Source organism: Lynx canadensis, chromosome D4 (assembly GCF_007474595.2).
Source record: "Lynx canadensis isolate LIC74 chromosome D4, mLynCan4.pri.v2, whole genome shotgun sequence".
Taxonomy (NCBI): Eukaryota; Metazoa; Chordata; class Mammalia; order Carnivora; family Felidae; genus Lynx; species Lynx canadensis.
The window spans coordinates 88,836,987-89,117,342 of NC_044315.2; the positions used below are offsets into that span (position 1 = coordinate 88,836,987).

Sequence of the window (280,356 nt, forward strand, 5' to 3'; positions counted from 1 at the left end):
CCCCCGCTCTCCGCTCCCCCGCCTCCCCCTGCGCGCTCCTCTCCCTCCTCCCTCCTTCCTTCTCAATCTCCGTGTCTTTTTTGTCTCGGACTCTCTTTGCCTTTTATTGCTCCCCCGGCCTCCCTCCCTCTCTGTGTCACACACACACACACACACACACGCACGCGCGCGCGCGCGCGCACACACACACACACACACACACACACACACACACACCCCGGAGGCCTGCGATAGTTAACTCCACCTCCGAAAAGGCCCAGATAAAGGGGCAGAACCCGGCCCCAGGCCCCCGGGGCCAGCCGGGAGGGCGGCAAACCGCAGCGGGCAGCCCGCCTCCAGCCCGCCTCCAGCCGGCTCCGGGAGGGGCCTGGGAAACCCCGACGGCGCCTCCTCGCAAACTTCCTCCCGGCGGGACCCGCGCCAACTCACCGTGCGCCGGGGCGCGGCGCCGGGAGGGCCAGTGGGCGTCCCCGCCGGGCCGTCGGGCGTCTCCCGGGCGCGGCGCCGTGTTGCTCCCCGCCCCCTCGGGGCGCAGGCCTCACCCGGGGACCCCGGCGGGGCCGGGGGTGGGGCCGGCGGGAGTGCGCCCCCTGCGGGTCTCCGAGGACTCCGATCAGGCAAGCGCGCCCCGTCCTGGAGTCACAAGCCGTTGGGACCTTCCCCTCCAGATCCCCACCAGCGAGGCCGGCCTGGGGGCGCCCCCCGGCCAGAGTCCGCGACCCTGGATCCTGCCTCCCCGCGCCGCCACAGCCGCCGGCGCCGCGGTCCCGAGTAGGAGCCGCTCCGCGCGCTGGATCGCCCGCGTCCCCTAGGCGCGCCCCGCACCGCCTCAGCCCCCGCCTCCTCCTCTGCTCCGGAGAAGAGGGATTTGTGCAGGGAGGGGGCTTCTCATCGCCCGCTCCCACCAGCAGCACTTTTAAAAGCATTTAATCCGCCCGGCGCAGCCTTCGGAGGTAATTGACAAAGTCCTTAATCTGCGCCGTTAACGAGATGCTATTGTGGCTTCTGACCGGGAGGCGCCCACACGGCCCGACGCCGCGTTCTCGGCGGGCCGCCCCCTCCCCAGGCCGCCGCGGGAGCCCCGCCGGCTGCCCCTCCCCCGCCCCTTTCTTCCATCCCTTCAGCTCCCCCAGCTTCAGAGTAGACACCCCTATTTTCCGCCCCCCGCTTCTCCCCAGAGCTGTTTTCCGGCTCCCGGGGAGCCTTGGCCCGCCACGCTGTTCCCTGGCACCGTCTTCGTCTCTTCCCCACCGGCTGCCAGTCTGTCGCCCCATCTTCGTCCCTCTCCCGGCCCCTCTCCAAGCCCCGCACAGGCAACGCGGGCTGCCTGGGGGTGGGGGCCGCGCCCTGAGCCCGGAAGCCCCGGGACCCCGTGCCCCCCATGCCGTCTGAGCGACTGTCACTCACCCACCAGCAGCTGGGTTCGCAACACGCCAGCTGTTTGGCCGCAGCCTCCTCTGCCTCCCAGGGCTGCCGGCTGCCCCACCTGCAGCCCCACCCCGTTTGCGCCCCACGGGGAGGCCACAGCACTGGCTGCGGGACGCGGGACCTGTGTGGAGTCCAGGCTCTTTCCGGATCGCACCCTTCTTCCCCTCCGCCCCCTTCCCTGTGGGTTAAAGGAACTGGCAGGTGACCGAGGGGGCCATCTGGCTTGCTCAGAGGGGTGTGGCGGAAAGCACAGAGCCCTGGCTGTGTGGCCTGGGGCAAGCTACTGCGCCTCTCTGAGCCTCAGTTTCCCCATGTGCACCAAAAGATTAACAGCACCCTCTTTGGAAGGGCTCATTGCGAAATTCTAAGAGAGGGCTCCTTGAATCACCGCAGCAGATTTCAAACTTTTCCTGCTACGACCTTGGGCAGATTTCCTGTCGTCTGTAGCCTTGGTTTCCTCGTGGAAAGAAATCAGGACCTCCCCCTTCTTGGTGGGGAATTGTGAAGTTTGCAGGCACACGGCTGGGACTGCAAGTCTGTGGCACTGATTTGGGGAGAGGATGTAAACTCCAGATGTGTCTACGTACAGACAAAAGAGCACCCTGCTGGGGAGGGGGAAACCCTGAACTGAGACTCTGAGACCAGGGCGGTGCGGAGGGTCAACCGAGGTGGGGAACGCGCGCTCTGAGGGGGCAGGGAAAGCATCCTGAAGAAGGAGAGGCGTGAGCCAGGCCTGGCAGGCGGGGATGTCCGGAGGCTGGGGAAGAAGGCATTACAGCAAAGGCAGAGGATGGAGAGTGACAATAGGCTGTGGGCAGGTGCAAGCCAGAGGACGCTGGCTGGAGATCCGCTCCCAGGCCCGCGGGAGGACAGTTGGACAGGTGAGTGGGCGCCACCTAGCGGCGCCTCCTGGCACTGCTGGCTGCTGCAGGTTGTCTCACCTGCTGGACAGCAGGCTCCTCGCTTTCCTGCCCTTGAGAGGGTGCAGTGAGGACGTGTGTCAAGGACGATCTTCGCCTACCCACCCCCTGGGCACCCCAGGAGAAGAATCAGGCCTGCTGCAGCTCTGGCATGAGCCCGCAGCCATTTGCTCAGTGCTTTACACGCTGTATTCACCTCACACACTTGGTGTCTCGGGGAGAGGGGAGGGCCACCCTCACTCAGTTCATTGACCCCGAGATCCGCGTAAGAAAAATCGAAGCCGGCCCCACAGAGGGGACAGTGCCCCCACCCTTCCCTTTTGACAAGGCTGGTGTCCTCACAGCCCCAGGGGAGATCGCAGGTGTTCCCAACTGGCCGGCGTGGGATCAAGGCTATCTGGGGACCAGCCAGGACCTCGGGAGAGCGGGAACCTGGGAACCCAGGGTGCTTGGCTTAGACCCAAGGCTTCCCCGGAATCCCTGCCCCCTCCTTGGGCATCCACTTACCCTCCTCCTCCCTCTGGCTCGCCAATTCTACACGTTCCTACTTTTTTTTTCTTTTTTTTTTTTTTGCCCGTGGCCACCTGGATGTGATGGCCCCACGAACAGAAAGCTCCTGTCTGGGATTTTTAGTTTAAATTCCAGAGAGAAAGGCTGTGATCCATCCTGCTCCTCATTTGGAGCCAGGACATGTCAACTGTGGATTACCAGCTGGCCAATAACAGCTGCCCTCTGTCAGGTGCCCACCATAATCTGATGGAGGGCAATGAGCATAGGGGACCTGATGCAGGGCACCTCCCTTAGCAGGGAGTGGGGACAGGGCGGTGAGTCATGATGCCGGCTTTGGAGGAATGGACAGGAAGAGAACCGACGAAGGAGATAAGAAAGTGACCAGGATCGTTGGGTGACAGCATTCAGGGTGTTGGCCTTCAGACTGGGTGCAATGCGTTGAACATCATCCCCACACTGGGCTCTGTGCTGGACCCACCGCCACCCTCAGACACGGGAGCTTTTGCAATCCCCATTTCATGGATGAGAAAACCGAGTCAGGGAAGTTACATAAGATGATATAATGAATAACTGCCATTCAGTAAGCGTGTCGCCTGTGCTTAATGAGTCCCAGTCATGAACAGTATACCTTATTTCATGTAATCCTCACCAAAAACCGACACCCCCATTTTACAGATGAGGCATCTGGAGCTCAGAGAGGTTGAGTAACTTGGTCAAGATCACCCAGCAGCCGATGGGGCCAGAACTGGCACCCAGATCTCCGCCCTGCTCTGTCACTAGCTTCCGCCCTCTTCGTCATCTGGAGCTGGCCTGAGACATCCAGCGAAGTCTCAGCAGCGGCTCTGCAGACGTGGGCGGAATGTCAAATGGGCTTGGCTCCGTGGGGCCTGGGGGCTTGCCTGGCCAGGAGGTCGGGACCCCTGGCCCTCATCCGCCCAGCCTCTGCCCCTCACTTGCCGAGGGCACCGGGATCTTGCCGTAAAGCTGTTTCAACTTAACTCTGACAGTCACATTTATCATTAAAAATAAATTTATCTTGGCTTCCCGTGGCATGGAAAGCTACTGTGCAGTGATTCAATGGGCTTGTCACCCCTCTCGGTTAGGCACGGGGAGCTGAACAACTGGATGGTCTCCAACACTGGCTCCTCATTTTCTGCGGCTGGAGCCAGAAAGGTACAGTGGGCTGACATTTAATTTAGAATCCAACATACCTTGACATAAACCTATAATACAAAGGCGGGGGCGGGGGTGGGGGCTGCCAAGCCCGGCGGGGGTGGGGGGGCGGGGGGGGGAGGGGAGTCCAAGTGACAGGGTGGATTTCTTTCTTTCTTTTTATTTTTTATGCTTTGTCAACACAGAGTGGTGATGACAGTCTAGAGGCCGCCATCAAAGGCGAAAATTAGCATGGAGCGGACGTGTGTGTGTGTGCGTGTGTGTGTGTGTGTGTGTGTGTGTGTTTGCCGTGGTGTGCTGGGGGGGGGCGGTGTGGGGCTGCGCCCCGAGCCCGCTGGGGTGCCGCGTGCGGTAGCCTGCAGCGCGTCTGTCAGGTGTCACCAGAGAAAGACGAGCCGAAGCCAGGTCCTCGGGGCTAGGACCGGAGCCCAGGAACAGGATAACTTGGTCGTTCCGGGCAGGACGGCACCTGCCCATTTATCTCTGTGGCCCCAGCCCTTCCCATAGGTCCTCTGACACACAGTCAGTGCTCAATAAATACAGAGCAGTCGAGGACGATGTCATTTTAAAAGCCAGAAGCAGAGGTCTGGTTTTTTTCTGCAGGGGGACATCCTAGTAGACTCTTTGGGTGCGAAAAGCTGAGGCTCAAGGCTGGCCGGGGAGGGGAGGGCAGGACACAGGAGGGAAGCAAGAAACCCAGGAGAAGCACGGTTTTGCAAAAGCAGCTGGACAGGGAAGGGCCGGGGAGGGGTAGGGGGGGAGAGGGAAGAGAGGCCACATGGGGGCCTGGGAAGCACAGCCCTGGCGCAGGGGTGCGTATGCTCTTGCTGAGAGTAGCTTTCCCATCTGTTACCCTCAGGGCTCTGCTCAACCGCCTTGTGTCCGGGGCGTTCCGGGGGAAACGGAAGGAACGGCTGCCATCCCGTGCCAAGGTCAGCGCAAGGCAGAGCGAAGGGTCCGGCTGCCGGAGGGGAGGGCGGGGATGCCGTAGAGGTCCAGAATGCAGCCCGAGGAGGAGATCCGACCAGCAGGTGACCCGAGCTTGAGCCATTTCGGTTTTCATTTTCGAGCACTCACAGTAGCCACCGTTTTCCGGAAGGCCTACCTCGTGCCAGGCACCGTGCGGGCCGCTCACACTTCCCCATTGGGTTTCCTCCCAAGAGCCTAAGGGGCAGCTGCTGCTTCTTGTCCGCACTGGACAGATACAGAAACAACGGGAGTACGTGAAGGTCGCGTACCTTGCCCAAGGTTCTACATCTCGTGACCCCCACGTCTTGAATTTGAGCTGTGCCGCCTGACCCCGCTTCTCCAGAACCCTCGGCGGCGGAATGCGGGGACCCCTGCGCACCTCACGCTCGGGTGACAAATGTTTATACCGAATGAAAGGAACTGGGTGCGGAAAGCCAAAATCTTGTAAGTCTAGATGCAGCAGTGGCCCCGTCCCAACTACAAGTGGCCTCACTTTTGAAAATGGCGTGCCTTATCTTACTATCTCTTTCCTGTGCCGGTGACTATAAGGTACCGTGTACCTCGATGTCCCCAGAGCGCTAACCCCGGGGTGATAATAGTCGTCCCTGCTGCCAGCTTAGTCACGGTGCCGTGTTTCCCGGCGTGTTTTGTAATTTTGGATTGTGTGCGTCCTCTTTGTCAGAGCTTTATCGGTGGGAATCCGGGGTGTCCTGGGCCGCGAGTTTGTCCTTCCCCAGATTTGCTTTTCTTCCCGGGAGGCATCCGAAGCCACTTCGAACCCAGGGCCACGTTAAGCCCTCATCTTGCACGTAGAATAAATTCGAACCACGTCTTCACGAGAACGGGCCTGCGGGTGTTCGTTTATAGCAGAAACTTTCCTGTCCGCTTCCCTTTCCGCTACAGATGGAGTTTTTCCTTGTCTGCCCATCTCCACCCAGATTCCCTGCCCTGGCTTTAAAAAAAAAAATTTTTTTAAGATTTTATTTTAAGTAATCTCTACACCCAATGTGGGGCTCAAACTTACAACCCCGAGATCAAGAGTCGCACGTTCCCCAGACGGAGCCAGCCGGGCGCCCCTTCCCTGCCCCCCCTTTTTGCTTCTGACCTCTGTTCATTTCCTTTTTTTTTGCTTTAGCTATACGTCTAAAAGGATGTTTGTTAGGTCATATGCAACACTTGCAGACTTTTGGTGGTAGGAGTCTAGTCTAGTATCACTGACAACAAAAGTCTCTCCTCTCATGCCTATTTTTCTCGTCTTAACTTTATTATTTTCATTTTTTTAATGTTATTCATTTTTGAGAGACAGAGAGAGAGAAACAGAGCGTGAGCGTGGGAGAGAGAGAGACAGAGACAGGGAGACACAGAATCCAAAGCAGGCTGCAGGCTCCAGGCTCCGAGCTGGTCAGCACAGAGCCCAACGGGGGGCTCGAACCCGCAAACCGTGAGATCATGCCCTGAGCTGCAGTCAGAGGCTTAACCGACTGAGCGCCACCCAGGCGCCCCTCTTTTCTCAGCTTTAAAAAAAGACAAAGTCTGGGGCGCCTGGGTGGCTCAGTCGGTTAAGCGGCCGACTTCGGCTCAGGTCATGATCTCGCGGTCCGTGAGTTCGAGCCCCGCGTCGGGCTCTGTGCTGACAGCTCGGAGCCTGGAGCCTATTTCAGATTCTGTGTCTCCCTCTCTCTGACCCTTCCCCGTTCATGCTCTGTCTCTCTCTGTCTCAAAAATAAATAAACGTTAAAAAAACAATTTTTTTTTTTAAAAAGACAAAGTCTAACCTACGTGCGATAAAAGGCACAGATCTTAGAGGTAGGGTTTAGATGACCATTTCCACCTCCCCAGAAAGTTCCCGCGGGCCCCTTTCCCGGTCACACGCGGCCGCCCGGAGGTGGCCCCAGTCGTGATTTCTATAGGAACTTCGTTTTGCCTTTCCTCGATGGCCCAGCCGCGGTGTGTTTAGCCACCTTCCTGTTGGACGTTCGGGCCGCTGCGAACGGGGCTGCTGTGCCCATTTGCACGTGCGTCCCGCCCCCCGCCGTCGTTCATGGGCTCTGGGGACGCGCACGGTGGCCCGGCGGGTGTCCTCCTTCCCCCTCGGGCCTGCCAGAGAGCCCGTCCTAAGGCTGTGGCAGGAGAGCCGCTGGGCCATCACCCGCGCCTCCGAGGAAGCTGGCGTCTCGGCCAAACCTCGTGTGTCCTTGTCAGGATGTCAGCGTGCGCCGGGGCGCGTCGATCACCGTTCTGTCTCCCCAGCCACCCTCCCCGCCCGACCGGCCGCGGCGCCCGGCACCGAGGACCGGAGGGCTGGTGCCTCAGAAAACACAGCCAAATGGCTCCCAACGAGGCCGTGTCATCGGACGCTCCCGCTAGCGGTGCGAGGGTAGAACGAAGTCAGAGCCCGAATCTCCGTGAGAACAGGCCTGTGGTCATGCGCCCGTGGGGAAGCATCTCCTTGTCACCCTCGCACCCTCCTCATCATCGGCCTCACGCGCAGGTGGGTTTCTGCCCAGGCCGCCGGCTCACTGGGGGTGCAGCTGGCTCTGTGCTGGGTTCCAGCTCCCCCGGAGCCCAAGGCCTTGGGGGTGTGAGGACCCAGGTGCCCCATCTCACGCTCCAGGTCTCGTCTGGAGGGGCAGGGGAGGCAGGGGACAGTCCAGCGGGCAGACGGGCCTCGGGTCGCTCTCCACCTGCACTCTGCCCGGGAAAACACACCCCAAGCCCCGGAAGGTTGCTGACCGCCCGCGGTGGGCCCAACGCTCGAGAGCTGCGGTTCCTGTGGAATCTGTGCCCCCTTCCGGAGCCCTACCCGGAAGCTTCCCTGACCAGAGAGAGCTCCCGCTCTCACCTCCCACGTCCAATCCGCAGGCAAGTTCTTTCAACAAATATTTATGGAGCACCTGCCGCGTGGAGCTTAATTCCAGCGAACGAACCAGATACGTTCAAATGGAGATACGCGCTCTAAGAAAATAAGACAGGGTGCCGCCATATAGAGTGGTTGGGGTGGCTGGGAGGAGCCGGTGTTTGAAGGAGCCTATCGTGGAAGGTCTGAGGGAGAGCTCTCCGGGGAGCGGGGACAGCAGGTGCAAAGGCCCTGAGGCAGGAATGAGACTGGCATGTTAAACCCTGACAGCAGGCCTTGTGGTTGGAGCCCAGGGCAGCGATGAGGTCAGAGAGGGAAGGAGGGCTGGACGATACGGGGCCGGGAATGGGTTTGGGTTTTATACTGGTCACAACAGGAGACCGTCAGAGGGGGGTAGGTGGGGGCGCGGTGTTTCTGCAAGTTCATTTTTGGCTGCCATGTCGAGGTTGGGCTCCAGGAGGGTCTGGTGGGACGGCAGGGGCCAGTGAGAAGGTTGCTTGCTGTCCCCTCTGGTGAGGGCCGGAGGCAGCTCGGACTGGGGCGTTGGCGGCAGAAAGGGTGGACAGATATGGGACAAGCGGTGGAGGTACGGTCACCGGCCGGCTGACAGAGTGGATGTGCCCAGCAAGATGAAGAGAGAGCAAGGGTGATGCCAAGGTCAGGGGTCCGAGGCACAAGCAGCAGGGTGGCATGGGAATACCCGAGATATGGGAATCGGGGGGAAGAAGCACGCAGGTGCGGGCTGGGATCAGGAGTTCTGTTCCGAACGCGTTACGTTTCAGACACCTGCCGGGCCTCCCAGAAGGGCATGGCATGGGCATCGAACCCCCGAGTCTGGAGTGCCAGGGAGAGGTGGCTCGAACTCACCAGGCTGGAGCTGTCCACTCTGAGCCATGAGACCAGACGATCCCCGGTGGCCGGTGGGATCTGGGGACCTGGGATTACTGCTTCCAATTCCTCCCTCCCTGTTAGAGAATTACCCATATCTACACCCTCTGCCTGGTGACCCTCCTGTGCCTCCCACCCCGCTGATGTTGGCCTTGGCCATGTGACTTGCTTCAGCTACCGGACTACGTGCAAACGCGCAGAACAGCCAGCGTTCTGAGCCTAGAGCTTAAGAGACACCTTCCTGCACTTCCTTCTCTTGGGACCATGAGAGGAATAGCCTGGGAAGACAGGTACCAGAAGGTTGGGAGACGTGTTCAGAGGCCTGAACCTGGCAGAGCCACGAGCCAGAAAATACACGCCGCGGTGGTAAGTCCCCGAGTGCCGGGAGTGGGTATTACGCAGCAGTATTTCAGCCGTAGCTGACTGATACACAGAGCAGAGCGACGCCCTCTGGGAAGGAGGATGGGGGCACGCTTGAGGGCTTGGTGCAGGGTAGGCGCTCGGCAAACTCTACCTAGCCTACTGTTAACTGTGCATCTAAAACAGAGACCCTCCCTGAGCGTTTTCTCGACTCTGGGCTCCTCAGGGCCACTCATGCGACCATCTGCTTCTGTCTCGTATTTCTTTCTCCCTTTCCATAGTTTCCCCCAATTATAAAAATCGCTTATTACCCGCCGAACCCAGAGATAATCCTGGTCACGACTTCGGGGTGCCTCCTTCCAATCTTTATCTTACGTCGCCGCCAGAGACTGAGTCGCTATTGGACCAGAGGGACCAGGGACGTTTGCGGGGGGGGGGGGGGGGGGGGTCCGCTTATATGTACAGATACGCAACATGGGCGGGGAGAGGGTCTCGGTGGTGTTTTTTGTGGGCAGGCCCTTGGGGTTGAAATGGGAAACTATTAGGAGTAAGTATCCAACATTTGCCACAAACCGGTGTCGTGGGCGCCGTCGGATCTCTGCCCACAGGGGCACTCAGCGCCCACAGTTCCAGAAGGTGCCAGACCCACGGCCTTCGGCCAGCGAGGATGGGTTGGGAGGGTAGAGGATGAAATGTCCCTGTGATGGCTGGCTTCCCTCCCTGTGTCACCTTCTCATGCCCCTTGTAGCTCACCCTGGGGTGATCGCCGCCAGATAAGCCGCTTGTGTTTACGTCCCTGCTCCTTGGGGAACCACCGTTAGTGGCCAGGTGCTGTGTACGCGTCCCCCATTTCTTCTCACGACCATGCGGCAGGTTCTCGGGTGACCTGTGGTTTGCAGCAGCTCTGCTATGACGCGCCACACGCTGGCCATGGTAAGTGCGCTGACGGAGGTGACAGGAGCGTCTGAGCCCCGGTGACGGGGGCTTGCCCTCGACCTAGAGAAGGGCCTCGGGCTAAAGTCAGGTTTTACCAGACGGAGGTTTCATATACACGTTTCTTTCTCTGTTTTTAAATGCTTATTTATTCTGGGGAGAAAAAGAGAGTACAAGCAGGGGTGGGGCAGAGAGAGGGGGAGACACAGAATACGAGGCAAGCTCCAGGCTCTGAGCGGTCAGCACAGGGCCCGAGGTGGGGCTCGAACTCCGCCAGCTCATGACCTGAGCCGCAGTCGGACGCCCAACCGACTGGGCCATCCGGGCGCCCCTGTATGCACATTTTACAACCTGACCGTGAAGATTTCCCATTTCCTAAAGATCCAAAACTCACCTTTACGGTTAGGCGTATTTGACGATGATCTCAGGTGATATGTACAGAAGGCGATCTATATGCCAGGCGCTGACCTTGGCATGCTGCGTGTGCTAACCGTCTGACCCATACAGGGATTGGCAGCTGAGTCCTATCGCTCTCCCCACTTACAGAAGAGGAAACTGAGGCACAGTGTGGTAACACAACTATAGACCGGAGATTTAGGCCCGGGTCGTCGGACTCCAGAGTCGGGGTTGGGGGACATGGTGTTTGTAAGCCCCCCTCCCTTAGTTTTGGACGTGTATTTCTATTTTCTAGTTGCTGTAAACCACACACAGCAAGCAGCCTCGCCCTCCATCACCATTGGGCCTCACTAATTACTTCCTTAGGGTGGATTCCCAGGAAGAGAATTATGGGGTCAGAGGGCAGAACTGTCTCTAAGACTCCTCATCCCCCGGGGCCCCGCTCTGGCCTTGCTTTCGGACTCTCTCGCCTCCTTTCCCACACTGTCTGGGGCCAGGAGTCAGTGGGAAACATCCACCTTGGCCTCTCTCTGCCCAGCCCCCACCTGCCCGAGTCTGCACCTGACCTCCCGGGTCCTGTCCTGTGTGCCTGCAGAGGACGTCTGAGCTTCCTTCCAGAAAGGACGGGGGAGGGGGATCTTACTGGAGGAAATGGGGTTGGTCCTGACACAGAGTAGGGACTTGGCTATGATGAATGAATGAGTGAGTGAATGAATGAATGAATGAGCGAGTGAACGAGCGGACAAGTCCCCTGGCCCGCCTGGATAGATTTCCAGGTGCGGAGCCCTCGTAAAGCAGCCCCCCCTGGACTCCGGCGTCCACAGGGGCTCCGCGTGCCTCCAGGCAGCTCCCCACTTGCTGGGGGCAGAAAGGAAGGCATCGTGCAGACACGACCCCCTCAATCTGCAACCAACGCTCTACAGCTAGCCCTGGGCCCGTCCCCTCGGACACACCTTCCCTGACAGGTGCTTTCTGTACTGGGACAGGTGGTCCAGCCGGGCACCTTGGCTGAAACCAGGCCCCCTGCCCGGGTTGCCTCACAACTCGATTTTCTAGCCTGAACAAAAAAGGGAACAAAAATACTGCAGCGGTTATCGATTGCTGCATTACAAATCACCCCCAAACGAAACAAACATTTATCGTCTCACACAGTTTATGAGGGGCAGGACTGCAGGAGCAGCTCAGCTGGTGGGTCCCTCAGAGGGGGGCAGTCAAGACAGGGGCCTGGGGCTGCATCAGCTGAAGGTTCCATTGGGGCTGGAGGCCCACTTCCAAGATGGCGCCCTCCCAGGGCTGTTGGGCGGGAGGCCTCCGTTCCTCGGCCACGGCCCCCTCTCTAGGGTGGCTTGAGCGTCCTTACAATATGGCCACTGGCTCCCTCCAAGGCGGGGACCCAAGAGAGCAAGGGAAGCCAGGATACCTTCTACGGCCTACTCTTGGGAAGCCCCACTCACCATCTCGCACACACTCTGTTCGTTAGAAGTGAGCCCCTCCGTGCCGTCCACACGCAAGGGCCGGGGAATTAGGTCGCCCTGAGAGAGGAGCCGATGTTTGTAAAAGCTGCCACAGGCGCCTGACTGGGTGCTGAAGCTCATGGAGACGGTCCGACGGGCACCGGGCCTGGGCACCAACTCAACCTGCCAAGACTCGGTCTGTGGCGACTGTGGTTGTATCACCATTCCCCAAACCCAGCACCCAGCCTTGCTACAGTTACCCAGCCCCCAGCACCCATCTACCCCAAACGGCACCGTCAGCATGCGCTCCCCAAATGCTGCCTCTCTCGTTTCCCCCCTTGCCCGCCCCCCCCCCCAGGCAGCCAGGGCTCCCCATTTTCAACAGGATAAAACCCGAAGTCCTGCTTAGCAGTCGGGCGTGCTGGACCACACGGATCTCTCCTTTCTCCACTCGGTGCCTCCTCGGCTCCCGCCCCTTCCTCCCCACCCCGGCCCCCTTAGCCAGGCCGTCACCCACCGAGAATCTTGGCCCATCTGGAGCCCTTGAGTCTATTTCCAAGGAGTGTCATAAACATTTTATGCACGGTGTGCACGCAAGGTGGGCCAGCTGAGCCCAAACCGAGATCCAGAGTGGCTTTGTTCGCAGCCCGATGGGACGGGCCCACCTGGGATGTGCAGCTGCTTGGAGATAACACGGGAGGAATTTTCACTCTAAGAGTTCAGGAGGAGAAATGAGTCGGGTCGCCTGGGACAGTCGTCCAGGCTGTGCCCCGCACAAGGCTGAGAAAGGTGGTGGGTCTGAGAAGGGCACCTTTTTCTAATTTACTCAAAGGCACCAGATGGGATCCTGGGGCCGCGGAAGAGTCAGCACGCGGCCGTGTGGGATGGGATGGTTTGGGCTCACCCGGAACGTTCGAACCAGCAGCGATTCTCAGGCAAGACCGTGAGACTCTGGGCACAAGAGTGTGTCTGAGGGCCAGCAAGGGCCCCTCTAAGACAAGTCCATGCTGCCAGCCCTGCCCATGTCTCCTAGCTGACCCTAGCCCTGGACAGGGGAAGGCTGGCCCTGTCCTGAGTCCCTACTCTGTGCCCGGCAGTCAGCAAGGCAGACTGTCCCTTCCCTCCAGGGCGCCCGGGCGATGGGAAAGAGCAAGGAAGGCGGGGGGGGGGGGGGGGTTGCTGTGCAGGGTCAGCTCAGGGCTGTGCAGGGGAGCCCAGAGCCTCCCGGACGGCCCCAGTTCCTGCCTCCGCTCTGCCTGGAGCCCCACGCCTGAGCCCTCAGCTCAGAGCAGACAGCCATGCTAATCCTCTCCCGGGCTGGTGGCTGCCCCCAGCCAGGAGGGGAAAGCGAGCCACCCGGAAAGCTGGTTTGGAGTCCCCATTAGTTGTGGATGGCATCATGGTGCCACCAGGAGATTATCCACACCCGGCCGGTCCCCGGCGGCCGGCCCCAGCGCCCTAAAAGAAGGCAGCTAGCTATTAAGGAGATTCATGGGAAGGGGGTAAGGCGGGGAGAAGGCTAATCAAGCTGTCCTGATTGTAATTGTCCGAAGGTGCTGGCCTCCCCTGTGAACGCGTGCACCACCAGCCTGCCTCTGCGACTCGGCGGGGCTTCTCCCTGCTGGGACTGTGCCGGGTAATGTTCTTTTGACATAACTCTATTTAAATTCACATTTCCATCATCCCCCAGAGGAGCCGGCAAGAGAGCTGAGCTGTGTGGTATAAGCCGGGAAAGGATTAGATGGGGTGGGTGTTATTTTTTTTTTTCCCTTTTATTTTCCTTTAGCGATGGAGACAGGGTAGTGGAAATGGGGCGGCTGTTCTAGAATCCTACAATATCAGAGTCAGAGGGGCTATTAGAGGCCATCCGGCCTACATCCCCTCAGTGTCCGCGTAGAAAACCAAGGCCCCGAAGAGACCCCTCCCTGGGTTCCTTCCCTGACCAGACCCCAGGGCAGGTGTCAAGGAAGCCTGGAGCCTGGGTCTGTGTCCATTCGTCCTGCCGGTTGGCAGATGATGCGCTCCCCTCCCAGTCAACCTGCCAGCCACCTGACGCCCCCCTGCGAGGCTCAGCCCCTTCCCTGCTGCTGAGCCCGGGAGGGAGGGAGGGCGGGAGGGAGGCAGCCGAGCCCCTGTCATGAATCACCCTTCTCCGGTGCAGAGCTGGGGCCTTATTTCCTCGGTAGGAGGCCCCTGGGGGCTGGCAAAGGCCAAGGCCTCTCAGGAGGGGAGGAGGGGGCAGGTGAGGGGGCCATCAGATATGAGCCTGGGCACAGGGCCAGATGGAGTGGCCAAGAATGTGGTTCCCGGGGGGAGACAGTGGGGGGGGGGTGGCCGAAACCAAGTCAGACTGAAGGCTCTGTGGCTGGAGAGACGGGAGGAGGTGAGGAGGGGGGAGGGAGGAAGGGAGAGGCAGGTGCCAGCCCTCCTGTCATCCTGATGCTGGCCAGGAGGGTGGGGACGCTTACAGCAGAACGCAGGAGACAGCACGGGAGAGGAAGTTAGTGGCATTTGGGACGAAACTCCTAGCCTTACGAATGCCAGAAATGTTCAAAGGAGCATCTGGTTTTGTTTTGTTTTTTTAAATTTTTCCCCATTTCCAACAGCTTGGGTGCTGTGGTGGGGGCTGCAGCCCAGCCTGGGGGGGGGGTCCCCTCTGCCGAGAGGCCTTGCCACCATGGTGACAGCGAGGAGGGGGACAGGGTGTGGCCTCCTCCTAGCAGCCAGGCAAAGCCCTGTGGCGGCAGGTCCCGGGGAGACGAGACGACCACGGTTCAGCTATTCGATGGTCAGGAAGGTGCTTCACCTCTGGGGGGTCCTCATCTGAGGCTGGCAGGATGGGGGCTTTGGACTCCAACCCAATGGGATGCACTGGACCCTCTCCTCTAGAGTGAGGGACATCCGTCCTGGGCAGGGGGTGGCCGGGGTGGTCCCCTGCCTGGATCCCAAGGTTCTCTGGGCCCCCACAACTCATGTCTAGCATGGGCTCTCTCTCTCTCTCCTACACTCGTTTGTACCGAAATTTCCTCACATGCCAGCGCCTGCACCCAGTCCCGACTAAGGCTCAGAGAGGTTAAGACGCTCACCTAAGGTTGCACAGCCAGGAAGTGCCTTCATCACCATTAGGGTACCCACTGTGACCAGTCTGATGGACCCAGAGAGAGAAGTGGGGGGAACCTGGGCTGGGTGAGGTACCCGGGCGCCCCGTCTTCTTAGCCAGTCACCTCCTCAATCGGGCTCCATGAACTTTGTTAGGTCACACCCCTTCTCTGGCCTCAGTTTCCCCGTCTGCTACTCAAGTCTGCCTCTCGGGGCATTGTGCGGATCAAAGACGACAAGGGTGATGGGGTCGCTTTGCAAAGGGGTCGCAGGGCAGGACGCTAGAGGACAGGTGGAGGTGGTGAGGTGGCCCACGGAGGGTTCAACTGGGCGGGGTGGGGACCTGGGGTCCCCTCCTGCAGCCAGCACACGGGCTGTCCCCCCGGGCCTTCAGGGGAATAGCGGGCCCTCAGACCCCCAGAAAAAAGAGAGGAGGGAGTTGTGGCCTTGTGCTCTGACTGCTCAGAGTGACCCTGCCCTCAGCCGGGTGGCCCGTGTGGACAGGCTTCCCCCGTGCCGTCGATGGGGAGGGAGCACCTCTCCCGGAAGCCAACAGCTGGGAACTTGCCGTGGAATATCCGCCCTCGGCTCACGTGACTGGCTGGAAGGGCTGAGGCCGGAGTGAGGAGGGCGAGTGGCCTGCGTGCGGGCTGTGCTGCCCACGTGGCCGGGGAGCCCCGGACCGGACAGCTGCCCGTCCCCCAGATGCCGAACCTCCGACTCCTAGACTTTTCCGACCGGCGTCTCAAGACCAGGGAGTCTAAGAATCGTGAAACATCCCGGGATGTTGGGGAGAATTTTTTTTCTTTTTTTTTCTAAAAAAGAGAGATAAGTAACGGCAAAGGAATTTGAAAATACTTCCCAAATGCGAGGACGGCTGATGCCTCTGTGCCATCTTGGAGGGTGGGTGTGGGGCGTCTGGTAGGGGCTGGAACACTGAGGGGGCTGGAGAGACATGGAGAGGCTGCCAGGACACCTGCTTCCTCTCGAGCGAGAACGCAGAGACGTGACAGGCCACACTCCAGATGTTGCCAAGGCCCCCCTCCGCCTTCTCCTGCGAACTCCCGTCCCTGCAGCTGGGCCTCGCTGGCCTTGCCCTCAGCTGCGACCGGTGCCTTCGGTTTCAGCTGCGACGCTCTGCTTAAACGAGATCTTTTACGGAAGCCCCCGGGTGTCACATCAGAGCCGTTCTGGGGGGGGGGGGATGGGGTGCTTAAGGGCCCCTGGCTCCCTCCCGGCGCCCCCGGCGGCCTCCCATGGCCCCTCCAGCCTTTGGTCCCCCACAAAGTCGCCCTGCAGACCCTGAGACTGGGAGCACGTCTTTAACCCTGGCCTGGGTGGGGACTCTGTAGACACAACACCCAAACTCCAGCACGTGGAGAGTCACGGATTCTGAGGCCATGAGCTGAGCTCCTCGGATTCCCGGTGAGGCTGGGCCCCCCTCCCCCCACCCCGCCGCCGACCTGCTCATGTCTGTGAGCGGGACCCCGATGCCAGCCGGCAGAGGCGACCAGAGGAGGTGAGGGCTGGCGTGTCTGCTCTGAGGGTGGGCCCCTTGGGACACTTGGGGCTACCACCTCCAGAGTGCCGCTTTAGGGCCCGAGGACCGCGCCTGTCCCAAAGCAGGTGCTCAATAAAGTTGACTAAATGGCAGAGTGGGGCGCCTCCACCTGAACCCAGGGTCAGGGAGCCGTGTGGGGAGACTGACAGCAGAGCCAGCACCCTTGGGCGCCCGGTGGGTCAGCCGGGCTTCTGTCTGGGGAGGGGTCACCCGAAAGCTGTCAAGTGGCCTCTGTGATGTGTGTCCTAAGGGACAGAAACCTCAGGCTGGGCAGGAACCCCCTCAGGGGTCTGACTTGGTCAGGAAGGGTCCCCCCCGAGGAGGTGACCAGGAGCAGTTGAGGTGGGAAGGCCAACAGGTGTCCCAGGTGAGGAGGCAGGGAGCCGGGGCCCCGAGATGGGGGAGCAGGGACAAGGGGCACCAGAGGACAGGCAGCTATGAGGGAGGGGCGGGGCGGGAAGGGGACGGAAGGGATGTGGGGGGGGTGGGAGGTGCTGGAGACAAGACTCTGTGTCCCCTGCACGCCCTGGTGGAGAGAACCAGGGACTCTCATAGTTTTAAACGGGGGCTCCACGTGATCAGAGAGAAGTTGACTGTGATGGTGACAGGAGACGGGTGGAGGGGGCGACCAGGGGATGCACAGAGGCCAAGAGAGGTGACACTACAACCAGGCTGGGGAGGAGGAGAGAGAGTGAGGACAGTCAGCAGGGGCTTAGGAGAGACGGTGCCAGTGACGGGGGTGTCGAGAGTGACCCCCACCCCTGCCCCATGCTGGTATTCGGTCCAGGCCCTTCCATGACGGGGGTCCCATCACATCAACAGGAACCTCGGGCAAGGACCAGTCTTGGGGGGCAAGATCGGAAACTCTGTTCCGAACATATTGGGCCGGGGGCGGCCCTTCAAGCACGCCATGGGGGAAATCAAGGCGGCGTTGGAGGTCCAGGTGTGGGCTGCGGCGGCCCTGGGTGGCCGGTCCCCAGGGTGAGAGTTCCCAGGATGAGTCGAGGCTGGACGCAGGGGTGAGTTTCGGCGACAGCCTGAGAATTCCGGGCCACCATCCTGGGTAGGGAGCCTGCAGAGTGGCCGACAGGAGCTTCCCGCGCGAGACATCGGCGAGGGCCGGCGGGCTCCTTGTGAGAAGCCCCCGGGGACCCCCGGGGATGTCCAGGTGGCTCTGAGAAGAGGCTGCGGCCCCCAAATGGTGCGGATGGCGGGGGAGTGAGGTGGAACCAAGTGAGCCCAGTGCTCATGGGATTTGGTCCGAGGTCAGGGCTGCTAGAGCCGTTCAGATTCAGGAGAGCCTGTAGCAGGCTTCCAAGATGCTATGATTCTAAGACTTGGTGACCTCTGATTCTCAGACAGTGGCCTCGGAGTCCGTGACTGGGGTCCATCTTATGCCAAAGCCCCTGGGGGGGCCATCCCAGCGCCCCTTCCTAGGGATGTCTCCAGCTGACCTTCCAGCCGTAGCAGTGACCCCCGCCACGAGTGAGGGATCAGAGGGCGGAGGGAGAAGGGGTCACCCTGCCCGTGGGGGCAGGTAGGGGTGCTTCCTGGAATGGGGCCAGGCAGCCTGAGTTGTGTCCCTGCTCACGCTGTTCCTCAGACACCCTCATAGTGTGAATAATGAAAGGGCAGCTCCCTGGGAGCCCGCAGGCCCGCACTTGGCTCTGGCAGGAGCGTAGAATGCCAAGTTGTCCCAACGATGCCACCACAGACAGATGAGGGAGCAAGCCTGCCTGGGCAGGACCGCTCACAGCAGCCTACCCCCGCCCGCCCCCGGGGGGGGGGGCTGTCTGGGATGTCTTTAAGGATGCTTTGTTAAGCCCCATTAAATATGCATCGCCCCCGTTAAATTTTAATGTCCCACTTTGAGGTGTCACATTTTTTACCTCCTCCTGGGATGGGGGAGGGTTGGCCTGCCCAGAGCTGAAGTCTGGTGCCAGGGACCCAGACAGGGGCTGCGGCAGCAGCGGAGGGGAGCCTGGCCGTCCCTCATTCCTCGGCTAGCACTTGGGTTTTGACAAGGCACAGCCGGAAGGCACTGCCCTTGTGAGGATCTTCCCCAAGCCTCTGGCATCCCCTGGCCAGAGGGATCCAGCGTTAAAGTCCGAGCAAAGCTGGGGTCAGCGATCTCTTCCTGCAAAGGGCCGGACAGTGAATATTTTTGGGTTTGCCTATTCAACTTTGATGTCTTTTTCCAATCCCTTAAAAATGTGAACACCGTTCTTAACTTCGGATTTGGCCTGTGGGCCATAGTTGGCCAACCCCTGGCTACAAGGTTGTGCCTGGAAGGCGGGGGTGAAGGGCTTTGGAGTCAGGTAGACCCGGGCCAGGAGACCTTGAAAACACTCACCAACCTGCGGGCGTCCGTTCCGGTCAGGACAGGTGCCGCTGTAAGCAGTGCCTGAGGTCCCGTTACCCTGCCTGGGCCCTTCTGGCTCTGCTGCCCACCTCCCTGTGCCTTGGAGAACCTCCCCTCTTTGGGCATCCGTCTTCTCTGTGTGTGACATGTAAACAGGGCCTGAGGCCTCCGTTTTGAGAATTCTGACGTGAGATGGGGAAACACAGACCTGAGGGAGCCAGGGGCTCACGCCATAGGCTGCTCAGCAGAATCGCCCCACGGCTCCCGAGAATGAGAAAACACTACCGGCAAAACCGCAATTCTGCCCCGGAGCAGTTAGGCAAGAAAAGGAAACAAGAGGCATCCATTAGGGAAAAGAAAATCGAAACCACCAGATCGTGCCTCATACCATTAGGACGGCTCTTGCGTCGTGAAAACCAAGACAGAACAGAAACAACAAGTGTTGAAGAGGATGTGGAGAGATTACAGCCCTTGTGCCCTGCTGGTGGGAATGCAAAATGGTGCGGCCCCTGTGGGGAACGGCGTGGGGGCTCAAAAATCAAAAGTGGAATTATCGCCTGGCCGGCAAGTCCACTTCTGAGATACACCCAGAAGGATTGCGAGCAGGGTCTCAAAGGGATACTTGTACACCCGGGTCTGTAGCAGTGTTATTCACGACAGCCAAAGGCGGAAGCGACTCAAGTGTCCATCAAAGGATGAATGGATAAACAAAATTTGGTAGATCCACGTGACGGAGAAAACAGTGAGCCACAAAAGGAATGAGGTTCTGACACGTGCTGCCACAAGGATGAACCTTGAAGAAGCCAGTCCCAGCAGCCCACGTATTGTATGATTCCTCATCTGCGAGATATTCAGAGTAGGCCAATCCAGGGAGGCAGAAAGCAGATTAGTGGTTTCCAGGGGCTGACGAGGAGGGGGGAGGCGGGGAGGGAATGGGGGCTGACTGCTTAACTGGTATGGGGTTTCCATTTGGGGTGCTGAAAAGTTCTGGAACCAAGGCAGTAGGAACAGTTGTGCAACATCGTGGTTGTATTTGTTTCCACTGATATTTAAAATGGTTAAAATGGTAAATTTTATGTAATATGCATTTTACCACTGTAAAAAAAAATATATATATCATAGGTCCAGGCTGGAAGGAATGGAATCTGCTGTGTGAGACCCAGGAATCCAGCTTTTGAAAACTCCCCTGACATACACCCAGGGGCAGGTGACAGTCTACTTAAGGAAGGGGACTTCGGGGAGCATACATTTGAAGAGGCAGGTCGAACGGGGGACGGTTTCTCTCAAACCCTCTGTTCTCTTGAGCCCCAGGGCCATGCAGGAAAAGCCTGGACACTGTGGGCAGCTTGAAAGTCGGCCGAGTGGCCCCTGGCTGTATGAATTCCGTCCCCTGGGACAGGAGGGTGGTGCTGTTAAGAGTCCAGGGCTCTGCAGAGAAAGGGCAGGTGAGTGGAGCCCCGGCTTCGACTGAAGTATGGGGACGATTCATAGACGCAAGGGGTAGAGATCTTTGGCCCCACGCAGAGGAAGGGTCCCGGGACGGAACTCCAGAGACGCACCTGCAGGGCCATGAGCGAGGACCGAGGGGTGCGGGGTGGACCTCGGTGAGGTGTCCCGGACTGATGGGAAGGTAGCCGAGAGCACAGGTTGGGATCCCAGAACAAGCTGTGTGACCTCAGATCGGACCCACCTCGGGCACTTCTCGTGGGCACCTCGGCGCAGGGAGCGTGTGCGTGGGACAGACAGGTTGCCAAATGGTCTCTGGGCTTGGAGAAGGCGCATTCTATAGGCGGCCGAGAACACTCAGTACAGGCCTCTGAAGAACACGTGGAAGGACAAGAGTCAGCTCGTTTTAAAATTTTTATTTATCAATAATCTAGTAAGGCCGGAAGTGAATGGAGGAGGGAGGGAGCGGGTGGGTGAGCGAATGGCTCTCTGCCCCCAGAGGTGGACATCTGCCCGTCCCCAGCCCTTAGCCCAACCTTAAGGAAGGACAAGGCTGCTGGGTCTGCCTTACTCCCACCTCTGCCGGGGCACCGACCCCGCGTAGAAACACGTTCAGAGGTTGTGTTCACATCTCCTGCCCGTGCAGGACCTCGGGTAACTCACTCTCTCCCTTGCAACCGGGCATTGCTGTGCCTAACTCACCGATGCTTGTTGGGTCCTCCGATGGGCCTGCCACATCAGAAGTTTCCAGAAAGGGTAGCTGCTGCTGGACTAAAGGCTGCTCATTGAAACCCTCACAGCCACTCTGGTGCCCACCCCTGCCATTTTGCAGATGTAGGGGAGGAAACTCCAGACGCGGGGTCTTGCCCAGGGCGGGAGGTCGTACAGCTGCCGATGGAAGCCCTGTCACTCGGGACCCCTCCCTGTCACCATGACCTCAGGCACTGCTGTCGGCCGGGCCCGTCATTCTGTGTCCTGAGCACTGGGACAGGGGGTGGCCACACACTTTGCTGCCCGAGGGCCTGAGGACCAAGGACAAGACCCCTGCGGCCAGGCTGACCTTGGGCCCGGCTTCCTCCGAGGTCCTGAGGCAGCTCAGACCCCCACAGCCCTCCTCCTGACCCCTTGCATCCCTCTGCCGTCCTCCGGGGGTCCCTCTGTGACTCTGTTTCTGTGCACGTCGTGGGGGTGCGGGGGGCCCCACATCTCTCTCTCTGTTGTACCCCTGCGTTGTTCAGTGTGTATAGTTACTATCTGTACCTGCCTCTCTCCCTCCTTCTTTCTCTGTGTATTTCTGCCTGTGTCTCTCTGTGCATGAGTCTCTCTCTCTCTCTCTCTCTCTCTCTCTCTCTCTCTCTGTTACACTCTGTGTTTCTCTAGGTCTCTCTAGGTCTCTCTGGGTCATTCCCCCTCCCCCTCCCCCTCTCTCCCTCTCCTTCTCCTTTCCCTTCAGTGGAATATCGATCAGCCTGGCTTATTAAGCCCCATTATTTCTCAGAACATTTGCCTTTGAAATTTCGGCAGATGGACCGGGGTGGCAGCCAGCGCCTCGGGCTGCCCAGGCCACACAGCCCGCTGGGGGCCCAACCAGAGGGGCAGCCGGGTCCACTGCCCCCCCCTCCCCATTTGTGCAGATGCCAGACCTGCCTCCCCGAGGTCTCTGTCAGCCCCGGCCGCTCCCAGGCTGCGGGCGGCCATCGCCTGTGCCGGCGACAGCCAGCATCGGGCAAAGCGATTCCAACCCTCCAGCTGGGAAGTGTCACTGATGGAGGAAGTGGTGTGCAGGGCGACTGGACGGTCCCACCAACCACGGCCAGGGGCCTGTGCCGTTCGCCCAGGTCCGAACCCCCTCACGGCATGCCTGGGAAGAAGACTAATCTAGTCGTGTGGGCACCCAGGGGTAAACTGAGGCATCAGAGCATTAGGTCCAAGGCAGGATGGGGGCAGTGGGCAAAAGCATAGTTACCCACCCCAAGCAAGCTCCCTGTCCCCACCAGCCTCCATTTCCCAAGTAGCCTATTTTCTTTTTTTTACATTTATTTATTTTGAGAGAGAGAGCGAGTGGGAGGGGCAGAGAGAGAGGGAGAGAGAATCCCAAGCAGGCTGCATGATGTCAGCGCAGAGCCCGACGCGGGGCTTGAACTCACACACCTGGGATCGTGACCTGAGCCGAAACCAAGAGTCAGACGCTCAACCGGCTGAGCCCCCCAGGCGCCATTTAAACACGGCCACGTTCACTCCTGTCCCACCTCCAGGCACTTCTGCTCATCCACAGCTGATGATGGCAAGAGAACCAGAGGTTCGGAAGTGTGGCAAGGACTTTAATATAAAAAGTGGCGGTGAGGGGCGCCTGGGGGGCTCAGTCGGTGGAGCGTCCGACTTCAGCGCAGGTCATGATCTCACGGTCCGTGGGTTCGAGCCCCGCGTCGGGCTCGGTGCTGACAGCTCGGAGCCTGGAGCCTGTTTCAGATTCTGTGCCTCCCTCTCTCTGACCCTCCCGCGTTCATGCTGTCTCTCTCTGTCTCTCAAGAATGAATAAACATTAAAAAAAAAAAGTGGCGGTGAGGGTCTAGAAACGCTCCCTGGGCTCGGGGAGAAGGCTCGTCCCGTGTCCCCTCAGGTAATCACCCCAAATGCCATCGTTCATACCCCACAGCTCTGCTCCAGACAGCTGCTGGCCCGGTGAGACGTCAGCCACTTCTCCCGAGGTGGGGCCACCTCGGGTGACAGCATTCTCAACTGATGCTGGTGACACACCTTTGACAGGTACATCCTCCTCCAGAATGCTGACAGGTGAGTCGTCTCTTCCAGACAGGAAACTCTCCATTAGCAAGGCTCCTCCGGTTCTGGCTGATTCTGTGGGAGAGAAAGTGTCTGTGGAGGGCTAACCCGTCTCTCACGCCCTGTGAATCTCTTGTCAGCAGCCCCCCTGCCGGGGGGTTGCAGGTCCAAAGGGCAGGACTGGGTGGCTGAGGTCATAACTGGACGTCAGCTCCCCAAACCGCCATGACGGGCCTTGGAAGAAGGTGCTGTTTTACACCCATTTACAGGGCGGATGGCTGAGGCCTCCAGCAAGCCATCCAGGGACTTGTCCAAGGTCCACAGCCGGAGAAAGTAACTGGCAGGGAGGTCTCTCTGGCCCCGAAGCCCAAGGTCTTTACCACCCACAACCAGCGTGGGGCACGGGCTCACGGGCTCTAGGCCTGACTCCTGGAAGGGGGCAAGGGATTCTGCACACGACCCTCAAAGAGCGCAGACCCGGAGCACAAGACAACAGGTGCAGCCAGGCCTGGAGGTGAGAAGGAGGGGTTCACAACGGTCTTAGACTCTCAAGGGCGGTGGCTTGTCCACAGAGGGTGGGTCTTGGCCTGGGTGTGGGTGCGGACCCCAGGACAGGGGGCGGCTGGGTCTGTGTCCCAACCGGGGCGGGTAGAGAAATCAAATATATCTTCATAGACTTGTGGCCGCTCATGCTGTCCACCAATGCAAAGCCTTCATCCAACCAGTGACTATTTACTAAATGCCTTCTTTGTGCCGGGCACTGGGCTAGACTCAAAGTACACGGTAACAAGGCAAAACCTCCAGCTGTAGGGAGCCTATGTCCCCGTAGGGGAGGACAGTGGACAAGCAAATACAGCGTGGCTGATGCGGGAGGGCATCTGGGCAGAGGTGTGAGGGAAGGTGGAGCTTACACAGGCACGCGTGCACGCACACACACACACACACGCATGCACACGCGTGCACACACTGTTTCTGGGTTCCACCCCTGGGCTCCAGAGCCTCCCTCGTGGGAGTGAGCCAGGCTAAGATTGCAGGGACAAGCATTCTAAGTGGTGGGAACAGCCTGTGTGAAGCCCGTGCAGTAGGAGTGTGGTGTTCAGAGAGACTGAAGGAAGCAGGTGTGGCTGGGGCATAGCCCAAATGGAGAGTGGTGTAGTGAGGTACGGAAGTCACCAGAGGCCTGTGGCACGCAGGCCTTGTCTTTGGGGCACCGGGGAGCCTGCGATGGGCTTTGAACGGTGCGTGGCGCAAGGAGACGCGTGTCTGGAGAGGTGACCTGGTTCCTGAGTGGAGAGCGGATTTGCAAGGGGCGGGAGGGGGAGGAGGAGCCCAGGGAAAGACCAGGGCGGCCACCCCAAAGCCCAGAGGTCTAGGCAGAGTGGATGGAGGCTTGAGAAACGCTTGGAATGTGGCTGGACAGGACCTACTGACAGAACGGTCTTTTGAAAAAAAATCAGTTGTCCCTGGAGACAGAAGAGAGCCACTGAGGGCCGGTGGAGGCAGACTGGATCTCAGCCCTAGCTGTCCCACTCCCAGGCAGTGTGACCTTGGGCAAGTTCCCTCATGCCCTTGAGCTGTTTGCTTAGCTGTAAAATTGCTCTATGAGCACAACAGGCCGGGGACAAGCCCAGACTCTCAGTGGGTCCCCAGTGCCAAGCTTTGTTCCTCACTCACACCCCTTAGGCTTCCGACAGACGTCTGCTCGAGGGACAGCCTGGAGGGTCCCACACCTGCACTTAAATGTCCTGGCCTGGGAGGGGCCCACATTCGGCCCCTCTGGATTTCATTGGCCAGAAAGGGTCACGTGCCCACGTCTAACTGGAGGGGGCGGGGATCTCACTCCCTACAGCACTGTGGGGGTTGCCGGGGGCGGGGGGGGAGGGGTTGGGGGTGGGGAGGGGATGGCGAGGCTGATGGGTGGAGCCGGTGCCCAGCTCCGCCCCCTGTGCTCCCGGCTCACACACCTTACCCCACACCTCCCTCCTCCTGCCATATCCCTGCACCAACCGTAACCTCATTTACAGAGTCATTTTCTTTAAATCAACTCATTTGTCTGCTTGTTTGCTTTGCCAGGCGAGGAGAGGGGCCCTAAGTCAGGAGTTTCTAATTGTTCCTCTGCGCACGGGGGATTTTCCGAGTGCGCCCAGCCATCTGCGTATTATCCAAGGCTGCCCGCCCCCCTGCACTCCCACCAAGAGTCTCCTTGTATAAATAATACACGAGACCCCGTGCCGTATTTTCTGTGGTGAGGCCATGTGATAGAGCACGGTAGATACGCGGTGTAATAAAAGCGTGCGATTATATGCTCGTGTCACTTCCGCACCATGGCCTCTTGGCTTCCTGGAGACAGCAGGAAGCAGAGGGAAAGCCGGCCTCCCAGTGAAGCCAAAGCATCAGCTTAGGGAGAGGTGAGGCTGTGGGGCGGGTAGTTAAGAACCCAGGACCTGGGGGCGCCTGGATGGCCCCGTTGGTTAAGCATCCGGCTCTTGATTTCAGCTCGGGTCATGATCTCATGGTTCGCCTGATTGAGCCGTGCCTCCGGCCCCACCGACAGCACGGAGCCTGCTTGGGATTCTGTCTTGCTCTCTCTCTGCCCCGCCCCTCCTCAAAATAATAAACTTAAGGGGGAAAAAAAAAAAAAGAACCCCAGGTGGGGACAGGGCTTGGTTTGAATCCTGGCTCTGTCACCTGCCAGATACATGACTTAGAGCAAATAGGGTAGAGACTTCGGTGTCCCTGAGTCCCTTTCCTGGACCCCGTTGTCCATCTACAGCCATTGGTCGGCGGGCAGGTATGAAAGCTCCTCTCCCGGTCTTGGGATGGGACCAGCACCAGGGTATCATCTATGCTTCACGGGACCAGGGTGAGCCTGGGACCTCAGCTGAGCTCTGGTTGGCCTTCTAATCCTTCCTCTGTCCTCTTTCTCCATCCCTGACTGGCTTCTCCTGGGAGCACTTCCTTCATAAAATCACTTGCCCCGACATCCTCGACACGGGCCCGCCCTCGGAAGAACCACCGAAGATAGCAAGTGACTCTGCCTGTCTGAGCCTCGCTTACCTCATCTGTAAAATGGACATAACTTTCCCCACAACGTGCAGCTAGCCTAGGGACGGCCTGGTACACAGCAAGCGCCCATTAAATAAAGTCTCTTCTGATTAGCGGGGAACACATAGCAATGTGGTCAGCAACGTTACTGAGGAATGAAGCATTCCCCGCGCCCCCTTCCCCCGGCCCTGGGGGACATCCCCGGTCTCCTGCACCGCAGTAAGGAGGAAGCAGCTCTAGAAAATGTCTACAGTGCCCACCCCTCCCCGACCCCATCCCCCCATCCCCTTCCCATCAGAGAAATTCTCATCCTCAGCTCTGTGCTTATAACACAGCCGCCTTGACACTCGGGTCATGGGTTCGTGTCTCAGGGGATGGTCAGTTACAAGACGGGGTTTGGCCTCTGACACGGTCACTCCCGGAGGCGCAGCTCAGGCCACGTGGGCTCTGGTTAGAGTGTGGATGTTTGCCTGTCTTCACTATGGGGGGATGCGAGGGTCTCTTCGAACAGAGGCCGGAGCTGATTGAGCTGGCAGAGGAAAGAGCCACGGGTGGGGACAACCTAGACTCTCACCCCCGTGCTGAGCCACCACTTCTGCTAGAGAAGACCCAAGTGGCTGGGCAGCCCAGGACAAGTCGTGTCACCTCCCTGGGCTCGCATGGCCACATATGTAAAGATCGGGGCGGGGGTGGGGGTGGGGCATGCTCTTCCTTGATAGCAGGGCACGTCAGTCCGAAGCAGGCTCCAGGCTCCGAGCTGTCAGCGCAGAGCCCGACGCGGGGCTCGAACTCACGGACCGCGAGATCGTGACCTGAGCCGAAGTCGGACGCTCGACCAACGGAGCCACCCAGGCACCCCCTGTCTGGAGCCCCTTCTGAGTCCATGGGGGATGATTTTGCAGTGCTGCAAGCTGGTTAAAAAGAGAGAGAGAGAGAGACAGAGAGAGAGAGAGAGAGAGAGACGAAGGAAGCTGGTCAGCTTCCTGCCTCCCATGGTTCTTGGGGTGGACATCTCAGGCTGGCTTATGGTCATCCCACAGCATCCTGGCAATGGTGTCACCGGCCCATGTGGATGGGGCTGCCCCAGGGAGCCATCACGTCCCTGGCACCCGGCAGGAAAGGCCATCCAGCGCTGCGCAAACCACTGGGCTGCTGTGCCCCCTCTTAAGAGCCTCCCGCCTCCACTGTCCCCAGAGCCACAGGCTCGCCCTGGGGCTTTCCAGCCCGGGAGGGTGTTTGGGACCTGAGGACTTTCCCCGTGGGGGTCCGGGCTTCAGGAAGACCCTCGCCCCTGCCCCCCACCCCGCCCCGCACATCATGAACCTGCGGTTGAGGCTTCCTGCAGAAAAGCGGCATCTCTTATGAAGTCAGCAGCGCCCCGGAAGGAGGGTGCTGGGCTGGCTCTGCCTCTCCTCCCCCTCCACGAGCCTTTCATCACAGGGAGAGAAATCCCGGCAGATGGTAAGCAGCCAATTCAGCCCGAGTTACCAAGACAACCCTTCCCAGGCCATGGCTTGCGCTGGCGGGGAGGGAGGGGAGCTAGAAGGAGACCCCTATCCACCTTGCCCTTCCCGCAGCCCCAGCCCTCCCCAGGGAGCCACGCTGAGAGGGGCCGAGGGGCCAGCAGTGCCCCCATCGCGGGGATGCCGGCTGCAGCTTTCATCTGAGAGATGCCGCCTTCACAGAGGCTCCGATTCTCTCGGGTTCCTGGTGGTGAGATCATCGAATGGGGAGTGATGGGAGATGGAAGGGAATCCTCTCCGCTGTGTAAACAGCTCAGTCATGGCCGCCTCCTCCTGCTGCTTTCCGTCTCGTCCGGCCCAAGCCGGGATTTGGGGGCCCACAGCCACAGGGAGGGGGACAGCACAGGGGCCAAGACGAAGGGACGGAGGGTTCAGACCAGCCTGAGGGCAACCCCCAGCTCCACCTTTTCTAAGCTGTGTGACTGTGGGCAAGTTACTTAACCTCTCTGAGCCCCAGTGCTGACCAGGTTGTTGAGAAGGAGGAGAGCGCACTCTTGCGGGCAGCCCCTCCCACCAGCAGGTGTTTCCTGCCGCGTCCCAGCCTCTCCTGGGTGGAGCTCCGGATACAGCTGCCGCCCGCCCGGAAGGGACTGACATTTAGTTGGGGCTCACTGGCTACCAGGCCCTTCTCAGTGCGCACAGACACCCTGCCCAGGAGGAAGCTCGAAGACCCCTTGTCTGCGGTTTGCTTCACCAGGTGAGGTGCAGAGAGCCAGCAGCCAACTGCCCCAGGCCTTCCCCACCCTCCTTCCAGCTGTCCCAGTGTCCCGTGGCTTCTGGTGGCCCAGGACACGCGGGCATCGACTGGGAAAGTGGAGAGACTGGGGTGGCCGCGTGGTCCTGCAGCCAAGCTCCTCACGGCCACTTCCTCCTGGGGAGCGGCCAAGCCTCCCACTCCCACCCCCCACCCCCGTCCTTGCGGTGACCTCAGAAGTGTGACAAAAGCCCTGGGAGGCACACAGAATCCAATCATCTGTCATTAAGTGTCCTCCATGGCGGAGGTCCTAACTGGGAGGAGGAATATGAAGTGTTCAGGGGAGAATGAATCAGTAACCGATTAGCGGAATCCAATCAACTGGGGCGTGGGGGGCGTGAGCAGAGAGAAGAATGAGGGCTGAGGGGCTCATCTTGGCCAGCCAGGGGCCCCCGGGAGGCCAGCACTGGCCCAGGCCCCGGGAGGTGGAGGCTGGGCATGTGGGCGCCCCAGCCAGGCCGGCGGGTCCGTAAAACACTCAGCCAGCTGAGAACGCAATCCTCAAATCTCTAGGTGCAGCAAAATAGTGCCCGTGCCGGGCTAGCATCGTTCAACCTCAAGAAGGCTTAGAATCAAGAATAGACATATTGGGGCGCCTGGGTGGCGCAGTCGGTTAAGCGTCCGACTTCAGCCAGGTCACGATCTCGCAGTCCGGGAGTTCGAGCCCCGCGTCGGGCTCTGGGCTGATGGCTCAGAGCCTGGAGCCTGTTTCCGATTCTGTGTCTCCCCTCTCTCTGCTCCTCCCCCCGTTCATGCTCTGTCTCTCCCTGTCCCCCCCAAAAAAAAATAATAAATGAAAAAAATTAAAAAAAAAAAAAAAGAATAGACATATTTAAGGGCGCCTGGGTGGCTCAGCCGGTTAGGCGTCCGACTCTTGATTTCGGCTTGGGTCGTGATTCTCGCGGTGTGTGGGTTCAAGCCCTGAGTTGGGCTCCGGGCTGAAAGCGTGAAGCCTGCTTGGGATTCTCTCTCTCCCTGTCTCTCTCTGCCCCTCCCCCACTCGTGCTCACCCTCTCTCTCTACAAATAAATAAATAAGGTTAAAAAAAAAAAAAGAATAGACACATTTAAGAGAATCAAAACGATAATAATATCTTCATCTGAGGGTGCACAGGTGTGAGCGTTTCTAAGGTTCAAGACTATCTTGCTGATTAAGATACCAGCCCAGCCTTGTGATTTAAATTTAAAATATGGAAGTGAGCGCTTGATTTAGAAGTGGGGTCTTAGGGGCACCTGGGTGGCTCAGTCAGCGTCTGACTTCGGCTCAGGTCGTGATCTCGCGGCACGTGAGTTCGAGCCCCACGTTGGACTCTGTGCTGACAGCTCAGAGCCTGGAGCCTGCTTCAGATTCTCTGCCTCCCCCACTCTCTGTCCCTCCCTGTTAACACTCTGTCTCCTCTCTCTCTCTCTCTCTCTCTCCTTCAAAAACAAACAAACATTAAAAAAGATAAAAGATAAATCGAATTGGGTTTACGTTGCCCTCTGGGGAAGTTCAGAAACAGTGCCGATGTTAACAGCGTTATAAATGCAGGTATTGAACCATATGCTTCCGTCTGCAGAGAGGCTGGGTTCTCAGACCACTGAATATACCAAAAAAAATGGAACACGTTCAATTTCTTCATGCAGCTTAAAATGTTTAAAGGCGCTTGATTAACTAGTTTTATAAATGGGACCAAACAGTAATCAAAGGGCCCTTACAAAGGATTGTTCAAATGTGCTAAGTTTATAAATATGTAAATAGAAATAGAATAGTAAGGATGTAAAGTGAGCTTAAAAGCTCAAGAAAGGGTGCATTTTTGAATGTGTAACGTTCATGAACCACATGTTAACGTTTAAAATCAAAGTCATTGTCAGGGTAATCTTTTCGGTGCACAAAAGCCCACCCAGGTTGTTGATTCACTCAGGAGGTTACGTTCCTCCTCGGGCGCCTGGGTGGCTCAGTCGGTTAAGCATCCTATGTAGATTCAGGTCAGCGTCTCACAGTTCAGTACGTAAACTGTCTCTCTCTGTTCCTCACAGCCCCCCCCAAAAATAAATAAACATTAAAAAAAAATAGGGGCGCCTGGGTGGCACAGTCACTTAGGCGTCCGACTCTTGATCTCGGCTCAGGTCATCATCTCACAGTTTGTGGGTTCGAGCCCCACATCGGGCTCTGCACTGACGGTGTGGAGCCTGCTTGGGATTCTCTCTCTTCTCTGCCCCTCCCCGGCTTGTGCGTGCTCTCTCTTTCTCTCTCTCAAGATAACCAAGCTTTAAATAAATAAACAAACAAGCACGTCCTCCTGTGTACCTGGTCTGCCGTGTCCCTTCCTAAGAGGTGGGTTCCAGAGGTAACAGACCCGGCTGTAATCACGGGTTAGTGGTGAATGGGCTGATGTCTGACTCTGGTGGGAAACACTTGGTGCCTTGATCCAGGCCTTGCCCCACAGCTCTGCGATGGTGGGGACACCCCGAGGCTTTTAGTTGCCGCCCCCTTCAAGGGGGGGAAAGATACATGGAGCTCCACCAAAATCCAGGAAGGGGTGGGGAACTCAACATGGTAACCCTGCTATGGAGCTCATTAGATAGATATTAACTGGTGTAATTGCCATGATGACCCATTTCACAGATGAGGCAACCGAGTCGTGGAGCTGGTGAGTGCACAGCAGGGTCATGGCCCCCAAGAACCTGGCTGTAGAACCTTCGCTCCTTATCACATTCCTCCTCGTCAGCATCTTGCCGGATCCTCCTGCCCCCTCCGGGATGTGTGCAGGTCAATCCACTGAGGCTCAGGGAGTCTAGAACCTTCCCCAAGGCTGCGTGGCCAGCACAGGACAGACACAGCAGCCTCTGGCACCTGTACGTTTGCGCAGCCCAAATCCAGCGGGGAGACGGACGTTCAGTAGGCAGAGCTCGGATGTTTCTGGATTATAGTCACGGCCAATGTTGTGCAGCAAAGGGCAAGGGCTCGGAGTGCACGTAATAGGGAGAACTGACTGGTGGCTGAGCCAGAGCCAGCCTGGTGGCCTGGAGACTGGGCCAGGAGGACACACGGAGGGTTTTTCAGGCAGCCTGGTCAGGGTTTGGCAAGGGTGCGTGGGGACACCTCTCCGCGTGGACCCTCGCCTGCCACGCCGGGATTCCAACCCGAGGGCTCCCACTGGCTAGAAGGCAACGTGACGGATTGCCAGGGGACTGACCAGCGTGGCCACGGGGGCCGACGGCAGCACGCTGGCCTCAGTCGAGCCCCCCAGCCTGGCCCGAGGTGCCCTTACCGTGACCCGAACCGCTTATATGCCCCCAGAGGAGTCGGGGTAATTCGGTCTCTGTGTTTACTCCTGCCGCGAGCGCCTCTGAACGTTTCATCTTGACTGCTGACTGTATCAAAATTCCCGTGGTAATTGGATCAGGTGCAGTATTTTCCATGAGGATATTAAATCAGGCCTTCTGCCCGCGTCCAGAACGATCCGTTTCCGAATATAAAGACGCAGGAGATGGCATTACCCAAGGTATTTTTCCTCCTTTAAACTTTCTCCCCCCAACTTTATCATAGCAGTTCTTTATTTGCTGCTGAATAAATTGGGTCCTCCTCCCCTGCCCCAGTTATTAGCCAAAGGGAAGGAAAGGAAAGATTCTTGCAGGCTGATGAGGGAGGCCAGGGGCACGGGGGAGACGGGCAGAGCCGAAGTTTGCCCAGGGGACCTGAGGACCCAGGCAGAGCGGCCAGCAGGGGGCGGGGAGGGGGAGCCCCACCAGACGCTTCCCTCCCCGGGAAGGGTGCTGGGCACATCAGCCAACCTTCAAGGTGGGATATTTGGACCATCCGTAAACACCGGAGAAGAGAAGTTCAAGGGCACACGAAGACCCGGGCTGGGAGGGAGCCGGAAAGGACCTCAGAGACACATCGGTTGCTCAAGAGAGAAGTGAGGCCACGTCACAGGCTGATGAGGCCACGTCCGAAAGGCTGTCGTTGGAACAAGCCGGGGGAGCTCAGCAGCGTGGGTGCTCCACACGCCGCCAGGTTGCGCACTTTCAAAATGGCTCATTTTGTGCTGTGTCAATTTCACCTCCACCTTTAAAAAGAGTCAGGTCAAAATGCCACGTTACCCGCCGCTGACTCCTTTCAGTTGTCCCACCCACGCTGGCTGAGCCTCTGTCCTATGCCAGGCACCGATCTAGGTCCCAGGATGGAGGCGGAGTTGACACAGGACCCACGAGAAAACAGACACGGGAGCGACGCGACTGCAGGTTGCCGGAATTCTAGAACCTGCGAGATGACCCAGGGGACAGAAGTGCAGCTTCCGTTGCAGGGGTGCCCGCGACGGGGACGTAGCACGGAGGAAGACGTGCGTGGATTCATCAAGCCGCACGCTTACCGTGTGCATTTTACTGAATGGAAAGGATACCTTGGCAGAAAACCGGCATAGAGAGAGAGGAGGGAGTGATGGCTCCGATCAGGGGTTAGCGGGGCAGGTGGGCAGGGGGAGCGGGGGGAGAGGGCCTGGAGAAGCTAACTCTCCCCCTCCCACCCCCGGGGCCCGGGCACACTGCAGAGCCAGCCTCCTCCTGCCCTTTCCGGTAGACTCCGCTCCTTGCTTGGGGCGGAGGCAGCGTCCGGGCACGCAGATGCCTGCCTCGGTGGGGGGCAGGTGGCCGGAGAAAGCCGTTATTTATTTTGGGGACCCCTGTTTGTCTAGTGGGGGAGGAGCCCGTGGTGAGCGTCGTGGGACCAGATTCCTGATTATAACTTCATAACGGGCACTGGCTATTCGGGAGGCGCTGATATTTATGGAATAAATACGACGCGATTTATGGCCGTATCTCCCTCTGATGTCCCATCTGATATGCAATTCAATTTCTTTTATTGTCTTTGGGCTTTTGCCACGGAGGAGAATGCATAAATAAATAAATATATGGGCAAATGGCAGCCGGCGGGCCGGGCCGGGGCTGCCAGCCCGCCGTCTCCAGTCCCATATTAGGCCCATCGATCACGCGTTATGAAGGCAGAGCCTGTCCCCCGACTGGGACAGGGAGCAGACATGCTGGTCACTCCCCGTTATTTAGGGGCCTCCGCTGGCAGGCTTCCCCGCCTGGCCTCTGTCTGTCACCAGGCCACGGAGTCCCCACTCAGGACCCAAGCCCGAGCCTCTGGCCTCTGGCTTGCAGGGACTCCAGAGGCCCGGTCCCCGCTAGCTCTTCTGAGTGTGGAGAACACGGCCGACTCGTGACATGTGCCCCCTGCCTGGCCCTCCCACGGGAACCCCAAGCCAGGGGCCGAGCCGTGCTTCCGCTCTGGAGTCCAACCACGTCTTCAGAACGAAGCGCTCACACCTCTGAGCCCTGGGAGCCCGGGCAGGTCCCCCGTCCCCGAGCCTGGCCGCCTCATCTGAGAGCAGGGGTGGCTTCGAACATGGAGGAGACCCTGTGCACGGCTCAGGGCACAGGGCTGGGCATGCACTCCACACGCAGCACTGACCCGGCACTTAGGGTGTGACGAGTCTCGCGAACTGGCAGACCGCGTCCCTGCCCTCAGCAAGGCCCCGTTCTGGGGGGACAGAAGGGCTCAGTGGCTGGGGCCCGGGGTCATCACTGGTCCCCGGCACTGTCCCAGGCCCCCGCCTCTTCTGAGGGACAGGACGCGGCCCGCGGGAGGACACAGCTGGACAGCCTTGGGGACCAGCCTCAAGTCTCCCCTCCCTGGCTGCTCTGGGGCCTTCGTCTCATACGGACTCCTGCACCCATGATTGGAGTGATCCGTAAAGCATCTTCCTGAGCCCCTCAGGGACTGTCCCCGAGGGGCCAGAGGCCCCGAACCTGCCAACCCCTCAATTGCCCTCACCTCCTGTGTCTCCCGGTCCCAGAGTGGGCTCTGAGGCCTGCTTGGCCCCAGCCCAGCCAGGCTGTGGGGCCTGTGACAGCCCTGCCGTGGCCCGGGGCTCCCGGGGCCTCCCTCCCCTGTCAGATCCGGGCACTGTCCCTCCTCCTCCTACACACACACACACACACACACACACAGATCCAGATGGAAGCCTGACAGCTCCCAACACATCCCCAAGACCCCACAGTGCCCGAAAGGTGATTTGCAAAGAATTCTCTTCGCTGAAGACCCAAATTCCCCCGCGGGTGGGCACAGACAGCAGTAAACCGTGGAGCAGGTGTGGTGGGGAAGGGTGTTCCAGCAGAGGGAAGGGTGTGTTTAGTGCTCCGAGGCCCATGCAGAACTCCCTACACGCGCTCGGAGGGGACTCTAATTGGGCGCTGATGGTGGGGACCGTCCTAAACGAGGTTTGTCTTGGAAACTGGGGAAGGTGGGGGAGGGCAGGGCAAGGGGGCCGCCGGCCTGACCCGCCCAGCTGAGTGACTTTGCTTCCCTGACCGTCTGTCTCTTCATCGGAAGCACGCCCCTCCCCAGCAGGGCCCCATGAGGAGGAATCAGCACGATTTGGTCGCCCGGTGGGCAGGGATAGGGCCCGGCCTGATGGAGGGAGGGAGGATGAGGGGTCACCCCTCCCCGGGGTGCAGCAAACAGGGGGGTCCCCTCACCCCACCCGGCCCCCCGTGGCCTCCACCACCTGGGGCGGTTACTCCGCCCGCCTCCCGTCCTCCGGGCGTCCCCACGGTGGCCCCGTGTCCTCCTGGGGGACGCATAGATTTGACAGCCTTGCCGTTTTATGTGTTAGACTCTCCTGCCTTGGCCTCAGCATCGGCCCCAGCAGGCGGCATAAATTTCCCGCAGCCTATGCACGGCCCCATTAGTGCTGGCACGGGGAATGCTAATCGGCTTCTCCCGGTCCCCGGCTGAGAATCCCACCTTTCCCTGACATTTGTAAAGTTCACGTTTTCAAAATAAAGCCACGTGAAGGCAGAGGCGCAGGAGTAGATCACTTCCCCGTCCTGGGCCTGCCAGTTTCTTCCCTGCCCTTGGCCTTCACCCCTTAAAGGGCCCGCACGCTGGGAGAGGAGCCCAACCGCGGCCTGGGCCTCACAGCCAGAGGGCTTTCTCCTTACTTCCTGCCCGCTTTCTGTCCATCCTCCCCTCCTTCCTTGCACCCGATTTCCTTCCCTCGCTCGCTCGCTCGCTCACCTGCGTTTGACCACCTCGTGTGAATCCTGCCTGGGGTGTGTGTCAGGAACAGAGCAGGAGACTGCACGATTCTTGCCCTCCGGGCGTGGCAGTCTAGTGGGAACAAAGAACATGGGGCTGATAATGACCATTAGAGGCGACGTGAAATCAGGAGCGGGTTACCGGGGAGGGCTTCCTCAGGAAGCGACATTATCCTGAGCCTGAGGCCAAGAGGAGGAACAAGAATCAGGGGGAGAGCATTTCAGATGGAGAGACTGGTAGGTGCAAGGGTCCTGGGGTAGGAGGGGACCTAGTACGTCTGAGTGTCTGGAAGAGGCTGGCCAATGAGGCAGGAGTTCTGGGATTTGAGGAGGTAAAGTCTGAGGGGCTGCCTTTACCCAAAGGCCATGGGAGCCCCTGCAGGGTGGTTCCAGGCTCTAGGGACAGACGGGGTCCAACTCAGGCCTGGGGGTCCCAACATGGTCCCAGAGGTGTTCACAGCACCGATTCAGAATCCCGAGGGCAGCTGGAGGGCAGTATTGCTTTCCCGTGCCCTCCCCTTCCTTGCTGGGTTCTGCTGCTGACTTTTAATTGCTGTTTCCTTGTCCTCAGCACAAAAGGCTCTGAAATGAAATTATGTCTGATGGCCTGGTTTTCCCTGCAGGGGGAACCCTGGTGAGGACCAGCGTCTGCAAGGAGCCGGTCACTCTGCGCCCCTGCTCCTGCTGCTTTGCGCCCGATGGATACTACGCCTCCATTGATTCATCCCACACGGGCACCTGCTGGGCCCTGAGCAGGGTGGGGAGGGCAGCACAGCCCACCCCCTCAGGGAGCTCACAGTCTGATGGAGGAGACAGACCAGAGGAAAACTAGCCAGTGCAGATATGGCGCCCCCCGCGTGGCGAAGGTTAGGGAGCAAAACAACGCAGCGTGCCTCGGTAGGACGCACAGGGGACGGTCAGGAGCTCTGGGACGACGGCCTCTTCATGAGGGACCTTGGGGCGGGGAGGGCTGCCGAGATCTCCGGGAACAGGGCTCCAGGCGTAAGCACAGCATGTGCAAAAGCCCCGTGGTAGGAATGCGCTCTGTTTGGGGGAGGAGGCCGGCATGGCCGGGAAGCGTGGCCAGCGGGAGAGGACGGCGGGCGTGTGGGCCCTTTCTTCACGTACTATTTATGTATTCATTTATCATCCGTTCATTCACACCGCGTGAGCACCCAGTCTGCCACCTGCCCAGGGGGTGAGTCAGGGATACCCTCAAGGGATCCCTAGTCCGGGGTGGGATTAGACACTGGGGGCAGCTTGGATGTTTACCCACGGGGTGGGTTCCACGGCCCCGGGAGCCCTGGCTGGGCCCATCCATGAACAGCAACTCACACACTTCAGCTGTGTGTGGGCAAGGTCTGGGCGTGGCAGGGCCAGCCTGCGTGGACCTGGCCACGGGCATTTCCTCAAGGAGTCCCAGGGCCACGGGTTGCTGTCCTAGACCCTGTGTGCCCAGAGGAAGTAAGCAGGGGCCAGAGGCTGGGTCTAGCGGGGGAGGCTCTCGCCGGCGAGGGGGCAGCCTGGACCCCCGGGAGAGATTTAGGGAGGGGAAGCCACTCCAGACAGGCCTCAGTGGCCATTCTGTGCCACCTTCTGGCGTACAGGTGGGAATTCTGAGGCCCAGAGAGGGGAAGGGACTTGCCCAAGGACAGACAGCAAGGGAGGGGCCAAGCAGGGAGAAGAGTCTGGCCTCTTGGACACCTCTCTTGAATGATCTCCAGGACAGATGCTGTCAGTACTTAAAAGTGACCTCCCCATCTCCCCGGACCTGCTTCTCAGCCTGTGCCCCAGTTCAGGACAGCACCCCTCCCCGGGAGGCCCAGACAGAGACCTCCTTCCGGTCCAACTGGTGGTTTTCCTCTCCGGGACCTCCAGAGCTTGCCCAGCCCCTGCTCCTATCCGGGCCACCACCCTCTCTCCCTGGCTCCTACAGAAGCTTCCAGACAGCTGGCGCCCACCCTTGCAGCCCACTCTCTTCTACCTGCAGCCGCCAGGGAGGGCTTTCCAGGACAAAACCTGCTCCGTCTCATCTCTGTTGAAACCTTCCCACAGTCGCCGGCTGCCCCCAGGTGAAGTGTGGGCTCTTCAGCACGACATGTCGTGCTGCGCCCCCCCCCCCCCCCCCGGCTCCCACCTCTGTCACGCCACCTTGCCTCTTCTCGAACTCACACCTCCGGCCACACAGCTTCCTTAAGTCCTGCACAGTTCTGCCTCTGAGCCTTTCACCTTCTGTTCCCTCTCCCGGAATGCCCATCCCCGTCCCTTTTTCCTGACCATCTCCTCTCCAGCTCTCCGCTGACCCCACCTCCTCCAGAAAGACTTCCCTGGCCTTTCTAGACTGGGTGCTCACCGCCCCAGGGCTTACCTGACTGCTCTGGGTTATAATCGCCGGTTTACCATCTGGGTCCCCCAAGTGCAAGGACAGTTTTGCCATCATTCCGTCCCCAGGGCTTGGCACATGGACACAGTAAATGTCTGTCCAGGGAGCCTCCTCTGTAGCCCAGACTCTGGTCCCCAAACCACCCAGAAGAGGGGCATTCTTTGTCCTTCTGGGCCCCCTCCCTTTGAAGGGCTTCCCAGGGCTGACTCATTCTGGGTTCAGGCCTGCTCCGGCTGGGCACAGCGTGAGTGGGGGGACTCAGTGGTGTCATACCCGAGGCCAGCCATGTCCCTCGGCCTGTCGGAACTTGTTAACTTGCTCCACGAGGTTGACAGCTGAGGGGCCCCCTGTCAGCTCCCATCAGGGAGCCCTCCCTTGCCACCCTGCCCCCATCCCATCTCGCAGGTCTCTGCCGATCTGTCGCCTCCTTCGAGAAGCCTCCCCTGATTGCCCAAACTAAAACTCATCCCCTTTTGGAGTCCATCCCATCCCCTCATCTATTTCCTCTGTGGCTCTTACCGTGACCTGTCACCACCTGATTCATCAGTTTGTTTCCTGGGTCACCGTCTCCCTCCCTAATCGCGCAGGAAGCCCCCTGAGTTCATGGACCACCCACTGCCTGCACCGTGGCAACCCCAGCGCCCAGCACAGCTGCTCCCCGAAGGAATGAATTAATGAATGAAACAAGAGTCAAGGAGAAAAGAGCATAGGTTCTGGAGCCAGGGACATCGGGGTTCGAATCCAGGCTCCGTCACTGACTTGGGCAAGGGACTGCCTCTGGCTGAGCCTCAGTTTCCCTGTTTACGCTTACCTGGGCATGTGATGCACTCAGCCCAGGCCCAACCCCCAGGAAGCCTCTGTGGTGGCCACCTTGTCCTTGCTGAGAGATACGGGATGGTGCCCCAGGAGGGTGGTCGCGGTGCAGACAGACGGGCTTGGGCCTGGCAGCACGGGCCCGGGGGCCAGCTGTAGCCAGTCACTAAATTCCCCGGGCAGATCCCCAAGCCTGATGTCACGCCTTGTCTGCCTATCCGCTGAGCAGGTAGAGTCTCCCTATTTAACAGAAGGGAAGACTGAGGCCCAGACACGCAGACAAAGAGCACAGACTTACAGAGCCTTGGAGCCAGACGGGGTGTCATGGGAAACCACCTCGGCCAATGCTCTTGCTGTCCAGATAGGGAAAACGAGGCACCCCAGAGGGGCAGGACCCACCCAGGTGACCATCAGGGCAGGGCCTCAAGGCCGGGGAAGGGGGCTACTATTCGCTTTGTGCTAGCACCCCAATCCCGGGCTCCAAGGAGGAGCTGTCAGGTGGGATCAGGGGTCCTGGCCCCATCTCCCCAGATTTAATTAACAGGCCTTTCATCTCTGTCCTGAAGGAGTCTGGTATCTTCTGTCCTTTTAATTAACGTTCATTAAGCAAATCAGGACAGCGGTTTTCTCCTTCCGTTCTTTGCCTGGAAGGTGTTAACCCTTGGTAGGTGGGCTGCAGGGAGGGAAGTCTGCCACGGTTCCTCACTGCCCCAAGCGGGAGGCCGGGCCTCTGCAGAGATCCCCTAGGTCCCCAGCATAGGCCCAGCCCCCGTCAGCCACACACAGGTTCCGGCCCCTCCTCCCACCTCCATGCTGGCCCCCGGGATTCCACCCTATCCATCTTCCTAAAGGAAATATTCTCTGGCTCCACTGCTGAAGAGCCTTCCTGGGCTCGCTGCCACCACTCGGAAATGGGTTAGGACCATGGGCAGGTTATGGGGTTGGGCCTGAAAGCTCTAGCGGTGGGGAAACTGAGGCCACGTGGCCCCTAGGTTCCATGGCCTGCAAAGACCAGGTTTCCAGCCAGTCACAAGTGTGCAGAGGGGCCCCTGGTGGCAGGGCCTTTACCGGGCCATGATGAGTGAGTCTGCTGGGAGGTGACACCCCGAGCCTTCTCTTGACGGACAGTTGGCAGTGCGCCTCGTGTTGTCCAGTGTCCGAAATGGTGATGTCCACAGTTCTGCTCATTCAAGGTCCCTTTCCTGATGTCACAGAGGTGTTCACTGTCCCTTTGCCATGCAGATTTGGGAGTTATCCTGAGACTTTGTGGGTGCACAGACACCCGCACGCTTCGGGGACCACACTTTGCTTCCAGGCATCTGTGGCTCTGAGCCCCTCCCTGACTCCCATCCTGGGATGGGAGAGACCTGGTTATGTCCTTCTGTGCATGGGGCTCATGCATGCAAACCACTTCCCCTCTCTGGGCCTCAGTTTCCCCATTGGCACAGCCAGCGCCCTGGACCCAGTGACTTTATCCTCCCGCACCCCAACCCCCCAACCCCCCCTCCACCACACAGGGACCTACGCCCGACCTGTTCTTGGCCGCCAGGGGGCGAGAGGGGCCAGTCCCGTAGTGTGGCCAATGTCGCCACCTGGTGGTGGTTCCTGGGAGAACGTGAGCAGCTGCGTGTGACGCTCAGGCACGAGACACTGGAAAAGCAGGAGGCAAGTGGGAGCCTGGGACCTCCGGGGAGCTGAGTCCGACTGAGGCCGCCAGCAGAGGCAGGATGGTCCTGCTGCCAGGAACTGGGCAAGGTCGGTGAACACCCAGCTGGCACCACCTGAAGGAACCATCATCTCCTGCCCAGTCCCTGTAGGTTCAGCCTTTGCCAGTTGTGTGGCTCCTGCTCGTCCCCAAACAGTCCCTGAACTACACTCGGTGCAGACCCTGGGGACACCAGGGGGAGGCACACGAAGTCCCTGCCCCCATGAACCCTCAGCTCCCGCAGACCCTCTGCAAGACGAAGCCCCAGCTCATCACCCCAGAGCCCCACTCCACATCACCTGGCCTCAGCCCCCAGCACCAATGCCCCAACCCAGAGCTGCAAATACACAACAGACTGGCCCCACGCAGTGACCTCTGAGACTTTGCACATGCTGTGCCTCCTACCCTTCCCCCTACTCCTCCTTTATGACTCAGTGGACTTATCACCTCTTCTGGAAAGCACGCTCCAACTCCGGGCAGAAGTAGCCACCCCTACCCACACCCCAAGCCCCAAGATGTTCATGGCCATCTATCCATAGAGATGCTGTGAGAGAGGTGTCTAACTCTCCCCCGTGCCCTTCCCCCAGCACAGTGCAGGGTACACAGTGGGCAACGACACATGTTTGCTGAGGAACAAAGGACTGTAAACACGGCCGCCACCTGTCTTAGAAAACAGCAAGAACATGTCTTCGAAGACCATCATCAGGCTGTTTCTCAGTGCCTGCACGACCTTGTCTCATTATAGTGATGGCAGTTTACCATCCCCGCCCCTTACTCCAGGCTGGCTGGGCTCTGGGCCAAGCACTTGGCAGGTGCTTAGGTATTTCAACAGGAAGGATTGAATGCAGGGAATGAAGTGCTCAGGGGATGGCTGGAAGGCCTGGAAGGGCTGACAGCCGGGACACTGCAGAACTGACCCACCTGGGAAGCTGCCACCGCCCGAGGCTCTGGGAGCTCACCCTTCAAGTGCAGTCTAGGGGCCAGAAAACAGGAGCCAAGACACCCCTACTGCTGCCACCCCAGGGAGCTAGATACAGGAAGCATGCTGCTGCAGGAAACCTCCTCTTCTGTGACCCCTCTTGCCACCAGAGAAATCCACCTCTGCCCACTTCTACCTTCCAAATCGCAAGCAAGGACCTCTGGCTGGCAGGACCTAGTTTGCATCAGGAACCCTAGCTGCAGAGGCTGCAGCTGAAAAACAGTCCTTAGCATGTTAGGGCGTTTATTTCTATTTTCCTTAGAGGTTTATTGGGGGGGGGGCAGGGGAAGGGCTGCTCAATTTTATCGATCCATTGATATAAATATGTGGCTTTTCTTCTGTGAGTTGCTAATTTAAAAAAAAAACTTTAACGTTTATTTATTATTAAGAGACAGAGAGACACAGAGCGTGAGCAGGGGAGGGTAGAGAGGGGGAGACACAGAATCTGAAGCAGGCTCCAGGCTCTGAGCTGTCAGCACAGAGCCCAAGGCAGGGCTGGAACTCACAAACTGCGAGATCATGACCCGAGTGGAAGTCAGTGGCCCAACCAGCTGAGCCACCCAGGCGCCCCTCGTGATTTACTAATTTTAATGAACGCAGAGCAAATGGGGAGAGTGGGGGAGGGGCACAGGGAAGGTCCCTCGGAGGTGATACTGTGATGACACCAAGTACCCTTGGTCACAAACATCAGGTTAGAATCTCTGCTTTGAGAGCAAACAGAAGTCAGCAGCTGAAGCACTTTGCCGAGTGTGGGGAGGCGGAACCTTGAGGAACCATCCCACGAATCCTCCGCCTTCGTGACTTTGTTTTTCATGGGAAAAACCGGGGCAACAAGACCCTCATGTCCCGCCTCCCACCCCAGGCCTCAAAAGACACTGGGGGGCGGTTCCCATGTTATGAGCACCCACTGAAATCTCACAAGGAGCCGAAAAGATCCCGCGTCTTTACCAATCCCATTTTACAGACCAGGACGGTGAGGCTCCAAGAGGCCGGGATCCCGCCGCAGGGTCAGAAGCCGGGGCACTCCCGGGCACGTCCACCAGGTGGGGGTGAGCGCCCAGGGACGGAGCGGCCGGGAGGTGGGGGTGCCGCCCTCTCCACCCCCACCCCCACCCCTCCCCCACCCCTCTCCACCCGTCTCCACCCCTCCCCTCCCCACCCCACGCCTCTCCACCCCTCCCCACCCTGCCGTGGGTCCCGCCCGCCGCGGGAGGCGGGTCCGCGCCCACCGCAGCCCGGCCGGCCGGGCGGGCAGAACCGGGCGCGCGCGGCGGCGAGCGCGGGGCGTCGGTGCCCTTGGCCATGGCGGCTGCGGCGGTCCTGCTGGGCCTGGCGCTCCTGGCGCCGCGGGCGGCCGGCGCGGGCATGGGCGCGTGTTACGACGGCGCGGGGCGCCCGCAGCGCTGCCTGCCGGTGTTCGAGAACGCGGCGTTCGGCCGGCGCGCCGAGGCCTCGCACACGTGCGGCCGCCCGCCCGAGGACTTCTGCCCCCACGTGGGCGCGCCGGGCGCGGGGCGCAGTGCCAGCGCTGCGACGCCGACGACCCCCAGCTTCACCACGACGTCTCCTACCTCACCGACTTCCACAGCCAGGACGACAGCACCTGGTGGCAGAGCCCGTCCATGGCCTTCGGCGTACAGTACCCCACCTCGGTCAACATCACCCTCCGTCTGGGTAAGCGCCGGCTCGCCCCCGGGGCTGCCGTCCGTCCGTCCGTCCGTCGGGGTGCTCCGCGCCCCGGGCTGGCTGTAGAAGCCAGCTACGGGGGCCTCAGGACCGGGGCCGTGTCCCCACCCCAGCCTCCCGGTAGCTGGAAGGGTGGGCTGATGGGTGCCCCTCGGGGCTGGCAGGGGCGGGAAGCCACCCCGGAGCCCTTTTTTACAGAGGGGCGGACCTGGATGCAAGGAAGGTGCTCAGTAATGGTTGTCGCTCCCAGACCCAGAGCTTTGTGGTAGAGGGGGGCTGCTCTCTAGGGCAGGAGGTCGGTCATCTGGTGGATTTGGGGGGGGGGAATCATGAAGCCCTGAGGCTGTGTGTGGTCCTGGATGTATTTTGGGGGATGGGAGGGGCCAAGGCATTCACCTCCAGGAAGGTTTAGCCTCTGAACGGGAGCCAAGCTTCACCTTGCTGTTGGGTGGCTGGACTTGATCGCAAGGCTGCCTGCCCCACCCATGCCTCCCGCCGTTCAACGTCCCCTTCCCCCCCCCCCCTCCCAGAGCCAGAGCACAAGAGCCCTCAGATCCTTGGGCTCAGCTGCCCCAGTCTGGACCCAGTCCTTCGCTTCCCACTCCTACCTCGTTCAGGAATGGGAATATCCCCTCCCCCTTCAAGTCTAGCCTAATCCAGATCCGCCTTGGGCCCAGGTACTGAGCTAGGCACCTCAACTGTTGGGGGGGGGTGGTGCGGGGAGGAGGGGAGAGCACTGGTTCATACTCCCTTGTCTATGGGTTTGAAATCTCCCCAAGCTTTGAAAATTCAAGTATTTTTAGGACTCTTTTTGGCTGCTAAACCTGACCTGAGGCTATTTATAGACATTATTTATCCTGGAGTGAATATTCATACATTTTGTGAAATCTCATTCAAGTACAGCCTGTGGGGGTAAACCCAGCGGGGGTGTTCACACAATCGCGGTGTAAGGACTGCATTATCTCCCTAAACCCTTAAAAAATTCTGAATTCCAAAACACATCCCCAGCCAAGCGGTGTGGATAAGCGGTTATGGGAGAGTATCCCCAGTTTTCAGATGAGAAGACGGAGGCTCAGAGAGGTTAAGTGTTTTGCCCAAAGACACACAGCTATGAAATGACTGGAAAGGAGCGTCCATGTATATCCAAGGTCTGAGCGTAAATTTCTTTGTACGAGCTCCACCCTGAAACAGAATTGGCTCCGCCTAGCCCTGGGTGACAGCATCTTGGGGAGGGCTGGGAAATGATCTGGGAGTGACGTGGGGGATGGGGACGACCGTGAGCCCCTCAGCAGAGCGGGCCAGTTGTTGCTTGCCACCCCACGGAGTTCATTATCTGGGGCCTCGTCACCTTGCACTGGCCCCGTCAGGACTGCTAGATGGGGCTTGTCGATGGGACGGCGGCGGGGTCTCTCCCCAGGCGGGTGACAGGAAACCAGCGTGGGGAGGGAGTCTGGGGGAGCTGGCTGGCTGGAGCTGGCAGAACCCCAAGGCCACAGGGGAAGGAATCTGGAACAGGGTGGGGGCCGTGGGGGAGACACGCTGTTCCGTCACCGAGGGTGGGGGGTTGGCTGATGTGTTACATGTGTCATTGGAACGGGGGGGGGCGAGCAAGGGGCTCAGCCCGGGCTGGAACAAAGTGGGAGGGCGGGAAGCGTCCCGGGTTTGGATTTGGGGGCAGTTCCCATTGGCCGAGCGCTTGTGTGCGAGGCCCTGTGCTTGGCCGTGTGACCTTGCTGAGCTGTGTGGGGAACCCTTAGCAGCAGGGAACTTCACGCTCACATCCACACACGTCTGCTCACACTCAGATACCCGTCCACACACGCACACGCGGACACTCATGCACCCATACACACGCTCTCACCCGCTCACTCTCACCCACTCGTGCCCACACGCTCGCCCCCACACACTCTCGCCCACACGTTCACACACACACACACCACACACACCCTCCCCTGAGCCGGTGTCGTGTCACTTGGTACAGCACCAGGCATATGGGGGGGGGGGGCTGCGGAGGCGCTTAAAGAATAAAGAAGGAGGGCGCCTGGGTGGCTCAGTCGGTTGAGCGTCTGACTTCGGCTCAGGTCACGATCTCGCGGTTTGTGAGTTCGAGCCCCGCGTCGGGCTCTGTGCTGACAGCTCAGAGCCTGGAGCCTGCTTCCGATTCTGTGTCTCTCTCTCTGACCCTCCCCCGTTCATGCTCTGTCTCTCTCTGTCTCAAAAATAAATAAACGTTAAAAAAAAAAAAAAAAAGTAAAGAAGGAAGCCTGAATGAATGGCGCCTTGGCCTCCTGGGTCCTGTGCCCCTGGGCCCAGCCGCTCTGGGCTCTCATTTGTCCGCTCTCAGAGACAGAACAGAGTAGAAGTCACAGAACGAGCTTTGGACTCGGGCACAGCCCAGCCGCTCACCGGGCAAATGCTGCCACATCTTTGAGTTCACGCCGTCCCCTGCACGACGGGGCTAAGCCGGGCTGCCTCCCAGCCGCCTGGGCGCGTTCTGTGAGCTCCGGTCGGCCACGTACTTGCAGGAGCCGTGACAGTCCTTGTGTGTGGCCGGTGTCACTCTGCTGAGAACAGCTCAGGGCTGAGGTCCCCCCCCCGGGGGTGACCTCTGCCCAAGGGACTGAGAAATGCTTGCCAGGCTGGCTCCCGAAAGATGTCCTGACCCCGGGCCCTGTTGACGCGCCGGGGGCGCCCAGGGCCCCCGCCGCGGCCCCAGACTGAGCCCGTTTTGGGTTCCGTTCAAGTTTGGTTTGCGCCATGCTAAGCTGCGGATTGCATAATATCGGGGTTTTCAGGGTGTCCCCAGTGGAGGCCTCCAACCTCTCTTCCCGGCGCCCAGGCCGCCTCTGGGGGCTCTATCCCCCCCCCACCCGCTTGGGGCTCCTGGGAGGGGAGAATGGGTGGATGGCTCTGGCCTGGGGCCCCCAGAGGGAGTGGGTGAGGGGCAGGGGAGGGAGGGGAGGGCCGGTCAGCCCCGGGATGGAGGTCGCTGCTTTCCCAGCCCCCTGTGAGCTTGCAGACATCTGTTCCAAATCCCAGAGTCGCTAAGCCGAGCCTTCCTGTCTGGGATGAAAGGCAGCAGCAGGGTCTGGCGGCTCCTAGCCCTCCACCCAGGCCCAGGGAAGCAGGCAGGCTGGGGCGGGGGGTGGGGGGAGGGTGTTGGGGGGAGGTGCATGGTCCCCCGGGGATAAGAGACACTATTCGGGAGGCTCCCACCTAGTGCTAAGAGCCCCAGCCCAGCCTGAACTCCTTTGCAGGCAGGGAAACTGAGGCCCTGAATGTCAAGTCAGTTGTCCAGGGTCATGGAGCCAGTAAACGGCAGACCCTGGGGTCCCGGCCAGGCTGTGCTGCCCTCGGGAACGATAAGCGGCCAAGTCAGGCAGGTGTGAGCCTTGGCTTTTGCGGGGGCGGGGGGAGGGGGAGTCTCCCTCCTAGCTTGGACACCCTCGAGTCCCCAAGCAGACGAGCTCTGAGCCCTCAAGAGGGGGCGGTTGCAGGAATAAGGCGGGTGGGCTTCGCCTGGTCCCTCTCCAGCCTCAGGTCCGACTGCCGGTGGACAGGCTTTCTCCACGCATTCGGTCAGTTGGCTGGCCGTTTACCGAGCCTGGGCTGTCCTGGCCTTGGGGTCCTGTCTGCCGGAGGATGACGCTGATGAGGATTTATGCTCTGGGAATCCACGTGGAGTTAGCCGGCCTCGCCGAGACCTAAAGGGTGACAGGAGCTGACAAAAGAGCAAAGGACATTTCAGGTCAAGGGGACAGCACAGGGGAGCCAGGAGACCGCTCCGTGTGTTCTTGGACCCAGTGTCCTGGCTGGCCGGGGCGGAGGGGACAAGGAGACCGGGGGGCCGGGCCTGGGTGGGGGCTGGATGTCAGGAGGACCCTGCCGGCCCCTGCGGAGCCCTGAAGCCAGCTGTCTCCTGAGTTTTGGCCGCCTCGCGTCTTCCTGTCGAGGGGGAGGCCGTGTTTGCGTTGGCTGGGGCCAGTTCCGGGTGGGGGTGGGGGCAAGCCCTCCTTCCGTCTCCCTGGAGGTTCTGGCCGAAACGCTGGGCTCTGTGCAGGTCGGGGGTCAAGGCAGCAGCCTTGGTTTGCCTCCACCCGCGGAAGCACCAGCCCCCTGGGCCCACGGCCGACCCAGGGTTTGCAGGAGTGGGCTCAACGGAGCTCCTCCTGTGTGCCGGGCCCCGTGCCGGGCCCTTGGGACGCGGCAGCGGACGAGCCATTGTCTGCCCCGCTCAGCTTAGAGGTGCCCTCCTCCAGGCCGCCCCCCGCCCTTGCCCCCTTCGCAGGAGACCGCGCTGCTCTGAGGCGTGGGCTTGTGCCGATCACTCGCTCTGAGATGCAGAGGGAATGCCTGTTGTCACAGCTGCACCACGACCCTTGGCACAGACCCCCCGTGCAGGGGGGGCTCGGTAACTATCGGTCGGGTGAATGAACGGAACAGCAGCTAACATTCGGTCCTGTACGTGCTGCCTGCGTGGAACTGTTCCAGGCGCTTTGCAGGCCTTTGCTCCTAAGCCCTGTTATATGATGCCCATTCTGCCCACCCCCCCCCCAAAAAAAAATAGGAAAGGAAGGCGAGGCAGTGCGTTCGAGTCACTTGCCCGGTTCACCCGAGGGAGGTTAGAGGTTAGGTATTTTGCCCAAGGCCGCAGGGCAGGCAAGTAAGTGGTGGAGGCCAATGTGAACCCCGGCACACCACGGCCATGCCACGTTTCCTCGCTGGGAACAGGGAAGGCGAGCGCTTGAATGCGTGAGTGCCTGACTTCCCGGCAGCGTAGACCCATCCCGAACGCCTAAGCTTGTGGCATTCACAAGGGCCCCAGCCCTCCTCGTGGCCTTACTCCGGCCACCTCACCCTCCCGTCCCCCGCCCTCCCGCGTCTCCACGCCAGCCCTGCCACCAGGAATGTTCTGGCCGCGCCTACCGGAATCGCAGTGGACATTCGGGCCTCCCCTGCACCTGTCTCGTGGTCTCCCACCTGGGCGCCCTTGACTGGGCAATTTGAACATCGTCCTGAATGTCGGCCCCCGGGTGTCACGCCGGCCTCAAGCCTCGGGTCCCAAAGTAAAGGCAGTCGCGTTCACGGCAGCATGCGTCACAACAGCCAGACTGGAAGCCACCCAGGTGTCCGTGGACAGTGGAATGAATACGTGAAGCGTGGTATAGACGCGCAGTGGGCTGTTACTCAGCCTTGAAAAGGAAGGAGATTCTGACACCTGCCACAACAGGGGTGAACCTGGGGGACGACGCTGAGTGACATAAGCCAGACACAGAAGGACAAAGGCTGTATGAGTTCGCTTGTCTGAGGCCCCTAGAATAGCCTAATTCATAAAGACAGAAGGTAGAAGGGTGGGCACCAGGGGCGGGGAGGGGGAGGGAGTGGAGAGCAGTCTACGGGGTGAGGACTCTCAGTTCAGGAAGATGAAAAGAATTCTAGATGGGGGGGCGGGGGGATGGCTGCACAACAGTGTGAATATACTTACCCCTGGTGAACCGTGTGCTTAAAGATGGTTAAGACGCCAACTTTTATGTGCATTTCCAAGCACAAAGTCAAGGCATTCTCCTCCCAGCTCTCCAGGCACCAGAGCAAGAAACTTGGGTGTCCGCTGTAATTCTTCCCTCCCTCCCTGGACTTCAAGCATCGGCCAGAATTCTAGAGCGTTCTCTGGGATATCCTTCGTGTTTGCTCTCCTCTCCGTCATTTTCACTCAGCCCCCACCCCCGCCGTCACCCCCGCCATCACTTTCTGGCAGTGGTCTTGAACGCCCTGCAAACGTGTGGTTTGTTCATTTCAGCCGCATCTCAGATCAGACTGGACCTCGGGATCCTTCTTAACACACAGCCCTAAGCAATGATCCATCAGACGTAAAGCTTTTGCTCTTCCCAGGGTTAGACAACATGCTTGATGGTCTCGATCCATAGTTAGGGTTTAGACCCTTGGTCCAAAGAGGAGAAAACTGTGACAGGCCCAGCCCTCAGTCAGCCAGGCCCTCATGGTGCCTGGCATTGTGGTCGTGGGGATTCCCCAGCTCCTCACAGGACCCACGGAGCCCCAAATTGCCAAGAGCCCGGGTGGGAGAGGAAGCCGGGAACGGTGGATGACCATGAAATGGGGCCAAGCGAATCCCCCCTACCCCGTCCCCACCCCCGAGGCTGGGAGCAGCTCTCCCCACCTGGTTCTCATGCCCACAGTGGGCTGGGCAGCTTCGCCCACACATTCCCGGCTCCGCTCCCCACCCTGCCCTCTCCGGTCCCACCCCCCGGGCCACTGCTTCCCAGATGGCTCCAATTAAAAGGCTTTGTTTTGTTTCCACTTTCCCAAAATAAGCCTCTCTGTTCCGAGCTCATTCTGCTTGGTCAGTGCCGGATGTGGGCCGGTTGGTTTGGGGACTGCTCTGGTGTCAGTCCTGATGGGCTTCATGTCCCAGCTGGCTGGAGGGGACATGGCTTGGTGCTCGTGGTGCCGGTCTGGGCAGCCTCTGCGGTCGTCGTGGGTACCCGCGCCCCTTTCCCGGACAGCCCCTTCTGTCCGAGCACCCACAGATTACTGAACAGGTGGTGGCCTCGTTCGGGGCAGTGACTCTGGGGACAGACGAACCCGCAGTCGAGTAGAGAGAGACTCAGCTATTTTCTGCATGAGGTGGGGCGAGTCCCTTTCTCCTGCCCAAGCCTCAGGCTCCTTGTTAGCAAAACACGTGCAGTGATGAAACCGGGGATCTCAGCCGTACGGTATGAGTAAAGCATGGAGCATGGTGCCCGGCATACAGGAGGTGCTCACTAAACGCTGGCTGTTGTTAAACAGACACGTCCAGGGGTCGCAGCTTGCGATATCAGTGGCCTTGTCAGGCCTGCCTGTCTCAACTCACTCACTGGATCATAAACTCCTTGAAGGTATAAATGATGCTTTGTCTTTACCTGCTCATGGCACGCATTTATTGAGCACCTACTGTGCACCGGGCACTGTGCTCAGCTGTAAGGATTCCCATCCCCTGCCCCAGAGGGTCACAGACTAGTGGAGAGATGGGCAGGTCTTTCCAGAACAGGATAAAGAAGCCCAGGGAGGCTGGGGGAGCACTGATGAGCCATCCAAACCCTCAGCTCTAGGGGTGAGTAGCCATCGGCCGGGGATGGTGGGAAGAAGGGCATTCCACCTCAGGCTGCGGTTGGGGCATGTGGTCAGTCGGCTGAGCCAGAGGGATGAGCAGAGGGAGCAGAGGGGTGCAGGGGAGCCAGCCAGGTAAGGAGCCGGGAGAACAGCATGCAGGCAGAGGGAACAGCCTATTGGGCTGCTAGGAGGTGAGATCTGTGTGCTCCCAAGCAGTGTTGTCCCCGGTGAAGGGTTGCGGATGACATTCTGGCCCAGTTTTCCTGAAGGGGACACACGTCTCCTAACCACCCTGAAGCCTCGTCATCCCCTGGAGCTCGCAAGGGTGCAGGCTAAAGCTGCACGTTTAATTCTTTGTCGCTGTTTAGAAGATCTCGGGGCCGCTTCCTTCCCCAGCCTTCGGGTTGCCTTTGGCAGAAACCTTTTCATCACAAAGCTGGGATTAAGTTGTTTTTCTTGGCCCTTCTAATTAACTCTTGTAACAGAAAGTCCCTGCCGAGTCTCTGTGATGTTCCCGTGTCTCCTCTCACCTCCCGGCCTGGCAAGGAAGAGGAAAAGCCGTGATGTTTCCTATGCGTGATGTTTCCCCCTCGCATGAGATCCCAGTGACTGCCTTTTTCCAATCACGCGTCTAGCTGCCAGCTACCTTTTAAGTGGCTCCAGGCTCCCCTCCCGCGAGGTGTCTGGCTGCTAGATGTTTACGGAGGAGTCTGGGCCGTCAGACCCGCAGCGGCCTCCACCCGTGCTTTCGTGAAAGCCACATCTGGGCTAAGTCCCTGCCTGGTCCCGGAGCCTGAAGCCTACCCGGCACAGAAGCGGCCACCAGACGCTCACTCGGTTTGCGACACATGCTTTCTTCTCAGGCACTTGGAGTTAGGATGCCCAGCTGTGCTGTAGCAGAACTTTGAAAAACGTTTTGAAACAGAACACGGCAAGGTGGTTGCTTTGCAAAAAAAAAAAAAAAAAAAAAAAAAAAAAAAATTATGTGTTTTCTCCAGTTTTTAAATTAGACCAAGCTTTTTTAAAAAATTTTTTTATTGTTAAAAATGTTTTTTAATGTTTATTTATTGTTGAGAGAGAGAGACAGAACGTGAGCTGGGGAAGGGCAGAGAGAGAGGGAGACACAGATTCCGAAGCAGGCTCCAGGCTCCGAGCTGTCTGTCAGCACGGAGCCCGACGCGGGGCTCGAACTCACGAACCGTGAGATCGCGACCTGAGCCGAAGTCGGACGTTTAACAGAAGGAGCCACCCAGGCGCCCCTAGAGCAAGCTTTGCCAGAGAAAATCAGGAAAACGTAGAAGAGTTAAAAAGGAGAACAGTCACTCACAGCCCTCTGGCCTGAGGACGGCCACACTTACTCGTCTGACGTCTCTCTCTCCTGCCTGTTCTTTGGGGGATTTTGTTTTATTTATTTTTTTTTTCAACGTTTATTTATTTTTGGGACAGAGAGAGACAGAGCATGAACGGGGGAGGGGCAGAGAGAGAGGGAGACACAGAATTGGAAACAGGCTCCAGGCTCCGAGCCATCAGCCCAGAGCCTGACGCGGGGCTCGAACTCCCGGACTGCGAGATCGTGACCTGGCTGAAGTCGGACGCTTAACCGACTGCGCCACCCAGGCGCCCCTTTGGGGGATTTTAAAATGCAATCTGAGGATTCCGAGCATATGATTCCGTGTCTTACTAGTCAACATTTTGGCTTAAACTTTTCCCCGTGTATTACAAGCTCGCTGTCAGCTGTTTCTATGGCTTCGGTCACCCTGCGAAATGACATCGCGTCGTTTATTGGGCCCTGACGGTTCCCGTTTGTCTCCCGTTCTAAGAAACGCCGGGATGAACATTTCATGCGTCGAGGCTCCTTTTCTTGTTTGAATTCCCCAAAGCGGATGGTTTTCCCAGAGGCAAGGGATATTTTCATGGCACCGCATCCCATCCGTCCCACCAAACTGCCTTTTCAAAGAGCTTGTGTATGTAGATACGTTCCCCACCCTTTCTTTTATTGTGCCGAACACACACGACAAGCACATCTGTGTTGTGCGACCGTCACCGCCGTGCGTCAGTTTCTGCTAAACTGAAAGTCTGTCCCCGTTGTACGCTGACCCCTCGCCACGTCTCCCCCGACCCCGGCTTCTGGCCCCCACCGCCCTCCTTCCCGTGTCTATGAACTTGACGGCTCATATCTGGTGGAATCATAGTATGTGTCTTGGGTGACTGGCGTATTTCACTCAGCATGATGTCCTCAGGGTCCGTCCAAGTTGTAATTAACATGTGTGAGGATTTCCTTCCTTTTCAAGGCGGCATAATGTTGGTGTGGATAGACCACGCTTTGTTTATCCGTCACCCACCGGTGGACACGCGGGTTTTCTTTTTACCTTCTGGCTATTGTGAATCGTGCCACTGTGAGTTCGGTGTGCAGATATCTGTTTGAATCCATGCTTTCCGTTCTTTGGGATATATACCCACATCGCTGGATTGTACGGAAATATCCCGTCGTGAGTACTTTTTCGTAGCGAGTACCCCATTGTACGTTCCCATAAGCCACGCACGAGGTTTCAGTTTCTCCACGTCCTCGCCGACACCTGTTAATGTGTGTTTTTTTGCCCTCTAATTGTGGCCATCCTAATGGATGTGAGGTCCCATTCTTAAAAATAGACGTAACAGCTTTAGGGAGATATAATTCATCATATAATTCACCCATTTGTTAAATTTTTTTTTAATGGTTATTTATTTTTGAGAGAGAGAGAGAGACGGAGTGTGAGCAGGGGAGGGGCAGAGAGAGAAGGAGACCCAGAATCGGAAGCAGGCTCCAGGCTCCGAGCTGTCACCGCAGAGCCCGATGCGGGGCTCAAACCTCTGAACCATGAGATCGTGACCCGAGCAGAACTGACTCCGCCGACTGAGCCACCCAGGCGCCCCTCAACCCACCCATTTGAACTGTACAATTCAGGGGCGCCTGGGTGACTCAGTTGGTTCAGCGTCCAACTCTTGATCTCAGCTCAGGTCTTGACCTCAGGGTCGTGAGTTCAAGCCCCACACAGGGCTCCGTGCCAGGTATGAAGCCTCCTTAAAATATACGTAAATAACATAAAGTGTGCAGTTCAGTGGCTTTTAGTCTGTTCATAGAGAGGCCCCATCCCCACCGTCACTCTGGGAGCATTTCATCACCCCTAAAAAACGCTGTACCCATTCGCAGTGTCCCCCAGTCTCCACTTCTCCCCCTCCACCCTGACAACCATAAATCTACTCTCTGCCTTTACCTATTCAGGACATTCAGTAGAAGGGGAATCTTACAGCGTGTTGTCTTTTGTGATTAGCCTCTTTCGTTTACCATACTGTTTCTGAGGCTTCTCCACGCCACGGCGTATTATCAGAACGTCATTTCCCTTTTGTTACCAAGTCATGTTCCATTGTGTGACACGGCACATTTTATTGATTCATTTATCAGCTGACAAACATTTGAGTCGTTTCCACTCTTTGGCTGTTATGAGTAATGCTGTGGTGAACATCGTGCGCGTTTGTGTAGACATGTGTTTTCATTTTGCTGGGGTGCACGCCCAGGGGTGGGACGGCTGCGTCATACGGTATTTCCGTGTTACCCTTCTGAGGACCCATCAGGCTGTCCTTCCGCAGCAGCCGCCATCTTGCGTTGCCACCAGCCGTGTGGGAGGGTCCCAGTGTCTCCAGCCCTTTGTCACCACTTGTTACTATCGGTGTTGATTATCGCCTTCCCAGTGCGTGTGGTCACTCGTTATGGTTTTGATTTGCGTGTCCCTGACGGCTGGTGACGGTGAGCCTCTGCTCATGTGCTTATTGGCCATTTGCATATCTTTGGAGAAATGTATTTACATCCTTTGCCCCCTTTTTGTTAAATTGGGCTATTTGATTTTTTTATGGTTGAGTTGTAAGGATCGCTTACGTATTCTAGGTAAATCCCTTATCAGATATAAAACTGGCAATATCTTCTCCCATCCTGTGGGTTTCCGTTTTCTCAAGTGTCTGCAGAAACACAGACACTTTTGACTTTGCTCAAGTCCACTGTGTCCATTTTTGCTTCTGTCACTTGTGCTTGTGGTGTCACATCTAAGAAGGCTTTGCCCAGCCCAAGTCACAAAGATGTGCCGCTGTGTTTTCTTCTAAGAGTTTTATAGTTTTAGCACTTACATGGGACCAACGTGTATCTTTTTTTATGTTTATTTTTTTTATTTTGAGAGAGAGAGAGAGAGAGAGAGAGCGCATGAGCAGGGGAGGGGCAGAGAGAGAATCTCAAGCAGTGCAGACCCTGATGCAGGGCTTGAACTCACGGAGCATGAGATCATGACCTTAGCCTAAACCGAAGAGTCAGACGCTCAACCGACTGAGCCACCCGGGCGCCCCCATAGGACCAACGTATTTAAGCAGAGGACTGTAGTGATGTCTCCTCGGTGGGGAAGACTGCAGGCAGCCAGGCGGGCCTCACGGAGCATCTGGGACCCCGGGCAGAGGGAAGAAAGCAGATTGGGAAGGAAGAGAGGACACACTCGTGCTGCTCCCGGGGGTGGGTGGCCACCAGCGATGGTAGGACCTGTGGCCATTGGTCCATCTGTTTATACGTGCGTAGACCCTCCTGGGTGCCTGCCGGGTGTTGGCGCTTTGTGAGGCACTGGGGTGGCCAAGTTTAAAGAAGACAGGGCATGTGCTAGTCTTGAGCTCTATCCAGTGAGGGATGCAGGTTGGTGAGATGAGCAGGGAGAGACAGAGCACGTCGTAGTCAATGTGATACCCAGGTATTGTGTGGTGACCCCGTCCCTAGCGGGGGGGGGGATGTGCGGGGGGGGGGTGGGTGGCTAAATGTAGGAAGGCTCTGTCAGGAGGGGCACCCGTGTGGAGGCCTGTAGGAGGGGAGTGGTGAGCACGTGGCGACATCTGGGCAGCAGGGAAATCACCTTCGAAATCAGCCCTTGATTTCCCGCCTGTTTTGCACTTACACACGCACTTGGTTTAGAGGGGCCAATGCTCAGTGAACTGTGGAGGCCGCCGCCCCCTCCCCCAACTCACCCAGCCCGGCCCCCTGCCCCGGAAGTGAGTTCTGTCCCTTCCTTCCTATCCCCCAGCAGTACTTGGTTCTTCTGTGCTTAGCACTGCTCGCTGACCGCCCCCCCCGCCCCCCGCGCCGAGGACAGATGAACACGTAGGGACCCTTCCCTCCCTGTCCCCTCGGCACCCCACTCACAGCCCTCCTGCCCATCCCGGCCTCCAGTACAGCGCGGAGTCATTGTGGGAGGTCTGGGTTCATCGTTGTGGGTACTCCTGGGGCACGATGGTGGGAACTGGGCAGGGCGGGGGCCGAAGCGCGAAGCTTGAAGCCCCCCATCTTGGTGTCGGCAGCGTGGGAGAGGGGAGCAGGGCTAAAGCTGGTGGGGGAGGAGGCAGTGGGGGAGGGGATGAGCGGGGGGGCCAAGGAGCAGCCCAGGAGTGGGACCTAGGAGGGTGGGCTGCGTGGAGGCCTGGGGACTCCCCCCCGCCGCCCAGGAAGTAAGGCAAGGCCGGGTCCCCTGGCTGTGGCCACGGAGGGCTGTCGGTGAGGTAGCTTTGCAGGAGCAGTTTTCTATGGAGAGGCCCACAGAAGTTGAATTGCAGCGGACTGGGGCCTGAGTTGGGAGTTGAGGCCATGGGGCCAAGCAGATGGAGACTTCTCTAGAGAAATTTGGGCCAGAAGACAAGTTCAATGGACACTGGAAGAAGAGAGGGACCTGGAGGGTGGCATTAGGGTTCGAGGGAGTCGGGACACGGTCTGGGGAGGAATGAGCCCAAAGGCACAGGCGGAAGGGTTGGTTCTCCTGGGGTGTAGCAAAAGAAACAACTTTCTGATGGTCAAGTAGGCTTCTGCAGAATGTGGCAGCGTCCCATTGCTGGAGCTATTTGGACAAAAAGGGTTGGCTGCTTCTCGGGGGTGTTATAATGCAGCTTCTCGCGCAGGGAGGCAAGGTGGCCTAAGTAAGGGACAGCAGATGCCTAGGAAGTATGCCAGAATTGTGCTCTCTGCTCAGTGCCCCTGACAGACGTCGCGTCTCCGTCGTGGCCCAACCCACCCGAGATCGTTTACACAGCCTTGCGCTGCTGCTCTCCCTGGACCGGGACCGCGACCCTCCCTTCCTTCCGTAAAATGGGCCCGTGTCTCCCTACCGCAGGGAAAGCCTACGAGATCACCTACGTGAGGCTGAAGTTCCACACCAGTCGCCCCGAGAGCTTTGCCATCTACAAGCGCACCCACGCGGGCAGCCCGTGGGAACCCTACCAGTACTACAGTGCCTCCTGCCAGAGAACCTACGGCAGGCCCGAGGGCCACCACCTGCGCCCCGGTGAGGACGAGCGCGTGGCCTTCTGCACCTCCGAGTTCAGTGACATCTCCCCGCTGAGCGGGGCAACGTGGCCTTCTCCACCCTGGAGGGCCGGCCCAGCGCTTACAACTTCGAGGAGAGCCCCGTGTTGCAGGTCAGAGAGGAGCAGGGCTCGGGCAGGGGGGATGCCCAGGCCTGGGGGGGGGGGTTGCACAAGGGAAAGTGGGAAATAAAAGGACACAGGGGCACCTGGGTGGCTCAGTCGGTGAAGCGTCCGACTCTCGGTTTCGGCTCAGGTCGTGATCCCGCGGATCGTGAGTTCGAGCCCCGCGCCGGGCTCCGTGCTGACAGTGTAGAGCCTGCTTGGGATTCTCTGTCTCCCTCTCTCTCTGCCCCTCCCCTGCTCACTCTGTCTCTCTGTCTCTCTCTCTCTCTCTCAAAAATAAATAAACAGTAAAAAATATTTTGAATTAAAAACAAAAAAAAAGAAAACAAAAACGTGGAAAGAACACGAATTTGGGAACCATAGAGTCCCGGTTCTGTGCTCTCCAGAAGATTCTGCAGTGACAGAAGTGGTCTCCAACTGTACCTTCCAATGGCAGCCGCTAGCCATGAGACTAGCCTGGCCGAGGAACTGAATTTTAAGTCTTATTTCATGTTAATGAATTTAATTGAAAGAGCCTCGTGTAGACGGTCAACTATACTGTGGTCAGCACAGTGCTTGGCACGTAAGAGGTGCTCAGTCTCGCTCTGAAGGTAATTCTCGTCCTCATGGCGAGGGATAGCAGGCCCGTAGCTGTGTCCGTTCACCCAGGACCCCCCTACCCCCAACCGTCCAGCCCTCCTGGACGTCCACACCCCCCCTCAGGTTGGTGGCTGTCCCAGTATTGGCACCCACGCATGTCCATGTTCCTGTGTGTCCCTGACCTTTCACCTACAGACGCGGTGGCCTGCTCGATGTTTGTGGGCGTTGGACAGCCCTCCAGTCCCTTCCCTGAGTTTTCTGTGCTGAGGAAACACTGCTGGCCCTTCCCCCCACCCCCGACAGATCCAGAACATTCCTTTTGCCGGTCAGAGATAACAAGGGGGCCAGGGTTAGCATCCTGTTTCTTTCTAGAGGGAACACGTAGGCCCAGAAAGGAGCCGTGTCCCTGCCCTGGCTGCCCAGCCCAAGAGGACATGGAATCGGCTGGCTCAAGTCCCTAAGACCACCCTCAGGTTCAGTGGTTCGCTTGAAGGGCTCCCAGAATGCGGGACAGCCGCTAAGCACCCAGTGACGAGAGGCGCCCGGGGCAGGGTCCGGGAGGGACCTCTCCCGTAGTCGTGGGGACGGCACTTACTTCCCCGCAGCGATGCGACTGCACAGAGTACTGCCACCCAGGGAGACTTGGGTTACCCGGGACTCCAGGGTTTTTTCTGGGGGTCGGTCGCATAGACGCGGCCAACCGCCTCCCGCTCGCCCAGAGGTCAGGCTGAGCTTGTGTGGCCCGAGGCACCCCCATAAACCAGTTGTTAGCAGAGACTATCTGGAGTGGCCCAAGACCCCAGGCGAACAGAGACATTCTTATCAAGCAGGGCATTCTGGGGGCTTAGAGATGATCTCCCAGGAGCCGGGGCAAAGGCCAGACCTCTGTTTGGGCAAGGCTACATAACGGGACTGAATCGCATGCCCAGATGCCCAAGCTCTGCTTACCTCGTGAAAAACGTTCTTATGTCATCATCGTGATTCTGTGTAAAATGACTTTCTTCTGCCCGAGGCTCCACGTTCTGTAGATTACAAATTATTAGCCAAGGTCATCTGAATCCAAGCAGGGGGCTGGGCCCCTGTTCCTGTGTCCCAGCCATCACGCCGGAGCAGAGGCTCAGGCTGACTCCCTTCCCTGACATGTTGTCTTGTGTGGGCTGGACGTTGTCCCCGACGGAGAAGCAACCTCTTCGGGAAGCCGTCACCCCCCCTCCCCCCCCCCCCCCCCCCGCTGCTCCCAGGTGGACACCAGGGTCGGAGAAGACAACGAAAGGCAAGCCCACGTTGCCCTTCTGGCCCGTCCTCCCCTCTGGGCACATCTGAGATGGTGCTTCCTCTGAGGATTGGAGCATTTGGGGGCGGGAAGTAAGGAAGAATGTGTCCGCATGGCTGCTGGGTCTTGGGTCCCTCTGTTCCCCATAAGGGACCAAGGACCTCGGAGAGAAGGCTGACTTGGCACATTTGGGCCAGATCCCTGAATGCACACTGACATTGGCAAAGTGGTTCGTGGAGTGACGGGCACTTACAGACTCCGCTCAGTGCTGAGGCTCCCACTGAAGTCTTCCAGTGAGAGACCCTCTCTCCCCAGCAGAAACATCCTTGGGCAGAGGCCCTGGGTCCCAGGCAGCGGGCTGGCAAACGGCTGAGCTCAGGGGGGCGGGGGGCAGCAGAGACCTGCGGGGCCACGTCACGCTGGGGCCCGAAGACAGACTTTGCCAGGAGTTCGTTTCTGCCCTGATGGGCCTGATTGCTAAACCAGGAGCTCCTGGGCTGAATTAAAATGTTGATTAAAATTCAGCCGGAGCTGCCTCTGTGTACCTCTGATTATAACAGCAGGCGGATGAAAATGTCAGCCTTCACGTGGGCTCTCCCCCACCTCCCTGCCGTGCTCTTCTAGGGAGACGGTGTCATTCAGCGATCAGCTAGTATTTACTGAGTACGGCTACGTGCCAGGCAGAGCCTGGGGGCTGGGGGTGCCGGGAGCACAAGGGGCCCCAAGTCCCTGCTCTCGCAGCGCTCACATTCTGGTGGGACAGATGTCACCTGGGGCAGGTGTCTTGCCTGGGGGAGCCTGAGCATAGGAGAACCCTAGAAGCTAGGACCTGCCCCACATCCGGCCCAGCCGCGTGACAAGAAGGGCCCTGGGACACGTCCTCCCTCCGCCAACCTCTAGGATGGGGGTGTAGAAGCCGCTGGACGGCGTTAAGTGAGCTGCACGACAAGTTATAGGATGGGCTGCTTCGCCCTGCCCGGCCCCCCCCCCCACCCCCAGCACCTCTGAGCATGTGCCAGACTCTGTGCCCTGCTGCTGACGCTGGCCGGCCTCCTCCAGACACCCTCGTGAGGTCCGCCCAATTCCCTGTCCCCATTTTACAGATGGGAACACGGAGCCTCCGAGATGTTGAGCAACCTCCCAAAATTGCACAGCCAGTGAGTGGCCCGGCGCCCAGACTGGCAGGACCCCAAAGCCCACGCTCCTTACTTCCTCACTGTTCTTGGAGTTTGTCTAAGCTTGGCTTGTCCCTCGGTCCCAGGAGACCCACCCCCCCCCCCAGGGCAGCCGGCTGGACCTTCAGGCAGAACAGGGTGAAAGTAAATACCCAGGGGCCCGCTGATGCCTTCCCTCCTCCCCAACCTTGTTCCCCACCCCCGCCCCCCCAGGAGTGGGTCACCAGCACCGAGCTACTCATCTCCCTGGACCGGCTCAACACGTTCGGGGATGACATCTTCAAGGACCCCAAGGTGTTGCAGTCCTACTACTATGCCGTGTCTGACTTCTCCGTGGGCGGCAGGTAGGTGGAAGGCAGCTTGGCGGGGCCCCAGGACCCTGGCCATGGGGCACAAGGTAACGACCATGAGGGAGTCACCCGGGGGCTGCTGTGCGGGGTAGAGAAACCCCTTGAGATGCCTCTGGGCATCTGGGGAGACAGAGGAAGCAGATCCTGGTCCTCTGGACCCGGCATTCAAGGCCTTGGTGGCCCAGCTGCATCCCAATTCCTGCTTTTCTCCCTCAGCTATGTTTCCACCACCATGCGCAGGACCTTCCAGACCTTTGCACCTGCTGTTCCCTCTCCGAGCAGATGCTTGCCTTATGTGTGTCCCCTCTCTGCTGTGGGAACTGCCGGGCTCTGCTGTCTGGGCCCTCGGTGCCGGCTCCTGCTCTGGTGATCGGTACCTGCTCTGGTTTGTCTAAGCATCTCCCCTCTCTGAGAAGCAGGGCAGAGGCCTCGTCTCTCTCAGCATTCTCGGCCTGTCGCCCATGCGGCCGTGGGTACGGATCCGGGGGAGACGCAAAGGGTGTCTTTGGCATGAAAGCTCAGGGGCTTCCTTCCTGGAAAGGGACGAAGAGACAGAGGTGTTCCTGCCCCAACGTCAAGGGGGCGGCGGACAGCAATCAGGTTACTGTCTCCGACACACAGCACGCTCCAGAATAACGGGAATGGGGGCCCGGGCAGGGCGTGCTGGCGGTCAGGGAGACTGCTGCGTAGACGGGGCCCGGCCAAGGTTGGGGGAGGCCGGCATCCTGGGCAGAAGGGCCCGGCGTGTGCCAGCCCGGGAGGCGAGGCTGGAAGATGGTCGGGACCGTGGGCCGAGTTCATTCACGTGCCGCAGGCCGCGGGGTGCTCTCGAAGGATTTGGCCAGGGTGGTCACGGGGCTTTAAAAGGCCCCAGCCCCCCCCAGCCCCACCCCTGACATTGCGTGGGGACGGAGAAGAGGAGAGAGAGAAGACATGCGATGTTAGAAAGTGGCCGTGGGAGGGAGGCCGAGTAAGGCAGGGAGAAGCAGCATGTGGGTCCACGAGGTATTTAGGATAGGAAGTCCGCGTGCTCTGGGTGGGGTGGGGAATGGCCCATGTGGGGGGGAAACAAGGGGCTTCTGTAGTTCAGGGATGCTTGGGGGCATTGAGAGAGGTGGAGAAGTCCAGGAAGGGGACACGGGCCCTGGCCTGTGCAGGGCTGGGCTGGGAGCAAAGGGGCAGTGGAGGTGTCCGGGAGGGCCCCTCTGTTCCTCCTCCCCCGTCACCCCTGCACTTGATTCGGGTCAAACCACCCCGGGGGAGGGGCTCCAAGGATGGCGGGCGGTGGCGAGCTCCAGCGCCTGCTGTCGGGGGGCTTCAGGCCAGAGAACATCTGGGTCCCAGATGCCAGAGCCGGACCACCCTCGGGCCTGCAGCTGGCCGGGGGGCAGGTGGGCCAGCGGCATCCCACCCACAACGGCCTACAGGAATTTCACTCCTTCCCTTGGAGTCTGAGAGCTTCATGGGGGAGGGCGGTGTCTGCAGACCCCCGTGGGGACGGGGGGGGTCCCTTGTCCCAAGACTGAGGATCCTTGTCTCTCGAGACTCGTATCCACGTCACCCCCGCCAGAAATGCTGGGCCGTTACCTGCCTCCCCTGGGCTCCCATGGAGGAAACAATGCCCTGTGCCTGTCCACGCCCTGTGTCCCCAAAGTAAAAAAAAACAAAACAAACACTGGGGGTGCAAGCAATGGTCGGCGATTTCTTCATACCCACTGAGGGCAGAGCGTGGAACACAGCTTATGGGAGCCACCAAGTGGCCATGGTGTGGCGTCCAGGAGCCCGGAGTCTGCACACCGTAGGATAGGGCTCCCATTCCGCCTCTGCTGCTTAGCGTCCGTGACTTCGTGGCCTGTGCCTCAGTTCCCCCATCTGTTAAGTGGGGGTAATAAAAGCGGATGGAAGGGGTTCGTCCGCGTGCCGTCAGCCCTCCGTTACTGTCGACCCCGGGCACGCGGCCGAGGTTCCTTCAAGCTCCATCACTGAGCACAGGACCGGGGCCCGTCTGAATGCCTGGCGGTGAGCCCCTTGCCTTCCGCCGTTTCTGGACCCCCTGCCCCGTGTGTCCCCAGGTGCCAGTGCCACGGACATGCCAGCGAGTGCGGGCCCGAGGAGGCGGGCCGGCTGGCCTGCAGATGCCAGCACAACACCACGGGCGTCGACTGCGAGCGCTGTCTGCCCTTCTTCCAGGACCGCCCGTGGGCCCGGGGCACCGCTGAGGCCGCCAACGAGTGTGTGCGTGAGTGTCCTGGGGCTTTGGGCCGCGGCACAGACTCCCCGAGACCCCGCGGCGGGGGCTGCTCCGGACACCAGCCCCCACGTCCCTGCGGGGATCGGGGAGGCTGGGGGCTGTCGTTTGTTCCTCGGCCCTCCCCCAACCAAATCCCCCAGTAGAGGCTGCGGTCAGAGGGCTGGGAGGCCCCCCGACTGTGCCTTTGTTTCAGCTGCTCTAGCCGCAGCTGCTAATCAAAGCCAGAAGGGCCCGGGTCCTGGGGGGGGACAGGGGGCGCCGGCCTGCCCCCCCAGCCTCTCCCACGGCTCCCCAGGCAGCCTTTGATGTCTCAGTCCCCGTGTGATGTGGCTCTGTCCGCCTAACCTCAGGGACAGGCTGGAGACGATGGGGCCGTCCTACCTTCTCCAGGGACGCGAGGCTGCCCACGGCCTGCTTGGGTCTGTCCCCGCCCGGCAGGCTGGCCCATCCCAGCTTCCCACTGTCCCCAAGCCCTGCCCTGCCTCCCAGAGAGTCATCTGAGTTGCTTCAGGCCCTCTGTGCGGAGCTGGCCATCCTGGGGCTGCCGGAGCTGGGGCGGGGAGGGGACGGCCTGGTCCCAGGGGCCACTGGCCCTGCTAGGTTTCTGCTGCCCTCACTGGCCTGGGGTCACCCGCCCTCACTCCACCAAGGAGTCCTCCCTGGGGCCAAAGGAAGCTGTGCCGGCCGGCTCCCCCGTTCTGAGCCCGAGTCTGTCTCCATGGTGGGGACACAAAAAGCCAGACCACTTCTCCTGCCGTGTCCTCGTCCTCCCCAGCCTGGAAGCCGGGGACTTCGGACCTGACCCCCCGCCGCCCAGTGCAGGCCGCCCTGAGCCCGGCCTCATCCCTGAGCCTCTAGCCCACCTGATTGTGTCTTTCTACACAGCCTGGTCCGTGCCCCGTCACCCCTCCCACCCCAACTCTGGGCCCGAAGCTCCAGCTTCTCTGCTCCCCAGCTCCTGTGTAACCCTCCCAAAGCCTGCCTTGCTGCAAGTGAAGTCCCCTGACCGTGGCCGCCTGGCCTCCCCGAATCATGCTCTGCTGACCTCTTGACCTCACAGCTGCCCCTGCACCACTCCCTGTCCCCTTGTGCTGCCCGTCGCGTGACATGCCAGCACCCCTGCACCGGGCAGATCTCTGGCCATCCTCAGTTTATCCTCCCGCCTCACCTACCGCCTGGGACTCTCCCCTCCCTCACCCGGCCAGCCCCTTCCTGCCAGCCCTCAGATTCAGCTCGGCCGTGACCTCTTCCAGGAAGTCTCGTCCCACCCCCCAGGACAGCCCGTGGGGTCCCTCCTTTCAGCTCCCGGAGCCTCCCTGCACCTGTAAGATTTTCACTTGCTCGAGGCATCTGGTCCCCGTCGAACAGCGGTGAGGACGATGCGGGAGCTGCCCCCCCACCCCCCGCGCTGGGCTCACCACGGGAGTCGAGACGGAGCGGTCCTTCGTACGCTCTCCTTTAGAAAACTGAATCAGTGAGCGAAGGAGGGGTGGCCTGTCTTTTCCGTGCATCTGCGCGACCTCGTGGCCACTGGGAACCACGTCCGCGCGATCGCTAGGGCTGGGACGATCCGCAAGACATCCTGGAGGGAGCCACGCTGCCACTCCAGAAGGGGGCCAGCCGTGAAGAGCGGCTGGGGACTGTACATCCTGGCCTTCCCGGCAGGGTCCTCCGTCTTGGTGCCCCCTTTTTCTTGAGGGTCCGGTTTGGGAAGATCAGTCGAGTGGTCTCCATACCCTTGATCAAGCTTGACCTGCGTCCAGCTGCTGGCTCTTTCATCGCAAGGCGGCTGACTGCCACAGACCCCGCCCCCCCCCCGCCCCCCGGGGCCCCGCCCACTCACGCACAGCCCCCTGCCCCCCGCCCCCTGCCCACAGCTTGCAATTGCAGCGGCCACTCTGAGGAGTGTGTGTTCGACCCGGACCTCTTCCGCGGTACGGGCCACGGCGGCCGCTGCCTGCGCTGCCGGGACCACACGGCCGGCCACACTGCGAGCGCTGCCAAGGACTTCTATCGCTGGAGCCCCCGGACGCCGTGCCAGCCCTGTGACTGCCACCCGGCAGGTGAGCGGGCCCCGCCGCCCAGCCCCCCACTCCTCCCCCCGCCGCCCGGCTCGAGCCCCCACTGCCCCGAGCCCTTGCTCCCCCAGGTTCGCTACGTCTCCAGTGCGATGACTCAGGCACCTGTGCCTGCAAGGCCACCGTCACAGGCTGGAAGTGTGACCGCTGCCTGCCCGGGTTCCACTCACTCAGTGAGGGAGGCTGCCGGTGAGGGGGCCGGGGGAGCGGGTGTGCACGGCCCAGCGGGGCGCGGGGCGGCGGCGGATTGGGACCGAGTGCCAGGAAGCAGGGGGAAGGGGACATGAGCTGTCCTTCCCTGCTCCCTTCCACGCCTCTGTCCTTCACTCCTTCACCTTCTTGACTCTGCAGCCAGTCCAGTCCCAGGCGAGGACTACAGGCACCCAGTCCGGGAGAACGGGAGACAGGGTGTGGGTCCCGGGGAAGCCCCGCCGGTCTTGGGGGTCGAGGGCAGGCTTCCCGTGCGAGGCACTGAGTTCCAGTGTGAGACCTGAGAGGCGGGGGCGGGTGTGCCAGGCCGAAGAAAAGCATGTGCAAAGCCTCTGAGTGCGTGGTACAGGGCGGGGGGACGGTTCCAGGGGGGACCTCAGGAGGAGTGTGGACGGACGTGAAGCAGGAGTGGGACGAGGTTGGGGGCCGGGGCGGAGGCTGCAGCGGGAACAGCTGGGAAGCGAGGCAGCGTGCACGAAGGCTTGGCCACGGAGAGGGAGCGGCAGAGACCCGGACAGATCCCGGAGGCCCTCGGAAGGCAGACGTGGCAGGAGTGGTCACCGGGGAGCAGGAGAGGAAGGCGGGATGAAGGCTGGGTCCCCAGGCACCTAGGTGGAGGGAGGCCGTTCACGACACGGGGAGCACGACACGGTGGGAAGAGGCTGAGTCCGCACTGCTGGTGGTGTCCAAGAGAGACAGGCAGGGGACCCCTGGGGTCTGGACCTTGGAAGAGGGGTCTAACACACTGACCACCACTTGACTGAGAAGCACCCAAGCACCCACGACCGGAAAAATGAAGCTCTTACAAATTCAGAAGCACTTCAAAATGAACTTGGCTTTGGTTGAAACAGTCTCCTTATATTTGAAAGGCGGTGGAAATACATTGGGAATCATATGGGGAGTCTCGGATGCCTCACAAAATACTCAGCTGTCCTAGGCACAAATCTGGCCCTTAGGTGGGAGTTGCATGCTTCCCCCGTGTTTCTCTGGCCTCTGGACCTTTGCATATGCTCCTAGCCCAGAGCATTCTTCTCCCACAACCCCTGCCTCTCACTGGCCTGTGTCTAGCAGACCCCTACACTTTCTTCAGTCCCCAGCTGAGGTGCCCCTCCCCCTGGAAGGCTTTCCTCTACCTGTCCTCCTGTCCCCACCCCAAGCACCTCCTTGGTGCACCTGCAGCCTCTTGTACATCTTCTCCATAGAGTGTGTCAGAGCACAGCACCTATCTGTTGGCTTGTTCTTCCTCACTGGGCTGTAGGCTCTATGAGCGCAGGAGCCATGTCTTGTCAGATAGTGGATGGATGGAAGGAAGGGGAAGGAAAGGAAGGAAGGAAGGAAGGAAGGAAGGAAGGAGATAAAGGATAGATTAAAGGATGGAAGGGAGGGAAGAAGGAAGGTTGCATGAGTAGGGGGCTAGGCCGACGGATAGAAGGCTGGAAAGATGAATAAACAGCTAGGTGGGTGGAAGAATGCACGGATGGATGAGAGGATGGGTAGGCAGATGGACCACTCTCCAGGTGAGGGGACGGGTCACTTCTTCAGCAAGGTGGGAACAGTATAGCCAGGCGCAGGCTCTTGGGCGAGCCTGCCTCCTGGTCCTCTAGGGGATGGGGAGGGATGGGGAAATTCCAAGGAGGATGGGCTACTCTCACTCCGGACTCGCTCCCACCGTCCTGTCTCTTTGGCAGACCCTGCACCTGCAATCCTGCTGGCAGCCTGGGCACCTGTGACCCGCACAGTGGACGCTGCCCCTGCAAGGAGAACGTGGAAGGCAAGCAGTGTGACAGGTGGGCGAGCCAATTCGGTCATAAGCCTGCTGGGCTCGTGGTGGAGGAGCGGGGGGCGTGGTCCATACGGACCCGGGCATCCTCATCGCCCAGCAGCCTTCCTGGAGCGCCACGGGTCTGCCACCCTGGAAGTTCTCTAAAGCTTCTGACGCTGTTTATACTTTGGCCTGCTACCGCTGATGACTAAAGGCTGTGATAGCCATTTTTTTTTTTTTTTTTTTTTTTTTACATCTTCAAATGAAAGAGCTGGAAAGCATAGGAGAGATGAACTAATCCGAGGATAGCAAATACCTTGGCCTCGTACCATAGCCTTCCCGTCTCACACCCAGGGCAGGCATCACGAGTGGGGCACAGCAGTCTTTACCGTGAGCCCTACCGTAACCTCAGAATCCTCTCCGCCCTGCTCCAAGAGGCTCCTACCAATTGAGCTGAGATTCAAGCTTGGTTGCCATTTTCATCATCCCGTCATGGTACAAATGGAGTGTCTAAAGCTCAGTGAGCCGAAATTGCTTCTTCAGAGCCACACAGTTCTTAAACTTCCTCTCTAGTGTGTTCTGGGGGTCTTCAAGCCCTAAGCAATGGCAGATGAATGTCCCTTCCTGGCTTCGGCCCTGACCTCTGAAGCCCTTCGCAGCCAGCGCAGGGTCTGTCTGGGGCTCTGATTCTCTGGCCGCAGGCCCTGTGTGTAAAGCACCTGACAGCATTATATTGTGGATTCGAGTCCTGTTAGTCTGTGCTGGGCCCCTGCTGGTTCAGGAAGAAGCTGGTGCCAACGCTGTGGCTGGCCCTGGCCTTGACTTGCCTTGGTCAGCCCCAAGCCGCCCCCCTCACCTTGCCCACACGTGGCCTGTGGGCCCTGGGGTGGAAGCTGGGCTATCTGCTGGGACTTCCTTCTCTGAGATCCCTCACGCAGGGAGGCAGAGTGGAGTCGGGGAACCAGACCCCACCGGGGTTCTCTGCCCCACTGCCTTGCACCTTGCGGATGAGGTGCCTCTGAGCCTCACTTTGCCTGTTTGTCAAATGGGGCAGCTTGATGAGATGTGTTCCTCGGAGCTGGCTAGACATCCGGGGCCATCGACTGTTTCTTATGAATCTGATACCTCTGCCTGGCCAGCTCAAACAGAGCCCCCAGGGTGCCAACTGGGAATCTGAAATATTTCTCCAGGGCTCCTTGGAGAAGCGGCTGATCTAGAGCTGGGGTAGGGAAAATGCAAGATGAGCCCAGAAAGCTTGTGTCTTGTAACAGAAAGCACGAAAGTGCTTAATTAAGAAAAAAAAAAAATGAAAACAAAACTAAACCAGGGGACGCCTGGGTAGCTCAGTGGGTTAAGCATCCAATTCTTGATTGCAGCTCAGGACATGGTCTGATGGTTCATGGGATCAAGCCCTGTGCCAGACTCTGCCCTGAGAGCACAGAGCCTGCTTGGGATTCTCTCTCCCCACCCCACCCCCCTCTCTCTCTGCCCTTCCCCTGCTTTCATTTTCTGTCTCTCTCTCAAAACAAAACAAAACAAAACAAAACAAAACAAAACAAAAAAACTCTCTAAACCAGGATGGGAGCCTGTGTCAAAAGGACACGAGCACTGGGGCACCTGCGTGGCTCAGTCGGTTGAGCGTCCGACTTTGGCTCAGCTCGTGATCTTGTGGTTCTTGAGTTCGAGCCCGAGTCAGGCTCTGTGCTGACAGCTCAGAGCCTGGAGCCTGCCTTCGATTCTGTGTCTCCTTCTCTCTCTGCACCGCCCCCCCCCCCCATGCTCTGTCTCTCTCTCAAAAAGAAGTAAAAACGTTAAAAAAAGATCACGAGTACCAACCTGAAAGATCCATGCCAAAGCTGGAAAGATTTGAACTAAATAAATAACGACAGTATTGGATTATAACCCCAAGAATAAAATAAATATCCACGAATCCACACCGATATACCCACAGATGAGGGAAAAAATAAACACCCGGGACGAAGGGACAAACCTTCCTTGCAAAAGAATTCCAAATAATAGATGTGGAAAGAATGACGGAAATACAAAATCAGTTCAGATTTCACAGTAACGGTCGCTGTAGACGAGAGCCACCTAATTCAGTGGGCAGGATTTTAAGGAGAAACGGGGCGTTTGCATAACCCCAAATACCTCCCTCTCAAAATATTTGTGAATTACTGTGGTGGTTTCAGTCTGTGTGCACAATTCTTTAATACTCCGCCCTCCAGGGTGGAGCTTAATTCCTCTGCTCTGCACCGCGGGCTGGATTTAGTGACTTCCTTCTAACGGCGAGCGTGTGGCAGTTTTGGGGCGCGGGAGCGGGGCAGGCAGCACCTTGACCGGGTGGTGAAGGGTAACGTTACCGGTGATGTCACGTGGGCATCACTTACCCCAGTGCGATGTGATGGGAAGGACACTTCCTCTCTGTTTCTTCCCCAAACCCATGGCCCCCAGTCTAATCGGGTTTCTAATCAGAGAAACCTGAACTGAGGGGCGTTCTACCAAGCATCTGTCCACTGCTCTTCAAAAGTGGCAAGGTGCTAAAAGACGAGAAATCCCGAGAAGCTGGCATAGACCAGAGGAGACGCCATGTCCTGGATCGGGTCCGGGGCAGAAAACCGACAGGAATGGAAAAGGGGCAGAAATCCTAATAAAGCCTGGAGTTCAGTAAACAGCATTCCCTCGTGTGAATTTCGTGGCCTGGTCACATGTACATCGGCCATGTCAGAGGTTGACATTGGGGAAAGCCGGTGACAAGGCCACAGGAACGCTCTCTGCGTGATCTTTGCAACTCTTGGAAATCTGAAAAAAAAATGTGTTTTTTAAGTTTCCCCAGTGACTCCGACTCAGGTCAGTCTAGCTGGATCCCCAGACCTCCCTGACTCATTTGCTCCCCGCCCCCCCCCCCCGGCACGTCCTGCCTCCTTCCAGATGCCGTCCAGGGACGTTCAACCTGCAGCCCCATAACCCAGCCGGCTGCAGCAGCTGTTTCTGCTTTGGCCACTCCAAGGTGTGCTCGGCCGCTGCCCAGTTTCGGGAGCACCACATCCTCTCCGACCTCCGCCAGGGTAAGAAGTGCTCCCCATGGTCCACAGCAACCTCCAAGAGGTCGGCTCTGCACCAAGGGCGGGGGGCAGGCGGTCCTGCTCTGGGGAGATCCTGCTGTGGTGCATGGGAAGGAGGGGGCGGCCTCCCGAGGCCCCTCTGTGCCCCTCAGCGCTCCCCAGTACCTCCCGTACCCCTTGGCTCCCTCCCTCGCCCCTGCCTTTTACCCAGCCTCGAGCAGGGCTGGGAGCTGGGTAGGCGGCAGCCTTTAGATCCCGGGCGGGGATTTCCAATCAGTCTGCTGGGGATTCACACTCGGTCCCCTGGACTCTATTTATGAGCACTTGACGCATGGCACACTGTGCTGGGCTCTTTGCATGCATGGAACCTATGGATTCCCTGGAAGGTAGGTCGGTACTCTCATTCCCATTTTACAGATGGGGCAGCCGAGGCCCGGAAAAGGTATGTCACAGAATTTAATTGTTGGCACCCGGGTTTGTCAGCTCCTGAGTTTGGGGCAGGCCTTGTGTCCGGGTGCAGAGTCCAGAGGTGCCGTGGTGCCCTGGGTCCCCAACTCCAGGTGGTGCGTGTGCGTCTTCGGCAGGAGAGCAGTGGGCTCGGCATTCAATCACGGCCTACGGGGACCCTTGCTGCACCCCACAGAGCCCCCCCCCCAACCCTGCAGCTCCCCCAGCTGGGCTAGAACCTCAAGCGCTGGCTCTGGGGCGCCCCAGACGCGGGGGCGGTGCGCCCTCTGCTGGAGGCTCGCGCAGAAAGCAGGACGGAGCCGGGCTCAGCGTGGGGCTGGCCTTGAGGTAGCTTGTCGCCAGTCTAGAAGGTTAGCATCAGGCGGGACTCAGTCTACAGATCCTACGAACACCACCATTTTGTGTTCTCACCTTGAGCCAGGCCCTGGGCTCCGCACAGGTGTCTCGGAGCCCTCACATGACCCTCAGGCCAGCAGTTCTCAGGCTTTTTTGGTCTCTGCATCCCTTCAGGCTCTGGAAAACGACTGAGGCCCTCAAAGTGCTTTTCTCTACGTGGGTCGTTTGTATGGCTAACTTCTGTCTTAGAAATGGAGACAGCAATTTTTAAGTAACTATATATTAATTCACTTAGAAATGACCACAGTAGGGGCACCTGGGTGGCTCAGCTCATGATCTCAAGGTTCATGGGTTCAAGCCCCAGGTCGGGCTGTGTGCTGACAGCTCAGAGCCTGGAGCCTGCTTCGGATTCTACGTCTCCCTCTCTCTCTGCCCTTCCTCTACTTGCTCTCTCTCTCTCTCTCTCTCTCTCTCTCAAAAATAAATGTTAAGGGGCGCCTGGGTGGCGCAGTCGGTTAAGCGTCCGACTTCAGCCAGGTCACGATCTCGCGGTCCGTGAGTTCGAGCCCCACGTCAGGCTCTGTACTGACAGCTCGGAGCCTGGAGCCTGTTTCCGATTCTGTGTCTCCCTCTCTCTGCCCCTCCCCCGTTCATGCTCTGTCTCTCTCTGTCCCAAAAATAAATAAAACGTTGAAAAAAAATTTAAAAAAAAAAAAAAAAAAATGTTAAAAATTTTTTAATTAAAAGAAATTTTAAGTATGTTAGCTAACTTGACATAAATTATATAAAAAAAATTTAGAAACTGAGCAGGGTAAACGTATAACATAAAGTAATATCAGCCTGTGAAAATAACTCTTTTTTAAAAAAACAAAAAGAGGGGAGTATATTGCCGTATGGTTCTGCACATCTCTTTATGGCTGGATTAATAGAGGTCTGTTGTGACACCACATGACTTGCAGCTTCTGGAAAATTCCTCCATTTGCTGCTAAGACATGAAAGATGCAAATAGCATCTTAGTGTTCCTAAGAAGATAGTTCGACCTCATGGGCCCCCTGAGAGAGTCTCAGGGTCTCCCGGGGTGTTCAGACCAACTTTGAGAATTGTTGCTGGGCCATGAATACTTCATCGCCCTCGTTTTGCAGAGGAGGAACCAACTTCAGAGAGGTTAAGTGACTTGCCCAGGTCACACAGCCGGTGAACCTAGCCTAGCACCGAGGAGCCCCGGACCTCCTCTTTCTGACCTCTTTCTCTTCATCCCTCCCTCCTCACTCACCCCTTCGGTGCCCCAGGGGTTGGGCCTCCACCCCATTCCCCAGCTGCCCCCTTGAGGTCATTTGCTACGTGCCACACTAGGCTTGGTGTACTGCCGCCACCAGAGGGAGGGTGGACGGGACTGGGGACCGGAAGGTCTGGGCTCTCATCCTGGCTCAACCACTTCCTGACCGGGTGGCACCCCTTGGTGCAGTGGGGCTGATGACACACGCACCTCGAAGGACAAGGGCGGTGAGGTCGTGGGTGAGGGAGTTCTCCGAAGACCTGAAGTTGAGGTCAAGTTCAGTACCGTTAGAGATGGCTCCAGTGTCCCAGTGCCCCGTGCTGGGGTCTCCGGACCGTCTTCATGCTGTGTCCAGAACCCACTGAAGGGGCAAGGCAGGCCCGGAGGTCTGCCTTTGCCCTAAACAGGCTCGGCACCCTGAGCTTTCTCCCTTCTCCTGGGGCTACCTCCCACCCCGAGACCCCCATCCGGACTCTGGGATGGGGGCCTGAGCGGCCGGCTGTGGGCGGCATTTGCCAGCAGCAGCTGGCTCTCGCCACCCCCCACCCCCTGCCGGCCTGTCTCTACAACAGTCTCGTCCCCCCGGGCCAGTTGACTCAGGCTGTGCTCAGGCCTCTAGGGGCCACCCGTGGGACCCCAGGAAGGGTGTGAGGTGGGAAAGTGTGGAGGCCACCCTCCAGAGCCTCACGCGGGCGCGTGTCTGCTACCCAGGAGCCGAGGGCTGGCGGGCCGGAAGTGTGGGGGGCCCAGAGCATCCCGTGCAGGTGGAGCCAAGGGGGCTGCTCCTGAATCCAGAAGGCGAGGAGGAGCTCACGCTACCAGGTACTGCAGCCACAGGCAGGGGCACGGCTGCCCCGTGTTCATTTCCTACTGTGACAAATCACCACCGGCCCGGTGGCTAAAAACAGCGCAAACTTACTCTCCAGTGTTCTGGGGGTCAGAAGTCTGAAATGGGTCTCAGGGAGCTAAAATCACGGCATCCACGGGGCTGCGCTCCCGGGACCCCAGGGGAGAGTCTGGTCCCTTGCCTTCTGCAGCTTCTGGAGGCCGTTCACATCCTTCGGCTTGTGGCCCACCCCCCCCTCCATCTCCAGAAGCATCCGGTCTCCCTGTTGCAGCTTTTCTGCCCCCCTCTTCCATGTGTTAGGGACTTGGGGATTACACTGGGCTCGGGGCCTGATCCAAGATAATCTCTCCCCTCGAAGGCCGGCTGATCAACAGCATTAATTCCATCTGCGGTCTTCATTGCCCCTTAAGTGCCACGACATGTGACATTCACAGATTTCTTGGCTCGGGGCATGAGTACCTTTGGGGGCCATTTTGCGCCAACCACGTGCCCTGCGGGGTCTGCCGGAGCATATCCCCCCCCCACCCTGGCTTTCATCAAGGCCTTGCCACCAGGCTCCTTCCCAGAAATGCCTGTACCCTTCCCATCCGTCTCTCACCCTGCCAGGCCACTGAACGCTCTTCCCGAGGTCACAGGATTCCTGCAGAATGTAATTATTCCTGCAGAATCCTTCTCGATTATTCTGAACGCCCCTCACCACATAGGGCAATTTGGTTTCCTGGAAACTGTACCAGACCTAGAACCGGGATCCGGGTGTCCATTCTTAGTTGTTTGTGGCCAGATTCCGGGTCCCACTGGCTCTCCCAACCCGTCGTGCCCTTGACCTCCCTCTCCAAGAAGGGCCGGAGAGATGGTGCCCAGATGTCTGAGCCGCTCTGTGGACACGGTGCCCAGCCAGGAAGCAGAAGTCACAGGGGGCCTGAGGCCCGTCCTGGGGCAGGTGCCCCAAGCTCAGAGCCCCAGAACACAAACACCCGCTATTCCGCGGCTGCTTTGTTGACACATTGAAGAAAAAGTTATTCACTCAGGAAGCACTTGCGGGGTTCTGTGCCGAGTGCCGGGCACAGTGCAGGGGACGGAGTCAACCATTTTATTTCACTTCTGATACGCACACGGTCTACCAACATGCTGTACCTCCGGCCGACTCCCAAGTGCAGAAGGACCGAAGGGAGACAGAGCCGGGCACGTCCCGATGTGCCCTCTCCTGCCGCGTGGCCGTTTCCCAGCCTAAGCAGTCGGAGGACCCAGAAAAACGGCACAAGTTCGAAAGCTGGGCCCTCCGTTATCTTTAGACTGCCGCCGCTTCTTTCTGCTCCGAGCATGTGTGACTCCGGTGGAAAGCGTGGCCTGGGGCCACGTGCAGCATGCTGGCCTTGTAACTTGCTCTGAGCCTCACGCTCAGCTCCCACGGGCGCGGGGCCGCCAGAGTCTGCTCGTGGGGTGTCGTCGCGAGCATGGCTTGTCAACGGGCGGCCGGGTGTCCCCCACTGTGGGCGTGTGTGTGTGTGTGTGTTGTGTGTGTGTGTGTGGTTGTCGGTATCCGCCCTGCTCCCAGATCGACTCCGCCGTCCCCTCGGACTTTACTTATAAAGCCAGAGCTCAAGGCAATGACGGCAGAGCACTAGGCCCTGTGTTACTGCAAGGTCACAGGCGCGTGAGGCCGGCCTGCAGGGAAGGTGTGGGAGGCCACCCTCGGCATCCGTTATGCCGGGAGGCCTTCGATTTTCCCTTCGCGTTTTTATCTTGTTTGAATGTTAATTGTCAATAAAGTCAATATACCGTAGACATTTGAAACCAAGGTAATAAGTACAGACGTCAAAGCCTTCTTTCTTGTCGTCAGAGAAATTCCTGGGAGACCAGCGGTTCAGCTACGGACAGCCCATCACACTGACCTTCTGGGTCCCCCCCGGGGGCTCCCCACTCCCCGTGCGGCTGAGGCTGGAAGGGGCGGGCCTGGCCCTGACTCTACGACCCTCCAGCCTGTCGGGCCCCCGGGATGCTGGGCAGCCGGGGGAGGCCCAGCTCACGTTCCAGTAAGTGCCTTGCGGAGTCCTGGGAGGTGGGGTCGGGCGTTCGGGGTGGTCCCTGAGGTCTGGGCACACTCGGATCCTCCTGCGGTCTGGGGCCCCCGCTCTCCACCCCAAGCTGGGGGCTCCTTGGTACCACCTGCCCCCGGCCTCAGGTTCCCGTTTGTCCCCCACCCCTACCAGGTTGCAGGAGACCTCTGAGGACGCGGCCCCTCCGCCCCCTTCCACTTCCAGCAGCTGCTCGCCAATCTGACGGCTCTGCGCATCCGGGCCGGCGGCCAGAGCACAAGCCCTTCCGGTCAGTAATGATGGGGACGGCCTCACCGCCGGGCCCCGGGGCACCTCATGCCTAGCAGACACTTAGCATCCCCGTTTTGCCACAGAGACGTCTGAAGGTCAGAGAAGTAGGACATGGCTGAAGGTCATGGAACTGGTAAGGACTGGGAGGGTGGGTGCTGAGGACAGAGGCAGGGGCTGAACGAGTGGGGGGGGGCGCTGAGGATGACCAGTTCTAAGAGACAGGTGTGTGGCCACGAAGCAGCCAAGAGCTGTGGGGCGTAGTCACTCCAGGGCAGAGTCTGCCATTATTGCCAGGAGGAGGGACCTTTGAGGGTCCTCTGTGGGCGCTGGTCTCAGGGACAGGCGCGGATCCCAGAGTTGGCTCCTCCTGCTGGTCATTGGTGGTATCGCACCTTAGTCACCCTGAGAGCGGATCGGGTTTCTAAACCTTCTCGGGGGAGCTGGGTCAGGACGCTGCTTCCAGAGAGATTTCTCACCACCTCTCACCCGGGCCACATGGTGATCATCCTTGCAAACTGTTCCTGGTTCCCCCCACTCTTCTTAAGGTACTTTCTTTTAATTTTTTTTAAGTTTATTCATTTTTGAGAGAGAGAGCGTGAGCAGGGGAGGGGCAGAGAGAGAGAGAGCGATGGAATCCGAAGCAGGCTCCAGGCTCTGAGCTGTCAGCACAGAGCCCGACATGGGGCTCGAACTCACGAACCGTGAGACCATGACCTGAGCTGAAGTCGGATGCTTCACCGACTGAGCCTCCCAGGCGCCCCGAGCGTCCAACTCTTTATTTCAGTTCAGGTCGTGATCTCAAGGCTCATGGGTTCAAGCCCTGTGTTGGGCTACATGCTGACAGTGTGGAGCCTGCTTGGGATTCTCCCTCTCTCTCTGCCCCTACCCTGCTCACTCTCACTCTCTCTCTCTCAAAATAAATAAATAAACTTTAAAAAGAAAATCAAAACAGGTGCTTCACATACAACACCCCTTTACCATTTAGAGATGAAATTTAATTTTTTTTAATTTTTTATTTTTTTTATTTTTATTTAAAAAAATTTTTTTTAATGTTTATTTATTTCTGAGACAGAGAGACAGAGCATGAATGGGGGAGGGGCAGAGAGAAAGGGAGACACAGATTCGGAAGCAGGCTCCAGGCTCCGAGCCATCAGCCCAGAGCCCGACGCGGGGCTCGAACCCACGGACCGCGAAATTGTGACCTGAGCTGAAGTCAGACGCTTAACCGACTGAGCCACCCAGGCGCCCCCAATTTTTTTTTATACGTTTATTTATTTTTGGGACAGAGAGAGACAGAGCATGAACGGGGGAGGGGCAGAGAGAGAGGGAGACACAGAATCGGAAACAGGCTCCAGGCTCCGAGCCATCAGCCCAGAGCCCGACGCGGGGCTCGAACTCACGGACCGCGAGATCGTGACCCGAGCCGAAGTCGGACGCATAACCGACTGAGCCACCCAGGCGCCCCTAGAGATGAATTTTTATAGATATCATAACTTACACAGACACAATGTTTTCAAACCAGTGTAGTATCCTAGTTGTAACAGACAGAGTAAATAAAAAGAAAGTAAACGACATACAAAAACAATCATTGAATTCCAGAGTGTCGGTGCTCAGCCGTGACCATACTGGAGGACACAATGAGGTAATCAGAGTTGCCCCCACTGTGGTGAATAACTGTGGGTTTCGGAGCAACTGAAGCTCAGAAGGCATTTGCAGAGGCAGCGAGCAGGGAAATTGTGACTAGTGCTGGCTTGGTCGATGCGGTTCTTCTAGAAGGTTGACTTAGCCTTGGCGCTTTCGTTGCTGCGTTACGGGAAAAACACGTTGGCAGAGTAACCGTCCATTTGTGGGTGAAGCTGTGAAACCAAGTTTCAAACATCCATCTGAATAGGACTGACCTTTGTTCCTTAAAACCCTTTGTGTGTGTCATTTTGAAGTCATCACTAAATGGGACTATTTGTCAGATCACTGTGAGCAGGGCAGTCACAGAGGGGGACCAGAGCACGGACGGGGTGCACACTGGTGACAGACTTCAAGAGCTGGGGGGGCCACTAGGGGCACGATTTTTCAAAGCGGTGAAAAACTCTGAGCACGACAAAGCTCGGGGTTCCCCCCGCGTTCAGGGTACCCGCATGGCTAGACAATCCGATATGCACCTACACCATTCAAAAATGCCCTGTGCTCGTGTGTAAAATAGAGTGGGAGTTGGGGTTCAGATGTTTGCAGAGGTGTTTCCCTGCCTTTTCAGCATCCAGCAAGACCTCTGAAAGTCACGGGGGGCTTCTGCTCATGTCAGGATGTCTAATACCCCTGACCCTTGTCTCCCCATCATCGTGATGACCAGAACAGCCACAGATTTCCTTCTAGGGCGGGAAGTGACTGGCTCCTTTAGAGAACGCTTCACTTAAATGGCCAGCTTTCCCCGAGCCCCTTCAAATCAGACTCGGGGGTTATAAGCCGGCCCTTCCTGCCTCAGCCCCCTCTCTCTCTTTGGAGCTTTATCCCCATCAGCCTTGCCCACGCTCCCCAAAGCCTCCCTGCTCCCCAGGTCGCCCTGCTGAGGCTCCTCGGAGGCGTTTCATTTCCACTCTTTCCAGCAGCTTCTACCGCGTCCTTCTGTCACTCAGCCTTCGTTAACAGATGTTTACGAAGCACCTGCTTAGGCCAGGCCCGCACTGGGTGCTGGGGTGAATTGGAGCGGCAGGTGGACGTACTGACCCTCCCTCTCCCCGCCTGCCCAGCCGCAGGCTGAGGACGCTCTGGGCTGTATCCATCCACATCTTTCTGCATGCACGGTCTTACGTGTGTGTTTGTGTGTGTGTGTTGTGTGGTGTGGTGTGTGTGTGTGTGTTTACATCTGTGCTTTTTAACGCCTCACACAGTCTGATGTGGTGCCGCTTGCTTTTTTCAGCTAACGTGTGTCCTGGGGCTGTCACCTGTCCTACACGTAGAAAAAGGCTGGCTGTCCGTCCACCGCGTATCGTTCCGCAATATAGATGCTCCCGAGAGTTTCAGCCGTCCCTCTGTTTGTAGATGTTGAAACGGTTTCCACGTTTCCACTATGCATACGGTGCTGCCGAGAACAGGGAATACGGAAGGGTCTTTGTCTCCTTGGGCGCGTCTGTCTTTAGCACAGATCCCTCAACGTGGGAATGTGAGGGTTGGGTCAAAGGGTGCACGTTTGATACATGCTGCCAGGTTTTGGCTGCACCGATCTATGTTCTCAGGACACGCGTCCGCCCTTCTCCACTGCCCACCTGCTCTGGTTGTTAATGGATAGTTGTTACATTTTGCCCTGAATTTCTAGTTGTTTTCTGGCGCGAGGGTTGGCCTGATAGGAGCTACCGCTCTTCACTAAAAGCAGAGCCCCCTAATTTATAGTCCTATATCCCTGGGCATGGGTCCCCCACACTGTCTTTCCCTGTCTGTGATCTTTAAATGCTTACCAATCGGAGGGTTATGAATGGTACGGTTGTTTAAATGTACATATCTGATAAGCTGTGAGAATGAATGGCTTTCCAGAAAATTCCCAGCCATATCCATTTTTTGTTCTCAAAAAATCCCTCTTTAAGAGACGCCTGGGTGGCTCAGTTGGTTAAGCGTCCAACTTGATTTCGGCTCAGGTCGTGACCTCATGGCTCATGGGTTCAAGCCCCGCGTCAGGCTCCGTGCCGTTAGCACAGAACCTGCTTGGAATTCTCTCTCTCCCTCTCTCTCTGCCCCTTCCCCTGTTCACTCTCTCTCAAAAAACAATCAAACAAACAAAACTAAATTAAAAACTACCTATTTGGGGGCGCCTGGGTGGCTCGGTCGGTTAGGCGTTGCACTTCGGCTCGGGTCATGATCTCGCAGTTCGTGGGTTCGAGCCCCGCGTCGGGCTCTGTGCTGACAGCTCAGAGCCCGGAACCTGCTTCCGATTCTGTGTCTCCCTCTCTCTCTCTCTCTCTCTCTCTCTCTGCCCCTCCCCTGCTCATGCTCTGTCTCTCTCTGTCTCTCCAAAAATGAATAAACATTTTTAAAAATTTTTTAATAAAAAAATAAAATAAATTTAAAACACTGCCTATTTTTCCTTTGTCTTTTGTCTGCTTTTTAAAAATCATAATCCACCCATAGGCTGCCTTTTATCTGTGAGCCAATAACCCTTTGCTTGTTACATATGTGAACAGGAAGGTCTTGGGGGGGAAATGTGTGCCTGTAACTCTCTTCCTCTCTGTCCTCGTTCTGCAGGCCAGGTATTCCTGACTGAGGTCCGGCTCACATCAGCCCAGCGGGGCTTCCCCACCAGCCTCCTGGGTAGAGACTTGCTCATGTCCCAAAGGGTACACAGGCCAGTTCTGTGAATCCTGCGCTCCAGGATACAAGAGGGAGACACCACTGGGGGGTCCCTATACCAGCTGTGTCCCCTGCACCTGCAACCAGCATGGCACCTGTGACCCCCACACAGGTGAGTCCTGGCACCCCACCCAAAGCCCCTAAGGCTAAACACCCAGCGCGACAGGTGAGGGCTGACCCGAACGGGGTCCGCCGTGTGCATGTGTGAGTGATCACCGAGGGCGATACTACTAAAATGGTGTCCCCGAGTTCCTCCGCGTGCCCTGCCGGGCACCTTTCTACACGCCGAGTCATTGATTCCCGCAATTACCCGTCTTACAGTTTAGGGACCCAAGGCGCAGGGAGCCGGCACGGCCAGCAGGTGGCAGAGCTGCTCCTGCCGCAAGGTCACGGCCAGCTGTTTACCCCCCGCTAGCAGCAGAGGAAACGCAGAGAGAGCCTTCGACCCAGGTCACTAGGTGGGAGGTGCTGGACGGGGGCCGGACCCTGGCCTCTCTCCACACCGTGGGCCTCTCACACCGGAAGTGAGAGGGTCAGTGCCCCGCTGCCCTCCTGGAGCAGGTGGGTCCCTGAGGAGGGTGATGCAAGCTCAGCTTCCGTCAGGCTCCACACTGGAGCAGACGAAGGACACCAGCCTGGGAATCGGCGGCCTGGCCAGTCGGGACAGCGGCACACGGTCCACGAGGGGCTTCCTCCCCTCCTTGGCCATGGCAGGCATCACAAATCGAACCCAGATGAGGCCTCGTAATCCTAACACCAAGGAGGCCTGACGTGGGGCCAGTCTGTCATCCCTCAGAACCCTCGGCAGTCCCATGACTTCCTGCTCAGTTTGGGCAAGTCCTCATCTGTCAAATGGGCCGAGTGGCCACTGCTGCTCATGCTAGAGAGAAGAAGGGGTGAGCGTGTGGATCTGGGCTGAGTCAGGGACCAGTAGAAGGCAGCACAGGCATGATGGTCCCCCTGTTTCACTTGTCTGCCCTGAATTCTCTTTTCCCTGTTCACCTCAGCCCCAGCTGAGTGCTGGGGCCTCCCAGAAGGCGGGGGGTAGGGTGGGCATCTTGCTTCCCTGGGCCCTTCTCAGCCAGGCTCCTCACTCAGGCCCTGGCAGTAGGGCCTCCCTTCCCCAGGGCACAGGCTCTGTGCAGGTGCTGGAGAAGGGGGTTTGCAGATCCCCAGCATGAGAAACCAGTGGAGGCGGGGCCTGTTCCATGAGACCAGCCAGCTTCTGTGAACCTGTTCTTTGCAAAATCATGTTGGGAACAGACTCCCGGGTCTCTGTGGCTCTTTTTTTTTTTTTTTTTTTTAAATGTTTGTTTATTTTTGAGAGACAGAGTGCAAGCGGGGGGAGGGGCAGAGAGAGGAGACGGAGAATCCGAAGCAGGCTCCAGGTTCCGAGCCATCAGCACAGAGCCCGACGCAGGGCTCGAACTCACAGACGGTGAGATCATGACCCGAGCCGGCGTCGGACGCCTAACTGACTGAGCCACCCACGCGTCCCCAGGGGTCTGTGTCTTTTTTTTTTTTTAATTTTTTTTTTAATTTTTTTTTTCAACGTTTATTTATTTTTGGGACAGAGAGAGACAGAGCATGAACGGGGGAGGGGCAGAGAGAGAGGGAGACACAGAATCGGAAACAGGCTCCAGGCTCTGAGCCATCAGCCCAGAGCCCGACGCGGGGCTCGAACTCACAGACCGTGAGATCACGACCTGGCTGAAGTCGGACGCTTAACCGACTGCGCCACCCAGGCGCCCCAATGTGTCTTTTGGCCCCTGAGGTTAAGAGGCCACAGAGGAAAGGGCAGGAAAACCATGAGTGGGAACACGGATAGGTCATCTGTTGGTTCAGCTATAGGTTTCAAAGAACAAAACGCTAACGGTAACAGTAATGATCGTGCTGGGTGCCGGGACTATGCAAGGTACTCTGGCTGCGTGATCCTGCTGAATCCTGACAAAGAAAGACCCTTGCGGTCAGGGCCATTGTCGTGGCCATCTTGCAGGTGAGGTCACTGAGGCACGGGGCGTTAGATGGTTTTCCCAGCTTCACAGGGTCAGTACGTGGTGGGCGTGAACCCAGGGTGGACTTCCTTACCCCCAGGCCAAACTGCCTCCACCTTGGAAGGTTTCCACCTCAGTTCTGCATGGGGATGTGCCTTGTGAGCCCGACCACCAAGATGCTCCCCGTCTCTGGAGCATTCTGGGCCCGGGCAGTCATAACCAGGTGCTTCTCTTACCCCACAGGGATCTGCCTGTGTGGCCACCACACCGAGGGCCCGTCCTGTGAGCGCTGTTTGCCAGGTTTCTATGGCAGCCCCTTCGGAGGCCGAGCCGATGACTGTCAGCCTTGTCCGTGCCCCGGACAGTCGACCTGCACAGCCATCCCAGAGAGCAGGGAGGTAGTGTGCACCCACTGCCCCCCGGGCCAGCGAGGTGAGTGGCTCATGCTCAGGGGCTCTGCTTCTGTCCTGGGCTCCAGGAGCGGGGTCCTGGGTTTGGAGTGTGACAGATTGGGGAAGGCCCAGCTTAGCCTGACCTCTCAGAACATGGCCAGGGCTCCCGGCTGCCATAGGTCCCTGGCAGAACTTGAGCCATTGAGCATTTCCAGGGGAGTTCTTTTTAAAAAAATTTTTTTTTAATGTTTATTTCTGAGAAAGACAGAGACAGAGCGCAAGCGGGGGAGGGGCAGAGAGAGAGGGGGACACAGACTCCGAAGCAGGCTCCGGGCTCCGAGCTGTCAGCACGGAGCCCGACGCGGGGCTCGAACCCACGAACCGCGAGCTCATGACCTGAGCCCAAGTCGGACGCTTAACCGGCTGAGCCACCCAGGCGCCCCGAGGAGAGTTTTTGAAAATCCCCATCTGGGCCCTGGCCCCATGGAGCCCGGCTTACTAGCTTGACACAGAACCTGAGAATCTGTATTCATAACAAGTGCTCTGGCTAATTCTGATACGCGGTGAAGGAGGAAAATCTCTGGTTACACTCTGAGCTTTTCAAACACGTTGCCAGATGTTGTATAAGGCAGAAACTGCCCCACCCCCCACTCCAGGACCCAGGGCCACCCTCGACATCTGGTTCTTTTACAGCTCTTTTGAGACAGGATTCGCATACCCTACAAACCACCCGCTTCTACAACTCCACGTGTTTTGGGGGGGCATACTCCATTATTAATTTTAAGTTATGGCAAAAAATATGTAACATAAAATTTGTCATCGGAACCAACCCCCACCCCCCTTCCACAGCCTCTAATAAGCACCGTCCTACTTCCTGTCTCTCTGTATCTGACTCTTCCGGGGACCCCATACAAGTGACTTCCATCCAATGTTTGTCCTTCTGTGACTAGCTTATTTCACTTGACATAAATGTTTCCAAGGTCCTCAGACATCTGATTTGTGTCCGGTGGCCCTGAGGTCCATTTGGTCCTATCACGTGCCTGCTTTGCTAGGGGACCGCTCTGAAAGCAGCTCCCCCTAGGGCCAGCAGCAGCGAGGGGGCAGGGGGCCCAAGACGGGAGGACCCTGCACCCCACCCTGCCGTCACGCTGCGCCTCTGTTCCATAACCTTCCCCACATTTCTGGCTCCCCTGGTCTGCAGACTCGAGGGGATGTGGAAAGTTAGAGAAGTTCAGTCTGGCCGGCGGAGAGGTGCTTGAGGGGGATTTGGGGGTGGGGGAGCAGGGCACTGCTGTGTGTAGAAGAAACAACCCCTGGGAAGGTCGCCTGGGTGGGCACCAGCCCTGCCCCCCTCATCCCACCAGCACCCCGAGGGCCTCACTGGCGAAGAGGATGGCTGGCGGGGTGACAAGGAGGGTGATGACAATGAGCAGGCAGTGACGGCCACTACTGTTGTCGCGCCAGGAGCTGTGCTAAGAGCTTTGCACAAATTGTCTCACCAAGCCCTCTTCCCGGTCCTCTGCGGCGCTGCATACTGTCCCCGCCTTGTAGATGAGGAGCCCGAGTTCAGAGAGGCCCAGGGGCTTGCCCTAGACCGCACAGCCAGCTGATGGCTGAGCTGGGCCCTGGCCCTGGGGCCCTCGCTCTGATCCACAAGGAGACTCGAGGGCCACTCGCTTTGGTTCACGCCCGGCCTCCCCCTACCGTGGAGACCCAGCAGCCCCCTCCCTCAGGCCTGCGCCTCCACGTGCAGCCCCCTCCCTTCCCCAGGGCGGCGCTGTGAGATCTGTGATGACGGCTATTTTGGGGACCCTCTGGGCCTCTCTGGGGCCCCCCAGCCCTGCCGGCGGTGCCAGTGCAGTGGGAACGTAGACCCCAACGCCGTGGGCAACTGTGACCCCAGTCTGGCCGCTGCCTGCGTTGCCTGCACAACACGACAGGTGCCCACTGTGAGCGCTGCGAGGAAGGCTTCTAGGGAGCGCCCTGGCCCCTCGGCCCGCAGACAAATGCACGCGTGAGTACCCACCTCCCGACCCACGTGAGGGGCGTGGTTTGGGACCCCTCTCCGCCAGCGCTAGCCATCAAACACCACTGGGCTGTGCAACCTTAGGCAGATTACTCACCTGCTCTGTTCTTTGTCTGAAAGGTGTGGTAAGGGTTGCTTCTCCAAGGCTCTCTCAGCCTTGATCTAATCAACTGAGCCTGTGCTTTATTATTATTTTTTGCCTTGATGGATTTAGCACTTACCTCCAGCTCCGCAGTTAGCGCCCATGACGGACCTCCATGGCCACGGCACTCAGCACATTTGTGCTGCCCCCCCCCCCCGGGCTCCCATCAGGGTGTTCCTCTCCGCCGCCTGGGTTCACCTCAGCCCTCTGTCCCCAGTCAGAGGGCCATACCTCGGCCCGTGGAGGGCTTCCAGAAATGCTCAGGGAGAAGTTCAGCATTTCCCCCCAAACTTACTTGCTCCAGAGCCCTTTCTCCACGTGCCACCCTGTCGGCACCCTGCCGGCCTCTTGTTTTATGGAGCCCAGAGGGGCAGGGTCAAGTGACCCGAGACAGTGGGTACAGAGGTCCACCCACGACTCCCTGGCCAAGTCTCTGGCTTTCTCTCCAGCCAGCGGGGGTTCAGGGCAGGCTCAGAAGAGCCCTCTGCCTCCATGATGGTTCTAGGCTGTCTCTCCCGAGGACGTAGGTAGATGGGTTGCGATTTGAGCCCGGCCCTAGAGCCTTTTTCCAGAAACAGCTTAGGCGTCTGGGCCGAATGTGAGTCATCTCTGTGTGCGCCCCATCTTCTCCTGGACCCCCCAAAGGTTGGATGGCGATCTGCATGGTTCCCCAACACCGTTTTCTGCTTCCACCCCCAGCCTGCAGCTGCAACACTGGGGGGCTCAGTCAGTGAGCAGAGACCCTGCCGAACCCGGCGAGCGGCCAGTGCACCTGCCTTGCCTCATGTGACGGGACGGGACTGTAGCCACTGCAGGCCCCGGTTTCTATGACCTCCGGCCCGGGAGGGGCTTCCGGAGGTGAGTGGGGTTGAGGCTGTGGGTGCCCTTCTCCCTGCGTGTCTCCAGGATGGGAGGGCGTCCCGGGCAGCCTCCAGAGAGGGATCTGGCTTGGAATGTGCCATCCCAGGCTCCCCACCAGGTACACCGTGCCCTGTACCAAAGGGGGACAAAGGATGGTCCCTTGGGGGTCAGACTCGTGGCCCTGCCACCCAGGATGTGGGCCAAGAACAGCCCTAAGGATGTCCAGGGTGGCCAGGGGGGCCGGTTTGCTCTCTGTCTCCCTTCTCAGTGACGCTGTTGCTTGGTGACCTTTTTGGCCACAACAGCCCCTTCGTGCCTCTGGGGAACAGTGGAGGGCTCCAGGGAAATGCCCGGTGAAACAAACGGTTTCTTCCTTGCAAGACTCCTCAGAGCCTTAATATGCTAGTTGCGTTGTGACTTCCCAACAGAAGGGGTATAGTCTCCAGATTTATATGTCCATAGCCTCTGTGGGGAGGGGAGGGAGTGGCTTTTGTGAGCCTGTGCTTCCCCCGGGGGCACAGCTTGGGGAGAGCTGTTTGACATGTACGGACTTCGAGATAGGGGCCTCGGGTGCAGAGGATGTGATCTGCAGTCCCGGCCGCTTGTCTCAGACCCGGTCCCTTCCCCCTGTCATAGCTGCAAGTGTCACCCGCTGGGCTCCCAGGAGGACCGGTGTCACCCCCAAGACCGGGCAGTGCCCCTGTCGTCCAGGCGTTGAGGGCCAGGCCTGCGACAGATGCCAGCTGGGTTTCTTTCGGCTTCTCCATCAAGGGATGCCGAGGTGAGGAAGCTGGGTGCTTCCGGGAGCCCAGAAGGTGGGGCCTGAGGTCTCTGGGCACCGAGGGGCCGCCAGCCGCGTGGCAAGAGAGTAAAGGATCGGTGGAGGCCTGTCTTCTAAGAGCAGCCATAGAAATATGGAGGGAGGGAGTGTAGGGGACCAAAAATCGAGTCCCAGGCTCCACTGCTAAATTCCTCTGTGCTGAGGCCATCGGGTCACCTCTCTGGGCCTTGGTTTCCATATTCGTATGGCCGGATGGCATGGCAGTTCCTAAACATGGCGGGTTCTCAGACCCAGGGACACTGAAATAAGTCAGCTGTCACCTCCGACCTTCTGACTCAGTCTCCCAAGGAAGGACTCAGGGAATGTGGTTGAACTTGCTGGCGGGGGGTGGGGGGGGGTGGGAGTAGCCACCTGTGAGGATGCAGGGGACCTGGGAGTTCTGATGTGGGGTGGGGGGAGCATCAGGGGCCCTCAGCGCCACCTGCCCCGGTCCCCCCAGCCTGCAGGTGCTCCCCGGTGGGGGCCGCCTCGGCACAATGCCACGAGAACGGCACGTGCTTGTGCAGGCCCGGCTTCGTGGGGTACAAGTGTGATCACTGTCAGGAAAACTTCTTCGTCACGGCCGGTGGCACACACTGTCAGGAGTGCCCGTCCTGCTACGCCCTGGTGAAGGAGGAGGTGAGCCCACCCATCCAGGCCCCATCCAAGACGTCTCGACCTACCTCCCGTCACTTCACACCCCCCCCCCCCGCCCACCACCACCGTGAGCACCAGCTCTGTGCTGGGCACCGGGAAATGACTGCTTCCCCGTGGCCCTCTGGCCTTCTGGAACCACTGGTCACCTTCTCCCTGTGCTCACCCAGCCATCTGGCTGACGCCAGCCCTGCTCAACCCTCACCTCTGCTCGTCCTATCTCCTGAGTGGACAGGAGAACAGCACCTGTCACCGGGTTGTCCTTCCCAACCACCCAGACCCAGGTCTCACGCTTCCTCAAGTTCAGTGGGGACGAGACCATAGATGGCCCTTGGCGGGGAGGGTCGGGAGGAGGGCCAGGCCAGTTCCGGGGCGCGAGCAGAATTTTGAGCAGGGAGCTGGTGTGATGCAGGGGTGAGGAGCATGACCTCTGGGGTTCCCCTCTCCAAACCCGTTAGTTGTCCCCAGCAGCAGGTAACAGCTTGGTAAATTTCGTCTCTCTCTCCTGCTCCAAAATGGACACAGGCCTGCGACCCCTTACCTGAAACTGGTGAGACCAGCCTTCAGGATGGTGATACTGTCGAAAGACACAATGATGGGTGCTGAATATTAGCCACCCCCCCTCCCCCCCAGCAGTGCCTGAGTCAGTCCCTGCAGTCAAACCATTGATGTATCTGCAGGAAAACAGACAAACGGTCCCACCCAATAAAAGATAAGGACCACCAACAGCCTAGGTCAGAACGGTTTCGCTTCTAAATGAGTTTAGAATATTTTTAACCTCATTTGCCACCAAATAAGGAATGGAAAGCCCTGTGGTTTCTCAGAACATTCTGGACTTTGGACTCGAAGAGAGAGCTCAGGATCTGCATCTTCTGGCCCTTAGGGTGCTTACAAGTTGAACGAGAGCTGGTGCGTGGCCAGCAGCCGCTAGCGGCTGGCTCCTAGCAAGTGCTCTATAAATGCAGTCATTGTATGTGATTTGGGGGACGCCTGGCTGGCTCAGTCAGTAGAGCATGCAACTCTTGATCTCAGGGTTGGGAGTTCAGACCCCCGTGTTGGGCATGGAGCCTACTTAAAAAGAATAAATAAATAAATGCAAATAAAATAAATAAAAGAACAGCGCTAGGAGGCATTGCATGGCATGCGCATTCAGCAGTATCCACCTACACCTGCTCTGTGGCAATATAGCAGGACAGACAGATTCCCCTGGGGATTCCCTTTCCATCCCTCTCTCAGCTAACAGGTGCCATGGGTGTGAGAAGGGAAGGACCGCCGTGAGGAAGGGTGGGCAAAAGCTGGTTCTTAAAGGTCTGGTGTGTCCTCAACTTTGATGCCCAGGATAAGATGGAGAAGGAGGACCATCAGGGAGGGAAGGCGGGACAGAAGCCAGGGAGAGGTGTGCAGACAGGACTTCCAGGCCACCAGCCTCACATGCCCTTCTTTCCTAACTCCAGGCTTCCAAGCTGAAGGCCAGGCTGACCCTGATGGAGGGGTGGCTGCAGGGGTCCGACTGTAGTGAGCCTGGGGACCACTGCACATTCGGCAGGGAGAGGCCCCACGGGGGAGACGTCTACCAGGACGTCTGCTGCAAGGTGAGCAGGCAACGGGATAGGCTGGCTGGTCAGACACCCCCTGTGGAGACCTTCTTCTGGTCTCAGGATACTTTGAAAGGGCTCTGAGCTCGGTCCTAGAAGAACTCACTTCCTGGGAGAGCCTGTCCTCCCCAACTAAGTGGGCTCCTCCCATGACACAGCCTTGTCCCCACCCAGGCCTTTTCCTTCAATGTCCCCAACTCAGTTGTACTTTGTAACTCTATTAGTCTCTGACTATAACATCTATCCCCTGTGTCCACACGGACTGTAAGCTGGGTGAGGACCAGGAGTTGGGTTAGCTCATTAGTCATCAAGCCACAAATAATCATTGAGGTGCTTCCCGGGTGCTGAACAGGTAACATTTCTGCTGTCTTGACTGTTTGGCCATTTTGCTCATTCCCCAGCATAGAATAGAAACAAACAAGTACGTGAGAAAAAAACAAAAACAAAAAACCTGTTATTAGAGCCAGGTGGAATTGGCCTTGGGACACCGCAATTTAGGAAGTATTGAAATGAATTGACTCTTCTGTATATTTCATGTTCATAAGCTTTATGCTCCTTTAGCAGTCAGGCATAGGTAAGCTGAGCACTTGTTAGCAAGACTAACGATCCAGAACAAGAGCTTCCAGATGCGTGTGTTAAAACGACCATACCGACCCACGCTGCTGATCACAGAGCTGACTCAAGGTGGGGGCATTTCTGCTGTCTCAGATTCCGGAATTGCTTGTTTGTGGCTCTAGCAGACCTGAGTTTCCTTCCAGTCCCCTCATCTGTGGCGGACTTCCTACGTGGGAAGCCTTGGGTCGGGATTTGCCTTCTCGGGGCCTCAGTCTTGGCATTTGTAAAATGAGAAGGCTCTTCCCTTGGAGCTGACTGGTAGTGGTTGGTGCTCAAGTCTGGGTGACCGAGCTAAGCTGTGCCCAGGCAGAGTCCAGGCACAGATGGGGGCCCCCGAAGGTGGGTGCTTGTTGTAAAGCATCAACTGCTCTGTGACCCTGGACTCTACCCGGGCTTCATGCAGGAGCCCGGGAAGCCTTCCTGGAGCAGGTGACAGGCCTCGAAGGTGCCGTGAAGGCTGCCCGGGGAGCAGCTGCGCGCGCTGAGCAGGACGTGTCCGCTGTGCCCAGGCCGGAACAGAGAAGACCTGCATCCAGCTGGCGGACCTAGATGCAGCGCTGGAGTCCTCGGAGGAGGAGATTCTGCAGGCGGCCCTTGTCCTCAGATCTCTGGTACCCACGTCCTGGGCCCACCTGGTGACCTAGTGGCTGGGCTGTGCCTCTTTGGAGAGGCTCCGTTTCATCTGCGGAATGGGGGGGGGGGGGGCGGTCACACAGCGCCCCTTCTGCCGATTAGTGGATAATGTCTGCATAGAACAAGGCATGTTCCAGGGGGAGAGCGAATGTCCATCGAATGAATGGTGGGTGTCATTACTGCTGTTTCTATGTTCTGGGATCTGCTCACCGGGTGCTGACTTTGAGACTACCTTTGAGCGTATATAAAATGACTGGCACAATTTAGTTCTGCCCAGGAATTTAGCCAAATGGGGCCCTTGCTCTTCAAGGATGGCCATCAGCTTCCTCCCTCTCCATTTCTTCTCTAAAGGTGATTCCTCAGGAAGGGTCCAGCCAGCCCACCACCTGGAGCCACCTGGCCACCGAGGCCCGTGCCCTTGCCAGGAGGTGAGGCCCCAGGCCCCAGGAGCCTGGTGAGGTCTTGCCCACACAGTCTGGAAGGGGGCCCAGTCGGCACAGGTGCCCCTCTGCCTGGATTCGAACCCAGGCCATCTGACCACTCTCTTCTGTGATGTCTTTATGAGGGTGACCATATCATTATTGTCCAAACTGAGATTTTTTGTGTGATGAGAGGCCATAATGATCATTATGCCAGGACAAACAGGCATAAACTCAATGTAACGGGCACGGGGGCATGGGTGGGTCCCTTCCCATCAGCCTTTGTTGTGCGTCCAGCAGAGGGAGAAGAAGAACTTGGCCTTTGGGGCTGGACTTTGGGAGGGTGGGAGTCCCACATGCTGGGAGGTGTGGATTTGGGTGCAGGCCCCCTTCGCATGGGCTCCTGGTTGACAGTCAAATGGGCATTTCCATACAGCCACAGGACACCACTGCCAAGATTGAGGCCACTGCACGGAGGGCCCTGGTCGCCTCCAACACCAGTTATGCGCTTCTCTGGAGTCTGGTGGAGGGCAGAGTGGCCCTGGAGGCCCAGCAGGAACTGGAGGACAGGTGAGGCCTCCCCGGTGTGGGTGGAAGCTTGAGTTGGCCATCCCGCAGCTGACGGGTCCTGGCTGGAGGCTGCTGGTTCCAGAATTGGCTTCCGTCCCGTCCCGAGTCCTGACGCCCTCTGGGTGGATGGGTGGGGATGTCTGAGGTCTTGGGCCCACTGGGTGGTACCTTACAAGAACACATTTATGCCTGGGGGTTAAGCTCAGCCTCTGGAGAGAAGGGGCGAGAACTTGAACCAGGAGGGTCCAGAGCAGCACCTCTCTCTTTCTTGCCCCTGCAGCGTCCCCCAGCCCACCCCAGACCCCCCAGGCAGCTCCTTCAGGCACCAGCTTCCTTCTTGGCCTCTGCTTCTCTCCTCTGGGTGACCCTCTTATATCCTCCTCAGTCAGAGGGTCAAGAGAGACCCAGCAAGGCCTCACTAAGTCCCGAGTTGACTTCCTAGATGAGAGAATGTGATTGGCCCAGCTCAGATCAGGTGGCCAGCCCTGAGCCCACTGGCAGGGGGTGGGGTGGGTGAGGTCACATGACCCACTCCCAGGGCAGGGGTGGGAGCACAGGCTCTCTGAGAAGTGGGGAAGGGATGAGAGACAGCAGGGGGGGTCTGGGTCCCAGCTGTGCTCACTGTGGAGCTGGGGCGGAGAGGGGAGGGTGTGGGTAGCTGGAGGGGACAGGAAACCTGTTCTAGGTGGTTAACTACAGCACCTTGAAGCTAAGGGTCTTCAGAGCCCAGGGCTATCCATTTATCTGGAGAGCCACACGCCCAAGGTCACCCCAGGGCACAGCCGAGCCAAGGCGGAGGCCTGGGCTGCTGTCCCTTCTCCAACACTAGGCATTTTCCTCTTCGTGATGCAGCCAGAGGCTCCAAATATTTGCAAAACGTATGATTCTCGAGTGGAAACCAAGCCCAAGCCCCTTCAGAAGAGAGCGTTTGAATTGAATGAGTGAAGAAACAATGTGGTGCCTCTGCTGCCTTTTCCATTCATTCGAAAGGCTGCGGAGGTTAGCGGCCGAGTTAGCGGCCAGTCTCGGGGCCAGCTGCTGGGTGCCAACCCTGCAGAGGGCAGGTCTGCCTGGGAGTTGCCAGAGGGCTCCGGTGGGGGGGGAGGGGACATCCACGGGGAAGGAGAGCCCCGTGCCCTGCCCTGTGAGCCACCTTTGCTGTCTCCTCTCAGGTACCAGGAGGTCCAGGCCGCCCAGAAGGCGCTGGCACGGCTGCGGCAGAGGTGCTGCCCGAAGCTGGGTAGGGCGCTGGCCGCCGCGCAGCAAGCTGATGCGGATGCAGCCCTGCGCCCCGGCCTCGCTGGCCGCCCCTGCAGCACTGGTCAGCCCCGCCGTCCTTGGAGCTCTGCATGGGGCGGGGGGCGGAGGAATGTGGCAGCCGGGAAACCAGTGTGGCCCAGGCAGAGGCAGACGATGTGGCTTATTTTAACTATATGGCAGTCGATGAACACGAGATAATCCACCTCCCTGGCTTGGCAGAGCGCCTGCCTGGCACAGTTAGAGCTCAGCCAGTCTTTGTTGGTTGATTGTGGTAATAATAGCAAGGGCAGTGTCTTCTCCATAGTGGCATTAGCAAGGGCACCAGACGGACATGGGATCAAATCCCCAGCGCCACTGTTCCAGATCTGTGCCCTTGGCCAAGGTCACTTTCCCTCCCGGCACCCTCAGTTCATTCTTCTGCGAGATAGAGCTCACCCCTCAGGTAATTTTAGGGCTGCGTCCGTGGGGGCCGGGAGCGGATTCACGCACAGTATGCAAAGTGGCCCTCAGCACCTCCGGACAAATCAGCTCCGTCGTATCTCCCCAGTGATCCTGAAACCCCAAAACTCAGAAACTGCGCTTTAAGAAAGAGACTAAGCTTATACAATGCCCTGGGGGCCAAACCTGACTGGCCCGAAGCTTCATATTGGGGTCCTCGCTTCCCTCACACCCAAACGTGAAGAGTAACGTGCACGTTTTAAGGGGTTTGGCCCTGAACATGGCCCCGGATGCCACCAAAGGTGTTAGATGATATTCAGCACCTCCACGGCTCTGTTTCTCTCAAGTCGGGAAAATTCCGAATTTGGAAATACATCCGGCCCCAAAGTTTCAGCGGAGGTTGTGGACCTGGGGAAGGAAATGCAGGTCAGGGAGGCCCTGGCTCCTAGTAGTGGGTAGGGCTGGAGTCTGAGACAGGTTCTCCAGCCTGGTGTCTCCCGCCCTGGCTCCCCTTCTTCCTGGGGTCCACAGGCAGCCCTATCCCCGCCATTCCTGTCCCTGGGCACCTCCCACCCGGTAGAGGATCTGCCCCACAGACCTTTTCTGCCAGGCCCTGCCTGAGCCCATCATCTCCCTGCAGAAGTCCGAGGCCGGGGCCCTGGGTCTGAAGGCACAGGCCCTGGAGAAGACAGTTGGCATCTAGAGAGCGTGTGGTCACCGAGGCTGCCCAGGGTCCTCCAGGCCACCGCCCGGCCGTGCTGCGGAAGACCGAGCCCCTCACACAGGTGGGCTCATGTCCTTTGAGGCAGGCACCTGGCCGGGCTGCCCCGCGGGTGTCCTGGGGGTGGGGCGTTCCAGGAGAGGGAAGGCAAAGACCCGAAATAGTTCCTCCCATCCCTCCGGTGTCTCCCACCTGCCGAGCCTCTCTTCTTCTCTCTCCAGCTACGCCAGCAGGCCAGAGCCGCCCTGACCCGGGCTTCCTCATCCGTCCAGGCTGCCACGGTGACTGTCACGGGAGCCAGGACCCTGCTGGCCGACCTGGAGGGTATGCGTGCCTTGCCGAGCCCTGGGCTTCTTGATGCATGTTTGCCCGTGACAGCCAGCTGGACTCTTGCCTCAGCCGGGGCAGCCGGGCCACAGGAGACAGAAGTCCAGTTGTGTGGGCGTAAGCCAAGCGGCACTTCCCCCCACCCCCTGCCGGGACCCCTCCCGGGGCTGCTTGACGTGGCCTCACACACCTCTCACCGGGTACTCACCCACACGGCTGTCAGCCATCAGACCACACACGGAGCCCGTCGGGGCCGAATCCGATGCCATCGACTATCCGTTCCTGGTCTCGTCTGCCCTGGCCGGGGGTCCTGCCACCTGGTACAAACGGCTGCCACCGTCCAGGTTTCAGCTGGGGCCGCAGGGAGGGAGGCAGAGTTCTCTTTAGGAAGGGGGTGTGGATCGATGCCAGTCCAGGTTTCCTTTGCGCTTTAGGAAAATGAGGCTTAAGTGGTCGCATTTCATAGATGTGTAGACCGAGGGAAGGAAGGGATTGGTGGTAACTGTCCCTGGGTCAGAGAGGTGCTGAATGGAAACCGTCCAGTGTTAGGATTCCCCAGCTCCGTGTCCCCCTGTGGCATAGGCTTCTCTGATGTCCTCTTTGCCCTTTATCCGTGGCTCTGCACCAATGAGCTGGATAAAACAGGAACACTCTCAGCGCCAGAGGCCCCTTGGGGTCTGAGACCGGAAGCCAGGCCCTGCTTGATCCCGGTTCTACAGACTTCCTTCCCGACCCTCCCCACTGCCTCTGAGAGATGTGGCTCCAGCCAGGGGCCCCTAGCCTCTGGGACAGAGGGTGAGCTGGTCAGTGCCTCCTATTCTCTAGGCTCCTCTGTGGCTCCTCTGTGGTCTGAAGTCTTGCTCACTCACCGGTCGGGGGCTTCCGATGGGGAAGGCGTGGCCCTGTGCACTTGGCTCTGAGTTGTGTTTAGGAAAATGTAAATCCAATGATCCGTGGTGGTGGAATATTCGGATTTGGGGACATTAAAATGATCAGGGTTGCTAAAGCAACCCCCTCAGGGGGCAGGGGACTCACGCACCCTCTGCTTGCCTACCTCCAGTGATTGTGTGCTCACTACCTCACGAGGCATCACCTTCTCACTGTTGGATATACCGCATGGAAATTTGCCTCCCTGGTACAGTCCTGTGATCCACACAAGGACTCATCGCAAACCTCTAACCCCAGGTTCTTTCCCCCCTTCCTGCCCCTTTTCCGAGACACCCTCTGTCACTACCCGTTGGCCTGTGCCCAGGGGGCATTCAGGATGAAAGGAAGGTTCACGGAGTGAATTAGCCCAAGACATGATCTACCAAGAGTGGGTTTGTGTTCAAATAAGTTTAGGAAATGTCACTACTATGGCGCCTTCTTGAGGCCATACAGTGTGCCCCTATTAAAGGCTCTGAGAAGTCCTGCATTAAAGAAAACTGGTTCTTTTTATATGTAAGCTTAACTGATGTTTCCTCCTGACATTTGTTAATACCCCCATAGAATTAGTTCTCCGCAGAGTGTGTTTTTTTTTTCAACGTTTTTTTTATTTATTTTTGGGACAGAGAGAGACAGAGCATGAACGGGGGAGGGGCAGAGAGAGAGGGAGACACAGAATCGGAAACAGGCTCCAGGCTCCGAGCCATCAGCCCAGAGCCTGACGCGGGGCTCGAACTCACGGACCGCGAGATCGTGACCTGGCTGAAGTCGGACGCTTAACCGACTGCGCCACCCAGGCACCCCCACAGAGTGTGTTTTAAGAAACACCCAATTTGTGTACAAGAAGCAAAGTCGATCCTATTTCTGGATTATCTTCAGAAAAAGGATGTGCTATTCTGCCTTAGAAGGCTTGATTCTTTCAAAAATTTGACTATAATCGGTATTCCTGATTTCCCTTAGAATTTTATCTGAAAGGAAGGGAGAAAGTCTCTCTTCTTTACAGAGGGAAACTACTTCCGATTAGATAATCAAACCTATGCACATTGTAATACCTCTCTTTTATCTTGGCTGCTAGGAAGCTCAGAGGTAAATAGAGCATTCACTGCCTGCCACGTCGTTATCCTAATTTTCTGGCACTTCTCACCCCTCTTTTTCCCTTCCTCATCCCCCCAATTACATATGGCCCTTGGTTTTTCATTTTAAGCGGTCCAGTCGTTGACTTACCTATCACTGTAAGTTGCCTAAAGCCCTTTTAGAAACCGATGAGACACAAAAACAAAGAACTGAGTGGATTTGCTGGGTCCTGTGCTGTGACTCCCCATCAGCCAAGGGTGACTTCCCAGCCTTGGCCCAGGCACTGAACACCGTGTGGTTTTGTGATTTTATTTTTTATATTCATTTTTATCTACTTGTTAACGTTTCTTTATTTTTGAGAGCGTGTGCATGGGGGAGGGGCGAGAGAGAGGAGGACAGAGGATCCGAAGCCGGCTCTGTGCCGACAGCAGCGAGCCCGATGTGGGGCTCGAACTCACGACCCGTGAGCCAAAGTCGGACGCTCAACCCACTGAGCCACGCAGGTGCCCCGTGTACTTCTGTGATTATAATAAATTTCATGATATAATGCGAATCTTTACATTCACCGACCAGTATGCGTCGCTGATGATTCGTTTGTTCCCCAGACCAGCCTGAGAAGGTTACACGTGTGTCTCCTGCGTCTCGAACCTCCGCTCACGTCGTCTGAGGGTCGGGCATCTGGTGGTGACTGGCCCTCGAGGGTCATGAGCCAAGAGCCCGCCCCGCTGACCCAGCCTGTCCCGGGTTTGCAGGAATGAAGCAGCAGTTTCCTTCGCCCAAGGACCGGGCCACGCTGGGGAGGAAGGCAGGCGTGGTCAGGGGCAGGCTCCTTCCAGATTTGAAAAAGAAGACCAAGCAGGCGGAGAGGATGCTGGGAAATGCGGCGTCTGTCTCCTCCAGTGCCAAGAAGAAGGGCCGTGAAGCCAAGACGTTGGCTGAGGACAGTGCTAAGGTCAGGGCCACCGATGTGACAGCGGTGACGTCCCTGCCTCCTGGGCCTGTGGGCGGGCTATCATACAAGGGCTGCCCTTGTGTAGGTTAAACATAGTCCCTACAGATCTGCCCCCTTCCGTGTACACAGTGCTGAATGCTCCACACTTCCTGAGGTCTCAGTGGTTCCCAGGCTCTGAGCCCTGGAGCGTCATTCAAGCTGTTGAGTCCTCGACAAACAGGTGTCACTGTTGTCCCTGTCGGACAGGTGGGGACCCTGAGTACCCGCCTGGTGTAGGAACTTAAATCACGCGACCAGGAACCTCACCTAGATCTGCTGGGCTTTGCTCCCCAAACTTCTAGGCTCTTGCTTTTGAACCGGGGCCGAAGTCTAGCCCAGGTGCCTCCCCCAGCCCCCACTGACTTTGTGCGTGTAGCCGGCACCCGGGACACGCTTGTGGAATGAATGAATGATCTGGTGCGCGATTCGATGACTGCTTGGCGTTACTGTTGGACGTGCTCCTTACCTCTGAAAGGACTTACTCCACTCCCCCTCTTCTCCCTGCCTCTGCTGCCCACCCCCCAGCTCGCCAGGGCCTTGCTGAGGGACGGGAAGCAGGAGCATCGCCGGGCAGGCCGGCTGTCCAGCCAGGCGCAGGCGACGCTCCGACAGGCCTCGCGGCAGGTGCTAGCCTCACGAACCCGCCGACAGGAGCTGGAGGAAGCTGAGCAGGTACGCGGACCCAGACCCCCCCCCCCACACACACACCCCCCATTTCCTTCTGGCCCCGGAGCCAGCAGGGCGCCGCTCAAGCTTTCCCTCCCTCCCAAGGTGGGTGCCGGGCTGCGTGCCGTGGAGCGGCAGATCTGGGAATCGCGCACGTCCCTGGAAGAGGACGTCCAGGCCTTGTTGGAGCTACTTGCCAGGCTGGGTAAGGAGACCCAAGGCTGGGCCCGGATCCCCTGGGTCCCTGGAGCACCTCGGGGACCTTCTGTGAGGCTCAGTCCTAGAGGTTTCTTCCTTGCCCTCGTCTACACAGGGTTCCCCCTCCTCCCCAGCCACAAGCATTTGTAACAGCCCCAGGCCCCCATGCGAGGTGGGGCTGGTGTCCATTCACTGTGTGCCCCCCAGGGGCCACTAGTCTGGGGGGTGGGGAGGGAGACACGGAAAACTCATCACACACAGAACGTGTGTGGGTACCACAGGGGCAGATCGGCCCTGAGTGTTGAGGGTTTCAGAGGAGGAGAGAGGATGTCACAGAAGCCATCTGGCATCGAGATCATGTGCTGGGGCTTGGCCGTGAGACCTTGGGAAAACCACTCTGCCTCTCTGTACCTCAGTTCCCCCATCTGTAAAATGGGAGTAACGCTCGGGTCACTTAGAGGCGGTTGCCACGCTGTGGGGTGCGAGTCCGTCAACAGCAGCTCTCGGGGAGGAGGAAGAATCGAGAAGAGCCTCAGTAAGGAGGCATTTCAGGGTGAGGGGGACAGCCCCCACCAAAGCATGGAGGCCTCGGAGCAGGGGAAGGGGTGGGGGGACAGCAGGTGTGCAGTGTTAAAAATTGTGGTAAGATACACATAACATAAAATCTGCCGTTGTGACCATCTTTAAGCACACACTTCAGTGGCCTTAAGCACATTCACAGTGTTTTGCAGCCATCACCACCATCTGTCCCCAGAACTTTCCCGTCTTCCAACCCAACCACTCTGCACCCATTGGATGTGAATTCCCTGTGCCCCCAGCCCCTGGCCCTCCCCGTTCTCTTTCGGTCTGTATGAACTTAACACCCTTAAGGACCTCCTATCAGTGGACTCACACAGCATTTGTCCTTCTGTGGCTGGCTTCTGTCCCTTAGTGTCACGTCCTCAGGCTCACCCGCGTACGGCATTTCATTTATCGTTATTAATAAGGGGAAGAATCACCACATTCTGCGTTTTGCCTGCATGCCAGGCCCACGCTAAGCTATTTGCACACGTGATCTCCTAGAATCCTCATTCTCCGCTTTCGAGGCAAAGATACAGATTCGCTCGCCATTTTGCAGACGGGCAGTCTGAGGCTCGGAGAGTTTAAACGGTGTGCCCAGGGCCCCACAGCCAGGCGGTGGGGAAGCTGAGGCTCACACGCGGGTCTAACCAATTCAGAGTGCCCCCTTGTAGCCACCGGTCCATACCCAGCGCCAAGGATCCGGAGCACAGGACACAGTGCCCAGCACAGAGCAAGCGCGCTGTGAGGGTAAAGCTGCTTTGGCGATTGCGATCATTTATTTGCTCGTGCCGGTGCCGTGCTTGAGTTGGGGCTGCAGGAGTGGACAGCCCGCAGCCGGACCCCACCCCGGTGCCTGGGAGCCCCAGAGGGGCACGTGGAGTGTGCCGGCAGCCTGAACCTGAATTTGCTAGAAGGCCGGGCAGTTTGGACTTCCCTGTGGATGGTGGGGCCTCTCGAGGTCTTTGCGGGGAGCAGGACCTGCCCAGGCTGGCAGGGCTCGGCTCTCCTCTGCCTCTTCCTGCCCCTGTTTCAGCTCCTGCCACTGCCTCCCCTCCAACCGCCACCCTCATTGCCCGGGAAATTCAGGGCTAGCGAGAGCCCTAGGCCCATAGGGATGCCGTGGGATTCGAAGCCATTTAGAACCTCCTTCCCCCTCCCCACTACTCTCCCGCCTGCCTGAGCCTTGCCTTCCTGTTGAATGTCACCCTTAAATGACAAGGTGACAGGGGCCAGGTGGGACACACAGACTGCAGATTGCACTCCGCCACCACCAGCAAGTTCAAATCTGAGCGCCAGGCCCCCACCTCCTTGTTGTACCCCTGGAGAGGCTCTGGGAAGTCCTTAACTCCAAGAAACAGAGTTAATCCGTGCTGGGCCAGGACGAAACCCCACTGCCTGCTTCCCAGCCCTCAATCTAATGCCAGAGATGCTGCTTTTCACCCCAGTGGCCGTCCACATCCCAGCATAGGTGTACCTGTAAATGTGTGCTCTTGGCAAATCAACAATGGTATGTGGGGGGAGCCAGCAGGAATCACGGGGACCTTGTGCGCACACACTGGCATTGGGAAGTGGACTCAGGACGCACACAGAGCCTTCTTTTTATCAGCAACAAAGATGAACAGTTGCCCAGGGGGAAAGTTTCAGAGACTTCACGTGAACCCAGTGGGGTGCCCCGGCCAGGCACGCCGCCCTCTCTGGGTCCCTTGCTTTCCTGGCAGATTGTGGGCAGTCAGGATCCTGGAAACTCCGGGCTGGCAAGGGTCTCCGGGATGGGGGCTGAACAGGCCTCTGGGGCCTGCAGGGGAGCTGGCCTGTGCTGAGGCCGTCTGTGCCCCTCTGCAGGGTCACTGGACACCCACCAAGCCCCAGCCCAGGCCCTGAACGAGACCCAGTGGGCACTGGAGCGCCTGAGGCTGCGGCTGAGCCCGCCGGGGGCCCTGCAGGGGAAACTGAGGCTGTTGGAGCAGGAGTCCAAGCAGCAGGAGCTACAGATCCAGAGCTTCGAGAACGACCTCGCGGAGATCCGTGCCGACAAGCGGAACCTGGAGGCCATTCTGCAGAGCCTGCCCAAGAGCTGTGCCAGCTGGCGGTGAGGGCCGCCCAGACCCCCCGCTGCGGCCCTAGCCCGGGCCCGCGCACGCACCCCACAGGCGCACCCGCCACAGCCCGCTGCTCGGTGTGCCCACCCCAAGGGGATCCTCACGTCGCCTTCCAAGTCCATGCCTGCATCCCCTCCGTTCCCGCCAGCGTGGAGGTACATACACGGTTCACCCAGGCGGCCGTGCCCACTACCATCGGCGCACGCTCCCGTGCCGTGACGCACAAACACGCACACCGCAGTGTCAATAGCACGTCCACAATACCTGTGGACACAATGCGCACACGCATGCAAGTCCCTCTCTCCGTGCCCACGTTACAGTCGGTCCACAGTCAAGTACTGAGCTCTGGATGCTGGAGGAGTTATGTTAGCTACCCTCTGGCACTAACATACCCACTCTTGGCTCCTGAAGGCAAGGACCCAGGCCGAGTCGGTGCTTGACAGGCTGAGGGGGGCCATCTGCAGAGATCGGGGTGGGGTTCCGCAAGAGCCAGAGCCCCCAGCCCCAGAGCTACCCCCTGTCCCGCAGCTTCCCACCCACCACCCGCCATACACACACACACACACACACACACACACACACACGGAGCAGCTCAGCACAGCCGAGGGACCAGATCCTAGGAGGGGTCTCAGCAGTGGAGCCTGAGGCCCGGGGACTCCTGGGGCCGTGGCGCAGCCTGTGCGGCCGGCTGGGAGGATGGCCCACCCCTGCACGGCTACCACTGACTTTGTAGAATACTTTGTTCTGAAGATCCTGGGAATCACATGCCCTGGGCCCCGGTGCACCTTTCGGCCTGTGGCCCATCCAAAAAAGCTGTGCCTCAAGGGCCTGAAGGGGCGTGGGTCGGGGAGACTGGGGTCATGTGGGAGCTCCTCTTTGTAACCCCACGACCCCAGTTGGCCTTTGACTGACTGACACTGACCCTAAGGCCCTGTGGCCCCACCTGCCACCAGGGAGGCCCCTGCAGGGTGTGGAGGCCTGGCTGCCACTCTGGTCCGTCCTGCTGGGGAGTCCCCCTGTGGCCAGGCCCCCCCTGGCAGCCTCTGTCCAGAATTCCTGGTACTTTCACCCGGAGCCCCGCCCCTTTCCCGGGGCCCTCTTCCTGGTAGACAGCAGACCGTCTGCCCTGGGACAGGTGCTTCAGGGGACCCACCACCCCTCCCATGGCTCTTTTGGCCCCAGGCAGGGGGCACTGGCAGCAGCATGAACCAGTTCTGTGTAATGTGAAAATAAAGGACCCCTTTACCCGCTGGGTGGCATGCCTCTGGTCTTCTCCTGCTGGTTCGCAGCAGGGGCCCTGGCTGTGGGTGCCGACTCACTACCCTGGCACGTGGATGCACACACCCAGCACCCAATGGGTGGGTACGAGAATGTTCCGTGATCCGTCTTGCGCCCGTGCAGTACCAGGAAGGCGGCAAGAGCTGAGCTCACTGGCTTTGCCGGGGTCTCCCCATGGCGAGGGCTTTGCTGGGGTCCCGTGACCATAGTCACCTACTCTCTCCTCTCTGCTGCAGGGGGTTATCGGGAAACGTCTAGGGGAGCATGAGGGGCCCTCTGCTGACCTCTGGGGCAGGAAACAGTGAACTCAAAATCACGTGTCCCCCGGCACAAGAAGGCCCAGGGAGCGACCCCAATGAGGAGGAGAAGGAGGGCTTTGGGCCAGGCCTCAAAGGGTGGGGAGACAGCGGGAACATTCCATAGCTCAGGGTTTGCAGGGTGGAGGCCTGGCCAGCACGGATCACTCCAGGAAGCCAGGTTGTGTGGGTGGGACGGACTATGGAGCATATACGGTTTGGCCATGTAGCCTGAACCCCTTTCGGGTCGGTTTAAATAAAAAAGGGGAGTTTGCTGGGAGGATATGGAGGACCTTCTAGAATCTGGTTCGGAATAGCCCGGGGCGGGGACTCTCCTGTCCCCTCCCTCCCGCCTCTTCCCTGGCCTCTGCCTCTGCTTCTCCTTCCATGTTGCCTCTGTCTTTTCTCCCCACAGAGAAGTTTTCTCTGCTTTTCCCGAGCTTGATGGAAGACAAGCCCACTCCATCGCCTCCCCCCTCCCCTCCGACCATAGTTCCCGGGTTTACATGTCGTCAGGTCAAACAGAGACGAGCTTGAAACTGCCCTGATCCCACCTTCTCTTGACAGACGGGCCCAGCTTAGGCCAGGGCCCCCCACTCCTATTCAGAATAACAGGGGTCTCTGGGTGCAAGGCTATATAGCGAGAGCTTGTCTGTACCCTCTCCTGATCCTGTTGGGGGAGGGCATTCAGAGAAGACGCTCGCTCCTCCACAGAGAACCTGAGAGCCAAGGCCACGGAGGGTGAGGGGTGGGGGGGGGGGTGGACACCAGTGACCTGGGGAGTGATTTGATTGATTTGAGAGGGAGGACAGGGGCAAGGGGGCCGAAACAGAAGGCCATTGCTCTACAGTGAGTTTGATGATTGGTGTCTGGTATCAGTGGGGAAAGGAGAGGAAGGTTCTTTGAAGATCTCTGGGATAGGGTCTGATGCCCTCGGGCCCCTCGCCCCCAACACCCGCCTTCTCTGCTGACAGATCACACAGCCGTTCTGATGCCTGCTCTTGGCATTAAGCCCCTAGCCACTCAAGCTGTGGGACTCAGCAAAGCCCAGTCCCAGAATCCCAATGGGAGCGGGGGGGGGGGGGTGGGAGAACAGGCCTCCTCTCCATTCCATGGTGACGTACTTCAGGCTTGACGTCTCATGACTCAGGCGGTCCGGTCATGCCTGGTGTATACAGAGCCACTCTCTGGCCCAGAGGTGGGGCTGTGCTGGGTGGAATGTGGCAACAGCTGTTGCACATCTGGCTAGCAATGCAGCCCAGCGGCTGAGCACTGGAAGGTGGGGTGGCCTCAGCCCTGCAGAGAGGCTAATGGGGCCAACCACCGCAACTGGCCAGGGCAACGGGCCATCCGAGCCTGGACTGGGAAGTGTGTTACGAGGGCCACATTCCAGGTCAGCTCCCTCGTCTGGCCTCCAGGTGGAATATTTCCCATCAACCACGGGTCGTAGCTCCTAAGCCCTTCTCCCCTGCAAGTTTCTACTGTCTGCTTACGACACCCCAAAAAGTCATAAAAGTTATAACAGCCCCTGCTTGGTGAGAGGCGCTTGTCTCCTCCATTCTGTAGATCAGGACACTGAGGCTCAAGCAAGTACCTTGAGGACCTTGCCCAAGGTCACACGGCTTGGCTAGATCCAAACCCTAGGGGCAAATGGGCATCGGTGATGCTCACTCAGCAGGTGCTCACTGAGCTGGGGAAGTGGGGTCCTGAACTGCTGCTGTCCTTGGCATTAGCCCACCTTGGGACATTCCCTTCTGTCCTGCCCCCTTCCTTGGGACAGCCTGGCCACTTCCTCCCCTAGGGACAAACACAGAAGAAAAGATGGCCAGCTGGTCCCAGGATCCCAACCCTAGGGGTCAAGACGTACAAGGCAAGTCTGTGAGGAAGGAGGTTTCCCAGATCCAATCCCCAGGGACATGCTTGTTTTGATGTGTGTGTGTGGGGGGGGGGGGCATCACTGGTGACCAAGTGTGCCGTCTTGCCCAGGACAGTCCCTGTTTGTGCCTGTGGCTGCCACCCTTCACTCTCAGAAATGTCCTGATTCGGACGCGAGACTTCATTACCTCCCTGTTAACTAGTCCCCGGTTCCTGCACCCTGAGCCCCACTCTTCCAGGAGGCAGCGGTTTGATTTCTCATCGCAGTGGGCTTGCCAGGCCTCGGCTTCCTGACTTTTCTGTAAAATGGGAACAGCCAGTGCGGTTTCATAGAACTTTGAGAATTAAATAACATAAATATGTCCTGTACTGATCTGGCTGTGTGCCACAGTGAGTGCCCAGGAAATAGATTTCAGGGGCACCTGGGTGGCTCAGTAGGTTGAGCCACGGAGTCTTGATTTTGGCTCAGGTCATGAATGGGGCTCTGCACTGAGTGAGGAGCCTGCTTAGGATTCTCCCTCTCTCCTCTCCCCCTCCCTCTGCCCCTTTGCCCCACTTACACACTCTCTCTCAAGCGAAAACATAGATTTTAGTAACAGAACAGGAAAGCATCCCGATTTGACTTCAGGTGTCACTGATGTCCTAGTGACACCGTGTCATTACAAACAGAAAAGCAAACGCACAGAACGGCCTGAAAGCTTTCACAGTTTTCTTCCGAGGGTTAAAAATAAAGATCTGGCCTGCCTTCCACGAGCGCGTGCTGCGCAAAGGGCCGCGGCGACTTAACAGCTTGGGCGGGTGGACGCCGGCTCTCCGCCCGCCGGGACGGTATCGGATCCTTGAGGCCACCCCAACAGCAAGTGCGTACTGAGATGGTCCCCAAGTTTCTTTAAGGGGAAACCGCGGCCCGGCGCTGGGAAGGGACTGGTCGAGGTCCCGGGAGGAGCAGGCAGGGAGGCGCTCACGGGCGGCCCCGCGCTGTGCATTTTCCGCGTCCTCCAGCAGAGGGGCGGGCGGCGGGCGCGGCGCCCCGTATAATAGCCGCTTTGATGCCGGCGGCCGGGCGGCGGGGCGGGAGGACCCGGGGGGGGGGCGGGGGTGAGGCGGGTGGAGGGCGGGAGGGGTGTGTCCGGCCGCCCGCGCCATCCCTCCGCCCCTCGGTGCGGCCGCCACACGCCGCCGGAGCTCGGACCCGGCGCCAGTTCCCTCGTCGTCGTGCCTCGCCGCGGCCGCCCAGCCCGGAGCCGGCGGGAGGAGCCCCGCGCTCGCCATGTCGGTCGCGCTCGGCAACAGGTTCCAAGGTAGGCGCCGCGGTCCCCGCGCCCCTGCCCCCCCCCCCCCCCCCCCCCCCGGCGCGGAGTCCCCCGCCCGCCACCTGCGCGCGCGGAGCGCGCGGCGTGGTCCGCCGCGCGGGGCCCGGGGAGACCCACGCTTCCCGGGCCGCTTCTTTGTCTCCGGCAGGAGGGAAGGCGTTCGGCTTGCTCAAAGCCCGGCAGGAGAGGAGGCTGGCCGAGATCAACCGGGTAAGCGCGCGCCGCCAGGGCGGACGGCGAGTTTCCCCCCCGAGTATCCCAGAGCCCCCCGGGGCCCGCCCCCGTCTGCGAGGCTGTGCCTGGAGCCGCCTCAACCCCCTCTCTCCTTCCTCTGGGCTTCCCCCGATTCCTTCCCTCGGCCCCTGCCCCTGTGCCTCCCGCCTCCAGGTAGGTCCCCCCCTCCTCCCTCCCCCTCCTCCTGCCGCGGCTCGGGTTGCAAGTCGTTACTCTTAGACTGGGGAGGTAGGGCCCGCCCAGGAGCTCCGGTGCCCCCGGGGCCGAGGCTCCCCGGAAGCCCGCCTGGGACCAGCTGCAAGGATGTGGCGCAGGAGGGACCCCCCCTCCCCCCCCCCATGTGTCCCAGCTCAGAGAGGCGAGGTGGCACAGCAAGTCCAGAGTCCACATGGGACCGCCGTTAGAACCCGGGGTCCAGGCTGCAGGCCAGTGCTCCACCCCCGCCCCCACCCCACACCTCTTTCTCACTCCAACTTTTTAGGGAAGCTTCTCCGAGAGGCTTGATGCTTTTCTCATTGGCCCTGGTGGATTTCTATAAAGAAATCCTTCCTACTGTGGCTGGGCGCCCAATGGGCGCTCCGTAAACGTTTGCGGAACGAGCATGTAAATCGTAGAAGATAAGGAAAAGTGTCAGGGCCTGCCTGGATTGGCCAAAGCTCAAGGGCAGCACAGTCCTAGCTCTGGGGTTCTGTGAGACCTGGGCTCAGGCCTGGCCTCCATCGCGGACCAGCTCCGTGGCGATCAGCAAAGGCTCTCAGGGCGGAGTGGGGGTCACGATGAGGACTGGCTGAGGCAAGGCGCAGAGTGTGCGTGGTCCCGCACCTGCCAGGAGGGAAGACGTCGTGGACGGTGCCAGAGTTGTTTCCCCGAGGCGGTCTCCCAGATTCACTCCTAACGGGCTCACCGAAACAAGACTAGCTATTCCCCCCGCCGGCTCCCTCAGCGGCTGGGCACCCAAGGTCCAAGCCCAGCTCAGAGTCCCGGCATGGGAAGCGGGTGAGTGTCATCGGGGTCCAGGCTGTGTGGAGGTGGGTCTAGGGGCTGCCTCTTGGGGGTAGTATTTCCTCTCGCTGGGGCCTGATTCCCTCCTTGATTCTTTTTGGAGGGCCTGGAACTAGGCAGCCTGTCTGATTTCATTCCACTGGCTGTAGGAATCCCATGCGGGGCTCTGGAGACCCAGGGTCCCTCCAAGTAAACTCTGGGCTCCTCTTTGCCATCATTGCCCTGCCCCCGGGTGCCATCTTGAGCACAGCTAAAAGGGAGACTGGACATCTGGCTGGGGCTCTCAGGGGTCCAAGCTGCTGGGCCACCTCCACAGCCAGCCCGCCCTTGGTCTTGGCTGCTCTTGCCCTCTGGACAGGAGCCTGGAACCCTGACCTCATACAGCCCCCTGGGCCACTCGGCCGGGCGGGTTCCAGGCTGGCTGAATCCACCCACAGCCGCCAGAACCCTGAGCCAGAGACAACTGGAGATGGGGGGAGAAGCGATTACAGTCAGACGAACCAGAGGAGCTGAGAATGTGGGGGACTTTCCATGCCAGTCCCCAGGGTGGGGGGTGGGGTAAGCTACCGGGTTGTTTGGGGAGGTAGACTGGCTTGGCTCAGAAGGGAGTGGGGCTGTGGCTCTCAGGGGCTGATCTGGACAGTGCTGGGACCGGGGAAGGTGAGCAAGGAGGGTCCACGTAACCACCTTGGGACCCCAACGCCCAGAGAGGGCAGGCAGCTGGCTCAGGTCACACAGAAGCAGAACTAGCTTCCTTTACCTGCCCACGTGCTATCCTGAGCCACGTCATGTGAACCCAGGCTGCTGTTGGGCCACTGGATCAAACCATAGGAAGGGGACTCCAGGATCAAACCAGAAGTTTGAGCTGCTTCCCACCCCAGGAGGTCAAGGCGGCATGACCCCACAGTATGGAGTCATGAGTGGGGGTGAAGGGGTGGGCAGAGTGCTCGCTGGCTCTCTGACCTTGGGCCATCCGCGTGAGGTAGTGGTAGTTCATTGTCGTGATTTTTCAGGGAGATAATCTATGGAAAGCACACGGGAGAGCCGGCTGCTGTCATGATTGTTATCATCGGTTTGTTTGGCGCGTTAAGACGCGGGGAGGGGAAACCCAGGGGCAGGGTCTGTGACATGTCGCAGCCCCTGCTGGCTGCGCAGCTTGGGACAGACCCTTTCATCTGGTGGAACCTTAGTCTTCCCTGCCTGCAACTCAGGGAGCAGTGATCCCTGCTCTGTTCCGAGTCCCTAGGACAGTCCGTGGAGATGAGCAGACAGACAGAAGCTCTTTGCAGACTCTGAGGGAGTCGCTCTGTTTGAGGGTCTGAGTCCGCTCCACCCACGACCATGACCGCAGCAGAAGTTCCCTGGGGTGGGCGGATTCTAGAGGGAACCTTGGCAGTTCGGATTGCTTTGTTTGGGGGTATAGCTTCAATGCCCCATTGGAGCAGAGCTTCTGGGGGGCTGGCCCGAGCAGTTTCCCAGTGGCCCTGCGGAAGCAGGGACGCATGGAGGATGGGGCTTCGTAACTCCCTTGCTGCATGTGCTTAAGTACCCCTGGGGCCGCTGCCTGGGGCAGAGCCCAGCCTGGCTGGCAAGTTCTGGGGGCTTCTCTGGGCCAACATCCCAGTTCCCTCTGGGGCCTTCCCCCCACCCCGGGCTGGGCCAGCTTCCAAGGGGTACCAGGGCAGCTCAGTCTTAGCGATTGCTGTTATAAGGGTCAGAAGTAAAAAACTGAAGGAGACTCGGGGGTACCTGGAGGTCCTGCGGGGCTGCATAGAAGTGCATGTTTTTTTTTTTTTTCCTGGTTCTGCTTTAGTTTTCTTGATCATTTTCTGAGCACTTGGCATGTGCCAGGCAGCGTTCCAGGAGCACTTCAGGCAACATCTCGCTGCACGCTCACTCTGATGCCATGAGCGTCTATTCCCATTTTACAGAAAACAAGACTGGGTGGCCGGGGGAGAGGGTGGGATGAGTCAACCGCCTGGGTTTAAACAGCATAGACTGAAGATAGCCCCTGCGTCTCTGCCACGCGTGTGCGTGAGTGCGCGTGCTTGCGGGCGCATTCTCTGCACTACTGAGGCGGGCGGGACCTGCCAGCACCTCCCACTCCCCCACCCCCCACCCCCACACATAGCTGACATTCCCTGTGCCTTGGAGGCATGGCAGGTGACCCCGGGCCAGCCAGGCCTGGCCTTATCTGGCAACGGGACAGGGTCTCTCCAGTTTCCCCACAGGGACAGAGAGAAGCGATGGGGCTGGATGGGTGCCCCTCAGAGTGCCCTTATCCTTCTGACCGATTAGGAGGAGTGCAGAGGGCAGCGAGGGCTGCATCGCGAACTGGCCAGAGGCCAGGATCTTTAGCTAATGACTTGGGTTGTGCCTTCGCTCCGTACACAGTGCTGCACATACATCGTCTCAGTGACTCCTCCGGGCAGAGCGTTTGTTTACCCAGATGTGCAGCAAGGATCTGTAAACATCCCCGGGGGACAGGGATTACTCAGGTTTTAGAGATGAGGACACGGAGGCTCAGCCAGGTGAAGTCCCCCGCCCGAGGTCACCCGGCCAGCAAGTGGCAGAGCCGGGACTCTGACTCCAGACGGCACCCGTGGCCAGCCCGGGACGCTGTCCACCAGGTGGCCGTGGCCTAGCTGTGACACAGGCCGCTCCTGCTTAAGCGATAGGGATCTCTGGCTACTGTCCCGCCTTCCCCAGCCCTCCTGGGTCGAGTGAAGGGCACTTGGCATTCCCTATAGCATTTAGGGGCCTGATGGTTATTTCCAAACCCGGGTACCATCTGTACTGGGAAGAACTGGACACAGCAGGCTGGGCGTCTGTGCCCAGGGGTTTTGTATCCCCAGCGACAGGGGACCTCTGAGACCTGACCAGTGCCACCCTGTCCCTGCCCAGGCGAATGTGCCCAGCTGGCATCGCTGGGCACCGGTCTCTCTTGCTCCTCCTTAATATATTATAAGGGAGATGGTGATAAGCGGCCACGTGAGCCGCTGAGGATTCAGTGTCCCCACAGCTACAGCCGGTCTCGACCTTGGTGTGGCCGTGTCACAGGAAGCCGGGGATAGAATTTCGGTGGGGTCTGCTTCATTTGTGAAGTCGGTGGGGTGTTTTTCTTCAGCTGCCCCGTCTGCTGCTGGCCAGGATGCAGCATCCGGGTGAGGCCCCAAAGCTGCTGAGGGGAACGCGAGCCTGCTGTCCTCGCGGGTGCACGTTACAGCCTCCTGCCACGCACCGGGCCGGCCTGGCCCTTTAAGGGCCCGTGGGTTGCGTCAGAAGCATCTCGGCCCGGCCCAGTATGGTGCTGCCTGTCCTTGGGGGTTTCGCCCGGGGTTTCAACCACCAGCTCCTTGGATGGCCTCCCAGATGGTGATATCTGCCCGCCCCAAAATTCTGCTGCGGCTGATACATAAAGACAAGCCTGGAGGGCCAGGAGCAAGTATCCGGGAGCAGGTGCTAGAGGTACCAGCCCAGAAAGAGAGTTAAGTAGGGGGTGGGGGCGGGGCAGACAGGTGGCAGGGATCTGGAAGCCCGGACGCGGCGGGGGCTGCCAACCTCTGCTGGTTTTGGATATCCTCCCTTCCGGGCATGAGTATGCAGATGGGAATCCCAGGGATGGGTGGTAGGTTCTGATGGGCATCAGAGGTTGTAGACGACCGCGAGGCAGCAGTGAGCAGGTGTGGCCGTGGGCGCCGTCCCCTGGGGCCGAGATGGGAGCACTCTGTCCCGTGTGGATGGCCCATCCCTGCCGGGTCAGCCGGGTGTCCGGGGACAAATAGGGATGGCCAGAGGGTCAAGGCTTACCAGGAGGACTCCGTGGCACAATGTGGGACAGAGAGCTGTGGGTAGGTCTCTGCTTTTCCCCTTTTCACACCTAATCTCTTGGTGTGGCTTGAGTTTGGGCAACCCAAACACATAACTGTTAACACTTACATGTAGGAGTCCGGGCTCTTCCTATGCACTCAGCTCTTTTATTTTATTTTTTTTTTAATGTTTTTTTTTTTTTAATTTTTATTTTATTTTTGAGACAGAGAGAGAGCATGATTTTTATTTTATTTTTGAGACAGAGAGAGAGAGAGCATGAGCAGGGGAGGGGCAGAGAGAGGGGGAGACACAGCATCCGAAGCAGGCCCCAGGCTCCAAGCTGTCAGCCCAGAGCCCGACGCGGGGCTCGAACTCACGGAGTGTGAGATCATGACCTGAGCTGAAGTCGGACGCTTCACCGACTGAACCACCCAGGCGCCCCTGCAGTCAGCTCTTTTAATCCTCATGCCGACCCACTGGGGGCGGGGGGGCGGGGTTCTATCATTATGATTACATTTTACAGATGAGGAAACTGAGGCCCAGAGTAGTAAAGCAAGTTGCCCAGGGCCACAGAGCTAAGAAGTGCTGCAGCTGGGATTTGAGCCCAGTCAACCTGATCCCACCTCCCTTCCTGTGACTTCTGCCCTGCACACCCTGCACCTAGGAGCGTTTATGTGGGTCCCCCGGCCATTGTGGCTTGAGGCAAGACCCTTTCCGTTCTGGGGCCTCAGTTTCCCCAGCCGTTGAACAAAGAGAACTGGCAGGATGCTCTGAGGAGTCCCTTACAGGTTCTCTGCCTCTGTGGTTGTTTTTTTTTTTTTTTTATTTTTTTTTATTTAAAAAAAATTTTTTTTTCAACGTTTATTTATTTTTTGGGACAGAGAGAGACAGAGCATGAACGGGGGAGGGGCAGAGAGAGAGAGAGACACAGAATCGGAAACAGGCTCCAGGCTCTGAGCCATCAGCCCAGAGCCTGACGCGGGGCTCGAACTCACGGACCGCGAGAACGTGACCTGGCTGAAGTCGGACGCTTAACCGACTGCGCCACCCAGGCGCCCCTCTGTGGTTGTTTTAACAATCCTGCCGCCTTCCTGGGCCTTGCCCGTGGACACTCCGGTTTGAGGCGTGACCGTCTGGCTGGCAGCTTCCTAGTTTTGACCCCACGCTCCTGCCTACTTGTGGTTTCTGACTCTTTGCCGGGGATTGACCGGGCCACCATTTCGTTCCAAGCCCCCTGCACCCCTTATGCCTGGAGGTCCTGACAGCACTTCGTGCAGCTGGATAAACTTGTCGTTTGGGACAGAGGGTCGGAGTGGGAGAGGGTGCCGGGGGTGGAGTAATGCATCCACCCACCCTCCTCGTCCCCCTCGAGGGCTATAGGATCGTTCCCTGGCCTCCAGAATCACCTCCTGCAGCCGCCCAAGAGGAAAGGTAACGCTCAGTATTGACTTTCTTTGCCCAGAAGCCTGTGGCCAGGACACCCTCTTCTTGTTTGGGGCAAGGAGGGAGCTGGGCTGGTGAAGGGAGGCAGACAGACTTTGCTCGAATTGTTAAAACTTCGTAACCTTGAGCAACCTCCCCGGGCCTCAGTTATCCGATCTATCCAATGGGAATACCCGGAAAAGGGAAAGAGAAGCCAACCGCAGCCAGCCTAAGTCGGTGGGAAGGGGGTTTGCCTCCTAATCTATTTAATAGCCGATGATGGTCTGGACGATGAGCTGTGGGGGTTAGAAGTAGATTGTACGGATATAAATATTAGAAGACCGCAAGAATAAACAGCTAACATTTATTTAGTAATTACTAGGTGCCAGGCACTGTATGAGCACTTTACATGTATTTATGCTTTCTTACTGCAACCCCTCGGGACAAGCCTGCGAGATCTTTCTCTCCTTCCTCCAGATGAAGAAACCACAGCACAGACGAATGAAGTAATTTTCACACAGCTACTAAGTGATTCGATCCCAGGCATTCTGGCTCCAGCTTGCCGTCTGTTTCTCCTTTTGCTTTTGTTCTAAACATCTGCGGTGGCTTCTGTCTCTTTCTCCTCTGTCTGGGGATCCAGAGTCGGGGCGGCGGGGGGGGGGGTGGCGGACAAGGAGGTGGGGAGGCTGTGGGCTGCGCCTGAACAGGAACCAAGAATCCAAAGCTGGGAGCTGGGGTGGGAGCCGGCAGGCCCGCCCCTGGGACTCCCGCTTCTGCTGCCCACCTGCCTCCTCCCTGGCGCCCTGCCGAAGGCATGGTCCTCCCAGCTGCCCCAAGCCCGGGGTTCAGCAGAGGCTGCCCGCCCACGCGTGAGCGGGTCAGCTGCCTGTCCCAGCCCTGGCCACCCTGTGGCTCAGGGCACTTGTCATTTTTGGCTCTAAGGAAACGTGTAATTCCAATCCCTGAGCCCCTCCAGTCTTGTATCACACGCATACGCCTTTGCAAAGCTGCTCTGCCAAGTGGAGAAAGTGATTCTGGGCTAAATGCCAGGCCTCTCCATTCAGTCAACAGATGTTTCCTAAGCACCTACTATATGCTGGGCACTGCCGTGTGTGAGGCTTCTGTGGGGCATGAGACAGTAAAGACGTCCTCCTGGAACCTCTGGCCAAAGGCTTGCCTCCTCCCGGCGTCTTTCCAACACCCGCTTTCTCGGGTCACTTTGATTCCTCAGCTCAGCAGGGAAAGAGCCCAGACAGCCCCCACTGTGGACTTGAATCCCAGCTCGGGCACTTGCCAGCCGTGCTGCTTTGCGCAAGTTATTTGTCCTCGCTGGGTCTCCATTCTCTCAGCCCGCAAACATTTCCTGGGCGCCTGTTCTGTGGCAGGGGGAGACGGACGACGGACAGCACCCTTAATAAGCGCTACGTTGTAAGTTGTGTTAGGAGGCGGTTCCTCCCGTGGGATAGGAGGGATGTGCGGGAAGAAAGCGGGTTGAGAGTGGAGGCTGAGGACCGCAGTGGACAGGATGGATGGGATTTGCCTCCTGGAGAAGGTGAAAGCTGGGCAAATGGGTGAAGATGTTGAGGGAGAGAGCCATGCAGATGGTGGCGGACGAGCGCTGCAGACAGGGGGCGCAGCTGGAGCTACGGTTCCCAAGGTGGGAGCGAGCCTGGCATGGGGGAGGCACTCACTCTAGTGGGGGGGGGGAGGGAGAGAGGGGGAGAACCAGTTGGACAGCCTGTCACGCGGTCATAAGCACTAAGGAGAAAACCGACTCTATCACCGAGACAATAATCTGGACGCCCAGAGCTGCTGCACCTGCCGGCTCCGGGTCAGGCCCCGTGAACGAGAATCGCTCCCTGCTGGTCCTGGGTTCGTCTGTGTGCGATTTGTCTCCAAGACCAGGGACCGTGTCCGAGCCTTGAGCCCAGTTTGCCTGGATCCCTAGAGGGGGTTGGTACATGATACGGACAGGCTCTGGCTGGCGCAGGATTTCTGGTCAACCAGAATGTGGGAGCGGGGAGGGCCCCCAGGTCTCTCGCCAGGGGCTCCCGGATGTTGGGCGTTGCCCTTGCCCTTCTGCCTCCCCACGAGGGTTTTCCAGTTCCTGAAATGGCAAAGCGGAGGGAACACAGGGGCCAGGCAGTGAACCGAACGTCAGCTAAATGGGTTCCATTTAAAAATTCTGAGATTATGAACTTCCTACTTTTACGAAATGTCCTTTGCTGAAGTCACGGCAACAGTCAGTGGTGATTGTTTAAAGTCTCTACTTGGCAAAATAAAACCTTGGCAGGTCTATATTAGCACCTCCCCTTATTTTTAACTTTTTTTTGGGAAATGTTTTCTTCTGCGTTATCCCCAAGTCTGGGAACCACGGACCTATTTGTCCCTCTGCTGTGCAGATAATAGGACCTGTGACCCTGGGAGGTGCCTGGTGTGTTCAGGGTCACAAACAAGAGGTAATTGTCCTACTTTTGGGCAGAGAATGGGGCTGGGGAAAAGAGCAGTGGAAAAGAGCTAGGAGAGGGAGCCAAGAGGAAGAGAAGTCCCGGACCGAGCCAGCCGGGGGTGGGGGTGGGGGGGAGCCTCCCAGGCTGCAAGAGACAGTCATAGCTCCAGCTAAGTGGGGGCAAGACCGTGCGTGGCACATGGTACCGAGGTCCGATGTGAAGCTGTGGCCAAGCCATACCAGGGGCCCTGGGGTTGCCCTCTGTGAGGCTGCTGGAGGCAGAGACAGACCCTGGGGTCCAACAGACTCAGGTTCCAAACCAAACCTGCAGGGGCTTCAGACATGCGATTTAACCTCTCTGGCCCTGCTGTTCCCACCTCAGCGAGATAGCACAGTGCCTGCCCAGTGCAGAAATCCTGCACCAGCCAGAGCCCGTTCAGGGATCTGGACCCAAGCAAATTGAGCGCAAGGGGTAGGACAGCCCCCAGAACCAACAAGGGGAGCCGCACTGGCAGGTGGGCGTCTCCTTCCCTGTCAAAGGGGGCTGAGTTAGTTTGGAGGAACTTGAACCCTGGAGGGGATCATATTCTGCCTCGTGCTTAGATACACTTGTTGCCTGAGCCCTGATGTGCAAGTACAGACTTTGTCATCAGTTAGTGGGGCACGACAGCGGGAATTTAGAAACAGATTGAGTGATTGATCTAGATAATATTTAACGTGATTTTATTTATTAAGTTTATTTATTTATTCTGAGAAAGAGAGAGAGGGAGGGAGGGACCGAGTGGGGGAGGGACAGAGAGAGAGAGGGACAGAGGATCCAAAGCCGGCTCTCTGCTGACAGCAGGGAGCCTGATGCGGGGCTTGAACTCATAAACCGCGAGATCATGACCTGAGCCGAACGAAGTTGGATGCTTAGCCCCCTGAGCCACCCTGGCGTCCCATTTAACATCATTTTAAGCATGAGCTTCCTGTAATTTAACGATAAGGACCTTACTTCCTTGGTCTCACCTGCTCCCTTGGTGCCTCGAACAGAGCTGTATACCCTGTGGCCCCTTAAATGAGTGGAGGTCCCATGCCCGTGTTCGGTCTGCTCCGTAATGAGGAAAGCGGTGGCCAGAGAGGAGAGGGGATTTGCAGAATCTGGTGCTAGGATGGGAACGTGGCCTCCGCTTTCCCAGAAGACAGGAGTATTTCCCTGAATGCAGGCTCCAGGGCTGCCTGAAGATCAACAAGGCAAGTAAGCTACCTGGCCAAACAGGTACTTACTAATTTGTAGTGTTTTTGTTTGTTTTTTTTTTTTAATTTTTTTTAACGTTTATTTATTTTTGAGACAGAGAGAGGCAGAGCATGAACGGGGGAGGGTCAGAGAGAGGGAGACACAGAATCGGAAGCAGGCTCCAGGCTCTGGGCCGTCATCAGCCCAGAGCCCGACGCGGGGCTCGAACTCACGGACCGCGAGATCGTGACCTGAGCCGAAGTCGGACGCTCAACCGACTGCGCCACCCAGGCGCCCCTGTAGTGTTTTGTTTTAAAGCCAGATGAATGCCTGCCATCCGCCCATCTTTGGGTGTTGGGATGAAGGATGCAGGCTGTTCATGAGATGAAATTAACTTGAAGCTCTGGCTGTGTGCGCCTCAGTTTCCTCATCTGTAAAATGGGAGCGATAATAGTAACTAACTTTTGGACCCACTGGGAGATCCCAAGAGATCGTGCAGGTTGGTGTTTCCTTCCGGAGGCTGATGTTAGTGTCCCCCACCCCCCCCACAGGCCCCTCCCCCCACCTGGTTCTGAAAGGCATCATTTGAGGGGACGGTAGCCCTGTTTTACAGGTGAGAGGGTAAGTGACCTCCCAAGGCTAGAGCAGAGGCTAATCATACAAGAGTTGCTGTTTATTGAGCACTTGCTGTCTTCCCAGAGTCATACATACACACTCCTTGGCGGCTCTTAACAAACTGGAGGAGTAGCTATGATAATTCTACCCATTTGTCAGATAAAGCAATCGAGAGGCAGACAGGAATTCGTATGCTGGGGTCACATCCCTAAGGAGTTAATGCTAGAACCAGGCAGCTTGCCTTTGGGGCTCGTGGCTCCGTGGACCTTGGAGCTGGGGTGCCCTGCTGGGGCAGGCCCAGTTCCCCACACTGGTAATTCGGAGGCCGACTGAAGGTATTTAGGGCAGGCCCTCCGGGCGGCACCCCGGGCTGCTGAGCATACTTCCTGCCCACGGCATGGACTGCAGATCTGCCTCTGAGGGGTTGACAGGAGGCCAGGGCAAACACTGGGGCCTCCTGCCCTGCCTGGCCAAGCCCGGCCACCTGGCATGGGAGCAGGCACCAGGGCGATGGGCCTACGTGTCAGTGAGCTCTGCCCATTGACCCCGCGCTCAGCACTCTTCTTTTGCCTTTCAAGGAGTTTCTGTGTGACCAGAAGTACAGTGATGAAGAGAACCTGGTGGAAAAGCTCGCGGCCTTCAAAGGTAAGCTGGGGCTGTCTGCCCCACCCTCCCTGACAGAGCTGGGCTGGCCCCTGGCACGTAGGATTCCTTACCCCGCAGAGCCAGGCCGAGCCCCCGTTTCTTCCAGAACGCCCCTTCCCAGAGGGCCGTGAGGTGGGGGGCGTGGGCGCGGGAACGGGCCCCTCCACCTGTCTCCACGCCACCCCAGGCCCCTCACCCTCGGCCGCGGGCCCAGCCTGGCCCCTCTCCCCGCAGCTGCCCGGCAGGCAGGGCTCAGGCTGGCTCCCGTCCGCTGCTGTCCAGGCCCTGCTTGCTCCCGGGGCCCCAGCACACAATCAGCTCTTTGTAGCAGCCCTTGCCTTTCCCCTCCGCGGGGGAGCGGCTCGGGAGCCCCTGCGCAGAATGGACGTTTGTGTCGCCACAGTGGGGCAGGGGGCAGAGTTTCTGCCCATTGAATCCCAGCAGCACGGGATGAAAAGAAAACAGGGCCTGGGAGCCCGCGCGGGGAGGGGGCGGCATAAAGGTCCCTCTGTTCCGGGCCCTGGCGCTTGGTTCCCGGCCAGCGGCTCGAAAGGAGAGGAGCCGTGCACATAAGGAGCGGGACAGTCCCACCTTTCCTGCCTGGGAGATGCACCGGGTGTGCAGGGAGCCCTGGCCACTGGAGGACCTCGGCGGATATCCTCGAGGCCGCCTTCCCCCTACACCCCCCCCAACCCCCGAAGTCTTGGCAGTGTGGGCATCCTCCCTGCTCCGAGGCCAAGGGCCTGCCAAGTGCTTCTCAGGCTGCCCACAGCTTAGTTGTCCTGAGGCAGGACACTGATGGCGAAGCATTCGTTGAACGTTGACCTTGGGGGAAGCACTTGGAATGCTGTGTTGGGAGCTCCCCCCAACTCATCCCAATTCGGCCAGGAGGGAGACGGGGGTGAGCTTGAACTTACAGATGAAGGAGCTCGGGCTCAGAGAGGTGGGCTTGCTTGCGTGGGGTCACACGGCCCGCCGACGGTTTGTCTCCTTCCAGAGCCCCTGCTCTGAACCATTATGCAACGCGGCTCCTAACATTAACAAAAAGAAAAGCTAGAACAAAGACACACCCTGTCCCGCCGCCCGAAAGAGAGCCACGCAAAGGAGGAGCAGTCCATTCCCTTCTGTCTGGGTACCAGGGAGGTGGCTCTGGGAGGAGGGACAGAAGTCTCCTCTCCTTGTCTTCCTTGGGATGGAGGGTTGGGTCCATCAGGGCAGAGTGGGACCACAGGAACTTACCTTGGAAGCAAAGGGGCTGTGAAGGTTTTCAAATCATTCACTCATTTGACCTCCAAATGAGCACCTACTATGTGCCAGGGCCCCTGCCGGCCTGGGGCTACAATGGGGAATACACAGAGAGCCCTGCCCAAGGGAGAGGCTAGCGGGGGAGGGTATGGCAAAGAGAAAGGCAATGCAGGGCGTGCAGATGGGGTAGGTGCTTTGTGGGGGTGGCAGGGACCAGCCCGAAAGGCTGGGGAGCCCTGAGAATAGCCGGGAGGAACATTCAGGCCAGCATGTCCCAGCAGGAGCGGGGTGTGGGGGGGGGCGGGGGGGGGTGGATGGGCCAGAGGCAGCAGGGCCAGTGGGAGTGGAGCAGAGGTGAGGGAGGAAGAGGCCGCCCAAGAGGCTGGAGGGCAGGCGCTCATGAAGGTCACAGGGACCTTCCAGGAAGACCTTGGGCTTCCCATGCTGGCTGTTCAGTGCAAAATAGACCTTGAGGGCCCTGCAGTTTTGTGGCGGGGGTGACCTGCCCAGGGCCACACGCTGCCCTCGTTAGAAGACACCAGGCTCATTGCCCTGCATATTCTCCCTTACTGTTGGGGGTTCCCGGGACCTCTTGATCAGGGAGGCGTCACTCAAGGTCTATAGGGGGGGTTTAGGGGAGGGTCTGTGTACCCCGGGACCCTGTGTGTGCCACTTTGGGTCAAGGGCAGATCTATGGCGTTTCTCTTGGGAGAGCATCAGATTCTCAGTGGTGCCTACAGCCCCCCAGAAGGTTCAGAACCACAGGGACTCCTTAAATCTGACTGCCCATCAGAATCACCTGAGACACTCTGAAACCATACTAATTCCTGCCCCCTCCCCACCCTTTTCCAAACCCACTGAATCTGTATCTCAGGGCCTGGGAACCTATTCTATTCTAGTCACTGTTGCCAGTGTGATTCAGATGCAGTCAGCGCAGGCAGGGGAGGGGGGGACCGGGGAGGAAGCAGCTGCCCCCTCAGCAGAGGGTCAGAGTGGCCCCCAGCACCTTTCTCCATGGCGCCTGTGGGAGAGGGGTGTGGGCAGGGCAAGCTCTCTCTCCAGAAACAATGGCTAAGATGACGGGACTCACGTCAAGTCCCCCGAGGAGGATGGTGTGGGCTCCCTCAGGGGAGCCCCTGGGACCCTCCAGGGGGGTGACCCTGATTCTGAGCTAATGCCGGGTTTTGCTCTGTGGTTTCCAGAGAAGTACATGGAGTTTGACCTGAACAATGAGGGCGAGATTGGTAAGTGAGGCCTCGGGTGTGCTGGGGGAGGGGGGGTGTTCGGTGGGTGGAGGGTGTGGGGTCCAGAGAGCCCCACTGACCCACTTGTGTGCGTGAGGGGCACACACGGAAACTTCCCTGTGGGCCGGGCCAACAAGCTGGTCTTACCTCTACCCTGGACCCACTGCCCCCAGACTCCTCTCCTCTCTGCTTCCCTCCCGCCCACATCCCTGCTCACACCTCAGGCTCCCATGCCAGGTGCTGGGGGGACCCAGGGTAGAGGGTTTCACGCCTGCCCGGGGCTGGAGATGCTTAGGCTGTTGACGCCCTGGTCCAGGGGGCTGGCAGTTCCTTCGTCCTTGCCTTTGTATACTGTCCTGCCTTTGACATCGTGCTTCTGTGTGCCTTGCTTCCTGTCTTCCGGCAGACCCTTACTGTATCGTGTGGTCCAGGTGTGGGGGGTGACAAACGCCTGTCCCGTGGCACTCAGGTTCAAGACCGTATCTTGACCATCGCTAGGAATGCTATGACCTGGTCAAGGCCAGCTGAATTATCCCCATCATACAGATGAGGAAACTGAGGCCCAGCAGGGTAACTGACTTGCTTGGGGCACGGGATGGTTAAGTGGCAGGCCCAGGGTCCAGATCCCAGCCTTTGTTTCTCAAACTGGCTTCCCGCCTCTGTTTTGCCCTGAGCTCAGTGCTGCTGCTGTTGCCAGTGTTTCTACCCCTCCTCTGTCTTGTCTCCTTCTCCTTTTAAAATACTAAAAACAAAATTTTTTTAATGTTTATTAATTTTGGAAGGGCAGAGAGACAGAGCGTGAGCGGGGGAGGGGCAGAGAGAGAGAGGGAGACCCAGAATCCGAAGCACGCTCCAGGCTCCGAGCTGTCAGCACAGAGCCCGACCCGGGGCTCAAACCCACGAGCTGTGAGATCACGACCTGAGCCGAAGTCGGACGCTCAGCAGGCGCCCCTCCTTTTTAAATATTTTTATCTTTTATTTTTCTTTAGAAAAAAGAAATTGGTGGTGGGGGGGGGGGTTGCCTGGGTGGCTCAGTCGGTTAAGTGTCTGACTCTTGGTTTTGGCTCAGGTCATGATCTCACCGTTTGTGAGACTGAGTCCCACATCAGGCTCTGCGACTGACAGTGCAAAGCCCACTTGAGACTCTCTCTCTCCTACTCTCTCTCTCTGTCCCTCCCCCGCTCACGCTGTCTCTCAAAATAAACTTAAAAAAATTAGGGTTATCAAATTAATGCATTTTCATGATAAAGAAAATTTAGAAAACATAGTAACGCACAAAGACAAAAATGTCACCTACAGTCCTACCTCCCAGAATATAAACTTTTTGGTTTACATCCGTCCATCCTCAGTTCTAATCACAAATGCTATTTTATACCATTTTAGAGTCTGATTTTTTTCAAAGAATAATATAATGTGGGTATTTTGACATATGATTAACTTTTCTTTTGAAATTATAATTAATGGGTGCATAATATTTTGTTGCAGGGAAGGCCTATAATTTATTCAGCCAATGCCTTAGTATTGCCCATGTAGACAATTTCTAATTTTAAGCACTTTTTAAAAAAAATGTTTATTTACTTTTGAGAGAGAGAGACATAAAGCCCAAGTGAGGGAGGGGCAGAGAGAGAGGGAGGGAGACAGAGAGTCCGAAACAGGGTCCAGGCTCCAAGCTGTCAGCACAGAGCCCGACCCAGGGGTCAAACCCATGAACCAGGGGATCGTGACCTGGGCTGAAATAAGATGCTTTTTTTTTCTTTAATGTCTTATTTATTTTTGAGAGAGACAGCGTGTGAGCAGGGGAGGGGCAGAGAGAGAGGTAGACACAGAATCCGAAGCAGGCTCCAGGCTCTGAGCTGTCAGCACAGAGCCCGATGTGGGACTCGAACCTATGAACCGTGAGATCATGACCTGAGCCGAAGTGGGACACTTCACTGACTGAGCCACCCAGGCGCCCCCAATTTTGACTACTTTTAATCATCCTGTGAAGAGCATCTTTGTGCATGAATCTTTGTCCACATCGCCGATTATTTCTTTAGAGTAAATCTCAGGAATTAGACATTCTGGGTCAAAGGCTTTTGAAGCCTCTTGCCAAATTGCCTTCCAGAAAGATCTTGCCAATTCAGAGTCTGGCCAGCAGCGTGGGGGAGACCTTTCACTTTTCCCCACAGAGTGCTGCCCGGTTTTCTTTGAAATGCCCTGGACATCCTGGCACCTAGGGGTCTGGCATCTGTCCTGCCCACCCTGCTCTCGGGTGAGCTGGCGAACCACTCCCCTGGCCCTCAAGTGGGGCCCCCTGCCCCACTTCTGTGCCACCAGCCTTTGCCAACCCATTGTTCACAAAACAATATGAAGGAAATTGCCTAAGACCTTGGGAGCCGGAAGGTCAGGGGCAGCAATTCTGCAGAGAGTAGTGACTTTTTGGTGCCTCCCTTGTTTTTCTTGAATTTTATTCTTTTGTTGGTTTTCCTGCTCTGCAGGATATTTTTGGCATCCTCTCCCTGCCAGCGAGGCGGAACCCTAGGACCTCTGGGTGGGAGTGGCAGGTAGAGAGAAGCTGCCACCGGGCCCCTGGCAGAGTGACTTTCCATGCCTGGGGTCAAGTCAACTCCCTGACCCCACCTCGCGGGGCAGTGACTTCCTGGGTAGCGGGAGCGGCGGGCGACAGCTCACCCTCACCTCGGGGGGGTCCGCGGACGTGACAGAATAAAGAATCTGTTACCGAACACCTGCTTTGTGCCGGATACTTCTCGCACGTCGTCCTTCCAAATGATCCCCTCAACCCATTTCGCCACTTACGGGAGCAGAGTTTCAGAGAGGTTGAGTAGTTTGCCCCAGGTCCCACAGCCAGGAAGAGCAGAGGTGGATTCCAACCCAAGTCTGTTGGATTCTAGATGCCCATGTCCCTAACCGCTAGTCTATACTGTTTCCAAAGAGAGCAGGGAGGGCATGATGGGCTCATTCACCCCGGAAGAGAAAGGCATGTCCCCAGGGAGGGGCTGTCCTGCTGGGCTCCTTCGAGTGGGTGCGGGGTGGGGCCGGCAGGGGGGTGGGGGGAGCTTTGCCAGCTTCCTCGCTTGGCCCACAGCCTGTCTCCACTTAACGGATCTGCTTTCTCCTCCGGCAGACCTGATGTCTTTAAAGAGGATGATGGAGAAGCTCGGGGTCCCCAAGACCCACCTGGAGATGAAAAAGATGATCTCAGAGGTGACAGGTGGGGTCAGCGACACCATCTCCTACCGTGACTTCGTGAACATGATGTTGGGGAAGCGGTCGGCTGTGCTCAAGCTGTGAGTACCGCCCGCCTCTCCTGGGGCCCCTGAAGTCAAAGTCACTTTCACGCGGAGAGAATTCCTTGGGTGGTGTACTGGACCAGGTTCTTAATTTCTCTGAACCCGATTTCCTTATGTGTCAAACGGTCACATTAACGTGTACCTTGCAGGCAGAGTTCGCCTGTAGCAGAACTTCCTGTAGAGTCAGCACTCAGTAAGCCGCAACCGTGGTGGTGACGGCAGTGATAAATCTACTGGGAAACCTTCTGAGCCTCAGTTTCCTCATTTGTCAAGTGATTCTACTACCCTACGGGGTTGTGGAGAGCATCATAGAGTTAACAACCGGCTCCCAAGGGAGGCGGGGTTCAAATGTCGATGGTGTTACTTGCTCCCGAACTGCCCCTGGGCAAATCCCCTTAGATCCCCAAGTCTCGGTTTCTTCCTTTGTAAGAGAGAGCGGATAATAAGTCGTCCTGAGGGCTGATGAGATAACACATACGAAGCCTCCAGCCCGGTACTGGCTGATGGCAACCACCTAGCATGTGGTGGCCCAAATCACACTTCATAGGTTCTGCCCAGTGCACAGAAGCACTACAGACAGATTCCCTGGGGAGTCTGTTGCATTGAACGTACAAATGAAAATATACCAAGCTCTTTTGTCGTGAAGGGGGAGGTTGAGGCCCAGGGAGGCTGAAGGACTGCTCATGAGCCCACGGGTCAGGCCGCAGAGCTTTAAGTGTGGGGTGGGGTGGGGCAAGAGGTATGGCGGGACAACCATCAAGGTTAGACGGCGGTGCACCTGCGAGGCCAGATGGCAGCCAGCAGGAGGCCTGATGTTTTTGGAAAACACCTAAGATTTAGTGCATTTACTGCGTGTCGGGTACTGGTCTACCCACTGACTCTGTAGATTTATCATGTATTAATTTAGCAAATATTTGCTGAGCACCAGCTATGTACTAAGGATTATTCTAGGCGCTGGGGACACATGAATTGCCGGGCTCGTGGAGCTTCATTCTAATGACAAGAGACAGACAAACACAAAATCAAAACCCCGGGAAAGCTGAAACGCCAGATTGCAATGGCGCAGTACAAAGAAAAATAAAGTGGACGAGAGGAACAGAGATGGATGGGATGGTGGACAGGGAAGATATCATTGAGAAGACAGCTTTTGACCAGAGCCCCGAAGGAGGGAGATGTGAAGAGATGAGCCATGTGAAGATCTGAGGAAAAGCATTCCTGGCAGAGGAAACAGCCAGTGCAAGGGTCCTGAGGCAGAACTGTGCTTGTGGGCTTAAAGGAAAAGCATGGAGGCTAGTGTGTCTGGCCATCAGTGAGCGCAGTGAGTGAAGATGAGTTTGCAGAGACGGGCAGGGCCAGGTGACACGGGACCTTGTAGGTCACGGTCCCACTTAGCCCTTGGCACTAATGTGGAGGGATGCCATTGGATGACTTTAAGCTAGGGGCTGACTTTTTTAAAAAATATTTATTTATTTAGAGAGAAAGAGCATGAGTGGGGGAGGGGCAGAGAGAGAGGGAGAGAGAGAATCCCAAGCAGGCCCCACACTCAGCACCCAGCCAGATGCAGGTTTCGATCCTGCGACCTCAAGATCACGACCGGAGCTAATGTCAAGAGTCAGACGCTTAACTGACTGAGCCACCCGGGCACCTTGGGGCTGACTTTTAAAAGCCTCTGTCTGCGGTAGGGGTGAGAGTGGCCGCAGGGAGACTGCAGGCACGAGATGAGACCACTCAGCCTGGAGAGGGTACAGAGGAGGTAGGCAGAAACCGTTGGAATCGGGAATGATTTGGGAGACAGAACTGGAAGATTTGCTTCCATGCCCAGATATGGGATGTGTATAGGCTAACCAGGAGTCAGATGATTCTGATCTGTCTGGGGTCTGAGTCACCGAGTGACGTTGCTGTTTGCTTTAGGGGCAGCGCAGGTGGGGAAGGCAGGGATCGAGGGTTGAGTTTTTAGGGGCGCCTGGGTGGCTCAGTCGGCTGAGCGGCCGACTTTGGCTCGGGTCACGATCTCGTGCTTTGTGAGTTCGAGCTCAGCGTCGAACCGCGAGGTCACGACCCGAGCCAAAGTCGGCCGCTTAACCGACTGAGCCGCTCAGGTGCCCCTCCTAGATGTTACCCCCGAAGGCTTGGGAGGTTCTTGAACACCTGAAGGGGCTTTGAGCAGAGCCATGGCCCAGCCTAGCTCTGCCTCCTCCCGGGAGCGTGTTTAGGGGAAGACGCATGGCTTAGAATACAGAGTTCTCTGCACGTTGGTTTTCTCTTCTGCGAAAAAGGGGCTAGCCACCCCTTCCACACAGAGAAGATCCCATGGAGAATGGGTGCAAGGGCATTCTGTTGGGGACCCTACAGACCCGAGGGCGGGGATGATCTTTCCCCCGATGAGGGAAGGAATCCTAATCCTGTTTGGTTTTTTTTCTCCATCTTCCAAACCAGAGTCATGATGTTTGAAGGAAAAGCCAACGAGAGCAGCCCCAAGCCAGTTGGTCCCCCTCCAGAGAGAGACATTGCCAGCCTGCCCTGAGGACCCCCGTCTGGACCTGCCCCCATTCCTCCCCCCTAATCTTGCTGCCCTTCTTGACTCATTGTGATTTGTCTTCTTTGTTTTGTTTGGTCTTTGTGCGTTTGTTTATTTTTTTTAATCAGCAGAACCGGTGATCACTTTGTAAAGCACAAATTATCTGCCTTCAAGGGGCTCTGGGTCGGGGAGTTCTGAGCCTTGGTACCCTCCCTCTGTTCTTCCCTCCTCCCCCCTTCCCTGTGCAGAAGGGCTGACATCAAACCAAAAACTGGAGGGGGCAGGGCCAGGACAGGGAGCCTGGAAGGCTGTGGTCCTCATGTTTGGAGCTGGCACAGTCCATCTTTCCAGGGTCTTGGAGCTAAGTCCAGGCTTGCTGACCTGGCCCTGGTGAGGACCACAGCCCACTCTCGGAAGGCCCTGGAGTAGGTTTCCTCGGACAGCTCTGTGGTTCCGTGCTCTTAGGTTGTCTAGGGCGTGGCCACTCAGTGTCCCATTTCCCCAGCTGATTCCGCCTCAGTCCACACTTCTCATCCTCAGGGAGGTGACAGAAGGAGAGAGGGAGAGAGCGGCTTGGCAATCTGAGCCCTTCCAGAAGGTTCCAGAAGGAATCCTCAGGCCTTGCCTGCAGCCACACCTTTATGGGCAGCTCAGAGGGAAAGTGCAGCCCCCTTGCCCTTTGCTGGGGCAGCAAAGGGGGTAGAAGGGAGGCGAGGGGCCTTGGGAGGCGTGTCAGTTCAGTCTGGTGGCACCTTTCGGGGAGGATGCTGAGGGCAGCAGGATAGGAAAAGGAGGAATAGAGTACTTATGGCAAAAAGTCAGCCCCACTAAATTAGCCAAGAGCTGAGAAACAGAAGGTTGCCTTTCTGATCCCAATCTGCTTGAAACCTGACTGTGCCCCCCCTATTTGCCTTACCACCTTACATCATTCATTCATTCATTCCCCCATGTAGTCATTCAACAGATATTTATTGACCACGTATTATAAGCTTTAAGCCTCCCCACTTTGTCCCGACATGTGCCTGTCCTCTCACCCCTTTCTCCATCCCAAAACTTTGAGCTTGGGGATTGGATTGGGGTCCCTTGTGATGGACTCCCAGTGTTTTAGGACCCTGATCTGCTCTGTAGGTTAGCTGGACCGGACCTCTCGTTTCACAGGCGAGAAAACTGTGGTGTTCACAGGGATTAAGTGCCTTGCCAAGGGGTTAATCAGGAGATGGAAGTTTGGACTGGAACCCAGGTGTTCAGATGCCATGCCCATGCCTCGTCTCTGCCCTGGGCTGTCTCAGTCAGTGATGCCAACAAGAGAAGGTGCAGGGAGGGGAAATCTCCTAGGTCAACGATTGAGGAAGGCCCTGGGCCAAGACTCACCTTTCCCAGTGCCTCCAGGTCAGCAACAGGGTTTGGGTAAGGGCCAGGGTGCTCTCCAATTCTGCCTTCCCTAGAGCTTCTCTGCCAAGCCATTTCTCAGAACTCCTACGGGAAGGTGTCAACACTCAGCCCCATCTTGGCTGAGCAGGGACCCCAGCCCTGACCCCATCTGTTCCGGAGTCCCTTATACCGCCCACTCAGGACTTAGATGCACTCATCCATTGAACATATTTATTAAACACCTGCTATGGGCCAAGAGCCAAGGACCCAGAAGTGAACTGGACAGACTCATAGAATTTAGAGTCCTGTGGGGAAGTCAGACCCAGGCAACGACGAGTGAGGTGAATGTTAAGAAAGAGGGGACTGTGGGGTGATTGCACTGCAATCCTGGGCCCGAGACTGAGCCAAGAGTCTTGGAGAAGTCTTCACCAATCGTTAAGTGGAAACGTCTGGGTGCTGTTGGAGGGGGGAGCCAGTGTGGGCTCCCTGCAGCTCCTTAGTGACCCATAATCAAGGGCCCAGGGAGCTGCCCTTAGTGCAGCTTGGGGGAGTGGAGCAGGTGGAGGATGGGGAAATGCCCGGTTGGGTTAATCTACTAGTCTCAACCAGTTCAGGAGCAAGATTATTTGGCCATGACTGGCTGATCCTCAGCCTAAGGAGCTGCTTCAAATGCACAAGCCTAGTTGAAGTTTAAACCCCAGCAAAACAGTTCTCCCTGCAAATGTAAAATCTTACTCCGTCACCTCCTCTGCCTTTCCCACCCCCCACCCCCCACTCTGGAGATCATTAGATGAACAGCTGCCTGTCCCCACCCCTTCCCACTGTCCTCTCTTTGGGACAGGCTGAGACCTTTGAGCAAGGTAATACCTTCCTTAACTACCCATTATAGTCAGTGTAACTGTTCCTAACTAAAGAGAGGAGAGCAGAAGCAATCAGGCTTACTTGAGTAGGTCCCACAGTTTATAAGACTGTAGAAAGCCTCCTTTAAGGGAGGGGAGCAAGGAGGCGTGTCCCCAGCTTCTGGAAAGGGCAGGAAAGAAAGTTCTCTCGTTGGATGGAGAGCATCCTGGGAAACGCCACCAGTTCCTCCACCATTTCCTAGAGGGAGAGGGGCTCAAAAGTGGTCCCGGAAAAGGGGGGGTGTGCATGTATTTCAGATCGTGGCTATTGGCTCTAGGACTTACTTTTCTGGCTAAGGGCTCAGCTTCTGAGAACTTCAGCTGTCTTTTTTCTGAAAGACCAAATCTAACTAATGCAACCAGCAACTTGGGGACTGAAGTATGGCTTTGTCCCTGTGACTCAAAAGGAAGGAGTTTGCTAGGCAAGTTCAGGTGGATGAAGTGTGTGTGTGTGTGTGTGTGTGTGTGTGTACGCATATAAGCGTGTGTGGTACTGGCTATCATCTCCACGGACTAGAAATAAAACAGACAAACTTATCAGTGTCTTGATTTGTGTGTTTTGGGGACAGTTCCTGGGCTCAGCAAATTCAGCAGACAGTGAATATAGTAACAGTTTGAAAGAATGTGTCCTGTGTGCGGGGCTCTGTTAAATGCTGAACTTCATTTACTCCTCACAACAGCTCCACGAGACAGGTTCTGTTATGTTATCCTTGCTTTAAAAAAGCAGCCTTGAAGCAGATAAGCAATTTTGCTGAAACCAAACAGTAAAGTAGAAGAAAACGATCCCCATCCGCGGCGTTAACCCCTAGGCTCCAGATTTAAGAATTTCTGTCCCAGAGCATTTATAATTCCAAAACAAACACCTCTACGTAGGACTGGAATAGTCACCAATCGACACATCCGGACAAGCTGAATTCTAATCCTGCCTTCACCACTTTCTGAGGGGCACTGGGGAATTTTCTAAACTTCTCATCAATTAAATGGCAACAATAAACCCCTCGGTGACTAGGATGTCTTGGACGTTAAATAACACACGTAAAGTGTTTTTGCGCAGTTTCCACGCTCTTGCTCGGGGAATGGTTACCCTGGAAGGAGCCAAGCTGATCTTTGGTGCCCTTTACCCTCTCATTTCAGCCTTCCTGCTCAGACACGGAAGAGTCCTCCGTGGCCCCACCCACCCACTTTTCGAACCTGTTCCTCCACACCCCCCTGCAAAGCCTCTCTCAAGAGCTGCCCCCTGGAAACGTCTGTCAGGTTTCCTAACTCCTCTCACTCGGGGACTGTTAGTAACCACCTACACCCCAGTGTTAATGTGAGGTCTCAGCGACTCAAGGAGCAGGGGGAACGCGAGCAGGCGCCTCGCAACCACAGAAACCAACAGGCAGCCAGCTCGCTCCAGCCTCGACGCCGGGGGCGGGACCTGGGCGCTTCAGGGCGCAGGCGCGTCCGCCCTGGGGCCACGCCCCCTCGTCGGCCAATAGGAGGCGGTGGCCAGGAGAGCGCGCGACTTCAGGAGGTCCCTCAGTCTCCGCCGACCACACCGCCGACTGGGACGTATGACGTCACCGAAGCGCGCCGGAAGTGCGGCGTCTGCGGAGCGCAGCCTGCTGTGAAGGAAGGAAGTTGGCCCCGGAGCGGCCTGGGCCGTGTGGGCAAGGCCGCGGGCGGCAGCAGCGGCTGCTTCGGCCAACAGAGGGTGGCGCGATGGGAGACGAGATGGATGCCATGATCCCCGAGCGGGAGATGAAGGTCAGAGACTGGCCGGGGCCTCCCTCCCTCCCTTATTCCCGGCGTCGCCCTGGAGCCCCGCCGAACGCCGGAGCGCGGGGGCCGGCTGTCCCGCTTCCCGCCTCCTGCTTGAACATTTTACCGCGTTCAGAGCTCTCGCCCGCGTCCTGGAGCGGGCTGCCGTGATTAGCCGCACCGAATCCGTTTTCCCGTCCCTGGTTGGTCTTGTGCGCGCCACTTGAGTTACCCTAGTTACTTTCACGTGGTGGTCGGTCAGAGTAGTGGTAGTAATTGCTGCTTAAGAGCGTTCTCCGTGTGCCCGACACTGTGGTAATAATCAGCGCAGCAACCCCGCGCGTAGCTGTTCATAACGAGGAGCACATGGAGACGGGGGAAGTAACTTAACCCAGAGTCACATTTGACAGAGGGGCTGAAATTTAGGTGGTGGTTTCTGTTTTTATTTTCTAAGACCCTCTCGTCTTCACTTTCCCTGGTCTCCTTTTGTGAAGTGGTCCAGGCTTGCTTAACGCGGGGCCGGGGTTCACCACCTGTTCTACGAAACCTGTAGCGACATGGAATAGAAGGACTATTTTGATATTGGAAATAAGCGTGAGGTCAGGAAACGAAAGAGAGGGGCAGGTGATCCAAATGACGGTTGTAAGGAAGGTGCAGGAAGCGTCTAGGCGATTGAAGAGGTCACTGAAATGTGTTTAGGGCGTAGTAGTCCATCCCGTATGTCGAGTAGTGATTCCCCCTTGAGAATGTCACGGGGGGGCCGGAGGGCGCGGGGACCACCCGATGAGAGTGTGCGGATTTCTCAGATAGGCTGGGGCAGAAGGGAAAAAAAGGTTCCAGAACTACAGGCTTAGAAGATGATAGTCTCCCTTTGAGTTACTGATTATACCAGAAAGGAAAACTTCCCTGTGACTCTTTGTCCCACTGGCTCTCCACACACACGTGACCGTGACTCAACTAGGATATTTAGGATTATCAGGATGAGAATTAGAAAAATACTGAAAATTTCATTCTGCGCCAGCGTGGTCTCATCTGGAAAGCTGTTTTTTTTTCTGGTCGCATACTCCTTTGGCATTAAAAGCATTTCAGTTACTCTTTGAGCAGCTATGTATAAATAGCAAAGCTAAGGAAATCGGTAAGTGGAGTGTGTTCGGGTTCCCATACAAAACACCATACACGTACAAACATGTTAAGCTGAGAAAGGCTGTCCTTGGCTTTTGCCCTTTCGGAACATAAGCAAAAGGGGGTTCGCCTCCTTTTTACCAAAACCTTGACGTAAAGATCAATCTGGAATTCAAGAAAAAAAATCAACACATCTGGTACAACTGAACATAGTGATTGGTAAACCTATGCAATTCTCACCGAGAGGTGATACCCACTGAAAATCGTCTTCGAAGGCATGTAGATCAGTTCGCGGAAGGCTGGGTGAGACAGGCAGTCAGGAGGTTGGGGCAGGCTCCCAGGCCCCGGAGTGCTAAGGAGCGTGCAAATGGACGGAAATGGAAACGGAATCGGTGGTGGATGGAGGTGGCCCAGGATGTTGCACAATCAATGGGGCACTTGTGGGAGTGAAGCAGAGCGTTGTGAGGTGAGGCTGTAGAGGCAGACGGGTCAAGCCATGCCTGGCCTTACAGCCTGCCTTAAGGGCTTTGGACTTGTGTTTGGATGTCCTCATAACACCTAGGTAGGTTTATAGGTCTTGACTATTAAGAGATTGACCATACCCATCCTTTTCCGTGGTGTTTTGTTTAGTATCTGATGCAGGTAAGACGGCTCCTGGGATCTGGCCGTCATTCTGTGGTCATCACGTCCACGTACATGTTTGTCAAGCACCGCACTGGCAGTCCAGGCTAACGGCGTAGTTGGGTGATGCCTTCGATATTTCACAGCAGTTACTGAGGACTCCTCTGGGTCATGAGGCAATACTTACCATCAAGTAGGACAAGATTATGAATGATCAAGTACAGCACCTGTGGTTAGGACAGTAAACTAGGAGTTCAGAAAAGGAAAATACCAGTGTGAATTGGATTAGTTAAGGAAGGCTTCGTGAAAGAATTTTTAAAATTATGTTTAATTCAGTAAACGTTACTAGGTCCTCTGCCGGGCACCACAAACCTCTGGGTTGTACTAGGATTAGGGCTGTTGGAATATCATGGAAGATCTTTTCCCTGAATTGATCTTGGTCTCATCCTTGACAACAGGATTTTCAGTTTAGAGCCCTGAAGAAGGTGAGAATCTTTGACTCCCCTGAGGAGTTGCCCAAGGAACGCGCGAGTCTGCTAGCCGTGTCCAACAAGTATGGCCTGGTCTTTGCTGGTGGAGCCAGTGGGTTGCAGATTTTTCCTACCAAAAATCTTCTTATTCAAAATAAACCTGGTGATGATCCCAACAAGATAGGTAAGTTATTTATTGTTTGTTGCCTAGGAGAGAGAGGGGTGTAGTGAAGGAGTCTCTTTCCCAAGAAATCATTCTAGTATTAAAATTAAAGTGGCTGTGAATCTTCAGGTTGACCCCCAAGGAGAAGTTCTAGGCAGGAAGCCTTTCTGCTCGTTCTGCATGGCTAGGCTTCAAAGTGTGCTTGTATGTTTATGTAGATGTAAAAATGGTTTCACATAGACCGTAGACCTGGTAAAGGGGTTACAGCTTCTGCTTCTGCTTTGTCTTTTTTTTTTTTTTTTTTTAATCTTTTCTTAGTTGATAAAGTTCAAAGCTTACTGGTTCCTATGAAATTCCCGATACATCACTTGGCCCTGAGCTGTGATAACCTCACACTCTCCGTGTGCATGATGTCCAGTGAATATGGTTCCATTATCGCTTTCTTTGATGTTCGCACATTTTCAAATGAGGTAAGCTCCTGGCAAAGTGTAGCATCAGCGTGGGACCTAAAAAATTTGTGTGGTATTGAGTCATAACCTGGAAATTCTTGGTTGACTCTGGGAGTCTTTTTTTCTAGATTAAAGTAGGGGTTTAAAAAAAGGCATTAACTGTGGGATCTTAGACCTTTGAGATAGAAAGGACTTCAAGAAATTCTTCCCTAATACCCGCCCCAAGGTGTTTTTTTTCTCACTTACAAATGAGAGAGCCCACGCCCAGGGAGCTTTAGGTGACCTGCCCCAAGGCTGTAGAGTTCATAGTAATGTCAGAAGTTCCCATATCCCGGTCTCCGGCCTCCTCTGGCAGTGTTCTTCCACTTCTAGCAGTTTGGGAATAATATTGTCAATAATTTGAGTATTTACACTGACTATGTGCCAGGCCCTGTACTGGTGCTTTATAGGCCTTGTCCTCGTTCCTAAGTACCGTGGCCTCACAAAGTAGATGCTGTTGTCTTCATTTTATAGGTGGAGGAATAGTCCCAAAGAATTTAAACGTGCAAGGGTCCAACACCATTAAGAAGCAGAGCCAAGATTTTAATCTAGTGTTTTCCCTTTACTGATTATTTTGCATTTGTGTATTCCCCTGCTGGAAGTTCTTCCAGTGTGCTAGGATAAGTGACTGCCATTTTCAAAGTTGTGTTGAAATTGTCTGTAACAAATAGATTGTTGCGTAGAGCTAATTTGTTTTTGTCACAGTCGTGGGGGAAAATAAACTGTAATTTGAGAAAAAACTTGCATATTCAGTAAGTTTCTTCGACTATTAAATGTCTATGTGTTTATTAATTTATCAATTTATTTTTGCTCCTGGGCATCTGTTTTAAAAGGCTAAACAGCAAAAACGCCCATTTGCCTATCATAAGCTTTTGAAAGACGCAGGAGGCATGGTGATCGATATGAAGTGGAACCCCACTGTTGCCTCCATGATGGCAGTTTGTCTGGCCGATGGCAGCATTGCTGTCCTACAAATCACAGAAACAGTGAAAGTGTGTGCGACTCTCCCTTCCACGGTGGCAGTAACATCTGGTGGGTAATAAAGGCTTTCACTCCGTAACATACAATAATGGTAATCTATTTAAAAATTAATTTCTGGAAATAAAAGCAAATGGGGCTTTTTGTTGTGTCTGTTGTTATTTGGTGGAACTGGAGAGTATTCTTTATTTCCATAGTTCACGTTCTTAAAGCCAAACAGCAGACAGGATTTAACTTGAATGTGTGTAGGCGTTCTGGAGAAAGAAATATTTTGGTACGGCTAGTTTAGAACTGTGTTTTTAATTTTTTGTTTAATGTTTATTTTTGAGAGAGAGTGAGAGAGCACGCGTGCGTGCACACGCGCAAGCGGGGGAGGGGCAGAGAGAGGGAGACACAGAATCTGAAGCAGGCTCCAGGCACTGAACTGTCCGCACAGAGCCCAACGTGGGGCTCGAATTCACGAACCTCAAGATCATGACCTGTCCGCCCAGAGCCCAATGTGGGGCTCGAACGCATGAACCGCGAGATCATGACCTGAGTGGAGGTCGGATGCACAACAAACTGAGCCACTCAGGTGCCCTCGAACTGTTTTTGAGAATGATTGTTTCTGGATCCTAAAGGGTAGTGGATGGTACACTGAAAGCCATTTTGTACCTTCAGGGGCAGAGTATTACCAGTGTCAAACAGGAGTAAGAGAATGATTTCTCGATACTTGAAAACTTTTTCTATTCTCCTTATCTAAAGACTACAGAGTTTTCTGTACCTTCCAGCTTTCTGGACAATACTCCATTGGCAAAACATTTGGAACAGTCGACTTAATGGCCCAGTGGTAAATCATAATTGCCTTGTATCATCAGAATGATCTTTAAAAAAATTTTTTTAATGTTTATTTTTGAGAGACAGAGAAGACGAGCAGGGGAAGGGCAGAGAGAGACATAGAATCTGAAGCAGGCTCCAGGCTCCCAGCTCTAAGCTGTCAGCACAGAGCCCGACTCGGGGTTCAAACCAATGAACCGTGAGATCATGACCTGAGCTGAAGTCGGACCCTTAACCAACTGAGCCACCCAAGGGACCCAGTTTTTTGTTTTTGTTTTTGTTTTTTTTAACTTTGTTGAATAAAGATGATCCTAGAGTCTTCTGGGGGCTGACCAGGGAATGGAAAGTGGTGATTAAATGGCTGTTTCAGGACAGATCTCATTGGTTTGCTCCATTTTCTTCAGTTCTTAGTTGACCGCATTTTCTTCTTTGCTCAGTGTGCTGGAGCCCCAAAGGGAAGCAGCTGGCTGTGGGAAAACAAGATGGAACCGTGGTCCAGTATCTTCCCGTAAGTTGTACTTCAGAACTGTTCGTAAGTTACCCACCTTTGGTGGGTAGTTTGGGGTCTCGTTGGCATTTCTTTGTCAAAATGTCATTCATGCTCATTACGACAAATTCATCAGTACACAAGCAAGCAGGAAAGAGGGGAACTCTTCCTGTCTGTCCCATAGTCTTTCCAGAGGCATACTCTGTTTTCTTTAGCGGTAGCCTCCAGACTTTTCTGGATGCTTTTACAAATAGTCTGCGTGTAGATGCATTATCCATCTGTTGTACACACTGATGATAACGCTACACAGTGTTCCCCGGCTTTACATTCCCAGTACATTCTATAAGTATGTTCCATCAAAACAGTGGAAGCATTATTTGTCAGCTAGCTGAGTCCCTCTTAAAGGTTCAGTTTCTCTAATTATAGAAACTAGAGAATGGATGCTCCTGTCACTCTGTCACCCCCTCCCTGTGGTCTTCCTGGGACAATATTCACAGATACTCTGCAGTATAATTGGCAAAGAATCCATATATTTTGGGTCGAGCGTGGATGGCAAGGAGGCGTTCGTAGGCAGTGCTGAGACCTGTGTTGCTGTGAATTCCTCCTTGAGATCCCTTCTCTATGGGGTGTGATAGCAGTGGATGTCTGAGTTTGAGGTTGAGGGTTTACTTCTTAGGTTATTGCAGAAAGTTGTTATCTGAAATTTGGTATATATTCTTTCAGGGCGTTAGCTTGTAAAAGGATAATAGGATTGGCTTAATTTTATGGGCTTGCTCTTTGCCTTTTTTGTTTTCAATGTAATCATTTTCAGAATCCTTTTTCTAACTCATGGTCCGTGGAGCCACTTCATTCTTCGGAACGGCTGGATAGTAGTCCGCTCTGTGGACGCGCCGTAATTTACTCCCCTGTCCCGCTATTGCTGGCTGTCTGTCAGCGTGGGTGGCTTTGCTGCCATAAATGGTGTTGCCTTGCGCATCCTCCCCCTGCGCCTGCACGCATTCTTGAGAGATTTCTGTAGGTTGGGGTGCTGGATGTAGGCATTCACTCTTCCCTGTGCTGTCTCCTGGCTGGGAACATGAAACATAGTGGTTTCTGGGGAACATGCTGGATTTGACGGAGTTTCAGCGGCTCATGTGTGTTTCATTTGACACTCTTCCCCCCCCCCCCCCCCCGCCAAAATCTCTTTCAGACTTTGCAGGAGAAAAAAGTCATTCCTTGTCCTCCGTTTTATGAGTCAGATCATCCTGTCAGAGGTAACCCATCTGCTTTTCTTACGGGGCCAGCCTGTCACGAGGTGACACTATTACAGAAATGTCAGATCATGTGATGTATCTACACACCCGCCCAGGGAGGTGTTAGTGCCTCCTGCATGAATACTCTCATTATCACCGTTGGCCAGTTAAGTCAGCACAACAGCAGTCCTCTGGTAGACACCCGTGTCTCATGGTACATGATAGTAAATGGATCCTGACTTGTTACTAGGATTCTTTCAAAATTTGCCCTGATTATAATCCACCAGGAAAAAAAAAATCCCACTTTGGGATGGATTTGGGCTTCCTGAATCTTTGTATCTGTGAATTATATTTAGTCAGTAAAATCCGGACCTTTGTCAAAACTATAGTACTCTGACTTTTTTATCCATGGGCTGTTAATTTTTTAACACGCAGGAGCTATTCCCAAAGTGAGATGCTTTATCAGAGTGTGTGTATTTCAGTTCTGGATGTGCTGTGGATCGGTACTTACGTCTTCACAATCGTCTATGCTGCTGCAGATGGGACCCTGGAAACTTCTCCAGATGTGGTGATGGCTCTCCTCCCGGTACGTTTGTGAAAGGGACATCTTTGTTCTTTGAGAGCCACAGAGGTCTTCTAGTAAAGGTTAAGGCTTGGGCTCCAGCTTCCTTTTGCTGGCAACGGTGGTACGACTTCAGGCATAAAACTTGGCACCATGGGCCGTGGGGGCCAAAATGATGGTGTCTTCTTACAGCATAATCTACCGTTTAGTCCTAAAGTGAAGAAAATCATAAAGCTTGCTTTTGCTTACATTGTAAACTATGAGTCCTGGTAGATGTTAACCTGATAAAGGTATTTGATTGATTGATTGATTGTCAAGTTAGCTAACATAAGTGTGGTCTTGGCTTCAGGAGCAGCCGATAAAGATATTTTAGAAAAGCAAGAAAATACCGTGATTTTTAAAATTCTTCCACTTGTTTATACTTAACCAGATGTTTATCAGATGCCTGCAGGGCGTTAGGCACTGCTTTAAAGCTGAGAATACCGTGGTGACTGAGGTAGAGTCCTTTCTTTTGTGGGTCTTACATTTCTTTTTTTTTTTAATTTTTTTTTTTAATGTTTGTTTATTTTTGAGACAGAGAGAGACAGAGCATGAATGGGGGAGGGGCAGAGAGAGGGAGACACAGAATCGGAAGCAGGCTCCAGGCTCTGAGCCATCAGCCCAGAGCCCGACGCGGGGCTCGAACTCACGGACCGCGAGATCGTGACCTGAGCTGAAGTCGGACGCCCAACCGACTGAGCCGCCCAAGCGCCCCAAGGGTCTTCTATTTCTAACGAGTGTGCTAGTCATAGTCAGTAAAGAAGTGCAGGTCAGGGAATGATAAGGGTGAAGGAGGGAACAGCGAAGGGTTCGGGCGGATAATGACAGGGCTGCAGTTCAGACTGGGTGCGCGAGGAAGGCCTCTGAGGAGGAGCCCTTTGAGCGAGAATGGAATGACCTCAGGGAGTGAGTCATTTTGAAAACCGGGAAGAACATTAATAACAAGATCTACAAAATGTGACTACGTTGCGAGGACATTTAAAAAAAGACAAATGAGGCAGCGCATATACTTCCCAATCAGTACTGGTTTTCAAAGTCCATAAAAACATTTAAAACTACATAAATAAATGTCTAAATATAACAGAAGTGGGAGTCGCATTAGTTGTTTCGCAGCCTTGTTTTAGTGGTAAATCGTAAGCATCTTTTGAAGTCCTTGAATACCATCTATATTTGGCTTTTTGGACAGATGATTTATTTAGCTCTTCTTCCACTCCTGGATCCTCAGGTGGTTTTCAGTTTTCTTGTTTTAAGGAATACCACGATACGTCCTTTGGTGTACATTTTATGTGATTGTGTTTATCTTGTAGGATAAATACCTGGAAGTGAATTTGGTTCAGTGATGTATGCTCTTGTTGCTAAGGTTTTGAAAACATTGCCAAAGGATCTTCTAGAAAAGCTACAGCAGTTTCCATTCCTGCCACCAGCGTGACTCCCAGTTGCCCCAGATGAAGTGCTTATTTGAAGAGCCCGTTAAGATGTTCTATTCCCAGGGAGAATATCAGCTTTGGCATTTATTGATTCTTGGGTTCCATGTCCTGGGCTAGAAGCTTTATATGTGTCGTTTTGTTTCACACTTAAAACCGCCTTTGATGGCAGTGAAGTGAGTTCCACAGGCCCACTACGTGCATAAGAAAACGGTATCAGAGAGGCTGTGGGATCTGTCCGTGCCTGGCCCACAACCAGAAAGTGACAGAACAGCGTATATACAGTTCTGTTCAGTGGCCACCATTCCCGTGCCTTGAACTACTCCACTCTGCCTTTATATCGTGCCTGTGGACTTGGACATAGATTTTTGGGTGAATTTTTTCATAAAACTTAAATGGTTTTGTTTTTTGCGATCCTTAACTGTGTAGAATGAAAGAAAAAGTGCACATGGCATTTTTTTTTTCCTCCTTTTGTTTCTGGTAGAAAAAAGAAGAAAAGCACCCAGAGATATTTGTGAACTTTATGGAGCCCTGCTATGGTAGCTGCACGGAGAGGAAACACCATTACTACCTCAGTTACATTGAAGAATGGTGAGCCGAGAGCCCGAGAAGGGTTCCTCCTCTCTCTGTCGGGTCCCACCTGAACCACTTGGTTCCAACGTTGAAACTCTTTTCTGTAGGAAAGGAGAATGGAGAGTCGAGGTGCCCCACACATATTTTCCTCTGATGCTGGATAATGTCTCTCTGACTCCTGTTTCCCCAATCTTGAATTATCTCCATCGAATACTCACTGATCCTAAAAATCCCGTTTTCTCAATAACCCCGGTGATGACTTGACAATGATACTGATATGTAAGGAACATATTAAAAATTTCCCTCAGAGCAAAGGGCTTCCTCTTGAAAGGTAGACAGCTTGAAGCAAAGCTTCTGTCCGGAATTTCTGTTCCGGATTATTCTGTTCACAGGGCGATAGATTTATTGGAAATTCCGACGTGATTTTGTCATGTCTCTCGGAAATGGTCAGGCAGTTGGCCGGCTCTCCAGGGCTTTATCCGGTGAACTAAGAAGTTAAGCTTTGTATCTAAAATCTTCTCCCCTCTCTTCAGCCACGTAGGAAACCTCACCTTCCTCCTTGACGTCTTGAGGAAGTCCTTATGGACGCTACCTCAGGCTCAAGTCGGGTTAGAACTGTTGCTGTGTTTTAGTTTAATGGCCTTCTGCTTTTATTCTTCCAAGGGATTTAGTGCTGGCAGCATCCGCAGCTTCAACAGAAGTCAGTATCCTTGCTCGACAAACAGATCAGGTAAATTTCACTCTCTTGTCGCTTCTCCGTGATACTTTCCTGAGAAAGACTCTGGAGGGAGTTAAAACTATGGTGAAGGTTTAGATGAAGCCACGTCCCTTTGAATGAGTTCCTGGGTGACAGCAAAGCTGACGCTTCGCTGATGTGACTGAGCGCCTCGGGCCAGGTGGCTGAGATGTCACAATGGACACATGTGGGTTTCAGACTCCACTGTCAGCCAAAGCCCTTCTGTCCTTTCTGGGTCCACTCTTGATCTGTGGAAACATACGATGAGGTCTGCTGTCAACGGGAGCACGCCTGGATGTAGGAGGTTTTTCTGCCTTGTTTTGTTTTATCACCTTTATTTTTTCGCTCTTGCTTGAACCTGCCCCTTCATTCAGTCAGCTATAACCCATCCTTGATTAATGGAGAGAAACATGCAGATCATACCAAATTGTGACTCATCGGGAATATTTTGTTTCACTTTGGGGCCGCCTAGGTGGCTCAGTCGGTAAGCTTCCGATTTCTACCAATTTCGGCTCAGCTTACGATCTTGTGGCGTGGGGGGAGGCCTGGGTTCGAGCCCCGCATCGAGCCCTGCGTGGGGCTCTGTGCTGACGGCTTAGAGGCTGGAGCCCGCTTGAGATTCTGTGTGTCCGTGTTTCCCTCTCTTTCTGCCCCTCCCTTGCTGTGTTCTGTCTCAAAAAAATACATTTTTAAAAGTTTTTAAAAAGGGAGGCACCTGGGAGGCTCAATCGTTTGAACGTCCAACTTCGGCTCAGGTCCTGGTCTCACCATTCAGGAGTTTGAGCCCCGTGTCGGGCTCTGGGCAGAAGAAGGCTCAGAGCCGGGAGCCTGCTTTGGAATCTGTGTCTCCCTCTCTCTCTGCCCCTCCCCCACTCACGCTTTCTCTCTTTTTCTCTCTCTCTCTTTCTCTCTCAAAAATTAATAAACATTAAAAAATTAAATTAAAAAAAAAGAAATATGTTGTTTCACTTTGAAAAACCACCAGAAAGCTAAAAGCGCCCGTGCAAGTAAGTGCGCACCTCCTTTCTTGCACTTTGTCCTCCTTGCAGACGAACGAGGTGGGCTGAGGTGGTTGTGACGCCATCCGAAACTGTGGTGGGTTACGCGGAGTCACCACAGAGGAGATGTGCTGAAACAGAAAAGTTTTCTTGAAACTGGTGCCTGGAATTTTAAAGAAAATTTTTTTTTTAAGTTTGATTCATTTATTTTGAGAGAGAGAGAGCGCATGAGCAGGGGAGGGGCAGAGAGAGGGAGAGAGAATCCCAAGCAAGCTCTGCACGGTCAGTGCAGAGCCCAGCACAGGGCTTGAACCCGTGAACTGCGAGATCATGACCTGAGCCGAAATCAAGAGGTGGACGCTTAACCGACTGAGCCACCCAGGCATCCTGAACCTTGAGTTGAAAAATGTCTCGTGCACCCCACACACAGATACATATTTCTCGCCAACCGGTCAGTATTTACCCATCATTGTCCACATGGCCAGGTGGTCCAGTGCGTGGCTCTCGTGGCGTCTAGGGTGGGCCACTTGGGGGTCACAGGCTGAATGCAGCAGCCTCCTCTGAAGTCTTTGATCGATTTCAGTGACAGTTTCTTAATATCACGATTTTATGTCCCAACACCCTTTAAATATATTTTTGTTTCTTATCAAGACCGTTTATGTACGTGGTTAAAAAATCAAATTCTAGAAAAGGGTTTATAAATGAAAAAAGTCACCCCTGCCCTACCCTGTCCTTATCCAGTCCTGTTTAGAGGACTTTTTTTTTTTTTTTTTCGAACTTGTAGCATGTTTTTCTTTTAAAAGCTAACCTCCTGGGGCGCCTGGGTGGCGCAGTCGGTTAAGCGTCCGACTTCAGCCAGGTCACGATCTCGCGGTCCGTGAGTTCGAGCCCCGCGTCGGGCTCTGTGCTGACTGCTCAGAGCCTGGAGCCTGTTTCCGATTCTGTGTCTCCCTCTCTCTCTGCCCCTCCCCCGTTCATGCTCTGTCTCTCTCTGTCCCAAAAAATAAATAAACGTTGAAAAAAAAAATTAAAAAAAAAAAAAAAAGCTAACCTCCTTATCCCTAAGTAATACCCTGCCGTATCACTAGATAGTGATTATTAATTTTAGACCTTCTTGGCTGTTGTGGCAGGTGAGGATATAGCTCACTTGAGGCCCTGAAATCTTTGTCCTTCCCTTACTAGGGTTACAGTCCTATTGTAGTTTCTTCTGTTGGCTGGCTCTGCAACTATAAGTAACATTTTTTACCTTCATTTCTCATGACATCACCATACACGGTGAAGTTCTCTGACCTTGCGCTTTGTGGGAGGAATACCTTCTCCCCAACCCTTGCGTTCAGCACACCTTCCCCCACTCCTGCCTTCCAGCTCTTGGCATTCTGTGGCTCGTCTTTTGTAAAATCAAAATTGGTATTGTTTGCATTCTGTTCCGTAGTGATTATCAAGTCTTCTTTATTTTGAAATTTTTTAAGTTTATCTTGAGAGAGAGAGGGAGAGCATGAGCGGGGGAGAGGCAGAAAGAGGAAGAGAGAGAATCCCAAGCAGGCTCCACACGGTCAGTGCAGAACCTGATGCCAGGCTCAAACTCGCAAACTGTGAGGTCACGATCCGAGCCAAAACCAAGAGTCGGACGCTTGACCGACTGAGCCACGCAGCCGCCCCAAGTCTTCTTTATTTTGTGTGTAGATTGTTTTTCAAAGTTGACATCAATTTTGTTTTCATTATTATGAATGTAACTGTTCCTCTCACCATTGCAAAGTCATGGAGTACGACTGTGTTCCCTTTCCTCAACAGCTTTTTGCTTTTCTGTTATTCATGGAGCATTATTATCCCCCTTTGATTCATGCTGCCCAGTTTGGGTCAACACTGAAAGTTAGACAAATGTGATTTTTAAAAATCAGAAGTCATTTGTTGGCGGGAATACAGCCCACTCAGGCGGACAGGAGCAACAGGGCAGTTTATGGGAAAGATGTAGTGGTTTCTCAAGGACCCCAAAGGCAGGAAGGGGGACCAGTGTGAGGAAGTGATGCCGCGATCTGGGAAGACGGGAACTAAGGGTGCTTCTGTCTCCATGGATGAGCAAGCATAGAGCATGTGGCCAGCTTTATTAGCCGCCTTGCGGAAGACCGCGGTAGCCATCAACTGGAGGTCCTGGTCCTGGTCCCACATTTCCAGGGGCAGCTGCTGACTGGTTGGTGCAGGTATGAGATTCACCCACCATATTTAGGAATCTACCTAGTTGGGTTGGACGGTACCTCGGAAAGTGTTCATGATAGCGGTTATTTATTCCCGAGGCAGAGACTTGGTATACCGGGGGCAGATAGGTTGATTTGGAATATTAACCCCTCACTTGCTAGGACGTTCATGGCTTTTAGACCATCTTCCCAGATTTCCAACTCTAGTCAACAAAGAAATCGAAACTGAGAGTTTTTTTTTTCCTTCTCTTCTATTTGAACAATGGTAGGAGAACCAACGCAGAGCTCTTACCAACACAGCATTTTCACCTTCTGTTTCTTTCTTCCAGGTTAATTGGGAATCTTGGCTCCTGGAGGATTCTAGTCGAGCTGAACTGCCTGTAACAGACAAGAGTGATGACTCACTACCCATGGGAGTTGCCATAGACTATACTAACCAAGTGGAAATCACCATCAGTAAGTGTGGTCTGATGTAGTTTAGTTTCTGATCACGGTTGATATTTAAATCCCATTCTATGGGTTCGTGACAGAATCTACGCTGCAGGGCACTTTTAACTTCTGGTAGCCCATTTCCGCTTGAATGATACAGAGTGTTTGGTGATGACACTAGCCTAACTTGACGGACACTCTTTGACGAGTCAGACTGTGTGTGTGTGTGTGTGTGTGTGTGTGCGCGCGCGCGCGCGCGCTTCAAACCATAGCAGCGCTTGGTTTGAAGACACAGATTAGAATGGACACTTCAAGCACTTGGCTTCCAAATCGGGCCTGAGTATGTGCTCTGAGTATGTCTTTTCCCCAGCTGAAGCGTGGCAGAGCTCCTGTGCTGCGAAATGTGCGAGGGCAGTGGAAGACCTGAGTTCCTCTCCTTTCCCTAGTCGGGTTACTTGGTCTTACTAGCTCATTTACTTTGATTCTTTTCCAGTCTTCACTGACAAACCGTATGCTTATGACTCAACTGTGAATGAACATACAGTAGTTTGACTCCCCTTTCTGCGTCCTTCTGTGTGTTTTCCAATGTCTGTGGTCTGTCACTTCTCTGCCAGATCAGCCCCTTCCTAGAGATGCTGGTCTCGGGCAGGGGAATATCGTGAACACAGAGACACGCTTGTAAAGCTCGCGGGAGCCTAGGGACAGTCGCGGCTGCCCTGCAGGGTCCAGCAGGGTAGGGGCGGTCAATAATGACAGTAGCTCTCTTTAATGAGTTGGTGCCCGAGAGACTGTTCAGATATGAAGCGGAACACGGGGGCTTGAGCTTTACTGTTGGGATGAGTCTGCTCACCCCTTCTTGCTTGGGGCGGTCTTTCCCTTCCCGCCCAGGCCCTTCAACTTGGCTCTTTTTTCACTTCTGTTTTCTTTCTTAACAGATGACGAGAAGACTCTCCCTCCTGCTCCGGTTCTTATGTTGCTTTCAACAGATGGTGTGCTTTGTCCATTTTATATGATCAATCAAAATCCTGGGGTTAGGTCCCTCATCAAGACGCCAGAGCGGCTCTCATTAGAGGGAGAGCGACAGCCTAAGTCGTCAGGTGCGTGCCTCTTCCTGCACTGGAAGTTGGGGAGTACCGTGGGCTTGTTCTGGACTATTCCCAAGGGTAAAAACTGTGTGGGGATGTGTAGTGGTCCTGTTCATCCGCTCGTCCTGTCTTCATGAGGCAGGGACTGACTTTTCCTTGAACACATGCGCATTCTTGCTTCCCCTTGCCCACAAGCTTTAGTCTCTGACGTTGACTTTGGTGAAAGGGAAGCTCAGCCCAATGGATCCCATCAGGTCATTTAGCAACAATATCCTGTTATAGCGCCCTGTGTTATAGGTCTCAACCCTAAAGACGTTCGTCCGAGGGATTAAATATGTGATTGTGCATGCAGTCGCTGTCACATAACTGTTACTGGTGTTGCATTTGTTGACAGCTAGTGGAATATATTGTGAAAAAGTGCTATATGCTTTATGATTCCTTTCTTATGAGAAAAAAACATATATACGTACGTATTTAGGGAAAATACTAGAAAAGTGTATGTTAAAATCTAAATAATGGTTTTTATCTGGGTGGTGGGAACATGGGATTTTGTTTTCTTTTTGTTCATATTTAATTTTCTTTAGGTTCCCCCCCCCTTTGAAAATATTACTTAAGTAGTATACGTTTATTGGCAAAAAATTTGAAAATACAAAATCACTTAAGAGTTCCTCAGACAGGGGCTCCTGGGTGGCTCAGTCGGGCGGCCAACTACAGCTCAGGTCATGATCTCGCAGTCTGTGAGTTCGAGCCCCGCATGGGGCTCTGCGCTGACAGTTCAGAGCCTGGAGCCTGCTTCTGATTCTGTGTCTCCCTCTCTCTCTGCCCCTTCCTTGCTTGCTCTCTCTCTCTCTGTCTCTCTCAAAAATAATAAACATTAAAAAAAAAAAAAAGAAAGAAAAAGAGTTCCTCAGACATGGGGGTGCCTGGGTGGCCCAGTTGGTTAAGCATCCAGTTCCAGCCCCACATCGGGCTCTGTGTTGATAGCTCAGAGCCTGGGGTCTGCTTTGGATTCCATGTCTTCCTCTCTCTGCCCCTTCCTCGCTCACACTCTGTCTTTCAAAAACAAACATTAAAAAAAAGAACAGAGTCCCTCAGACATCAAACAATAGCCGTAGTCTGCATTTTGGTGCATATTCTTCATGTATGTAAATGCACGTATATAAACACTAATATGTATTTTCAGCTTTTTCACAGCGACAGTGTATCACTTGTGAGAACGAAGTGTAAAACTTTTTAAAGGGGGAGTGTTTCATATTGTCGAATTTCACCACTCTTCTCTTTGAATTCTGTGAATATATAACTTTCAAGACTTCTCTGGCTAAAGAAGTGCATAGTGTGATCAATTCTCTATCTAAGAAAAAGCGTGTTGACCAGTCGGGGTGGATAAGGTGGACAGTGTATTTTCTTGCTGCTTCCCGATGCAGAATGAGTTGTTCATAAACAGAACCACTCAAGACACTTGGACTCCTGTCACTTGACAGTGAGTCCCCAAGTAGTAAACCAGGTCACCACACATAGACTATGATAGCAGGGGACCTCATTGTTTATAGTGTGTGTGCTCTTTGAGTGTTTTTTGGGTTTTTTTTAAGCTTATCTATTTATCTTGAGAGAGAGAGAACGCCCATGCACGTACCAGCAAGGGAGGGGCAGCGAGAGAGAAAGAGAGAATCCCAAGCAGGCTCTGCACTATCAGCACAGAGCCCCATGCAGGGCTCGAACTCATGAACTGTGGGGGGTCATGACCCGAGTCAAAATCAAGGGTCGGACACTTAACAGACTGAGGTACCCAGGCACCCTTGAGTGGGTTTTGCCCGAAGTGCTCATGAGTACCACAGGCTACCTACACTTAGTTACTGTGCGGGCTGTTGACAGGCAGTGCACCCTGGGAAGTTGGGAGCCTGCAGGGTGACGTCTGTTTCTGAGCACAGTTCAGTTGTGAAGGGCTTCGCTACTAGCCCATTAAACCCCCGAGCACAAGCAGAGGCCAGTTTTACTGTTCACCTTTCCTAGAGAAAGCCCCCTCTTCCATCCCGCTTGGTCCAGAGGGGACAGCCAGATGAGTGGAAGAGGGCCATCGAAGGGGGAGAGAGTGGCCTGCAGCTGTCGCTGAAGCCTAGGTGGCGGGTGCAGAAGGCATTAACGGTTCCGTCCATTTCCACTCTGCCGCTCCGCGGATGCTGGGTTGAATGATCAGAAATGCACGAGGGTTTTCATGTGCTCGGTTCTGTTTTCAGGGAGAACAGTGCCTCTGGTGTCTTTCGGGTCTGGCACGTACTTTTCACGTAGGTCTACTGAACGTGCACGGAAGCGATGAACAACGTATACGTTTGTGTCTTCAAAGAAGCTTGCAGTTGCCAATTCCGTCTTTGTTGTGTGAAGTAGTAACAGAATAAATTTGTTTGCATTATGCTTCCGCTAAAGTGACAATTTCCTGGGGTCTTCGTTTTGACGTAGTGAAGATAAATTAATTGCCATCTCAGTTTGGAAGAATCAAGACCCATTAATATAAACGTGTGGGCAGTAAATACTGCTTTCTTACTTACCGAGTTGTTTAATTTGGCAGTTTAGTGTGTTACTTTATAGAAAGTTTGGAAAACAGAAAAAGATTTAAACCTGTCTTCTCTTCTAGTGTTTTTTCATAAACATCTTTCTTTGTAGTTGTAAAATATCATGTACATCGTTAGTGTGTAGATTTTTAATTTAAATTGTGCTTCCTACATTCTTAATCTTTGTGATTCTTTGAAAAGAGTGACTGCTTACTCTTCCATTGGACATCTTTTACCATTTGTGTAAAAAGACATTAAATGTCTTTTTCCTATTTTAGGTTATTTTTGTAGGCTTTATTCTCAGAAGTGGGATGACTGAGTCCATTTTTTATGATTTTTGAGACATAATGCTAAAGTGTTTTCTAAAAGATTGTGCTCAGTTAGGTACCTAGAGATAAAGGTTTCAGGTTTATTTTACCCTTCCAGACATAGGGGATTGTACATATTTAAATTTTGATCATTTAGAGAACAATCAAAAATAGGCCTCATTTACATTTGCATTTCTTTGATTAGGCAGATTGATCAATCATGTGCTATTTTGCGAATTAGGTTCCTGGATTATATCAGAGTCTTGAAATTTCTTTATCACAATTTGTATGAGCTTTTTAAAAAATATAAAACATTGTCGTTTGCTACAGATTTTTTGTTTAGTTACCTTTTAGTTATGTAACTGTCTTTAGACAGTCAAATATATATATATTTTTTTAAGTTTACTCATTTATTTTGTGAGAGAGAGGGAGAGAGAGAGGGAGAGAGAGAGAGTGAGCAAGCAGGGGTGGGGCAGAGAGAGAGACAGAATCCCAGGCAGGCTCTGTGCTGGGCTTGAACCCATAGACCACGATATCATGACCTGAGTTGAGCCTAGATCAAGAGTTGGATGCTTAACCGACTGAGACACTTAGGTGCCCCTAGGCAGTCAAATCCTAATCTTTTCCTTTGTGGGTTTTTTTTGTTTGTTGTTGTTTTTGTTTTTGTTTGGTCATTTCTAAATTATAAGTTGTTAGGCTCTCAGTAATTTTTCTGACTTTTTGCCTCCTTGGTTTTGAAATGTACATATGCGTGTGTTTACATATGTAGATATCTTTAATTTATCTGGACTTGCTTTTAGGGACTATTATGAAGTGGGAGTGAAAGTCTGACTTAAAGTTTTCTCCTAATTGTTGATGAAATGCTGCAGAATAGTTTGTTTTTCACTGTAACATTAAGAGATGCATTTCCCTCGCTCTGGGATTCAGCTGGGTGTCCATGAAGTCCTGTTAATCTAATGCCTTTCCTTGTTTCCTTTTTCTTTCAAAGTTGGGTTTTTGTTTTGTTTGTTTTTTTTTAATTTACTGGTTTTTTAAAGTTTATTTGGGGGGGGTTAGAAAGAGGGGGAGAAAGAATTCCAAGCAGGCTCCACCCCCAGGGTGGGGCCCAACATGGGGCTCAGTCTCATGACTGAGATCATGACCTGAGCTGAAATCAAGAGTCTAACTCTTAACTGACTGAGCCCCCCAGACACCCCCCCTTCAAAGTTTTGTTCATCTGCCCATGTGGAAAATTTGTTACGGAAAGTCTGTCAACCCCACTTTTCTCTCTCTTTTTTTTTCCTCTTGAACTAGGACAGTTGTCTCCGACTTCATTCTGCCACGAGCCCTGTCATGTAGACTTCCATTATTTTGGTGCTAATTTCTCTCTTCCTTTTTCTCCATTTTGTTCACTGCAGGGAGTACCCCCACTACTCCAACCTCCTCTCAAGCCCCGCAGAAGCTCGACGCTCCAGCCCCTGCGGCCCCAGTCTCTGGTCCACCTCCGTCGCTGGCCACTCCCCCTTCCACCTTCTCTTTGCCTTCTGTTGGAGTCCCCACTGTGTTCTCCTTTGGTTCTTCGTCCCTGAAGCCATCTGGTTCTGCCACAGGGGAGCCCCCTCCGTATCCCAGTGGTTCTGGCACATCTACCTTCTCTTTTGCTCCTCCTTCTCAAGCCTCCGTAGCGTCCACCCCTATGGCCTCTCCCATGGTGCCATCCGCCAGCACGTTCTCCTTTGGATCATCGGGTTTTAAGCCCACCCTGGAAAGCACACCGATGCCAAGTGTGTCTGCTCCAAACATAGGAATGAAGCCCTCCTTCCCACCCTCGGCCTCTGCAGTCAAGGTCAACCTTAGTGAGAAGTAAGTAGCGCTTGAAGAAAGAGTGGTTCTGCTGGAGCGTGCGTGGAAATATCACGTGTTAGTCACTGGAAATAGTCACTGTGAGTGGAGTAATGAATAGATTTCCTCTTTTTTCCTGTCTTCCAAAGTAATACTTGCAAATGGTAAAAATTCAAACAACGTAAAAGGTTTGCATTTAATCAGGGGACGGAGTCCAGAAGAGTCTCTTAGAATTTCTTGTTTTTAAGTTATTAGAGGTTTATATTTAAGTGATCGTTTTTGCTTTTTTCAGATTTAAAATGGAGGAGATAGTCCTCATTTTACAAAATGAGGCAATAAGGAACATACACCCTGTGCGGGGAATGAATCTCTTATACCCCTTTGCCCCTGTGTCCGCCCTTCACTCTCTGAACGGCTTTCTGACAGCCACCACAGTAAGCTGTGAAGTTGTACACACATCAGGTGACTCTCCTGCGTGACAGTCCCTGGGGGCTTCTCATTGTTCTTCGAGGACTGTCCAAACTCCTTAGCGTGATCCTTCACTTTCCTCTCCATGTACGTCCCCCCCACCCAGCTCACTCCTATCCTGTTATTTAACTTTGTCTCTGGCTGCGTTCTCCCCACTGGAACGCAAAGCCCCTTGATGAAAGTGATCCTTTGTTCCTCGTAACGCTCCCAGCCCTCCCCCACTCATCTCTGCTACCTCTTGTCGCCATGGACGCGGTGCTGGCTGTGACCACCACTGCTGCCATTGTCACTGTTGATATCAAGTCACCACACAGCCACCTCACCCTAACAGTTGCCTGGTATTCCATTTTGTCACTGTACCGTGAATTATATGGCCGGTCATCTGATGCTGGACATTTAGATTGTTGACAGACTTTGCCCTGTGGGTAAAGCTTAATTTTCCATTCCCGTAAGCATCCGAAAGACAGTGATCTCCTTTTGTCTTTTTCACTCCCCAGAGGAGGTGATCGCCCAAAGCAAGTTCTCAGTGATTTCCTTGGGAGAAGGAGAATACCAGCCTCTCCTAATAGTGGAGTCCCAGCCTCTCTTTTTTTACTTAGCTTGATGGAATAGAAGATCAGTATTTCATGTCCTGATAAACTTCATTTCTCCTTCATGTTAACTACTACTTATTTTCATTGAGTAGTTTGCTCCTGAATACACAGAAGATCATTGGTTCCTTGGAGCGATCCCCTTTTATAAGAAATAGCCAAATATTGGGGCGCCTGGGTGGCTCAGTTGGTTAAGCGTCCGACTTCGCTCACGTCATGATCTCACAGTTTGTGAGTTCGAGCCCCGCGTCGGGCTCTGTGCTGACAGCTCAGAGCCTGGAGCCTGCTTCAGAGTCTGTGTCTCCCTCTCTCTCTGTCCCTCCCCTGCTCATACTCTGTCTCTCAAACATAAATAAACATTAAAAAAAAAAAAAAAGCCGAACACTTCTGTTTCACAGAGGCAAAAGCATAGGGATGGTAAGTTGTCCCTCGGTAGCATTGCTCAGGACCAGTGTGAAGGAGCCTCAGTGGGGGCCCTCCTCATGCAGTCGGACCGCCGTTTCAGGTTCACTGCCGTGGCTCCCTCCAGCCCTGCCATCAGCTCCCAGGCTGCACCTGCGACGCTGTCGTTCCCCTCTGCCTCCAAGCCGGCTGCTTCCGGACCTCTCAGCCACCCCACGCCCCTCTCGGCATCCAGCTCCGTGTCGTCAAAGTCCTCGGTCTCTCCCTCGGCATCAGGTATGATTTTAAGGAAATCAGCCCTGAATTCTTACATTTGCCTGTTTCACTTGTTAGGAATCCTAGCTCACGTAGTCAGACCGGATTATTTTTTCTTGCTTCCTGTATCTCACGCTAATGTGCTGTGACGCCTGTACTCTGGGGAGGATTGCAGTGGCCTCGACGCTGCCACCCTCGGCCCTCTGACATTTCTCACGGAGCCAAGTGTACTTGGCGATTCAGAGGCGTCGTCTCGTTGCGTGGCATCTGTCCTCCCGTGCAGCCTGCCCGACGCAAAGGGCAGTTACGGAACAATTCGTGGAGTTAGCGTGAAAGAGGAAAAGCCTGTGGTGACTGTGAAGCTTATCGCCCCTGATGACTGTCTTTGGGTTTTCATACCCAGCCCTACTGTAAGCACGTTTACTGAGCGCAGGTTGTAAGTGGTGATAGTTACCATAACCAAGTTGAATCCAAGTGCATGGTAAAACTCCATGAACAGACGTGCCTGGCCTTTTTTTCTTTCATCCTGCAGAAAGGTTGCATAAATTGTGTAATGAAAACTGGGCCCTTCACCAAGGCAACGCTTGGTAACATTTTGCACCGTTTGCTTTGTGTCTTTATTTTTTAACATGTATTTTTTTCCTAAGACGTTGGAGAGTTCGTTCTTCGCAGGCCCTTCACCCCTAAACACGTTAAGCGTGTATCTCTCAAATACAAGCGTACCTGGTACGTTAGCACACTCAGGAAATTGAACAATAATCTGATCGGTAGCCCACATTGACCTTTCCGTGGTTGTCCCAATAGTGTTCTTTAGGGCTTTTTTCTCTCCATTCAAGGAGATTTTCTGTTTTAGTTTTTTCTGTATTCTGTTTTAGTTTTTTCTCTTTAGTGTTAGTGTCACACGTTTCTTTGTCCTGTTCCTCTTTCTTAGCATTGATGTTCGTGAAGAGGTCAGGCCAATAGTTAGGGAGCTGGCCCTCAATTTGGACCTGATTGTTTCTATAGGACGAGATTCCAATTCAACATTTGGGGTGGTAATACCACATAGGTGATGTGTATTGCATTGCACGATCTCATTTTGTCCTGACATGAGTAATGTTTCCTTGCTTATGTGGTTAGGATGGTGTTTGCCAGCTGTGAGTTATTTTCACCAATGCCAGAGATAATACCTAGCCAGACGTGTTTGGGTAGCCATTTGGTGTTTGAGTGTCAGGAATAATGTTATCTTGGTAACATCCTGAGCAGGCATTGAGCCGTGAATTCGTGAAATCCTCTCCCTTACCTATTGCTCAGGAGAGAAGGCTGCTTTATGGAGTTTACCAGAATCCCCTCATTCCAGGACTTTCCCTCAAATTCTGAAAGACAGACCTAGAAAGTTCAGGAGACTTGCCTTAGTCTTTTCACGTCTGTTTTCAGTGTAGGAGAGAAGATTTGAACCATGATGAGCGTCCACAGTCTCCTTTTGCACTGCTCACCACCCACATCTCGCTGCCCTTCCATTGCCATTATTTTATTTTATTTTATTTTATTTTATTTTATTTTATTTTATTTTATATTTTATTTTATTTTATATTTTATTTATTTTTTTAATTTTATTTATTTTTAAATTAAATTAAGTTTAATTTTAATTTTACATTATTTATTTTTAAGTAGGCTCCACACCCAATGTGGGGTTTGAACTCACCACCCCGAGATCAAGAGTCACATGCTCCACCCGATGGAGGCAGCCAGGTGCCCCCTGCCATTATTTAATTCTTAAGGTTTGGAGGGTCCTAGGTTATTGGATCGCAACCTCAGTAGCATGTTAGACTCACTGGGGGATCTCTTCCCTGACAGTTCAATCAGGCTCTCTGGAGGTGAGGTTTAGGTGTGAGTTTTTGGTGTGTTTCTTTTTTAAATGCTCCCTAGGGGAGTCTAAAGTGAAGCAGAGCAAGGCTTGTTCTAGAAGCTTCCAGGAGCTTCCTCGAGGGTCCTGAAGACCCTATGAGTTCTTACAAGGTGATGGGATTATTTAAACTTTGTTCCTCATTCTCAGAGGTGCAGCAGGTGCCTCTGGGGAGTAAGGATGGGCCAAATGGCCAGCCTCCTGGGCCTGCACAAAAATGCACATGCCTACTTTCAGAGACATTCCAGTTTTATCTGCTTTATAAAACAGTTTCGTGTCTGAAAATGTAATACGTGTTTTTTAGTTATCTTGGAACAGGCTAATAAAAACTGTGGACATCATTCTTAGTAACAGAAATCATAGGAGGGCCAGGGGCACTGGGAAGCTTTTTTTTTTTTTTTTTTTTTTTTTTTTTTTTTTTTTTTTTGATTTGAGTGAAGGACACATAACGCTGAGAGAAAGAATGGGAAGAAATGCTGTTTTCACGGCCTTCTTATTCCAGCAGGGCGGTCTGCTCAGGGCAGCCCGGGCCCAGCATCCTCAATGGTACAGAAGTCACCCAGGATAACCCCTCCAGTGGCAAAGTCAGGCTCTCCCCAGGTATGTTGAAACTCAACTTACAATGCCGTGTTTGTTCATGCGAACAGTCGTATGTGTTTATTATAAAATGGGTGTTCGTGTTTTAGAATCCATATCTTTGAAATAGTACTCGGGACTACGTGACGGGAAATACTAGAACATGAGCCTTGAACATTTGTAATGTGTGCGCATAAAAGCCATTTATCTCAGCCCCAGAGCCTTAGCATTGTCTGCTCTTCTGGTTCCTGAGCTTGTCCCTGCTGTGCTGGTCACTTGTTGTATTCTCCTTATGTCTGAAAAGACTGTAGCACCTGATTTTTTTTTTTTTTTTTTCTCATTTCCAAAGTAACCGACTAATGTATCCGGGGTCCTCTGTTTCTGTGCCTTTCCATAAGATTTTGGTTTATTTTACTTTTTTTATTAACACATAATACACATAGGGGGAAAAAAAATACACCCGTACACTAGCTGAATTCACCTTGGCAGCCAACCCCCGGATGAAGAGATGGAACATTACCAGAATGCCAGAATTCTCCCTCATGTATGCCCTTCTACTCATTCTCCTGGCCCAAGGGAGCTCCCTGCTATGACTTCTAACAGCATAGCTTAGTTTGGCCTGTTCATACCTTCTCTGAAATGGGTTCACACGGTATTCTTTCTTTTCTTTTCTTTTCTTTTCTTTCTTTCTTTCTTTCTTTCTTTCTTTCTTTCTTTCTTTCTTTCTTTTTCTTTCTTTCTACACAGCGTGTATTCTTGTGTTTGGCTCAACATAATGTTGAGTTGGTTTTACAAACAATGTTTGTGAAATCGATCCATATTGTTGTGACTATATGGAATTCATCGGGTGGCTATGCTACAAGTCTTTATTCTACCCTTGACACATCTGAAGAGCTTCTGGGTTTAAATCATTGCGAATAGCGTTGCTGTGACCATGGTAGTTGATGTCTTTGGGTGAACATACGTATGCATTTCTGTTGGGCATACACCTAGGAATGGAATTGCTGGGCCATAGAATATACATAGATTTCTCTTTAGTAAATTCCCACCGTGAGTATATAGCGGTTCAGCTGGTCCATATCCTCACTAGTCTTTGTATTTTTCATTTTTTTATTGTACTTTATGATTTTAATTAATATTTTCCTGATGACCGCTAAAATTGAGCCTTTTTTCCATATGGTTTTGGCCAGTTGAATATCTTCTTTTATGGGGTGTATGTCTTAGTGATTCGTAAGAGTTCCTTGTCAGGTACACACGCACATACACGCACACATAATGCAGATACTTTCTCACTCTGAATTGTCTTCATTCTATTTGTGGTTTCTTTTGATGACTTAATATAGTTCTTGGTACAGTTCAGTATATCAACTTTTGTTTTATGATGAGTGCTCTTTGTGTTCTATTTTAGAAATCATTTCTGGTTCCAAGGTCCAAAAGCTTCTTTCCTGTGTTGTTGTTGCTTTTTAAAAAAAATTTTTTTAACGTTTATTTTTGAGAGAAAGAGACAGACTGTAAGCAGGGGAGGGGCAGAGAGAGGGAGACACAGAATCGGAAGCAGGCTCCGGGCTCCAGTCTGTCGGCACAGAGCCCGACGCGGGGCTCAGCGTCACGAGCGGTGAGATCATGACCTAAGCTGAAGTTGGACGCTCAACCGACTGAGCCACCCAGGCGCCCCATGCTTTCCTATGTTTTTCTAAAAGCTTTATTATTTTACTTTTCATATTTAGATTTATAATTTGTCACCTCAGTTTATTTCTATGGTTTGACTTAAAGAGAATTTTAGGTCACTTTCCCCACTTGATTATTTGCATGCCCTCAGGACCAGAGTCATGGTTTTTGCTTCTTTTTCCCAACCAGCCCCAATCCTGCCCACGGCATGCACCCATACAGGTATACAGTAAACGCCCAGGTGACGGGTCTAGTGTTAGGCATAGTGCATGGCACATGGTATTTATTAGATAAATGTTTGCTGTTTTAATGGTTGCTCACGCAGTCTAAAAATTCTCTGTTAATTGTTGCAGATATCAAATAATCTAGAAGCCATCTCTATAATGTCTTCTAACGTCCGTACAGCAGAATTCTTGATTTCTGCCTCCCCCACAACCATTCCAGGTCGTTTGCTCAAGCTCCAAACCGAGAAGTCATTCTAGATTTCTCTATTGAACAGAACCTCCCCCTAGTCCTTACTAGGGGAAGGACTTGTCATCTGTGCTCTGGTGGGGTGTGTGTGTGACGTAAATCCACATCTCTGTCACTCCTGCTAATGTCATCGTTCAGGCCATTGTCCTCTCTTGCGTCGTTACCCTCCTGACTGCTCTCCCTACTTCTTCTCCCTCTCACTGATATCTGTGCTCGATTTAACAGCAGGAGGGATCTTTTAAAATCGTAAAGCAAAGAATAAACTCTCCTGGGACTCTAAGAAGCTTCCCAGCGCACTTAGAAAAACATCCAAACTCCTTGTTTTAGTTGTACACGACCCACCCCTGCCCTCTCCACCTTCCTCCCTGATGTCACTGTGTCCACATTTACTCTCTGCCCCCAGCATGCCACACATGTTTTGTGCCTCGCATTCTTTGTGCTTGCTCTTCTCGCTGCCTGGCAGGTGCTTCCCCCAGAACTTCCCGTAGCTGTCTGCTCTACCTCAGGGTTCAGTTCAGAGACTGTGCTCGGTGAGGGCGTTCTGGGCCATCTCACCTCCAGAAGCACCCCCTTTCTCTTTTGCCATGTCACTGTCCCCGGCTGAAGTGTTTACTTCTTACCTGTCTTGGCCCAGGAGACGTTAAGTTCCACGAGAGTAGGGCCCTCCTCCGTCTTGTTCACCCCTCTCTCCACTGTCTAGAACGTGCCTTACACCAAGTAGGTACCCGGTCGGCATGGGTTCGAAAGAACAAGTGAGGGAGCGGTGACTGTATCACGAGGGCGCAGGTGCCGAAGCAGCACCGGCTTCAAGAATCAGTACGTGTGGTGGGGGTGCACCTGTCAACCTCTCGCCTTCCGTTTCAGGCCAAATCACTTCAGCCTCCTGTTACGGAAAAGCAGGGCCATCCGTGGAAAGAGTCAGATCCTGTGATGGCTGGAATCGGGGAGGAGGTAAAGTCGATCCTGCAGATTTTTCCCAGCCGTAGCTCTGGCAGTGAGACGGGAGCGGCTCTGAGCGCAGACCCCGCACGAGCCTTTTGTTCCAGCGTCCGGCCGTGGTGCTCCCAGGGGGTCGTGCTTGCCAGGGCGCAGGGGCAGTGACGGTGCTGCCGTGCCGTTCGGACTGAGGGGGGTGCTTCCTCTTCCGTGGCTTCTGCAGATCGCACACTTTCAGAAGGAGTTGGGAGAGCTGAAAGCCCGCACTTCCAAAGCTTGTTTCCAAGTGGGCACTTCGGAGGAGATGAAGATTCTGCGAACGGAATCCGACGACCTGCACACTTTCCTTCTGGAGATTAAAGAGACCACAGAGGTCTGTGCCTGCTGATGCACTTGTAAAAGTTGCTCTCCTAGCACTCCGTGGGTGTATGTCCTTCATTCTGCGAGGACCACTGGTGGTGGCTTTTAAATTTTTTTTTTTTCAACGTTTATTTATTTTTGGGACAGAGAGAGACAGAGCATGAATGGGGGAGGGGGCAGAGAGAGAGGGAGACACAGAATCGGAAACAGGCTCCAGGCTCTGAGCCATCAGCCCAGAGCCTGACGTGGGGCTCGAACTCACGGACCGCGAGATCGTGACCTGGCTGAAGTCGGACGCTTAACCGGCTGCGCCACCCAGGCGCCCCGGTGGTGGCTTTTAGAAGGACGAGTAGTTTGCCTAGGAGTGCCAAAGTTCAGATCCTACCTTAAGCACTTCATTATGTGACTTTGGGCAAGTTAACGTAGCTATGCCAGGTTTTAGACTGAGAAAATGGAATAATAGTAGTAGTTTCTGCCCTGTTGACACCTACAGGGCATTCCAGAAAGATCCGTTATGGTTGCTAGTTCAGGTATATTTGAAAATTTCCCATATTTTGTAGTAAATTGTTGGGTTATAACAAAGAGTTAGGTTGAGGGGCATGTCCGGTATAAAGACCTCAAGTGTTGGCTGTTACTAGTATTTCCCCTGTTACTATTCCTGGTTACCGTGTGCCTGCAGTGTGTTACCTTGCTGAATCCTCAAACTGCCCTGTTCGGTAGGTGCCACTTGCTCTGTCTCTCTTGCAAGTCAAGAGGCTGACGGGTAGTGAGGTGAAATAACTTGCCCAAAGCCACCCAGTTTCCACAAGCCAGTCCCGGAGCGTCTGCCTCCAGGGCCCTGCCCTTGACGTGTTTCGAAAGAGGAGAGCTCTGCAGGGAGTCAGCAGTGATTATCTTCAGGGAGTAGGACTGTAGGTGCTGTCAATAGTTTTTCTCCTTCTCTGAGTTTCTGGCCAATAGACTGTGTGGGGTTTTTAATGAGGAAAAAGATTAATTTTTAAAAAGTGAGCATCGGTATTTTTCTTTCCGTGCAGTGAATTTCTTCTTTGCGTGACTGTTAACTGTTCACACCTGGGTGTCATGGTAACTGAGAACCACCACCTTCCGTGATCCAGGCAGAAAGGTCTGTTTCTTAGAAATGGCACAATTTTTTTTGTATTAAAACATCCTTGTACCTTTTCTAGTCTCTTCATGGAGATATAAGTACCCTGAAAACAACCTTACTTGAGGGCTTTGCTGGCGTTGAAGAAGCCAGAGAGCAAAATGAGAGAAATTGTGACTCTGGATATGTGCACTTGCTCTATAAGAGACCCCTGGATCCCAAGAGCGAAGCAAAGCTCCAGGTAAGAGGATCCGGCTGTGGTGAGCTTCGTAAAACCAACTCTGCCAGTCCGTCTCCTTTATGATGTCCTGATTTGGAAGACTGCCCCCATGAAGTTGTCAACTTCCTGCGAATCATTTACCTACTTTGCATAGATTTCCTTAGCTGTGACAAAGAAAACCGCACTTTTCCATTTAATTTTTTTAGGATGAAAACAAACAATTCTTTTTTTTTTTTTTTAATCTTTATTTACCTTTGAGAGAGAGAGTGTAGGTAGGGGAAGAACAGAGAGAGAGAGAGGGAGACACAGAATCCAAAGCAGGCTCCAGGCTCTGAGCTGTCAGCACAGAGACCGATGCGGGGCTCAAACCCACGGACCGCGAGATTGTGACCTGAGCCAAAGTCGGACGCCCAAACAAACCGAGCCACCCAGACGCCCCACAAACAGAATTCTTTATTAAACTTTATGCTTGGGGGAAAGCATACCGTTGGGAACAATGTATTTATAGATCAGATAACGAATAAGCGTTCATGTAGCAACTCCTCATTGAGTGCTAATACTCTGCTGGGTGTTTTTTGCACATTATTTCTGGACTTCAAAACCCGCTGCTCTGCAAGGTGAGCGTTGTTGATCCCAGTACGCAGATAAGGAAGTTGGGTCCCCTGGGCTGAGTTTGCCCATGGTGATGTTGTTAGTTCGAGTGGAACCTGATGGAAAGCTCCACTTGCTGGGGCCCTTTCCCGTACACCGGACTTCAGCAAGGTTACTTCTCTCATCCGTTCATAATTATTCTTACTCTCTGTTGCAGCGAAATCTGGTTTTTGTTTTCATCTTCCAATTTACTGAAAATTGTTGTGTCTCCAGCCTTAGCGGGGTCACCTCCTGCCTCCTCGCATTTGCCCAGGGTCCCGGTAGGGAAGGGTGCGCGGGTGGCCGCTCCGGTCTTCCTCACCTAGGATGTGAGGTCTGTGACCGGGCTGAATCCCCTCCTGCCTCAGAGGGTTGGAGGCTGTGGCCTCTACTCTGTCTGCCATTTCTGTCCCACGCCTGGTAAACTGACTATAGTAGGAAATGAGCGAAATGGTCCTGTCCTGGAGAGGCCGAAGGACCCCTGCTGTGTCACTCAGTCCTTGTGGTATCGCTGGAGGACCGTGGATGTTTACCGTCTCAGAGAAAGCAGACTCCCTGCCTGCCCCTCCTCAGATCACCCGCTCCGTGTTGCATCCAGATACACTTGCTTGTCACGTGCGTTTTCACCTCTTGCCCTGTGTCCAAGCTGGAAGAAAAGCATGCAGCTCTGGGGGACATTCAAAGGAGATGCTTTTCTCTTTTCACAGTACTAAGCAGATAATAATAGCACTTATCCAGTATGTGCTGTGTATGGAAGGGGAGAAGGAAACAGATACTGGAACTGCCCGAGTGTCCCCACAAATAAATGCTGGACCCTGAGTGTGGCTCAGAGCCCGCGCTCTTAACCGCTGTGCTGTGCCGTGCCATCCCGGTGGCTGGGTGCGTGGCAGTGGAAAAGGGAACGTATAAATATGACGTGGGACGTGTTGCTATGGCATTGCAGATGAGGGAGCCGCTAAGCCACAGAAACGGAGTATCTATGACAGGCCTTGAAAGAGAAGCTCGCTTTTCTGGTAGGCAGAGTGGGAGGGCGCTTGGAAGCAACAATGCTAGTGAGTTCACAGAGGCACAGTCACCCTTGTGCTCAGAGAAGAAGGCCTCCCTGCCGCCATCGAGCAGGGCGTTGCAACTTATATTTGTTGCTCGGGTCACTGCTACTTCTCCCTGGGATCAGCCTGGCTCTTTTTATTTTTTTTTAATTTTTTTTTTTTTAACGTTTATTTTTTTGAGACAGAGAGAGACAGAGCATGAACGGGGGAGGGTCAGAGAGGGAGACACAGAATCCAAAGCAGGCCTCTGAGCTGTCAGCACAGAGCCCGACGCGGGGCTCGAACCCACACACCGTGAGATCATGACCTGAGCCGAAGTCGGCCGCTTAACCGACTGAGCCACCCAGGCGCCCCAGCCTCGCTCTTTTTAAATGACATTTGCTCTCTTTCAGTTGGGGCATATACCCTTACCCCAGAGTAATTTTTAAAATGAAACACGGTACGAACTTTGTACAGGTGTAAAGATGACTCCCGGTGTATCGCACGTTGCCTGCCTTTGTGTATGTGCTTAATGGAATGCTTTATCTTCATTTTACTTTTTATTTTCGAGAAAGTGGTTGTATAGCCATGAAGGTTAACTCTGCATTGAAACTTAAAGAAAACTACTGCAGGCCTAAGATGAGTAGATGTGAAGTTTAGTGATGGTCAATTCCATTTCTATTGCTGATACTCCCCTTTGAGAAGAGGGGAGTTTTTCTCCACCGGTAGGAAGACTTACGGGTCCTGTGCTGTGAACAGACAGGTTCAGAATTACCTGCGGCGCTCTTGTAGGATAGTTTTGTCTGTGTTACAGTTAATTTCACGGGCGGGAGAGCAAAACCTACACGGGTGCGCTGTCTGAGCAGCAGCGTGCAGTGGAAAATACCCGGAGCATGTTGAGTTACTCTGTAGGAGCTGACAAATGAGAGAATGAGCCACAGCGTTTTCCCTGGAGCCCTAGACCGGCACGCCCGATCTCTTTCCCGTTGCTTTGTGCCGCCTCTCTGTCACGGTTAAAAAGGTTGAGTTCCGTTGTTCATTTTAATCACGCCATTCGAATGATTCGATTAAAGCCTGTTGTATTTTCTTTGTTCCTTCTGGTTCTTAGTGGAAAAACCTTGCAAAATTATTTTGATTGTTTTGGTGCACCTCCCTCCAGGCTCCTGGAAAACAGTCATTTGCTTTCTCATTTTTTTTTTTTTTCCTTGTAGGAAATCCGGCGCCTCCATCAGTATGTGAAATTTGCCGTCCAAGATGTGAATGACGTGCTGGACTTGGAATGGGATCGGCATCTGGAACAAAAGAGAAAACAAAAGTGAGCAAGGTCCCTCATCCACCCTGGGTGGCAGGAGATACTGCTGTAGGCTTTTTAAGAGATGGTTTAGGAACATGGATCCAAAACCCTACAGGTGTTTATTTTTTGCGACCCAGTCACCGTATTTCTAGAAACTTGTTCTACAGAAATAATAGCAGCTCTCACAACCATCAACATAGAGGAGTTGGTGTCGCGGCACGATTTATGATAGCGAGAAATTGGACATGACCTAGTATCTAGAAGTTAGAGGAGCCACCCCGTGAGTCCGGTCACAGAATTCTGCGTGACCGCTGCGTAGCATGTTGTCAGAAAATCATTAAATACGCGTTGTGTGTGACATGAAATATATGAAATAATCACATAATGATAATTGTTAGATCCGATATATAAAACCTGGAGAAGGAGAAGACAAAAACCATACTGGATGATCTCAGTTTGGAGGTCTCAGTGTAGAAAAAAGACTAGAAATCTGTCACCATATTCGTTTACAGCTGCGAATGGGGTTAAGGGGAACTTTTCTGCTTTTCTGTATATTCCAAATCTTGTTGAGGAAGCATTCCTAATTAGTGTGGACGACTTACAAGGAAGGAAGGGAAGAAAGGCACGGGAGAACTTTGTCCTACCCTGGTCTTCTGTCCCCGGATGTTTGGCTGTATGCCCTCTGTGTTCCCTAAGGAACAGAAGGCAGTACATTGTGAGAACAGTGAAGTGCCCACAGGAAAGCCGAGAAACAGATCGGCCCTCAAAATGCTCGCATTTTGAAACACCTACACTTGATTAGTGTGATTAGCCCTGTAAGGAAACAAACCGGGAAATGATCTGTTTACTTGTTTATGAAGCTGTGGGATCACAGAACTTGTAAGTGGGGCAACCTGGGTGTGATGTCAGGGGCAGGGCTCGAATGTGCTTAAAATTCAGTAAACAGAATTTAATACATTGCATCGTACAGTGTGGAGGAAGGTTTTGTACCTGACCTGCGTGCCTCCGTTTGGAGCACAGATCAGGGAAGGTAGAGGTGAGCGGTGATGCTCCAGATGCCGGTCAGGGGGAGGGTTCCGTGGCCTCTGGCCTGGAGCACTTGTCCCCTGGGCAGTGGGGCCCCATTCGAGGTTTCACACTCCCTGCCCTGGTTCTGAATTCACGTTCAAGCGCATGGGAGAGAATGGCTTGACCCGACAGCAGGAACATTCTGTTCTGAATCTTGTTGGATTTCTCTTTGCTAATTAAGAAGTTGGCTTTTGTAAAAGTGCATGATGGTAACGGAGAAACCAGACTCTCTTCTCCTTTATGACAACCCTATGGATTTTCTCCTTCACGTGCCTTTTTTTTTTTTTAAACTTCCCTTTCTGCAGAGTTTAAGTTCTTAAATCTGTATAGTTTTTCGGTGCATCTCTGTTTTTAAACCCTTCTAAATATTACCTTGTACCCTACTGAAATGCCTTTTTAGAAATTTATGTTGAACTGCCTTGTCACCAGAAAGAAAGGGACTGTTGTTCCTTTCTGCTTTGAGCTCTTTCAGGTGGGCTATCCCCTTGCTGCTACTTAATCCCAGTGTTTCTTGATAGCACGCTGGAGACATGACCTCCCCATAGACCTCCAGTGGACCCCAGGCTTTGTTTGTTAGTATAATTTACACACAAAAAACCACACAAACCCTGAGTGTGTAGCTGAACCTGCTCCTCCTTGCCCTCACTTTTGACTCTGCCTCCCACCCTTGTCGAGAACCTCCGTGAGGTTTTGTCTGGTTACGCTGTCCTCTGCTGCAGGCCTGGCCTGCTTACCCTCAGCCGCTTGTTCCTCTTTCTGTATCATCTTTGTACGGCTTTCATCCTCTTTTTGTGTTCTGGTAATTCCCCGACGCTGCTTGTCTCCTGGATGTTCTCCGTTTTATACTTTCACTGTTACAGTCGTGGTACTTGGACCATTCATGCTGAATTCCTTCCTCTTTGCCGTCACCAGGCGCTTGCTGGTCCCGGAGCGAGAGACGCTGTTCAACACCCTCGCCAACAACCGGGAAATCATCAACCAGCAGAGGAAGAGGTTGAACCAACTGGTGGACAGTCTCCAGCAGCTCCGTCTCTATAACCAGACCTCCCAGTGGAGCCTCCCCTCGGATGTTAGCTCCCAGAGCAGCCCTCACAGGTGTGCAGGAAAACAGGCCCGGCAATGCCACTGGCACTCGATGGATGTGGGTGAAGGAACAGGCAACTGCTCGGGAGTCAGGCGCAAAAGTTGTAATTCGGATGTGGGTTTGAAAGTGACTCTGCTGTCACCTGTGGGATCCTGGTCAGGTTCCTCACCCTCTCTGATCCTAAAAAAATGGAGGTAACAATACCTCCGTCAGAGGATTATCAGAGTGAAATTAAGTGTGCCTGATGAAACAGGTGCCAATAGATGATGGCAGATTCTACAGAAATAGTGTTGTTCTTTTGAAAATCAGCTGGTAGAGGGGCACCTGGGTGGCTCAATCCATTAAGTGTCTGACTTCAGCTCGGGTCATCATCTCACGTTTCGTGGGTTTGAGTCCCACATCGGACTCTCTGCTGTCTGTGCAGAGTCTGCTTTGGATCCTCTGTCTGCCCCCCGTCTGCCCCTCACCTGCTTGCGCACACACACACACACACACACACACACACACACACTCTCTCTCTCTCTCTCTCTCTCTCTCTCTGTCAAAAATAAACATTTTTTAAAAAAGAAAATTAACTGGCAGAATTAGGTTGACAAACTTTTCTAGAAACTCAAGACTTGTCACTTTGAGCAGAAACTTTCAGACCCGACAGTTAGACAGTTTTCCCCTGAAGTTCCTAGGGGGATTTTGTGGTTGTGCCTTTAGGCCAAATGCGCTTTGTGCTGAAGCATTGTTGGTGCTGTGTTTGCTGGTTGGGGGAAGGTTGGAATCTGTCTCCTTTTGGATTGACTACACTGATGGCTCAGATCTCCTGTTTCTATATTAGGGTTGCTCTCATCTCTGGCATTTATATTCGGGGAGATTTCTCAGGTCGTAGTCGGTTTGTAGGTAACCCTGTCCTCTTTTCAGTTTTGACAGTGACCTCGAAAGTCTCCGCAATGCCTTGTTGAAAACCAGCATAGAATCCCACACCAAGCCCTTGCCCAGAGTGCCGGGTAAACACCTTCTCCGTCTTCACCTGTCTGTTCTCTTCTGTTGACACCTTAAAAAACCAAGTCTTAAGTACTTAACGGTTCTTGAATTTCTTGCAGCCAAACTGTCCCCCGTGAAACAAGCACAACTGAGAAACTTCTTGGCCAAGAGGAAGACGCCCCCAGTGAGATCCACTGCTCCAGGTAAAGGTCCTGAATTTTTTAGCCTAAAACACGCAGTACCTGGTATGGAAGTAGGATGGGGGTCTGTGTGTCTGTGTTTTCCTTTAGTTCTTCATAGGAAATAGAGAACATGTCCCCAGAATCTGTTGTCCATCTGAATATCGGAGTAGGGAGCAGCTTATCCATACAGGACACGGCAGTTGGAGGTCGTCGTTTTGGCTTTGACGCCGTATTCTGCAGTCCTTAGGTTATGTGGCGGTCATTCCCAAGGGTTCGGAGGAGACTGAGCTGGCCCTAGGGATCCAAGTCTCCGCTTTGTATGGAGATGTTTTACTTTTCTGTTTTGTGTGGGGTTTTAGTAGAATTGCATTTGGGGGAGAGAAAACCACTTAAATAAAGAAACTACTGGTGAGGGAATGACAGTGAAATCACACTTGCCTGGAAAGAAGCTTTGTGACTTACGAAACGCTATTTTTTTCCCTTAACTTATCTAGATTTATTGTCTCCATTTTCTTCTTTCAAAAATACTTGTCATGTGTAATTTCATACATAATTTTGCTTTGCTTTAGTGCCCATATCTGCTTTTTTCTTTGAAATTCTGTTTTGAGTTGAAAATTTTTACACCAACAGATGCTCTTTGGTAATTAAAATAGAAGAAAGAAATTTAGGGGCTCCTGGGTGGCTCAGTTGGTTAAACGTCCGAACTTGGCTCAGGTCATCATCTCACGGTTTGTGACTTTGAGCCCTGGATCGGGCTCTCAGCCCAGAGCCCGTTCTCGATCCTCTGTCTACCCCACCCTCCATCTGCCCCTCCCCCTCTTGCACACTCTCTCTCAAAAATAATTTTTTTTTTTAAAAAAAGGAAATTTAATCTTCACTGTACCATGATTTATTAATTTTTCGCTAATCATATAATGTTGAATTAGGTAAAAAGAGACCAGAGAATTCTTAATAGCTTTTTTTTTTAATCTAAAGAATACCTTGAGGACTGTGCTAAGAGAGAGAAGCCAGTCACGAAAAGACAAATACCGTATAATTCTGCTTATACGAGGTCCTTAGAGGATTTCATTCTTTTTTATGTTTCTACACACACACACACACACACACACACACGCAGCACGCACGCACCTCACGTCGTCTTAGTCCATTCACCTGTCAATGGACACTTGGACTTTTTCTGGAATTTGGCTATTACAAATAACGCTGCAGTAAACGTAAGAGCGCATGCCTCTGAATTACTGTTTTTCTTTGGGTAAATATTCGGTAGTGCAATTCCTGGATTGTAGGGTAGTTCTATTTGTAATTTTTTGAGGAACCTCCATACCGTTTTCCCCAGTGGCTGCACCAGTTTGCATTCCCACCGACAGTGCACAAGGGTTCCTTTTTCTCCACATCCTCAGCAACCCTCGTTTCTTGTGTTTTTGATTTTTAGCCATTCTGACAGGTGTGAGGTGATACCCCATTGTAGTGTTGATTTGTGTTTTCTTTATGATGAGTGATGTTGAGCATCTGTTCATGTGTCTGTGGGCCATCCGTGTGACTTCTTCGGAAAAATGTTCATGTCTTCTGCCCATTTTTTAATTGGATTATTTGGGGTTTTTTGGTGTCAACTTGTGGAAGTTCTTGGATTTTGGATACTAATCCTTTACCAGATACATTCACAAATATCTTCTTCCGTCCCGTAGGTCGTCTTTTAGTTTTGTTGGCGAAACTTTTAGTTTTGATGTAGTCCCAGTAGTTTATTTTTGCTTTTGTTTCCCTTCCCTCAGGAAACCTGTGTAGAAAGATGTTGCTATGGCCGATGTCAAAGAAATTGCTTTCTGTGCTCTCTTCTAGGATTGTTAATGGCTTCGGGTCTCACATTTAGGTCCTTGATCTATTTTGAGTTTATTATTGTTTTTAATTTTGTTTATTTGTGAGAGAGAGCACGTGTGTGTGCACACATGAGCAGGGGAGGGGCAGAGAGAGAGGGAGAGAGAATCCCACGCAGGCTCCACGCTGTCAGCGCAGTGCCCAACATGGGGTTCAAGTCCACAGAGCGTGACCTGAGATCATGACCTGAGCCGAAATCAAGAGTCAGACGCTCAACCAACTGAGCCACCTGGGCTCCCTTTTTTTGAGTTTATTTTTGTGTGTAGTATAATAAAATAGTTTAGCTTCATTCTGCTGCGTGTAGCAGTTCAGTTTTCCCACCACCATTTGTTGAAGAGACTGTCCTTTTACCATTGTGTATTCTTTCCTCCTTTGTCAAAGGTTAAGCATATAATTGTGGGGTTACTTCTGGGTTTTCTATTCTGTTCCATTGGTCTATGTGATCTTTTTTAATGTGCTAGTACCATACTGTTTTTTGGATTTTTGTTTTGTTCTGTTTTTTTGTTTGTTTGTTTGTTTTGTTTTTTTTTTGGGGGGGTTTTTTTTGTTTTTTTTTTTTTTTGTACCATACTGCTTTGATTACTTTAGCTTTGTAATATAACTTGAAGTCTGGAATTGTGATGCCTCCAGTTTTGTTCTTCTTTTCCAAGATTGCTTTGGCTATTTGGGGTCTTTCGTGGATCCATACAAAGTTTAGGATTGTTTGTTCTAGTTCTGTGAAAAATGCTGTTGGTGTTTTGATAGGGAGTGCGTTAAATGTATAGATTGTTTTGGGTAGTATCGCGATTTTGACGTTATTTGTTCCTCCAGTCCAGGAGCATGGAACGTCTTTCTGTTTCTTTGTGTTCTTTCCAATTTCTTTCGTCAGTGTTTTGTAATTTTTAGAGTACAGGTCTTTCTGTTGTTTTTAATGAACTATTTGAAAATAAGTTGCAGACAGGACTCGTTACTCCTAAATTAACCAGCATGTGTCCTTTAAAAGCAAGATATTCTCTTACACAATAATACAGTGGCCAGGGGTAGGAAATTTAACATTCACAGAACACTGTTACCAATATGCAGTCCCTACTCACGGTTTGCCAGCTGTCCCTCTTTGGGCCTTCATGGCAACTCTTTTTTTTTTTTTTTTTTTTTTTTTTAAATCAAGGATCCGGTTTAGGGCTGGACATTGCATGAAGTTGTCATTCTCTTTAATCTCCTTAACTTGGCTTTTGTTGTGAGCTTTACTACCCGGGGCCTGTCTCCCCAGACACTGTCATTTGGTTTTGCCTGGTTTTTGAGGGTTTTGCCTGCTGTCTCCGTCCATTCATTTATTCTCTGGATGGATTTCTCTTGTTGCACAGCAGGTTTGTAAGAGTCCTCTGTCGTCACGGGAGGCTGTGATTGGTTTTGTGGCTGTTTATGTGGTATTTGGCTGTATAAATGTGCCGCATCTGTTCATCCATTCTCCTCTTAGTGGGCATTTAGTGTTTGCGGTTTTTAGCTGATGGAATAGAATGTTGTTCTGAACATCTTTGTGCATGTCCTTGGGGCACATACGTCCTCCTCTTACTTGGCCACATGGCTAGGAATGGAAGTGGTTTGTACTCTGTCCGCACGCTCGGCTTTGGTAGATTCTTCTGTGCAGTTCTCCAAAGTGGTTGTACCAGCTTATTTTACTCTTACCATCAAGGTAAAACTATTTCAGTTTTCTGCATCTTTGCCAAGCTTAGTATTGTCAGTTTTTTTTCCTTTGAAACTCTGGTGTAACCCTTTTACGTGTTACTAAATATTTAGTTAATAGTTGACTTTCGTGAAGTGTGTGACGCCATCTTTGCTCATTTACCTATTGGGTGATCTGTCTTACTGATTTGTAAAACTTTTTATTCATTCTGGATACCAGCCCTTTGTGGTTATATGGGTTGTAGGGACTCCCTCTGTTACTTGTTTCCCTCTCGGTGATGTCTTTTGGCAAAAACAGAAGCGCTTAGTTTTAAAATAGACTTACCAGCCTTTTCTTGGGCAGTTGGTGCTTTCCGTGTTCGGTTTGAGAAATCCTTCTGTAGGACGGGGTAACAAGAGTATGCACGCGCTTTTCTCATTGTTTGGAAATGTTAACGTTTTGCGTTGCAGATTTAGATTTACCACCTACCTGGAATTGGTTTTCTTCTGAGCGATGGTATTGAGGTATGGTTTACATAAGATTCATCTTCTATAAACATAGAGTTTGAGAATTTTTATTAAACTTACGGAATCGTATCGCTGTCACCACATTCCAGTTTGGGAACACCTGCACCCCTCGGGAAGTTTTCTCATGCTTCTTTGTGGTCGTTCTTCCTCTGCCCCCGGCAGCCACTGATGTCTTTTCCTTCTGTGTGGATCTTCCTTTTTTGGAAATTGCATATAAATGGGATCACATCTAATTTTTCGGTTTGGTTTCTTTCACTTAGTGTGTTTTTGAGGTTCCCCGGTGATGCACACATACATAAGTAGCTCATTCCTTTTCGTCGCGGAATAGTTGTCCATTGTGTGGAGGTACCATGTTTGTTTATACTGTCTGGAATTGATTTGTGCCTGAGACATACGTGTCTTGTATTTAGCTAGCTGATCATCCCAATAATATTTATTGAAAGGACTCCTTTTCCTCACTGCTTTGTGGCCACCTTTGTTATAAATCAGTTATCCTTGTGTGCAGGTCTGTTGGTCTCATACACTGGTTAGAAACCACTGCTACTACGTTGCCTTAATTAACTCCTACTAAAATAAAGCCTCAGTACTGTTCTTTTTCTAAATTCTGAAGCTGTGCTGTCTAATACAGTAGGCTGTTTAAATTAAATTAATAAAAACTAAAGGTAAAAATTCAGTTACGCAAACCCAGTAGCCACATTTCAAGTGCTCAGTAGGCACCTGTGACTAGTGTTTATTGTGATGGGAAACATAGATGGAGTAATGCCATCATCACAGAAAGCTCTACAGTCTAGGACAGGGGTTGGCAAACTTTTTTTCTTAAAGGTCTAGGTAGTAAAGGGGCGCCTGGGTGGCTCAGTCGGTGAAGCATCCGACTTCGGCTGAGGTCCTGATCTCACGGTCTGTGAGTTCGAGCCCCGCGTCGGGCTCTGTGCTGACAGCTTGGAGCCTGGAGCCTGCTTCAGATTCTGTGTCTCCCTCTCTCTCTGCCCCTCCCCTGCTCACGCTGGGTGTCTCTCTCTCTCTCTCACTCTCTCTCTCTCTCTCTCTCTCTCTCTCTCTCTCTCAAAAATAAACAAATGTAAAAAATATATGTATATACACATATGTATATATATGTATATAGTAGGCTTGCTGGCCCCATGATTTCTGTTGTACCTGATTCAACTCTGCCCTTGTGATGAGAAAGCAGCTATACGCAGTATACAAACGAATGGGCTTGTCTGTGTTTCGATAAAACTTTATTTATAAAAACAGGTAGCTGCCTCATGGTCTTAGTTTGCTGACCTGTGATCTAGAATGCTTTGGCTCTTGCTTTCCATTTCCATATTAATATTGGAATTGTCTTGCTAAATTCTGTATCCCTCAACTCTAGAAGAAAAGTTGAGATTTTGATTGGGATTGCATAAAGTCTCTAGACTGACTTGAGAGAATTGATGTTTGTACAGTGTTGATCTTTCAGTTCCTAAACATGGTGTGTGTTTAGTGGGGTCTTTAATTTCTCAGTGTTTTCTTCATGACAGACATACACATCTTTTATTGGATTTATTCATAGAGTTTCATATTTTTGATGTTCTTATGGGTTTTTTTCATTAAATTTCATTTTATGTTTTATGTTAGATGTGATAATAGAAATATATTGGATTTTTTTATGTTTGATTTTGTATCCAGCAGCCTAGCTAAACTCATTTATTCAAATAATGTCTGTGGCTATTACTTGGACTTTCTATGGGAATAGTTATAGTCTCCATAGATACACTTTTGTTTCTACTTTCTTGTTCCTTTATTTTTTCTTTCCTTATTTCATTGGCTAGGACGGTCAGTGCAGAGTCCATTAAAGTGGTGAATGGGCATCCTTGTCTTGAGCTCAAAGGGGACACTTTCTGCATGTTCCCCATGAGATGGGACGTTTGCATCTACCGATAATGATTTTAGTCTTTCTTTTTTTCTCTTGATATGGCATTCTGCCTTTTCTAATCTGAGTTGGAGTTTAAGCAGAAAAAGATTCTTTAGGTTTCAATGGGCCCCTTTTCTCATGCCAGGAGGTAGCTGCATCCTTGAGCCCAGGCAGGGAGCGGCTCACATCAGCTATGAGGACAGCACCGCTGGGAGACTGGGCCTTCCAGCCTCCTGGCCTCTGCGAGTGAGCATAGCCCTTGTATGTCTCATCCAGTGGCTCTCTCTCCATCCAAGGTCAGCGAATGGCCTCCCGATGATGAAGGAGGAAACTGCGAGGTCTCCCGGGTTATATCAGACCTTGGGAGTTACGTAGCAATGTCAGTCTCTCTCTCTATCCAGTTCTCGAAGGCAGTGGATGTGAATCGTCTTTTGTTGCTATTACCTCTCGGGAACCAAGATTTTAGAGAACTCTTTTAGAGCACGGTGGCCCTGAGAAAATGTGAGGTTGTATTTTTTTTCTGCACACACTGTTACAAATTACCACGGATTTGGTGGCTGAAAGCACCACCTTTAGTGGCTGAAAGCATCACAGATGTGTGGGGCAGAAGTCCAGGCGCAGAGGGGCTCAACTGTGTCCTCTGCTCGGGGCTCCCGGGCGGAAGTCAAGATGGTGGCTGGGCTGGGCTCTTGCCTGGAGGTTCTGGGGAAGAGTCCGCTTTTAAGCTCATTCCACTTGCTGGCAGAATTCGGTTCCTTGCAGCTGTAGGACTGAGGTCCGTGTTTCTTTGCCATGTGCTCCCAGCCCCTTCATCTGCAAGCCAGCGAGAGCACGGTCTTCTTACGCCTCAGCTCTCTGACGTCCTCTGCCTTTAAATGCTTGTGAGATTTTACATTGGACTCACCTGGATGATCCAGGCTAGCCTTCCTATTTTAAGACCCACTGATAAGTAACCTTAATTATGTCTGCAGCATCCCTTTGCCGTCTGATGCAGCATAACCTTATGGGTGTGGAACCAGGGGCAAAGGTCATGGGGTCACAGTTCTCCCTCACACAGGGTTCAGTCTTATGTGATATTGTTTAGAACGTGGTCAAGTTTTTTATTTATTTTGAGAGAGACAGAGACGGCACAGTGGGGGAGAGAGGGAGAGAGAGAATCCCAGGCGGGCTCCACGCTGCCACCACAGAGCCCGATGCCGGGCCTGAACCCACGAAGAAGCCGTGAGGTCATGACCTGATCTGAAACCAAGATTCGGGTCCTTAACTGACTGAGCCGCCCAGGCACCCCAGCCTTTCTAAGCATTAGTTATGAAGTCCAATCATAGCAATTTTTACTTTCTAGGGTAGTTATTAGGATTAAAGGGGATAATTTATATAGATCCCTTTCACGGCACCTGCACCAAGTACGGTCTCGGGAAATACGCACTGCAGTTTTACTAGCAGTGCTGGTGGTTTGGGATGGTATTTCTAAGTGACCCTGTTGCAGAAGTACGTGCACGAGAATACTCTGGCAAAGTGCTGTCCGGTAGAACTTTCATCGACCAGAGAAATATTCTATATTTGTGCACTCCAGTATGGTAGCCACACGTAGTTGTTGCGTGGCTGGTGAAGCTGACAACTCGAAATTTTCATTAAATTACTTTCAATTATTTTTGTCTCACCTGGTCCCATTTGGCTCACGGCCACCAAATCGATGAGTGCAGCAGTCCCAGCAGGTAGCGATGGTTTTCGGTTGTATTTGCTTATTGCGACAAAATCTTGCGGAGTGATGGGCCTGTAAGGCAGGAAGTCAGTAGATGTTAGCAATGGTCTTAAACAACTTGCGAAAGGGCTGGGTCTTTTGTTTGGTGTATGGTTTTTCTAGTATACAGGAAGTAATGTATTCCAAAACGGCAGGAAGCCTTCCTTCATCGCTTAACAGAAGGAAAAAAAGAAAAAGCGGGAAAAGTCAGGATTAATTTCAGTGACTTTTTTTTTTTTTTTTTTTTTTTTTTTTGTAAACCTAATTGATTCAAAAGAATCAGTTGATGGTTGGGCATGTTGGAGGCACCGGGACTGAGGACATTCAGTCTTCCCAGTTCGTGCGACGCCTGTTCTTAAGTTTGTTGTTGCAAAGTGACTCTTTGGTGGACGCTTGTCTGGTACTTTCCTTGGTTTGTTGTCATTCTGCCTGTGAGAGCTTCTGGTGGGGGCTCGAGGTCCCCTGCATTTGCATTTATTTCGTCTCTTACTTCACATTTTTTGTTGTTGTTTGTTCGACACTCAAAATGTTCCCGTCCTACACAGCTCGGGTTTTCAAAGCTTCATTTGAGCAAAGACCCAAAACCATATGTGTTCACCTTCCACCACGGCTTCTTCCACTTAAAATAAGTCATCACTAAAGTGTTTTTAAATTGGATAGTTCTCCGTTGACAGTGAAAGTAACATAGCTCTCAGACTTGCTTGAACCGTCTCTCTTGTGTTTGTTTCGGGCTTGGTAGCCAGCCTGTCTCGGTCAGCCTTCCTGTCGCAGAGATACTATGAAGACTTGGACGAAGCCAGCTCCACGTCGTCCGTGTCCCAGTCTTTGGAGAGCGAAGACACGCGGGCGTCCTGTAAGGACGAAGACGCGGCGGTACAGGCCCCTCGGCACGCGCCTGTGGTTCGCACCCCTTCCATCCAGCCCGGCGTCTTGCCGCAGGCAGCGCCTTTTGCCAAATCTCACCTGATTCATGGTTCGCCCGGCGTGATGGGAACTTCAGGTAAGTAAGCGGTGAGATCCCTGTCAGGTTTGTGTCCGATGGAGGAACCGTGCCACTGTCACCCCTGTAAGTCCAGTCCGGCCCATCTCCACTAGTGTTTCAGAAATGAGAAGACAAATTCAAAGGAGGTGGGTCCCCTTGAAAGAGGTAGGAAGGAGGGACCCCGCCGGGCTCACACTGACACAGCTTCCCTGTTGAGTCTAGCTTGTGTTTCTAAAATAGGTGTTGGAGCGGCCGGCTGGCTCAGTTGGTGGAATGAGCGACTCTTGATCTCGGGGTCGGGGGTTCAAGCCCATGTTGGGTGTAGAGATTATGTATAAACATGCATAAAAACAACAACAGCAAAAACGGTCGTTTCAGGTGTAAGAGGAGGAGGCTGTCTGCCTCACTCTAAAGCCACATCTCCGTAACTCATGCCTTTCAAATCCTGGCTCGTTTCAGCTCATTATTTTAGCCATATTCTGCCCTGGACCTTGCCAGCTGCCATGCTTGCCCCAGCATTGGCTCACAGAGGTGACCACTGGACTGTCACACCTTCCGTTCCAGAGTGTCAGGATTTCACACTGAAGTGAAATTGAGAGAGAACACTCGTGAGCGGGGCAGAGGGAGGGAGAGAGAGAGCGAGCTTAAGCAGGCTGCATGCTCAGTATGAAGCCCGGCACAGGGCTCGATCTCACAACCATGAGATCACGACCTGAGCCAAAATCAAGAGTCAGCCACTCAACCAACTGAGCGGCCGAGCACCCCACACTGAAGTGACTTCTAACAGGGAACAAGCACTTACCGATCGGGAGGTGCTGGAATGGAGAGATTTTTATGAGAGGAGAGCGAGGCCTTGACCTCTGTTGGCCGATAAGTTCTGTCTCGGTCTGTATCAGAGGAGATGCTTGTGTCAAGTGCTGTAGCTGGCAGAGTCGAGCAGGCACACAGCACGCGGCACGTTTGGAGCTTCGAGGCGCCAGCCTGGGAGTTTATCGGTACTTTCGTGTGTTTATGCCGAAGCATCTTTAACCTTCGCATTTTCCCTGCGACCTCACACTGGGGGATTTGCCGTCTCCACTTCTGTGCACTCCTCCCTGACCCACTCTCTCGCTTGGGTTTCTTTTTCCTTCAGTGTCTACGTCTACCAGCAAACTTATTCCTCAAGGGGCCGATAGCACGATGCTTGCAACAAAAACCGTGAAACACGGCGCACCTGGTCCTTCCCACCCCATCTCGGCTCCCCAGGCGGCCGCCGCTGCAGCGCTGAGACGGCAGATGGCCAGTCAGGCCCCAGGTAACACGGCTGCCCTGCACTTTGCGGAGACTGACCGGGAGCCTCGGCAGTCACCGGCAGGCACGGCGGGTCCCGGGCAACAGCCGGCTCTCTCTGCTGCCCTTGAGAAGACAGGCCCGTTGGGACAGCCTCCTCACCCCCGCCCCTTTCTGGGGAGAGGGTTCCAAGAAGGCAGAGACTAGATCCGACGCTTTTTTCATTTTGGGGGGAGGTATTAGACCCGCCGCATTCAGTCGAGTGGTTTTCTGATGAAGTTGTTGATCCCTGCTTTTGAACAGTGTCTGCTTTAAGCCATTAAAAATTGCCTGATAGTGTCGGGGCGCCTGGGTGGCGCAGTCGGTTAAGCGTCCGACTTCAGCCAGGTCACGATCTCGCAGTCTGTGGGTTTGAGCCCCGCGTCGGGCTCTGGGCTGATGGCTCAGAGCCTGGAGCCTGTTTCCGATTCTGTGTCTCCCTCTCTCTCTGCCCCTCCCCCGTTCATGCTCTGTCTCTCTCTGTCCCAAAAATAAATAAACGTTGAAAAAAAAAATTAAAAAAAAAAAAAAATTGCCTGATAGTGTCATAAGGATCCCAGCCCCCCCTGGGAGGTGAGTCTTCGTGCGCCCGTTTTGCTTCTGAGTGATGTCAGGTGAGAGAGGTGACGGTTACCCAGCCAGTAAGTTCCAGGACCCAGACTCCACCCCTGTGCTCTTTCTGTTGCGGTACGGCGTTTTCTTAAAGACGGCTGGGTTAGCCTTTACAGACGGAAAGTCTAGCGAACTAATCATAATCAGCGCTTGCACTTTGTCAATGCTTTGCGGCTACCCAGAATCTTCTGTGTTAGGGTTTCTAAGTAGTTGGCCTTGAGCGCGTCAGTTACCACTAATCAGTTTGTACAAGCCACTGGTTCTCAAGTGGAGGCTCTTCTCACCCCGCATTCCTCACCAGCAGTTGGCGGTGCTGCTGGCCTCTAGCGGGTGGAGGTCAGGAATGCCACAAAAGACCTTACAGTGCACAGGACACCCCCACAACAGAGGATTACCCAGGCCCGAAATGTCAATACTGCTGAAGTCGAGAAACTCCACCATAAAGCAAGTGTTTTTGTGTTAGTTGAAGGAAATTGGTTGTGGATTTTAGCACTGCTTGGAACACGTATCCCTTTGGACAGTTCTTTTTAGAAGACTAAAAGGACATAGTGGTCTGATTATGACAAAAAAGGATTACCATTGTACAGTGATGAAAGCGTTCTAAGAAAAGTTCTAATATTAAAACCCTTATTAAAGCTCCTAAAGCAGGTATGAAAGCACACAAACAAGGTAGCTTTCTAAGGTACCTTTGGGCCTTCAGAACAAATAGAATCCTCTGATGTTTTCTTTAAATGTTACTCGGAACGTGCAGAATCTTGGTCGGCATTGCGCTGAGTAGGCCCCAGATCAAGCTGACTGAGTTGATGATTTATAAACTTAAAATCGGCCAGAATGTAGGGTTGTTCCACTCAGCGGGAGACGGTGTGATCTCTGTTATCATTTTGGAAGCAAACATTTCTGAGGTGTAGGCACGTTTGGATGTGAAAGGTGACATGTGTGCGGGCTCAGGCAGGACGAGCCTGGTCGCTTCCCTGCAGGAGGGAATGACAGCAGGCCATCACAGGCCCGCCGTCCTACCTCGGCCACAGCCTTCCACTGTGCCAGAAATGTCCATAGAGGAGACCCGGGAGCTTTGCTCGGGCCGTCTTGGTAGTTACTTAGAAAACGTTAGTGTTTCAGAATGCAGTTTTAAACCCTAAGGCAAAAAAAGATGTGAAAGCTGACCTGCCTCGTAGGTATAAGAAGGTGTCCCTCCTGTTGCCATTCGGTTAGTTCAGGCTCTTGGCCTTTCCCCCAACCATTCTTTTTTTTTTTTTTTTTTTTTTTTTTAATTTTTTTTTCAACGTTTTTTTATTTATTTTGGGGACAGAGAGAGACAGAGCGTGAACGGGGGAGGGGCAGAGAGAGAGGGAGACACAGAATCGGAAACAGGCTCCAGGCTCTGAGCCATCAGCCCAGAGCCTGACGCGGGGCTCGAACTCACGGACCGCGAGATCGTGACCTGGCTGAAGTCGGACGCTTAACCGACTGCGCCACCCAGGCGCCCCTCCCCCAACCATTCTTGCCCGAGCTCCGTCTTACTCATGCGTCTGCCTCACTAAGCCGTGAGATCCTTTAGAGAAGAAACTAGGTTTTGGACATTTTTTGTATTCCCAGCACCTAAAAGAATCTGGTGACGCCCATGCGAAAGAATGGGTGGGTGGGCGGGTGGGTGGCAGAAATCCTCAACCTGAACACCGCTCTTACTCTCTTACGCTCCTACTCTCTCCGCCCCTTTTCAGGACGAGCCAACAATGTGGCAGGTGCCACAGCTCCACCCTTTAAAAGCTGGCCAGGGTTCTTTTTCCCTAAAATAGTACGTCTGATTAAATTGCGCAGAGCCTCATCCCATAATCTTTGTGAATGGAGTAGGCCGGCCATCCCATTGATCACAGAGCTGCAGAACTACCCAGAGTAGATTTCCTTTACGTAATAAGATTACTGCTTGAATTCATGTCCTGGTTGTGCGTTTATATATGGCTGGAATTTTTGATCCTGTACGGCAATTAACATGCCCCTCTCCTCTCTCTTTAAATAGCTGTAAGTACTTTGACTGAATCAACTCTGAAGAATGTCCCTCAAGTGGTAAACGTGCAGGAACTGAAGAACAATCCTGGAGCCCCCTCTGCGGCGATGGGGTAGGTGACTGCTTTCCAGTATGTCGCAGCCCACTGAGCTCTTCCATAATAGCGAGGAACTGCCTGCAGGGGGCAGCAGTGCTGCTGGCACGCAGACTCGGCTGGCAGAGCCTTAGGTTCTCTTAGGTTAGATCTCTAGTCCACCGCACCCTCTCCCGGGCATAGGGAAGAATTGAGGGGCATGTCTTCAGTCTGAACGTAGGGATGGTGAAGACCAGCATCGTTCAGGGAGTTGGTATCCGGTGATTCGTCCAGCGGCAGGATGAACAGCCGCGGGCCCCGTGTTTTTTCCACATGGGGCCCGCTCTCTGCCACCCCCGCGGAGCAGGTCTGCTCACTGCTCTGTTTTGGCCTTATCGAGTGGCCCTGTTTTGCTGGTCCGCTGGCCTTCCCTTGATTCCACGTTGGTCCATGTATCAACCCCGCCCGTTCCAGGGATTTCTTAGTTATCTCAGGGCTGTACTGACAGCCAAAAACAAGCCTACCCACTCTCCTATCTTGTAGTGACCTTGACGCTTTGGTATGCTGTTTATACCCAGATGGCATTTGTGGTTGTTGTGAACTTCCCAAGGGAAAGAACTGTGCATTCGAGTTTGGGAATTATAGCCAGATTCCTCGTGTAGGGAAGGCGGAGAAAAGCCACCAAAAGGCAGAATATTGCATAAGGCAGGAAAATCCAGCTTAATGGTGAAAGCAGTACGGTCTGGTGTTTCTGAGATACTTCAGCCGTTAACCACGGAGAAGCACCTCTTCGTGATTTCACTTAACCTTCTTAACCTTTGTTTCCCTCGAATGGTTCGTCTGAGCAGATCTTTGATAAGGGCTGGGTCGGAGGAGCAGTTCTCAGTGTGCCCTCTTCTCTGACTTGAGAAAAATAGACCAAAAAAACTCAGAAGGAATCTTGAAGAAATTTTCTCTTCCTTCCCTACAGGACTGGGCTCCAGTACAGTTGTTTAGCTTGCAGGCCCCGCCTGGCACTAGTTCCTTTTGGTGACCATTTGTTGAGTACTAGGTTAACTCTAAGCATAATTGATACGCAAAACCGCCTCTCCCAGTAAAGTTGAAAGAGTTGGAAGAAGGCCGGGATGGCTAGAGGCCTGGCAGGAGGCAGAGTACCAAGACAGGGTGGGGGCGGGGGGGCCTAACATGGTGGGATTGCTGGTTTGTTGGTTTGTTTTTACCAAAACACCCCCGACACGTCATTTCTTTCAGGAATTTTGGCGTTCGTTTATGTCTTTCAACGAATGCTTCGTTAAATGCTTAATACTCCGTTCTAGGTGCTGGGGATAAAGCGTTTAAACAAAGCAGGCAAAAGACAACCAACCGCTTCTGCCCTGGTCACGGAGAGACGAACAATAAGGGAAATGAGTAAGACAGGAAGTATTTAAGATGGTGACAGGTGTGACAGAGGACCCTGAAGTAGGGAAGGGATTTAAGGAGGTCCTCCGGGTACGGGCTACCGTTTCAAAGAGGCTGGCCAAAGAAGGTGCCTCTCCTCCATGGCTCATGACTAAAGTATCTCAGAAACACCAGACCCTGTTTGCTTGCCCCGTGAAGCTGCATCTTCCTGTCGTACGTAAAATTAGGCCTTCCCATGGCTTTTGACACTTGACATTTGAGTAAAGTCCGAAAGGTCAGAGAGCAGGCCTCGTGAATATCTTAGGGAAGAAAGCTCCAAGCACAGGGCCTTGTAGCAGGGGCGAGTCTGGCCGGTTGAGGACAGCCAGGAGGCCGCCGGTGGCCGGAGCGGGAGAGAGGGCCCGGGGAGAGGAGGTCAGGGAGTTAGGTGGGTGTGGATTCCCGTATCCGGTAATATCTAGTGAACCTCGGTCAGGACCTGGCTGCTGACCGTTGGATGCTTTGGGGTAGGTGTGTGACCTGATCTGATTTGTTTTGTTTTTTAACTTTAGCAAAATATGTTAAATTGAGGCACGATTTATATATAGTAAAATTCACCTTTTTTTAGTAGAAAAGTCTGTGAGCTTTAATAAATAGTTGTGATGACCCGTGGTTTCAGCAGGAAGCTTCTGGTTCTTTTTTTATTTTTAATGTTTATTTGGTTTTGAGAGAGGGAGACAGAACACAAGCAGGGAAGGGAGAGGGAGACATAGGGCTGTCAGCACAGAGCCCGACACAGGGTCCAAACCCACGAACTGCGAGATCATGACCTGAGCCAAAGTCGGACGCTTAACCAACTGAACCACCCAGGCGCCCCGATCCTTTGCCCATTTTTAAAATGGATTGTTTGTTTCCCATTCTTCAGGTGACCTTTCACTTTCTTGATAGTGTCCTTTGGAACACAAAAGTTTTAATTTTGGTGAAGTTCAGTTTATTTTTTTGTTTTTTTCTGCCTCTGCTTTGGGTTTTGTAATCGTATTTAAGAAACCCTTGCCCAGTCAAAGGTCACAAAGGTTTACACCTATGTTTTCTTCTAAATGTTTTAGATTTAGCTCTTACGTTTAGGTCTTTGATCCATTGTGACCTAATTTTTGTAAATAGTGTGACATTGGGCTCCAACTGCATTCTTCGGCAAGTGGATATCCAGTTGTCCCAGTACCATTTGTTGGAAAGACACCCCCCCCCCCCTCCGATTAAATTGTCTTGGTGTTAAGTAAGCGTCAAGATTCATTTTACTTAGCTTTTACTTTTTTTTATTTTTAAGTTTACGTATTTTGAGAGAGAGAGTGGGGGGCGGATGGGCACAGATAGAGGGAGAGAGAGAGAATCCCATGAAGGCTCCACACTGTCAGTGCAGAGCCCAACACAGGGCTTGAACTTACGAACCATGAGATACGACCTGAGCTGAAACCAAGAGTCGGACGTTTAACCAACTGAGCCACCCAGGCACCCAATCTGTTCTAATTGGAGTGCATAGACCATTTACATTCAATGTGATTATATCATGTTGGGTTGTTTTTTTTTTTAATGTTTCTTTTTCAGAGAGAGAGAGAGAGAGAGACAGAGCATGAGTGGGGGGGGGGGGGGTGCAGAGAGAGAGGGAGACACAGAATCTGAAGCAGGCTCCGGGCTCCGAGGTGTCAACACAGAGCCCGACGCAGGGCTCGAACTCATGAACCTCAGGATCATGACCTGAGCCAAAGTCGGACGCCCAACTGACTGAGCCACCCAGGCCCCCCTATATCATGTTGGGTTTAAATCAACATAATGCTGTTTGGTTTCTATTTGTCTCATCTTTTCTTTGTTCCATTATTCTTCTTTTTCTGCAGCTTCTTTTGGGTTGAATATTTTTTATGATTTCTTTTATCTTTTTCGTTGGTTTATCAGTTATAACACTGTGTGTTAACTTTGGGATTGCATTATGGTTACAGTGCACATCTTTAACTTACCCCAGTCTGTCTCCAAGTGACACCGTACCACTAAGGTATCACATAAGAATCTTAGAGCAGTATTCTTCAATTTCTGCCCTGCCCACCTTTGCAATATCGTCATTGTTTGTACATTTTCCTTCTACCTGCGTTATCAGTTCCATGATATGTTGTTATAAATAGTTGATTATGTTTTAAATTGATTGTTTTTAATATTTACTTAACTTTTGAGAGACAGAGAGAGGGAGGGAGAGAGAGGGAGTGAGCAGGGGAGGAGGAGAAAGAAAAGGGGAGAGAGGGAATCCCAAGATCCCAAGCAGACTCTGGGCTGACAGTGCGGCTCAAGGCGGAGCTCAGACTCAGGATGCGTGAGATCATGACCTGAGCAGAAATCAAGAGGCAGACGTTTAACCGTTTAACTGAGCCACCCAGACACCGCTAAATAGATCCAAAGAAGAAAAAAAACCTCTTTTGCTTACATGGGTGGTTTTATCATTTCCGGTGTCCTTCATTTCTTTGTTTGGGTTTCCTTCTGCTTGAAGGGCTTCCTCTGACATTTCTTCAGGTGTAGATCTGAATTCTCTCAGCTCTTGTGTGTCTGCCAAAGGCTTTATTTCACCTTTGTTTTTAAAAGATCTTTTCACCAAGAATTCTGGGTTGACAGTTTTTTCTTTCACTGACTTAAAGATGTTGCCCCACTTTAAAAATAACTGTAGTAATGACCATAACCTTTAAAAAACTGATCCTCAAGGTTTTTCTCATTATAAATACTCATTGTAGACATTATGAAAACCAGATAAAAAAATTAAAATCTTTATTCTATTTACTTATTCATCTTTATTGTGTGAAAATTTTGTTTCTTAAAGTAAAGTTGGAATACATGCTGCTTTGTAACTTCCTGTTTCAGCTTCGTCATGAAACTTAGTTGTGGACATTTTCCACGTCCTTATAAATTCGTAACAGAATCCTGTGTTTACATTTAACATAGATCTTTTTCAGAACTCTAATGCAGCTCCAGTTTACATTATGTAAGTTATTTGACATCTGGACGTTCAAGAACCGCAGTTTGAGTTAGAAGACCTTTAATGATATCTTGGATAATATCTGAGTCTTCAGGGACATAAAATTGGCCAATAGGGGACAACAGTCGGCAGTCACAATCTTCACTGCCAAACATAAGAAACTCCTAAAAATGAACTGATAGCTCTTTTCTCCCCCCTTCCACTGATTGACATTGGGGATGCTCATCTTCTGTTGTTATCAGGAATCCTATTGGACACATTGATCATTTTGCCCACTTGAGCAGCTGTATCTGTAGGATAAATTCTCCAGTGCAGGACTGCTGGGGCCAAGGAGGCATCTGTGTGCTTGGATAGTTACGTGTGTGGAATTGTGACTGTTGTTAGCACATTTATTTGTCTTCCCACAAGCCTTGTACGGTGCCTGCCTGCCCGTATCTCTGCCCGGGGTGTCACATTTATGGCCAGACTTCAGGGTGACTGCCCATCTGACAGGTGAGAAGATGGACGGATGGCTTTTGTTTTCCGTATCTTCTATCATCATCTTTCTTTTTCTCTCCTGATTTCTGTTTGCTCTGTTTCTTCATTTGCTCTTGAGATGTTGTCCTGTCTCCTTACTTGCCTTACCTGTCTTTAAACTATTACCAAAAATTCCTAGTTCATTGGTTAACTTGAGTAGCTTTCGTGGGTTAGATCCGCTATGTCGGATGTGAGTACATAACAAGATACTCGTGGTCAGGATTAAGATGTATCGAACTAGGGCATAACCAGTTTCCTTGGTTTTTAAGCCCTTTATAATGTTGAAATAGGGGCGCCTGGTTGGCTCAGTTGGTGGAGCACACAACTCTTGATCTCAGGGTCGTGAGTTTGAGCCCCACGTCGGGTCTAGAGATTACTTTAAGAAAAATGTTAAAATAGGGTAGAAGAATGAGTAGTTGGCCCCTTTCACAACAGTATATTTACCTTGGTGAAGTTCATTAACCTTTAAAGAACATTAAGAAAGGGCCTAGGTGACATTTTAATGCTTCACAGACTTAACAGTTCAGTCTTATATCTGTGTGTGGAACACGCACCCCTACAACACACACACATCAGCCCACCTGTGCGGGTGGCTCTGATAGGGTGTGGCAGGTGACAGAGAGCAGAGTGCCTTTTCTGCATTCCAGGCAGTCTTTGAGACAGTTTCCCGTGTTTATGATATTTTGGATTTTCCCCTGCAGTTAGTCTTTCTCAGAGTGGTCTGGGGCATGGGGAGCCAGAGAACTTAGATTCTGTTGGAAGGGTTTTTCTCCAGGAACCACCATCCAAGACCGGAGAGACCCCATTACTCATTCACGTGTTCTAAATTTTTTTTTTTAACGTTTATTTATTATTGAGAGACAGAGAAAGACAGAGCATGAGCATGGGAGGAGCAGAGAGAGGAGGAAACGCAGAATCTGAAGCAGGCTCCAGGCCCCAAGCCGTCAGCACAGAACCCGATGCGGGGCTCAAACTCACCAACCGTGAGGTCATGACCTGAGCCCAAGTCGGACGCTCAACTGACTGAGCCACCCAGGCGCCCCTCATTCACATGTTTTAAAGTGGCACTCGAGGGGCACCTGGGTGGCTCAGTCAGTTAAGCTCCATCTAAACTCAGATCGCGATCTCACGGTTCATGAGATCAAGCCCCCCATCGGGCTCTGTGCAGACAATAGGGAGCCTGCTTGGAATCCTCTCTCCCTCTCTCTCTGCCTCTACCCCACTTGTGCATGTTCTCCCTCTCTCAAAATAAGCTTACAAAAAGCATTTAAAAAAAAAAAAAAAAACACTCAAGTGTCACCGGTGTCACCGGTAATGCGACGTCATCTGCAGACCTCTGCTGTCAGGTGTCTCCTTGGAGCGCCGGTGCATTGCCGCTTCCACTTGCGGTCCTCTGACTTCTGTTTTCTGGAACGGAGCCCATCAGATGAGGTTCTGACTGTCCCTGTCAGGCCTGCGCTGCTAGAAAGTGGAATTAAGTCACCGCTCTGTTCTGTCGCTCTCTTGGATCACGACAGATCCAGTGTAGTCCTTTGGTTTGTCAGCAACTGCGCCGAACGGCATTTCTCTGCAGGGCTGTCACACGGCCCAGCGTGTGAGTTCCTGGTGTGTGTCTGGGGACTCAGAACCCCCGAGGGATTCGATAGCGTTATCACAAGCAACTGGAACAGTAATGACACTCACCCTGTTCCATGCGTGGTTTAACTTACCGTTGCGTCATAACTAAGTTTTGGGCATAAAAACATGTTCTAAAGTTGGATAAGTTGCTGCTTTCATTTTTACTGGTAGTTTCTTTTTTGTTTGTCTTTGGGAAAGCATAAAAGATTATTTCCCTTGTGATTTTTATGAGCTCAGACCACATTTTCCCCAGTCTGCCATGTCTGCCTGGGGCTTTCTCAGCCCCAGAAGCCTTGCTCGCACACTCCTCCTTCCTGTGGTGGGACATCTCAGGGGAACAGAGACTTGTTTTCTTCGGAGAACACATTTATAGCTTCTTTTGTCTTCAGGGAAAAGCGAAGGGGATTTGTTTCACTGAAAATGACTCCATTTTTTCTTGTCTCTCAATCTAATAAAGTTTGGGAAGGTCTCTGTATTAATCCAGCCGAGAATCGTGAGGTGCTTGTAAGATTGCTAAATCGTTTGATAATTTTCTTCCGTGAGGCATGAGCTTATTTTTGTCTTTCCTCTTCCACATTAATTTTTTGATGGAAAAATACCAATCCTCCCTAGCCTAGGGGGAATTGAGAAAAAGAAAACCAGATCCTACGGCTACTATTGCTATACTTACCAGTCAGGGTAGCTTTGGACTGAGGACAGATAAATGAATTGCTCCCAGGAGCCGAGAATAGAACTCTTATCCTTGATTGCATTAAGCAGGCCGGTTTTTCCCCTCACATACGACCACTGAATAATTACTGAAATAACCGTTCCCTGCACACCGCGTTCAGAGTTAACGTAAAGATCTCTTTTCTACAAATAGCAGATACCCTTTCAGACTGCAGCAAAGGTGCAGGTTATACAGAACAGCGGTACATTTGAATCTCTTGTACGCTGACCTGGTGAGCACTGGGCTCTCGGGGGTGGTTGCTGTGAGAAGCTGAATGTCTCCTCTTTGAGAAACACTTTGGAGCCATTTATCACAGCAGATCATATACAACCCGTGGGTCCAGTTGAACATTTTCTCAGGCTTGGAAAAGAGAATCCGGCACGATTCTAGACTCGTGTCTAGACTCAGGCTTGGAAAAGAGCATTAGGCGTACGAGTTCTAAATTCCCCAGAGTGTAGAACCGGGGATGGGGACGGGAGGGGGCTTACTCTCCAGGTAAGAAAAAAGCTCTCCTTCTGAATAGTTTTAACTTTCATTCTCAGGATGGCAGGAAGGAAAAAAGTTTTAAGCTCACTGCTTTGACTTTTATGCTGGAGACGCACATTTCATTTAAAGAAGCGATTCTTCAGAAAAGTGTCACATGACTTTGGATAGGGTCCCAAACAGAATCTGCCCGATATTGGTATCATTTATTGGCTAGAAGGCAGGCACAGAGATGAAGGTCATTTTCACCCCCGTGCCTTTCTCTTGAGTGTACGCTTTTGTGTTTCTCAGCTCTTCGGTGCCATACCCTGCAGCCAAAGCGCCCCACCCAGCGGTGACTCCGGCAGCTGCCAACCCGGCTAAACAGGTGACTTCCTGGTTTTTGCTCTCGTGAACGGCCTTGCGACGTCTGTCTTTGAAGACAGTGCTGTTTCAAGTCTCGGCTTTGTTTTAACAAAGTAGAAGTCCGACAAAGACCTGTGATCCTTTCCCTAGAATTTATGTCAGTCTTGACACAGTAGGTCAGTCAGGACCTGAGGTTGTCTTTGTAGGCCATTTGACATTCTGCCTCTAGGAATCTGGGGTCACAATTCCAGTACCTTCATGATTGTTTGGGTGATTTGGGCATGTGATTTCCTTTCATTGAACGTTACCTTCAATAACCCACACGACAACCGTGTGCAGTAGAACGGGGCAGGTGTTCATATGTGTTTCCCTAATGAGAACCTGAGCCACCAGTGACCGATGCAAGCTCACACGATTAGGAAATGCTGGAGCCAGAGCTGGAGGCCGCCTCTTGTACCTTCTTCCCTCTGTGGCTTTTACATCGTACCTTTCAGGATCAGTGCTTTGGCGGGGTGGCTTCTCCGGCTTTCTCCCGCAATCCCTGTTTTTCGGAGCTTGCGTACGCAGTGGTATCCCTTACGTCTACGCTTAGGCTTTTGCCTGATGAGCATCGTCTCTTACAAAAATCTTGTAAATAGTTATATAGTAAACAGTTAATCCAGAAGAAGACAATTGGAGACAGCTGACAGATAGATCAAGCTATCCCTGAAACCTTCCCTGAGAAGACCTGGTTTCTCTGCCACTCTCACCTGTCTCTGAGAGGAGTAATTTCACATTGTGTTTGAGATGAACCTCACCACTTGCCTCTTGTGAGTTCTCAGCATGGCTCTCTGTTTGTTACAATGGCATTTAAGCGTTTAGCATTTGGTCCTTCTTCTGGAGGTTTCTGTGTTGACCTTGGAGAACACATGGGTAAGCAGAAGTCATAACCAATAAGAGTAAAGGAACATTTGCTGGAGATGGAGAAGTTGAACAGTTCCACTTTTTAATTTTATTATACGTGTACTGAGAGCCAGAACCCATTTCATTCATTTCCTTATTCATTACCGGATGTTCCGGTGCCTCCTGTGTGCCAGGCACTGTGCTGGATGCTGGGAAAATAGCCACAAGCTAGGTAGGCAAGACCGTATTCTTGGAGCTTGCAGAATATTCCACGCTCTGATATACTCTTACACACGATAAGCATTTAAACATACTGACTTTGGATTATAAGGTTTTTAAAAATTAAACTAAATGAAAGTGTTTATGCTTGCTTACTTTTAAATTATGTTCTCATTTTACGTGTTTCTTTATTCTAAAGGATGGTTAATGGTTTCACATGAATGTTCTGCCTGTGTTCTGTTACAGGGATCTCTAATAAATTCCCTAAAGCCGTCGGGGCCCACGCCAGTGTCCGGTCAGTTGTCATCTGGTGATAAAGCCTCAGGTCAGTTTGCATTTTCATTTTAGTGAAAATCAAGGTGAAAGAAACCCTCCACAAGAGAGTTTAGTATTCTAGATCACAGAGGCCGCTGACGTAGGAAATCAAGTAAAGAGATATTTGGAAGGCTTCAGTCAATGAAGAATGTCCAGGAAATCCGTGAGCCCTTCATCAGCCCTGCAGACTTCTGAAATTTGAGCGCAGTAGGAGAAAAATCTTCCCTAAAACGCTTTTCCTGAAAAGGAGCAATTGTGTTGTCTTCACTGGCCTTTTGCCGGAAAATCAAAGTTACGGGAGGGGAGTGGAACTCGAGCTGTATTCTTCTACTAAAAGGACTGAAGAGTCCTCTTGGTTCACAGTGGTCATTCAAAGCTTGCAAAATGCAGAAAGGAAAACAGATCTGTGGTAATAGAAAAATTTCAGAGTAGACGATAGTGATGTCAGTGTCCCGATTTTATGGCTTCACACAGTTCCCAGTACCCATTCGAGCTGAGTTATCCTTAGCTCAGATTAGTAGTTTTTACAGTCACCGTCAGTGCTTTGACCAAGGGGTCCACATTGCCCAAACCAATCGAAGCAGAAGAGCTCTCTCGTGTAGATGCTGATGATGTGGGGTCTTCGCAGCATCCCCTTCCCTTGGCCCCTTCTTTACTGCCCCTTTACTTGGCCTGCGTTCCTTTCGGCTTCTGGGGCCTTGTGCCGCCCACGGTTCTGCGTGTATGGCACTCCCTGGGCTCCGGCTTTTGTTTTCGCTCATGCTCCCAGGTGGGTGTCCGGGCAAATTCCGTCAGAGACCGAGCCGCCCGCTTTCCGAACATCGTCTTTTCCTCAGCTGCACAGTCGTTCTGCCTTTCTCTAGAATCGAAAGCTGGATATTGGGTTCATCTTCAGTAAATAGGCCTTGCACTCGTTAGTGCGTACCCCTCAGTTGTCCAGAATGTGGATTAGTGCAGGACTGGCTGTTACCGGGCGGGCTTTCCAGGGGAGGGAGCCGTGTCTCCCTTCTTGACTGGGATCTGAAGTTTTCAGTTAGAAGAAAATTCCGTGAGGATTATTAAGGATTCAGATTAAGAAGCTGGTTTCCATTTCTGGCTAATGTTTTGGAAAGTTTTGAAAGACCATACATCCCAGCCTCTTCAAGGCCCACCTTAGAGAGCTTTTTGTCCCTCCTGAACTTAAGAACCAAGGAAGCCTAAGAAATTTTGCTTCACCTACGTCTTAAACAGCGGGACTTGCAAAGATATTTCTGACGTGCATCATTCGGCGGTGATTGTGAAATCCTGTCTTTCATTGCTAGACGTTTACTTGTGTTTTCACATGCTGGATAACCAAAGGAAAAGGACATCTGAGGGTAGAAAAATCTCCCTGAAGATACTGTCTCCAAGTTTGCAAAATAGTTCTCTTATTAATTAAGAATGGAAGTACCTTTGTTGTCTTTCTGATTATAAAACTACCATAAATGCACAAAACCATCTGCGGTGAAGAGACCTATAAGGTAGAAAATGAACGCTGTCTCTTAAATTCGAGTTCCGGAAATAACCACCCTTAATTTAACCTGCGTGTCTGGAAGGTTACTTCACTGTTGTTTTTCAAACAAAAATAGGTGTATCCTGTATCTGTTGATTTGTAACCTGGTACCTGCCCTCCCCCCATTACAATACATAACTCTGTTCATCTTTCCAGATCTGACACCGCTCTACGTCACTTGTTTTAATCGCAGCCGAGGACCTGCACCCTGTTAAGTTTTACCAGTATTGTGCTGATAGTTGAGATCGTTTCTGATTTTTCAAGATGATGACCAAGGTTGCACCAAATACCCTTATACACACCGCATTGCTTTATAGTAGCTTTAAAAATTCTCTACCCTGTACTCATTTGGGGAGAATGTCCTTTTTTTTTTTTTTAAACGTGTGATTTGGTTTGGGCTTTTTAAATGTAGCGTTCCCTGTTCCTCCCCCTCTTAAAGTGGAGCAGTAGGGGGAAAACTGAAGATAATACCCCAGACTGTTAATGAGCAGTTACAGTGAAATTGAACCTAGGGAAGAGAATGGATTGCACTTTTAGCTTTGCTGTGTGGCAATACTCACGTATGACCTTTGTAATTTTTTTAAAAAAGCCGTTATTTGTTAAATATAAAACCATCCACTCTGAGAAATACAGAAAGGTAGGGAGAAAGCAAATGGTCATGAAGTCACTACTCAGATATTTCACATACTAACCTATTTCTCTTTGGGTTTTTTTTTTCTTCTTCAGTGTATATTTCCATAATTCTAAAACTTTATTATAAATTCTCATAAAATTATAAAACTACTTTCAGTGGTTTCAATTTAAACTACCCTCGAATTCTTTTGGTATCTTTTCCGGAGAGGAGAGCGTGGCCTGTTTTGGTTTGGAATTAACACTGACAGAGCCGGCGAGCAAGTAAGTTCATGGGCCTCGACGTCGACCTGACCTGTCGGAGAGCACGGTGAGGCCCACAGGCTGGACCTGCAGAGAATGACAAACTGGAACAGTGTTTCTAACAGCTTTCTTGTCATGTTCTCATTTTTTTTTTTTTCTTCCCATAATTTCAGGGCCAGGGGCATCCAAGATAGAAACAGCTGTGACTTCTACCCCATCTGCTGCTGGGCAGTTCAGCAAGCCTTTCTCATTTTCTCCATCAGGGTCAGTAACAAACTTAATTTTTGTGGCAGATCGCCAGCAACCGTATAGGTAGCTTCCCCCAGTTTTACCGTCAGTAGGTATATGTATCTGCTTATTAAATGCATATGAATGAGCCCAGAGCTCTTACCACCTTCAGTAACACATATGATGTCAGCAACACTAGCTTATCATCTTCATGCAGGTCTGCACTTGACCCTCGAACAACGGGGCTTTGAACCGCATGGGTCCGCTCCCACGCGGATTTTTTTCCCATAACTTCCGGTAATACCATGGATGTGTTTTTCCTTTGGTTTTCTCCGTAGTATTTTTCTTAGTTTACCGTATCGTAAGAAGGCAGAGTGTCGTACACATAACATGGGTCAACCAACTGTTGATGATGTCAGTGAAGCTTCCGGTACACATAACATGGGTCAACCAACTGTTGATGATGTCAGTGAAGCTTCCGGTCAGCAAGAGGCTATTAGTGGTTAAGTTTTGGGGAGTCAGAAGTTTTAAGTGGATTTCCAGCTGCATGGGGGTGGGGGCCCCTGACCCCTGCCTTGTTCAAGGGCGAACTGTATTTCCCATTTTCCATCCCAAGTGTATACATGTGTGACTATAGATGTATTTGTTTTGTTTTCTAGGGTTAGCCTCCTTTTCTTTGAGCAGTGGGTCTGTGTCAGGTTCTGTGGTTGGTCTTCTAGCTTATGACACTGACCTCTTTGCGTTCTGACGCCATCTGGGGGCTGGGGGTGACATTGAGATTGGCTTTCCTGCTCGAGAGGGCGCTACATTCCACTGAGAGGAGGTGGTGAAGGACCACAGCCATTTGGAAATCTGGGTCTTGTGGAGATAAGGGGAGGTGTTCCTGTCCCATTTCTTTAAGAATAATGATGACTGTACCTGTAAAGTTGAGTCATTTTGAAAAATGGAAAAGTCTTCCGACCATCATTCCACGGGAGCCTTGATTCGCCTCACAGGGTGGATGCCTTTGTTCTGTGCCCGAGGCCCTTCTGTTGAACCCCGTGAAGGGGGCCGGAGCGTCCTCCTCCTCCCGGAGGGGAGCTGGGCTCTGTGGAGCGGAGATAAAAACCTGTCCGAAGGTTTTTGGCCGTGGAAAGCCTGCGTGCTCAGGTCCAGTAGAAAAGCTTCTGAAGCCCTTTCACTTTGTGCTCTTGGGACTGGAATTCTGCTTCCCACAGTCTCTCCCCTGATGTCATTGTTTCCTGAGTCTCCTTCAGCCATAACACGTCGAGGGCAAGAGGGGGTTAGAATAGAATTTGAGGGGGAAATCATTAGATTACTTTTTCTTTAATGTAAATCGTTGTTTTATCCTCTCAAAGATCGTTGGGAGCCACTTTGAGAGAGTAGGTTGGCGCCGGGAGTTATTGCTTGTTTTACAAACACTTAACAGTCTTCGCTGCTGCAAACGGATACTCTTCTTCCCATTTTTAAAATAAGGTGAAAAGGTTTGGGTCCCCGGGTCAGTGGCTCACCTCTGTTAGATAAAATTTCGTCACCAAGGTTGAGACAAAGAAAGGATTATTTTTTGTAATGGGATAAAATGCTTCTGACACATCTTCTTGGATGGTTTTTGTCCATTCGAGGAAGGCACTGATGGGTAAGCAAAACCTAAGTCCTTACAGTACTTACTGTATTTGCTGTGCTTGGCCCCTGATGCCTTAAAACTGTAGTTTTAAATTTGCCATTTGAACTTTTATCACAGTGGGTCATCTCTTCTGGTTCCCACTTGTGACGAATTTCTTCTTTGACCGTGGTGTCTTGACTTAGGTCAAGACATCTGAAGAAAATCGATGTTAGGAGAGAGAGAGGTTGATAGAGGGAGTCCACAAAGGTTTCGGACCGGATTTTCCCAACCGAGGGCTCAGAGTTCGTGCTCTCCTCCACGTCCCCTAGCGGCATGGCGTGCCCCCGATGAGCCCTTTGATCTCGGGGTGGGCTCTAAGGGGTTCTCCCTGACCCGGCTCCCTTGCCTCTGTCCCGGGGCAGACGGTCTGCCCCAGCCACCGTGCCCACGCCCCCACGCCTGGTGCATCTCCGTCACTGCTTAGCTTTCCGCACCATGGGTCCTCACCCAGGCTGCAGAGCCCAGCCAGGGCCTCCTGGCCTCGCCCACCGATTGCCGCTCCCCGCCTCGAGATCTTGGAGCGGCTTCCTGCCTCTGAGATCCACACTTTTACTCTGCTGTCGTTTATCGTCTCGGTTGTGAGTGCCTACGAGCAGATCGATCGTACAAATGAGTTGTAAACATAACATTAAGAAGGGCAGGATTGTGCCTTCGGTGTTTGTTCCTCTTTAACCTCTCTCCTTGCGCTCCCTAGGACTGGCTTTAATTTTGGGATAATCACACCAACCCCGTCTTCTAATGTCACTGCCGCACAAGGTACAGTCTCTCCCTGCACGGCGCAGCGTTTCTTTTGTGTTTTCTCTAAACAGGTGCTGGGTTTTTGTACAGATGTGTTGACATTTTCCTTGCTGCTGAGTCTTGCTTAAAGCATCTGCAGCAAGTTTGGTGTTGACAGTGTGCCTTCGAAATAAGCCGCATTTAAGAAACTAAAGGGGAGGACTCCTGTTGACTTTTTAAATTCAGAACAAGGAACGGATTTGCTTCTGGGAAAGCAAGCCTGTGCTTTAAATGCGGATGTTAACATGTGAATTAGAATTCCTTTCTCCATCTGCTCATCCTCACAAGACCGGATTCGTCTTCTCTCCCGGATAACCTGTCGGCAAACACACTCATCCTTCTGTGTGTTGTTACGTAGCCATCAACCGACATCTTTTTAATGGTTAAGAGAATTTGAGGACCTGTAAAGAAACCAAATGTATTTTTTAAGTGCCTTCTAGCTCTCCGTTTAAAGAACTAAGTTTATTTTTCCTTTATTTGAAAAAGCAAGCTCTTCCTATGAAAGTGATATATTCTAAAATCCCATGTCGTACCCCTCAGGTTCTGTATTTCTTTTGTGTTTCCTCTTCTGCTTCATTTCCTTTAACACAGGCTCTTACGAATTTTCCAGTGTTACTGGAAATCTTATATGAATGTCACGTGTTAATGGCCACATAGTTTCTGTGATTTATTGAACCCATTTACCTGCCGAATATTTAGGTTATTTCCAGATTTTCCCTATAATGAACAACACACTGACCGTCTTTCCTCCGTTCGCTCAACAAGCGTGTTTTGAGCGTGTCCTCTGTGCCAGCTCGAGTGGAGGAGGTTTTGGGAAAAAAGGGGTCCCTTAAGATCTGGGGGCAGATTGGGGGCTAAAAGCACAGCAGACTCCCTAAACCTGGTTTGTCTGTGGCACTTAAAGGGTTGATGGTCTTCTTCCTTCCTTTCTTTCTAGAATAGTGATTGTTTAAACTGTTTTTGTAACCTTTGCCCACTTAGATGTGGCAGAATACCCCCGAGGCTCATCTTCTCCCCTGTCCCACTTTCCAGAGCAAAAACAACTCCGTGATCTAAAAGGATTAAGAGGAACAAAATAATAACCGGCGGAGGTCATAAGTCAGACAGTAGGGAAATGCAGTGGTAATTCTGTAAACATTTGAATCACTACGAGACTAGACAACGATCCAGAACCATAGGCAGCTCCGTAACAGCAATGATACAACAGCAGTGATACAACAGGAAATGGCCCCCGGGGAGTTGGGGCCCTGCGGCCTTCCCAAGAATTTGTGACAGCCAGACTTCTTAAAACAACATGGAGTTAGAAATATCAGTAAACACTGTAATAGACCAATTTTACTTCGTAAACTAAAAAATTGGGTTACTTTTATTTATCAACCACTTACTGTTTGACCAGACCTTTACCTGTATTTCATTCTATGTTTATAACAGCTCTTTGAGGTAGCTACTCTTACTACACTTATTTTCCAATTGGGGAAACTGAGGCCCAGAGAGGTAAAGTAGCTTGTCCAGAGTGGTGCAGCGAGCAAGCGGCAGAGCACCCGGTTCCAGAGCCCGTGCCCTTGACCAGGAGGCCACACTGCCTCTGTAAAAGTGCTCACTAGGAAGTAGCCCTTTGTTGTGCATAAAAATAGTCGTCTGTGGACTGACACTTTCTTAGTCCGTAAAAAACATAGCAGGAATTTCCACGTTGGATCAACTCCCGGCCTACCGGGAGGTCCATAGGCGAGCACCGCGTCACAAATGTTCTCGAGGAAAGCGCACCCGGGGCAAATGAGACAAGATACCTTTTTTTTCTCTTTTGGGAGAATACTGTGAATTTCCTGTATTCAGACAGTGCTGTGTACTTGCTGTGACGTAACGGTCACGAAAAGGACATTTGCCTTCCTCACCCGTGTGAGCTATACTCAGAGCGAGCGCTCCTGTGAAAAAGCCTTCACTCTGTGTCCCCGAGGAAAAGCGCTGTGGTTGAACATCTGTCCCTACTGTATCGAGGGGAGACCGGGCTTGGAATGTGATGGGTCGTGTTGCGCTAAATCCAACCCATTTTCTCATTTCTATTTCTTGCTAGGGGCAGCACCCCCCACTAAAGAGCCAAACCAGCTCGACGCGTTCCCGTTTGGTGGGGGAGGCAAACCCTTCTATGAGACGGTTTCTGAAAGCTCACCGCCCTCGGGGATGACCGCGTCAACCACCACTGGAGCCACCGCTGCCTCTCCGGCAGAGTCTGCGCCTTCAAGCAGCAGGCCTGTGGCCCCTTCTGGAATCGCTCTCTCCACCACCTCTAGCAAGCCGGAACCCCCGCCATCCAAGTTGGGAGAGCTTCTGTTTCCGAGCTCTTTGGCTGGAGAGACTTTGGGCAGTTTTTCAGGACTGCGGGTTGGCCAAGCAGATGATTCTACAAAGCCAGCCATGAAGGCTCCATCCACAGGCCCGACTGGCGCACAGCCAACCAAGACGTCAACCGTCCCCTCGGGGTTTAGTTTTACCAGCCCTCCCGTGTTAGGGAAGCACGCAGAACCCCCCGTGACCTCCTCTGTGACCGCAGCCACAGGGGCCCCTCCGGCAGCCACCACCAGCACGGGCACTAGCAGTCCCTCGACTGGCATTTTCGGCGCTCTGCCCGTAGCCAGTGCGGGATCCTCTGGAGTTCTGGGTTTCGGTGGGCTGTCCCTAAGTGGTAGCAAGACTAGTTTTTCCTTCGGAAGCCAACAGACGAGCAGTACAGCGCCCCCACCTGCCCCACCGTCAGCCACAACTGCCGCTCCCCTGCCTACGTTGTTCCCCATGATGTCGTTTGGTAGCCTCCTGAGTTCAGGGTCTGCTCCCACCCTGCCCGCGTCCTCTGGTAAGAGCGCGGAAGAGGCCGCGTCCTCGGCCTCATCCGAGAAGCCGGACAACGGCGACGCCTCGGCATCTGCGACCTCGCTTCTGGGGCAGCCACCGTCAGCCCCGCTTCCCCAGGCTCCTCCGCAGACTTCAGACCCGGTTAAAAAAGAACCTGCTCTGGCACAGCCCGCAGTCAGCAGCCCGGGCCCCGCAGCGTCCGGCGGCGGTCTCGCGACACCTGCCGCGGAGGCCACGCCAGCGGCCCCCTCGGGCCCTGACGTCAAGACGGAACTGGCCTCCCCCGCTTCCACGCTCTCGGCTCCCGGGCCGCCTGCCGCCACCGTGGCCACCCTCCCGGGTGCGGTCCCCGTGGCCGTTGAAACCCCAGGTCCCCCCACGACCTCCAGCTCCGTTTCTGGCGCTGCTCCGAGCCCGGCCGCAGAGACCACGGCGTTTGGGACCGCCACCTGCGGCTCTTCTGTCTTCGCTCAGCCGCCCGCCGCCAGCTCCAGCTCCGCTTTCAGTCAGCTCGCCGGCCCCACGGCCACCACCCCGTCCGCCGCCCCCGTGTTCGGGCAGGCGGCCACCGGCTCCGGGCCGGGCCTGTTCGGGCCACAGGCGGGAGGCGCGGGCGGCGCGGGCGGCGCGGCCGCCACCGCCGCCGCCACGCCGCCCGCCAGCAGCTCCGGCTTCGGCGGTCCCGCTTTTGGCGCGTCGGCCACCGGGGTGTTCGGACAGACGACGTTCGGGCAGGCCCCGGCCTTCGGGCAGTCGACGAGCAGCCCCGCCAGCGTCTTTTCCTTCAGCCAGCCTGGGTTCAGCTCGGTGCCCGCGTTCGGCCAGCCCGCGGCCTCCACCTCCGCGTCTACCAGCGCGAACGTCTTCGGTGCCTCCTCCAGCACCAGCAGCTCCAGCTCCTTCTCGTTCGGACAGTCCTCTGCCAACACAGGAGGGGTGCTGTTTGGCCAAAGCAACCCTCCCGCGTTCGGGCAGAGCCCCGGCTTCGGGCAGGGAGGCTCCGTGTTCGGTGGCACCTCGGCTGCCACCACGACCACGTCATCTTCTGGGTTTAGCTTTTGTCAGGCTTCAGGTAAGAATTTACGGAAGACTCTGTCCTCTCTGTCATTTGAAATATTTGCGGGGGAAGAAAACAAAAAACAAAAAAAACCTGTATTGCTTTTGAGTTACAAGAAAAGGGAAAACGAGAAATGCAAAAAGGGCGCTTGGAGCGCCGGCGGCCTCGCGACTTTCCTTGGCCTCGTCACCATGGCTGCAGTTGGGCTGCTCGGCAGATTCTCCCGTTAGCCAGTTCCATGGGGAAGAACACAGGTGTCTTTAGCTTAAGGTCCTGGCAAATAACGAACGACTCATAAATCTGAACCTTTAAATCTGGAAGTTGCTTTGGAGGCTATTCCGTCCCAAACCGTCAAGGCTCGAGGAGACCCATCTAATGTCATGAGGTGCTAATCGTGGAGCCAGAACCAGACTCCGGGGTGCCTCGTCCTAGTTCACTGCCCTGCCAGCATTTCATATCCTGCCTCCTCTGACACCTTCTTGCTTGCTAGAAGGGCAGATACTTACATTTGAAAAGGGTTTTTTGCCTATTTTCAGCGTACTTTAAAAAAAAAAAACACAACCCAAATCTTTAAATGTTCCTTTTTTTTTTTTTTTTTTTAAGTTTGTGTATTTATTTATTTTGAGAGAGAGAGCGCGCAAGCAGGGAGGGGCAGAGAGAGGAAGAGAATCCCAAGCAGACTCCGCACCGTCGGCACAGAGCCTTGACGCGGGGCTCAAGCTCACGAAACGCGAGATCGTGACCTGAGCCGAAACCAAGAGTACAACACTTAACCGACTGAGCCACCCGGGCACCCCTAAATGTTACTACTTTTTAAAGTAAAACATAACCCACTGTTGTGTGTCCATTTCAGCTGCTTTCACTTCCACAAGTTATCAACAGGACAATTTGAGAATATTTTCTAAGTTTCAATTTCTAGTAATTATCTAAGGAAAGGCAATTTCTTCAGCAGTTAGGCCGCAGGGGGGAAACAGGGATTAATGATTTCTTGGTGGGCAAGAGTATAAGTGACTGCCCATTCGTTCACTTGGTGATGATTTATTTGCAGATGGTTTATAATTTATTAGCAAGGAAATTTAGTCCGTCTGTCCTCCCTCCCTCCCTCCCTCCCTCCCTCCCTCCCTCCCTTCCGCAAATGTTTGTTAAGCTCCCGCTGGGTTCAGCTCCAAGGACAGAGTGCCGAAAGACAGTTCTGAGCTCCACCTGCTGCCCTGTCAGGAGGCCGGCCTGAGTTCTGGGGAATGTGCTCATGTGGTGTCGCAAGGGGGAAAGGCCTGGGGAGGCTTAAAGAGAAGGGTGTTCAGCGCGCTCTTGGGAGCATCCTTTTCTCTGCAGTCTGAACTTGACAGTCCCTCAGGCACAAGTATAATCAAACTGTTCAGACGCAAGTATGAACCATTGAAGCAATCTTCTTTCATCTAGTAACAATGTGGAAAGGTACCTGAGCAGTCTGTTCCAGCCCTGGTGGAGGAATTGAGCCTTGCCTGAGCTCACCTACGTAGAGATCAGTGACAGGGATGACCATGGAACTCCCGTCTTCCAGCTCCTTGGCTCGGGCTCTTTGGTTGCTAACATGCAGTCCCGCCTGGTTTTCCCAGGCCCAGTTAATAGCAGCACCTCAGCCCTGTTAACGCCACCTAGAAAAAAGAGGAAGTACCTCAGGAGAGCCTGGTGTTTGAGATAGAGGAAACCAAGGAGTAAAAACATTTGTGACGTTAAGTCAGTCACTGGAAAGACTCCTTGACCGCAAAGTAAGGAAAAGCTATCCTGAGTGTGGCCCACCCTGCAGTCCGTACCAGCCTGGGCTTTGGCAGCAGACAAGGATTCAGCGTTCAGGATTTGGGAATTTACAGTCTAATAAAACGTTAACGATGACCCGAGAAAGGCCTTCATTACTCATAATTTTCTCCATTGCCTATATAGGAAAACAGATTTTATTCCCGAGTCCATTTGTTACCCGGTATCTTAGAATGCCATCTGAAAACAAAATACTTGATGTCGTAAAAGACTCATCCAAATTAAACTTGTTTTCTTCTTATTTTCCAGGTTTTGGGTCTAGCAACACTGGTTCTTTGTTTGGTCAAGCAGCCAGTACGGGCGGGACAGTCTTCGGCCAGGTAAACGATGTATGTTTGCCTCCATTCGTGTCAACACATGTCAGACCCATCCACGTTGTTCCCACACAGTGTAATCAGTTCGTACTGTGTGTCGAACGCCAGCAAACAGCCTCACATGGTTCTCAAGCTCTGCCTTCTTTAGCTCCCTTGGGGACACGGAAGTCTCAGCCTCTGATTTGAGAGAATCGCTACAATTTTGAGCCCCCCCCCTTTTTTTTTTGACAGTCCTCTAGGAGAGCACTTTAAAAGCACAGTGCGTGAGTTCTATCAATCTTCTGCCTGTTCTGCTAGGCCAGGGGTTGACCTACAGTTCGTGGGCTGAAATCTGCTCCTCGGCCTTGTGGTGTTTTGTTTTTTGTTCTTTGTTGTTCTGGTTTTTTTTTTAAGGTCCTTGAGCTAAGAATAGTTTTTACCTTCTTAAATGGTTGTTTAGACAAAAAGAATAATTTTGAACAGAAACCACGTATGGGCCCTCAACTAAGCTGTATGTCCTCGTTTCGGTGACCTGAGTTGCTTCAATGTGTCTAGCTGTTATCTGTGTGTGCACACGGTTTTGAGGGCTTTACACAGATTGACTCACGTCATCGTTAGTGCCTCTCTAAGGGAAGTGCCGTTATTATTCCCATTCCACACATGAAAGTGGCAGGGCCCGGAGGAAATGCGTTGTTACATCACATGCCAGCTGCTTTCAGATCAGAATAAAGAAAGATACTCTGATGTATCAGACGCGATGGTGGCTTTCCAAAGGTGGTTTGGTATTTGTCCGTTAATTAATGAAACAGCAGGCATATTAGATGTTTCTTCCACATCTTCCAGAAGGGGTTTTCTTCATCATCCTTTTCCTTTGAAGACTAGGCTCTGCCCTAGTCTGTGATCTTTGGCACTTCGGAGCCGGTAACAGCAGGTTAAGTCATTTAAACCAGGTTCCTCGCCGGATGTGGCTAAACATGGCCGAGAAAACATAAAAACCATAGTTTGAAAAGCACTGGGCAGCTAACAAGGTGTTTCACGAAGGAAAGTGAGTACCTGTGGAAGTGATCGGAGCATAAGAGCCAGTTTTGCCATGAGGGCATTTATTCATCTGAGAAAATTATCATTTCCTATTTTAATAGTTGCAAAGGACAAAGGGACAGAGATCACGGAGATGTGCACAAAGTGGGGAGTATAAAAGGGACCCTCCCCCAAGGCAAGCCAGGACTCCAGATTCACTGGTTTCGGCTTGCGAATGTGGCCCGACAGGATCGTAGGATGGTGATGTCTGCAGATGTCCGGCAGAACTAGCACCGACCCCGTTTGACGAAAAGCGACTTAACTCTGGGCCTTGGACGCTTTGTAAGGACATTGATTCCCACGCCTAAATGAGTCAGTCACAAAAGGAAACAAGGAACTGTGAGCAAGGGCCAGAATACACATCAGACATACATTTGTGAAGACTCCTAGACTATAAAGCAGCCATCGTTTTACGAGTCCAGTAGGAATAAAAGGCAAAATTGAGCATACTAGTAAAGAATGGGAGATAAAGTGTCATAGCTGAATTGAATAAGAACCGCATGGAACTTAATAGAAAATATAATTGAAATTTAAGATCCTGGAAATCTAAAATCTCTAGACCCAGCCGAAGAGAGTAATAATACGTTGGGACAGAGATCAGCAGACTTTGTGCAAAGGGCTAGATAGTAAATATTTTAGACCTTGAGGGCCACATGTAGTTTCCATCACAGCTGCCTAATGCTACGCAAAAGCAGCCGTAGACCGTAAATAAATGAATGAGCATGATTATGTTTCCATTAAGTTTTATTTACAAAAACAGGCAGTGGTCTGGATTTAGCCCACGGAACTATATACTTTGGTGACCCTTGAACTATAAAAGGTCAGATGAAGTTATCTGGCATGCATCATGGAGAGCAAAACAGATGGAAAACGTAAAAGCAAAATCTTAGAAAATTTAACATTTAATCAGAGGAGAAGAGAGAAAGAGAAAGAATGTATGACAGAATTCGAGAAAAAGACACATTTCCAAAACCAGTAGAAAACACTAACCCACAGATTCAAAAATCCAACAAATGCCAAACACTGCATAAAAGGAAACTGATTCCAAGCCCCATCATACAGAACTATAAAGAAATAACATTAAAAGCGCTCAGGAGAAAAGACGGGTTACCTTCAAAGGGGCAAGAGTTGGATTCACAGCTGACTTCTCAGCGGTGACAGTGAAAGCCAGAGATGGTCGGTCTACCTGGAATTTCTAGACCTCATGAAAAATACCTTTACAGAGTGAAGGGAAATCAGGACGTTTTTCAGACAGATACTGAGAGAATTTATGCCTAGCAGACCTGAAGAAAATTCTAAAAGATACTCTTCAGGCAGAAGGAAAATCTGACTCCACTAAAATTACGGCTCTGCTAATTTTGGGGTAAAGCAAGCCATGAAATAGGAAAATTACAGCCTATAAAACTGACGGAGTGATTGCATTCAGGATATATAAACAATACAAATCGAAAAGAAAAAAGACAACTACACCCCCACCGAAATGGCTAAAATTGAAAGGGCTGACAATACCCAATATTGGTGAGGGGGTAGAGCAACTAGAAACTTCCACGTGTTGGGGGGGGGGGGGCGCATACATCCGTGTAACCACTTTGGAAAAGCACCTGCTGCTGTCAAAACTAGATACACAAAATTCCTGTTGACCCAGCGTATCTGCTTCTAGACATGTAACCAGCAGAAACGAGTGCCTTTGTTCACTGGAAGGTATGGATACGAGTGTCCCTAGCGGTATATTCATAGTAACGAAAAACAAGAAATGCATACCAGCTGAAGAACGGATAAATAAATCGTGATATGTGTATTCAGCGGAATACTGTCAAGCAGCGAAATCAAACGTGCCGCTTGTCTACGAGGCAAAAGGGGTAAATCCCACAGACGTAGTGTTACGTGAAAGAAACCGGACACGAGAGTACAGGTACCTAAAGAGGCAAATACAGGCGAAACTTTGCATGATAGAAATCAGAAGAGTGATTGGTCTTAGGGCATTAAACACGGGATACAGAGGAGCCTTTTAGAGCACTAAAACGATGTTTGCTGTCTTGAACGGTTATAATCAGTTACATGTCAAAACTCATTGAGCTCTCTACACAGAAAATTGGTGAACTTAAACACAATAGAAAATAGGCAAAAGGTTTTCTAAAAAGAAGATACTGTTGGTTGCACGACATCGTGAGTATATTCGATGCCACTGAATCGTACGCTTAAAACCACTGGAGTCGGTAAGTTTTACGTATATTTTATTACAGTTTGTGTACAGAAGAAAAAATAAGAGACTATAAAAGCTAAAGGGTAGCCAAAGGACCAAGAAACATACTCAACTTAATTAGCAATACAAATCAAAACAACAAAGAGATCTACACCTATACGACAGCAAAAATTAAAAGCCCAACGATCCCAAATGCCAGCGAATGTGCAGAGCAAAGGAAATTTGCTTCCACCCCTGGTCAGGTTGTGATTTGGTACAACCACCTTCCAAGGTGGCATGATTGGACAAAGACAGGCAGCTCCAACTCCCATGTGTGTGCTTTGAGAGAAACTCAAGAGCATGGGCACCAGGTCATGGGAGTGTTTGTAGCAACTTTGTTATAATAACCAAAAACTAGAAGCATCCCAAATGTTTATCAGTATTCCAGTGGGTAGATGAATTTGTATTATCCTGGCATAGAATTTTATCCAGCTAGGGAAATGAATAAGTTGGAGCCACACAGGGGACTCACAGGCATGATGTGGAGCCAGAGATCTAAAACTTACCGTGATAAACTCCGTATTGGTCACTAGCCCCCCGCCGCCCTACCCATATTCTTCCTTCGCAGAAATTACGTTTGCAGTTGGAGGGGCCAGAAGTTCAAATCAGTTTTTTGTTGTTTTCTTTTTTATTTTTTTTTTGCTGATAACAAGGGGCTCTCTGTGTTGCATTTGTTGCTGTGTGCTCATTTTGTAGGACTGTGGCTAGCGCATGATGCACACTGTAAAAATGTATGAACTTTCAGATGATAGGAGTATCCTCAGAAAAATCTTAAGGGTAGAAGGTAGATTGTGGCTAGGATACAGAAGACCTTAACTCTTGTTGTAACAGCAAGCAAAATCCATATAGTGGAGAAATCCCACTTACCCTGTGGTTATTCGAATTATCTTGTGCTGTGTAACAAATGACCCCAAAACCTAACAGCATTTATATATCTCCAGTGATTGATTTTGCTGTTGGCTCAGAACTTAGCTAGAGCTCTTGACTAGAACGTCAGCATGTGGCTTCTCCTTGTGGCCTGGGCTTCCTCACAACGTGGTGACTGGATTCCTGGGAGAAATTTCAAGAAAGAAAGGGAGCAGGCAGAAGCTACATAACCTTTTATGACCTCGTCACCAAGCATCACTTGTGTGGCATCCTGTTATTCAAAGCAGTCCTACAATCCCACCCAGCTGTAAAAGGAGGGGAATAGACTTCACCTCCTGCCCTAGAAGAGCTCATGGGTCTAGAAATACTGCTGTGACCATCTTGAGAAAACGGTCTGTCCCAGTGGGACTCAGAGTGGCAGGACGCCTTGTGGAGTCGACTTCCAGAGACGGGAGCCCAATGTAGGTGAGCGTGATGGTGCAGCGGATTCTGGGGGCGTGTGTCAGGTCTGGGTTTGGGAAGGTGGAAGGGAGGCCATGCCGCAGATTGAGGAAATGTACTGGCAAGGGAAGAAGCCAGAAGAAATTACTGGCAACGGGGGGGGGGGGGGGGGGGGGGCAAGCAAAACAAATGACCGATGAGAGCACTACTTCATAGCCCTCCAGTGGCTGTTATTGAACAAAACAAAAACCGAGAAAAACAGGTGTTGACCAGGACGTGGAGAAATTGGAATCCTCACACGAGGCTGGTTGGAATATAAAATAGTGTATCTGCTGTGGGAAACGATTTGGTGACTCCTCAAAAAGCTGAGCACAGAACTACCAGATGTCCCGGCAATTCCTCTACTGGGTAGATAGCCAAAGGAATTGAAAGCAGGAAGTCAAAGACACTTGTTCACCAATGTTCACAGCGGTGTTATTGACAATAGCTGAAAGGAAGAAAGCACCCAAGTGTCCATCAACAGATGACTGAATAAACAAAATATGGTTTGTACACACAGTAGAATATTCTTCAGTCCTCCAAAAGGAAGAAGTTCCAAGTCATACTACATGTGGATGGACCCCGAATGCATTATGCTAAATAAAGTAAGCCAGACATAAAAGAACCAATCGTGTATGATTCCACTTGCATGAAGTATTTACAATAGGTAAATTCATAGAGCAGGAAAGTAGACCAGAGACCCCCAGTGGCTGTTAGGGAGCGGGAATGGGAGTGATGCTTAACGGTCGAGAATTTGGGTTGAGGTGATGAAAAAGCCTTGGAAATAGACCGTGGTGATGGTTGCACAACATTGTGAATAGAATTAGTGCCCCCGAATGGTATACTTAAGTGGTTAAAATGACAAGATGATATTTTGCCACAATTTTAAAAACTTAATGCAATACACCAAAACCATTGGATTTTATACTTTAAAATCAGTGAGTTGTATGGTATATGGATTATATCCCAATAAAGATGTTAAAAAAAAAAAAAAAGAACAACAATCAGGGCCTAAAAGACTTGCAAGTACAGTAACTTGTTCAATATAAAAAGCATCCCTATCCACTGACCCCCCACTTTTGTTAAGGGAATGGAAGTAAAGGCAGGACCAAAAAGCAGAAAGCACTCGCACAGCTGTGTAATCTCTTGTTGCCCAGAACTGCGAAGCAACAAAAACAAAGGGTGCCCACAATCATATTTTAGAGAACAACCAGAAAAAACTTGTAGATGGTCTAGATACTAGAATTAGCAGGCAGAGACTTTAAAGTAACTGTTGTGCTCAAGGATTTACAGGAAGAGAAAAGAACGGTTGAATAAGGAATCTCAGCAGAGGATTGGCAATTACGAAAATAAATAGAAAGTCCTGATCGATATCTGAAGTTTAAATCTAGCATCTGAAATAAAATAGGATTAGACAGGCATAGCAGCAGAGGGAATACTACAGAAGAACAGGGAACTTGAACAGACATCGGTAGAAACTAGTTAAAATGAAGCTCAGAGTGGGGGCGCCTGGCTGGCTCAGTTAGCAGAGCATGCAACACTTGATCTCAGGGTGGTAAGGTCAAGCCCCATAGTGGGCATGGAGCCTGCTTAAAATAATAAGTATATATGTGTGTGTGTGTGTGTGTGTGTGTGTGTGTGTGTGTGTGTGTGTGTATACAAATTATTTTTTCTTTAAGTGCAGCTCAGAGAGACTGGAAAAAAAACAAAAACCTGACAGAACATTAATGACCTGTGCAACAGTATCAGGCAGTCCATTGTATGTGTGATCAGAGTCCTTGAAAGAGAGGAGACCGAATGGAATAGGGGAAAAAAAATGTTTGAAGAAAAATGGCCAAGCTTTTCCAAATGCATTGAAAAACAGGGATCCAGAAAACAAAGAAACTGTGAACCCTGCACGGAATAAATGCGAGAAAGCCATACCAACACACATCATAGATCAGCTCCTGAGAACCAAATACAAAACGAAAAATTCAAAAGCAGCTAAAAAGACTCAGGACCTAGAGAGAAATAATGTATGGTTATGAGGAGATGTTAAACATGACAACCAGAGTAAAAAGGCAAAAAGATCTTTGCTACCTTGGAATAGATCAGCGGTTCTTAAATGGGATCACTTCTGCCCCTCACCCCTTTGGAGGAATATCACAATTACAATGTCTGGAGACCTGTTTGGTCCTCACGAGTCGGGGATGCTGTCAGCATCTAGGGGTTAGAATCCCAGGGATGCTGCTGAACATTCTGTAACCCTCTAAAACAAAGAATTATCCAGCCCGAAATGTCAATAATGCCACTGCTAAGAAACCATTATTAGAGAAACAAAGATTTCATAGAACACAAAAAAGCACTAGCCGTAAAGGAAGGAAATGTAAAAACTAGACTGCCATCAGAATTACAAAGTGATGCCCATCAAAAGAGTTTGTGATAAAATTAAAGGACAGGGCATACACTGGGGGAAAATATTTACAATACACGTAACAAACAAAGGGCTTCTGTCCAGAATATGTAAAGAAAGCAAAACACGTGGACAGATACTTTACAAAAGAGGGTACACGGATGGCCAATAAGCATGTGAAAACTTGACCACCATTGTTAGTCATCAGAGAAATGCGAATTGGAATCACAATATGACGCTGCTCCGTAGCTGCTAGAATTACTAAAATTTAAGGGCTAACAAAAAGAATGTGGAAAAGATCTAGAGCAAATAGATCTCTTAATGTATCGCTGGTGGGAGTATAAAATGGTAATTTGGAAAACCGTTCGGCAATTTGTCAGTAAGTTAAATATACACTAATGTTATGGTTTAGCAATTCCGGTCCTAGGTATTTACCCAAAAGAGCTGAAAATACCAGTCCATAAAAAAGACTTAAGAATGCTTATACCAACGCATGCAGCAATGTGGATGAATCTCAAAAGGCATATGTGGTTTCTAGCCAGGTCAGTCAGGCAAGACAATGAGATCAAAGGTATCTAGACTGGAAAGGGAGAAGTAAAACTGTATCTGCAGATAACATGGTCAGTTATATATAGAAAATCCTAAGGAATCCACTAGAACACTATTAGAACTAACGAATGGGTGCACAGTTGGAGGATACAAGATCAATACAAAAACAAAAACCTATTTCTACACCTTTGCGATGAACCATCAGAAAATGGATGCAAGAAAATTCCATTTTCTGTAACATCAAAAAGAGTATATAATACTCAGGAATAAATTTAGCAAGTGCAAAACATTCTGAACACTGTAAAACATTGTTTAAGGAAATGCACAATCTAAATAAATGGACATCCAATGTTCATGGATTGGAAGGTCACATTTGATGGGTGTTTATTAAAATAGTTTAATTTCAGATAGTTTTAGTACTACAAAGAGAGTAAAGCAGGATGACGTGATAGTAATCAGGGAAAAGGATTTAGGTTGCATAGTCAGGAGATGCCTTTCTGAATGAGTCTCATCAATGTGTCTTGTCCCTTTTTACATTTGTTTCTTCGAATTAGGATCGGATCCAGTCCACACATTGGGACTGCATGATAGGTCCCCTGAGTGTCTCGATCTATAGGTGGCGACCCCTCCATGTCCTGCCTCCTTTCGTTGTTTCTCATCATTCGGTTGTTGAATGAAGCAGGTCAATTGTTCTGTAGAATTTCCTGTGGTCTGGTTGCTGACTGCATTCCCATGTTATAGCTCCCAAGTGAACTTGGTCCCCTGTCCTCTGTTACTTCCTGTGAAGTGGGGGTTGGGTCTGGAGGCTTCGGGAGATTCAGGTTTGATTTTTTTTCTTTTTGGTAACATTGCAAGGTTGGATCTGGTAGCTCCCTATTTAATGATACTAAGGAACTATTGCTAATATTTTAGGCATGATAGTGGTAATAGTTATAGTTTATGTTTTTAGAGATTTATACTAGAAGAATCAATGGTTGAAACGATGTCTAGGATTTGCTTCATACTAATAAAAGGTGAGGGGAGTAAATGAGGTATAGATGAAACTCAGATGGAGCACCTGGGTGGTTCAGTTGGTTAAGCATCTGACTTTGGCTCAGGTCATGGTCTCGTGGTTCATGAGTTCAAGCCCCAAATGGGGCTTTGCAGTGTGGAGCCTGCTAGGGATTCTCTCTCTGTCCTTCCCTCATTGTGCGCGCGCGCTCTCTCTCTCAAAATAAATAAGCTTAAGAAAAAAGACTCAGCTGGCTGTGAGTTCATTGAAACTGGATAAGTATAGGGTAGGAGCATTGTACTCTTCTACTTTTTTTTTTTAAGTTTACTTATTTTGAGAGAGAGAGAGAGAGAGAGAGAGAGGGAGAGAGAGAATCCTAAGCAGTCTCCGCACTGTCAGTGCAGAGTCCAATGCAGGGCTCGAACTCATGAACCATGAGATCATGACCTGAGCCAAAGTCAGACGCTTAACTGACTGAGCCACCCAGGCGGCCCCTTCTACTTCCTGTACACTTTTGAGATTTTCCATAATTTAAAGTTTTAAAAACTATTGTAACTTACTGCAATTAAAATGAATGGAACTCTCTCTAATAACCCATTTATAAGAACGCAGTAACTATCAATTCACAGCTACTTCTGCGATCCCCTTCTATTCATTTCTACAGATAGTCATTATTTCTCAAGTCATAGTTTTACAATGTAGGTTGAAGCATCCAAAATTGCCATCTTTGGGTACAGCAAAATATCCACAGATTGGCAGTTCATTCAGCCTGATGCATGGAAGCCAGCTAAAAAGTCTGGTGTTTTCTACACGCTGCCTGCGTTCACTGCCATGTTCTTCCTTCCTCGCAAAGCCTGGCTACTAGGTATCAGAGCCTATGCTTTTGTGATTGGATTGGATTCCAGGTTTTCAAAAGCTATTACTCATCATTAAATGGTCGTAGTAAAACTCTTACTGTTGTTTCAAAGAGGTTTGGGGAGGGGGGAGAGAAGGAGAGACAAGCAGGTACAATGAGTACATCACCCTCCAGTAAAAATTAGCCTCTCACGTTCAAATACAAGAGACCACTGTAACTAGACCATGGAGGCGGGGGGGGGGGGGGGCGGATATGATACAAGATGATGTCAGAGGCGGACAGGGGCCGGATCATGTAGGGTCTCGTGGAATTTTTAAATAGGAGTTTAATGATCTGCCTGCCTCCGGAAAGTGTTACTCTAGATGCTGCGCGAACATGGGTTGTAGCGGAAACAGGACCCCGGCTAAATTGTGTAGTCCAGGGAACGAGTCAGGGTGAGGTGGTTCAGACCAGGGTGGTGGCTGTGCACCTGGGGGGGTGCCCTGGAGGTGTGACTTTTGTAGGGATTACGAAAGTACGTGTGAGGTATTTAGAAAAGTACCTAGTATATAGAACGTCCTCAGTCATTGGCCTGTTGTCATCATTGTGAAAATATTAAAAAGCAGCCGTTTTCTGAACATACAGTGATATTCCAGGCACGATTCTAAAGTGCATCACGTTTCTTAGCACACTTAATTCACTCGCCATTTTGTGGGTTGTTTTTTGTTGGGTTTTTTTTTTTAATGTTTATTTATTTTGAGGTGTGCAAGAGTAGAGGACGTCGGGCGCGGGGAGGCGGGGGTGGAGAGAATCCCAAGCAGGCCCCGTGCTGTCAGCACAGAGCCCGACGCGGGGCTCAAACTCACGAATCATGAGATCATGACCCGAGCTGAAATGAAGAGTGGGTCGCCCAACCGACCGAGCCACCCAGGCGCCCCAACTCACTCTTTTGAGTTGGGTAGTTCATTATTACCATTTCACAGAAGACGGACTTCAGCACCGCTCTGCCTGCCTTTGAAGGACACTCCTCTAAGGCTCCTGTGCAGTGACCCATTTCTAAAAGCCTCTGTCACAGCCAAGAAGACTTCACACTTAACTAATATTAATGGTCCTTCAAATCTAGCACTGGTCTTCCCTAAAGCACTAATTTCCAGACAGAAATAAAGCGTGTGGTTCCTGAGACAGCTTTGAGTCAGCACGCGCCCTAAGTTAGCAGCATCCTCTGAGCATAAGATTTGCAGACTTGGACAAAATTCAGCTATGGTCATCATTTCAACAATGGAGCTAATTTAAGCTTATTTCTGCAGGATGGGAAAGTCATTATGAAATAAAAGTGCCCAAATGGGGAGAAAAGACACTGTAAATCACTTCTCATCAGCTGCTGATGAGTTCAGCCAAATACTAGAGGAGTCAAAATGAGTGGTTTTTAAACTTTCTAGAAATGTTTTTAAACTTTCTCATTTAGGGGAACTCTTGAGGGGCTGGTTTTCCTGCCCCTGGCATCGTGTCAAGCAGAGATGCAGGCAGCAAGGCAGATAAACATTCAAAGTTCCCTCCTGCCATAAATCACGTTTTCAGAGAACTGTGGACACAGAATAGCTTGAGAACTTCTGACTCGTAGGAAGTCCCTGTCCAGGGTCCAGCTTCTTTTGTGGTTGTTAGAGCATCCGTCCCAGAACTAATCAGACTGCTCTTGATTTTTCCATTTGTCCCAGCTGTGAGCGCCTTCTTTCCGCGGATGTGGCCTGCCGTTTGATGATGACCTCTCATCCTATCTCGCTTCCTGCCCCTTTTGTTTTTCAGCAGCCCTCTTCCAGCGGGAGCGTGTTTGGGTCTGGAAACACTGGAAGAGGGGGAGGTTTCTTCAGTGGCCTTGGAGGGAAACCCAGCCTGGATGCGGCCAACAAAAACCCATTCAGCTCGGCCAGCGGGGGCTTTGGGTCTGCAGCCACTCCAAGTAAGTTGAGACCGCTTTCCCGGTCCCTTGGCCCCATAATGCCATCGTCGCCCCCGTGGTGGTATCAGAGCTTCGGTGCCAAGCGTAGAAAGGAAAGAGGGGGTCTGGAAGGCCTCTAGACGGACCAAAGCAGTGTGATCTGTTTTTATTTTGTTTTTTTATTTTTGGTCTTTTAATGAGATGTCCTACATAACCGTGAAAAGACATCAGAGCTGCAGGGTGAGGATCTGGGCCCTGAGCTCCTCACGCCTTCTCTCCCAAGGCCCAAATCACTGTTTCTTAGGGTTGAAATGACTTGAAGTGAATGCAGCCGGACAGGCATAAATGCAGCCGAGCAAGCTGGGTGTGCTCAGAGAAGGAGCATCTGGAGTTCCGTTGTGTAGTACTCTTCTTTGAGTTTGCTTTAAAATTCAGCTGCCATAGAGAAACGTTATCCAAAACTTGGAGCCTTCATTATTTCCCATCTCTTACATTTTCGTCTTATTTTCCACTGAAGCTGTATCTTTCTGCTGGCACTTTTTTCTCCAGCTAATTTTTCAAATTCTTTGTTGATCCATCTATTCATGGGTGGAAATGAAAGAAATTTGGGTTTTTTTCATCTTTAAAAAAAAAAAATCCCACCGCCAGTGGAGGCTAAGAAGGGAACTCAGGACCTGTCGTCTTCATCCCTGCGTCCCTCATTTAGCGCGCTACACACGAAGCATCTCTCGACCGCTGTGCTGTCCAAGATCTTCATGAATCGGAAGCTGATGTTCCACACACAGGACAGATATTTCCTTCGCGTTAAGGCTCGTGCCGTTAAAAGTAAAATTCTCTATCCTGAGTCTCCAGATTCGCTGATTAGCTGTTTTGATGTCACTGTCCATCTGGTAATATATAAGGAAAGATTACAGTCAAGAGACACAGACCTCTTAACTTGTGAAATTATATAATCAGAAATCTTTGTTCTGTAGCTTTCAGTCTGCCAGGACGAATTTCAAATCCTAGAATGAAGCATTTTTAAAAATCGAGTCTAGCAGTTTTCAAAAACCGTTTGTGTCTGCGGGTGAACTTCCAAGCAGAATCCCGATGCGTGAAACAGATGGAAACAGGTCTGCTTGGAAGCAGGGGTCAAGAACCAGAGACACGCCTGGGTGGTTTCCCCATCTTCTCCCCAGCCCTCAACTGCAGGGCTCCATAGCGTGTACTTTGAAAACAGGATCCTTGTACAGCACTGTCTCCATTTTCCAATGAGGAAACAAGCCCCAGATAGTTAGGTGATTTTTTTTTTTTTTTTGATTTTTTTTTTTAAGTCACAAAGCCAGAAAGCGGCAGGTCTAGAACTCTGCCAGACCACACCGAGCATACAAAACAGCATCTGGCACAGAAGAGGCACTTGATTAACGTGCTACTTACAAATGTGGGTTTCGCCCACAGGTAGGTTACCGTCTGCGATGCTGCGCTACTAACCCGTTCTGTTGAGACTTAGGTGTGCCATATCCTTGTAAAAACCCCTTTCCTCCTGGCTGATGCATTTCTTATGCCGTGGCTCTTACCTGTCCTGCAGTCGGCTCGGGAGAGCCAGCTCCTTGCATGCTCCCCAGTTCTGCACGCAGTGACCTCGTGCTGGGTAGCCCAGACACAGCCTTCGTGCGAGTTTTTCACATCATGGAAACTGGACCACACCGCAAGTCAGTGCTGCCTCCTCTACCCCAGTCTGTCGTTCGCTGGCACACCGTCGTTCCCGATTCTCTGATTCGGGTTTAAAATGAAACCAGAAACTTCAGAAGATGGTACCAGATTCTTGATCTCAGACACACCCGCTCGTCTTCCTGTTCCCAAGCATTGGTTTTTGTAAACCGGCAGTTTACTTTCGTGTGGCGGAGCGGTTTCAATGAATTTGAAAGGGGACGGGAAAGGCTTAACATGATTCTGTTTTTAAGACTGCATGTATGATTCGATAGCGAAAGGGACCGCAGCCTCTGTAGCCCAGAAGGAGAAGAACAGTGGAGAAGGAGGAGCTAAAAGTCATCTGGGGACGGGCATTGCCCTCACCACAGAACTAAGGATGCTTTCTGCAAACCACTGGGGACAGCGTCTTTCTCTCGGGTGACTGTGCACCATTTGGCGCTTCTGAGTGCAACGTCTTTCCCGGGCTATATAGACGGACTCTCCGGGTTCCCTTCCTGCCTCTCATACAGTCCCTCTTCTGCTGCTTCTCTCTGTCCTTGCACCCGTGTCCCTGTTGTCATCTGGGTTATCACACTAGTGTCCAGATTCCCCTCCCTGCTTCCAGCCTCCTCCCCTGGCATCTGGACATCCACACCAAGCTGAGTGTTTTAAACTCCGCTTTTCTTTTGCCACTGACCCTACACAGAACCCCTGGCAGCTTCCCACTGACTTGCCAGCTCCTCGACTTGAAAGTCCGGGCCCTCAGTGAGCTGCCCCATACACTCTTCTGTCCCCCCAACATGTTCCCTCTGCCTCGGCCAGTTGCCCTGCTGGCTGTCATTCATACACACCCCCCCCCCCTCAGCTCTCCCCGCGTCAACACCAGGGCTCACCTCCCTCCTCTCCACCCGCCGAGCCCGCCCTTCCTTTTGGGGTGACTGTAAGCCTGTGCCTCTGTGCGGCCTGGCCTGGAGGCCACAGGGGTCCACCGTGATCTCTCTCTCGAATCCCACCGTCCCTGTGTTCCTTTCCTTCATGTGACATCGAGCAGAAGGAAACGGACTTTTAGGGACCGCGTTCCGTGTGCCAGCTGCTCAGAGTGGTTGGACCAGGCACTTCTCACAACAGTACTTTCAGATGTGCCTGCCCCCGTTTCGCCAGTCAAGAAATAGGTTCCCAGAAGGGGTGTGGACTTGACAGAGGTGGCAGCCGTTAAGTGGAGCGGCCGGGCTCTCGTCCGACTGTGTTTCCAGAGCCCTGATCCGCCATGTTGCCTCCTGGATCTCCCTGGCCTTGCAGCCGGACACGGGTCCTCCTGGGTGCCTCCTGTCTGACAGCCCTCGGGCTCCTTCCCTGTAGCATCGAACTTGCTCCCCTGCAGACAGATATCTGAACACAGATCGAGCGACTAGCAGTTTCCCTTGTGACATGAGGCCCCAGGCCGCCTGCTCCCGAAGCTGCCCTCTTTACGTCCGAGAAGTAATCAGACGTCTGCCATGACTGGGAAAGACAGGCCGGGAACACTGTTGCTTGGAGTTGGCCTGCTCTTTATCCAGAAGCTCCCACCTTGCAAGGGTTTCTGCTCTCTGTCTTCCCCGGAGACTCTACTAGAGATACACTGTTTACTCCCGGGGTCGCTAAAAATTCAGCACCACTGTGAATTGTTACCTATAAGGACCTACCGCCTCCTCGAGTCTTGTCCGACGGACACTGGTTAGAACCTTTCTCAGCACATTCTTTCTATTCGGAGGCCTGAAAGACATATTTGTGTGAGGATAAAGAAGCCATTTGATGAGAATCTTTTGGGCCCACAAGCCTCCCTTTACAAATGTTCTTTAAGAAAATGTCTTGGAAAGTGGGGCGCCTGCGTGGCTTAGTCAGCTAAGCATCCAGCTTCGGCTCAGGTCGTGATCTCGTGGTTCATGGGTTCAAGCCCCACACCGGGCTTTGCACTGACAGTCCAGAGCCTGGAGCCTGCTTCAGATTCTGTGTCTCCCTCTCTCTGCCTCTCCCCTGCTTGTACTCTATCTCTCTCTCTAAAAATGAACATTAAGGAAGGAAGGAGAGGGGAGGGGAGGAGGAGAGGAAAGGAAAGAGGGAGGAAGGAAGGAAGGAAGAAAAGAAGGAAGAAAATGTCTTGGAAAAGTATCCTGGACAAGAGCTACTTGAGAACCTCCTTCTCTGATAAATTATATCAGGCATAACTTCGGTTGGACCCTGACGTTGAATTATGCAAGTGTTTTCCCTAAATGAAAGACCCAAGAGGATCCGTGTCATGCCAGCAGGAGGAAGCCCAGAGCAGATGCCAGTTGTCCCTGTACTTGCCACCTCCCAAGAGTCCCCAGACAGCTCTGCGAAGACAGGCTTCCCCACGGGCTGCTGTTTAAAGAGGCGTCTCTTTAAACGACAACATACTGTCCCAACAACCAAGCTCCCCTCTCACTCACCACATGTCAAGAGCCGGAGGCTGCGTTATTTCGGAGGCACTAGGAGAGGACAGAGAGAGAAGCTGTCGAGCACAGATAGAAGGAGAGAAGCAGACCTCACTGGACGCCACCTGGCTTCAAGCAGCCTAGATCCTGGAATGTTTCACCGGGCGGAGCTCCCTTAGAGACCGCCGAGGGAAACTGTTACAACTTGAGTGTTTTAACTCTCACGACCTTGACAAAATGGAAAGGATTCCATTTTCTGCCACTGATCTGCTCTGCGTCTTAGTATATTGAACATGTTATATTGAACATGAGTGGGCTGTAGCAGGAGGAAGAATTAAATGGAGGGGAAGTTCTATTTTCTGAGGACCGCCCATCAGCTCTTCCAGTCTTCACAGCAGCCGTGTGGACCCCCTCACTGTCCCCACTGTATCTCCAAGGAAACGGGGACCCGGGAAGCTGAAGTCCTTGCCCACAGCTACTAGGCATTCTGAGCCAGGGCTGGCTGCAGAACTCCTGTGTATTCCACCGTGACGCCCGAGAGCGTCTTGCAGGCAGAGGAATCTCCGGGAGGTGACGGGATGCAGACACCCGGAAACTTCTCGGTGTTCTCGGGCTTCAGGAATTTAAGTCTCCCAGCACCATCCCGGGAAAATCATTTCAGCTCCGTAGTGCCGATTTCTCCAAGAGGAGAGCCAGCCCCGGATCTTGCACTTGAATTGATTTGCTGTTTGGAATTTTTGCCTCGTCAGTACTACCAAAGTCGGAAGGTTGCAGTCCTCTCTGTTCGTGAGATGCCAAGTAAAAGGAGTGGCCGAGAAGCCCGTCGTTCGTCTCCAGTGTCGAGTGTACTGCCACTGAAAATAAAACGTGGCCTCTAAGCTAACTCGGAGCATTGAAGAGGGCATTTTGTAGCCTCCCCCTGTGAACCCCTCTAGAAAAGGGGGACAGATAGTCTTGTGGCACCGCGTGCAAGGGCGATGAGAAAGAGCTTGTTAACCACTCCCGCCGTCCGTGCCTGGCACACTCCTAGCCGAGCTCTCCAACGGCCAGCAGGAGTTTTCCAGAGCGGGGACCACGTGGTGGCCTGGGGCTCTGTGTACTGCTGCCTAGAAATCTGAGGTGGTCGTGTCCCCGAGATAAGGCTCTCCACTTCCCGGATTGTCGATCAGGAGCATTGCAGCTGCAAATATTAGCGGTCGCAGGGGGATCCTGAGACTGACAGGTTAGTGGTGGGTCACCTCTTCGAACAAGTTGACTTCGAGAACGAGTTACTCCCCTCTTCTCGCCGTCACCTTCCCCGTGAGCACGTGAACGGCTCCGGGGAAGCCCAGTCTCGTGCAGACGTTTGTACTTCTCACTTGGTGATGTGGTGTGAGCTCTCCGTTCCCCACCCGGGGCACCGGTGCAGCGCCCTGCCTACTCCTCTGCCTTTGGGCCTCCACCCGATTTCAGGACAGCTTCTCCCTGCCTTCTTGTGGGTGCAGACTTCTTTTAATAAAACACCCATCCACACACGGTGGGGAAGTGCGAATTGTCTCTCCCCTCTCCCAAAAAAAGGTTAAGGAAAAATTCCTGATAGAAAACAGCGTGCCGTTTGGGTTACCCAAGTGTTTCTGCATGCAGGATTTTGGCTCCGTCCCTATTAATGGTCAAATGTGCGTTTCTCGTAACAGACACAAACACCCCTCACCTGTCTTAGTTTTTAGGAGTTCGTTTCTTCTATTCCTCTCATTCCTGGCACGGATTCAGCGTGTAGAGGGAGTGACCCACTAGATAAGCATCTGAGAGGTCAAGGGCTTCGTTGAACCGCTTAGGAAAAGGCAGTCAGGCTGGAAGTCTTCAGTTCCTCGGAACATCCCCAGCTCCCGGAACATCCCCAGCTCCCGTCAGGTCAGAGCTGGGAACACCGTGGTTTGTCTCGTCTCACCTGCCATTCCCTGAGCAGACCGGCAACAGCAAACACACCCAACCCGACTGTAAAAGCAGACAGCCGGAAGCCGTTACGCTTGGTTTGGATCGGCCCCGACTCTGTTTTCTCTCGCTTGACAAAATGCGAGGTTTTCGTGTGAGGCGGGGAGTGAAAGCGAGCCCTGTCCTTCAGAAGAAGACAGTCTTGCAGGAAGCCGGTGGGTGGACCTGATTACCTGGGGGAGCACAGGTGCGCTTCCGCAGAAGCCTCGTCCCCCGGGGCCCGTGCAGCTCCCCGTACCGTGTGCCTTTGGAATCCGGAACCTGGGCTCCCAGAGGCTAACCGCTGGTCATCGAGACACGTGCACATCAGAGAGGGTGTCTACCACGGCTCGGCTCCCTCGAATCCCAGACTCCTCGCTCACTTCCCCTCAAACACCTCGCTGCAGTGTCTTTTCTGCTCTAAGTAGATAAGGACCCTTCTCTCCCTCTGATCGCTCTCAACATGTTCTTCCTTTCTTCAGATACCTCTAATCTATTCGGAAACAGCGGGGCCAAGACATTTGGTGGATTTGCCAGCTCGTCGTTTGGAGAGCAGAAACCTGCCGGCACTTTCAGCTCTGGAGGAGGAAGTGTGGCATCCCAAGGCTTCGGGTTCTCGACTCCAAATAAAACAGGTACTCTGATAGTTGTTAGCTGTGGTTCTTTTTAAACGTACGTTTACATACACATAGACACCCGGAAGGAGATCTCTCTAGGGTGGCTCTCAGGGGAGCAGGACTGGAGTGTGGATTCTCCCCAATTCATCTTTACATTTACAGACCATCTACTGTGCTCCTAACACTGTTCTAGGTCTCCCGAGACCTGTTGAAAGCACAGAATGCATGTAGTGGAACCCTTAAGAGGACTCCATGTATTCTTAGGGCAGAAAGCATTGTAAATATCTAGCAAGCGCAGAACAACCAAAGTGAGGGAACATATAAGAGAGCGATAACTAAAATATAAACCAGAAAGCACCGAGTCACAGACCTGCTTGTGTCCCATTAGCAGTCCTGGGCAAGACAGATGATCGGCCTAGTTTGGGGGGATTTTTAAACATTTTTTTTTTTAACATTTATTTATTTTTGAGAGACCAAGAGAGACAGCATGAGCTGGGAAGGGGCAGAGAGAGAGGGGGAGACACAGAATCCAAAGCATTCAGGCTCTGAGCTATCTGCACAGAGCCTGCCGCAGAGCTCGAACCCACGAACTCATGACCTGAGCTGAAGGCAGACGCTTAGCCGACTGAGCCGCCCATACACCCCGATCTGGCTATTTTTTATGTCTATTTCATTTGTCCTCTTTCCCAGATCACTGTTTGTTTGTTTTTTTGCTTTTGAGCATGACGTACATTAATCTATCTACATGACGTGTACAATACCCATTTACCGCAAGTGTACAGAGCAGTTACTCCTCACAGGTGAAACACCCCGGTGGAATCAAGAATTAAGAGCATCACCAGCACTGCTACTTACCCCAGCATTGCTTCTAAAATCTCCACGGGGGACTGGGCGACTTTCTGTAATCATATACTACGTTTATAATTTAAAAGTTTTAAAGGGCAGCATATGTTTAGATAAAAAAAGAAAACACATACTTCATTTCCGTCCGCCGCCTCTCTGTCCTCTATCTATCTCAAATCTACAGAGGGTCTGCATTCCTGCCTCTATTACACGGAAAACCATGTGAAAAGATCCCTCCCCCCCGCCCCCACGAAAGATCAGAGGCAGAGTGGGGGAAGATGTTTGTGGAGAAAGGAGCTCTTTAAAGCAGACCCCAAGGGTGAACGGCCAGGATGCTTCTCCCTCGTGTACGGGAGCCTTTGAAATTATGTGCATTCTGAGGAAGGGCCCTGCCGAGGGCCGGATGCATGGGTGGCCCTAACTTAGGACTGTCCCACGTTAGTGCCTGGAGTCCCGCGGTTTAGAACCTAAATTGCTATGGTTTTCATACACTGTGCTCCTTTACTCGGATCTGTGACTTGGATGGGTTAGTCTTCGGTTGCCAGATTTTTGATACTCTTCCTAGAATTTAAAATGCCCCGGACACGATCGCAGCTCCGTTTTGCCCCCACCCTTCCTCACAGTGAACGATATAAAAGTGAGACGGCTACAAAGCTCTGGGTCCTAGTTAACAAAGTAAACATTTGACTAAGAAACGATAGTTCACTGGAGCGCCTGGGTGGCTTGGTTGGTGAAGTAGCTGACTCGATCTCAGCTCCGGTCTTGATGTCAGGATCGTGAGTTCAAGCCCCGCGCTGGGCTCCACACTGGGCGTGGAGCTTGCTTAAAAAACAAAAGAAAAAAGAAATTTTAGTTCATTAGTCAGTGATGCTTAATTTATTTTTTTTTAATGTTTATTTATTTTTGAGACAGAGAGAGACAGAACATGAGCGGGAGAGGGGCAGAGAGAGGGAGACACAGGCTCCAGGCTCTGAGCCATCAGCACAGAGCCCAACGCGGGGCTTGAACTCGTCAACCCGCGATCATGACCTGAGCCGAAGTCGGACGCTCAACCGACTGAGCCACCCAGGCGCCCCGCTTAATTTATTTTTTTTAAGGAAGCAGATAATGTTTTCTTCAAGTCACATGTTTTTCTTCTATGTTGTTCGTTATCCTGGGGCCAGGATTGACTTTGAGAATCTCAGGCTTTTATTCTTTTAAGTTGTAGAGAAAGTATATTCTCCTGCCTTTCAGAATATTTTTCCTGTTTGATTGTTTGCCCCATGAAACCCTCCGACTGAGGATTCCCGGCAGAGAAAGCTGCCTTTTAAGTACAGGGGGCGTGAATGAACTGGTAGGCACAGAGGTGACAGCGAGGGTGGAGGAGGACCGTGTCCCTTGTGCCTCTCGCACTTTGGCTGTCACTGCAGGACTCAGGGCAGTTTTCAGGGGGCTCCTGCTGTAGAAGGAGGTGCCCTGGGGTCCCGAGCACAAGGAAGGCTGCTTTAAGTAAAGGAGTCAGCCTTCCCGCCCAGGCAAAAGCAGATGCCTACGACGTCATGATTGGTGTTTTGCTTTAAGACAGACTTTAGATATGGACCGTTTCAGCGGGTCTTTGAAAGATCCAGAAGCGTCCATCCTCCCTCAGTACAGTTCCCTTAGGAAATAATAGTGCTGGAGAGGATTTGCAGGGGGGACCGAGGTGGGCAGGATGCTGTGCCCAGACCACCGTGCTCCCCCCACCCCCTGTTGCCGCGGTCGCCGTGGAGGGAGGCAGAGGGACACAGGCGGTTCGATGGCAGGCGCCCTCTTGAGTCACTCAACCATTGCTCAGGTCCCAGTGCTACCACCGCCAGGCTGGCTGAACATAGGCAAATAGCTGTTTGTCATTTGTGCCTCAGTATTCTCTGAGCCTGTTTCCTTCACCTGCGAGGTAGGGACCCCAGGTTTACTGAGAGGATTGAGGCAAAGTATTGGGCAGCACCTGGGACCGTAGCTGGCACGTGGAGGGCCCTCAGTAAGTCAGGTATTGGATTATCACTGATTATTAGCAAATTTGTTTCCTTTACTGTGACCCAGGTTTGTTGTTTCAGGGCTGTGTGTGTGTGTGTGGTATATGTGATGGGGGGGTGGATTGGTGTGTGTGGGTGTGTGTGTTTAATCTCCTCCTTCCCCCCCAACCCCCATCCGGTTTACTTTCTGTATCATTGTGACTTCTCATTTTTCACTCGCCTTCCACCCAGAAGTCTGAATAATACTGCGTACAGGGCACTAGATACAGCCCCGTGTGTCTAGGAAGAAAGTGTAACGAGATCTGCGATCGGTCTTAAATAATTCAACGGCAGGGGTTTTTTAGCACTTTTTTTTTTTTCCAGTCTCTCGTGTTTGTAACCCAACAGTCTCCATTATCGTGGCTTGGAATTTCACTCGAGGTTTTAAAATCTAGAATGTTAACCCAAACGGGAGCCTGAGCAGAAAGTATCCTCACTGCCAATGGTAAATAAACGCAGGATTGCGTCACCAGATAACAAACAACAAAAGAATTCTGCTAATAGCTCTTCCTGCCCAGAATTTGATCTTTCCCGATTCAGGTAGCAGAAGCTTGTGGTGTGGTTATGCTTATATAAGAAGGCCCGAGCCGTCCCTCTGACGGCAGGACTCGCATCCCAAAATGCGTGCCAGCAGTGTCCCCGGGGCCCCTTTACCTGCGCCGACGCTGTTCTCCTTCCCCTTAGCGTGTCGCTCCTTAGGCCAGTGCTCGTTTTAAGAGACTCCTCGCTAGAACACATTGCTTGTACCAGTTTATTCCATTCTGTTCAACAGACACTCCCTGGGGGTCTCTGCTCATAGCCTAACATGAGGTAAGCGGTATCTTGGGGTTGGGGAACCCCCTCAGGGGAAGGGTGTACCATCTTCCCGCCCGGTGGGCGTCCCCACCGGTCCGAGGAGGCCGCCTCGCAGCCTGATTTCTGTGCGATGACGGCCTGCGTGCGTGCCGCCCCCGGGACCGTGTCCACGTGAGTGGCAGGGGGAGCCAGGCCCTGGGGGCTCTTCTCGGGGCCCGTTGATGGTCTTGCCACATTTATCCAGCGGCCCTCCCCCCACCAGGGGAAGTTCGGTGTGCTTTTTTATTGAGAGGTAGCTCCCGACTACAGAGAGAAAGCGGTTTTTAAGGAATTTTTCTGTGGGGAGAGACGTGAGAGCCATAAGGCTTTAAATAAATAAAAAGCCCCTGGCCGAGCCCCAGTGCCGTGCGCCTCTCCATGTCTCCCGTAACCCAGTTTGTAGATTCTTCCCGAGAGCAGACTGAGCCTATGGCTTCATAACATGGGTTTTCATGATGCTGGCAGCCTAGCCTGTGTCGTGACAGTAATCGCATCTGTCATCTTTGACGGCCGGGCAGGGATTGGAGTTTTCAAGAATGCCTCTTCAGTGAGGAGTCTCAGAACAGCGCCGTGAGGCTGGGAAGGGGTCAGAAACGCGCCAGGTTGGTTCCTGGTGACGATCTGACTCCACGAGACTTGGCACTGACGGGTCCGGCTTGCCCGTGGGAAGGGCCGAGGGTCTCCCAGGCGAACATGAGGTCTGCTGGGCTCTGAGAGTTCCAGGAGCTCCCCTGGCCGACCCGCCCCCTCTGCGAGCGATGGAGGGGGTGGCTCGGTATTTAGGAAGGCTGTTGCCCCCAGTTACAGTTTTTGGTATTTGAACTTCTAACGCATTTCCCCCTTTTTCCTTCCTCCTTCGATTTGATTTCTCACCGCTCATTGTCTTCTCTTCTGTCTCCTTTCTTTTTCCCCGTTTCTGTTTGTTTGCCTCTGTTTTGCTCAGGTGGCTTCGGTGCTGCTCCAGTGTTTGGCAGCCCTCCTACTTTTGGGGGATCCCCTGGGTTTGGAGGGGTGCCAGCATTCGGTTCAGCCCCAGCCTTTACAAGCCCTCTGGGCTCGACGGGAGGCAAAGTGTTCGGAGAGGGTACTGCGGCCGCCAGCGCAGGAGGATTCGGGTAAGCCCCCCGGGGAGGGACCCCGGGACTCCTGTTTGGGAAAGTCCGTTCTCCTGACTGAGCTGAAGCCCCCTCCCTCGAAGTCGGCACACGAGTCAGACCAGAGCTCCTGTTCCTTTCTGGGGAGGCCCATTTCTTCCCGGCCAGTCTGTCCAGTACGCGGGTGGACGGGAGCTGTGTCGCCGTCCCCTGGAAACGTGGAGTGCTGGTCGGCAGACCCCTGTTCTCCTGGTGGGACCGAAGGATGATTAAAGAAAGGAAAACGGTCCCGTCCTGGCCACGTTCTAGCCAGGATTGCCCCTGTGTGGCGACTTCTGTCAGGGAATCCAAAATGAATAGTTTCTGCCACGTTCTTTCCTCTGGGGATTGTTGTCGTCTACCCGTTGTCCTTAGGCAAACCACTCCTGTGTCCCTGGCTCCTCTCCAGACCCGCAGAGTGGGTACTCGGTTCACAGTCCCGTGGGCCAGCTTCCATACGGGGCACTGACTGCACATTTCAGTGTCTCGGTGACTGCTCGGCTTTCAAAGCTGCTCTTACGCCTTGTGCACATCCTCCCTTGAAAACGCCATGTTAGGGATTTGCTTTGAAGGGCCCTAGAAATTCAACCTGGTCGCCAAAACCCCAAGAAGAAAATAAATAGCTTTCACTGCACCACAAAGTCCCAATAAATGTATGTAGCGATGACGGCGAAGTGACTCGTTCAGGAGACGTGTTATGTCTGAAATCACCGTCTGGTAGACCTGGCCCTGGCCCTGGCCGCGGAACTCAGGATACGTAAGGCTATAGACTTGGGGAGGGCTTGGGGGCTTTGTTTGGGGGAATTGTCAGGGTACTTGGGATGAATCTTGGTGAAGGGATAGCGTCTTTATCTTGAAAGTAAAGCGAAGTATGTTCTTATTCATACCCTTTCCCCCCCCCCCCCCCCACGAAAGATCCTAGTGCAGAAACACTGGCCACTTTCAAGAACATGAGCGAGTTGATGTATTGCCTCCTAAATTTCACGTAGAGAGTACAAGTTCTTTTAAGTTTCCCCCAGGAAACCCCAAGAATTAAAGTTAAGAAAAGCTTTTAAAGGAGCGTTGGGACCAACTTAAACCAGTATTCTTGGCGGGTTCCGATGGACGCTGATGTCTCCAGTGACCGCTCGGCACAGAGTGCTGTGGAGTTGGAGGGTTTGGGGTTGACTGGGAATCTTGAGGTTTTATTTACTTATTTGAAACCTGCTATTTTCTTTACCAGTAGAAAAGTATCGTATTCTGCCTTGCAGGGGGCGGGGGCGGGGGGGAGCGGTTGGTTCACCCACATGAATCCTGACTGGCTGGTTGATTCCGTTTTGTCAAAGAGGGCTGACAAGTACCAGCTCTGGCATGAGATGTCCCGGGTCCCTGGTCTGCCCCTGGCGGGCATCTGAGGAGCTTCCACTGTTCGTGGGAGGCCTAGAGCTGGGGTAGGAACAGAGCAGGGACAGGCAGGACCCCCGCAAGAGTCCGCTCGCAGGAGACCCTCACCTCATCGTGGAAAGTCCGTGATGGAAAGATCCAGAGAGGAGCTGAAGGCAGATAGCTGGGTGAAGGGGCTTGCCGATGAATGAGAAATGTCCGAGTGATGGGGTGAAGCCCAAGAATTACCAGGGATAGGAGAGCAAAAACTGTGGTGCTGGTTAATTTCCAGACGACCCACAACTTCCAGACGGTGAATAAAAGCTAACACACCGGACCGGTTGCACTTGGGATTGTGCCCCCGGCCTCTTCCTTCCCGAAGCTGGAGGTGTGCCCTGGGCCCTGGCCTGTTCTTTCTGAGAGGCCACTGGTCGAAACCAAGCACGTCCCCTCGATTCGTGTGTGCCGTGCAGCCCGAGACCTACCGGGGTGGCCGAGGCTTGTGGGCGGCGGGTGCCGGCGTGGCCACGCTAACCACAGTCTGGTCTCTCCCTGGAACCCAGGTTTGGGAGCAGCAGCAGCACCACGTCTTTCGGCACGCTGGCAAGTCAAAACGCTCCGACTTTCGGATCGCTGTCCCAACAGACTTCTGGATTTGGGACCCAGAGCAGGGGATTCTCTAGCTTTGGATCAGGTGGAGGAGGTAGGCGGCCAGACGTCGTTCCCTCGCCGTTGCCCTGTCCTTTCCTTAGGAAATGCCTCCCCCTGCCCCTCCCCCCGCCCCGCACCCCTAACAACACGAGTGGTTTTTACCTGGCTGTTCAGTTTCGTATTCTGCGGGGCCGAAATTACTTCAAAGACAAAATGGTCTTTTAAGGCTATAATTACATTTGTAACATCGTGCCATTTCTTACCAAAGAAAGAAAAGATGGGTGGGCTTGATTTTCTCTCAAGATTTGAGAACCCAAAATAATAACCGTCTTACTAGACCTTGGTTTAAAAAATCCCAGCCGGCAAACTCAAAACATAAGGCGTAGAGACTTCGCCAAACGTCTCTGATTTGTTAACCCTTGCCTCTTCAGATAGCAGACCACGTGTGTGATGCTTTTACCCGTGCCACACTCCTGCACTCCCGCACCTTGGAGAGGCAGTGGCACTCGTTTATAAACGAAGACAAAAACTCCAAGGGGCCTATTTACCCAAAGGGCCAGAGAGTGAGCCGCAGGGCCAGGCCTAGACCTAAGTGTCTTCACTGCTCTGGCCTCACCGAGAAGCGGCAAGTGATGGGAGAAGAAAAACGTAGTTTCCTAATGAAAGGGGTCCGTGTGGCCCCAGGGCGGCCGAGCGGGAGGCGCCGTGCCAGGGACCCGCTGCCCACCGTTGGCGTGGGGGAGGGAAGAACCCAGAAGCGCCCCTCACCTTGGTCGTGGCCTGCAGGTGGGGGGTCGGCGGGGCTCCCTGCGGGAGGGAGGAGCCCACCTCCACCTCTCAGGTATGTGTGTGCTCACTTTGCTCCACCCTTCTTCCATCTTTTTCAGGATTCAGCTTTGGATCGTCTAGCTCGTGAGTACCCGTCTCATCCCCGGCCGTTAGATAGGGAGAGGGGAGCGTGTGGTATGTGAGAGGATGGGACTCCTAACCTTTGCTCTGTTGGTACGTGTTTATCTGCTTTTCCTGTTTCCTGTTGTATGAGCCCGTCCTGGAGGCATGGGGGTTCAGCGGCAGGTTTTGGGTTTCGTGGACCTGCTAATCGCGGTAGGAAAGTGGCAGAAGGTGCCGGGCCTGGCCTCCCCGAGGGCCACGCGTAAGAGGGAGCAGAGTGTGCCTTCCGGGGAGCAAGGCCCGGGTGGCGGGACCCGGGAGATGCTGTTCCTCAGTTCCCCGTTAGCGTCTCAGAAGCCTCATGCTGCCCGCGGGCCTCCAGGCCCATCACCAGGTCTCATGTTTTGATCCTCGCTCTGTGCTTCCGTGTGGAATCGCTGCCACTAGAAGTTCAGAGCCCTGACTCTGACCACAGGCGGTTACGTGAGCCCGAAGCCCTTCTCAGAGCAGCAGCTGATCGCCTCTCTCCCGGCGCTTCCTTGCAGGTCTGTCCAGGGCTTCGGTGGCTGGAGAAGCTGAGTGGGTGTCCGTGTTCCTTCCTGGGACCAACTGCATCCTGGGCTCCTCGTCACCGAGCAACACTGGAGCAGTCCTTTAACGTGGACATTCTCACTGCAGCACACCCAGAAACAGCAGAAACCAAAACCCCAGAGACGCTTGACCGCTTGTCTGTTTTGCTGTCGATTTCGTGTCGGTTGTCGCATCCCCCTTCCTGGCCCCCCTCTGTTAAACTCTTTGGACTGTTTCCGTGCGGAATATATGTGGGCTTTGTCAGGTCACAGCCTTGGAGAGAGGTGTCCTCATTGCTGTGGCTCTGAGAAACCTTCGCGGCCTTCCGCCAGCCCGCAGTGTGTGTGTGTCTTCGAGGATGGCGGCCGAAGTTGCCAGCGCAGGAGGTCGATGCAGGAAGAGGGTAGGCGGGAGCTTCCCCCAGCTGCCCCCGGTCCCCTCGGGCCCGGGCCCTGGCGTAGGGAAGAGGTTGAGCGCCGGCCGGCCACCTTTTTGAGGCCGTGACTCGGCGTCTCCTTCTCGTGCTCTCGCTGCTGTTGGGTATCAGGACCCTCCAGGCCCGGCTTTGTGATTGGGTGGAGGGAAAGAAACTCGCTCACGCAGGCATCCGCTGAGTTTGGGAAGAGACGGTAGCACCTTCGGTCAAAGTACGGGTCGCCGTGAGGCGCGCGCGGAAGCTAGGCCGGCGGGTGCTGACGACGGGCCTGCCGCCCCTGGATCGGCCCCGTCCGCGCAGCTTCGCGATTTGGCCCTGGGTGCTGTGTGGCCCACCGCCGATTTCTTCTGCTCTGCAGAGGACTGATGGAGAAGACAGCCTTTATCTCCGGTGACGGTGACGTTGGGCACCACGCCCGGCCCGCCGTCTGTTAGCGGCAGCGCAGATAACCGTCGGGCAGGCCTGGGCTTGCAGAGACACCGCTGCTGCCTGGCGGCACGGCCAAGAGTTGGCCTCGATGGTTCGGGGCCTCCGGCTCCGGTCCTGTCAGAGCGCGGGCGGTGCTGTCGCTTTCGGGTCTGGGCACGTTTTACTTCTCAGGCCCATGATGTCCTAGGCAGTTGCTGACAAACCAGGACCGCCCCACATCCGGAGCCGGCGTGAGGATTTGTCCTCTTTCAGGCCAGAATGCAACCGTGCGTTGGCTCGGGTTCAGGGCAGGCGAAGGTCAGGAAGGGTCGTTTAGAGTTTTACATTTTGGAAAGTTCTGTTTTCAAATGTTTTAATAAAAGGTCTCCGTGTGATTTAACCCGTCACGTGACGGCCGGTGTGGTCTTGCCGGTTCTGTTGGCTTGACGGGCGGGTGGACGTCAGTGCAGTGCCCCGCGCCACGGCCGGCCCGCCTGGTCCCACTCTGCAGGGCTCGCCTGGGGGTTCCGCGTGAAGCACAGCTTCTGGAGCCCCTGCCCTGCAGACTGGGACTCGGGAGGCCTGGAATTGGGCCTGGAGGCCCTAGGGCGATGAGCACAGGCTCCTCAGAAGAGGAGTCCCATCATGCAGCAGCACTGTCAGGTTTCAGGAACCCCAAACCGGAACTGGATCCACGGTGTCCCTCGGTGACTTTCCCTTGCTCCCTGCGCGGCCTGGGAGAAAAGAGTAGGGGCCTGTCTGGGCCTCCCATTAATCAGGGCACCTGTCTGTCTCAAAGGGCTTGGACTTGAGTCGTTTAACACGTACCCTTTTTGGTCCTTGGGGAACTGAAGAGCCGGTCTCCCCCTGCTCTTGCGTGAGGCCCCCTCAGCTGTGGAGCAGGGGACAGCCCCCACGACCTCCACACAGCCGGACCCCGGGGTTTGATCCCCCCACCTGTGCTCTCCCTAATTTGCACACAGGGGCAGTCGGAGGCGACAGGAACTCAAATTTCCTGGGAAAAGCTCACAGCAGAGGGCCTCACTTTAAAGGGGGCAAGGTGACGAGAGCTGACTTCTGCCTCGCCGGGTCGTCCTGCTGACTGGCATCCACACCGAGCCAGCCTCCTGCCCTCTTGTTCCCCGCCCCCGAGGCTCTTTTTTATAAATAGAAGCTGGTTCGGCCTAAACCCTTGACCTCAAATTCTCTGCGTTAATCCTCCATTGAGGTGGTGGCATGTGACATCTCTCCATAAGGCCGTGTCAGCTGTGCCCGACCCGGTAACGCCCCCGCCCCTCGCTGCCGGTGCTCCGGCCCCTCTGCGTTCCCTCGTCGGGGTCGTCCCAGCACCACCCGCGTGCATCCGCCGAAACCCATGCTTCCAGGGGCGTGAGCCTTTCCCGAAGAGGGAGCCGGAGTAGGAGTGTGGGGACCAGGTCCCACGAGGGGAAGGGACCGCAAGGGCTGCTTGGGCCCAGGAGGAGGTCCCCCGCTCTTGTCCCGCAGCCAGCCGCAGCGGGTACATGGGCAGCCTCGCTGGATCCGTTTGTATTTCTGCCGGCGCGACCCAGGAGAGGCAGGAAGGCAAAGGGGAAGACGGTTTAATCAGCGAGGTTGTGTTTTGCTTGGCTTTTCCAGACACCAGTGCCATATATTCGCAATTGGTGCTTCCGATGGCAACGCGGTGACAGAGGCCACAAATTGGGTTTCTCAGGGACAGAGGAACCCAAAAAGGGCGGGGGGTGGGTGGGCGTGCGTGCAAATTCCCTCGTGTGTTGATGTGGCCGTGAGGCCTTCTGGTACCTGAGGCAGCGGTGCCCTCGGTGCTTTCGGCGTGAGCCTCCTGGTGCTTACCCTCAGTTTTGCTCTCCGTTGCTGCTAACCGCAGAGAAGTTTCTCAGTCAGGTCTTTGCACTGCAGAGGGGGTGTCGACTCTGTAGGTTGACCTGATCCTAACTCTCGGGAGCTCTGTCACCAGAGGTGGATGGAGATTGGAATGAAGGTTTTGCAAGGGGTCCTTTAGGGGGTCGTGAGGGTTGCCTGGCACCAAGCAGGTTCTCCCCTCACGGGGCCTTGCCCTACCAGGGTAGAGAGTTCTGGATTCTTGTGTCACCCTCTTGCAGTTCAGAGTGGGGGGTGTCTTCGAGCCCCTTGTCAAACACAGGACTCCACTGCATGAGGGATCGTCCCCCACTAACAGAGCTCCAACACGGAGAGCTCAACTCTGAGATTCTGATCAGAGAGTTCACTGGGGCCCTTGAACCTGTTCCTGACAAGCTTCACGGGTGGTCCGTGGGCCACATTTTGAGAAACCTTTTAACTTCGGTAATTCGAAATATTTTCCCCTCCAGGAGATCATCTGAGAGAGAACTCGCTCCCGTCGACATGTTTTGTTTTGTTGTTTTTTGGTTTTTGGTTTGCCATTAATCCAAGGTAAGGGATCTTTCTGAAATTGTCAGTGAGAGACACAGGGTTCAAATTTCAGCTGCTCGTGGGGCATCTGCTCACACACACACATACTGCAGCACAAGTGGGCCATCAGCTCCTGAACACTTTTCTCCGTGAAGCCCCCCGTCCCCCGTGATGCATGGGACTGGGGAGTGCCTTCCTTGACCTCACCCTGCCTCCTGACATGGCTCCTCCCGCCTCCCTCCACACACCCTCCCCAGCTTGGGTCTCAGTCTCTCCCTTCCCTCCGGTCCCATCATCCCGTGGGCTCCATTCACTGTCCCACAGAACACCTGGCTGGCGCCCCTGAGCGCTTGCCCAACCTTACGTTCTGTTCTTTCCACGTATTGCCTGCCCAGTGGAAAACCCCTGGGCTGGGCTGTCGGGATCCGTCTCTCCCTCCTCCCATCCTCGTTCTCCCTGGTTTGTCTGCTCTTCCCTCGCTCGCTCGCATGTGGAAACAGGCAGTTAGACCAGGACTGTTTTAGCCCCCAACTTTTGTGTCTGGAAGGTGTCCTGTGGGAGGTGAGCCTGGGTGGCTCAGTCGGTTAAGTGTCTGACTTCAGCTCAGGTCATGATCCTGCGGTCTGTGAGTTCGAGCCCCGCGTCGGGCTCTGTGCTGACAGCTCGGAGCCTGGAGCCCGCTTCGGAGTCTGTGTCTCCCTCTGTCTCTGCCCCTCCCTTGCTCGCACTCTGTCCCTTTCTCTCAAAAATAAATATGCGTTAAAAAAAATTGTTTTTTAATTAGAAAAAGGATACGTTTCCTCTGGGAAGTTCGCATACAGCCCGAACTAAAAAGGGCTCTGTGGTCAAGTCAGTTGGGGAGAAGACCAGACAGAACAAAATTTTCCGATCGAAGGGCTCTTTTGAGCCTTTCGTATGCAAATTTGCTTTGTGGATCAGTAAGATGACATGGTCTGCCATTCCCGAAATCTTTGTGACCAGGGAACCTTTCTGCTGGAGCCAGATTCCTTGGAACTCCTGCTGGGAGCTGCCTCATCGCTGGTGTCACCGAACAGAAGCATAGATTACTTCCTGGCGGGCGGTGTTTCTCACACATTCCTCTCTCGTATTCCGTTAGAACAACGGTGAGAATTCCCCGGACGCTTACAGTGGTGCCAGGCACTGTCTAGCCTGAGCACTTCACGGGCATTTTCACATTTAACCTACAGGCTGGGGACTATAACCCACATCTTCCAGATGAGGACCTGAAGCCCGGAGAGCAAGCCGTTTGCCGAGTCTTAAGTCTGGTGGTGACCAGACCCAGGAGGAAGCCGGGCAGAGCCACCTGCCCTGCCCGGCACCACACACCCCTGCCCTCTTAGGCCCGCCATCGGCTCTCACAATGTTTCTTCCCCAATAGAGTCCTTCGTTTCAGAAGAAAGACCTGCCTGCTTGTGCCGGGGACACTGCTGCGGCCCTTACCACGCACCCGTCCAGTCTCCCCCATGCACGTGGGCTGACCGTGGACACGGACCGCAGCAAACGTTCCGCCTAACGTGCGGTTACGTGCCCCCATTCTGCTGGCTCCAGCCTTGTACGTGGTCATCATCCATCTAAACCACGGCCCCGGGGAGGGAGGCGGGGCAGAGGCTCAATCTGTTCAGCCCGTGTTGGTGCACACCACACACAGATGGGGGCTGACCGGCCGCTCTCTGATGAAGGCGATCGGACCCTGGAGGAAGCAGCTGGCTTCATGCCCTTGAGCCGTCTAATCCCCTCCTTCCTGTGCCGTCTCTTCCGGGGACGGCTTTGAGGCTTTCCAGAGTCCCCCAGGAGGTCAGGCCACAGACCCACCGAGGCAGCAGTTGCTCCGTTGTTCGGCCCCTCTCTGCTTATAAATAGAATCCTGTCCATTCCACAGCCCTGGCCGGAGATTCTCCACATTGTTTGCGGCCCGAGATCACCGGCTGCGGTCTGTGCGGGGAAGGGGGGGGGGGGGGGGGGACGCAGGCAGGAGCCCGCTGCCGCACGTTGCAGCGAGCCGGGCTCTCCCCCATCGCGGCGTGTCCCCCCACGCCCCCTCCCCAGCACCGCCCCTGCCCACCCTCCCCTCGCAGGCCCGGCTGGGCTTGGGCCAGGGGGACACCAAGGAGGTGCTGCTTCCTGACCTCCCCGCGTTCGCTGTCCACGTTCACACCTCGGCTTGGCCTTCCACCTAGAGTCCTGACCATAGCCTGCGGGTCCCACATCTGGTCTCTCCTACCTCGGCCGCCCCCTCTTCTCGCCTCTCTGTCCTGATTCTCCAGGCCCCTCTGCGCTTTCTCCCTTCTTGGTGGCCCGTTGTCCTTCCCCCACCCCACTCTGGGGCTTCCCCACTCAGTTTCTGCAGCCCTGCGTGTCCTCACGCCATTCCCACTCGCCTGCCAGGCTCAGGTTAAATAAGCACACTTGCCCCCAGTGCCTGCCCGGCTCGGACTCCGCAGCTCCCCTCTCGTTCTCTCCTGTCGCTCTGCACTAGTTTGAGGCAGGCGTCGCAATTACAATTATTCATGTAATCGATCGCTTGATTTGTTTATCTAGTCTCGTCTCCACCCCCCCCCCCACCTCCAAAAGTCAGTTCCCAGAGGGCAGGGGCCATGTCAGCCTTGTCTGTCCACCCACGACCGCACCAAGACAGCATGAGTCAGGAACTGTGGAATAAATGCCACCCGGAGCAACTTCCCAGGCGGAAGCTAGGACGTGCTCAACAGCCAGACCCCGGCAGGAGATGACAAGGCTTGGGGGCAGGTCAGGAGCCCCGCACACCGGGGCCACACAGCAAGGGCCGTGTTCGAGCGGGGCCCGGGGGCCGGCTCCAGTGCTCTCTGCCCGGGCCGACCAGAGCCCCCGCCTGTCCCCACTGCGCTGGCCCCAGGAAGGCACTGGCTTCGCGCTACAGCAGCTGTCTGTGGCACTCTGGTGACAGCGAGCACAGACCGGACACGGGGACGCCTGGCCGTGAGGCTCTCTGACACCTGTCAGCTGAAGCCGGTTGCGTCATCTGGCCCAAACTGAAATGGGGCGGGTACCGCCTACCTCACAGGGCAGGTGTGCACAGGGCGGAGGGCAGTGCCTGGCAGAGCCCCTGGCCGTCTCACAGAGGAGCCCCGGTGCCCCCTGCCCTGGGCATGCGCCGCCCCCAGAGCTGACCAGCAGCGCTCACTTCCGGACCAGGCTCCCCAGAGGAGGGGCAGGGCCTCGGGCCGAAAGACCCCTTGGCCTTGGCCTCGTCTCCCCTTCAGCCTCATCCTGGCCCAGGAAGGAGGGTGCAGGGCCGGCCCCAGGGAAGGGTCACCCCCCCCACCCCCATCTTTCAGTCTCTAGGTTTCTGGCCCCGCCCTTGCCAATCTCATGGCCCCAGAGCCCTCCGGTGGGCCAGGGGGGTGCAGGGGGAGCAGGAAGGGCCGGCATGGAGTCACTGGCTGCAGCTGACAGAGGAGCTGTGGGAACTGAGGGTACAGCGGAACTGTCACCAGCCAGCATTCTCAGAAGCGTTTAGAATTCTCAAGTCTCGAGATGTCTGCTTCTAAGTCACTTTCGTTTTCTGGGTTTTAGGGAACAGCGCGTGCCCCAGCGTAGGGAAATGGAAATGCTGTAATGCGGGTGGTTTGACAGCGTGGCCCGAACCCCTCCCGCCCCGGGGCCCGAGGGAGCCGAGCTCCTCTCTTTATCCCGTAGCAGCAGTTGGCCCGGAGCTGAATCGAGCCCCGGGCCCACTTCCCCTGTTGAGGGCTTCAGACACCTGGCCTGGCCCGACTCCCCTCCGTAGGGTTGTCTTTTTTCATTCGGCGCCATCCTGGCAACAGGAGTAAACGCCACGTCTGAGACACACAAGCCAAGTGGTGCTCGGGCCACGCTGTGGTCGTGAGCATCACAGATGGTGGGGACCAGCGGTCATCATCCAGAAGCACTTACTGACGTGTCGTACTTCCCGCGTGTGGCTCCCCTGCCGGTTCGCCATCTGCACGGCACGCACGCCGTGCTCTCTCCTGTGGCACGCTGGGTCTGGCCGTTCCCAGCCACACACTTCTCACCCGGGCCCTGTTCTCACCGGGTGTGCTGGCTGGCTGAAAGATGGGTGCTCAAGGGAGGAGGCGGTCCTGTCTGTGGCCCTGTCACACAGCAGAGCTGGCCCAGGTGGGAACCAAAGAAGCCTAGCAGTTTAGGGCTGAAGATCATCCGGTTTGCTTCCCCCACTTGAACACAGAAGGGAATCGAGACCCAAAGAGGGGAAGAAAGTGACTCAGCCTGGCAAGTAGAGTTTCTTGGTTAAGATCGTGGCTATTGTCTGCACCAAGATCCCGTCCTACCTGTGTGACCTCAGACAAGTCACTTAACCTCCCTGAGCCCTAGATTCGTCACCTCTCAAAAGGGTGAATGATAACACGTTCCTCTAGATTTGTTGGGGATTAAACGAGACGTTGTATAGAAAGCCGGTAGGACTTTCGTCATCATCTGTTGGAATGAGCAGAATGCAAAGTTCCCATTTCTGACCCATTTGTCTTTGCACGTAATGATTCTCGTGCTCATTAGTATACGGCTATAACCAAAGAGCTAAAAATTGAGTCTGCTGCAAGATCTGAGTCACTTGCTCTGTTAGCAAATGCGACGGCTGGCCAGAGGTGGAAACTTTCTCAGAGTCTCACAAGTTAAAAAGATACGCCTGATGGGTCAGCTTGTGCAGTGAGTGTTCACCGGATAAGAAAAAGATCCACAGTCAGATCTGTTGTGGTACACATTTTATCTTCACCTATTCGGCCACAGAAATCAACTGTTGGAGGGGCGCCTGGGTGGCTCAGGCGGTTAAGCGGCCAACTTGGGCTCACGTCACGAGCTCCCGGCTCGCCAGTTCGAGCCCCACGTCGGGTTCGGGCTCTGTGCTGACAGCTCCAGATTCTCTCTCTCTCTGTCTCTCTGCCCCTCCTCTGCTTGTGTTCTGTCTCTCTCTCAAAAATGAATTAACTTAAAAAATTTTTAAAAATCAGTTATTGGAAGTCACATCATGGGGATCTGCTATCCCGTGGGTCCTTATAGTCTCGAATGGCAGGAACGCATGGTCCTTTAGAAGCTTTTGCTTGGCCTTAGAAAACGGTGCCCAGAGCTCAAAGGTGCAAACCAGGCCGGTCCCGCCTCCTCTCGCTTCTGCCTGTTTACCAAGATTTGTACCTATTTGCCTTTGGGGGTCCCATTATAATGCCCTCACTGCATAATTTCCCCCAACAGAACGGCACCTATGAAGGCAAGATTTCACTTCTCAGCAATCCGTGTTGAAGTGAGGCCTCAAAATGCACTGGGCCTGAAATTGGAAGCTGCTAATAATACACAGAAATTAACACTCTCCCTCCGGAAGCTTCTAGTCTGATTTTTATTGTAGAGATGAGCATTTTTCATGATGGTGTCCATCCACTTGCCTCTTAGATAGAACATCAGAGTGCACCTTGAGTTTCTCTGCAACTCTCTCTTCTTTCCAACGGCCTATCCTGCCTATAAAGATTATTTTGTACTGAAGGGATTAGATTGGATGATCCGGAGCAGAAAAGGGCTTGTCTCAACTCAGTTGGTCAGGTAACGTTGATCAGGGCATGAGCGCAACTTGTCTGAGTAGGCAGAGCTATTCTAATCTAAGAGCCAATTTACTTTCCAATCGGATTCTTTTTCTTAAGTCTTTTTTAAGTTTATTTATTTTGAAAGGAGTGAGCGAGCCGGCGAGGGACAGAGAGAGAATCCCAAGCAGAGGATTGGGGCTCGAACCCTGGGATCATAACCCAAGCCGAAGTCAAGAGTCAGACACTTAACCTACTGAGCCACCCAGGCGCCCCTCCAATTAGATTCTTAATCAAAGATGTTCATTTTGTCTTACAGCTAAACTTCTGTCTAGAACAAATAGAATATTGTAAGTACACTTGACTTAGCTGCCTGCCAGTAACAGGAAACAGGGCCTTGGGGACCTGTGTTAGGGAGATTCATTACCCTGTGTAGGTTTATGAATACCATCAAATACTCCTGTCTTGTTTTGTTTTGTTTTTCCCGGTGCTAACATAAGATTTGAGAAGTAGGACAGGGCAAAGGACGAGAGAAGACAATGGAACCTCCACTGCCCATCCTTAAAGCAGAATTCTCCGTCTCCACCTCAGCCCCTGGTGTCAGAGCCACTTCTCATCGGCCCAGTGCCCAAGCCTCTGGGCAGCATTCTCTGTGGACCTAAAAATGAACGTCTGTTCTTCCACATAGAATTAGATTTCTTTCATGTGCAAGGAAAACGACCTACTGAGTTAGAAAGGGCTACCCATTGTAGCTCCTCACAAGTTAGAAGTTTGGAGAAAGTCTGTGGGGGACTCTGAGTCCCGGTGGAGGCGTGTGGCCATTGTGTGACTTTGGGCAACATGTGCTTCTGCAAGAGTGCCTGGCCGGAGAGCCTGGAAATCCTGCGGTTTGGGCGAGGACTGCGTTGTTTCTGCAGGCGCCGCCGTTGTCTTGAGTTGCTCATGGTTTTCGGTCACTGCCTGTGGATGAATTAACGAACCGTAGAATTATTATTGCTTTCCTCTCTAGTAATCATGAGGTTCTTATGAAATGGCTACAGTAATACCTTTTTAAGAAACCTGTTGATTCCTCCAATTCTAGGTTGTTTCTGAGCTCTTTTCCTCTAGAAGATGTGGAAATGGGGGACACTGGCCCACAGATTGTTTTATTCCCAAGTAAGCTGAGATGAGCTTTCCTGTTTCCAGCAAGATGAACGAGTAGGTACTGGATTCACTCTGATCCGAAGGAAAATTCGGTCAAATGGTTTTCCAGATGGTTGACGTCAAACAGCAAGGGATGCTGACCCCTGAGATTCAAGACATAAAGAGGTAAGCCCTCCAGTTGCCCCAGTTGCCCGCCTCGAGCACATTTCCAGAGCAGCATAGGGGAAGGGAGTCCGAGTGGAGCCCAGTGATCTCTGTGAGTTCACAAGGTATCAGAGAGGAGAGGAGAGGGCTCCACAGAGAGGACTCTGGCTCTGCAGAGGGACTCTGAAGTATTGGCTAAGTAGCGATCGGTGTGCACATTTGAGGGAATTCTATGGAGAGAAAGCAACATGAAGGGTCTAGAGGCAGAATCCTCAGAACTTTAGGGCAGAAGATAGTGCTGGCTCCTGCCAGCCAAAGTGGAAATCCTCATAACTCACCTAGCTTTGGGTAGAGTACTCAGAAGGGTTTTGCCTCAGTTGCAGGGAAATAGTAGTCCTAAACACATGGCCACTCTGACCTCATGTAACAAAGCTTAGAAGCAAGACCCAAGTGAATCAAACTATTTCCAACTAAGATCCCAGAACTAAACTCAAGAAACTCACAACAATACAAAACTACCCAGTACCCAACAAGGTAAGTTTCCCCGTTTCCAGCATCCAATCAAAAGTTACCAAGTATGCAAGGTACCTGGGTGGCTCAGTCGGTTAAGCATCCAACTTCCGCTCAGGTCATGATCTCGCGGTTTGTGGGTTCAAGTCCCGCATCTGTGCCAACATCTCAGAGCCTGGAGCCTGCTTTGGATTCTGTGTCTTCCTCTCTCTCTCTCTCTCTCTCTGCTCCTTCCCCACTCATGCTCTGTTTCTCTCTCTCTCTCTCAAAAATAAACATTAAAAAAAGTACCGAGTACACAAAAAGCAGAGAAATATGGCCAAAAATGAGAAAAATCAAATAACTGAAATTGATCCAGAAGTGACACAGATGATAAAGTCCATCATCGAGAACTTTGAAGCCATTATTAAAACTGTATTCTGTGCGTCTAAGAGGCTAGAGGAAAGACTGAACGTGTTGCATAGTGGCATGGAAAAGACCCAAATCAAACTAGAGATGAAAACTGTGATGTCTGAGATGAGAATGTCCTGGATGGCACTAAGAGGCTGTCAGGCATTGCAGAGGAAAGTTTTGATGAAATCGAAGATTGAGCGATAGTAATGACCCAAAATGAACCGCACAAAGAGAGAAGACTGAAAAAGTTGGAATAGAACATCACTAAAAGTGGGACAACTTTAAGCAGCTTAATAATATGTGAAATGAGAGTCCCTGAAAGAGAGAGGAGAGTTAGAAGAAATAGGAAAGACGTCAGAAATGGTAACTGCATGAGTAAGTATAAAGATTTTGGAAGGTATTTTTCAAGTCTCTTTAGAAGATAACTAAAGCAAAGATTAAAACCATGCATTATGGGTTTTATGACATATGTAGAGAAAAATGTCTGATAACAAAAACAAAAAGGTAGGGAGAGAAGAAATGAAAGTATACTGCTGTAGGGTTTATCTACTACCCCCAAATGGTAGAACACCAACTGAAGACAGACTATGACAGGTTAATGTGTGTGGGTGAACCTCAAACCAACCACCGCAATAGTACAACAAAAAGGTACAGCTGATAAGCCAACAAAGGGGATATAATGAAATCATAAAACCTGATCCAGAAGAAGGCAGAAAAAGGGGAAAAGAGGAGCAAAGAACAGATAAGACAAATAGAAAATAAACAGACAGTTGATTTAAACCCGGCCATATCAGTAAGTACAACAAACGTAAATAGTCTAATTTCTCAATCAAAATGCCAAGATTGTCAAATTGGATTAAAAAACAAGACCCAACTATATGCTGTCTATAAGAAACTTTAAGACACAAGTAGGTTAAAAAGAATGGAAGAAGATAACATGCCAACATAAATTTTTCTGAAAAGCTGGAGTGGCTCTATATCAAATAAGGTAGATTTCAGAGCAAAGAATATTATCAGGGAATACACAGTCGTTTCATAATCTATCATGCATCCTGAATGTTTCTGCACCTAACAACAGAGATTTAAAGTACATGAAGAGAAACCATTAGAACTGCAAGAAGAAACCAATAAATCCACAGTTACAGTCAGAGGTTTCAATAACCTGGTCAATAACTGATAGAAGTAAACAGAAAATCAATAAGGCTATAGAAGACATGAACAACACTTCCAACCAACTTCAACATAATCAACATTTATACAACACTACCCAGTATCAGAATCAGAATATATTTTCTTCCTTCCTGTCTTTCTTTCCTTTCTTTCTTTCTCTTTCTTTTCTTCCTTCCTTTCTTCCCTTCCCTCTTTGTTTCTTCCTTCCCTTCCTTCCTTCCTTCCTTCCTTCCTTCCTTCCTTCTTTTTCCTTCTTTCTTTCTTGTAGGCTCTACCCTGGGTGGGCTTGAACCCATGACCCTGACTGAGATCAAGGCCTGAGTTGAGATCAAGAGTCAGGACACTTAACTGACTAAGCTGCCCAGGCACCCCAGTAGAATATATTTTCTTTTCAAGTGTACATAGATACCAAGATAGGCCATATCCTGAATCATAAAACAAGTCTCAATAAATTGAAAGGAATCAAGCCATATAAAATATATTCTCTGACCTCAGTGGAATTAATTAGAAGACATTAAGAGAACGATATCTGGAAAATCCCCAAATATTTAGAAGCTAAATAACACATTTCTAAATTACTCGTGACTCAAAGAAGAAATTTTAAAATAAATTAGAAAATAATTTTAACTTAAGTATATTTATTAAAACAAAACCAATCACAATTTGTGGTGCTAAAGCAGTACTTAGAGGGAACTTCGTAGCACTAAATGCCTATATTTTAAAAAGAAGAAAGCTATCTAATGAGAAAGTAGATAAAGAAAAGTAAATGAAACCCAAGATAGGCAGAAGAAAGGAAATAATAAACAGAGCTGAAATGAATAAAATAGGATACAAAATAAGAAAAATCAATGAAACTAGTTCTTTAAATCAATTAAATTGATAAATCTCTAGCCAGACTGATGAGGGAAAAAAGACAAAAAATACAGTGTCAGAAATAAGAAAGGTAACATCACTACAACTTCTTAGATATTAAAAAGGATAATCAGGACTATTATGAACATCTTTATACCAATAAGCTCACCTAAGATGAAGCAGGCTAATTTCTTGAAAAACACAATCATCGAAGTTCACTCAAGAAGAAATAGATAATTTAAATAGCCCAATAGCTATAAAAAAATTTGAATTTATCATCAAATTTTTCCCATAAAATAAATTCCAGATCCAAATGGCTTCCCCAGTGAGTTCTGCCAAGTATTTAAGGAAGAAACAATATCAATTAAATACAACTCTTCCAGAAAATTAAAGAGAAGGGAATACTTCCCAGTTCATCTTAGGAGACTAGCATTCCTCTGATACCAACACGCAACAAAGATATATAATAAAACTACAAACAAATCACTCATCAAGATACTAAGAATTCTTAACAGAAGGTTAGCCATCCAATCCAACAATGTATAAAAAGGAAATGCATAATGACCAACTGGGACTTTCTGGCAACTCAAGTTTGGTTTAACATTTGAAAATCACTCAGTACAATTTACCACTTAACAGTAAAAAGAAACACATGTGATCATCTCAATAGATACGGAAAAAGCATTCAATAAAATGCAGTGTTTGTTCCCGACAAACTCTCAGCAAAATAGAAGTGAAAGGGAACTTCTTTGGCCTGGTAAGGAGCATCTGGGAAGTAGGGAAGAACCTACTGTTGGGGGCGCTTGGGTGGCTCGGTCGGTTAAGCGTCCACCTTCGGTTCCGATCATGATCTCGTGGGTCGTGAGTTTGAGCTGACGGCTCAGAGCCTGGAGCCTGCTTCAGATTCTGTGTCAAGGTCAGTTATGCAGAATAGAAAGTCCAGAGATAGATCCACACATAATACGATTGATTTTTTTGACAAAGGTGAAGAGGCAGGTCAGTGGGGAAAGAGTCGTCTTCAACAAATGATACCGGAACAATTGGTGGTAGATAGAAATGTAACCGATTCATATTCGTTGACCACATGCCCTCTTACTATGCTAAATTTGCTTAATTCTCTGTGTGTGTGTGTGTGTGTGTGTGTGTGTTGTTGTTGTTGTTTTTGTTGTTGTTGTTTTGGATTTTCTGCACACATAATTTATCATTTCACTGCAAATTTTTTTTCCTTAACATTTTTTTTTTAGTTCGTTTATTTATTTTGAGAGAGAGCATGAGCAGAGGAGGGGCAGAGAGAGGGAGAGAGAGAGAGAGAATCCCAAGCACGCTTTGCACTGTCAACGCAGAGCCCACTACAGGGGTCGATCTCACAAACCGTGAGATCATGACCTGAGCTGAGATCGACAGTCAGACACTTAATGGACTGAGCCACCCAGGCTCCCCTTAAGGCACTTTTTTTAAGTAGGTTCCATGCCCAGCGTGGAGCCCAATGCAGGGCTTGAACTCATGACCCTGAGATCAAGACCTGAGCCAACATCAAGGGTCGGAAGCTCAACCAACGGAGCGACTCAGGCGCCGCTCTTTATGCATTTGCTTTTTTCTTCTTGCTTCGTTGCTCTGTGCCCAAGGCTGAATACGAGTGGTAGAACGGATAGCCCTGTCTGGTTCCTCCTACCTGCCCTCCAAGCAGCCAGAATGATGTGCCACGTAGCAGGGGCTTGGCCATGGGAAGGAAGAGCTGCTCTGCAGGACCTAGCTTTCTGGATTCTGAGGCTGGATTTCAAAACCCCTGTCTAGCTAAAAAGGAAGTGGGGCTTCTTCCTAGGGCATCCGCCTCCCTCAGACCTCCCAGGAGAGGAAGACAGATCGTGGGCAGGATTCAGACCTTTCTGGGTTTCGTGGCCATCACACGACCAGTTATGGCCAACCCCACCACTGTTTCTCACACCCACAGTTTCTATAAGATCATCAGCTTCCTGTTGGGAGCAGGGAGTTGGAGTCTCATCCGTCAAAGGGGGACGGAGCATATCCGTGTGGCACATCACTGTGGTGTGGTGCTGCCTGTCAAGGGGACAGCTGCAGAGCTCGTGCCAGCCTCCCCTCAGTAACCTTTACAGGAAGCGGCCGTTTGCAGGGAAGTCCCTTTGCCTCCCACGTAACAACATCCTGATAAGTGCCACATTAACCACCAATCCACGGCTCTGCAGTGAAAGGCCGGTGCCTGGTGCTCCACACCTTGCCAACCGCGAGGCTTATTCTCTGAGGCCCCGCAGTGCCGAACTTCTCACGGATCAGAGAGGTTCCAGAAGTCCCAAAGAGAGCTCGTTTTCCGTTGCTGACAGGTCTGCAGGCAAACCGCATGATCACTGAACATCAGGGCAGGTGCCTCCTCTGCCAGTAATTTGTGATGAGGACACCGGCCGGTGGTCAAGTGGGGCACCCTGGCCGCAGCCTCTGGGGCTCCCCCTCCTGTCCCCACCACATCTTGGGATGAGCCATGCCCAGATTAAGAGGATTGGGGGAGCCCAAGTTTACACCTATAAACACCTGCTCCTGAGGATACGGTAAAGGACCTTCTCAAAGCTCACCCTGGAGTCCACCTTGGCTAAGCACGTCCCAAATGCTTCCTCCTACTCTTACCTCCTTATTCGTGCCTAGAAATAACCTCATTTCATGGAAAATAGCGTTTTCCAGCTAAGGGAATTTTCCAGATGAGAAAAATTTATCTCTTGAAGCACTTGGAATTTTATTATTTTAACCGATGGGGAGGGAAATCTTCCAAAAATGAACCACACATGGACTTCCTTGTACAGCTCTGTAATTTACTGGTGTATTGATGACTCACTTCGAGCAGCGGGGACTAGGCTGTAATCCCAGGATGCCTCTGGGTAGTTGAGACCCACAGCTCAGACAAAAAGCCTGGAAAGTAAGGACCAGCCTTAAAAAGGAAGGAAATTCTGACGCACGCTACACTATGGATGAACCTTGAGGACACGATGCTGACGAAGTAAGTCACAAGACAAATTACGATCCCACTGATATGAGGTCCCTAGATACGTCCCATCCAGAGGCGGAAAGTAGAGAGCTGTTTGCCAGGGGTGCTGGGGAGAGGGGAGCTGTTGTAGAGAGTTTTCGCTGTGCAAGGTGACAAAGTTCCAGAGACGGACAGTTGTGATGTTTACACGACAACGTGTACGTAATGGCACAGAACCGTCCACTCAAAAGTGGTTACAATGGGAAATTTTAGGAGTATGTTATCACAATAATAAATAATAGCCCATCTACGTTTTCGGCCAAGGGCGCTGACAACGCTCAGAAGAAACCAGTGAAACCAAGATGGCAGGCGGTGGAACCAGCCTTGAGTTGCATGGTGCAGGACCATGCAACTAAGCTCTTGGGGATGGTTTCCAATAGGAGCGTCGGTGGTGAACGTTAACTGAGCCTTAAGCACCCAGCGGGCAGAGGCCAAGCCCATGCAGAGACGGGCTGGCAGGGACAGCCATCTTGGTGAGGGGCTGGAGTGAAGCGGCCATCCCGAGGAAGACAGGGTGCACGGAGAGCCCTCCGCAGGGCGGCCTTCCTTTGTCCTGCCCCGTCCACTGCGCTTTGCTCACACCCCTGCGCAGGGAGCGGACCCAGGCGGGCCACGGTGCTCCTCAGTCCCTGGGCACGTCCAGTGTGGGTGGCCTGTGAGGGGGGCCGAGGGTGGGGCCGTTCCACTTGCGGTTGTTCCCTACCTTCTACGTGGGCTGAGACGGGGGGCAGAAAAGAACACCATTTTAACATCTGGTCACAAGGTCAACAACAACTACCCCCCATGGGGCGCCTGACTGACGTGTGAGACCCTGCGCTAAGGGCTTTGCTTGCTGACCCACTGAGTCCTTCCCTGGGAAGAAAGCACTGTAGTTCCGTCTTGCGGATGAGGAAACAGGCCCAGGGGCCAACCAGTATCAGTGGGTCAAGTTTCCAGAGCACCTGATGTGTACCCGATACTATCGTTCCGCTTCCTTCGTGTCCGTTAACCTTTGGACGCCCACCACAGTCTGTGAGGAGAGGAACCCCTCTTGTGCCACTGAGGAAACCGAGACCTGAGAGCAAAGGTTACCTGCTCAAGGTCACACAGCCAGGGAGGGGCGGCGCAGGCCTGCAAACCCAGGTGAGCTCACTGCGTCCCCTCCCCACCTCCCTTTTGGCAGGTGTATATCAGAAGTGAGAGGCCACGCGGTCCCAGAAGCCCGGAGAACTCCCTCCTGACCTGCAGGGATGTGGGCTCTTCCCCTCCCTCCCGGACCTTCTCCTTCGTCCACAAGTGGCAGTGCCTTTAAAGAGCTACGGCCACACAGTTAACTGGGCGGAGGGGTGTCGGTAGGCGCCCTCTCCCACGGGGGCGCTAAGAGCCCGCAGAGAGCGATGGGCCCCTCCCTGTGGCTCTGCTTCCTGTAGCTGCAACGCCCTTCCCCCCCACTTCTCTCATGTGGCCGAGAAGCCCGCATCCTCCACGGCAGGTCGGGCCCCCTGCAGACAGCGGGCACAGCGAGCTGTCTCCCTGGGACAGCAGCCACCAAGCTGCTGCTTCCCCAACGCTTAGCAAAGGGCCTCACACGCAGGCGATGATCTCAAGCATGTCCTGGCAAAAAAGGGGGCGCCGATGCACGCTGCAACACGGGGACCCCGAAAACGTGCCGAGGGGAAGGGAGCCAGGCACGGGCGAGCCCGCGGGGTTCTATTTCCATTCGCGCCGGAATGGCCAGAGGTAGGGACATCCCGGGGGGACAGAACAGAGATGGCGAGCGCTTCGGGCTGGGGGGTGGGGGCAGCGCTACCTAACAGGGATGGGGTTTCCTTTTGAGGGGATGAAAACATTCCAACGTTGGGGTCCTGGCTGCACAACTCTGTGAATAAACGCCAATGAACCATACACTCTAAATGGGCGAGCTGTTTGATACGTGAACTCGGTCTTGGGGCGCCTGGGGGGCTCCGTCGGTCGAGCGTCCGACTTCGGCTCAGGTCACGATCTCGCGGTTCGCGGTTTGAGCCCCGCGTCGGGCTCTGTGCTGACGGCTCGGGGCCTGGAGCCTGCTCCGATCCTGTGTCTCCCCCTCTCTCTGTCCCCTCCCCCACTCACGCTCTCTCTCTCTCTCTCTCTCAAAACTAAAGAAACATTAAAAAAAAACAAACAACGTGGTGTGGAACTCTAGCTCAATGTAGCTGAGGAAGCAACACTGAAATCCACTTGCCTGACTGGCTGGCCCTCCGTATGAGTTGTTGAGGATGCTGAGAATCCCGAATAAACCCAGTAACGTTGGGATGCTGGATGTTGCCGGTGACGTTAGCCATGTTGAAGAAAGGAAGTCTCTGGTCCCTGATGTCAGAGGCGGCCCGCGTGCAGGGTTAACACTGGGCGCAGCTGCTGTGCTTTGCGGGGAGGACGAGTAGGTGTGCGTGTCCCGGCCTGCCGATCAGGAAACCCAGGCGCGCGAGGTCAGGCAACCGGCCGACCTCACTTAGCGAGACAAGTGGCAGCCAGTTAGGCCAGATAGCGCGGGGCTTCTGACTGCGTCTCGCTCGCTGCAAATACCGCCGCCCGTCAATCTGTCTGATTAAAAAGGGACCATAAAATATGAAGCGGGGGCAGCGGCACTCAGACCTAAGTTGGGCTCGGGCCGGCGGAGGAAGGATCCCGTCTCTGCGTCCAGTCCGCCTGGCCCCACGTCGCTCGTGCGGGTTAGCCTCCCCGGACACAAGCGCGGAGACGGAGCTCATTCGCTCAGATGTGTTCTCTTGCACTTAATTTTCATCTTCCAGTGTCCGCGGGGCCGCTGCTGGCTGGTGTTTGGCACCACGAGGGGGGGCCTCCGGCGCTGAGGTTGGCAGAAACACGGCTATGGGCGGTCTGGTCGAACTGGAGTGCTGTGGCCGGGAGAGAAGAGACGGAGCGGGGGTGAAACACGGCTGCTTGAAACCCGCCCCCGTTCTGCAGCTTCCCAGCTGAGTGACCTCCAGCAAGTCCCGAAGCCCTTTCTGAGGGCCAGTTTCCTCCTCTGTCAAAGTTTCCCTTCTGTATTCCGTGGGCTCCGCGGTGACAGGTACCTCTAGGGCCCTCCAGCCCCGAAGCACTCGCTCTGGATGTGTGTCTTTGCAGGACTTAGCCGCACGCTGAGGACTTGCGCGGGCCCTTTTGGATAGTGTGTGTGCACGGTGCTTCGGTATTTGCCTTAATGCAATGGCCGGCCCCGGGCCCCCGGCCAGGTGGGGAAACAATGTCGGTGGGGCCAGCCCGGCCGGACAGAAGATGGCCGAGAGGCAAGTCGAGCCAGAGGTGAGAAGGCACAGTGAGCCGATCGAAACGTCCAGGGGCCTGACGGCTCCGGCCGCCCTCGCCCTTGCAGTTCCCATTAAGCTGTCTTCCTCTTGGACCACAGCAGGTGGTGTTTCCCTCTATGGACTGAAGCCCTGACAGTGAACCAGAGTCCAGAGCCTGGGGTCTCCCCAGAAGGGGCCAGAGGTGACAGGCAGGCTGCGCGTGGGGTCCTGGTGTGCCTGCTTCTCTCAGGCATCCCGGGGCAGGTGGGCCCGGCCCAGCCCAGACAGCCGGCTCGCCCAGGCCCCGCTCCTGGAGGGGACCTTGCGACAGCTGGCTCGAGTCTGGTGTCTGCGTCTCATCCCAGTCTGGGACTTCTAAATTAACCTGCTATCAGCCGGAGAGGCGGGAGGGCTTCCACTGGGTGACTAAATGCCACTTGGACTCAGCTATACTCATGGCCAGCCTCCGGACACACTCCCCCCCCACCCCCGAAGGCTACCCCCAGTGTGGGGGTGCCCTCAGAGCACCCTCAGCTGTGTGCCGGCCTGAAGGTTCAAACCTGAGCAACTCTGGCTTTATCCTGATGTGATCCAGCTCGGCTTTTCTCCCGCTGCTGGCTAGGCCTGCACCCCTGTTCTGTGTTCACGCATGAACATGTACACACACACACACACACACACACACCAGGCACTCCCAGCGGCAGAGCTCAGGAGCCGACTCCACAACCGAAAGCCAAACCTCGCAGTGAACTGAACCACCCAGAAGCCATCTGGGTGGAGGGCGGCCAGAGGGGCCTGTTATGCAATTTCCTGCTTTGGTGTCTCAGACCCAGGAGACAGGATGCAGAATGCTATTGGGTGGATGCCGCGTGGAAACCCAGAGAAGAAACCGAGGTCCCCGATGCCCAGAGCGAATGGGGGGGGGGCCCTTGCCCTCCGGGCAGTGCTGAAAGGCTGCCGCCAATCCTGAGGGGTGAGCCTGCGGTCTGCAGCTGACCGGGTAGCCCCGGGCCGACTCACTGTGGGCATCAGGGAACTGAGGGCTGCACAGAACCTTCCTGTGGGAGGGGAGAGGCATTTCCTTCCCGGGGAAGCCCAGGATGGAGTGAGCCAAAGGCACGGGGCTTTCTTAATAGTCATTGACACTTATTGAGCACCAAATGTATGCTTCGCAGCAACAAGCCAAGATTGAGCGTGCGCGTGCAGCGGTAAGGGTTTGGCTCCAGGGCCGGGGTTCAAACTCCACCTCTGCCTCTTCCCGGAGGCGTGGCCTTTGGGCAGCTTGTCGACTCCTCTGTCCCTCAGTTGCCTCATCTGTAAAATGGGGATCCCGATAGCACCTGGTTTTGTGAGGGTTCAGTAAGTTAACACCTGGGAAACTGAGTAGGACCCGTGTTTTCACCACTTCAGCTGGGAGGCGGCTACCCAAAGAATCGCCACTTTCCATACAAGGTAAATGGGGCTCGGAGAGGCTTGGTGTCTGACCCCAAACTGGTGCACATTGCCTGGAATCCATGGCCCGCCCTCAGAGCCCACACCCACTCCAGGACCTCTGGGCTCACCCACCTCCCCTCCTTCATAAGAAAGTTCTCAGTAAAAGAAAGTTTTACTCTGCAGGCTTGGGCCCCACGCAACCCCCTTCCGTCACCTGCCGCTGGGGGCAGGGCACAGGGCCACGTTCTAGACTGACACTGTCCTGATGCCTGCTTCTCCATGCGAAGACAGGTTTGCAAGGTCCAGGGGGTAAGGGCCCCATCTGAGCACTAACTCCCCTTGTCGCACGGGTTTCTTCTGTTTTCCAGAAAGCCAAGCCGCCCTCAAGTCCTGCCTCCACCTCAAGCCTGCGGTCCCTCCTCACCACGGGGCACAGCCAGGGCACCTTGGGCGGGGACCTGAGGCCCCAGGCTGCAGGACAGCGGAGGACGCGTCAATAAGGTGACCCACCTCCAATACGCTCACTCCCGTGGCCGCAATACAGGCCCGTGGACCCCAAAATGAACCAGCACTTAGAAACATCCGACCCTAGCCAGGCCTACTTTAAAATTACATTTTATTTCTCTTGTGAATATTTGTTGTTTTTCAAAAAGGTTAATGTTACATGTCTTCAAGAGTCTTGTGCCTCCTGGTAAGTGCATTGTTTTGTTTTCACAGTACTCTCCACGACCACGGATGGTCCTTATTGCTGGAGGAGTGTGCCACGCCAGGAAACGGGGACACCGGAGGGATTGGGGACCCAGGTGAGAAGCCTGGGGTCTGTGCTCCCGACAGGGAGGGGCCCAGGGACCAGACCCAAGCTAAGCCCAGTGTCCTTGGCCAGACCTGCCGTTTCTCCAGGGTCTTTCCAGCCCCGTGTTCAGAAGGCCGGGAGGGACAGAGGAGAGAAGGGGTACAGGAGGGGCAGGTGTGAGTCAGGGAGCAAGGTGAGCTGGGGCCCAGGCATGCCGGGGGGTGGGGGAGCGGGCAGCCACAGCAGGCGTGCCCCCTTCGGGTGGGCACAGCGCCGGCTCCTGGGAGGAGGGATCGCTCACGCTCAGCGAGCGCCTATTTGCGGGACGCTGCCCCCAGCAGCTCAGGGCCACCCCCTAGCACAGTAAGATCCCCTCGTGGTGACCCAGCCCAGAACCAGAACTCCAGCTTCCTGACCCCCTCGCCCAGGCCCTTCTTCCTTTTTTAGTGCAAGAGAGACCTGAGTGCAGAGAAGGGCCGCTCTGTTAGGAGGCCAGGTCCTGTCCACGGCATCAGGACGCCGTCACCCTGGCCCCCCGCCCACCCGCTCCCGGCCTGGCCCTTCCCCAGAGGTAGAGCTGGACCCATCGTCCCTCTCACTCGAGGCTCAGGCCTCCCCGGGGCGACTGGGTCTCTACACACCAAGGGGCACAGGGGGAAGGTCCTAGGCCTGACACAGGGGTTCCCGGGCATCGCGCAGGCAACCACAGTCCCATTGTTCCGGGACAGCTGTGGGCCTGATGTCGGGAGCGGGGCTGGAGAGACAGTTTGGGCGTGAAGCACCCTTGGATAAGTATACTACCACGTGGATAAAGGAGCAGAGCAAGGTGACCCACATCCTCCCACGCTGTCACCGGGGCTCGTCCAAGTGGCTCATCGGCTGCAGAAATGAACGCTTTTTCTTTGCTGACGGTTTTCTGTGCTTGGGTATTATTATTAGTTGGAAACCCAGGGCCGGGTGAAGTGGCTGTGGGGTTTGGCAAGCTGGAGGAAGGGGGGCTTCCGTGGGGTGTCCCTCGTAGGTCCCGCAAGCAGCCTTCAAGGCAGAAGGCTCGGCGTCGCTCAGGACCATCCTAGGGCTCCGGAGGGCCCTGGACCCGAGGGAAGGTGGCCCTCCAGACTGGCCACGCTGTCCCCACCAGCCTCCAGAGTGGCCCCGATGCCTGTCAACCACGGCCCCGCGTGACCCCCACCAGCCCGAGGCCCCGCTTTGCTTCCTTGAGAATCAGCAGCAGAGGGGTGTCTGCCGACAGCCTTCCCGGCCTCCCCAGATCCAGGACCACCCCCCCCCCCCCGCCCCCCGCCGGACAGCGTCTCCCCAACCCTCCGACACTGGCGCCCAGAGCCTGTTTGCAGCTGCCCCCAGAGCCCCCGGGAGGGGCATCCCCTGAGAAGGAGCCAGGAGGGAAGTCACCCGCCTTTCTTATGTTAGAACTAAATCTGGCTCAAGGTGGCCGGCCCTCCAGGCGTTTGGGGCCAGTGTGGACGGAAAAGGGAAAGGCGGACCCATCTGTGGCTGGGTGCTGAGGACAGGAATGGCGAAAATCCCCTGGGCTCAACCCTCCTTCTCTCCTCCCAGATCCACCCCAGGCAAGTTAAGGCTGCCAAGAAGAGAGAGGAGGGAAGCCCAGATCCCTTCTGCACAGGTATGGGGTGGGGGGGTGGGGCACGGGGGTTTCCACCTGAGCCCGAGAGAAGGGGTGGGGTGGTCTTTAGGTGGTCTGTCTGGTTTCGTTTCTGCTGAAACGAAAGAATGAGCAGCTGGTTTTAGGTCTAAATCTGTCCCCCTGCCCCCCCCCCCCCCCCCAGCCACCCGGGAGGAGGGGCCAGGCACCCTCTCTCTCTGCCCTGGCCCTGCCCCTTCCCTCACCTCTAGCGGAAGGTGAACAGTCCGGTAGAAAAGAGATCCTATTTCTTTGTCGGTTTGGGGCTTTTTCCTTTAAATTCAGCTTAAGGCAGAAGAAGTTTGGCAAAGCGAGTCTACGTAAGGCCGCGTGATGGGGGACGAGGGAGCTGCCACGGGGGTGGGGGGAGCCGCCACTCACAGATCAGCAGCAGTGCCGGTCAGGGTCATGACCGGCTCCGCCTCCTCCCGCCCCTGAACCTCGTAAAGAGGTGTTTAAAAAACAAACAAAAAAACAAAAAACAAAAACGAAGAAGAAGAAGAAGAAAAACTGAAAAAGCAGTTGATTCGGGGAGGCTTGCAAGTGAATGAACTGCCAAGAGAGGAGACCCGAGGTGAAGGGGCACGTGGGTCAGGTGTCCCGGCCGGGCCTCCCCCTCCCCGAAAGGAAGCAGTGCCAAGAGGGCTGGGGGAGGCCATCCCGGGGCCTTTGCACAGTGAGATCCGCCCGCTCGAGAAGGTAGAGTGGTTGTATTTTGCTGAATGACCGAAGAGTCCGTGCGGGTGTGGGTAGGAGCAGCGTTATAATTCGAGTCTAGCCTAGCAGGGCGCCCTGGCCGTTACCGTGCTTGGGCGGGATCACCACGAGCGGCTGCCCGTACTTGGGCCGCCACATGAGGACCTGAGCGTCGGTTGGCATTGGGCTTGACCAGGGCGCTGGGCGGTATCGGCTCGTTCTTGCTCAGATCTTGGGCTGGTCCTGGGCGATGGGCTCCCGCAGCTGGCGCGCTGGCCGAGGGGCCGGTTGGGGTTCACCTCGATGCTGAGCTGCATACGCCAGTGCAGCGTCTGCAAAATGATCATGTCATTGGTCGAGGTATTGGTGGCCACCAGCCACGTGGTGAAGCTCTGGTCCCGGTAGATGTTGGTCAGCTTGGCCACGTTTGCTCTCACTGACGGGCACGGCCCATGTGACGCTGGGGTAGAAGTTGTCGTTCATGCTGATGATGAACTTGGAGTCTCTCTTGGTGGGGCCCACGATGGTGCACGTCTCCGTGGTGTTGCCGTACCAGGGGTAGTTCACCCCATCTGAGTCACTGATGGCCTCGATCTTGCCCTCCTGGAGGTCCGGGAGCTCCCAGCTGGACCTGAGGACAGGAAGACCAGTTTACTCAGTCGGCCACCCACAAGGCTGCATCCCTGAGGCTCACCTCGCAGGGCCAGGGCGGCACCAAATGATACACAGACAGCCACCGTCACGTCTGGGCTCCCCAGACACAGCCCCCGTCAAAGCCACATCCTGTCCTCCTGCACCATCTCAACTCGGTCATGGCAACTGTTACTGTGACAGTGACTCTCAGGCGGAAGGAGACACCAACCTGTCCTAAGTTACTCTGGGGACACGTGCCCCCGGGGGGCTGGGAGCACAGCAGCGTCTGGGGCATCAACACTCATCAACAACACTCCTGTCCATCGTGCGCCCGGCAGATAAAGAGAGTGAAGCCAGGGGCTGGATTTTTCTTCCCCAAGCAGTGGGGCCTGGGACCCAGGCGGCCAGACTTCATCCAGGGCCACTCCCACCCGAGCCCCCGTGATCCCAAAGGTCAGGACGTGCTGCACCCAGACTTCGGCACAACCGAGGAAGCCAGCGGTCCTCTCCAGAATACGCTGCTCCCTGCGACGCGTTCTGGTCATAGCCGCATGATTCGCAGTGGGCAAAAGGTGGGAGAAACCCAAGTGTCCATCGACGGAGCGTGGATAAACAAAATGGGTCTGTCCACACAATGGAATATTCTTCAGCCTCGAAAAGAAGGAAACTTTGCAGTATGCTACAGCGTGGATGAACCTTGAAGACATCATGCTGAGTAAGGATAAGTCAGACACAAAAGGATAAATACTGTATGATTCCACGTATAGGAGATCTCCCTCGGGTCATCAAATTCATAGAAACAAAGTAGAAACAGTGGATACCAGGGGAGCGGGGGCGGAGAGTCAATGTTTAATGGGTGTAGAGTTCCAGGTGGAGAAAATGGGAACGTTCTGGAAACAGATACACAACGACGTGGATGGACTTAATGCCACCCAACTCAAAAATGGTTCAGATGGTGAATTTCATTGGGCATAACTTATCGCTATAAAACTTATCGCACCCTCCACCAAAATGCATCGCTTCACTCAGCGATTAGCAAACCTGGGGCCCCCTGGTAGGGATGAAGAGGCATGAGATTTTGCTAATTCTCCTGGTTTATTTCATTTCTGTTTTCATTTCACTGAAAAAGTCCAAATTAGGGTAAACACCTGGCCTACCAGGGCCATCTCCTGCCCGGGCCCTGAGCTCATCAAACTCCCAGGGAACTGGGGCAGCAGCTCAAACGACCTCCCGGTTCTGAGTCCCCACCGGTCCCGAAGCCAACAGGCCACAGCAGTCAACGGGCAGGCGAGGCCGGGCAGGCCACCCACACAGCAGGTCGTGAGCCTGCTGACCCGGCCTCCTCGAAGGTTGGTATCACGGGCCGGACAAGGAGTTTAGGGTCCCTGTCCTAGATTCCTTAGAAGCCTGTGCCTTTGCCCCACCTGTGTCCAGGCGCCTAGAAAGCACCCACTCTGTGCTCTCACGGTGACCGTACTCACTTGCAAAAGGTTTCCTTTTTTTTTAAGGCAGAAAGTAAACTTGCAAAGGACTTTACTCTTCATGGGCTGTCTTCACTTCCTAAGAGCTGGCTTGTTTTGAGGGAGTGGGGCTCAGCACCAGAGCGCCCCCCTCTCCCCCAGCCTCAGGTTTCCTTTCCTCCCCAGCCTCCAAATGCCCGAGCCTCGGCTCAGTCACAGGCGGGTGACGGTCCTTATGAGCCAGCAGACGGTCGTGTCTCATGTGGGATATTACTCAGAATCAGTTCTGGAGCCTTGTCTTCCAATCATCACAGGCCCGCATGGGCTGCCTCTGTTCCCCAGGGCCCCAGCCACCCCCCGCCGCCCTCGCCTAGTCGACGAGGTGGGAGTGAATGCAGTTAAGGGAACAACTTCTGGGGGACACACACCAGCCCGGATCGAGCCTCAGTCCAGCTACTAGCTCTGATTAAGTTACAAGTCTCGGAGCCTCCGTTTTCTCATCAGTTAACTGAGGATAGTCCTACCCACCTTGCAAGGTTTTTGTGATGATTATGTATTGATATAAACATAGAAACGGCCATACGTAGAATCTTCCAGAAACCATGTTGGGGGGGCATTTAGAGGTATGCCAGCCCTGACTGATCTGAAAGCCTTTGTGACCTCCGCAGTTTGGGGATCATACATGCTTGGAAAGGAATGAACTGCATGCAGTCACTGCCTCCTCCAAGATTCCCTGTTGTTCTGGGACGACCTTGAACTTCAAAGCAGACCCTCGGTTCTTTGCTCCATGGCAGAGAGGGGCAAGGTGGGACCCCAGCCCTGCACAACCGAACCTTTGCCTTGTTGCACGGCAGAGGTCCCACAGGCGGGCTGTGGTGCACAGAGGCCACTTAAAGGTGTGAGCAAGGCTCCCAGGACTGTGCACACACACGTCGGAATCAGACCTCCTCACTCTCCCTCACATGCCCTGTTCCTGTGGCAATCCCCATCCACCATCCACTCACCAATGTTTGCAGAGCACCCGCCACCGGTGTTGCAGAGCACCTGCCATCAGTGTGTGCAGAGCACCTGCCATCAGTGTGTGCAGAGCACCTGCCACTGGAGGACGCTGCCACCCTCCGGGCACCTGCACCATCCTGGACTCTCTCTCTCTCACCTCTGCACACTCCCCTTCTCCTCTGTCTTCACCCTGGCCAGGACCCCTCCCTCCTCCCGGGTCTCCCGGCCTCTACTCCTGCCTCCTACAATATTCTCCCAGAAGCGGGAGTGATCTTGTCAAAACACAAATCTGTCTGCACTGTCCCTCAAAGCCAACGCATCTGAAGCCCAGGACCCCTCATGCACACCACGCACACTCTCCCAGGCTCCAGACCCACCAGCCGCTCTCAGTTCCTCTAATGGGCCGTGCCCCTCCTGTCCCCCCCCCCCGTCTCGAGGCTTCATGCCAGGACCATGTCCCTCCTCCTCCTGTGCGGGTCACTGCTCCTCATGGCTCAGCTCCGGAGCCCCCCAGAGAAGCCCACCCTGACCCAACCCAGGTGGCCCCCATATCCGCCTGCCATTCAGTCCTTCGCCCTGCTGCTTCCTAGAGCATGCACAGGGGTGATCCGATGACCATTGCGATCGCTTGGTGATGATCTCTAGAGGGCAGGGGCCAGGCCTCCAGGATGTAGGCAAATAAGTGTTGGTGGCCTGGATCGGTGACTGTGGGCGGCCTGCCCGGCCTCGCCTTCAGGGCCTGGGCCCCAAAAAGCGGGTCTCCTTAGAGGAGTTAGAGTGCCCAAAGCCACCCCATTCATGCATTGTCCCACCTGGAGTAGCTGTCCCTAGCACCGCTGTCCTTGCAGTGACGCCGTGACAATGGTCATGTTCCCTAAGCAACAGAGGACGTGTCAGGTACCCTATGTCCGTACGTCCCCCAGTGATTCTCCTCAACCACCCTGGGGACACGTCAGAGGGGCAACGTTTTATACAAGAGGCTTGGAGACGGTACAGGCCTACTCAAGGTCACACAACCACAAAGCCGCCAGGCCAGGACCCGCAACCTGAGGGAGCTCTTAGCCAGCGTTTCAAAAGACCCTCACTCAACCATGCACACACACACACACACGCATGTGCACACACACACACAGAGGCCCTTACCCACAGGCCTCCAACACAGGGCCTCGCCCAACACTCACACACACACGCACATACACACACGAGCTCGAGCATCACAGCTGGCCGAGGGTGTGGGTCTGAAGGGGTTAGAAAGGCCTTCCCTGGAGACCGAGGAGGGTAGAGGCGATGCTGAGGGCCACCCCTGGGGGCCGGGAGCATCATGGGGCAAAAGCTTCTGGGTGGAGGTGAAGGAAACCAGGGATGCCCAGCGCGGTGCCTCGGAGGGAAGGTGAGGCTGGCCCTTTCATTGACCTTGGACGACAGGAGCACACCTCTCCCAGCCGCCCAGAAGAGCCTGAAGGGCGCTCCCCCCAAAACAGACGGCCCCTCACACCCCCGGGTTCCCCCGCCTCTCCCGGGGCTCTGACCGCGTTTGAGTTCTGGACCCCAGAGCCAGACTGGACCTCAGACAGGGGTCTCAGGGAAGAGTTTCCAAACTTCCCATCTCTGTTCATTTTGGTCCCATCTACATTCTATATACTTCCTGTACTATTATTCACTTCATTGTTTTCCTTAAAATCATTTTTTTAAAAAACTGCATTTAGTTTTCCTAAGAAACACACGGAAATAACATGTTGAGTATCCTAGATACATTTTTCCCCCAAATATACATTCAAATAAATACATTGCTTTAAATTACGTTGTATCGGGGCGCCTGGGTGGCTCTGTTGGTTAAGTGCCGACCTCAGCTCAGGTCACGATCTCATGGTTTGTGAGTTCAAGCCCCACATCGGGCTCTGTGCTGACGGCTCAGAGCCTGGAGCCTGCTTGCGATTCGTGTCTCCCTCTCTCTCTGCCCCTCCCCTGCTCGCACTGTCTCTCTCTCTCTCTCTCAAAAATAAATAAACATTAATTACAGTTGTACTTAGGCTTAAATGAGTTCACTTCAATATTATTTCACATCCCACAACTGATGCCCATTAGATGCTCTGAGAAACTCATTTACAGACAAGGAGTTGAGGCTTGAGGGCAAGAGGGCTGCTGTGGACCGAGGCTTTTCTGCCCACCTGGTCCGCTGGCCTTAGGCTTATCTCGCCCAGTCCCCAGTTTACAGATCTCATGGTCTTGTACAATTTGCAAAACGTCAAATTCTGCAAAAGTTTGCAACCGGGGAGCCCCGTTCCTGATTTTCTGCCCGTGTGCCGCCTGCCAGGTCAGCCCCTGTCCCACCAGGCACCTGCTCTCCGGGAGGGTCTGGGGGTGTCCCCCCCACTGCCTGCTCCCAGGCTCTCCCAAAAACCAAGCCCCAACTCCTTTTGCAGCCCACCCCCCCCCTTCATCCAGGCCCCAAGCACCATATCCCCTGGAAAGGACCAACGGTGCCTGATCTTAATTTTAGTTGTAAAAGCTGTGTTTTTCTTTAAAAAAAAAAAAAAATCGCTATAGAGAAGTATATGAAGTGAGAAAGGAAAGCCACGTCTTCCACGCCCGCCCCCACCTCACTGAGGTTACTCACACATCACGCTTTGGTAAACATCCTTCTAGACCTTTCTCTGCATAGACCCACAGTAACGTGTTCCCATTCACAGTGTTTTCTTTTAAACAAAAATGGGTTTCCTACGCTACATGCTTTACAACTTTTAAAGAAACGTTTTATTTTGGAGAGGCAGAGTGAGAGCGAGCGAGCGAGGGGCACAAGGAGGGAGGGGCAGAGAGAGGGAGACAGAGGATCCCAAGCAGACTCCACGCTGTCAGCCCAGAGCCCAGTGTGAGGCTCAAACTCGCGAACTGTGAGATCACGACCTGAGCCAAAGTCGGATGCTTACCCGACCGAGCCACCCAGGCGTCCCCTTATATTTAAAAAAAAAAAAAATTTTTTTTTTTGCAAGTGCTGGAGTTTTCATCCTCATATATACATCCTTCTGGCCTGGGTCTTCCATTCACACGTTAGGCATTTGTTGTTGTTGTTCAGATGTTTTTTGTACGCCTACCTATGCCAGGCCCCGGGCCAGGTGCTCAAGTCCCTGTAAGACAAACTCTACAGGTAGAACAGCACTGAAGGGCATGTAGGTTTGCAATTGTAACAGAGGCCAGCCAAACCCACCTTCTAGACGCTGCCTGAACTGTATGTACCCCCCTCAAACAGCCCGTGAGGCTGTCCATTTCCCCCCAACCCCAACACCGAATCAGCTGCATTTCTACCCGGAGCCGATCAGCAAAGAGCAGAAGATCTCAGGATTTAATTTGTTATTTCCCTGATTGCCACGGCTGTCGGGTGCCTCCTCGCACGTCTCCGGGCGCAGCCAGCTTTTGTTTTCGGCACTCGGAAGGTGAGGGTTGGAGCCATCGCTTGGCTGGGGCCGGTCCGTGGGGAGCTCTCTTTGGGCTGGGCAGTCCCCCTCACTTCCTCCCGCCCCAAAGCCTGGAAACAAGGACTTCCCTCTCCCACCCACGCCACCCTCGCCTCCGCCAGGGCCCAGCAGATGGGGGGAGGCAGCCTTCCGGTCCCAGAGAGGAAGCTTCGTCCTCGATTGTTCTGTGTGGGCCCCGCGGCTGCAGGAAGGGCCACGTGGTCACCCGCTGGAGCAGAGCAAGGCTCCTTGGGCAATGGCCTCAGGTCTCAGAGGCTGTGTCCTCGTCATGAAAGGAGGGTCCCCATGACGTCCTTGGACACAGGAAGGGAGCCCGGGCAGCTCTGTTCATCACCCAGCTCCGGCGTCCTGCCACCGGCCTGTGGCCTCAGTCCCTGCGCCCCCGCCTGCCCCTTCCCACCAGCCTCCTTGTGGTCCCGAAGCAGTGTCCCCCCGTGTGCTGGCTGGAAGGACCTTGCAGATCTCCTCGCTCAAGGCTCTCACGCCGTAGGCGGGTCTGCGACACCCAACCCCGGAAGAGAGAGCGGCTCTACATACAGCAGTCTTCCCGCTGACTCCGCCGGGCATCCCAGATTTAATAATCAACTACTAGCAGCTATCACACCGACATCTGTCGTGGATCGAGGTGCATCGTGTGTGCCGGGCACTGTGCTGAGCTCTTATCGTGCACTATCTCATTTAACCCTCACAGCAACCCAAGGAGGGAAGGGACCATTCTCCCCATCTCACAGATGGGAACAGAGAGGCCCGGAAAGGCTAGAGACTGGTCTCAGGTCACAGCACCGCGGGAGGGCGGAGCTAGGATCCGCACCCGGCTGGACCAGGGGGACAAGGGTGAGGGGAGGTGCACTGTCCCCCCTGAGAGACCCTGTCTCTTGAGCTATTCCCCCCACTTCACCCCCAAGTCTGCCCTTTGGCCTTGGCCGTGGGCCGGCCGCCCTGAGGGCTTCAGAGAAGGGCAAACGAGGGACGACATGAAGCGTCTCCCACACGGGCTAGAAACTGTGACTTGTCACTTAGAAGGCTGTGCCAGCTGACAGGTGGTGGCTGAGGAATTGCGGAGGATGGGGTTGTGAAGACAGGTGTCTCCAACAGTTTGGGGTGGGGGGAGGTGGCTTTAAAGCAGTGTGGGCTGGCCCGAAAACCATATAGAATCCCGTGAAGCTGGCACGGAGAAACTCAGCGCTCCATGGCTCTCCTCTGGAGGAGTCGGGGAATCACCGAGGTGGCTTGTGTGACAGTTCCACTGCATACATTTCCAGCCCGGGATGTCATTCTGTAAAGTTCTCCTGGATTAGGGATTACTTTTAAGCAGGGATAACGTCAAAGGGTATTACGGGTTCCGGTTAAGGATTTGGAATTAATATTTTGAATACAAGCCCGTTCGTAGAGAACGGGAGCCCTGACCTTAACCTTTGCCACCTGGCTTCCCTCTCCCCTGGCCACTGAGGTCCCGGTCGTGGGTTTCATTCTAATGATCTCGATCCTCTGGGTCTAGTCTGGCGGTTTCTCATTCGAGGGTGGCTCTGCACCCTTCCCGGAGACATCGGGCAGGGTCTGAGATCACAGCGGGGGCGCTGGGTGCTCCTGGCATTGAGATCTTGCCCCGCGATCGCGAGTTCGAGCCCCGCGTCAGGCTCTGTGCTGACCGCTCGGGGCCTGGAGCCCGTTTCGGATCCTCTGTCTCCCTCTCTCTCTGCCCCTCCCCCTGATCGTGCTCTGACTCTCTCTCTCTCTCTCCTCTCTCTCTCTCTCTCTAAATTGAATAAACGTTAATATATATATAAAAAAAAAAAAAACAGGAAAGAGCGTAGTTGGGGTTGGGAAGATGGCACCTAAATGTTTCCAATGCTCAAGAAGGAGCAGACATCAGGCTTTCTCTAAACAAGCCCTTCTCATCTGCAGAGGCCGCCGGTCGAATACAGAGCTCTGCCCAGGATCGGAGGAGCCATGCTCTCTGCTAATTCCACTTTTTAGCACGATTTGGCCAATCAGTGGTAAGTGGAGCTTTTTCCAACTCAGCGTCTCAGCCACACGGTGGTCACCTAGCACTGTCCTCTCCCTGGCCCCTCAGAGCCACCTGCGGGCAGTTCTCTCCTTATCCGCCCTGGCGGCTGTCACCCGGCACACGAGGTGGCTGGCGGGGGGATGACTCCACACGGCCCCTGTCCAGAGAGCCTCAGGTTCTGCCCTCTCTGTGGAGCTGGTCCTGCCCCAGCCGGGAGTGCGGAGGCAGGAAGAGCGGGTGCAGGGGGACCCGAGAGGGGGCGGGGTGGGGGGCAGGGCAGGGCAGAGGAGGAAACAAAAGGAAGCAAATGGAAAGCACACAAAACGGCCTTCAACCTCGGAGAGCTCAAATCATTCGTGACTTGCGCTATTTTAACATTTTTAAAAGTCAGGAAGTGGGTGCTTTGTGAACGAGAGAGACCTGGGCTCAGGAGAAACTTCACTCCCAGGAGAAGTTTGATCTGCCCGGATTCAGCCACGATTCTCAACTTTTTAACGGTCACCGTGGCTCACCCCCACCCACCCCCCAGGAGAGAAGAACGCTCACATAATAACCACGTTAAAGACCACCGAGGGCTTAGTGCCGTGCCGACTGCTTGACAAACGTCATCTCTCGTAATTCTCGCAGTAAAAGCTACAGGGCAAGGACTACGACTGGCCCTACTTGCAGACGGGGAAACCGAGGGTCAGAGTGGCTGAGGTCACACACCCTGGAAAGTGGCAGAGCCTGGACGCCCGCCCAGGTCTGCCTGACTGCAGTCTAGGTGCGCACTGGGTTCCTCTAACCAGGAACCAAGGACTGGCACAGAAAGGGAAAGTCATCTCGGGTCTCCGGCCTCAGGCCTGCCTCCAGCAACAGTGCCTGAAAGTGCTCAGAGCGGAGGCTTTAAGCCCCTGTGCGCAGATGGGGAACTGGAGGCCCCGGCCGGGCCTGTTCCTCCTCGCTGCCCGCCGCGCCGCCTCGGCACTCGGCCCCTTTGGTTCTCCCCCAACTTCCTCCCGGCGCTCGGATCTTTCCAATCTTTCCATGGTCAGCAAAACCCTCTGCCTTCCCTACCCCTTCTCGGGAAGAACGTAGCCTGTGCCTCAAAACCCCCAGAAAACCCTCTGCGCCTGTGTCTTGTCACTCGTCCCGGATCCTTTGCAGGGTCCAAAAAAGGTTTCTGGCTGAAGGCTTCCTAGGATCTAGGCCACACCGAATAACTCAGACTCATGTTTCCCTTCTTGCAATGGAAAGTCAGCACCCCCCCTCACACATACATACACACACACACACCGAGTTAAAAGCCACTTTGGAGATGAAAGGGCCTTGGGTAGAGACATCGGGTTGATGGAGGGACATGCCCCGCGTGGGCCCCTGTGGGGTGATCCTGTTTACGCCCTCATTTTACGCTTTACACCGCGTTTCTCGGTCTGCCTTACAACTTCAGAGTCATTAAGGAAACGCAATGAGATTTAGCGTCCTGCCGCCTTCCATCCCCTCCCCGCCCCCTCTAACTTCGGAGGGGCCCAGGATGTCCTGGGACCCGGGAAAAAGGCCCAAGTCCTGGGGGTGCTCCCCTGCTCCGCTCCTCCCTGGAAGAACCGGGAAGAAGCAGCGTGCACCTGGAGAGGCTGGCCGTGGGAGAGTGTCCCCCGCCAGTCCCGGGCACAGTTGGGAAGCTGTCCCGGGGGCCCGCCTCGCTCTCTCAGAGGGACCTCGTGCTCGGAAACAGCTATTTTCACCTCCCTGTCTTCAGGCGGCCCTGGAAGCTAAGTGCTTTCCTTCCTGGCCACCTCTTCTCTTTCCACACTGGGACGACCACCCCCAGGAACCCCAGCGCATGCCAGGAAAGAAGGCGCCGGCTCCCCGTGTCCTGCACCCAGACGTGCATTGTCCTGGGAACGTTCTGGACCCCAGGCTGGACGGAAGAGGCCAGTGGGCTCCTCTCAGCTGTGAGGGCCCCTCTGGAGCCTTCTGGACACTGACACAGGATGTCTACATCAAGCTGCCTTCTGCCTCGGGGAGAGAAAAACGCTATACCCTGAACCGAGAAGGCTCGGTTTCTAAAACGAGCCACCCTCTCAAACAAAACACCGGAACAGCAAAGCGTTCCCCCCCCCCCACCTCCCCGTCCTGATATGCATGTGAAAACACTGCAGAGACAAGTTCGAGCCCGGCACCTGTGCAAGTAACTATGGAGGGCTCCACTGTCTTCTCCTTAACTTCCGCCACATGGACCTCTCCGGGAGGCCTGAGCCCCGGGGTGGGGTGGAGTGGGGGGCAGCGAGAGGGGGGTGCCAAGCCTCAGCCTCTCTAGCAGCCCCAGGACAGCCCGCTTGTTTTGCCAAAGAGACACCTGGTGGAACGTGCCTCTGCTTTCTCAGCATCTCGCAGGGAAGGACGCAGGAACCCCAGGGGCCGGTGACAGCAGGAAGAGAGGTCCCAGAGCCGTGACCCCGATCCGAATCACCAGGCAAACCCTGGAGATCACCTGGCCAAGGAGGACACAGGGACGGCTTCCACCGCTGCCTGAAGCTTCCCTCCCACCCCAGACCTCCAAGCTCCCCACCCCGAGCAGCACCCCCCCACCCCCGACAGCCTGTGTCCGAGCAGTACTCACATGCCCTGTTCCCCATACTGGTTGTAGAACTCCATGTGGCTGCACGCCTGAATCCAGCCAACGACCCAGGTCTCTTTCTTGGGGATGGGTGGCATGACCACCTGGCCGAGGCCCGGAAGTGGGGTGTCCTGTAGCGGAGCACCACGCTGGAGGGACTCATCGATGCTGGTGGGGATGGGGTCAATAGAGGCTTTCACGTCAATCACGGTGATGCCTTCCCGGAAGACTCTGGCTTTGCCCCCGATGCTCTGAATACAGCCCATGGCACAAAGCAGCGCTCTGATCTCCAGGGAAGGCCAGCAGTCCCAGAGAAAACTGGGCATTGAAAGGACGGAGGTTGCGGGACCCAGTGCAGACAGGACTGCTCTCCGATCTCAAATCTCAAGACCGATATCCATAGGATAGAAAACTTCACTGAGTAGAGGGGGTCTGCATATCACTATCTCGGGCCTGCTTAGAAATAAGGATTTTGCTGCATTTCAAGAGCCCTGGGTCCTCTCCTCTTCTGCTAGCAGTGGACAAAAATCACCGATATTCTTTGGGTTAAGAAAAAGGAAAGTTTGGAGGTTAATGGGTGATCATGGTGCTCAGACAGCCAGCCCTTCCGTGCCTCACACGCGGGGAACGCAGCTCGGAGACGCTCCCTGAAGTCTTCGGGCGGCGAAGGCGAACGCCGGCAGACACATAAATAGGAAGGCTCCGTCCCCTGCGCCGCGCCGCCACCGTCGCTGCAGAAGTCCTACTTCCTGCCCTCTGCCTTCCGCACGCGCTCGCTCGGGGCACACGCACCGGCCGCTCGCCCAACGGGGCCCAATCAATGGAAGAGCAGTTTCTGTTCGAGTGCGGAGGCCCCGGCGCCCTCGGGGGCGAGCGCCGACCCGCGGCTTCCAGGAGGCGAGCGCCGGGCACCGGCCGCCCGCGGGGTCCCCGAGGAGCGCGGCGCGGCGCGGTCCCGTCGGCGCCCACTCGCGGGCGCGGGCCGACGCCCCCACGCGGGCGCCCCGCGTCCCCCGCCGCTGTCGCTGTCGCCGCCCGCCGCCGTGCGGGGCTCCGGGGCTGCGCTGGGGCCGCCGCCCGGCTCGCCGCGACCGCCGAGGACCTGGTCGGGGGGGGGGGGGTGGAAGGACAGGGCGTCAAGGCCCGCCTCAAAGTTGAGCCGAACTTTGCTGCGGGGGAACGCGCGAGGGCGGCGACGCGTGTGCGCGGGCTGCAGAGCGGACGGCGCAGCTCTGGGCGGTCTCCCCGGAGGGCGGCGGCCCCCCCCCACCTCCGCCCGCCCCGTCAGTGGTGGCTGCACGACCGCGCGCACCAGCGAATAATCGCCGCCCGTGACATCTCCGCTGACACCTCCTGCCTGGGAGTGGCGTGGGGGGGGGGGGGAGAGGGCGACCGGCTACACTGCAGTGGGCCGCGTGGACTTGCCCGCCCTGGCACTGGCCCCTACCGCCTCGGCCGCCGTCGCCCCTTCCCCGCCGGGTCCCTCCGGCCCCCTGGGGGCGCAGTGCCACCCGCAGGCCGGTCCGATCGGGCGTGCGCCCCTTCCCGGGCCGGGATCCTCCGACTCCGGAGGGTGCAGTGCCCAGCCCCCGCCGCGTCGGGCGCCTCTGTCCCCCACCTCGCCAGCCCCAAGCGGACCCGGGTCCCCCGCGCGTCGGGCGCGCTCACCGCCGCCGGGCAACTTTGGCGCGCACGCCCCCACCCCGGCTGCGCCACCCTAGCCTCACCTGTGCCCCTCGTGCCGCTCCTGCGTGCCCCGCCTCCGCCCTCCGTACGCCCCTTACCCCGCCGCGGGCACGTACCTCGGGGCGTCCCCCCCCCTTTCCCCCGGGCAGTGTCCTTTGGCTCTACTGGGGTCTGGGGCGACCGTGGGCGCCCCGGCCCCCACCTCCTCCTAGCTCGGGGCTGCCAGTGGGTGGCCGGGGGCGGAGGGCTGAGGCTCGGGGCTCTCTCGCCCCCACCCCGCGCGCCCGCTTTATTTTATGATCATTGTGAGCGTGCTGTCGCCGCTCAGCCCCGCCGCCGCGCCGCAGCCGCCTGGCGCGCCCCGCGCTGCCTCGCTCTGCTGCAGCATCGGAAAGGCAACCAGGTCAAACTTTGCAGAAACTCAGCCCCTGCGCCGGCCTGGCCCCGCGTCCGCCCGCAGCCGCCGGCCGGAGCGCAGCGCACGCAGGGACCGCCGCCCGCTCGCCGGCCCCGCGGGGATGCAGGGTCCGCAGCGGCGGCGGCGGCGGGCGGGGCGCCGCCTCCTCCTCGCCGCCCGCCCAGCTCTCCACCCTCGCTCCCCCGCACACAGCCCGCCCTCCCCCTGCTAATCCTCTCCCCGTCTCCCCCCTCTCTCCCCCTCTGCAGCTTGTGGGGAGCTGAGCCTCTCCTTGCATAAACGACATTTCCTTTTTGGCCAGCCCCGGGAATTCTGGGTAGTGTAGTTCGGGTTCTGTCTCTGGTCCAGGGGGGGCTCCTCTGCCCTTTGAACTGGGCAGCCTGTCTGGGGAGAAGGGTTGCACCGTCCTGGTGTTCCTGGCCAAGGTGGGGCCGTGACGGAGTGGAAACAGGACAGGGGTCCCGGGAGGCTCCAGGGCTGGGAAGCTCGGGGTGGGGGAGAGAAGTTTGGGGAAAGGGTGCCTGGGACTGAGCCTCTTGGCACGCTGACAGGTGGTCAGGCCTGTTGAGCCCCAGCTGTGATAAGTGCTGGACAAGCTTCATCATTTCATCCACCATCAGGAGGTCTCTTATGCATTCCTCACAGAGCTGGAATCCAAAGCTGGGAGACCCCAGAGACTTGCCCTAGGGCCCTGGCAGGTGGCCCAGCCGATCCTGGGACCCCAGAAGTCTGAGTGCAGAGGTTCGAAGAGGGTTTGACCCTGGACGGCGGTAGGATAACTGTGAACCTCTCTAAGCTGCCTCAAGCCAACCGCCCCACCCCCACCTTGCAGTTTCCCCCCCCCCCCACCCCCAGGGAAAGGCCAGGTGGTTTGTGACATCAGAAAACCTGGCAGCCACATTAGAGCCATGCTCTGCCCCCGCCCCACCCCCGTGACTCTGACTTCCAAAGGTACCCACAGCCGGCTGGGGGACAGATCATCCTGACCCCTTCAAGCCTGACCGTCTTGCGTGCCAGTGAGGGCAGGGGCTGGAGAGGGAGAGTTCTGGCCGCTCTGAGGTCTCTCCTTTGAGGGATGATCAGCCAGGTCAAGTGATCTGTCTCATGCCAGCACCAGCTCGGGCCACAGGTACCTTATTTCTAGTCCTGCTGACTGAGACCAAGGCGGGGTGGCCTCGTGACCTGCTTTCTGCCACACAGTAGAACCCCAGACAGCAGAGGTCTCCTAAGGACCCCGTGCAAGTGTCCGTTTCCAGGCAGAAGACTTCCCTGAGCTCATAACCATGGTGGCCCCTCTCTCTGCTGTAAAGTCAGGGCACACCCCCCTCCCCCGCAAACATTCTGCCCTCCTGGGACTCACTACAGCCTTCCACACCCCCTTTGCCGGCAGATGATTATTAGGATATTCAGTTTGTGTGTAAGTAAGATGTTAGCATTGGGGGGCGTTACAGACATCACCCCCAGCGCCTAGAACAGAGCAGCCTGCACCGGCCAGGGTGCTCTCTGAAGTCCCAGATGCCACCCTGGTGACCAGGACAGGGGTGCTCCATGGACACGTGCTGAGCCGCACATTTTCCTCATTTGTCGTGAAAAGGACAGAGACCAGAGACGTAACCTGCTCACTAAGCGGCCAAAGCCCTGGATAGGAAGCTGCCTGAGTGAACACCGAGCCCGGAAAGTGGCCTATACAGACAGAGACCTGGGGGTCGGGGCACAGTAGCTTTCCAGAGTCTGGATCCCCAGATCCCCAGATCTGGCCAAGTCCAAAGCCCGCTCAGTTCCTCCTCCTGGGATGCTGTCCTTGCTGGCTGGGGCCAGTGCCTCTGAATGGAAGGGAACCAACCCCTAGAAAGCCCTGTCTCGAGCGAATCCACCGGAAGAGGTGCTCAGGTGCCCATGGGGTGAGGGTTCTTGCAAAATAGAAGCCCCCTCCTCCCTTAACCTCTCAGCCCCATAGATGCCTCCCCTTTCACATCGCCCCTCCCCCATGCAGTGCTTTGTCCTGGGTTAGGTGAGGTCCCCTTTGGTGGGAAGAGGGCTAAGGCAATGTCCGTAGGCCTGTTTGTCAGGCCCTGAGCTGAGGAGTGCTCCCCCCCAAGGCCAGCCCTAACAGACAGAGGGGTCTTCCCGGGCTGGGCTCATGTCCCCATCCCATCCCAGCTCCCGATGAACACTTCAAGGCTCCCTAGCTGCTGCCCCAGCTGCCAGGCCCCTTTGGCCCTTCTGCTTCCCGACTCAGTCTTCCTCCCACTCAGCATTTCCTGGAGCTTTGTGGGTGCTGCACACAGACCCACAGCTGCCTCGGCACATGTGGAAGGCCCAGGATGCATCCACACGTGTGTGAGGCGCTGGCGTCTGCAGAAGAGAGGAAGGGGACATCTGGGTGTAACATGCCCAACGCCACGGGCACACTCACATCACCTCCACCGCCGGCCTCATCCCCTCCCCCAGACCTCAGTCTCCCTAGACTCCTCGCTAAAGTCACCATTGAAGGGGGAGGAGGAGGGACTGGAGGGCCCAATCTCGGCCCGGAGATGGTGAACTCTTCAACGTGGCCACTTTGGGGACTCAGGGTATGGTCAGCGGGAGGACGAGGTCCCTCAGTTCTGGGCACGTTGGCCCAGAGAGGCCACGGAAAACCAGTCATGCAACTAATCTACGTGCCCCTGCCCAGCTGGGCTTTAACGTGCAGCCCAAACGAGCCGAGAGTCCTCCGAGGTCTGCAGAGACAGCTGGATGCAGTTTCTCCCCACCGAGCATCACCCATCACCGTCAACCATCATACATGGCTCCCCACAACCGCCCCACCAGCTGGCCTGTGTCACCACGGCATCCCGCAGATGAGGCCCTGAGACCTGGCGAAGAGGGTGGTGTGGACTGAACGCAGCAGCCTGGCTCTAAACCCCGGAGGCTGGTGATTCAGTGTAGCAGGTGCTCTCGCTGGTGTCCCTGCAGGGGTAGGGGCCTCGCTGTCGTGGCCATCGGAGACCCTCTCAAGGCTCCTCCTCCCTCATTGGCCAACATGCATCTCAAGGCCAAAGCCAGTCCTTCAAGAGCTCTCGGCCTCCAAGGGTGTGGTCATCATGGGACTAGAAAGGCATTTCTCAGGAAGGAAAAGCCCTTGTTCTGCAGATGGAAATGTTAATGCTGGAATTCTGTTGCCCTGGGAAACAGGGTTCTCTCCTTAACCGTTTGGGACCAGACTGGAAGGCAGTGGTAAGGCTTGGAATGTCCACCTGGGAGAACAGCGGGCAGGGCTGGACGGCCAGGCAGACGGCTGGAGGTGAGGCACCGGGGGACAAGGAGGTGAATCCAACTGGAGGGCCCACCTGACCTCCTCACTGTGTACCCAACCTGGGCCGGGAGTGGGCGCAGGCCTGGCAGAGATGGGATCTCAGACTGGGCTGGTCCATGGCCTCCGCTATGGAACACAGTCCCGGTGAGGTCATCCAGAGAGGGCCCCCGGTTTGGAACCTAGGTCACTCTCCCCGGAGAGGCGGCGGCATGGCGCCGGAGATGTCTGCGAGGCAGTGTGTAAGACCAACTGCTTAGGGTGGCTGCATGTCGGGAGGTGCGGGCCTTTCCGGCCAGAGGTTCAGAACCACATTTCTTCCAGAGCGCGTTCGGGTTAGGGCTTCTCAGCTGGCCCTCCCGCCATCCGCAAGTGCCTCCCTTCCCCGGTGTTGACTGGACACCTGCCCTGGGCTGGACGCTCAGAGGACACTGAGGGCATGGGCAGGGCCGGGACAGCCAGCAGGTGTGGTCCCCACACCACTTAGGTCCCATGGGCTCGAGAGAGGTCAGTGTTAATCCAGGAATGATGAATGGAGGTATGAGTTAACATGAATAATAGAGAAGTACAAATTCATACTTGAAATGGTCACAAGTATTGCTTGTTATAAATCAGGACCTATGGAGTAAGTTGTTTTGATTTGTGTGTGTGTGTCCAGTGTTGGGCTGGGGGAAAGGAGGGGGAAGGAAGCGCTCTCAGGAGGGCGGGGGGTGCGAGGGGGCGCGCAGTAAGCACAGTAGAGGAGGTTAGAGGGTGTGATTGAGCGTACATGTGCGTGTGCGGGTGAGCGTGGCAGTGTGGGTTTGTGCGTCTCCGTGTGGGAGGGTAGAGTGACGGTCGCGGGGGGAGGGGGGTATGCGTAGGAGTCTGTGTGTCCGGGTTACTGTACGCGCCCATGAGTGTGAGGGTGTGTGTGTGCGGGGGGGGGGGGGTGTCCGTGCGTGTGAAGTGTGTCGTGTTGCGACGAGCGTAAGTGGTGTGGGTGCAGAGGAGCCCGTGCGTCTTTACCGTGGACGACAGTGCGTGTGCCTCGTGTGAGGGTGTATCTGTAGGAGCGTGTGCGTGCGTCCCGCGCCCCACAGTCCGCGTTGGCCGGAGGCGGCGTTAGCGGGCTGGGTGTGGCCCCGCTCGGTGCGGCCCCGCTCGGTGCGGCCCCGCTCGGTGCGGCCCCGCTCGGTGCGGCCCCGCTCGGTGCGGCACTGGGAGTTCTCCAAGGTGCTAAAATAAACCCCGCGAAGGATCAGGTTTCCCGACCGAAATAACCCAGGAGCGGCCTTCGAAATGCGAACTGCGATAGAGATCCGGGAGGGAGCGCCCGGGGGCGGGTGGGCGGTGGTGAAAAATGCTCCCCTCCCCTCCCCTCCCCGCAGGGGCCCCGCCGCCGCCGCCGCCCCTCCCTCTTCTCCCCTCCAGCTGCGCGCGCCCCTCCCCAGGACGCCGCCCTCCGGGGAGCAGAGCTTCTCCCCCACCCCGCCCAGCCCCCTTCCCCCTCCCTTCTGGGGTCATCGCCCCAAATAACCGGCCTCCTTTGGCCATCCGTCTTTGTAGGAGTTAGTAAGTTTGTAGGAGACTTGGCTCCCGGGTTCCAGAACCAAATAGTCGTTCATTTGATGAATATTTATTGACTGCCTTCTATAGGCCGGGCAGTGCCCCTGGGCCCGTAAGTGAACAAACAGACGGCTGTCCCTGCCCCCCCTCCCTCGCCAGGGCAGACCCTGTGTTAGGAGGACACTAGCCATAGACACTCACAGAATAAGGGTGACGGCACGTTAGAAAGGACAGTGACCAAGAGGAAAGGAAGAGAGCAGAGGAGGGGGCGGGGTATTGGGGTGATGTTTGAGTCCTGGGGTACCGCGCTGGCTCACTGGACGACCGGCAAAGAATCCCTTCGCCTCTGAGCTTTGATGTTCCCATTTGTGTGATGGAGACTAAAAGCTTGACTCTGAAGTTGGCCGGAGGGTTAAGGGACCCACACTTAGCTCCAAGTAGGCAAGAGCAACCGTTAAGTACAAGCTAACGATAAATGCACTTGGCGGTAGTGAGTAATAGCAGAGTGGTGCTAAATCGTAGCAGAGATCCATCTTAAGGCTTCAGAGACAACAAATAACCCGTGTCTGCCATGTGCAAACTGCTCTAGGCCCCACAAAGCTGCCAGAAAACCTCTCCTGCTCTCAAAGGAGAGAGAGGCAGTGTATCCAGCTGGTTAGAGGCAAGGGCTTGAGGCTGAGACCCAAGTCTGAATCCCGGTTTCCCCTGACGAGCTGTGGGCCTTAGCAAGTCGCAGCACCCTCCACCCGGCCCTTCCTTCAGCAGCTGACAGGGCTGGGACAGGAAGGCTGTGTGGACCATGGGCCAGGGAGGGCAATGGCTCAGGGGAGGCCAGGTAGTCTGCGGGCATGGGGCCACCCCAGAGTCACCTTTGCGCTTCCCTCGGGTCCTTGCACGAGGCCTGGTGCGTAGCGGGCCTCAAGCAGTGTTCCAGGAGTGAACGAGTGAATGAGTGAGGGCCAAGCAGTCGGGAAATAGAGAAGCGGTGAAGCCTATGGCCAGAAAGACAGCCTGCAGGCTCAGAGTTGCAGGGACCAGCCAGCCCCCGTTCCAACTCTGGCCTCGACCCGCTGTGCGGCCTCACAGGTGATGTCACCACCCCAGGCTACTCTTCCTCATCTCTAACGTGGGGACGGGGTGGTTAGACTTGCCCTGTTGGCTAGACGTCTCTATAATCCGTGCTCTTCTGGGCCTGGGTACGGCAGTGGGTGGCTCAGGGTGACCCATCGGATCTCTGGGGGTGCACTTGGCACTTGCCGCTTTAACCACGTATTCATATTCTACTCTGGTGTGCAGGGGTGTAGTGTAAGGATGGCCATGCCAGAGGAGTTCTGGAGAGTCATAAGATGGGGGACAAACTACCTGTCCAATAATCAGGGGTCGCTTCCATAAAGTATGGCCCCTCCACATGACCGAATGCCAAGGAACCGTTGAAAAAAAATGGTGGGTTGTCATGGAAACATGGTCAGGTTTCTGCTAAGTGAAAAGGGTAGTGTTTTTTTAAATTTTTTTATTAGTTTTCTTTATTTTTGAGAGGCAGAGAGAGAATGCATGTGGGGGAGGGGCAGAGAGAGAGGGAGACACAGAATCGGAAGCAGACCCCAGGCTCTAAGCTGTCAACACAGAGCCCGACGCAGGGCCCGAACTCACGAACTGTGAGATCGCGACCCGAGCCGAAGTCGAACGCTCAACCGACTGAGCCACCCAGGCGCCCCAAAAGGGTAGGTTATTTTTTTAAAGGGCATATAATCCAACCATATTTTTAAATGCATTTCTGTGCAGAGATGATATCTATAGATACAGTCTGTTTAATATAGATTCTTTCTGGTTATTAAAGTAATACTTGCTTTTGTAAACTATTTCCGTAACCGGAGAGGGGACCCTTTATAACCTGACCGCCCTCGTGTTAACAAGGGGTGGTCGCCAGGCAGTGGGATTACACCTGTATCATCTGTATTTATTGAGTTTATTTGAACAGGCATGTAGAACCTTGACAGTAAGGAAAAAATAAGGGTATCGGTAAAAGTATACTGTTTTATAAACTGGCTAGTTATTTCATGGGTGTGTATCCTCTCTAATTAGACTTCAGGAAAAGATCAGTGACAGCATCGATTCAATGAGTGAATGCATTCTGAGAATTCTTTTTTTTTTTTTAATGTTTATTTATTTATTTTGAGAGAGAGGGAGAGTGCAGGGGAGGGGCAGAGAGAGAGGGAGAGAGAGAATCCCAAGCAGGCTCTGTGCTGTGCTGTCAGCGCAGAGCCTGACCCGGGGGCTCGATCCCGTGACCGTGAGACCATGACCTGGGCCCAAATCCAGAGTTGGATGCTTAACTGAGCCACCCAGGCGCTGCTGAATTCCGAGAATTTTTGAGAAGTAGGACTGTGTGGCCTATGGTAGGGCCTCGTAAAGGGGTGGAGCCTGCTTCTCAGCTGTCTGAGAAAGTGAACAGGGCCACCCTACCTGAGAGAGGAAGGAGCAGGTCTCAGGCTCAGTGAGCCCCTCACACCACCCTTCCTTCAGCCCCCCGCACCCCCCCCCCCCAGGATGGGGAACAGGGGCCAGGAGGGCTCATAGGACTTACTCGTGGTCACTAAGCTGGAGGTGGCCAAGCCAGGGTTTGAACCTGGGGCTGCCTCACGCCAGAGCCTCCCCTTAACCACTCCTGGGTCAGAGCGTAGCTGGACTCCGTGGACTTCTTCAGCATGGGTCCCACTGTGGCCCTCAGAACCTGCTGGCCGCTCTGACCAGACCGAGATGCTGACACAGACCTCGGGGTATTAATAGCCCCAATCTGGGCTAGGCTCCTCTTCTCCTCCTGAGGCCAGCCCAGGTCATGGGCCCCACGCAGGGAGAGGGAGATGCGTGCCCTGGTGGAGGACTGAGCGAGTGTGCCCAGGTCCCTGCTGTCTGAGGGATCCGTGTCTGGACGCCCTCCTGTTCCACCCCAGGGGCTGGCTTGGGAGTTGAACCTCCACCCTTTTGGGCTGCTTGGCTGGAGGCCTTCATGCCTCTGAGCCTCAGCTTCCTCATCTGTAAAATGGGGGTGGTATCACAGCTTCACAGAAAGGCTGGTTATGGGGCGCGAAGGAGCTAGAGCACACAGCTCAGTACATTGCCCGCCACCCACGCATTCCGAGCACATCTGCATGTGTAGCTGTCCAGGAGCCAGGATGAGGCAGCCCGGGTCATCAGTGCTCCACCCAAGAGGCTGGGACGCCACCCAGTCTGGAACATCGTCTTCTGTGGCTGCGTGATCTGAATGGAACAGTCTGGAAGAAGGATGCCGGGGAGTCTGCAAGGGACCCCGGACTGAGGGCTCCTGGAGTCTGCCTTCGCACCAACCAGGTATGGCGTAGGTGTGGGTCCTTCTGAAAGGGACACTCGGAAGTGAGACGAGACTGGGCCTTTTTTGCCAAACAGGATCAATTCCTAACCCATAGGGTTGAGGGCTCACTGCGGGGCAGGGACCCTGCTCAGCATTTAACAGACGTCATCTCACTGACCTCACAATGGCCTTTGAGAGGTAGACGCTAATATTCCCATGTTACAGGTGGAGACACCAAGGCCCAGACGGGCCACGTGACTTGTTCAAGATCCCACGGCTTAGTTGGTGCCGGATCCCAGGTCATCCCCCATTTGTCAGACTCTGGAGACCATGGCTGGTGCCCTGTGGCCAGAGAGCACTCACCTCCCCACCTTGGAAGGCTCTGAACCTGGTACCTAGAGGCTGTGGGGTGTCACAGGTGGGCTCCATGATTGGAAGGGAAGGTCACAGCCTCCTGCCTCCATCCCAGCTGGATGGACAGGCCCTGAGCTGTGAGACCAGGGCATTCACTGCTGAGCCTTCTGGTCACCCTATATCAATGGCTTTCCCTTGAGCCCAGGCCCAGCCAGCCCTCAAAGGGCTGTGGAGACTTTGGGTTCCTGTAGTCACCCAGGTGGGGACAGAGAGGCCTGACTCAAACCCCAAGTCCTCAGCTGGGCCCTCTCAGCCTGCCCTCTTTGGCTCCCAGCCTCTCTTGTCCTTCTGCGTCATGCACCGGCCGCACAGGCCTCTGGGACTTCACGTGGGGTAACCTGTCCTCCCACCGTGATTCTCAAGACAAACCGAGGCTGTGGTTCTGTGACCCTATCCCACGTCTCTGCACCTGCAATCATTTCCATGTCATTTGTCTGACCCCCCCCCACTGAACTGAGCTTCCCAGGGACAGGACGGACCTGTCATTTGTGGCGTGTGCCAGGCCCCTCGGGTCGCATCAGGCATTTGATAACCACTGGTGGGCTGTCTGAAGCTGCTGGAGTGCCCCTGTCCTTCGAAAAAACTCTAAGCAGTGGAGGCAGCCTCCAAGAGGCAGATCCATTACCAACCGATCACCCAACCCTCCCTCTAATGGAAATCAGATCTTACAGATTATTGCCATTTGATTGGACTCTCATGCACCGAAGCCAAATTCAAGACTGATCAAAAAATAGGAATAAAGCCCCAACCTGCCAGCTTAATGAAATGTTGTCACGGGGGGGGGGGGGGGGGGAGGGGGGGGCTGGGCCCGGCCCCAGCCGACCCAAGATGATGCCGTCAGTGACGTCCTTCACTCCGTCTGGTGCCCGGGGAGGACTTTGGCGTGGCCCCACTGTCCAGTCTGTGGGACGGGGTCCCCGGGCCCAGGCCAATGGGGCGGGCGGGCCTGGCTCACAGGGGTCCGCGCTGCTCCGAGGGAACCTGGTAAGAGCAGGGGTTAGTTCAGGGCCTGCGTCTGGGGGCCTCTGGGCCAGGGCAGCGGGAGGACTACATTTCCCAGACTCCTCCAGTCCCGGGGAGTGAGCCATTGGAAGATTTAAATAGCCCAGGCCCCTGAGGCAGCGAGGCCGCAGCTGTGGACTCGTCCGCCTCCCCGGTGGCTCCATTGGCGCTGGCCCGCATCGGTGGGCTCGATTGGCCGCGCAGCTGGCACTGACGTCCCCGTGGAGCCCGGTGGCAGCTGGAGGTAAACAGCCATGTGCAATCCTGCACTCTATATTTAACAGCTGCTGCGGAGAAGGCAGGGAGGCAGGGAGTGGTGGCGGGATCCCCGGGCGGCTCCCGTCTTCGGGGAGAAGGCCTCCCAGCCCGGCTGGCACCGGCCCTCGTGGCGCGAGGCGTCACCATGCCAGCCTCCCAGAGCCGCGCCCGGGCCCGGGACCGCAACAACGTCCTCAACAGAGCCGAGTTCCTGTCCCTGAACCAGCCCCCCAAGGGCGCCCCGGAGCCCCGCAGCTCGGGCAGGAAGGCCCCGGGCCCCTCGGCGCAGCCCCCGTCCCCTGGCGATGGGGCCCGCGAGAGGCGCCAGTCACAGCAGCTGCCCGAGGAGGACTGCATGCAGCTGAACCCCTCCTTCAAGGGCATTGCCTTCAACTCCCTGCTGGCCATTGACATCTGCATGTCCAAGCGGCTGGGGGTGTGTGCCGGCCGGGCCGCGTCCTGGGCCAGCGCCCGCTCCATGGTCAAGCTCATTGGCATCACGGGCCACGGCATCCCCTGGATCGGGGGTACCATCCTCTGCCTGGTGAAGAGCAGCACACTGGCCGGCCAGGAGGTGCTCATGAACCTGCTCCTGGGTGAGTGTGCCCGCCGTCCGCCACCCGCCCCGCCAGTTCCCCCGGGAGGGAGCCCACACCACCCCGCCCCGGCCAGCATGAGTGGGGCCCTCAGAAGCCGCCTGGAACCATCTAATGAGGCTAGGCAGGAAGGGTGCCCCAGAAACAGGCAAACCTCCAGCCTGGGAAAGAGAGAGCCGGGGATGCGCAGGCGGGGGCCCCCCTCCAGAGCGGGGGGCCTCGAGAAGGTGGAGGCCCTGAGGGAACCTCCAAGGAAGGGCTCGGCTCTTGGCAAAGTGCCCCCACTGCCCCAGAGGCGGCTTGAAGGGAGGGGGTGCTGGAGGATGTGGCCTCGAGGGAGGCCGTCAAGAATCTGGTGGGGGTCCTGGAGCTGGGATCCTGGTAAGTGTCCAGAGAGGGGGAGCTCCCATCCCACGGGTTGGGGTCCTGGAGTTCCTAGGCTGCTTGCAAACAGGGCTTGTGAGCTGCCCCCATGCCCCCCCCCCCGGTTGGTTCAGAGCCCCTGCCTGCTGCCCAGGCCTGGGGGTGCCGGAGGTCCAGTCTGGGGCTCCTGCCCACTTGTGGCCGCCTAGAGTGCTTACCTGCTGCTTCCCTAGGTGAGTCGCTGGAGGAACCGGCCAGGTGAGCTGGTGCTGGTTTGTTTTACCACCGTCTCTGCTGCCGGTATCTCTCCGTTTGGCACCGTCCTGTGCTGGGGGACCCGCTCCCCTCCACTTGCAAGGTGACACCGACCCCCATCCTGCGCACCTGCAGATCCCCAAGGTGCTAGGGGAACCCCGGCTTCCACCCTCCACGCCGGGCCCACGTTGGTCCCCTCGGCCCTCTCAGCGCGGCCACCAATTTGGGCACAGGCGGTCGGAGGTCTCAGGCCAAGCAAACCCTGCCGAGGGAACCCAGCTCCAGAAGGGGGGTAGTAGGCTGGGCCACCGACAGCTGCGATCCCAGATGAAGTTAGGATAATGTGCATCTCGCTGCTTAGGTCTCAGAGGGTCTGGGGCTGGACATGCTGTGGGTGGGACGTGGGGAGGAGGAAACGGTCAGGGGCTTCCTTGCAACCCCCCCCCCACCACGTTTTTCCGTTCTTCTTATTAAATCGTTTACGTGACTTGTTGTTTCTCCCGAATAGACAGTCCCACGTGACTGGTGCTATTATCGCTCCCACTTTACAGATTAGGAAATTGAGGTTCCTATAAATAAAGCAACCTGGCCAAGGCTTCGGGGCTAGAGATTTGCACCGGGCCTGCCTGACACCAGGCTTGTGCTCTTTCCAGGCGCCCTGCCACGGGCTTCCCGGGGCAGAGCCCTGCGCTCATTATCCAAGGTTTCCCTGGGGCTCTTACAGCCCCAGACAGAGCAGCCGTTCCAGAAAGCCGTGTTGGGAGTTAGGTTGTCTGGTGTCCGAGGACAGGGGTGAGAAGGGACCCTGAAGCCTCCCTCTCAGCCCTGCTCCCTAGCCCCTGTCCGCAGGTCCCTTCCCTGGGTGAGGTTGGAGGTGATAAAGCTGTATTTGTAATGTGTTCAGTGTTAACTGTGTGCCCAGCATTGCATGAAACACACCTTCGCTTCTAATCCTCTCACAGTCCCGGAAGGGAGAAGCAACATCTTCCCCTTGTAAAGAGGAGGAAACTGAGGCACAGGGCGGCGGCTTGCCCATGGTCATGCAGCTGGTCAGAGACGGTGCGGGGAGCACTTCTAGCTCGTTAAGAGGAGGTTTCTGGCTCATTCCGGCAACCAGCAGCTGTGGGCCCAAAGGCACCTGCTTCAGATTCGGGATGCCTCCCTTCTCGAATAAGAATGGCAGTCGTTCTTAAGTTTTTAAAAACCTCATTCATTGAGCTTCTTTGTGTACCGAATACGATGCCATGAATGTCCTGTATTTCATAATCTAAAAATACTTTTAACGACTTAATAAGCATTCGTGTACCCGCTTTACAGATGAGTTAACCGAGGTTCAGAGGGGTCCAGGGACATGCCCACTCCACACAAGCGTTAGTGGCAGGCCCAGGGAGCAAAGCCACGTCCTCCAGACGGCAAACCCTTTGCCTCCCCGCTCGCCGTCAGCCCGCAGGCTGCGGGTACCACCCCATCGTTCCAGAAGCATGAGTACAGCAAGGAGGTGAAGGGTCTGGGGGGAAGTTTTCCACCTGCCAGCACCTTCGCTGGTGTATCTGGGCGCTAAGAGCACAGAGAAATAGGGGCCTGGCACAAAGCAGCCTCTCAACAGCAGGTGCTCAGAGCAGGCAGAGTGGTCTGTGGGCTCCACTCACTCTGTGGGGGTGCAGACCGAGCCCCTCAGTTCCGTGGCAGAAAGCCAGGGTGGGTTCAGATCCCACAGCTCTGGCCCAACCCGCCAGGGGGGTCTGCCATTCTCTGCCTGGGGAGAGCAGCGCAGAGTGCAGAGTTCGGTCTGTCCTTCAGTCTTTGGGGGGACGGCGGGGGGCAGCTTTCCACCCTAGAGCACAGGCTCCCAGGTCAGACTGGGCTTTTTCCAATCCTTCCCTGACCCTTTCTCTCTGTGAACTTGTTCAGGCCAGTTCCCGTCTCTGAACCTCAGTTTCCTGATCTGTACGTGGGGCCCCAGGGCTTAGGGGAAGCTGATAAGGCACTTGGCACAGTGGGTTGCAGGTGAACATCCCAGTCCTGCCCTCCTGCCCTGAGCACTGGGGCACCTAGCTAATTCCCGGGGGCAGTCTCTGGGCTGGGAGCGGAGGCCCCGCCTGTGTAGTTGGGACCTAGGCTCCCTGCGGCCCCAGAAGGGAAAACTCAGGTGCCCTGGGAACTGAGAGTTCTAGCCGGTCACCCTGGGAGGGGTCCCAGCTGGGCCAGGAGGAAGTCCTCTGCACTGCCTCCCCCACCTCCGTGTTCCCTCCCCCCAGGGCCATGCTGCCCAGCCTGGAGAACAAGCCAAAAGGGGTCTTAGCAGCTGGCAAAACCTTGGACTCCAGAGTCGGCTGGACCTGGGTGCAAATCCTAGCCCCGCTGTGGGAACTCGGACACGTGACTTTGCCTCTCTGAGCCTCATTTTCCTCATCCGGCAAATGGGTGGCTGGGACAGCTCACTGAAGAAGCACGCATGAGCAATTGGCTCATACTAATGCCAGTTAACGCTTGTGCAACTCTGCATAGCACTATCCTTGCCCCGTCGCCATTATCAAAAGCAGTCCTGGGTCCCCCCCCCCAGGCCCCAGACACCTGTGAGATGACTCAGTCCCCTCCCTCGGCCCTCCCCTGCAGCGTCAGGCTTGATGATCCCACAGAGAGCCATGCGATAGGTGACCTAGGCCAATCCCAGCTCACCAAGCCCATCCCGGTTTCTTCGTGGGCCTGTCCTTGGCGGACCATGCCTCCCATGTCTTGTTGCCATGATCTATAAAAGTGCCTCTATTGAGATTGTCCTGTCTATTAAAATTTTAGCCATTTTAAGTGTTCATGGCCATTGAACACATTCGCAATGTCATGGAGCCATCACCACCGTCCGTCTCCGGAGCTTTTCCTCTTCCCAAACGGAACCCCCATCTCCATTAAACGTTGACTCCCCAGCCCCTCGCCCAGCCCCTGGCACCCACCGCTCTCCTTCCTACGTCTCTATGAACGTGACTTCTCTAGGGGCCTCAGAAAAGTGGAGTCACACACCGTCGTCCTTCTGTGTCTGGCTGATTTCACTTTGAGTAATGGCCTCCAGGTTCCTCCGTGCTGTAGCGGGCATCAGGAGTCGCTTCCTTTTCAAGGCTGAGTAATATTCCGCGGTATGGCTACGCCACGTTTTGTTGACCCATCACCCATCGGTGGACACTTGGCTTGCTTCTGCCCGACGGCTGTCGCGAACAGCGCCGCCGTGAACACGGGCGCGCAAGTCCCTGCTTTCGGCGCGTTGGGGTAATTTTTCGAAGAACACCCGCACTGTTGCCCGTGGCCGCTGCACCATCCCACCGGCGATGCACGAGGGCTCACGTCTCTCTGGGTCCTTGCTAACGCCCACTGGTTTCCGGGTTTTGATAATGAGCGTCCTAGTGAGCGTGCAAAGTGGTATCTCGTGGCTTTGAGTTGCATTTTCCTTGATGATCAGTGACGCTGAGCACTCTGTCATCATATCCTCTTCTAGCAAGGGAAATTCGAACATTGCGAGGACAGATGACCAAAACAGTGAGGGCTTCCCTTAAACCCCCTCCTCCCCAGGAATAACATCCCCTGCGGCTTGGGTCACGGGCCTCTGGACGCGTGTGACAGCCTAACTCTGGGCACATGCTAACATAGCGTAGGTTTCTCAAATGACCTCCTGCAGTGTTATTCCCAGCAAGGCCTCCTTCTCACAGGACCCACCGGGCCATGAACGTGCCCTTTGGGAACGTGGTCTCAGCCCCGCATCCCTTTACCTCAAGCTTCAAGGTTCAGAAACCAGAACTGGCCCCTCAGCCTTGCAGCAGCCCTACACCCACCCAGCCCCCTGTGCAGACCCTCTGTATAATCTGTGATGTCATCTCTCCCTCACCACCCACTGGGTCCGCTCTTAGCGACGCCTTGGTGACGACCGCCCCCCCCTCCCTGCCTGCTGTCCCTAATTGATGGCTACCTAGGCTGACCGGCCTTCCCATCTGGAGCTCTCCTGTGGAGCCGGTGGCTGCCAGATCTGTAGGGAGAGAACATTCCCTCGCCTTTTCCTGGCTTCACTTGTCATGTCTCTGTGCGGCTCAATGAGACATCGGTCCCTCCACGGGGGGGGGGGGGGGGCCTTCAGCCGCCCCCTGACCACGCACCGTCCTGACAGCTGCCCTTGTGGCCATGCGTGATTGGGCAGGCTCATGTCTACACTGCCTGGTGCTCAGCTGAGTGAATAGATGATGCTGTCAGAGTCCTGTGCCCGTGGCTTTGATTTCCTTGTCCCCCAAGAGTCTTTGGAGAGAGCTGGAGCCGGCCTTGGTATCTGGATTCTTCAGATGAGAAAGCAGATCGTTCAGGCCAGGGGAGGTAGAGACAGGCCAGGGCCCTCGCATTGCCTGCCCCCCCCCCCCGCCAGGGTGCCCAGGGCTGGGGGCGTGGCTCTGGCTGAAGTCAGGGGCTGCCCAGGTCGGGAGAGGTGCCGGGCATGGGCACATGCGTCTACACACACACACTGCTCACACCGACAGAGTGGAGGTCCCAGTGCTAAAAGGCTAGAAGGTTCCCACCTACCCTCGGGACACCCGCCCCCCACTCCACCCCTCTGCTCGCTGCGCACCTCCCTGAGAGCTACATCCTGCTAGAACTGTGCACTGGTTTTTTTAAGAGATTTCGCATGCCTGTGCTGCAACACACACGAAGTTGACCACGTGAACCATCTTTAAGCGCTAAAATGCAGCGGCATTAAATGCATTCGCATCGTAGGTAACCGTCACCCCCACCCACCTCCAGAACTTTTCCATTTTCCCAAACTGGGGCTCTGTCCCCACTTACACAAGAACTCCCCATTCCCTGCCTTCACTTGAGAACGTCCCCAGGGTTCGTCCATCCCCCAACCCTTGGTAACCGCTGTTTACTTTCCGTCTCTATGAATTCATCTATTCTAGGGCGCCTCCTAAAAGTGCAGTCATGCACCACTTGTCCTTTTGTAAAAATAACTGTTTAACAATGTGCCCAATAACGCCTGTTCGTGGGAAGAAAACGATTAAATGCAGGATGACAGAAAGACAACAAAAAAAAATCACCCTCGTCTTCCTACCTAGAGAGAAGCACTCTTAACCAGTCGGTGGAGCCTTCCGGACTTTGTGTCTCTGCGTATAGACACATTTACATCTTATTTTACAAGAACGGCATCATACTGCCAATCCCGTTTGGTACTTGTCCTTCTCCACTTAACAAAAAACCCCACAGGGCTCCTTCGGTGGCTATAAATACACACCTGCCTCATCGTTGGCCGTGGCCCCGGCACGCCATTGTCTAGACTTGGCCACGACACATCCCATCCGTCTCTGACTCAAGGGCATCGCGTTGGTGCGGTCCTCGGTGTTAGGAAGACCGTGAATCACGGTGCGTATCCCTAATTATTTCCCAAGGAGATATTCTACGAATGGAAGAGCTGAGTCAAGGAAGTCGGGTCGCAAAGGCTTCTAGGTCTGAGGCCGAATGCCCTTCAGAAAGTTTAGAGGGATTGGTGCTGCCCCAGAGCCCTGCCGGCCGGTCCCCCAGCTCCTGGAGGAGTTGGAATGGGGGGCTAAGAGGCAGGGTCGGCCCCCGGGGCCGGAAGAGCTGGGACCCCTCCTCCCTGCCCCAGCCAGTGAGAGTCACGGCCCACAGACCCGTCCCCTCGCCGGCCAACAAGGAGCCCCCACCCCACCCCCGCCCTGGTCAGGCCGGGTTTGGCTCTCTGCCGAGCCCACAGCCTCCCCCTTCCCACCTCCTGCCCAGCCTGATTCCCCCATGCTGGAAAGCAGCTGAAGCTCCACGGGGGCCAGGAGAGGTCACCTCAGCCATTCCTCTGCCTCCGGGCAGACACACACGCGCACACACACACACACACACACAAGCGGCCAGCCACAGGCAGGCAGGAGGCCTCAGGAGCGGCCAATTCCAAATCTCCCATGATAGCAGCTCTTTTCTCAGAAAGCTCTGGCCCCTGGCCTCGGCCCTGTGACCCCCCTGGTTCCGCAGGCAGCACAGGCCCCCAAGGTCTCTGGGGTGGGGAAGGACAGGGGACGCTGAGACAGGTCTCTCGCCCTGCTCTGAGGCGGGGAGGCTGCCGGGGCAGCAGCGCCTGGGGAACGGCTGTGCCTCCTGCCTGGGGGCCCGGACATCTCAGAGCCCAGCTTGCTGAGAGGGGCCGGGAGTGGAAATGGCTACAACCGGGATGGTGAGGGAGGCCGAGCCCTGTGTCCCAGGCGCCGTTTATGGAGCGCGTCCTGCGAGCCGCGCTCTGAGTGGCCTCTGGGACTTTGTCAATGAGGGGAAGGGAGGCTGGGAGAGGCGGACGTGCCAAGGTCGTGCGGTCGGCAAGCAGCTGACCTTGAAGCTGGCCTCTGATTCTGGAGCCCAGGTGCGTGCACAGCCACTGCCCTCGTTGACCGCAGGGGGTGAAGGCCCGGGGAGGCCAGGTGGCCCGCTCTGCTCGCACGGCGCGCCAGGGGCGACGGGCTTCTGCCGCCATCCTGCCCCTCTCCCCCGAGCATCCTGCCGGGCCGACCTTCCCCGTGGGCCCCCGTTGCCTCCTCTCCAAGGCCAGGAGGAATGTAGGTCAGGGAAGTTGACAGTGCTGTGCGATCGGAATTCACGGAGCCCTGAGTGATGGCTCCATTTGCTTCTATTTCTGGGCCCTAGATTATGCGCTGATAGTGTAAGAATCATGGTCACAAGGAGGGCTGGCCGGGGTGCTGGAGGAGGGGCGGGCAGCCCCGTCCTGGCAGCAGGAGGTGGGGGTGGGTGGGCGGAGGCCCAGGAAAGGCATCAGCTGTGCTGGGGAGCCGTCCTGCCTCTTCCTCCTCCAAGCCTCAACACCCAACGGCCACAGCGTGGGGACTGGGAGACCACTGTCCCGTTATAGAGAGGAACTCTATAACCAGTGCTTACTGCCCACCTGCTACCTCGGCCCCACGGCACTCGGCCAGCCGGGCTCACCCACCAGCCCGGGGCCGGGCCCGTGCCTGACCTACCCGAGAGCCAGCCGTGCCCAGGAACTGGAGGTCCAGTGAATGAATGAACAAGGCATAGGATGGGCGGGGCCAGACGGACAGCCAGCGGCAAAGGGGTAGAGTCTCTACCTCGTTATGGCCTCAAGAGACAGAACCGGCCAGAAATAGCAGCGGATTCCCCATGGCCCAGACACAGGGGCGCCTGGGTGGCTCAGTCGCTTAAGCATCTGACTCTTGCTTTTAGCTCAGCTCACGATCTCATGGTTCGGGGGTTCAAGCCCCACGTCAGGCTCTGCCCTGGCAGCATGGAGCCTGCTTGGGATTCTCTATCTCCCTCTGTCTCTGCCCCTCCCCTGCTCGCTCGCTCTCAAAACTAAATATTGAAATCAGGGACACAGGTAGCCTCCGAGGCCTCTGTGGGGGGGGAGGGGGACCGGGGAGGGTCCCCAAAAGGAGCCCCCCCCCAGCTTCTCCACAGGGCCGCCTCTCTTATCTGTTCCACACCCTGAATCTTCGTATTTGCTTTCGACGGGGAAGAAATGCTTGGCTCCTAAAAAGTGAGGAGGGTGTGGGTCTAGCTCAGTCCTTGGCCTGTGGTTCCTGACCAGCCATGACGGGGGCCGGGGCATGTGGGGAGACCCTGGCACAAGCCCTTCGTGCCTTCAGCCACCAAATCTGAGGATGCCAACGCTGCCCCCTCCCTCCTGCCTTCCTCTGTGCACACCTGCTCCAAGATTCACGCTTGTCTGGGAAGGCAGCTTTTAAACCAGCAACAGCCTGCCAAGGTGATGAGCCTCGGTTTCTGGCTGAGAAACTTGGTCACCAGTTGGACAGACGACTATGCCTTCCAGTGACTAATGTCGCGTTTGGCTCCTTCTCAGGGCCCGATCCTGGTCCACATTAACCCCCTAGACCCCAGCAGCCCACCCGACACCCAGGCTGTGGCTGGCCACCACCCAAAGCGCCAGGGAAGCTCTGATTTCCCTGCGGGTGGCGGAGGTCTCGGAACAGGCGTCGGGTAATTTCGACCCTGGGGGGAGCCCCAGAGAAGGAGACACTCTCACCGACGCACCTGCTGGATGCCGGCTGGCCGCCAGGATCAGGCCGGCTGGGACTGAGAAGTAATAAGGGCAAGTCCTGAAGGGCGAGGGAGAATAAGTCGGCGGGGGAGGGAAAGGGCGGAACCTTCCAGAAAGGACAAGCCGCAGGTATGAATACTCCGACCTCTAAGGCTTGGTCTTGTCCTCCGTAAAAGGGGGACGATATGGTTCGGCTGCTGCCGCGGCCAATAGTGTGATGGTTCCTCCAGAAGTTACCAGCTAGAGTTACCATATCACCGTGCGACTCCGCCATAGGCCTGTCCTCACAAACACCGGAAACAGGCGCTCGGCAAATACTTGGACGCGAGCATCCGCAATAGCCAGAAGGTGCAAGGAACCCAGACGTCCCCTGACAGGCGAACAGATACACAAACGGCGGGGGGGGGGGGGGGTGTCCCGGCAGCGGACTGTTATTCCGCTTTAGGAATAACGTACCAACGCATGCTGCGTGGACGGACCTCGAACACACGATCCTGAGTGAAAGCAGCCTCACACAAAAGGCCACGTGTCTGACTCCCTGCATGAGAAGTGCCCACGGGAGGCATATCCGTAGAGAGAGAAAGCAGATCGGTGGCAGCCAGGGCTGGGGGCAATAGGAGAGGGACAGGTCGTGTCATGGGTCCCGGACTTCCTTTTGGGGGTGAGAAGCGTGTTTTGCAACTGGGAACTGGTGGATGTACAGTCCTGTGAATGTATTTCTTTTTAAGTGTATTTATTTTGAGAGAGAGAGAGAGAGAGAGAAGGCATGCGTGGGGAAGGGGCAGAGAGAGACAAGGAGAGAGAATCCCAAGCAGGCTCCGAGCCGTCAGCACAGAGCCCGACGCGGGGCTCGAACTCACGGACCGTGAGATCATGACATGAGCCGAAGTCGGTGGCCCAACCGACTGAGCCCCCCCCAGGTGCCCCAACCCTGTGAGTGTGTTGAATGCCACTGTGTTGAATGTCACCTTCGCTTCTCAAAACCAGGGATATAGTCGTGTGCTGTTCCCAGGATCGCAGGGACGTCAGTGAGGTCCTTCCAGAAGAATCACCAGCCGGGGTTGGTGGGTCAGGACCGAGGCCCTCCTCAGGGGCCCGTGCTGCCCCCGATGACCCACTCTGTCGTGCTGGCACCTTTACCGAGCCCCGTGAACAAATTGGGTCCGGGCCCTCGCGGAGCACGTGTGGCGTCAGGGAAGAGAGACGAGTGTGATGCTGAGAAAGCGTGTGATGGGCCAGGGCTTCGGTAAACGGGCGGTCGGGAGGCCGGTCTGCCGAGGAAAGGGAGGGCCCGGGCCGGGTGGGCGTCCCAGGAAAGGGCGTTCAGGTACAGCACAGGCAAAGGCCCTGGGGTAGAAACGCGCCAGGGGGGTCAGCGTGGCTGAAGCGAAGGAAGCAAGGCAGGGCGGGGGTGCTGAGGTGCGAGGGGACGCTGACGGTCCCTCGGGGCCTCTCCCTCTCGCCCACAGCTCTGCTCCTGGACATCATGACGGTGGCCGGCGTGCAGAAACTCATCAAGCGCCGCGGCCCGTTCGAGACGAACCCCAGCCTCCTGGACTACCTCACCATGGACGTGTACGCCTTCCCCGCTGGGCACGCCAGCCGCGCGGCCATGGTGTCCAAGTTCTTCCTCAGCCACCTGGTGCTGGCCGTGCCCCTGCGCGTCCTGCTGGTACTCTGGGCCTTCTGCGTGGGCCTGTCGCGCGTGATGATCGGACGCCACCACATCACGGACGTCATCTCGGGCTTCGTCATCGGCTACTTCCAGTTCCGCCTGGTGGAGCTGGTCTGGATGTCCTCCAACACCTGCCAGATGCTCATCTCCGCCTGGTGAGCCGCCTGCTCGGGGCTCCGGGAGCCGAGAGAGGAGGCAGGCGCGGCGGCCGACCGGCGGCCTCACGTCCCCCGTCGCGGTTGGAGGCTGGCGACCGCGGCCGGGCCGCCGGGAGGCTCGGTGCGGCCGGCAGGGGCGGGTGCTCTCTGCCCCTTGGCCTGGACCGCGCGTGTCCTCTCTGGGCCACGCTTTGCTTCCGCCACGGAGAAGGCAGGCGAGAACTAAAGGTGGCGGGAGCGGGGCCGGGTCTTGTCCGTCCCTCAGTCGCCGTCACGACCGCTGAGTGCTTGGCTGTGCCCGCCGTGCCCACAGCACGATGCCTGGCAGAGCGCCCCCCCCACCCCCCGCCCAGCACAGGTGCCACTGCCATTAACGGTCATCGGTAGCTCAGGGCAGCACTTTCCGAAGGGCGCCCTGCCGGAAGCCAGCCTGCAAGTCGCTTTGGGAAGGAAAAGGGTTTTGTGGTCAAATAAACTTGGGCAATGGCGCGCACCGTGCCCCCGTGCCGGACGTTCACGAGGGCCGTTGTCGCCACAAAGGCTCTGACACGTCCTGTGCAAATGCTTCCTGTCAAACTCCGTGTGTCCTCAGCGCATTTGACCACAGACCCCTTTTCTCGAGGAACAGCTACTAACCCCCAAAGAACCGCCGTCTCCTCAAGCGCGTTTTGGGAGAGGCCGCCCGGGAGCCGGAGGGCCTGAGGCACGCGTGGGCCTCTCCCAGCGCCTGCGCAGAGCTCACGGCCGCGGGCATCGGTGCCGCTTTGGCCCCCAGGGGCCGGACTCCATGTGACCTGATAGGTCGTTTCCAAGTACCCATCATGGATGTGCATTTCATGTGACAATACAAGGCGATATGCAGCGGACCCCTCTCCTGCGTGCTCTCTCCTCGTGTGATGCAAGTTTCCAGGCAGGAGGGTCTC

The 280,356-nt window shown here is 54.3% G+C and overlaps 5 protein-coding genes and 1 long non-coding RNA gene across 17 annotated transcripts in view; 4 read left to right on the forward strand and 2 right to left on the reverse strand.

The window, feature by feature from the left end:
* Positions 1-42,723: 42,723 nt before the first annotated feature.
* Positions 42,724-100,250, forward strand: LAMC3 (laminin subunit gamma 3). The gene is given in 41 exon segments (XM_030292862.1): positions 42,724-42,919; positions 42,922-43,095; positions 56,379-56,606; positions 56,609-56,682; positions 59,935-60,065; positions 62,144-62,310; positions 64,200-64,385; positions 64,472-64,589; positions 66,299-66,397; positions 69,301-69,437; positions 72,226-72,336; positions 74,202-74,394; positions 74,572-74,603; positions 74,606-74,686; positions 78,916-78,955; positions 78,957-79,132; positions 81,258-81,446; positions 83,177-83,305; positions 83,308-83,376; positions 83,379-83,420; positions 84,274-84,350; positions 84,352-84,390; positions 84,392-84,432; positions 85,072-85,114; positions 85,116-85,187; positions 85,189-85,216; positions 85,716-85,894; positions 87,364-87,427; positions 87,430-87,501; positions 88,523-88,611; positions 88,614-88,730; positions 89,104-89,180; positions 89,586-89,741; positions 90,914-91,062; positions 92,036-92,133; positions 92,135-92,224; positions 92,382-92,484; positions 95,238-95,437; positions 96,002-96,148; positions 96,248-96,347; positions 98,744-100,250. Coding segments are annotated over 41 exon segments (4,764 nt in total). The 3' UTR covers positions 98,995-100,250.
* Positions 100,251-103,670: 3,420 nt separating this feature from the next.
* AIF1L (allograft inflammatory factor 1 like) lies at positions 103,671-126,259 on the forward strand. 4 transcript variants are annotated; one of them, XM_030293877.1, is made up of 6 exons: positions 103,671-103,750; positions 103,911-103,972; positions 115,089-115,155; positions 117,603-117,644; positions 120,769-120,931; positions 123,371-126,259. In XM_030293877.1, the coding sequence occupies exons 1-6, from the start codon at positions 103,720-103,722 to the stop codon at positions 123,456-123,458; spliced, it is 453 nt and encodes a 150-aa protein (XP_030149737.1). In that variant the 5' UTR covers positions 103,671-103,719; the 3' UTR covers positions 123,459-126,259. The 4 variants fall into 4 exon arrangements, with proteins under 4 accessions (XP_030149737.1, XP_030149738.1, XP_030149736.1 ...); XM_030293878.1 differs by lacking the exons at positions 103,671-103,750; positions 103,911-103,972 and adding an exon at positions 104,976-104,992; XM_030293876.1 differs by lacking the exons at positions 103,671-103,750; positions 103,911-103,972 and adding an exon at positions 108,344-108,466.
* Positions 126,260-127,331: 1,072 nt separating this feature from the next.
* Positions 127,332-222,550, forward strand: NUP214 (nucleoporin 214). 9 transcript variants are annotated; one of them, XM_030294494.1, is made up of 36 exons: positions 127,332-127,471; positions 129,667-129,862; positions 130,160-130,311; positions 131,163-131,361; positions 132,561-132,631; positions 133,800-133,863; positions 134,325-134,428; positions 136,352-136,458; positions 137,104-137,170; positions 140,696-140,822; positions 141,731-141,892; positions 146,132-146,576; positions 148,119-148,291; positions 150,658-150,755; positions 153,735-153,821; positions 154,030-154,179; positions 155,351-155,509; positions 158,358-158,461; positions 160,421-160,603; positions 161,502-161,587; positions 161,684-161,767; positions 170,162-170,422; positions 171,537-171,698; positions 174,342-174,441; positions 182,406-182,481; positions 183,807-183,885; positions 186,453-186,543; positions 188,865-188,926; positions 191,019-192,866; positions 194,898-194,977; positions 206,178-206,331; positions 212,846-212,998; positions 217,631-217,802; positions 219,746-219,885; positions 220,721-220,745; positions 221,270-222,550. In XM_030294494.1, the coding sequence occupies exons 1-36, from the start codon at positions 127,427-127,429 to the stop codon at positions 221,301-221,303; spliced, it is 6,300 nt and encodes a 2,099-aa protein (XP_030150354.1). In that variant the 5' UTR covers positions 127,332-127,426; the 3' UTR covers positions 221,304-222,550. The 9 variants fall into 9 exon arrangements, with proteins under 9 accessions (XP_030150354.1, XP_030150355.1, XP_030150358.1 ...); XM_030294495.1 differs by having other exon boundaries at positions 206,181-206,331; XM_030294498.1 differs by having other exon boundaries at positions 194,898-194,968.
* LOC115500141 lies at positions 206,329-209,862 on the reverse strand. Its single transcript, XR_003964404.1, has 3 exons — positions 209,664-209,862; positions 207,867-208,062; positions 206,329-207,197 (listed from the first exon to the last, which is right to left on the reverse strand). It is a non-coding gene; the product is annotated as an uncharacterized LOC115500141 (long non-coding RNA).
* A 20,106-nt stretch (positions 222,551-242,656) lies between the features above and the next one.
* FAM78A (family with sequence similarity 78 member A) lies at positions 242,657-257,294 on the reverse strand. Its single transcript, XM_030293224.1, is given in 8 exon segments — positions 242,657-245,383; positions 245,385-245,440; positions 245,443-245,475; positions 245,478-245,637; positions 245,639-245,840; positions 256,385-256,490; positions 256,493-256,535; positions 256,537-257,294. Coding segments are annotated over 8 exon segments (867 nt in total). The 5' UTR covers positions 256,708-257,294; the 3' UTR covers positions 242,657-245,287.
* A 10,603-nt stretch (positions 257,295-267,897) lies between these two features.
* PLPP7 (phospholipid phosphatase 7 (inactive)) overlaps positions 267,898-280,356 on the forward strand; it is a 12,594-nt gene continuing 135 nt past the window's right edge. The window contains exons 1-2 of the mRNA XM_030293972.1: positions 267,898-268,923; positions 279,070-280,356. The exon at positions 279,070-280,356 is cut by the window's right edge and continues 135 nt beyond it. Of these exons, the coding sequence (XP_030149832.1) occupies positions 268,473-268,923; positions 279,070-279,434 (816 nt within the window). The 5' untranslated portion in view covers positions 267,898-268,472 and the 3' untranslated portion in view covers positions 279,435-280,356. The remainder of the gene's footprint in view (positions 268,924-279,069) is intronic.

Bases quoted from the DNA above. Each gene is read 5' to 3' on its own strand.
- AIF1L (XM_030293876.1), top strand. From the start codon at position 108,359: ATGGCCTCCCAGATGGTGATATCTGCCCGCCCCAAAATTCTGCTGCGG. The intron at 115,156-117,602 runs GTAAGCTGGGGC...TGTGGTTTCCAG, and splicing joins AAAGCTCGCGGCCTTCAAAG to AGAAGTACATGGAGTTTGAC. The intron at 117,645-120,768 runs GTAAGTGAGGCC...CTCCTCCGGCAG, and splicing joins GAACAATGAGGGCGAGATTG to ACCTGATGTCTTTAAAGAGG.
- NUP214 (XM_030294494.1), top strand. From the start codon at position 127,427: ATGGGAGACGAGATGGATGCCATGATCCCCGAGCGGGAGATGAAG. The intron at 150,756-153,734 runs GTATGTTGAAAC...CTTCCGTTTCAG, and splicing joins CAAAGTCAGGCTCTCCCCAG to GCCAAATCACTTCAGCCTCC. The intron at 192,867-194,897 runs GTAAGAATTTAC...CTTATTTTCCAG, and splicing joins TAGCTTTTGTCAGGCTTCAG to GTTTTGGGTCTAGCAACACT.